Source organism: Pseudophryne corroboree, chromosome 2 (genome assembly GCF_028390025.1).
Source record: "Pseudophryne corroboree isolate aPseCor3 chromosome 2, aPseCor3.hap2, whole genome shotgun sequence".
NCBI lineage: Eukaryota > Metazoa > Chordata > Amphibia > Anura > Myobatrachidae > Pseudophryne > Pseudophryne corroboree.
In genome coordinates this window covers 594,689,564-594,977,921 of record NC_086445.1, presented here as the reverse complement: position 1 = coordinate 594,977,921, position 288,358 = coordinate 594,689,564, and the positions used below count along the sequence as shown (strand labels likewise).

Sequence of the window (288,358 nt, the reverse complement as noted above, 5' to 3'; positions counted from 1 at the left end):
ACACGTGCATGTTCCACGGAGCCCCGGGAACGAACTTCCGGTGACGTCATCCCACACTGACAAGCCTGCCCAGCAGATGACGACTTCCGGCTTCAGAATGCACCATCACCATGACAACCAGCGTATACAGTATAAAGAAAAAGAAACAGAAGGATTGGACTTGAAGTGGCGCACTTAAACATTAAATTGATACATAAATTATAACTTTTATTAGAGTATATTTGTTAAAAAGACCTATAGCTCTGAAATATTAAAACCAAAAACATATAAATTGACAAAACAAAGTGTGATATGTGTGAATAAAAACACACACTGTGCTAACTGTGTAGTGCTACACATATATAATATATTATAGGTACTATGACCCTTGAATCAAATTATATGTGTTGTTAGGCTGAGTGCCCAATGGCGCTTTGAAGTCACTGATCAGTTGTACTAGATAGGCTTACTGAGGGTACTGTAAAGTGCAATATTCCAATAGAAAGCTCCCCCTCAGTTTGGGCGCTGTGACCCCTCACTTATGTGCAATCATATGCTTGTACAGCTATGAGTCAGTGTTTATCCTCACTAGTGATCTCAATGTAATTGGCTGTTCATTAATCAATTTACAGCAGGTAATACCTGAAGTCAGTGTCACTTTAAGTGAATGATAATTGATGTTCACTTATATGCTTATACAGCTATAGATCAGTGCTTCTCCCCACTAGTGATCTCAATATTATTAGCTGTTCTCAGTCGATTTACAGCAGGTAATTAATAAAGTCAATATCACTTTAAGTGAGTAATCACAATGTTCATTAGTGATATTGTTAATGAGAGACACTGTAATGTCCAAGAATGCATATAAACTGACAGTTTTCCACAATATTCACTACTATTATAGTGGAATATAGATCATAGCTGTGAGGCACAGGGTTTAGTGAGCTGTTTGAGTATTGCACTAATGCCGTACACTGGAACACTCCATCAGCTGTTAATAGCAGTATATCCTAACTAGCTGTTTTGTAATTATCAGCTGTGTGATGGAAACCTATATATCAAATAAACAGCATTTAACCTGAGTAGCACATAAGCATTGCTAGATAATTGTTCTATACTTGTAAAGTAACAAGCAGTGCTGTAGAGATGTCTCAGCTGCTACATTAAGCAGTGTATCTTAGTCTTGCTACAAAGTTGCTGGTACATGCAGCTTGCTGAGTCATATGTGGTTAAATAATCCTCTCAGTGCAGGAAAGCTTGTGAGCTCCATCAGTGTCATGAGGCTTCACAATAGCCAGCTCAGCTTTAGTATAGATCTCGCTGGTGGAGGCCACAAGAGAATTAGAAATAACCCGAGCTAAAATTAAAGCATTTGAGGACATTCATATAACTATTTATTTATTATTTATTTATTAGCAGTTTCTTATATAGCGCAGCATATTCCGTTGCGCATTACAATTAGAACAACAATTATAGAACAAAACTGGGCAAAGACAGACAGAGGTAGGAAGGCCCTGCTCGCAAGCTTACAATCTATAGGGAAATAGGCATTGATACATAAGGATAGATGCTACCTGTTACATAATGGTTCCCCAGGTTGCTAGGTTCTTAATGGGTTGTATATGATCTGATCACCCAGCAATGTTGGAAGACAAAATGTGAGTTTATGTGGACTGTACAGAGGGGATGTAACTTGATAGGAAAGCTGTGAAGGATATGTGTGTGGGTCTGAAATTTGGTAGGCTTGTCTGAAGAGATGAGTTTTCAGAGAACGTTTAAAGGTTTGGAGACTAGAGGAGAGTCTTATTGTGCGTGGGAGTGCATTCCACAGAGTGGGTGAAGCCCGGGTAAAGTCCTGTAATTTTGAGTGGGAACAGGTAATACATGTGGATGAGAGACGCAGATCTTGTGCAGAGCGGAGAGGTCTGGTAGGGAGATATTTTGAGATGAGTGAGGAGATGTATGATGGTGCAGTTTGGTTAATGGCCTTGTATGTAAGTAAAAGTATTTTATATTTGACACGGTAGAATACCGGTAACCAATGGAGGGACTGACAGAGCGGATCAGCAGATGAAGAACGTCTGGCGAGGAAGATTAGCCTCGCAGCTGCATTTAAAATGTATTGAAGTGGTGATAGCCTATGTTTGGGAAGACCAGTAAGGAGACTATTACAATAATCAATGCGGGAGATGATGAGTGCATGGATTAGAGTTTTTGCAGTGTCTTGTGTAAGAGAAGGGTGTATTTTGGATATGTTTTTAAGGTGCATGTAACATGAGTTAGAGACAGATTGAATGTGTGGAGCAAAGGACAGTTCAGAGTCAAGGGTGACACCTAGGCAACGAGCTTGTGTGGTAGGGTGGATAGTTGCATTGTCAACAGTTATAGAGATATCAGGTTGGTAACTACTCTTAGCTGGTGGGAAAATAATTAATTTGGTTTTGGAAATGTTGAGTTTGAGGTGGCGAGATGACATCCAAGATGAAATGGCAGACAGGCATCCAGTGACACGAGCCAATACTGGTTGTGACAAATCTGGGGAGGATAGGTAGATTTGAGTATCATCAGTGTACAAATGATACTGAAATCCAAAGGAGCTGATTAGTTTACCAAGAGAGGAAGTATAGATTGAGAAAAGCAGAGGACCTAAGACTGAGCCTTGCGGTACTCCTACTGATAGAGGTAGAGAAGAGGAGGTAGAATCAGAGAAGTGAACACTGAAAGAGCGATTAGATAGGTAGGATGAGAACCAAGAAAGGGCTGTGTCCTGAAGACCTAGGGATTGTAGTGTTTGTATGAGAAGAGAGTGGTCAACAGTGTCAAAAGCAGCAGAGAGATCTAGAAGAATAAGTAGTGTGTAATGGCCTTTTGATCTAGCAGTGACTAGATCATTCACTACTTTGGTCAGTGCCGTCTCTGTGGAGTGCTGGGCACGAAAGCCTGACTGAAGTGGGTCCAATAAGTTGTGCGAGTTAAGAAAGTGTGTAAGGCGAGTGTAGGCAAGCCTCTCAAGTAGCTTGGAGGGACTGGGTAGTTGAGAATTGGGACGGTAGTTAGAGAGTGTGTTTGGGTCAGAGTTGTGTTTTTTTAGAATGGGAGTAATGACTGCATGTTTAAACAGAGAGAGAAAGATACCAGTAGAGAGAGAGAGATTACAGATTTTAGTTAAGGTTGGGATAAGCACAGGAGACAAAGTTTTACTGACCTGTGAGGGTATAGGATCAAGAGGAGAGGTAGTGGAGTAGGAGGATGAAAAGAGTGTTGATACTTCATCTTCACTTGTGGGATCAAATGAAGAGAAAGTGCCAGAGGGTTTAGGTAGGGAATTGAGCAGGTCACTGGCTGAGTGAGAGCATACCATTTCATCTTGGATTTTATCAATCTTATCCTTGAAGTAGGAAGCAAGTTCTTGTGCACAGATAGTAGCTAGTGGGGGAGGTGAGGGAGGGTAAAGAAGTGATTTAAATGTATTAAAAAGTTGCTTGGGGTTGTTGGCATGATAAGAGATGAGAGATTGGAAATATGTTTGTTTGGCAGTATCCAGGGCCTGACGATAGGAGTGGTAGGTAGTCTTATATGTGAGAAAGTCACTTGGATTCTGAGATTTCCGCCACTGACGTTCTACTTTACATGACAGTTTTTGTAGGTGTCTTGTTGATTTCGAGTGCCATGGTTGGCATCTAAGCCTACGTGGAGTGTGATGGGTAGCTGGAGCCACTTCATCAAGGGCACGCTCTAGGGTCTGGTGCAGGTGTGATACAGCAGTGTCAGGTGTAGTAAATGTAGAGATTGGTGAGAGCAGTTGTTGCAGAGAAGTGGAAAGTTGTTGAAAATGTATATTGTTAGTATTTCTGCGTGTTAGAGGAGGCTTGCTTGGTTTTAGTGTCCTAGAATTTAAAGTAATAGAAGAGATTGTGAAGGTGATCAGGTTGTGATCAGAGAGAGGGAAAGGAGTGTTAGTGAATTCGGAAACTGAGCAGAGCCTGGTGAACACAAGATCAAGGTAGTGGCCCTCCTGGTGAGTAGAGGAGTCGGACCATTGGGTTAGGCCAAGAGAGGAGGTTAGAGAGAGGAGTTTGGATGCATGAACAGATTGTGGACTGTCAAGAGCTATATTGAAATCGCCCATAATGATGGTGGAGATGTCAGAGGATAAGAAGTGTGGGAGCCAGGCAGAAAAATCTTCTAGAAATTGTTGTTTAGGTTGCCCAGGAGGGCGATAGATAGCTGCAACACGCAGAGAGAAGGGGGTGAAAATCCTGATAGAGTGAACTTCAAATGAGGTGAATGCGAGTGATGGAACCTGAGGTAGAACAGAGTATGTGAAAAACTGTGACAGTAAAATTCTGACCCCACCACCTTTACTATTATTAGGCCTAGATGTGTGTGAGAAGTGGAAACCACCATGTGACAGTGCTGCAGGGGAGGCAGTGTCTGATTGTGTGAGCCATGTTTCTGTTATAGCCAGCAGATTAAAGTTGTGAGATATGAAGAGGTCATGGATGGATGTTAATTTGTTACGAACAGAGCGTGCATTCAATAAGTCACATTTTAGTGATTTGGAGGGGGATGGGAGACACGTGATATCTATGAGGTTAGATGGATTTCTATGTTGTTTTGAAACAGCAGAGTTTGAGAGGGAAAGGTGGTTGGGGCCTGGATTTGGTGATATGTCACCAGCTAATAAAAGCAGAAGAGTGAGATAAATATTGGTGGATGTTTGCGAGTGTTTGTACTGGTGGCCAATTGCGGTTGTCAAAGTACTTGCAGAGAGGTAAGTATAAATCTCATGAGTGTTTAGAAGAGGGGAGTGAAGAACAGAAGCTGTAATGTGTACAGAGGGGTTAGTTTCAGGGTGAGTGTAGAATGTGTTAAATTTGGTGAGAATTCCATGAATTGAAATTAGAAACAGTAGTTTGATGAACATGATGAGGTTGTTTGTGTTTAATGGGTTAAGTGGAGTTAGAGTAAGTTGTTAAAGTAAGTTACCTTTTCTTGATGTTGTTCAGTGTTTGTTCAACTGTTTTTTTTAACTGTTCGGATAACACACTTATTAATTCCACACTTAATAAATTCCAGCAAGCTACCCCTTAACTGACTCTAAAGAAATACTGTCTCTGATTAGGAACAGGCCTACCTCTGAACATTTGGTCACCTGATTGAAATGCTAATTGATCATATAACAAATTGCACAGGGTGGGTCAACAGACTAAAACTACTCTAGCTATTCGCAATAAATTAAATCACATACATAGGAAATTACAAGAAAAACATCACATACATTCAAATATAAGATGTGGTTTGCACGCAGCATGTTTTCGACAAAAAGCTTTTAGAAGGACACGTCGGTTCCCGCTGGAAGGAGAAACATCTAGTGGGGCTTCAAATAGTGAATCTGATCAATCTACCACCAACAAAGGAACTTCTGCCTCCCATTTCCCTTTAGGGGTTCAGACCAGAGCCCAACGAGAAGGCCCTGTAGAGCGAGGACGAGGCGAGGCAGGCAGTGCCAAAGGGAAAGGAGGAAAGAGCTCAAAAACCAAGAAATAATATATAATCTCTCGTCTAGAGATCTAACAGAGACAGAAATTCAAGTTTTGTCGAAGGGACTGAACTTTGTGCCAACAAATACCCATAATGTGTTTGAGAGTAAAGTAGATCTGTACAGATTTAATCGGCAGTTACGTTTAAAAGAATTTTTCAATGATAAGGCTCATGTGGAGATTGGTAATACTAAAGGTTGTCCAGTCGTAGCTAAATCTACTTTTGATCCCCATTCGAATAATGCAGCCATAAAATCTTTCACTAAAACTATGCTGTGTTGTATTGATGAAAGTGTTTTGTCTGATAGTCATTATTTATCTAACATTTCTGCAGCAGAGCGTCAAGCCTTGAAGGATTTGTCGGCGTATACTGATATCACTGTGCGCCCTGCGGATAAGGGTGGGGGCATAGTGATACAGAATATTGACGACTATAAAGCTGAAATATATAGTCAGTTGGATGACAGTGAAGTATATGTTAAATTGTCGGGTGATCCCACTCAGGAATATCTAAGTGAGCTACGTTTGTTATTGGAACAGGCAGTTGAACGAGGAGTAATTACTAATAAGACAATGGCAGCACTCCTTGTTATGTTTCCTCGTATACCTGTGTTATACACGCTTCCTAAGCTGCATAAAGATATGGTTCGCCCACCTGGGCGTCCCATTATCTCAGCGAGGGACTCGTTGTATTCACAGGTTGCCAAATATATAGATCACTTTTTGCAACCTGTAATTCAAAACCAATCAACATATCTTAGGGATACTACCACTTTTTTTAAAAAATTAAATGAAGTTACTGTCTCTGCTGATCAATGCTGGCTAGTTACAGCCGACGTTGTTAGCCTATATACTAGCATACCACACAAACGAGGTCTGCAAGCGGTAGAGTCTTTAATTCGTGACAATATACATTATGAAGGTCCTGAATACAGTTTTTTCATGTCCCTTTTATGGTTAACACTACATAGGGATTATTTCTTATTTAATAATGAGTTCTTTAGACAACAGCAGGGCTGTGCAATGGGTTCCTGCGCAGCTCCGGCATACGCTAATGCCTTTATGTTTGGTGTTGAACATGAAATGTTTTTTACTGATCATCTATGTAGCTCTTATATTGCTATGTATACTCGCTACATAGATGACGTATTCATGTTGTGGACAGGTCCCAAAGAAGCATTTATTTCGATGATTCAGCAAGCCAATGAGATGGATGACTGTATTAAGTTTACCTTTGACATACAGTTTCACAGTATACATTTTTTAGATGTTAACATCACCAAAAAAAATGGTTAATTTATTACTTCAATCTATAATAAACCTACTGATGTCAACTGTTTACTTCAGTCTTCCAGTCATCATCCAAGTTCTTTGAAAAATGGGTTACCATTTTCCCAATATCTCCGCATTCACCGCATATGCAGTGATGCAGAGGATAAAAAAATTCTAATGCAAAAATTAACAAAAATTTTTTTACAGAGGGGATATTCAAATAGCTTGTTACAGCAGGCAATGCAACGTGCATTGGCTCAGCCATTGGTGTCTGTACCTAAGGTTAAAAAGAAAGTAGATAAAGCGATGGTCTGTGTTACTAAATTCACTACTTCTAGTCATAAAATAGTGGGCACGGCCAAACGAGTCTGGCCAGTGATTCAAGCAGACCCTGATCTCTCAAGTTTGTCTACACACAAACTACTACAGGTTGAGTATCCCTTATCCAAAATGCTTGGGACCAGAGGTATTTTGGATATGGGATTTTTCCGTATTTTGGAATAATTGCATACAATAATGAGATATCATGGTGATGGGACCTAAATCTAAGCACAGAATGCATTTATGTTACATATACACCTTATACACACAGCCTGAAGGTAATTTTAGCCAATATTTTTAGAACTTTGTGCATTAAACAAAGTGCGTCTACATTCACACAATTCATTTATGTTTCATATACACCTTATACACACAGCCTGAAGGTCATTTAATACAATATTTTTAATAACTTTTGTATTAAACAAAGTTTGTGTACATTGAGCCATCAAAAAACAAAGGTTTCACTATCTCACTCTCACTCAAAAAATCCGTATTTCGGAATTTTCCGTATTTCGGAATATTTGGATATGGGATACTCAACCTGTACCATGTTATAAACGTGGTCGTAATATTCGGAATATGCTAGTCCATGCAGACATCTCTCAATTTGCATCTGGTCCTAAAAGCCTACATTTCTTACAAAAAAACCCGGTAATTACAAATGCACTGGATGTACCACCTGCTTATATCTTGAAACAGGTGACTACATCTTACATCCTCATTCCGGAAAACAGATTAAGATTTCTCACGTACTTACTTGTACTAGTAGATTCGTTATCTACTGCATACGGTGTTCATGTGGATTATATTATATTGGCAAGACCACTTGTCAATTTAAAGAGAGAATGTCTCAGCCAGTGGCGGATTTAGCGGGGGCGATTAGGGCGAACGCCCCCCCTACATTTACCGGCACCGGGATGGAGGCCGGGTCCCGCCGCGGTATTGGGAACGGGGTGGAGAGCGGTGCAGCACGGCGGGGGACGAGGAGAGAGAGGAGCGTCCTGACGCGCGTACAGCGGCCTGTGTTCTGACCACGCCCCTTCTCTCTGTACGCGCGTCAGGACGCTCTCTCTCTATCTTCGTCACCCGCCGCGCTGCACCGCTCTCCACCCCGTTCCCAGCGGCGGGACCCGGCCTCCATCTGTAAGTAGGTTGTAGGTGTGTGTGTGTGTGTGTGTGTGTGTGTGTGTGTGTGTGTGTGTGTGTGTGTGTGTGTGTGTGTGTGTGTGTGTGTGTGTGTGTGTGTGCACGCGTAATTAGAGTGTGTGTGTGGATTGGGATTTTCCTCTGAATCCAGCTTTTTCTATGTATTGTATATGGTCCTAGTTTCTTCAGTGTATTTAATATGGATGCAATTCTGTCAATGTATATACTATGAATCTGCATTTCTGAACCTACTTTTGTAAAAAAAAGAAAAATAGGACTAGACAGTATTTTATATACTACTAATATTGTGTGTGAGACACTGCTAATAAAACTGAAATTCCTCCTCTTTACTTTGAAAATGTAACAGCATGCGTTTCTAACCCACATGCCCCTTATCCAGACCCTGTGTATACTTATGCTCACTTCCCTACATCTCTACACGACGCCTCTTTTCTGCCTCCTCTCTATGTTGGTCCTGCTCTTTCACTGGGGATCTAACATCACAATTTTGTGACCGTCCCTAGCGGAAAAACCAGGGAGGAGAATTAGAGCTGCCCCTGTCAGCCAGCCCAGCACAGCTGAGTCAGTCATGTGCTGCAGCATGGAAATGGTCCATTAAAAACTTAACAGTTTATCTTTAAAAACACACAAGTAACAGGATTAGCAGAAATAGACACGATTGCATTTGGCCCTCACAAAGAAGTATGGAGTAACAATTAAGATCAAGAAAACTTATGACATAGGTGGTTTTGTTTTATTGAGTGAATATTAGCTTGACTTTGTGTCAGGAACAATTGTGGTGTGTTGTTATTGTGTACTATATATGTTGTACTATATTTCTTGTGTGTGTGTGTGTGTGTGTGTGTGTGTGTGTGTGGGGGGGGGGGTTCTGCCACTGATGCATACCTCCCGACTTTTCTCTTTTTGAAAGAGGGACACACGAGGGCGTGGCCTACGAAAAGGGGGCGTGGCTTCGCGGGAGGACCCGCGATCGCGAGCCACGCCCCCGTTTTCGTCACTCAAGGGGCATGCCCAGCGCTCTGTGAGCCGCTGGCATGCCCCCTCTCCCTCTGTCTCCAATGAATAGACGCTGTGCGCATGCGCACAGCGTCTATTCACCGCTGCTCTGCTAAGCAGGGCAGCGAGAGACAGAGCCTCCCAACTGACCCCCCCACCGCGGGACACTGCGGCCCGCGGGTGGGACAGCGGGACAGTCCCCAAAAAACGGGACTGTCCCGCGAAAATCGGGACAGTTGGGAGGTATGACTGATGTGATTTATGGTAGCGCAGAAAAAAAGGCACAAAGCATGGGGCCTAATTCAGGCCTGATTGTAGATGTACGAAAAAATCTTTGACATGCGGGAGATGACCAGCACAGGACAAGTTCACCCTGCATGCCAGATATAGAACTCCTCCCCAGCAGACATGCGAAAGCATCGCACAGTGAAGGCAGACAGCTACCCGCCATGTTTTTGCGACGTCAAGCAGCTGCCGTGACCGGCCCCAGCAATTGTCCGAACATGCCTCCGTTGTCCGGACCGCACCCCCCCCCCCCTCCCTAACGCCATGACAATGCTGTTCCAACACAGTTTCAAAGCCGCCGACATGCCCACGACCGCCTTCTCCTGTCAATTAGGCAGAGGCGATCGCACAAATGAGATACAGCCACATTTCACGTGTGTGTCCTCTGTGTCCCATTTCTCCCCCCTCTTCTCCCTGCATTATGTCCCTGCATTATTTTGCCTCATTCAGTGTGCTACAATGTGAATTTCGCATCATTCAGCGTGCTATAATGTGAATTTCACATCATTCTGCGTGCTATAATGTGAATTTCGGCTCATTCTGCGTGCTATAACGTTAATTTTAGCTCATACAGTGTGCTATAATTTGAATTTTGGCTCATTCTGCGTGCTATAATGTGAATTTTGGCTCATTCTGTGTGCTGTAGAAACAGAATTTGCCGGCAGATAAGAACCACTTGGCCCATCTAGTCTGCCCCCTTTTTTTTTTTTTTTTTTATCTCTAACCTTATCTGATCCTTATTTCATTGTAAGAATATCCTTATGTCTATCCCATGCATGTTTAAATTGCCCTACTGTCTTAGTCTCTACCACCTCTGATGGAAAGAATGGCGAGTCGCCAGTCTGTATCACCAGTGCGCAGGGTTCTCTCCACTAACTGGCAACATTTTATTAGTAATGGCAACAATAGGAAATTTTAGAAGCGAACATTACTAAGTGGGAGGGGCTATGATTAGGGGGAGGAGTCATAATTCTTAAACCGCCTCCCCTAAAAGTTAAGTCTAGATCCGCCACTGGTCTCAGCATCGCAGTGCTATAAAACAGATTTTGGAGGGGAAACAAATTGATCAGCCAGTTGCGAAGCATTTTAAGGAGTACCAACATAATCATCTTTACGCTACAAAATGCTTGATTAGGTGCCCCTATCTAAACGAGGTGGCGATAGGGGGAAATGATTGCTTCAGATGGAAGCGCGGTGGATACACCGTTTAAATACGGCGTCCCCGCATGGCCTTAATGAAACTCTTTCCCTCACATGCTTCTTATAATGAGTTTAGAAGATTTTTAGGTATAACAAGATCTTTTTGCGCTGAGACATTCGTTACATCAAAATTCTTGTATAAATCAATTTGGGCAGCTCTGTGTATAACTGTTTTTTTATTTTTTATTGTTTAAAGATCTGTAATTTATTTGATACTTTACCCTTGTAATTACATTTGGATGCTATGCAGTGTTAAAACGCTCTTATTGTATTTTTTGTACAGTGATTCGTTGTAACAGCATTTCTTTATACTGTATACGCTGGTTGTCATGGTGATGGTGCACTCTGAAGTCGGAAGTCGTCATCTGCTGGGCAGGCTTGTCAGTGTGGGATGACGTCACCAGAAGTTCGTTCCCGGGGCTCCGTGGAACATGCATGTGTGGTGAGTTATTCATGTATAAATGTATGTTTATGTATTTGTAATTATATGCTTCTGAAGACGGTTGCAATATACCGAAACGTTAAGTGCTAACTGACTGGTCTGGTCTTTTGGCTTTGAAAAGCCCGTGAGTGCCGCCGATATCTTTGTGTATATATATACATGTACAGCTGGGCACTGTACATGTATATAAAGAGCCCCCGCCATGTTATTGAGAAATTTGAGCGGGACAGTAGCCCGCCGCCGAGGGGGCGGGGCTTCTCCCTCAGCACTCACCAGCGCCATTTTTCTCCACAGCACCGCTGAGAGGAAGCTCCCCGGACTCTCCCCTGCTTAACACAGTGAAAGAAGGGTTTTAAAGTAGAAGGGGGGCACATAATTGGCGCTTATACATAACAACAGCGCTACTGGGTAAACATACTGTGTTTTTTCCTGGGTCATATAGCGCTGGGGTGTGTGCTGGCATACTCTCTCTCTGTCTCTCCAAAGGGCCTGGTGGGGAACCTGTCTTCAGAACGGAGCTTCCCTGTGTGTGTGTGGTGTGTCGGTACGCGTGTGTCGACATGTCTGAGATTGAAGGCTCACCTAAGGAGGAGGGGGAGTGTATGAATGTTAGGTCTCCGTCGGCAGTGCCGACACCGGACTGGATGGATATGTGGAATGTTTTAAGTGCTAATGTTAATTTATTGCACAAAAGATTAGACAAAGCTGAAGCTGGGGTACAGTCAGGGAGTCAACCCATGCCTGTCCCAATGTCGCCTGGACCTTCGGGGTCTCAGAAGCGCCCACTATCCCAAATAGTTGACACAGATACCGACACGGATTCAGACTCCAGTGTCGACTACGATGATGCAAAATTACAGCCAAAGGTGGCTAAATGTATTCGATATATGATTATCGCAATAAAAGATGTTTTGCATATCACTGAGGAACCCCCTGTCCCTGACACGAGGGTACACATGTATAAGGGAAAGAAACCTGAGGTCACCTTTCCCTCCTCACATGAGCTGAACGAATTATGCGAAAAAGCGTGGGAAACTCCAGACAAAAAACTGCAGATTCCCAAAAGGATTCTAATAGCGTATCCTATCCCGTCGCAGGACAGAATACGGTGGGAATCCTCCCCTAGGGTAGACAAAGCTTTGACGCACTTATCAAAAAAGATAGCGCTTCCATCCCAAGATATGGCTACCCTCAAGGATCCTGCTGACCACAAGCAGGAGGTTACCTTGAAGTCCATTTACACACATTCTGGTACGTTACTCAGACCGGCTATTGCGTCGGCCTGGGTTTGTAGTGCGGTAGCAGCATGGACAGATTCCTTATCAGCGGATATTGAGACCCTTGATAAGGATACCATTTTAATGACCCTAGGGCATATAAAAGATGCTGTCTTATATATGAGGGATGCTTAAAGAGACATTAGTTTACTGGGTTCCAGGATAAACGCTATGTCTATTTCTGCTAGGCGTGTCAAATGGACCCGACAGTGGTCAGGTGATGCCGACTCCAAGAGACATATGGAGTTGTTGCCTTACAAGGGTGAGGAATTGTTTGGAGAGGGCCTCTCGGACCTCATCTCCACGGATACGGCAGGTAAATCGAATTTTTTGCCATATATTCCCTCACAATCTAAGAAAGCGCCTCATTATCAAATGCAGTCCTTTCGTTCCAATAAAAGCAAGAGAGTACGTGAATCGTCCTTTCTTGCCGGAGGTAAGGGCAGAGGGAAAAAGCTGCACAACACAGCTAGTTCCCAGGAACAGAAGTCCTCCCCGGCCTCTAAAAAAATCCACCGCATGACGCTGGGGCTCCCCTGAGGGAGACCGCTCCAGTGGGGACACGTCTTTGACTGTTCAGCCACATCTGGGTTCACTCACAGGTGGATCCCTGGGCAATAGAATTTTTTTTCCCAGGGTTACAAGCTGGAATTCGAAGAGGTGCCTCCTCGCCGGTTTTTCAAATCGGCCCTATCGACTTCCCCCCTGGAAAGGGAGATAGTGTTACATGCGATTCGCAAATTGTGTCTTCAACAAGTGGTGGTAGAGGTTCCCCTGCTTCAAAGAGGGAAGGGGTACTACTCAACTCTGTTTGTGGTCCTGAAACCGGACAGTTCGGTCAGACCTATTTTGAATTTAAAATCCCTGAACCTTTACTTAAAACGGTTCAAGTTCAAGATGGAATCGCTCAGAGCGGTCATCGCCAGCCTGGCAGGGGGAGATTTTATGGTATCTCTGGACATAAAGGATGCATACCTGCATGTTCCCATATATCCTCCTCATCAGGCGTACCTGAGATTTGCGGTACAGGATTGTCATTACCAATTTCAGACGTGGCCATTTGGGCTTTCCACGGCCCCGAGAATTTTCACCAAGGTAATGGCGGAAATGATGGTGCTCCTGCGCAAGCAGGGTGTCACAATTATCCCGTACTTGGATGATCTCCTCATAAAAGCGAGATCACGGGAGAAGTTGCTGAACAGCGTATCACTTTCACTGAATGTGTTACAGCGACACGGCTGGATTATCAATATTCCAAATACGCAGCTGAATCCTACAACTCGTCTGCCCTTCTTGGGCATGATTCTGGACACAGACCAGAAGAGGGTTTTTCTTCCACAAGAAAAAGCGCAGGAACTCATGACTCTAGTCATGAACATGTTGAAGCCAAAACAAGTGTCAATATGTCATTGCACTCAAGTCCTGGGAAAAATGGTGGCGACATACGAAGCCATTCCCTACGGCAGATTCCATGCAAGGACCTTCCAATGGGACCTATTGGACAAATGGTCCGGGTCACATCTACAAATGCATCAGCGGATCACCCTGTCCCCCAGGGCCAGAGTATCTCTCCTGCTGTGGCTGAAAAGTACTCACCTTCTAGAGGGCCGCAGGTTCGGCATTCAGGACTGGATCCTGGTGACCACGGACACGAGCCTCCGAGGTTGGGGAGCAGTCACACAGGGAAGAAATTTCCAAGGCCTTTGGTCAAGTCAAGAGACTTGTCTTCACATCAACGTCCTGGAGCTGAGGGCCATATACAACACCCTACGTCAAGTGGAGATCTTACTTTGCAATCGACCAGTTCTGATCCAGTCAGACAACATCACCGCAGTAGCTCATGTAAACCGCCAAGGCGGCACAAGGAGCAGAGTGGCAATGGCGGAAGCTACCAGAATTCTTCGCTGGGCGGAGAATCATGTAAGCGCTCTGTCAGCAGTGTTCATTCCGGGAGTGGACAACTGGGTAGCAGACTTCCTCAGCAGACACGACCTGCATCCGGGAGAGTGGGGACTTCATCAGGAAGTCTTCGCGCAGATTGCAAGTTGGTGGGGAATGCCCCAAATAGACATGATGGCGTCCCGTCTCAACAAAAAGCTATAAAGGTATTGCGCCAGGTCAAGAGACCCTCAGGCGGTAGCTGTGCACGCCCTAGTGACACCGGGGGTGTTCCAGTCGGTCTATGTGTTTCCTCCTCTTCCTCTCATACCCAAGGCGTTGAGGATAATAAGAAAAAGAGGAGTGAGAACAATACTGATTGTTCCGGATTGGCCACGAAGGACCTGGTATCTGGATCTGCAGAAAATGCTCACAGAAGATCCGTGGCCTCTTCCTCTAAGGCAGGACCTGTTACAACAAGGTCCCTGTCTGTTCCAAGACTTACCGCGGCTGCGTTTGACGGCATGGCGGTTGAACGCCAGATCCTATCGGAAAAAGGTATTCCGGATGAGGTTATTCCTACGCTAATAAAGGCTAGGAAGGACGTGACGTCTAAACATTATCACCGAATATGGCGAAAATATGTTTCTTGGTGTGAGGCCAGGAATGCAACTACGGAAGAATTCCATCTGGGCCATTTTCTTCACTTCCTACAAACTGGAGTGAATTTGGGCCTAAAATTAGGCTCCATTAAAGTTCAGATTTTGGCCCTATCCATTTTCTTTCAAAAGGAATTGGCCTCTTTACCTGAAGTACAGACTTTTGTGAAGGGAGTACTGCATATTCAGCCTCCTTTTGTACCTCCGGTGGCGCCCTGGGACCTTACCGTGGTGTTAAGTTTCCTTAAGTCACATTGGTTTGAACCACTTAAAACAGTGGAGTTGAAATATCTCACTTGGAAGGTGGTCATGTTGTTAGCCTTGGCTTCGGCTAGGTGAGTTTCGGAATTGGCGGCTTTATCACATAAAAGCCCCTATCTGGTTTTCCATATGGATAGAGCGGAATTGCGGACCCGTCCTCAATTCCTACCTAAGGTGGTCTCATCCTTTCATATGAACCAGCCTATTGTCGTGCCTGTGGCTACACGTGACTTGGAGGATTCCGAGTCCCTTGATGTGGTCAGGGCTTTGAAAATTTACGGGCCAGAACGGCTAGGATCAGAAAAACAGAAGCACTGTTTGTCCTGTATGCAGCCAACAAGGTTGGCGGCCCTGCTTCAAAGCAGACTCTTGCTCGCTGGATCTGTAACACGATTCAGCAGGCGCATTCTAAGGCAGGATTGCCGTTACCGAAACCGGTTAAGGCCCATTCCACTAGGAAGGTGGGCTCGTCTTGGGCGGCTGCCCGAGGGGTCTCGGCACTACAGCTGTGCCGAGCTGCTACTTGGTCGGGGTCAAACACCTTTGCAAAATTCTATAAGTTTGATACCCTGGCTGAGGAGGACCTCCTGTTTGCTCAATCAGTGCTGCAGAGTCATCTGCACTCTCCCGCCCATTTGGGAGCTTTGGTATAATCCCCATGGTCCTTACGGAGTCCCCAGCATCCTCTAGGACGTTAGAGAAAATAAGATTTTAAACCTACCGGTAAATCTTTTTCTTGTAGTCCGTAGAGGATGCTGGGCGCCCGTCCCAAATGCGGACTACTTTTGCAAGACTTGTATATAGTTATTGCTTACATAAGGGTTATGTTATAGTTTCATCGGTTTTGGACCGATGATATGTTGTTTTTTCATACTGTTAACTAGATAATATATCACAAGTTATACCGTGTGATTGGTGTGGCTGGTATGAATCTTGCCCTTGGATTAACAAAAATCCTTTCCTCGTACTGTCCGTCTCCTCTGGGCACAGTTTCTCTAACTGAGGTCTGGAGGAGGGGCATAGAGGGAGGAGCCAGTGCACACCCAGAGTCAAAGTCTTTCTTAAAGTGCCCATGTCTCCTGCGGAGCCCGTCTATCCCCATGGTCCTTACGGAGTCCCCAGCATCCTCTACTGACTACAAGAAAAAGATTTACCGGTAGGTTTAAAATCTTATTATTACACTTCGAGCGCTCTATCACACAGTCTCTATAAATGTGAGCAATACTAACTATAATCGCTCACTTAACCCAACACCCAGTTTTTCTCTGTATAAACCTTAACAACCAGGCCAGAACTGCGTTTGTGTCTTTACACTTACTTCCTTAAATACTGTTATTTCAAATTTACCTATATAGCAACAAATGTATCCGATTTCACACAGATCTATAATGACTGCAATAATCTATAATTTAAATGATACGATTCAGATTGGATAGCTATCTTGCAGAACATACACTGATAAAAATACACATAATTATAATAATATTATATATATGTATCATTCACTGGCCTTCTATGAGACACCTTACCTCTTATTTGCATATCAAAGCTATTTGCTTTTCACTGCTAAAGAAAAGTAGTTACACAGGTTAATTTGCATTTCAATGGATATCTTCCCTAGTAAGCAGATTCTACAAGTCTTGGAAGAAAAAGAAAAAACAAACAAAACCAAAATTCTTTCTTTCCTTTTCCTATCTGTGTGCAACCCCCCACTTTATGTAAAGTAATTACGCACAGACAAGGAAAAAAAAACACTTATCTCACCATTTACTCTCACTAGGCCCAATTGAAACTATTTGTAATTGACTATGGCATGGGTTAAATAAATGCATTGGTAACTCATAAATGGTGCTATGAATGTGACAAAGGAAACTGATTGTTCTGAGCAGACTGAAAATCAGCTATTTAGAAAGTGACCTTCCTAAAATGGCCACTGCTCCTCCCCCTTCCACATCCATGAGGTTTACACAAGATGGTGGACAGGCCATGTGGTTAGTCCAAAATGGAGGACAGACCATGCGGCTTCCTTTGTCACAAAGAAATCACAACTTATACAAGCACCAGAAGTTAAAGTGCTTTAGGCCTGAGTTTTAAAAAAAACTATATCAAGGCTATGCAGCAACTTTTAAATGTACTTTTAAATCTACTTAACAGATAAATAATCCAATCTGACTCAAACACAATATGACTTATTTGAACTTTGTTTTGCAACAATAAAAATAAATTTTAGCATTTTAAATATTATGAGAAACACATTGGGGGAAATTTACTAAGCTCCCGATTTTGACCGAGATGCCGTTTTTTCATCAAAGTGTCATCTCGGTAATTTACTAAGCACTAATCACGGCAGTGATGAGGGCATTCGTAATTTTTTGCAAGTTCAGGTAAAAAATTACGAATGAATACACCATCGGTCAAAACGCGGCTGTTTTAGTATGAATCTCGGTCATTTACTAAGAAGTGCAAAGCAAAAAAAGAACAAACACTGCCGTGAAAAATTACAACTCGTAAAAAAGTGCTAAAAAAAAACAGACCTTTTTTTTCCCCCCGTGATTAGATAGGCATGCAGGGATCCATGAGATCCGTGCATGTATATCAATGGGAAGGGGTGGGAAAGTGCTTATTTTGTCAAAAAAAATTGCGTGGGGTCCCCCCTCCTAAGCATAACCAGCCTCGGGCTCTTTGAGCCGATCCTGGTTGCAAAAATATGGGGAAAAAAATGACAGGGGTTCCCCCATATTTAAGCAACCAGCATCGGGCTCTGCGCCTGGTCCTGGTCCCAAAAATACGGGGGACAAAAAGAGTAGGGGTCCCCCGTATTTTTAAAACCAGCACCGGGCTCCACTAGCTGGACAGATAATGCCACAGCCGGGGGTCACTTTTATATAGTGCCCTGCGGCCGTGGCATCAAAAATCCAACTGGTCACCCCTGGCCGGGGTACCCTGGGGGAGTGGGGACCCCTTCAATCAAGGGGTCCCCCCCCCAGCCACCCAAGGGCCAGGGGTGAAGCCCGAGGCTGTCCCCCCCCATCCAATGGGCTGCGGATGGGGGGGCTGATAGCCTTTGTTGTAAAAGAAAAGATATTGTTTTTAGTAGCAGTACTACAAGTCCCAGCAAGCCTCCCCCGCATGCTGGTACTTGGAGAACCACAAGTACCAGCATGCGGCGGAAAAACTGGCCCGCTGGTACCTGTAGTACTACTACTAAAAAAATACCCAAAAAAAGACAAGACACACACACCGTGAAAGTATAATTTTATTACATACATACACACATACATACATACTTACCTTAAGTTCCCACGCAGGTCGGTCCTCTTCTCCAGTAGAATCCAAGGGGTACCTGTTGAAGAAATTATACTCACGAGATCCAGGGGTCCAGGCTCCTCGGGAAATCCAGGGGTAATCCACGTACTTGCATAAAATAAGAAAACGGAAAGCCGAGCCACGAACTGAAAGGGGCCCCATGTTTTCACATGGGACTCCTTTCCACGAATGCCAGAAACCCACTCTGACTGATGTCTAAGTGGGTTTCTTCAGCCAATCAGGGAGTGCCACGTTGTAGCACTCTCCTGATCGGCTGTGTGCTCCTGTACTGAGTGACAGGCAGCACACGGCAGTGTTACAATGTAGCGCCTATGCGCTACATTGTAACCAATGATGGGAACTTTCTGCTCAGCGGTGACGTCACTTTAGGTCAACCGCAGGGCAGAAAGTTCCCATCATTGGTTACAATGTAGCGCATAGGCGCTACATTGTAACACTGCCGTGTGCTGCCTGTCACTCAGTACAGGAGCACACAGCCGATCAGGAGAGTGCTACAACGTGGCACTCCCTGATTGGCTGAAGAAACCCACTTAGACATCAGTCAGAGTGGGTTTCTGGCATTCGTGGAAAGGAGTCCCATGTGAAAACATGGGGCCCCTTTCAGTTCGTGGCTCGGCTTTCCGTTTTCTTATTTTATGCAAGTACGTGGATTACCCCTGGATTTCCCGAGGAGCCTGGACCCCTGGATCTCGTGAGTATAATTTCTTCAACAGGTACCCCTTGGATTCTACTGGAGAAGAGGACCGACCTGCGTGGGAACTTAAGGTAAGTATGTATGTATGTGTGTATGTATGTAATAAAATTATACTTTCACGGTGTGTGTGTCTTGTCTTTTTTTGGGTATTTTTTTAGTAGTAGTACTACAGGTACCAGCGGGCCCGTTTTTCCGTCGCATGCTGGTACTTGTGGTTCTCCAAGTACCAGCATGCGGGGGAGGCTTGCTGGGACTTGTAGTACTGCTACTAAAAACAATATCTTTTCTTTTACAACAAAGGCTATCAGCCTCCCCATCCGCAGCCCATTGGATGGGGGGGGGGGACAGCCTCGGGCTTCACCCCTGGCCCTTGGGTGGCTGGGGGGGGGGACCCCTTGATTGAAGGGGTCCCCACTCCCCCAGGGTACCCCGGCCAGGGGTGACTAGTTGGATTTTTGATGCCACGGCCGCAGGGCACTATATAAAAGTGACCCCCGGCTGTGGCATTATCTGTCCAGCTAGTGGAGCCCGGTGCTGGTTTTAAAAATACGGGGGACCCCTACTCTTTTTGTCCCCCGTATTTTTGGGACCAGGACCAGGCGCAGAGCCCGATGCTGGTTGCTTAAATATGGGGGAACCCCTGTCATTTTCCCCCCCATATTTTTGCAACCAGGATCGGCTCAAAGAGCCCGAGGCTGGTTATGCTTAGGAGGGGGGACCCCACGCATTTTTTTTAATGATTTTACAGTGTTTAATTTAAAAAAAAAAAAAAACCCAGCACGGATCACACAGATCCGGCCGAGATTGATTGTAAAAAAAGTCGGCAGTGTTTTGCTAATCACTGCCGTAAAAATAGGTAAAAAACCACGAATGACATCGACATCGGAACAAAAGAAAAACCCGAATACGACAGCTTAGTAAATCCATCGTAATCAATTCAAAAAGTTGCAATTTTACACTGTCGATGTCATTCGTGATTGAACTTGGACATGATTCTGGAAAATACGAATCTTAGTAAATGTACCCCACTGTCCCTTGAATTTTCATATCATCGGCTTACTGATAACACAACAATACACGTGGATGTTATTCGTCAGCGTCGCGATGCGTCCATCGGTAGCCGGTCAATCACAGCCGCGTTTGTAATGTACAGTGCACCAATAAGACCGTGATATCGCGGACGAGCCCTCATCTGTAAATACCAAATTGCTTTCTAACAAATATTTAAAATACCCGCTCTAATATATATTGTAGATGCCTGCACATCTTATTACCATGTGCCATGAATGTGCGCTATACATCGCAAAACACTGCATCCCATAAGAGAAAACAATACACCCACACATTATCTGAGTTCCAAAGCTCATTGATGTATATATTTGTTATTAAAAGGATATGTATTCAATAGATCACAATGTACAGTATACCTATAGTTACATGGTTACAATTCATACAGTAAGCAGTTAATACATACAGTTACAGTTACAGGCCAGCAAATACATCACCATATCTTTCTCATATAAAAGTCTTCCCTCCATATCACTCTGTCTCTCTCTGTAAATAAATACAGGAACTGGTCTGGCAGCACCTCCATCATCGTCTGGGACAAAACAGCAACTAACTCCTGTGTGATCAGCAATGTGTTATCTAGTTTGGGGGAGTGCACACATCTAGTCTAAGGAAGGGAACTTTCTCATTCATGATGAGTCACTGGTTTTTGTTCGTATGCTAACCAGGTTCAGCCTTGAAGACATCAAGAGGGCTGGCCTGAGTTTCCTGTCCATTGTCCTAATAAGAGTGATTTTAGCTTTCATACATTTAATCATAACTACTTGTTGCAATGTCCTACAACTTAATAACAAGTATCAAATGAATCTACACATTACTCTTGTTGCTTTAATACCAAATATGACATGTCTATCTGGCTCCGCTCCAATAATACACATACATGACATTACTCCATTATATCATTTTAAATCATTATGATGTCTGGTGCTTGATATTATTATAATTATGTGCTGTATGAAATATGTGTTGTATCCATCTCTGTGGCATGTCCATGTAAATGCATACGTTACCATATATTGCTGTGCTCGCTGCGTGTATTTGCAAGCATAGCGACTTATAATGTGTGTAGTCTGTATGTTCTCTCTATGTAATATTTTTGACTTCGACACACTCTTTCTACCACCAGCTGAGGCTCAAATGTTAGACCACTTAGAAAGAAAAATATCTATTTGCTTTTTACGGTCCATTGCCCTTTTCAAAGGACAATCTTGAAAGCAGTCTTCAGTCTCCTGACTCGCATTAGATAAATCTCTTCACCGCTACCCCGGTACCCCACTCGCCTCTGGGGCTTGTGTGAAATCTCCTCACTGCTGCCCGGGGAACCCACTCACCTCTGAGACCCATGTGCCATCTTTTCATTACTCCCCCGTGACCCCACTCGCCTCCGGGGCTTGTGTGAAATCTCACTGCTGCTCCATGGACCACACTCACTTCTGGAACCTGCGTGCCATCTCCTCACTGCTGCCCCAGGGACCCCACTCACTTCTGGGGGCCTCATTTCCAAGGTCAGCACTAAGTTGGAAGATGAATCTTAAGGTTATATAGCAATCAGGCTGGGAGGAGATGGACTGCCTTCCCTCATCTATGGAGGATTTGCCACTAATTCATGGCTTAGCCTACAACACTGAACCAACAGTGCCAATATACATTTATTTACCACGTTCATACAAAAAATCCCTAAATGTTCATAATATGAATACTGCGCTATTATATAATTATATAGCTGTACTAAGAATAAAATGAAATAAATCCAACTTGTAATATGCAATGTCCATTCTGCAATGACAGGTGAGAAGAGAAAAAGAATTGAGCTCCCCTGTAAGTATTATTTTCTTGTTCTAACAAATTCGGCATGTGTATATAAGTACAATTGGGTAAAACTTAATGTCTTCTTGCCGCAAGAGCGGCAATAAGAAATTACAATAATTGGGTTTAAAACCTGATAATGATTAATATGCCCCTTATGAACAAGCTGCAGGCAACATCAGTATTTATTAAAGTGAATGCTTCTCATAAAACATGCATATGGGTCCATTCATTCACATTATCTGATGGTCAGTATCAGAGAACCATTATTAGAGGTAAAGAACTTGTACTAAATCCATAATGAAGGCATGTGAGCACTTGTCCTTAGGCCTGAGTCATATCAGCTCCACTGCTTGGCTCAGATATTGAAGATGTCTCACAGGTCAGAATCTCACCCCGTTCCATAAGTGCACTTACCAGTAACAGTAAGTGACAGGGTCACAGCAGTATGGTGACTGTATGCTGGATCACTGATACCAGTAATATCTCATATGCACAGTTATACACATATCTATGACCATAAGTTCCTTATCCATACGCTCAGTACCACAATCAGGGACGCCGACAGGTCTGCCGGGCCCTGGTACAAGAAGGGGGCATGGTCAAAGGAGGAGGCATAGCCAGACCCCCTCCTTTAAAAAAAAAAAATGCTATCCGTGCGACCACAAAGCGGATTGACTGCTGCTGCAGCTGCCTCTCTCCCCAGCTCTGCACACAGCTCTGAGCAGCATGTACTGGGCTGGGGAGAGATGCTGCTGCAGCGGCAGTCAGTTCTCTTTTTCCCTGGAGGGCTGTCTCTTTCTCTGGATGGCTCTCTGCAAGGGGGGAAAGGGGAGGACAGCTATACCAGGGAACCCTTTACGTCCCCTCCAACAGGCCCAGGTAAAAAGTACTTGCCCCCCCCTCCCTCTCTGCACCTCTGTCCACAACTGCAGGAGTCTGCATATGAGCCAGCCCTATACCTGGTACACCAGCATCATCATCAGTCTGCATGTGACCTAGCCCTATACCTGGTACACCAGCATCATCATCATCATCATCATCATCATCATCAGTCTGCATGTAAGCAAGTCCTATACCTGGTACACCAGCATTATCATCATCAGTCTGCATGTAAGCAAGTCCTATACCTGGTACACCAGCATCATCATCAGTCTGCATGTGAGCCAGCCCTATACCTGGTACACCAGCATCATCATCAGTCTGCATGTGACCTAGCCCTATACCTGGTACACCAGCATCATCATCATCATCAGTCTGCATGTAAGCAAGTCCTATACCTGGTACAGCAGCATCATCATCATCATCATCATCAGTCTGCATGTAAGCAAGTCCTATACCTGGTACACCAGCATCATCATCAGTCTGCATGTGAGCCAGCCCTATACCTGGTACACCAGCATCATCATCATCAGTCTGCATGTAAGCAAGTCCTATACCTGGTACAGCAGCATCATCATCATCATCATCATCATCAGTCTGCATGTAAGCAAGTCCTATACCTGGTACACCAGCATCATCATCAGTCTGCATGTGAGCCAGCCCTATACCTGGTACACCAGCATCATCATCATCAGTCTGCATGTAAGCAAGTCCTATACCTGGTACAGCAGCATCATCATCATCATCATCAGTCTGCATGTAAGCAAGTCCTATACCTGGTACACCAGCATCATCATCAGTCTGCATGTGAGCCAGCCCTATACCTGGTACACCAGCATCATCATCATCAGTCTGCATGTAAGCAAGTCCTATACCTGGTACAGCAGCAGCAGCATCATCAGTCTGCATGTAAGCAAGTCCTATACCTGGTACACCAGCATCATCATCAGTCTGCATGTGAGCCAGCCCTATACCTGGTACACCAGCATCATCATCATCAGTCTGCATGTAAGCAAGTCCTATACCTGGTACACCAGCATTATCATCATCAGTCTGCATGTAAGCAAGTCCTATACCTGGTACACCAGCATCATCATCAGTCTGCATGTGAGCCAGCCCTATACCTGGTACACCAGCATCATCATCAGTCTGCATGTGACCTAGCCCTATACCTGGTACACCAGCATCATCATCATCAGTCTGCATGTAAGCAAGTCCTATACCTGGTACAGCAGCATCATCATCATCATCATCAGTCTGCATGTAAGCAAGTCCTATACCTGGTACACCAGCATCATCATCAGTCTGCATGTGAGCCAGCCCTATACCTGGTACACCAGCATCATCATCATCAGTCTGCATGTAAGCAAGTCCTATACCTGGTACAGCAGCAGCAGCATCATCAGTCTGCATGTAAGCAAGTCCTATACCTGGTACACCAGCATCATCATCAGTCTGCATGTGAGCCAGCCCTATACCTGGTACACCAGCATCATCATCATCAGTCTGCATGTAAGCAAGTCCTATACCTGGTACACCAGCATCATCATCAGTCTGCATGTGAGCCAGCCCTATACCTGGTACACCAGCATCATCAGTCTGCATGTGAGCCAGCCCTATACCTGGTACACCAGCATCATCATCATCATCAGTCTGCATGTAAGCAAGTCCTATACCTGGTACAGCAGCATCATCATCATCAGTCTGCATGTGAGCCAGCCCTATACCTGGTACACCAGCATCATCATCATCAGTCTGCATGTAAGCAAGTCCTATACCTGGTACACCAGCATCATCATCATCAGTCTGCATGTAAGCAAGTCCTATACCTGGTACAGCAGCATCATCATCATCAGTCTGCATGTAAGCAAGTCCTATACCTGGTACAGCATCATCATCATCATCATCAGTCTGCATGTGACCTAGCCCTATACCTGGTACACCAGCATCATCATCATCAGTCTGCATGTAAGCAAGTCCTATACCTGGTACAGCAGCATCATCATCATCATCATCATCAGTCTGCATGTAAGCAAGTCCTATACCTGGTACACCAGCATCATCATCAGTCTGCATGTGAGCCAGCCCTATACCTGGTACATCAGCATCATCATCATCAGTCTGCATGTAAGCAAGTCCTATACCTGGTACAGCAGCAGCAGCATCATCAGTCTGCATGTAAGCAAGTCCTATACCTGGTACACCAGCATCATCATCAGTCTGCATGTAAGCAAGTCCTATACCTGGTACAGCAGCAGCAGCATCATCAGTCTGCATGTGAGCCAGCCCTATACCTGGTACACCAGCATCATCATCATCAGTCTGCATGTAAGCAAGTCCTATACCTGGTACACCAGCATCATCATCAGTCTGCATGTGAGCCAGCCCTATACCTGGTACACCAGCATCATCAGTCTGCATGTGACCTAGCCCTATACCTGGTACACCAGCATCATCATCATCATCAGTCTGCATGTAAGCAAGTCCTATACCTGGTACAGCAGCATCATCATCATCAGTCTGCATGTGAGCCAGCCCTATACCTGGTACACCAGCATCATCATCATCAGTCTGCATGTAAGCAAGTCCTATACCTGGTACACCAGCATTATCATCATCAGTCTGCATGTAAGCAAGTCCTATACCTGGTACACCAGCATCATCATCAGTCTGCATGTGAGCCAGCCCTATACCTGGTACACCAGCATCATCATCAGTCTGCATGTGACCTAGCCCTATACCTGGTACACCAGCATCATCATCATCAGTCTGCATGTAAGCAAGTCCTATACCTGGTACAGCAGCATCATCATCATCATCATCATCAGTCTGCATGTAAGCAAGTCCTATACCTGGTACACCAGCATCATCATCAGTCTGCATGTGAGCCAGCCCTATACCTGGTACACCAGCATCATCATCATCAGTCTGCATGTAAGCAAGTCCTATACCTGGTACAGCAGCAGCAGCATCATCAGTCTGCATGTAAGCAAGTCCTATACCTGGTACACCAGCATCATCATCAGTCTGCATGTAAGCAAGTCCTATACCTGGTACAGCAGCAGCAGCATCATCAGTCTGCATGTGAGCCAGCCCTATACCTGGTACACCAGCATCATCATCATCAGTCTGCATGTAAGCAAGTCCTATACCTGGTACACCAGCATCATCATCAGTCTGCATGTGAGCCAGCCCTATACCTGGTACACCAGCATCATCAGTCTGCATGTGACCTAGCCCTATACCTGGTACACCATCATCATCATCATCATCAGTCTGCATGTAAGCAAGTCCTATACCTGGTACAGCAGCATCATCATCATCAGTCTGCATGTAAGCAAGTCCTATACCTGGTACACCAGCATCATCATCATCAGTCTGCATGTAAGCAAGTCCTATACCTGGTACAGCAGCATCATCATCATCAGTCTGCATGTAAGCAAGTCCTATACCTGGTACAGCAGCATCATCATCATCATCAGTCTGCATGTAAGCAAGTCCTATACCTGGTACAGCAGCATCATCATCATCATCATCATCAGTCTGCATGTAAGCAAGTCCTATACCTGGTACAGCAGCATCATCATCAGTCTGCATGTGAGCCAGCCCTATACCTGGTACACCATCATCATCATCATCATCATCATCATCATCAGTCTGCATGTAAGCAAGTCCTATACCTGGTACACCAGTATCATCATCAGTCTGCATGTAAGCAAGTCCTATACCTGGTACAAAAGATTCATCAGACAACAGGTATACTTAGGTGTGCGCACAGCTCTGTATAGCCCACAATGCATTGTAACTCCCTCTATGCGCCTACAGGAGGATGCCTAGTGCAGCCAACTCTACACAAGTGGCAATGCATCTGAGATTGTACGGCTCTGCATTGCCCATAGCTGTGTACGCTTGGTTAGGGAACATGCGCAGTGTGATACCACGCAACATATGCTCCATGCACAGACTTCACCTCTGCATCAGCCCCTATGTGTGTAGGAGCAAATATAGAATAACATTTACATTGTACTTATCAGGTGCAAAGAAAAGGAGATTACTAACACCGGAGGAGAAATGGGAACAAACAGCCAAGGCAGTCTCTTCCAGAACAGGTAATAATGCTGTTCCCTGCTTATTAGCTCAGTACTAAAGAGACAGGATCTTCTACAGACACCTTCTAACAATGGTGGTGTCTTACGCTAACACACAATAAGTATACTTTATACTGTAGTAACCTCCTATTATCTGAATATTGACATGGTCCGATTGCCGACATTGATGGGATGTTGACAAGTCAAATGTTGGCACTAACATAATGTTGATAGTGCCAGTGTGTCGACATTGTGAGTTAGCTTGTTGACAATCTGGTTTTCAATACAGTTATTGAATAACCTTAACCCTGACTGCAGCCTAAACATAACCCTAAAATCATTTGTCAACATTCTGTCTACATTTTCAATGTTGATATTATGACAATGTCGGCATTCTGTCAGTGTCAACATGACAAACATATAACCTCACCTGTGTGTCATCTCCTAACCACTGCCCTGTGCACCCCACTCACCTCTGGGAGTCTCATTATCGCTGAGTAGAAAGATGAAGCTAGAGGTTATATGACACTCATGGCTAAGGTTATCTCACATATCTCCCAAAAAATCAGCTTATTGCAGCCTGTGTGCTCCTGTATATCTCACCAATCTTATTCTAAAATGGTGATAACAGGATTTGCGTGATAATTCTAGATGGCAAAATCAGAGACATGTATAGAAGAAATGGGAAAATCTGCCTGTACCCCTCCAATAAACCAAACTAATATAGGAACATATTATAGAAGTCTATTAGTGGCCATAATAACAATATTTGGTGTAATTACATTGGCTCAAATGGCTGTTATATGTGAAAAGATGATAGAAAGCTAATTTTTTTCCCAGCAAAATAAGTGATATCATTAAACCTGGGGTACATAAAAATGAGTATAAGTATATTTTTGGGTCATTTTAGAGGACCTTAAAAATTATTTTGAAATGGACCGATTACTCCCACCTGCAAGTCTAATATCACTTGTTCCACTCATAAAGCACCCCATTACACCTGTCCCATCCTTGTACCCCAATTTCCATAACTTTGCATTTTTTACCCCAAAAATGACGTGTCATTATTGGCCAATTAAAAATAATTGAAAACATCTAAGTGCCTAATTAGTCATTCATGGAGGTGTCCCAGGAGTTCTAAACCAAATCCTAACATTTTTCCTTTAAATAGGGATTCTGCACTACTTATCCCCTGCTCAGAGATGGTGAAGAGAAATTTGCGATAAACCTATAGAGACTTTTAGCCTATAACTTTTCACAGTTAATTGGATACCAAGTTATCGCAAAACCGCATTATAGTGGCTAATTGGATACCCCCATAGTCTACAACAATGAACCGATAGTAAAATTGATAAATCTTTATTTACATGTTCATACAAAAAAATACTATGCTATAATATGATTATATATCTGTACTAAGAATAAAATTAAATAAATCTAATTTAAAATATGCAATGTCCATTCTACAATGACAGGCAAGAAGAGGAAGAGAGACTCGGGGACCATTCCTGTAAAATGAAAAAGATACAGAGTGTTCATGTAAGTATTATTTTCCTGTTTTTGCTTGACAGAACAGAATTGTTATGGGTCAGATAATGGGATTACTACATATGACATAAATTGAGTGAGATAAGAGATGTAGTTAGACCAGCCAGGGGAACAGCAGGATCATTAGAGGATGGTATAAGATGCTTGATTTCAGAAAAAGAAAACACTTTCTGCAATAAGCTGCTACAGATACATCTTTGTGATGATTTGAATCTTTGTCTATTCATTATCAGTAATGGGCCTGTTATATGTGCGGAAACTCCAGTTATAGTATGAGTTTTGTAACAAGCCCATTCATTACACTGGAAAAGAGAAGATTAAGAGGGGACATGATTAACATTAACAAATATATAAGGGGACAATACACAGAGCTAGTGGGGGATTTGTTTTTGGGAAGATCAACACTAAGAATGAACACCCGTTTAGGGTAGAGGAGAGGAGATATCGCACACAGAGACGTAAAGGTTTCTTCACTGTAAGGAGAATACGTATTTGGAATTTCCTGCCTGAGAAAGTAGTAATGGCAGACTCGGTCATTGCTTTTAAGAATGGGCTAGATAAATTCCTAATGGATAAGGATATACAGGGTTATGGTGGGTAGATCACGCACTATAGTTAAAAAGAAAAAAGAGGAATAAACAAAACGGAAAATATTCACAACAGATTAAATTGTCCTAAAAATAATACATTGTAGGAAACCATTAATAGGTTGAACTCGATGGACAAATTGTCTTTTTTCAACCTCAGAAGAGAGGATTTTGGTACTTACCAGGTAAATCCTTTTCTTTGAATCCATAGGTGTCACTGGAGTACTCTTGGGATATGGATGGGCGTTAGCAGGGGATAGGCACATTTAAATATTTAAATTAGTAACCCTCCACCCCCTCCATACTCCCAAGGTACCTCAGTGTTTTTGTACTGAGCCGAACAGGAGCGAAAGAGAGGATGAACAATGGAGACTCACATATAACATTATAACATAACAGGCAACTGAAAAGTTGACACATAACATAACGGACAACTGAAAAGTTGACACGACAACCGATAACAATCATCATAACCTTCCAACAAGCCGGTGAGAATGTGTTACCATAAGATATACTGAACTTACCACAAGACAGGTGAAACTGCTCTGGACGGGGGTCCAGTGACCCCTATGGATTCAAAGAAAAGGATTTACCTGGTAAGTACCAAAATCCTCCTTTCTTTTTCATCCACTAGGGGTCACTGGAGTACTATTGGGATGTACCAAAGTTTCCCCCTTGGGCGGGAGAGCAGGTTGGCACCTGTAATATTAGACGGCCAAAGCTACACACCGATGCCGTAGAATAAACAAGTTTGTAAAAGCACAAACGTGTGCACTGATGACCATGTAGCTGCACAGCAAAATTGTGTCTTGGAAACTCCACGATCTGCTGCCCATGACGTTCCCACAGAACGCGTGTAAAGTGCTAAACTAGATGCAGGCGGTTGTAGATTAGCAAGAAAGTAAGCACTACGAGTGGTCACCTTAATCCATCTAGCCCAAAGTCTGTTTGGAAGCTGGCCAACCTACCTTGACTGCATCACAGAGAACGAACAATGTATATGTTTTACGTACTGTAGATATTCGGGCTACATACATGCGAAGAGCATGAACTACATCCAAAGAAACTGGATGTACTTTAGCCTCCCGTGATGGTACACGGCGATTGTTGCCGAAAACAGAAGTACGTCAATGTGTTCCACAAACAGGAGAAACTCTTCCTGTTTGTATTCCACAATAATAATCCATAATAATTCACATGAATTTAAGAAGTTATACAGCAGCATTTGAAACCACCATATAAAATATAACATACAAACAATTAAACAACAATGACATTTACGATAAATCCAAATACAAATGGGACTACTTTTTGAAATCCAGACGTAGATCGAACTCCCCATAAAAAAATGAAAGAAAAATATTCATGATGAACATCACATTACTGCATTCATAATATTTTATTAATGATTTAAAGAATGAATAGAGAGAAAAACGGAGAAAAATAGAAGAGGCTCAACAATAAACTTATAAGAACCACTTAAGTTCGAAATCAGCGTTTAGACCTTGTGGCATCAGTGTCCCTAATTTGTAAATCCAGCGCATTTATGCCTTTGCCTGGTGAACCTCTGTACCTTTATTACGCCAGGTTGGACTCACTGACTGGACACCCAAAAGGACCTGATGCCACTTGGACTGCAGCCATGTGCCTGCTTAAAATGGGCGGTCAAAGTGTGTGATTCTAACACTTTCTTTATATTGTAAAGGGGTCTGGGACTCCAGGTCGACAACAAAAATGTCGACACACCTTAGGTCGACACACCTTCGGTCGACATGGACAAAATGTCGACAGGAACAAGGTCGACATGGAAAAAGGTCGACATGAGTTTTTTTATGTTTTTTTTGGTGTCGTTTTCTTCGTAGAGTGACCGGGAACCCCAATTAGTGCACCGCGTCCCCTCGCATGGCTCGCTTCACTCGCCATGCTTCGGGCATGGTGCCTTCGCTCCGCTCCGCTTCACTCGGCACAGATTACCGTTCCAATCGTAGTCCACATGGATCGTTAAGTATGAAAAAGTTCCAAAAAAGAAAAAAATTGTGAAAAACTCATGTCGACCTTTTTCCATGCCGACCTTGTTCCTGTCGACCTAAGGTGTGTCGACCAATTGGCGTCGACCTAAGGTGTGTCGACCTTTTTGTTGTCGACCTGAAGTCCGGATACCATTGTAAAGGTGCTCTGAAAGTCTAACTTTAAGGCAACGAGTGGTCTTGCCTATATATATAAGGCCACATTGGCATTCAATACCATTCACTATGTTCTTAGAATTGCAGGTTATGAACTCCTTTATATCATATTTAGTATTATTGACTGTAAAGTCCTTTATTTTACTGTTACCCTTTGTGACCTTACACATATTGGACATGGCACATCTGTGAAACCCTTGGCTGCATACACTGCTTCTTTTAAGGGGTTTAATCGCACTATGTACCAACTGATCTTTTAGGGTATTACTCCTTCTATATATAAAAATAGGTTTGGCGGGTAACTTTGTACCAATAACAGGGTCTTTTTTCAGGATTTTCCAATGGTTTTTAAATACTTGTTCTATTTCTTTATGCAGAGAATTGAACTTTGATAAAAAGGCCCACTGAATATTATCATTCTTTTTCTTATCTTTCTTTTTATTAATAATCAAATAATTCCTATCCAAAAGGTCTACCTTCTGGCGGACCTCTCCAAGTAGGTTTCTATTATAACCCTTATCTACAAAACATTCCATCATTTTGTCTGTTTCAATACTGCAAATCTCATTTTCCGTACAATTACGTTTAGTGTGGATAAACTGACTATAAGGTATACTGTCAAGCCAATTAGAGTGATGTTGACTGTTTTTTTCAATAAGACCAGAGGCAGAACTCTGGGAGGCAACGGAGTCAGCTGCCGCCGGGCTCCTGCATTGAAGGGGGGCACCTCTCCTCCTGTTCTGTGTGTTCAGCAACATTAATCAATTAAGTTAATTGACAACAGCTGGTAACTTTTCCGTAGCCAACTTCCCCACTAGCCACTACACCTTACAAATCACACCCTCTTTATCATAGATATACAGGAACCAGACACCTTACTGATGAAGCTATTTGCTCCTATATAGGAAGCATGAGAATTCTAACTATGCGGGTAATTCTGAGTTGATCGCAGCAGGAATTTTGTTAGCAGTTGGGCAAAACCATGTGCACTGCAGGGGAGGCAGATGTAACATGTGCAGAGAGTGTTAGATTTGGGTGTGGTGTGTTCAATCTGCAATCTAAATTGCATTGTAAAAATAAAGCAGCCAGTATTTACCCTGCACAGAAACAAAATAACCCACTCCAATCTAACTCTCTCTGCACATGTTATATCTGCCTCCCCTGCAGTGCACATGGTTTTGCCCAACTGCTAACAAAGTTCCTGCTGCGATCAACTCAGAATTACCCCCAATATGAAGTTATTTCTATGACAATTACAAGTAACTTCATATAGTTAGAATTCTCATACTTCCTATGCAACAGCAGATATCTCCATCAGTAAGGTGCATGCTTCCAGTGTAATAGGTTGTGGGTTCTAATCCTGGATATGACACTTGCAAATTAATTGTCAGAGAAATAATCAGCATTGGGAGGGACTGAGCAGATCTATGTAGTGTGTGGCTGGACCCCTACATAGATCTGCCTAGTTGCAATGGTTTTGTAGTAGCTTCATATAGTTAGAATCTGCAGGCTTACTATGCAGGAGCAAATTATATACATGGGGGGACACCAATATTTTTCTTGCCTCCGGGCAACTGAGACAAACTTACGCCACTGAATAAGACTATTTGAATCCGTTGGTTTCTGATACAGATGAGTATGTATAGTGTTCTCCAGAATGTAAATACACAAGTCTAAAAAGACAATTTCCTTATAGCTTTTAGAAAAAGTGAGACTGATGTTAAAATCAGTAATCCCAAGGGAATCACAAAAGGAACACAACTGGTCCATATCTTTATTCCAAACAAATAAGTCGTCAATATAATGATGCCAGAGCAGCAGGCCCGCCCCCAGCTCATCACCCTGCCATACTGTACAATCTTCTCTGTAGGCCATAAATAGGTTGGCATAGCTGGGGGCGAACCTGGTGCCCATTGCAGTCCCTACACATTGTAGATAAAATGTTCCAACATACTTGGGTGTCTGATGATTTTGGCGAGATGCCATTAGATCCATATATGGGTAACCCCACCGCTGGACTAACATCTGCCACTTCTGGATGTAAAGCCCATTCACCTGGATGAAAATCTTGACGACTGAGATGATCCCTTCCCAGTTGTCCAATTCTGGAATGAACACTGCCGACAATATCAGTAGGTGATGCTCGGCCCAAATTAGGATTCGAGCAACTTCTCGCATGGCCATGCGACTTCGAGTCCCACCTTGATTGTTGATGTATGCGACTGGCGTCGCGTTGTCTGACTGAATCTGAACAGTGTGAGACAGGAATAATCAAACTGGTTGATGAAGAGCATTGTAGAGTGCCCTGAGTTCTAGGACATTTATTAACAGTAATCTTTCTCGGTCTGACCAGATGATTGATGATATAGGACTACTGCTCCCCAACCTCTGAGACTTGCGTCCGTCGTAAGTAAAATTCAATTCCAGACTCCGAACCGTCTTCCTGCAGTGAGAATATGTATGTGAAGCCACCGGAGTAGTGATACTCTGGACCTTGGAGACAACCACACCATCTGATTATTTTGTAGATGAGAGCCTGACCACTGTGCGAGAGGATCCAGTTGAATGCACAAATGCACAGAGACTGTCTTTGGCTTGCTTTCTGTTATGGCAGGTAAATTAGTCGATCCACCGTATCCAGTTCTTTGAGATGGGTCCAGGCTTCTTTCTTGAAGTTGACAATCTAACCATGTTGGCTAGTACATTGTACGTCAGTAAGGCATGATGGAGTATTTGTTGAGACGGAGCCTTGATGAGAAGGTTGTCTAAGTAAGGAACTATTATCACTATCAGGGATCAGAGATGAACTATTGTCACAGACATCGCCCTCATGAATACCCAAGGCGCTGATGAGAGGCCAAACGGTAGTGTCTGAAATTGATAATGGTTTTGTTGTACAACCTTAAATACGCCTGATGCGGTGGCAGATTTGCAAGTGTAAACATGCATACTTGCGATCCAGCCAAATCATGAATTCCAGTAGTTCTAAACCTGCAATCACTGACCGTAGGGATTCCATTCTTAATCTGTAGGAAGTGATGTACTGATTGAGCCCCTTTATGTTCAATATCCGTGTGACCGAGCCGTCCGGCTTTGGTACTCCAAAAAGATTGACTAACAACCTTGCTGTTGGTGAACTGGAACCTGAATCAAACAGCTGAATCTACAAGAGGCAGGATCACGGTCCGCAGAACCGCCGTTCTGTCTCCTGACACAGGCAGACCTGTCTTGAAAACCCGCATTGGTGGTAGACATTCAAACTGTATTTTGTAACCTTTGAACTAAACTGCGGATCCACCCATCTGTGGACGCCTGAAACCAAGACAAGTGAAATGTTTGAAGAAATGCTCCCACGACTGCAGATCCGAGATGGGCTGGAAGCCCGTCCTGCCACTAGTTTGTCAGCTGACTTTGTCTTGACGGTTCGTGGTCTGAAAACCATGTCCTGTACCACATCTACTTTGTACGGTTGTTCCTTGAACCCAGCCTCAAAAGGACTGTGATCTAAAAAATAATAATTATTGAGCGCTGATCTAACGTATTACCTTGAAGGAACTGGTGCGGGCAATGGTAGGAAACTAGACTGTCCCCCAGTAAGCTGAGCCATCAATTTGTCCAGTTTAGGACAAAATCCTATCGCCAGTTTAAGGCAATGCTTCTATTCCTCGTTTTGACTCAGCATCGGCCTGCCAAGAACGTAACCACAGCACCCGTCGGGCCGCAATTAGTGAAGCTGAAAACCGAGAACTAACCTGACCGACGTCCATAGAAGCCGTACCGAAATACTCAGCCGATTTACAATGTGATCAGCAGGAAATATAAGCCGGTCTTTGGCAAGATCCAGCTGTAGGCCTAACTTCAGCTGTTTTGCCCATGCAACTACAGCCTTGTTAACGCAAACTCTAACTGAAGCAGATGCAAGTAACACTGCTACTGCCTTACACATGCACCTTAGCCTAGCTTCCAGCTTACGCTCTGAAGGGTCTTTAAACATAGTTACAGCTAGGACTGGTCTGAAAGTTTTGAAATGGAGGAAACCACTGAATTTTCCCATTTAGTAGTCATAGACACTGGAATGGTTAGTAAAACAGAAAACCACCTAGTCATGGAAAATCCTGTATCTGGATTCTTCCATGCTTCCGTTAACTGTTTATTAAGCGACACTGAATAAAGAAAACACACAGTCGCCCTTAGCAAATAAAACGTCATCATTCGACTGAGGTTTCACTCAGTGAAATGTAGTACCTGGCGTACTGTCCTGATGAGATTATCAATGCTTGGGCTATCAGTAATATTACTATCTGCCTAATTCCCTCCTGAGATATCAGGTCTGGCATTGAATTGTCAAAATGCAACACCGGTGAAACGTAAATCACGAGACAAATAACTACTTTAAGGAATTGTGGATATTGTTCACTCTGCAAAAGTCCAGACATATTCTGAGCTCACTCTGGCAACTCAGACGGCATTATCTTAAAATCAGATGTAGCCGCCTTACAGTCTTTTCTTGCAGCGGCAACTCTGACCTGAAAAAAAACCCCATCACATGATCGCCCAAGGAGGATCAGTACAGAGGTCCGTATTGGACTCAAATTTGCAGGACACACTGTGTAAATGGAATACCATCATGTAACACTCTCCAAGAATCGCAGACAAGCTGCTTGTTAGTTTTGCAGTAGCTTATTGTCACACACACAGGCAGTACAATTTTTAAAAAACATGCAAATAAAACTGAATGCACCAGTCTTGGGCCACACTAAGTTTCCTATTTTAAAACCTGTGTTATACCAAATGTCCTACTAACACCCTCCAGTGGCCGTGTGTTGTAGGCTCGACATGAAATTCCTGCAACAAGAAGCAGGAAGTCATTAGAAAATGGCATCCACACCATGTGCTGGTTTTTTCCCCCTAACATATACACATTAGAGCTACATACAGGGGCGGATCCAGAACAAAATGACAGGGGGGGCACCACGATAGGGAAAGGCAGGCGGGCGGGCATTGGGGGGGGGGGGGGGGGGGGTCTCTTGCGAACTCCTGGGATGGTGGGTGTGGCCTCACAGGGAATTCCGTACTCACAAGCCACAACCTTGTTTCATCACGCTGGGGGTATGGAGTACAGGTCTGGTGGGTGACAGGGTGAGTGTGCAATGACAGGTGTGGTGGGGGACAGGGAAAGGTATCGTGGGGGACAGGGAAAGGTGTGGTGGGGGACGGGGTGAGTGTGCGGGGACTGGTCTGGTGGGGGACGGGGTGAGTGTCTGTGGGGCAGATGTGGGTGACAGGGTGAGAGAGTCTGTAACCAGGACTGGGCAGAGCACCCCTACCCGCCCATCAATGCCTACCTCACAGCACTCCCCCACTTCAATGCACTACATCACATCCCAGCTTCTCCAACACCATTATATACCTCAAAGGACAGAAGACCCCCCTGCCCCCAGATAGAGCATCTTCCCCAAGCACAGAAGACCCCCCTCCCTCTGTGACATTTCTCCCCATATTACCAAAGATCCAGTATGAGCAAATTTCTAATAAAAAGGGACCCACAATATGTGCATCAATAAACACCTTCACTGTACCCAAATGTGCCCAACTCCTCCCCTCTACCTGTATACACTTCTGCTCCTTTGTAAATGCAATGTAGTGCCACAAAACCTACTGTACTGTAGGTGTCCTGATAGAAGAACAGCGGATACAAATTAGTATGTGCACTACCATTGATGTGGGTATATGATAAGGCCCCGCTCATGTACCCTTTAGGGATGTGGTAAGTGTCATGTAGCATGTACAGTAAGTATGTGATAAATATTATTTAGTATGCAAGTGTGGCGTCATGTACCCTTTAGGGAAGTGGTAAGTGTCATGTAGATATGTTGCAAAAAGTTGGCAGGTATAGCGATAAGTGGCATGTAGGGATGTGGTAAGTGGTATATAGCATGTAGGTGAGTGGCATGTAGGGCAGTAGTAAGTGGCATGTAGCATGTAGGTAAGTGGTAAACGGCATGTAAGGCAGTAGTAAGTGGCATGTAGCATGTAGGAAAGTGGCATGTAGGGCAGTAGTAAGTGGCATGTAGCATGTAGGTAAGTGGCATGTAGGGCAGTAGTAAGTGGCATGTAGCATGTAGGTAAGTGGCATGTAGGGCAGTAGTAAGTGGCATGTAGCATGTAGGTAAGTGGCATGTAGGGCAGTAGTAAGTGGCATGTAGGGCAGTAGTGGCATGTAGCATGCAGGTAAGTGGCATGTACATGTACTGCTGGTCCTCCTGTTCCCGGCACTCACCGTTTGCAGAGCGGTCGCACCCGCAGAGCTACCCTGACATTGGCCATTGCCGCAGCCTCCTGTCATGCCCCGGACTCCAGTGGCCGGCATGGGGCAAGCAGTCACCCCGGCTTCCCGTGTGCAGCAGCCACAGGCTGGGAGGATGTGAGCGGGGAGTGACCATGCAGCACAGAGCAGGGGAACGGCGATAACACCAGGAACAATTCCCGGAGGCGGGGAAGCTGAGTCCGGCCGTCCCGGCAGTAGTAACAGCAGGGTCCGCTGCTCTCCTTTCGCAGGCTCCGTGGCGTGCCCGGCACAGGGAGCTGACGGGTGTGATGCCGGTAACTATAGCGCTGCCCAGCAGTGTCCTGTCTCCACAGTGACCGCCTCCTGATCTTGCTGCTGCTGGGAGAGACAAACGTAACGCGCAGGGCCGGCCCGAGCCTAATTTTTTTGGTAAGCGAAATTATATTTTGGCGCCCCATAGTGGAATATATGAGGGAGTGGCTTCATAGGGAAGGGGTGTGGCCACAGAATAGCAACAATTCATACTTCACAGCACAGTAGAGCCGCTTATACACGTTTCACCACAGCGAAGCAGCTTATACATGTTAAACCACAGCGGAGCCGTACATGGTGGCACACACACTGGGTTTCAAGGGTCACCAGCCATACAAACGAGATTATATATATATATATATATATATATAGCGCGCGTGAGAGAGAGATCATTACACACATATAAAAATGTTAATGAGATAAATATATTATAAAAGAACCGTAACACAAGAAAAGTTCTATGTTTACTAATAAAGCTTGTGGCCTGTCCCGCTCCCTTTCTGCACATGATCCTAAAATGGATGTGTAGCTGCAGGATTTACAATGTACGGTGACTTCCGCAAGGCACCCTCTGCTACATAAACCCCAAAGCCTGTGGCGGAACTAGCGAGTGGTGGGCCCAGGTGCGACAAAATGCTTTGCCCCCCCCCCCCATCCCATCCCATCCAAGTCCAACCCCCTCACCCCTGGAGAGGATCTGGTGAGGGGGACCTGCTCATGGCCAGAGAAATGGATACCTAGCAACAGTGCCGTCACCGTGTGCAAGAAATGGCATCGGACCCCCCCCCACCTCCATGTAAAACAAGGGCAGTGCGCGCCCTAGGCGCGCAAAAAAATATAGGGGCATGGCTTTGTGGGGAAGGGGTGTGGCCACAAAATAGTACCACAGCGTCCCCTTTTTACACATTACGGCAGACAGCATCCCATTTTTTACACAGTACGGCAGACAGAATCCCCTTTTTACACAGAACGGCAGACAGCGACCCCCTCTTTACACATAACGGCAGACAGCGACCCCAGTTTTACACATTACGGCAGACAGTGACCCCCGTTTTACACATTACGGCAGACAGCATCCCATTTTTTACACAGTACGGCAGACAGCATCCCCTTTTTACACATTACGGCAGACAGCGACCCCCGTTTTACACATTACGGCAGACAGTGACCCCCGTTTTACACATTACGGCAGACAGTGACCCCCGTTTTACACATTACGGCAGACAGCGTCCCCTTTTTACACATAACGGCAGACAGCGACCCCCTTTTTACACATAACGGCAGACAGCGACCCCCTGTTTGCATTGTCCATGCTGGGATAAGTAGTTCCACAGACTGGGATAACCCTCAAACAAAATTGTGACTGTCTCTCACCTTAAACTCGCGGCTGTGCTGGGGAGTATACTCCAGGGTCCAGAGGGAATGCAGGATCGTGGCCCAGTGCTCTGTCATCTCCTTGCGGTCCTGGCCGTGATGTTAGTGGAGCAGGTGTAGACGTGGCCGGACCTGCCGAGCACCCTGGGGCTAGGAGGGGGGAGCTGCAGAGAGGCCGGCTGGCTGTGGGCCGGGGAGCACTTGGGTGAAGGCAGCCCGAACAGCTTCTTCCCCGCTGCTTCTCGTCGGGGCAGCCCTGGAGACACCAGCTACGCTAAGCTCCACCTTCTGCTCCGGAGGCACCGCACAGAGATACAGCTGGTCGGTGAAAGGTATTAACCTGGGCTGGCGGCTTTATTGGGCAGGCGGGCGGTGAGCGGCGGGTGGTAGTGAGCGGCTGCCAGCAGGCGTCAGAGTGACGCTGATTTCAGCAGCGCCCTCACAGGTCCGGCGGCCGGCGCTCTACGCGGCTGCGTAGTCGGCGTATGCGTCGGGCCGGGCCTGGTAATGCGCTGCTAGTGTAGCCCTGCTGAGCCTCCTGCCGGCGTATACACCATAGCGTTCCAAGCAGCTATAGTGATCCTAAATGACAGGAAGGGCACGTGCCTGGGTGCCCCCCCCTGGATCCGCCACTGGCTACATATGTAACCAGGAGCCCTGTATCTAGGCTTAATAGCCTGTATTACCACCATGTCACCTCCATTTGGGCCAATGTCCCTTACTGCAGAAACATGCTGCACTGAGGTTGCATGTGCACCCTTCCCTTATTACAGACACATAATGTCTCTAGCTAGGCTTAACAACCTGTATACTCTTATGGTCCTCTCCCCTTATTGCAGAGCTAATTACTGTCCTTGCACTGGGAGCGGGCGGCCAGCGGCGGCAGCTATCTCCCCCAAAGCGCTATGAGGAGGAAGGGAGCAGTGACAGCAGCCGGCGGCAGCAGGTGGAGCTGCATGGCAAAATCAGCATGTGCGGACCGCGGCAGCAGTGAGAGCTGTCCGCAGTCAGAGTAGGGGATGCGACGTGCTGAGAGCCAGGATGCGGTGAGCGTCTCTGCGGCAGTGCTGGGAGACTGATCTGTGGCTCCAGGATGCGGCAAGCGCTCAACGGCGGTAGCGTGGCTGACAGTGACTGGGCAGGGAGGCACACACATCTAAATTAAACACTTCCCTTTGTGCACACAGTAACATGAAGCCATAACAATAAACCATTTATAATGTACAAGGGAGCAGCGGCAGTGTGAGCTGCCTGCTGCTCGTTACCTTTGGGAAGTGGAGTCTCTGACGGGGCTTCTCTGATTAAGCTCTGTCCAGCACCTTCATGCAGCCTTAGGCTGAAATCAGCAAATGCTGATTTAGGTCTATGGCGGGGCTCCTCTGACTGAGCACCGGCAAGCCTATGCTGCTATCAGCAGCACACACAGACCCGGACCAAAGCTTCTTAATAAGCTGGGAAGGGACTGTAGAATAAAAATAAAGAGTAAAACTCTTCTGAAAAATAAAGTCCACAGACTTCTAGAATGAACCTTCTCTGGCTAAGACACAAAAACAACTGACGTACCTTGAGAGTATGGAGGGGGTGAAGGGTTACTAATTTAAATGTGCCTATCCCCTGCTAACGCCCGTCCATATCCCAAGAGTACTCCAGTGACCCCTAGTGGATGAAAAATAAACTATGTTACTATGTATGTTACTATATTATAATGGGCCTAATGAGGATGCTGGTGGTCCTCAGAGCCCAGTTTCCTCCTATGGGAAGGAGTGCAAGCTTGCGAATAGGTATCCACTGAATGTCCTGTGGCTGTAGCATGTGTGAACTCAGGTCATGCATGCACTGTCCGCTGGATTCTTAGGATAATTTGGGTGGCTCTATCGGCCGGCAAGGTGCATGCCAACAGTTTCCTTTGGCTCACAGTTGCTTACCTGCATCACATCTTTATGCTGACCATAGACTGGGACATTGATACCAAAAATACCCATATGCAGAGTTATACACATCTCTGTGACCACACAATCCCTATCCATATGCTTGGTTCCATAGCCGGCTTCATTTTCGGTCTGCATGTGACCTAGCCCTATATCTGGCACACCAGCATCATCATCAGTCTGCATGTAAGCAAGTCCTATACCTGGTACAAAAGCTCCATCAGACAACAGGTATACTTAGGTGTGCGCACAGCTCTGTATAGCCCACAATGCATTGTAACACCCTCTATAAGCCTACAGGAGAATGCCTAGTGCCGCCAACTCTACACATGTGGCAATGCGTCTGAGATTGTACGGCTCTGCATTGCCCATAGCTGTGTACGCTTGGTCATGGAACATGTGCAGTGCGATAACACGCAACATATGCTCCGCGCACAGACTTCAGCTCTGCATCAGCCCCTGTGTGTATCGGATAAAATAGGATTTTAATACCTACTGGTAAATCCTTTTCTCTTAGTCCGTAGAGGATGCTGGGGACACTTCAAGAACCATGGGGTATAGACAGGATCCGCAGGAGACATGGGCACTTTAAGACTTTGAATGGGTGTGAACTGGCTCCTCCCTCTATGCCCCTCCTCCAGACTCCAGTTATAGGAACTGTGCCCAGGGAGATGGACATTTCGAGGAAAGGATTTATTTAAACTAAGGTGGGATACATACCAGCTCACACCACAAACACGCCGTACAACATGGCATTTAACAGAAATCCAGTCAATGGCATGAACAATGTCAGCAACAGGCTGACTACAACAGAAACACAATCTGTGTGTAACATAACCAAAACTTAATAAGTAAGAACTGCAGATAGAGTCCGCACTGGGACGGACGCCCAGCATCCTCTACGGACTAAGAGAAAAGGATTTACCGGTAGGTATTAAAATCCTATTTTCTCATACGTCCTAGAGGATGCTGGGGACACTTCAAGAACCATGGGATTTATACCAGAGCTCTAGAATGGGCGGGAGAGTGCGGATGACTCTGCAGCACTGATTGACCAAACATGAGGTCCTCCTCAGCCAGGGTATCAAACTTGTAAAATTTTGCAAAAGTGTTTGAACCCGACCACGTAGCTGCTCGGCAGAGTTGTAATGCAGAGACCCCTCGGGCAGCCGCCCAGGATGAGCCCACCTTTCTGGCAGAATTGGCTTTCACTGATTTCGGTAACGGCAGTCCAGCCATAGAATGAGCCTGCCGAATCGTATGACAGATCCAGCGCGCAATAGTCTGCTTAGAAGCAGGATTTCCAATCTTGTTGGAAGCATACATGACAAACAAAGCTTCAGTTTACCTAAGTGGAGCCGTTCTGGTGACATAAATCTTTAAAGCCCTGACCACATAGAGAGATTTTGATTCAGTAAAAACGTCAGTAGCCACTGGCACCACAATAGGCTGGTTCATGTGGAACGAGGAAACCACCTTCGGCAGAAATTGTTGACGAGTCCTCAACTCTGCTCTATCTTCATGGAAGATTAAATACGGACTCTTGTGAGACAAAGCCGCCAATTCAGACACCCGCCTTGCGGATGCTAAGGCCAATAACATGACCACTTTCCAAGTGAGAAATTTCAACTCTACCTTCTGTAAAGGTTCAAACCAATGAGATTGAAGGAACTGCAACACCACATTAAGATCCCATGGTGCCACTGGGGGCACAAAAGGAGGTTGGATGTGTAAAACGCCCTTTACGAAAGTCTGAACTTCTGGAAGGGAGGCCAATTATTTTTGAAAGAAAATTGATAAGGCCGAAATTTGTACTTTTATGGAGCCTAACTTCAGGCCCGCATCCACCCCTGCTTGCAGAAAATAGAGAAAACGCCCCAGCTGAAATTCTTCCGTAGGAGCCCTCTTGGATTCACACAAAGACACATATTTTCTCCAAATACGGTGATAATGTTTTGCCGTTACTTCTTTTCTAGCCTGAAGAAGTGTGGGAATGACTTCACTTGGAATACCCTTTCGGGCTAGGATCCGGCGTTCAACCGCCAAACGTAGCCGTGGTAAGTCGTGATATACGCACAGTCCCTGCTGTAAAAGATCCTCTCGTAGAGGAAGAGGCCAGGGATCTCCTATGAGTAATTCCTGAAGATCTGGATACCAAGCCCTCCTTGGCCAATCTGGAACAATGAGGATCGCTTGAACCTTTGTTCTTCTTATGATCTTTATCACTTTTGGAATGAGTGGAAGCGGAGGAAACACGTACACCGACCGAAACACCCACGGTGTCACTAGAGCGTCCACTGCTATTGCTTGAGGGTCTCTCGACCTGGAACAATATCTCTGAAGTTTCTTGTTGAGGCGAGACGCCATCATGTCTATTTGAGGAATTCCCCAAAGACTTGTCACTTCTGCAAAGACCTCTTGATGAAGACCCCACTCTCGTGTCTGCTGAGGAAGTCTGCTTCCCAGTTGTCTACTGCTGGAATGAAGATTGCTGACAGAGCACTTGTATGTCTTTCTGCCCAGCTGAGAAATTTTGTGGCTTCTGCCATCGCTGCTCTGCTCTTCGTTCCGCCCTGGCGGTTTATGTGCGCTACTGCTGTTATATTGTCTGACTGGATTAGTACGGGCAGGTTTCGAAGGAGACGTTCTGCTTGCAGAAGACCGTTGTAAATGGCTCTTAACTCTAGAACGTTTATGTGTAGACAAACTTCCTGGCTTGACCATCTTCCCTGGAAGTTTTCCCCCTGTGTAACTGCTCCCCAGCCCCGAAGACTCGCATCCGTGGTTACCAGGATCCAGTCCTGGATCCCGAACCTGCGTCCCTCTAGGAGGTGAGAGCTGTGCAGCCACCACAGGAGTGAGATTCTGGTCTTGGAGGACAGGATTATCAGTCGGTGCATGTGCAGATGGGATCCGGACCACTTGTCCAACAGGTCCCACTGAAACACTCTGGCATGGAATCTGCCAAATTGAATGGCTTTGTAGGCCGCCACCATCTTTCCCAGCAAACGAGTGCATTGATGGATCGACACTCTCGCCGGTTTCAGAATCTGTCTGACCAAACTCTGGATTTCCAGAGCTTTTTCTTCTGGAAGAAACTCTCTGTAATTCTGTGTCCAGAATCATTCCCAAGAACGACAGCCGTTTTGTCAGATTCAACTGTGATTTTGGCAAGTTTAGGATCCAACCACGTTGTTGTAGAACTGTCAGGGATAGCATAATGTCCTGTACCAGCTTGTCTTTGGATCTCGCCTTTATCAGGAGATCGTCCAAGTAAGGGATAATTGTGACTCCTTGCCTGCGAAGGAGAACCATCATTTCCGCCATTACCTTGGTGAAAATCCTCGGAGCCGTGGACAGACCAAACGGCAACGTCTGAAATTGGTAATGACAATCCTGAATAGCAAACCTCAGGTAAGCCTGATGCAGAGGATATATGGGGATGTGTATGTAGGCATCCTTTATGTCGACCGACACCATGAAATCCCCTTCCTCCAGACTGGAAATCACTGCTCGGAGAGATTCCATCTTGAATTTGAATTTTCTTAGGTAAAGATTGAGGGACTTTAGGTTCAAAATTGGTCTGACCGAACCGTCCGGCTTCAGGACCACAAACGGGCTGGAATAAAAGCCTTCTCCCTGTTGAGACTGGGGGACCCTGATAATGACTTGATTTAGGCATAACTTTTGTATTGCATCGCATACAACCTTCCTGTCCGGAAGAGAAGCTGGTAAGGCCGATATGATAAATCGGTGAGGGGGAACGTCTTGAAACTCCAGTTTGTACCCCTGGGACACTATCTCTAAAACCCATGGGTCCAAGGCCGAACGAGCCCAGAATTGACTGAAGAGCTTGAGACGTGCCCCCACCAGTGCGGACTCCCTTAGAGGAGCCCCGGCGTCATGCGGTGGATTTGGCAGAAGCCGGGGAAGACTTCTGCTCCTGGGAAGCTGCGACGGCTGGAGATCTTTTACCTTTTCCTCTTCCCCTATTAGCGAGGAAGGAATAACCTCGGCCTTTTTTGTATTTATTTGGCCGAAAAGGACTGCATCTGAAAATGGCCTTTCTTTTGTTGTGGAGGAACATAAGGCAAAAAAAACGACTTACCAGTGGTAGCCGTAGATACCAATTCAGTGAGACCGTCACCAAACAAGACACCACCTTTATATGGGAGCGACTCCATAGCTTTCTTAGAGTCAGCATCAGCATTCCATTGATAAATCCACAATGCCCTCCTAGCTGAAATTGCCATGGCATTGGCTTTTGCTCCCAAAATGCCAATATCCCTCGCCACCTCCTTTAGGTAGGCTGCAGCATCCCTGATATAACCCAGAGTTAACAGGATACTATCCCTATCTAGGGTATCTATATCAGATGACAAGTTATCTGCCCACTTTTCAATAGCACTACTCACCCACGCCGGTCAGCCGTACTACACCCCAGAGAAACACAGAGGGAGTTTGCCAGCTCACAGCCCCAGCACTAAATCCCAGTACTGAAACTTTAATATAAAGCCCAGACCTGTTTCTAGCTCTTTTATAACGTATATTAGCCATATTAACTGTGCCCCCCCCCGGCGCTGATGAGAGCTGTGAGGGCTAAGCCCTGCCCCCTCAATGGCGTGCTTCAGCCCCGCTATCTTATAATACAATCACGCTGGCGGGAGTCAGGATTTTGTGCCTTGGCACATATTATCCACTTTTGCCAGCTTATATGAGGAGTTTTTATGCTGACCAGGGCGCCCCCACCCGCGCCCTGCACCCTGTAGTGCCGCTGTGTATAGGAGCATGGCGCGCAGCGCGAACGCTGTGCAGTACCTCAGAAGCTCACTGAAGTCTTCTATCTTCTTCTACTCACCTGTCTTCTGACTTCTGGCTCTGCAAGGGGGGTGACGGCGGGCTCTGGGAGTGAACCCCTAGGTGTACCTAGTGTTCCAAACCCTCAGGAGCTAATGGTGTCCTGTAGCCAAGAAGCAGAGCCTTTGAACTCATTAGAAGTAGGTCTGACTTCTCTCCCCTAAGTCCCACAATGCAGGGAGACCGTTGCCAGCAGTCCTCCCTGAAAATAAAAAACCTACATAAAGTCTTTTCAGAAAAACTCAGTAGAGCTCCCCTGTGTGTGACCAGTCTCCCTGGGCACAATTCTAAAACTGGAGTCTGGAGGAGGGACATAGAGGGAGGAGTCAGTTCACACCCATTCAAAATCTTAAAGTGCCCATGTCTCCTGCGGATCCCGTCTATACCCCATGGTTCTTGAAGTGTCCCCAGCATCCTCTAGGACGTATGAGAAATATAGAATAACATTTACTGTACATTGTACTTATCAGGTTGCAAAAGAAGGTGCTATTAGGAGAGAGAGGCGCGACCTCCCAATCAAGACCTTCCAGGTAATAATAGTGTTCCCTGTTTATTATTAGCTCAGTAATAAAGAGACAGGTATCTTCCAGAGACATCTTCTAACAATGGAGGTGTCTTACGCTAACATACAAGAAGTATACAAGTTTACTTCTAGTATAAAGTGCTTCCCTGATGAAAGAACAAAATGCATACATAGGTTATTGGGAGCTGAATGTCAGGAAGGTACAGATGTGTCCACTTACATATTTGCTATTTTGCTAAATTTGGCACAACATGCAAAACACGGCTAAGCTGTTTTTCACTAGAAAATATTTCATTTTATATATTTCAAGAGAAATGTATAAAGTAACATATTAAAGAAGAAAAATCTGAAGGCATGGCTAAATCTCTGAGTCTATGCCATGCAAAACCATGCCATACATGGCGGGACATAGCAAAGATGTATGTAGACACATCTGTACATACCTCCCAACTGTCCTGCATCTGCGAGAGTGCTAGGAACGCCCTCACAGTAATGCAAATAGGGGTGCTGCAAGGCCCCACACCCTTTCCTCATTAGGCTCTGCCCCTTTATCAGACACGCTCACCTTTTGCGCACACATTGTCCTGGTTCTTGGGACAGGTATGTTGGGAGGTATGGGCAAGTATAATGCAGTGATTATTCTTTATCAGTATACAGTATGTGTAACCTATATGTACTGTATAGAGGGAGCAGTTTGATGAGATCTGAGGGCAAGGTCCAATGCTGGACCTGAGCTCAAGCACTCAGCAATGTCCCATCTCCTACTATTGTTACCTGATTGCTTAAGCGCACAGTGCGATGTGCTGAGCGAGGTGGGGGGACGGACACGGGGCCGCTCATTTTCCCCAGCAGTGAAATCATACCTCCCAACATGACCCTCTCCAGGAGGGACAAAATGCTCTGTTTCTGTACTTTTCTCTTAATTGAAGATTGCCTGCACCTGTGTTGAACAGGTTAGTGGATAAGAAAGTTGTTTCACCACAGGTGAGGGCAATCATACATTAAGAGGGAAGTCCAGGAGCAGAACATTCTGTCCCTCCTGGAGAGGGTCATGTTGGGAGGTATGGTGAAATGAGCGACCTGCTAGATTGTGCCTGCATGCAGGCCAATCTAGCACTGGCGATAGCAGCGCACGGGACCACGCATCGCTGTCGCCGGCACCCCTACACACGGAGCGATGTTCAGCTAATTTCTAAACAATCTAGTAGAACATTGCTCCGTGTATACCCCCCTTCAGACATGCTGAACAGGTATATAATAAGGTGGGGGTTAATCTTATTAGCAGCTTATCTCTATAGTATATAGGGATATTGTGTATAGAACCATACCTCCCAACATGACTCTCTCCAGGAGGGACACAATGCTCTGCTTCTGGACTTTTCTCATTATTTATGATTGCCATCACCTGTGTTGAACAGGTTCATGGATAAGAAAGGTGTTTCAGCACAGGTGATGGCAATCATACATTAAGAGGGAAGTGCAGGAGCAGAGCATTCTGTCCCTCCTGGAGAGGGTCATGTTGGGAGGTATGGAGTACCTACAAAAATTAAGGATGCCCCAGATGTGCCACGGAGGGATCGCAGCAGGTATCTCTGATATGTACACACAATTAGCATCAGAGGGAGTATAATACAATTAGAGTTATACTTCACTAGCTGATCTAGTCTCCTCAGATTGCTAAGGGAAGCATTAGTGGAGGTTTATATAAGCATTTTATCTCCATGTATTATGCATATGTTACAAAGATATTCATTAGTCTATTGTACAAATGTGGCAAACTTTAAACTGACATGTAACACATCAAATGCAACTGCAAGGGGTAGCAATGTATTACATGTCCATTTACATATTGCTACATGTGGAGAAAAATAATATCCTGAGAAAATGTCTCACTTTTGCTTAGGGAGAAAATAAATGACGCAGCGTGTTTAATATGAATGAAAATTATTTTCTTTGCAGATAACACTCTTGGAAGATAATACAGCTTGTCATCTGCTGGGGCAGCTTGCCTTGGATGAGAAACACCAGTACCACCTGCCTGCCCTCAGATAATATCTATCTATATCTATAGATTATATGTGTGTGTGTGTATATATATATATATATATATATATATATATATATCAGAATGAAGGCAGCACTCGGATCTATCAGACTCCAAAGGCAGGTTAAATATCCTTCGCTAGAGGTACCTAGGAGGGCGCCGGAGCAAGCTTTTGTGGTATTGGGAGTGCTGCTTTAACTATATATATATATACATACATACATATACAGTGGGGCAAAAAAGTATTTGGACAGCCACAGATTGTGCAAGTTGACCCACTTAAAAAGATGAGAGAGGTCTGTAATTTCCATCATAGGTACACTTCAACTGTGAGAGACAGAATCTCTCAGGAAATCACATTGTATGATTTTTAAACAATATATTTGTATATTCTTGCAGAAAATAAATATTTGGACAATCAAAAAGTTTAACTCAATACTTTGTAATATAACCTCGGTTGGCAATTACAGAGGTCAAACGTTTCCTGTAGTTCTTGACCAGGTTTGCACATACTGTAGCAGATACTTTGGCCCACTCTTCCATGCAGATCTTCTCTAGATCTGTCATGTTTTGGGGCTGTCGCCGGGCAACACGGACTTTCAACTCCCTCCACAGATTTTCTATTGGGTTGAGGTCTGGAGACTGGCTAGGCCACTCCAGGACCTTGAAATGCTTCTTACGGAGCCACTCCTTAGTTGCCCGGGCGGGGTGTTTTGAGTAATTGTCATGCTGGAAGACCCAGCCACATTCCATCTTCACTGCTCTTACTGAGGGAAGGAGGTTTTTGCCCAAAATCTCACGATACATGGCCCCATTCATCCTCTCCTTAATACGGATCAGTCGCCCTGTCCCCTTTGCAGAACAGCAGCCCCAAAGCATGATGTTTCCACCCCAATGCTTCACAGTGGGTATGGTGTTCTTGGGATGCCATTCATCACTCTTCTCCCTCCAAACACGGCACGTGGAGTTTATACCAAAAAGTTCGATTTTGCTCTCATCTGACCACATTACATTCTCCCAATCCTCCCCTGGATCATCCAGATGGTCACTGGCAAACTTTAGACGGGGCTGGACATGTGCTGGCTTAAGCAGGGGGACCTTTCGGGCACTGCAGGATTTTAATCCATGATGACGTAGTATGTTACTAATGGTAACCTTTGTGACTGTGGTCCCAGCTCTCTTGAGGTCATTGACCAGGTCCCTCCCGTGTAGTTCTGGGCTGATTCCTCACCGTTCTCAAGAATCATTGATACCCCACGAGGTGAGATCTTGCATGGAGCCCCAGGTGAGGGAGATTGTCAGTGATCTTGTATTTCTTCCATTTATTAATAATTGCGCCAACAGTTGATCTCTTCTCTCCAAGCTGCTTGCCTATTGTCGAGTAACTCATCCCAGCCTTGTGCAGCTCTACAATTTTGTCCCTGGTGTCCTTAGACAGCTCTCTGGTCTTGGCCATGGTGGAGAGGTAGCAGTGTGACTGTTTGAACTGGTTATCGTTATAAAAGACATCTGTCCACACCCTCAAACAGGTGCCATTAAGACAGGTAACGAGCGGAGGATAGAAGAGCTACTTAAAGAAGTAACAGGTCTGTGAGAGCCAGAAATCTTGCTGCTTGGTAGGTGTCCAAATATTTATTTTCCACAAGAATATACAAGTAAATTGTTTAAAAATCATACAATGTGATTTCCTGTTTTTTTCCCCCTTCAGATTCTGTCTCTGATGGAAATTACAGACCTCGCTCATGTTTTTAAGTGGGTCAACTTGCACAATTGGTGGCTGTCCAAATACTTTTTTGTCCCACTGTGGGGGTCATTCCGAGTTCGCTCGTTATATTTTTCTCGCAACGGAGCGATTAGTCGCTAATGCGCATGCGCAATGTCCGCAGTGCGACTGCGCCAAGTAAATTTGCTATGCAGTTAGGTATTTTACTCACGGCATTACGAGGTTTTTTCTTCGTTCTGGTGGTCGTAATGTGATTGACAGGAAGTGGGTGTTTCTGGGCGGAAACTGGCCGTTTTATGGGTGTGTGCGAAAAAACGCTACCGTTTCTGGGAAAAACGCGGGAGTGGCTGGAGAAACGGAGGAGTGTCTGGCCGAACGCTGGGAGTGTTTGTGACGTCAAACCAGGAACGAAACTGACTGAACTGATCGCAGTTGCCGAGTAAGTGTGGAGCTACTCAGAAACTGCTAAGAAGTGTCTATTCGCAATTTTGCTAATCTTTCGTTCGCAATTTTGATAAGCTAAGATTCACTCCCAGTAGGCGGCGGCTTAGCGTGTGCAAAGCTGCTAAAAGCAGCTTGCGAGCGAACAACTCGGAATGAGGGCCTGCGGCAACTGCGATCGGCCAGACACTCCTCCGTTTCTCCAGCCACTCCCGCGTTTTTCCCAGAAACGGTAGCGTTTTTTCACACACACCAATAAAACGGCCAGTTTCCGCCCAGAAACACCCACTTCCTGTCAATCACATTACGACCACCAGAACGAAGAAAAAACCTCGTAATGCCGTGAGTAAAATACCTAACTGCATAGCAAATTTACTTGGCGCAGTCGCACTGCGGACATTGCGCATGCGCATTAGCGACTAATCGCTCCGTTGCGAGAAAAATATAACGAGCGAACAACTCGGAATGACCCCCCGTGTGTATATATATACAACATAATTTGCTGTGCTATATAAGAAACTGATAATAAATATTTATAAAACATATATAAATATGTATATCTCTCCTTTCTTCCCCACACATGCCAGTCTGTCTCCCTCTCTCCTTCTTCCCACACCCCACAGTCTGTCTCTCCCCAGTGACCCCATGCTGCATTCCCAGCTCCCCCACCCTATCCCAAAGCCCTGTATCCCCTCACCAATCCACTCTTACCCCGGGGAGAGACTCACCTGCACTGAACTACCCAGTATCCATACCCAATCACTGCACAGCAGGTACCGTGCGGCCCTCACACCCCACCAGAAGAGGCCGGATTGGGGCACGGGAATACTGGCCAGTGGTGTTGCTGCCATATCACATAACTGCCTGCAACAGAGCTGGACCCAGAAGAGCGGGTATACACTTACACCACACAGTCAGTGTCCCACACAGCTTATTGCCCTGTTTGGATAAGATGGCTCACATCCTTGAATGGCACTAAGTGGTGTATCCGTGGGGCCACTCTGATCCATGGGGCCCGGTACAGGTGTCCCCTTTGACCCCCCCTGTTGCCGTCCCTGGCTGAAGGCTTACACACTTGTATCACTGAATTGCTAGGTAGTCCAGGTGCCTCCTCTTTTGTGTACTGAAGTATTTTATTGCAACATTGCGTTGGGGAGTGTATTATGTCTTTTAGCAGAATTGCAATAGACTGCAAATAAATGCAAATTAACTTGCATCTGCATTTATTAGCAATCTATGCTGAATCATGCCTAATTCAGCATGGAACGCATCTACGATGCGTTCGCATGCTGAAACCCTTCTGGAGTGTGCTGCTAAGCAATAGGTTTGCATTTTAGCATGGGGTGGGGGGGGGACTGCCATACAGGGTCGACTACTTGCCCTGTGCTGGCCGTCCCCCCGCATGCTAGTGTAAAGGGTTGTAGTTGTACGATTTCTCGCACAAAAACAACCCATGCTGAATCAGGGCCTACTGTACATATGGAAAGGGGATTTTGTGTTTTTCTTTAGAATGGAGATGCTGCACACTGGGGGATAAACAGTGAGCCTGACTCTAATAGGTCAGGTGTTGCACAATACCGTACAATTAACATGCAAATGCAGCACGAGGCGTCTGTAGGAAAAAGACGCCTCCTGACAGCATCCAAGTGTTGTGTCAGAAGACAGCATCGGATCACCATCGCAACCAAGCCTACTCAGACTGGCTGTCGGAAGGGGTAAGCCGGGTCCATGAAGTGTGTCCCCCCCCCCCATCCCCCCCGCCCATTTTGTAGAATGGTTTAGAACAGCACCACCCAACACTGCTGTATGTCAATCATGCTCTCGGTCACACAGGACCGGTTCCCCAACCAGGAATCAGGCCCATTGTTCAATGTCTCCCTATTTTGGAATTCGGAAGTCCCTTGCTTTGATTAATCTTCTCAGTTTCCAACCAATAGGGGATACTAAGTACTACCCAGTAGCATCTGTCTGGAGCAGATGAGCCCAGCTTTAGCAGTGGTGCAGGCCATGCAGATTATATTATTAAATTGATAGATGGGATAGACATTATTTATAACCTAGAGTTTCCCAAACTCCACAATTACAGACCAGGTTTTAAAGGATATCCATTCTTGAGCACAGTTGACTTAATTAGCACCTCAGTTAATATGATTTAACCATCTGAACTCAAGCATGGATATCCTTAAAACCTGGAATGCAATGGCAGTGTTTGGGAAACTCTGGGATAACCAATGAAACTATAGGAGCTGAGGTAGAGACACATTGAATGTGAAAATTAATAATATAGATGTTTCGTAGCTACTATATCAATAAAATAGGTAGACCACAGGTAAAGTTGAGAGATTTAACACTTAATGGCTTTGGCAGCTGACTAAACAATATTAATCTTCTATGAAACACACCAGATGTGCCATCACAATAGTAATTAATATATTTCTATGACGATCACTGTTCATAATCTCACTGATGTTTGAACAAACCATGGATATACCTTGAATGCAACAAGATCCCACAGAGCACAATGTAATGCACCACAGGTAAATGTTAAAGACAGCTGCGAATATAACCCTGTAAACACTTACCAGCCCTGATCCTCTGTAATCCAGATCAGTAGGGCACCTGCTTTATGGCATCATCTCACCATACATACATTATGTAATTACAGGTTGAGTATCCCTTATCCAAAATGCTTGGGACCAGAGGTATTTTGGATATCGGATTTTTCCGTATTTTGGAATAATTGCATACCATAATGAGATATCATGGTGATGGGACCTAAATCTAAGCACAGAATGCATTTATGTTTCATGTACACCTTATACACACAGCCTGAAAGTCATTTTAGTCAATATTTTTTATAAATTTGTGCATTAAACAAAGTGTGTGTACATTCACATCATTCATTTATGTTTCATATACACCTTATACACACAGCCTGAAGGTCATTTAATACAATATTTGTAATAATTTTGTGTATTAAACAAAGTTTGTGTACATTGAGCCATCAAGAAAAAAAAAGGTTTCACTATCTCACTCTCACTCAAAAAAGTCCGTATTTCGGAATATTCCGTATTTCGGAATATTTGGATATGGGATACTCAACCTGTATTATTATTATTATTTTTTTTCTTCTTCATTTTGAAAGTTGGTTCTAATTTATTTACTTGTGATTGGAATAATGGTGGGGACAATACAAGATAGGTGGAAAAAAATGGTGATTATTCTTTACATAAATAGCTCTAACGAACAGGGCCCTCTTCATTTTCCTTTCCTTGCTTATACCATCATCTCCTTGCCATGCCAACAACGGCAACTAACCCTTGTGTTTTTCCGCCCTGCTGCTTATAGAGGTATTATACTATACATGTATTACGTGTCAGTATGGGGGAGAAGCCGCATCAGCGCATGTTATGTGTACTGATACCGCTTCTCCCCCATGTAAGACACTGGCGGTATTGTTCATTCTGTTTTTCTTTATGTACTGTGTAAAGCACTGCAGAACCCTTATGGTGCCATATAAATAAAGGATAATAATAATAAAAAACACATGCAGGAAAATAAGACTAATTATGTGGAAATATGATCAGCAATGTTTGCAAAGCATCTTATTTCCAATTTAATGTAAAAAAAATGGGGCCAACTGGTTTAAGTAAAACAGAAAATCAATTATACATGGCAGGAATAAGCAGTGCTGAGGAGGTGACCACAATCCCATCCTAATACATCCTCGTTTTACTTATACGGCAATAAAATACTGAAATATAAATGGCTGAAAGTCCTCCACTAAAGACCTTGGAGATGTCAGTTGTAACCTACATACTGAGAAGTTGTACATTACAGCATATGTGAGAGAGAAAATCAAATAGCAATTGAGCTCTTCCACCCCCTAACTGTATATTATTTTTAGCTTCCTTAATAGATTTATTGTTTCATTAATTAACTCAATACACAAATACAGATAAAATTCCTTCCTCAAATCCCATAAAAATATTGCATAGGAGATTGATAGGGTAACCCAGGACAGACTATGCATGCAGACAGATGTTTCCGTTTACGCAATACTAGTAAATTGTGGCCATCATGGGACACAGCAATTACAAATCATCTATTTGGATCACCCCATAGGAAACTAAAGTGCTGCAAAATGGGCAGTCGCTGGCAAGAGATCAATCACCTGAGAAGGAGTGACTGACAATTATTCCTGTCATTTATAGGTTTACCATATTATCCCTTTACACTGGGACATTCATGAATTACAGTTTCTGTGACTGGCTGACTTCAATCCTGTATTCCACTTGGCTTTAATCTGTCATAGAACATGTATAATGTATGAGTGTCCCAGTTTAAAGGGAAACTATGGAAAGCAGGGACGCATCTAGAGAGGAGGAGGTCCGTTTGCGGTCTCCTTCTGGGCTCCCTCCTCTGTAGCTGGCGGCACTGTACCTCTGGGCAACTAGAGTCACTAGAGGATCCTACTGCTGTCCTAGAGTCTAGAGCGCATGCACAATTCTCCGGGAAGATGGTGCGGCAGTCATTTTCCCAGTGATTTTTCCTACTGCACATGCGCAAAACACTGGGAAAATGGCCAGCACGCCATTGTCCCAGTGATTTCTGCAGTTCTGCTGAGGCGCCGCGGGACTCCGGAGGGTGAGTATTGAAAATAATGGATGTAGGGTTTGTGGTGTGGGCCCCCCTGCACCCATTATAAATATGGCAGTATTGGTAAACCTAGTAATTTAATACTCAGTTTTTTACATTGTTGCAACACTGTTACCGCACGCTGCAAAGAATAGACTATAAATGTAAAAAGAGGATTTTGGTACTTACCGATAAATCCATTTCTCTGAATCCTCTAGGGGACACTGGAGTCTTATACAGTAGGGGTGTGAAGCTTGCAACCGGAGGTGTGGCACAATCTAAAATTAGCATTGTCTGCACAGCCGGCTCCTCCCCCTTCATATCGCTTCTCCCTCAGTTTGAAAAATTTGACTGAGAGAATAGGACATGATATTAGAGCACCTGGCGAGGAACCGAACCGTACAACATATCAAACAGCATCCAAGAAACTCTTAACAGAAAAACCAACGCTGTTTGTACGAACTGTTTGAACAAGAACTTTGAACACAGCAGGGTGACAGCACCGAGGCGGGCGTCCAGTGTCCCCTAGAGGATTCAGAGAAATGGATTTATCGGTAAGTACCAAAATCCTCTTTTCTCTCTCATCCACTAGGGGACACGAGTCTTATACAGTAGGGGACGTCCCAAAGTTATCCCCAAGGGAGGGAGTGCTGTTGATGGCCTGCAAAACTAAACGTCCGAACTTAGAATCTCCGGACGCCAAGGTATCAAACTTGTAAAAGTATGCGAATGTGTGGGCTGAAGACCACGTTGTCGCTCTGCAAAATTGAGTAGTGGAAGCACCTCGAATAGCCGCCCATGAGGCAGTCACTGAACTGGTATTATGAGCACCAGTCTGAACTGGAAACTGCTTACCACAGGAAATATTAGCCTGCCGATTGGCAAGGCTATTCCATCTAAACAAAGACTGCTTAGATGCCGGCCAACCCTTCTTTGGACCAACCAATGGTCCGAACGTCTAAAGGACGACGTAACTTGTACGTATATTCGTAAACTCGGACAACATCCAAAGACACGTCCCCATCTGCGAATCCCTGAAAGGATGGGACCACAATCGGTAGGTTTACCAGAAACCCTGAAACAACCTTAGGAAGGAAATCGGCTCATGTACGGAGCGTGGCCTTCTCCTTCTGGAAAATTAACAAAGGACTCTAACCTGATAGGGCTCCTTACGCCGAAACCCTTCCGGCCGAAGCCAAGGCAAGTAATAACGTGACCTTCCAAGAGAGATATTGCAGGTCTGTTCTTTCCAACGGCTCAAAAGATGGTGATCTCAAAAAGTCCAACTACAAATTTAAGTCCCACTGCGCAGTGGGAGGACGGAAAGGAGGTTGTATCCCTGTAAAAAGGTTTAAACCTCTTGTAAGGACGCTAACCGCTCTTGAAAGAGGATGGAGAGAGTCGAAACTTGAACCTTCAAGGAACCTAGTCTTAGTCCTTCATCTAGACCAGCTGGAGTGAAAAGTAGAAGTCTGGGTAAGTGGACGTTCGTCGAATTCCACATGTACTTCTTCTAATGTCTGCAGTCGTACATGGGTGTCACCGGCTCTCTAGCAGCGATCATCCTTAGGAATAGCCGTTCTTGGTATCCCTCCCACTCTTAAGATCAAACGTAGCCTGTTCAGGTCTGAGTGGAGGAACGGCCCCTGATATAGCCGGTCCTGCCTTCGAGGTAACCGCCAAGGGTCCTCCGCTAGTATCCCCCGTAAGTCCGAGTACCAACCTCTACAGGCCCAACTCGGTGCTATGAGAATTGCCCATACTCGCTCTCGTATTACTCCTTTTTGAAGAATTCGGGGTATGAGTGGGATAGGTGGAAAAATGTAAACCCTTCTGTAACACCAAAGAAGTGTCAGAGTGTCCACTTCCTCTGCTGCTGGATCCCTTGTCCTGGACACATACCTGGGCAGCTAATGATTCTGTCGAGATGCCATAAGGTCCACCTGAGATAGACCCCATCTACTCACCCTCCTGTCGAAGATATGTGTAAGCACCACTCGCCTGGATGCAGTCCTGGCGACTGTGATAATCTGCTTTCCGGTTCACTGTTGACCGCTGACTATATCTTCGGCTAAGAGAAGCGAATTGTAAACTGCTTCTCAGTTCGAGAATGGTTATGGGTAAACCGCTCTCCAGTAAAGTCCATTTGCCCTGAAAGTGATGGGTCTCTAGGACCGCTTCCCCAACCTCTGAGACTGGCATTTGTTGTGAGAATCCTCCAAGCTTAAATTCCAAATTCTTGCCTGCTGCAAGGTTTTAGTGGAACGACCACCCAATTAAGGAGATCCGTATCTCTTGTGGAAATCGGATCCCTCGATGCAGGAGCCAGTGTGACCCTGGTCCCTGAGCAGTAAGGTTCATTGGGAATGGTCGTAATTGAAGTCAGCTGTACTGGAGAGCCTCGAAAGACGTCACCATCATCCCGAGAAGTTGCACAGAGAGGTGCAGGGAGACCGTCTTTGTCCTCAGTACCTGAGTCACTAGTCTCTGTAGGTCCTGGATCTTGTTCTCTGGTAAGAAAGCCCTCAATCTTACTGTGTCCAAGATGAGATATAGGAATGGATCCGTTGCATTGGTCTGAGGTTAGGTTTCTGGAAATTCACCACCCATCCATGTTGAATGAGAAGTTGATAAGATGTCTGAGCATCCTTGATGAGCCTTTCTTGAGAGGAGGCTTTGATCAGGAGATCGTCTCAATCCTGCCACCACTACTGCCATGATCCTCATAAAGAGTCCTGGGGCTGATGATAGACCAAATGGTAGGACCCTTCATTTGGAAAGGATCCTGCACCAGTGCAAATCTTAAGTAAGCTTGGTGGGGGCACAAATCGGGATATGCAGGAATGCATCCCTTATGTCCATGTATACCATTAACTCTCCTAGTTCCAAAACTGCAACAACTGACTGGATTTACTACATCCTGAATCAGCAAACCGTTAGGAACTGGTTTAAAACTTGTAAAACTTAGTAATGGTCTGACCGGGCCATCCAGTTTTGCACTACCAAAAGATTTGAATAAAATCCCGTTCCACTTTGAGAATCTGGGACTGGCGATATAACCCTCTGTATGTAGGAGTCTTTGAATCTGCCGCCTGTAATGCTACTGCACGCAACGGACACCTAATCCCTCGTGCTCTAAAAAAAACCGGACTGTGTGTACGTTTCTGAAAGTCTATCCTGTCACTTGGAAATATCTTCCAATACTCCGCCCACTAAGGGGGACCCGAGTTGAGCAGAAAGACTGTCATGCCATGGGTTTGTGAGCAGGTTTGTTCTGCTTTCAGGTTGTCGACACTGAATGACTCCTATCCCTGGTTCCACGAGTTTGTTGCTCCAAAACCTCTCCTGGCTCGGTACGACAGTGAACGAGTGAATTTAAACACTGGTCTCGAGTACTCTCCACTAACGTGTGAAGTGGTTCTCGAGTAAGAAGTAGGTAGAAAGGTAGATTTCACTGCAGTTGCCTGCGAAATCCACTTGTCTAACTCGGGACCAAATAACATTCTCTGAGCCATAAAATTCTTCTAGCCGAAATGGCAGGAACCGAGATGCGGGACGTTATTTTATTAGCGTCCTTTGAAGCCTGTCACATATAAGTAGGTAATTCTCGAATATGCTCTGCTTACTGAGAAACCTCCTCCATGCTACTTATTCACGCCCAGTCCATGTGACAATGTGCTGGTACAAAAATTGGTTTTGATGCAGTGTGCGACCTGACATATCCTTTAGGGCGGTCACGCTAGGCTTAGGTGACAGTGCCTTTTTGAAAATGCCCAGTAGGCGGCACCTCCCATTTAACCATTACACTTTTTGATAAAGGATTTTTAAATTCAAACCTCCTTGGCACTTGAAAGCGTTTATCAGGTTGCTTCCAAACATTCGCCATCTGAGTCTGGAGAGTTGAGGAATAGGGAGCACTACTGGCAACGATTGTGGGATACGAATCAATCGAAAACTCTCTGTATCCTTAACTTCTTACTCCCTGAAGTTTAGGGTCTCTATAACCGCTTCTATAAGGGAATCTAAACTCCTGATCTAAGGCAGACTTAAGTATCTTGCCTCTATCTATAATAAGACCCCCTTCCTCCTTTGTGTAAGATGAGGATGGTTCTCTTAATCGCCTTGTTCGCAGTGCTTAATGCTTGCGCAGGAGGGATTAATTTAAATCAGAAATCCCTCCATAGTCCTTGAGAATCCCTCAGTCCTTTCCGACTGCTGTTTGCGGGAATCTGACAGTTATCTTGAAATACCTGTTAGGGCTTGCTCCCATGACCTTGGTGGAGCCTTCCTCCCGTGCTGGGCGCCCTTAACTAGACAGGTAACGCATACCCGGGAGCCGCTCACCCTTGCTCATCTTACTGCATTTTGTGCAAACATAATAAGTCTTAGTGTTTTTGGTAAGTGCTTTTGACATTTGAAGCCGTACCCCATAGAACGCTCCTCAGTGCTTTCCCCCTTTATAATAGGAACAGAAAGACCGTAACGGGTGATGGGAGTAAAGGTACACTGGATTCATCTAGCTGGATCTTTCTAAACACTACACACAAATCAAAAAATAAATAAAACATTTATAATAATAATATCACCAGCCTCGGTGCAACCCTCGCACACCCAACTGTATTTCAGTTCTGAGGTCGGGGTTGTGATCCAGTCTTTCCCATCATTTCATCGGGATCTTTTGATTAGAAGTCCCTTGAAAATCTAAAGCATAAAAATGCCTGTCAGAATACATTGAAAATCCATTGCAGCAGAGTCCTAAATACAAATGTCCAGTAGAGGGAGTAGTTGCTCTATTATAATAACCCGTCCCTCTGCTCTGTGTCTATTCTATAGGTAATAACGCCTTAGAGAGTCCTTTTGGCGCCTCTATTCATTTAAAAATGGCCGCCATTTATTTAATAAATATATATTACTAAGGCTCTCTGGGTCCTTCCTAGGGTCACTCTCCCCCCTTAACGGCTGCCCCAGGCCAGACTTACTAGCAAGAAGGTCAGCTTCTATTAATTTCCCCCTTCTTTGTCACCCTCAGCCCTCCGCTGGCAGCGGGAAGGTACGAGAGACCATCTGAGCGGGCGGTGGACGCACTTCCCAAGCGCCCCGTAGTGTGTGTGATTGCTACTGACTGGCGCGCTGTGTCTCCCTCCGCTGGCGGTGGGAGAGGACGAGAGATCATTTCAGCGTGCGGCGGGAGGTCAGCGTGCGTCCCCGCTGTATGTGAGGATGCCGCCGCTGACAGCCGCGATGTGTCTCCCTCAGCCCTCCGCTGGCGACGGGAGTGGGCGAGAGACCATTACAGCGTGCGGCGGGAGGTCAGTGCGCTTACCCACTGTATGTGAGGATGCCGCAGCTGACAGCCGCGATGTGTCTCCCTCCAATGAAGAGGGGGGGCGGGGAGCTGACATGCAGCGTGAGTAGAAGCCGGCCAGGGAGGAATCATTCTTGTTTGAGCCCGCGCTGTGTGTTTAAAAGAAGGGGGGGGGGGAGCTGCGCTGCTAGTCCGCCAGGACTTAGGTTACAGGAAGCCTGGAGGCAGCAGCGTGCACACTGGCTAGATAATAATAATAATTCTTTTAAAGCCTCAAGCTGTGGGAATTGGAAGGAGTCTGCTAATAGCCTCTGCCTTTCTATCTAAGGCCCATTATTAACCACCAGTACTCACTGCCCATGGAAATGCTGACTCTGTGCTCCGGATTTTCCATAGAGATGCAGATCCCTTCATATGGGATCATTGTCTCTCTAATTCAAAGGCTTTTGTCCCCCTTTTCATTAGGTTGACGCAGCCTGAGTTTTCTGTAATGGAGCAGGAGCTCCTTATGTGCCTGTTACCTCCTTGGCACAATTTTTCAAACTGAGGGAGGAGGGATGTGAAGGGGGAGGAGCCGGCTGTGCAGACAATGCTAATTTTAGATTGTGCCACACCTCCGGTTGCAAGCTTCACACCCCTACTGTATAAGACTCCAGTGTCCCCTAGTGGATGAAAGAGAAAGTTGATATTAATGGTAATGCAGCAGGAATTTAAGAACCTTTGACACACATTGGGGGATATTCAATTGTTTGAAAAGTCAGTTGGGTGGCTGTTTTTTCCTATCTAATAGACAGGAAAAAAACAGACACCCAACAGACTTTTCAAACAATTGAATATCCCCCATTGAGTCTTTACTACAGATAAATACCAGCTGGCCCATTTTGTCTTATTCACAGTATAAACTCTGACTCAGATTATGCGGTTGTCCATGTGAACATCAGAGGCATGCAAGGCAACCGAATCAATGACCGGAATATCTTTTCAGGTTGCTCTAGCCGAGTTCCGTTTGGAACGCACCAGAGGTAATATCAGTCCATGTGCACCTGTGAATAAGCGCTTTCACTTAATAATGCAAAAAAAATAGCATTACTTGGATGTTTCACAGTTATGGAAATTGGATGTTAACCCGTTATGTGTAATAAATACTTGTCTTTATAATAAATAACCATAACTGTACGGATAAAAACCATTACTATTGCTAAAGAGTCCTAAGATTATGGAAAGTAGATCTATTTACGTCCAGTTTGTATGATAACCCTTAGGGTATTTTCTTAAGAAACAGATATTTAGCACTTCTTCCCAAGAGATGCTTAGTATCACATTATGGATATTTATGCACAAAGCCAGGGGCAATGGAGCTGGATTTATTCTTAATACAATTACATTATAAACTGTAGGTCTTCTATATTTCCCATGTACAAGATTATGTAAAGTAAATTCCTGTTAACTCCAACAAAGCATCAGATTGCAAGCGTTTGTGGCCAATAATTCATTGTGCCTCCTTTATTCTACTATGTACAGCGCTGTGTGCACTGCCAGTGCTATATAAGATAAGAAAAGTATTGTCTGAATTAAATCAGAGCACATAAGGGTGTAGGATAACCTACAACCCCTCCAAAAACGTAATGCCTTCATTTCCTCTCTTCCAATAATGTGAAATATCAACGACAAGTTCACAGGATTGGAGGAACATCTCATAGATTAGGAACGGTGATTTGAAACCCCCAGAAAATGGGGTTTATAGGGCTTTGAGTCATTCCTCTCAGGGTGACTTTTCAAAAGGTTGCTGAGGCAGCAGAGTCCTAGGCACGACCATCTAAAAAGTGTTGCCAGGCAAGATGTCATGGTCAGAACTTCCCTTGCTTCAATTTATCTATGTGGTGAGACAACTTCAGAGCAGGACCCAACTTTAGACCCATATATTTCATCATGACATCACTTCTCAGCAGGAGCAACGCTTTCCCATCAATTTCCTGAAGAGGAGAAACAAGAACAGGTGAGAGCATATAGATGGTGCATCTATGTTACCAGAGAACACAAAACCGAATATAGGGGACTATTCAGACTTGATCGGATGATTTTCGGCTGTCTGCTCAAGCGCTGCGGCTGCAGTGAGCGTGTGTGACCAATCACAATACAATTGCATCCTGAAAGGCGTTTGGGAGCTGTGACGCGGGATTGGGGGGGGAGCAGGAAATGCAGACAAGTCATGACCGCTTTTCGGGGAAGCCTGATGACGTCACCTGCGTTTCCTGAGATTGGAAACAACCCTGGCTGCATATACAGGGGTCGTCCTCTATTTCCCAAATCTGCTATGCAATCGCAATGTAACTGCGATCGCAACGCAGAGCTGCAGCATACATGCTGGGCGGCATGGAATCTGAATAACCCCTATAGATTCAGGATTAATATGTATAGCAATTGTCATAAAATCATTTGAAAAGCCTTCATGATAATTTTATATAAAATAAAGCCTGTACATTACTGTGCTAAATAAATACCTGAAAACCCTAGCCTACCAACCTACATCACCACAGCATGCTGTATAGAAAGCTTCTATTGCTTAGGAAGGTGGTACTTCTGTATCTTGCATTATACAGTATATTACAGATGGGTTGTGGCTGTGTGACCGACGCTGGAGATCCGGGCGGTCAGCATACCAACCCCAGAGTGCCGGCGGGTGGAGGGGACCATGCTTTGCTCGCCATGCAGCGGGCTCGATGGCTCGCTATGCTCACCACCGGCTCTATTCCCACATTATGGGCGTCGTGGACACCCACAAGTAGGAATAGTCCTTGTTAGTCGGCATGCCGACTGTCAGGTGTTTGATCGCTCAGGATCCCAGTGTCAGCATGGTGAGCGACGGGATCCCGAGCACCGGATCCCTTATAGAAGTGTCCTCATGATACAACAATGCCGCAGTTCGCTACACAGACACTCTTGGAGCGGCAGGTCCTGTGAGACTCTGCTGGCATTGGGTGTCTTTTTGCCGAAAATGCGTCTTACTTGCAACAGGAGACTTTGCTGATTAATTTGATATATGACACGCTTATATCTGTGTGTGACTGAGTCTCTGAATCTGTACACAAGTGCGACAATGTAGCAGACGCAGCTTTTTTCCAATACAAGTTCCGCTATGCTCTGTACACAGTCTCAGCCACACACAGTATACAAGTGTTGCATATCGCATTAACCAGCATAGTCTCCTGGTGCGCATTGCATTGTGACTAAGACAAAAAGAGGACACCTGACTCTAGCAGTGTTACACGGGACCTGGTGGCTTACTCGCGGCAAGCATCTTGCTCGCATGGCGTATTGCAGTTACATGTATGAGGACATATCTGTAGACAATACTCTGCACAGAATGATGACTGAAAGCTTACTGAAACCTGCCCACTTAACAGTACAGCATTAGGAAGGAACTATATAATTTGGGGGAAGTCACCAGACAATAGTTGCTAAAGAGTCGAAGCATTTGAAAGTGTGGACTCCACCTTTCCAATGTGGACGCCACCATATACAGTAAGCAAGAGTCATTATGGGGGATCACCAGACTACAGCTAATTGTGGGCTGCATCAACTGAAAGAGTTGCTCTGAAGTGGCAGTACAAGGTTGAAGGAGATATCTTCTGCAGTGTAAGGGTTAATGTCTGGTGATCACACTAATCACTAGCTTTTATTGGGGCATCTACCCTTTTTACAAAAAAGTGACATCATGCATGCCAGCGATGACAGCATATCCTGATTGACACGTAGCCCGCCAGCAAGTCCCTGCCGGTTATGTAAAAGATTTATCTTTGTAGCCTCCCGCTAGCAGCGGGTGACAAGTAGCACTCTGTTTTATTGTACATGTGGAAAACGAGTCCCACTCATCTGCAGTGAAGGAGTTATGTACTTAATGACACTAATTGTTGTAAATAGAGAGTCTTGCAATATAAAAGAAAGAAATAGTTTGTTTTATGTGAATAGATGATTCTGACAATATACACAATGACTGTCCTACAATGTATGTATTTAGTTTGTCCCTTGGTTAAAACACACAGAACTCACATGTTTGCGGAAAAGCTCAGCATGTGATCCCAGCTGAGGATCAGCTTCTCTGACAAACTGCATAACATCCTCCATGTTCCATAGGGATGGGTCCCGAGACCCTTGTCGACCACTCACGTACCTCTCTGACTCTATGGAAGGACAAATGAAAGGAGACAGCGTGACACTCTGCCCTCTACTTGGGCCACCAATGGAGAGATCTATTAAAGGTGTATTCATGATATGAAAGGTACTGAGGGGGTCATTCAGGTTTGTTAGCAAACCAAAAAAGAACACTAATGGGCAAAACCATGTTTCACTGCAGGTGGGGCAGATGTAACATGTGCAGAGAGGTAGATTTGGGTGGGTTATATTGTTTCTGTGCAGTGTAAATACTGGCTGCTTCATTTTTACACTACAATTTAGATTTCAATTTGAACAAACCCCACCCAAATCTAACTCTCTCTGCACATGTTACATCTGCCCCACCTGTAGTGCAACATGGTTTTGCCCATTAGTGTGCTTTTTTGGTTTACTAACAAACCTGAATAAGACCCAGAGTCTCTTAATTCATAATTTCTTGTTAAAGTAATTACAGCAATGTGTATATCTGTAAAATGTGGAAAACATTTGCTCACATACAATGATATAGCCAGGGCCTGCACACCCAGTACTCTCTCTCTCACACATCCACACTTGAGATTGACATTAAAAAAAATGTACACCAATACACGTTATTAAAATAAACAGTAACAGTGGACATTAATAGAAGTAAGAATGCAATAAACTACAAATTGGGTGTCACAGGAGGCAGATTGTATTTTAAGGCATAATTAAACATTTAAGAACAGAGAATATATACCAAAAATGTCAAAATCATTGTAGAAAATGCCGCACTCTCACTCCAAAAGAGAGTATACGGGTGAGATATTACATCAATGCTTAGTGGATTCCGTTTCATTTGTCTTTGTCTATAAAACCGTTATAGAAGTAGTAATAGAGGGCGGAGAAACAATTTATGTAATGTACTACATATTGGCAGCCATTGCGCAGCATCAATATTCATCCTGTCTATTCACTAGAAGCTTGTGTCTTGGTGGTAGCACTACTTTATTCAGTTCCGGTTGTAGCACTGCGATCGTAGCAGAACGGCAAATGCTGAGATCTGCACAGCAGGATCCGCCCAGTGTGTTAAAAGTCCGCCAGCACAGAACAAGCCACCTGCCAATGTGTTTGCAAGTCTGCGAATGCAGCCGCAGAATTGTGAATGCATCGAAAAAATTGATCACCATCGACAGTTGTGATTGACCCAAAGCTACTCTGAATAATGAGAATGCAGTCGCATCGGGCACCATATTTTAAGTCGCAGCTGATGTCAGATGCACGCCCTGAAAACGGGCAAGACACTTCTGTGTTTTCTCAACCACACCCCTCAAACGCCATGTGTACTGCCATGAACGCCTGCCGCCTGTCAATCAACCTGCGATCACATCCCAGCAAAATGCGTTTGCACCACATGCGTAGACGGCCGATAATCAGCTGATCTGCGATTTTGCAAATTTAAAACTGAACTTGAATAAGGTCCAAAAAACTGGTCAGTACGCTGAAGAAATAATTAACATAACTTTTTTCTTTTGATGTCAGGAATTATGCAATATTGATTTAAAAATAATCAGAATTGCTCCTGGCCGGATCATCGCAGCGGTTGAGTGAGTCCTGAGCTTTGCAGAGACTGCATAAACCTTTGTTTGTGCAGCTCTCTGCACAAGCGTTCGCACCCCTGAACATCAACTACTCCCTCGTCCTGTAGGCGGCAACTACCTGATCACAGCACTGCAAAAATAGGATTTTGATTATCTACCGGTAAATCCTTTTCTCGTAGTCCGTAGAGGATACTGGGGTTCCATTTAGTACCATGGGGTATAGCCGGGTCCACTAAGAGCCATGGGCACTTTAAGAAATTGATAGTGTGGGCTGGCTTCTCCCTCTATGCCCCTCCTATCAGACTCAATCTAGGAAACTGTGCCCGAGGAGACGGACATACTTTGAGAGAAGGATAGATAAAGACAGTGGGGAGATTCCGAACCAGCACACACAAACAAGAGGAAAGCCAAGCTAACCCAACTTTAAACAGGAACAGCAACAGCTGAACCAACATTACTTAACCAAGTAACAGTGCAGGAAGAATAAAGCACTTGGCGGGCGCCCAGTATCCTCTACGGACTACGAGAAAAGGATTTACTGGTAGGTAATTCAAATTCTATTTTCTCTTACATCCTAGATGATACTGGGTCCCACATTAGTACCATGGGGATATACCAAAGCTCCCAAACCGGGTGGGAGAGTGCTGAGGTTCCTGCAGAACTAACTGACCAAACTGAAGGTCCTCAGAGGCTAAAGTATTGAACTTGTAGAACTTAGCAAATGTGTTTGAACCTGACCAAGTAGCTGCTCGGCAGAGCTGTAAAGCCGAGACACCCCAGGCAGCCTCCCAGGAAGAACCCACGACCTAGTAGAGTGGGCCTGTACAGATTTTGGAACAGGCAAGCCTGCCGTGGAATAAGCATGCTGGAAAGTGAGCCTGATCCAGCGTGCAATTGACTGCTTTGAAGCAGGACACACAATTTTATTGGGATCATATAGGACGAACAGCGAGTCAGATTTTCTGTGACGAGCTGTCTTCTTTACATATACCTTCAAAGCCCTCACAACATCCAAAGACTTTGAAGTAGTGGAAGTGTCAGAACCACAATAGGTTGGTTGATGTGAAATGCAGACACCACTTTCGGAAGAAATTGCTGACGAGTTCTGAGTTCAGCTCTGTCCTCATGGAAAATTAAAATAAGATTTTACTTACCGGTAAATCTATTTCTCGTAGCCCGTAGAGGATGCTGGGGACTCCGTAAGGACCATGGGGAGAGACGGGCTCCGCAGGAGACATGGGCACTTTAAGAAAGAATTTAGTTCCTGGTGTGCACTGGCTCCTACCTCTCTGCCCCTCCTCCAGACCTCAGTTAGAGAACTGTGCCCAGAGAAGATGGACAGTACGAGGAAAGGATTTTTGTTAATCCAAGGGCAAGATTCATACCAGCCACACCAATCACACCGTATAACTTGTGATAACAATCCAGTAAACAGTATGACAATAACATAGCATCAGTTCACGCCCGATGCAACAATAACGTAACCCTTATTGAAGCAATAACTATATACAAGTATTGCAGAAGAAGTCCGCACTTGGGACGGGCGCCCAGCATCCTCTACGGACTATGAGAAATAGATTTACCGGTAAGTAAAATCTTATTTTCTCTAACGTCCTAGAGGATGCTGGGGACTCCGTAAGGTCCATGGGGATTATACCAAAGCTCCCAAACGGGCGGGAGAGTGCGGATGACTCTGCAGCACCGATTGAGCAAACATGAGGTCCTCCTCAGCCAGGGTATCAAACTTATAGAATTTTGCAAAGGTGTTTGTACCCGACCAAGTAGCAGCTCGACACAGCTGTAGTGCCGAGACCACTCGGGCAGCCGCCCAAGAAGAGCCCACTTTCCTAGTGGAATGGGCCATGATCGATTTAGGTAACGGCAATCCTGCCGTAGAATGCGCCTGCTGAACCGTGTTACAGATCCAGCGAGCAAGAGTCTGCTTTGAAGCAGGGCCGCCAAGCTTGTTGGCTGCATACAGAACAAACAGTGCTTCTGTTTTTTCGGACTCTAGCCGTCCTGGCTACATAAATTTTCAAAGCCCTGACCACATCAAGGGACTCGGAATCCTCTAAGTCCCGTGTAGCCACAGGCACCACAATAGGTTGGTTCATATGAAAGGATGAAACCACTTTTGGCAGGAACTGGGGACGTGTCCGCAATTCCGCTATATCCATATGCAAAACCAGATAGGGGCTTTTATGTGATAAAGCCGCTAATTCTGACACTCGCCTAGCCGAAGCCAGGGCTAATAACATGACCACCTTCCAAGTGAGATATTTTAACTCCACCGTTTTCAGTGCTTCAAACCAGTGTGACTTTAGGAAGCCCAAGACCACATTAAGGTCCCAAGGCGCCACCGGAGGCACAAACGGAGGCTGAATATGCAGTACTCCCTTAACAAAAGTCTGAACTTCTGGGAGAGAAGCCAATTCTTTTTGAAAAAAAATGGATAGGGCCGAAATCTGGACCTTAATGGAGCCTAATTTAAGGCCCAAATCCACTCCAGTTTGTAGGAAGTGAAGGAAGCGGCCCAGATGGAATTCTTCCGTAGGAGCATTCCTGGCCTCACACCAAGAAACATATCTTCGCCATATACGGTGATAATGTTTTGCTGTTACTTCCTTCCTAGCCTTTATCAGCGTAGGGATAACCTCCACCGGAATACCTTTTTCCGCTAGGATCCGGCGTTCAACCGCCATGCCGTGAAACGCAGCCGCGGTAAGTCTTGGAACAGACAGGGACCCTGTTGCAACAGGTCCTGCCTTAGAGGAAGAGGCCACGGATCTTCCGTGAGCATTTCCTGCAGATCTGGATACCAGGTCCGTCGTGGCCAATCTGGAACAACGAGGATTGTTCTCACTCCTTTTCTTCTTACTATTCTCAACACCTTTGGTATGAGAGGAAGAGGAGGAAATACATAGATGGACCGGAACACCCACGGTGTCACAAGGGTGTCTACCGCTACTGCCTGAGGGTCTCTTGACCTGGCGCAATACCTATGCAGCTTTTTGTTGAGGCGGGACGCCATCATGACTATCTGTGGCAGTTCCCACCGACTCACAATCTGTGCGAAGACTTCTGGATGAAGTCCCCAATCTCCCGGGTGTAGATCGTGTCTGCTGAGGAAGTCTGCTTCCCAGTTGTCCACTCCCGGAATGAACACTGCTGACAGTGCACTTACATGATTCTCCGCCCAGCCAAGAATCCTGGTGGCTTCACACATTGCCGCTCTGCTCCTTGTGCCGCCTTGGCGGTTTACATGAGCCACTGCGGTGATGTTGTCTGACTGGATCAGAACTGGTTGGTCGTGAAGTAAGGCCTCCGCTTGACGTAGGGCGTTGTATATGGCCCTTAGTTCCAGGATGTTGATGTGCAGACAAGTCTCTTGACTTGACCAAAGACCCTGGAAATTTCTTCCCTGTGTGACTGCTCCCCAACCGCGCAGGCTTGCGTCCGTGGTCACCAGGATCCAATCCTGAATGCCGAATCTGCGGCCTTCGAGAAGGTGAGCACTCTGCAGCCACCACAGGAGTGACACCCTGGCCCTGGGGGACAGGGTGATCAACCGATGCATCTGTAGATGTGATCCGGACCACTTGTCCAACAGATCCCATTGGAAAGTCCTCGCATGGAACCTGCCAAAGGGAATGGCCTCGTATGAGGCCACCATCTTTCCCAGGACTCGAGTGCAATGATGCACGGACACCTGTCTTGTTTTCAAAAGGTTCCTGACCAGAGTCATAAGTTCCTGGGCTTTTTCTATCGGAAGATAAACCCTTTTCTGGGTCGTGTCCAGAATCATGCCCAAGAAGGGCAGACGAGTCGTAGGAACCAACTGCGACTTTGGGATATTGAGAATCCAGCCGTGTTGTTGTAACACTTTCAGTGAAAGAGATACGCTGTTCAGCAACTGCTCTCTTGATCTCGCTGGAGATCGTCCAAGTACGGGATAATTGTGACACCCTGCTTGCCCAGGAGCACCATAATTTCCGCCATTACCTTGGTGAAAATTCTCGGAGCCGTTGAGAGACCAAACGGCAACGTCTGAAATTGGTAATGACAGTCCTGTACCGCAAATCTTAGGTACGCCTGATGAGGTGGATAAATGGGGACATGAAGGTACGCATCCTTTATGTCCAGTGACACCATAAAATCCCCACCTTCCAGGCTGGCGATGACCGCTCTTAGGGATTCCATCTTGAACCTCTTCAAGTATAGGTTCAGAGATTTTAAATTCAATATGGGTCTGACCGAACCGTCCGGTTTCGGAACCACAAACATGGTCGAAAAATACCCCCTTCCCTGTTGAAGGAGGGGAACCTCGACCACCACCTGCTGAAGATACAATTTTTGTATTGCATTTAACACTATCTCCCTCTCTAGGGGGGAAGACGGTAGGGCCGATTTGAAAAACCGGCGAGGAGGCACCTCTTCGAATTCCAGCTTGTAACCCTGAGACACAATTTCTATTGCCCAGGGATCCACCTGGGAGTGAACCCACATGTGGCTGAAATTCCGAAGACGCGCCCCCACTGGCCCCGACTACGCCAGTGGAGCCCCAGCGTCATGCGGTTGATTTTGCAGAGGCCGGGGAGGACATCTGTTCCTGGGAACTAGCTGTATTGTGCAGCTTCTTTCCTCTGCCCCTCCCTCTGGCAAGAAAGGACGCACCTCGGACTTTCTTGTTTCTTTGTGAACGAAAGGACTGCATTTGATAATGCGGTGCTCTCTTAGGCTGTGAGGGAACATAAGGCAAAAAATTTGACTTTCCAGCCGTAGCTGTGGAGACCAGGTCCGATAGACCTTCACCGAACAATTCCTCACCCCTGTAAGGTAAAACCTCCATATGCCGTTTTGAGTCGGCATCATCTGTCCATTGCCGAGTCCACAGGACCCTTCTGGCAGAAATCGACATAGCGTTTATTCTAGAACCCAGCAGACTAATGTCTCTTTGAGCATCTCTCAAATAAAGGACAGCGTCTTTAATATGCCCCAGGGTCAATAAAACAGTATCCCTATCTAGGGCATCAAACTCCTCTGATAAGGTATCAGTCCATGCCGCTACTGCACTACAGACCCAGGCCGACGCGATTGCCGGTCTGAGCAAGGTACCTGAATGTGTATAAATGGACTTCAGGGTACCCTCCTGTTTGCGATCAGCAGCATCCTTGAGGGTAGCCGTATCCTGGGACGGCAGGGCTACCTTTTTGGATAAGCGAGTTAAAGCTTTGTCCACCCTAGGGGAGGATTCCCATCATAACCTGTCCATTGGCGGGAAAGGATACGCCATAAAAATCCATTTGGAAATCTGCAGTTTTTTATCTGGAGATTCCCAAGCTTTTTCACATAACTCATTCAGTTCGTGTGTGTTACCTCAGGTTTCTTTCCCTTATACATATAAACCCTTGTGTTAGGGACAGGGGTTTCCTCTGTGATGTGCCTCCTTAATTGCTATAATCATATATCGGAGTGATTTAGCCAACTTTGGCTGTAACTTTGCATCATCGTAATCGACACTGGAGTCAGAATCCATGTTGGTATCTGTGTCAACAATTTGGGATAGTGGGCGCTTATGAGACCCTGACGGTCCCTGCGACATAGGATCAGGCACGGGTTGAGACCCTGACTGTCCCAATGCATCAGCCTTGTCTAATCTTTTATGCAAAGAATTAACATTATCATTTAAAACCTTCCACATATCCATCCAATCAGGTGTCAGCGCCGTCGGCGGAGACACCACATTCATTTGCTCCCGCTCCTCTCCCACATAGCCTTCCACATCAGACATGTCGACACAAGCGTACCGACACACCACACACACAGGGAATGTCCTTTCTGAAGACAGTTCCCCCACGAGGCCTTTTGGAGAGACAGAGAGAGAGTATGCCAGCACACACCCCAGCGCTATATAACCCAGAAATAACACAGTAACTTAATGTTAACCCAGTAGCTGCTGTTAATATACTTTTTGCGCCTAATTATGTGCCCCGCCTCTCTTTTCAACCCTCTTCTACCGTGAATCAGCAGGGGAGAGCCTGGGGAGCTTCCTCTCAGCGTGCTGTGGAGAAAAAATGGCGCTGGTGAGTGCTGAGGGAGAAGCCCCGCCCCCTCGGTGGCGGGCTTCTGTCCCGCTTAAATTTTATTTCTTTGGCGGGGGCTCCTACATATATACAGTGCCCAGCTGTATATATGTGTTTATTTGCCAGAATGAGGTCCCAAATGCTGCCCAGGGCGCCCCCCCCCCCCTGCGCCCTGCACCCTAACAGTGACCGGAGTATGTGTAGGTGTGTGGAGCAATGGCGCACAGCTGCAGTACTGTGCGTTACCTCCAGTGAAGATCACGAAGTCTTCTGCCGCCTGTGAAGTCTTCTTGCTTCTCATACTCACCCGGCTTCAGTCTTCCGGCTCTGCGAGGGGGATGGCGGCGCGGCTCTGGGACGGACGGCGAGGGTGAGATCCTGCGTACCGATCCCTCTGGAGCTAATGGTGTCCAGTAGCCTAAGAAGCAGGACCTAGCTTCAGAGAGTAGGGCTGCTTCTCTCCCGTCAGTCCCACGATGCAGGGAGTCTGTTGCCAGCAGAGCTCCCTGAAAATAAAAAACCTAACAAAAAACTTTCAATCAGCAAACTCAGGAGAGCTCACTGAAAAGCACCCAGCTCCTCTGGGCACAGAATCAAACTGAGGTCTGGAGGAGGGGCAGAGAGGGAGGAGCCAGTGCACACCAGGAACTAAATTCTTTCTTAAAGTGCCCATATCTCCTGCGGAGCCCGTCTCTCCCCATTGTCCTTACGGAGTCCCCAGCATCCTCTAGGACGTTAGAAAAATAGGGGCTCTTGTGAGACAGCCTAGAGACTGATGCGTGCACTATCGGTGGATTTTCCCATTTTTTCCTATCCTTCAGAGGAAAAGATGAGAGCAACCTTTTAGGGATTTGAAATTTCTTATCAGGATTAACCCACGGTTCTTCAAACAGGGTATTCAACTACTTTTCACGCAGGAAAAGTGACTGAGGACTTATTTTTTACATTAAAATAAGATTCTGACACTTTATCAGGAATTTGCAGAACATCTCTGATAGAGGCTCTTATAGAGGCTATTCCCTGTGACAGAGTAGCATCCCCACCTCCAAATCCACAATCATCTTCCCAGACATGCGGGGGGACGCCCAGCATAGGGCTAGTCCGCCCCGAATGTCAGTCCGGCCCTCCCCCGCACAAGTATAAAAGCATCGCACAGCGGCGATGCTTTTGTACTTGAAGAGTAACTCCCGGCCAGCGCAGCTCCTGCGGCTGGCCGGGAGTCACTCGTCACTGCCCCTTGTCGCAGCGGCTGCATGTAATGTCACGCAGCCGCTGCGGCCCACCCCCTGCACAGTCTGGCCACGCCTGCGTTGGCTGGACTGGGCTTTGAAAACATCGGGCAAACGCCACCATGCCGCCACCTCCCGCCCAGCGACTGCCTCTGCCTGTCAATCAGGCAGAGGCAATCACTAGGTAACGATGGCCTTCAGCCGTCTGGCATGCGAACAACTGCAGCGTGCGATCAAGTCGAAATGACCCCCCGAGTTTCTATTAATAAACTCATCCACAGTCTGTCTTAAGTATTGCGTCTCTTTCTCATTGCGGAATAGTTTTGTAGATATATTTGAGATCACACCCTTAATGGAATTAACCTATTCCGGTTCAGCCCCGCTATTCTGGGAAGGTGCACTGCCCTGAGTACCCAGCAGTGAGCCCCCTGGTGAAGAGGAATACTCCGCTGTACAAGAAACACCCTCTTTGCCTGACATAATGTAAATGTGACAGAGCACGCACGCACACACACACACACACACACACACACACACACACACACACACACACACACACACACACACACACACACGAAAAGGTTAAGCACAATTAACCCACAAAGAGCCCTTCAGGTAGACACAGAGTTGTTTGGAGCCCTTATCGCTAATTCCAAGCTTAGCCAGGTCGCAGACTAAGTACCCTTATAGGGGACTTAGCACACTAATAATCGCTCCCTCCCCTGCTATGACCTCCTGGTACCGCTGAGGTAATCTGGAGTCACACCGGAGGAGCTGCGCGTCCCTGTCAGTCATCGTCTGTGTCCACTGCAGAGGGAAAATGGCGTTGGTAAGCTGCTGGATCCTCTCATAGTGAAGCCCCGCCCCCTTAATGGCGCGCGGTCTTCCCGCTTTTTTTATACTGGCTGAGGTAATCTGTTGCTTAAAATGGAGAGAAAACCATTTTTTATGACTGTTTTTGCCAGTGTAGGTACTGTGTACAGTGTACTGAGACGCAGCTGTGTACTGTGTCTGGAGACGCATTCCGCCCCGGTTAAAAGCCGTACCCTCTTGCCGCCATAATGGCCGGCGACCCGCTAGTCGGGACGCCGGCTTAGTACTCATCACTCTTCAGGCTCTGTTAGGGGTGGCGGCGTGCTGCGGGAATGTATGCTCGCCGTGGTGGGGCTTGCGAATAGTTCCCTCAGGAGCTCAGTGTCCTGTCAGCGAGGAACGGGACCATTAACCCTTCAAGAGGTTGGGCCATTCCCCCCCTAAGTCCCATGAAGCAGGCAGGCTGGTGCCAACCAGCCCTGCCTGAAGATAACAAACAGATAAAATAAATGCAGAAAACTCTTCAGGAGCTTTCATAAGCGTGACCGGCTCCTCCGGGCACATTTTCTAAACCGAGTCTGGTAGGAGGGGCATAGAAGGAGGAGCCAGCCCACACTATCAAATTCTTAAAGTGCCCATGGCTCCTAGTGGACCCGTCTATACCCCATGGTACTAAATGGAACCCCAGTATCCTCTAGGACATAAGAGAAAAACCGCCTGCATGCGATCAGGTCTAAATCACCCCCATTGACTGTTATTGGTTTGGCCGTGGACTGAGCATTATCCATTGGAAACTGGCCCTTATACTAAGTGAACCTATAAGACCTAACCCAGGCATGCAACATGACATGTATTGTGCAGTCCCCCGGCGCGGGGCTACTATTATCTACATTCACCATCCCAACAGTCATATGCCACCTAACGGGGCTTCTCTGTTCTTTCCCCGTGACCACAACTGCTGCCTGTCCTGAGAGCACTGTAATTTGCATGGGGCCCAATCATTGTTACCCCTTGTCCTCCCATACTTTGGTTCCACTGGGACTGCTCTTTGCCTTTCCTCCTGGCCCTCCTGTAGTGGCTCCCTGCTCATGACCCTACTGCTGCCCCTGCAGTAAGACTCATTACTGCACCCCGGTTCCTCCTAGTCCTCTGCTAACAGAACTTGATGACCTAAGGGTTTTGAGGCGACGAAGTACGGCCATTGTGTAATACCTCTTCTGACTTTCCGGTCTTCTGCTGTGGTTTCTCAACCTCCTTGGATATGGTGGCTGTGGCAACTTTCCCCATGAGGGTAGTCACTGCTTCTATTATTGTTTAGTTTTGTGCGTGTGTGGGAGAGGAGGGGTTGTTTATAATATGTAAACTGCTTCCATAACATGGAGTTAGCTAAATTATTTCTCTCAGTACTACACTTCCATTCATATCCCTTGGTGATCTGCCCCTCTACTATGCCTTAACATACTAGGCATGGACAAATTCCTTGACAGAGCTACCCCACCTAAGCAACCGTTTATCTCCACAAATGATAAAACTGAATACTACTCCACACAAATCCACTTCTCCCCCTTCCCCTCATCCAGATAGTAAGGCTCCTGCACCCTCCAGCTCTGCTGACCCAAAAACCTTGTGACGATGAAGGAAGTCTCCGATACTGATGCCCCTCATACACCAAAGATTTCAAAATCTTAATGCCCGCTAAGAATCTACTCTGGCACGTACTGACTCCCATTACTCCAAGTTTTAGGGCTTTGGAAAACAGGGTAGTGATAGTGAAGACAGGGTGCATTCCTTCTGTTGATACTCAGGGGGTAATTCAGATCTGATCGCTGTTGTGCGTTTTTGCACAGCAGGCAAACAGATCCTAACTGCGCATGCACCGCAATGCGCACGCGTGTCGGACAACAACGGCATTGTCAGTCAGCGACGTGACGGTGCAAAACAATCTGATCGCACGGGCGTTTGTGTGTGGCAACTGAGCGTTTACTGGGAGTGTTCAGGAAAAAACAGGCGTTACCAAGCGTTTTCAGGGAGGGTGTCTGACGTCAGTTCTGGCCCCGATTAGCCCGTTTTCATCGCACTGGAGGAGTAAGTCCTGGGTTGCGCACAGACTGCACACGCTGGATTTTTGCAGCTCAGCTACACATGGGATTGCACACTTGCATGGCGAAAATACACTCCCCCTGTAGGCGGCGACTATCTGAACGCGGACAGCAAAAATCAGATCTGAATTAGGCCCTGAATCCAGAACCATTCAGTTGCTGCAGGACAAGGTGGATGATTTGGAGAATTGCCACCAAAGTAACAAACTACATTTTGAGGGAAATACTATAACGCATAGAAGGTGTTCAGCTCACAGTTTTTTGAGTTTAGATCTGCCTGCAGCCACAGGCATTCAGGAGGCAATTCAGGTACCCCAGATTGAGAGGGCATATAGGCTGGGTCTCAAGTGGGAGGTGATCGCACTCGGGCGCGTCCTGTGATTGCTACATGTTTGGCTTACAGTGCCACAGAAGTTATACTTTCACTCTGTCGTAAATCACCCCAATTGTTGCTGACGGGCCATAGGGAGCAAATCTTTCAGGATTTTTCAACCATAGTCTCTCAAACACGAATGGAATTTGAAGATGTCCATTTGGGTGGGTTATTTTGTTTCTGTGCAGGGTAAATACTGGCTGCTTTATTTTTACTCTGCAATTTGGATTTCAGTTTGAACACACCACACCCAAATCTAACTCTCTGCACATGTCATATCTGCCCCCCCTGTAGTGCACATGGTTTTTCCCAACTGATAACAAATTTGCTGCTGCGATCAACTCAGAATTAGGCCCATAGATTGGAAGCTCCACTGGTGCAGGGACTGACGTGAATTATTAAACACACTGTGGAATATATTGTCATAGACAATGAGGAGTTGACATTCAATATGCACATAAAAGTGGATCTGCATTGTGATTTTAAACCGGGAGGTATCTATACATGAGACTGTCGCTATTTAGCAAGAATTTTATTTTAGTCTTGTTGTTTTAATACAATAAATTGTTATTTTATTTAAAGCAAACCATCTTTCATATGTAATTATTACAGCCAGCGCTGGTATATTTTTATTCTTTCTTTAGTTTATTTGAGGGTTTGACCACCCTCACACCAGCTGCTGCTGGCTGCGCACTTACCTTATATATAGCTATATAAATAAAGGTGCATACATACTTCCGAGAAAGTAAACGACCTCGCTCATTTTCACCCGTCCTGAGCAACGTCATTTACTATACTGGCCAGTGTGTATGCCACCTCCGAGCAATGAGCGGCCCCACGGGTCGTTAACGACCTTTGCTGTCGGCCGTGCATGCAGCTCAATCTGGACTGTCTTCCAAGAGCTGCATGCATGGCCCATCCGCAGCGTGACGTTACTGAATTATATGGTCGTGGGGTATGTGGTCGACCTAATGACCGTATCCCTGGTCGTCATATCTCTCAGTGTGTATGCACTGCTGCTGACCGCCCCGGCCCAGGAGGGAAACCACTAGGCGACATTGCTCATAGAGTGTACCCACTTTAAGATGTACTAAATAATAAACAAATAAATAGGGGGCTATGTAATGCTATACTGGTGAAAATAGTGAGAATTGAGCTACAGTATATGATTTAATACAGTATTTAAATGTACTGTGCGCACTGCCATTACAGTAATGCAATACATTACTACTGTGACTTACTCATTCACAGGACAATTGGAAGGTGTGGAACACCTTTTACCTCTAAATTATGCTTATCTCCATTCTGTTGTGTTCTGGACACACTTTTCTCCTTTGACGCTCCTGTTTCCTGTCTCAGCAGCCTTAATCCACACTACAGCCCTGCCATTCTACCTCTCTTGTAGTCCTGGCAGCATAACATAACCGCCACATTCCGGGTCGCAGTGGCTGCATGTGTCTGGACCGCGCCCCGCCAACGGCGCTCTAACACCGTTGGTACGCCCCCTCCCACCCTGCGACCGCCTCTGCCTGATTTCGCATCTCACTGGCTGCACATGCACAGTGCGCCCACTGCGCGAGCGCACTGCTCATAGTAATTCAGACTGCAATCACTGCCGCTACAGCTATGCAGTCTGAATTACCCCCATAGGCATGCTGCATATAATTTTAATCAAAGTCTGCTTGTGCGTCAAATTCGCACAGATATGTAAGTGAGATGCAATTTTGGCAAAAAATATGCCAACGCTAACAGAGATGCATGGGACCTGTCAGCTCACTCACGCCAGGCATCTCCTGCTGCATGGCGTATTGAGGCAAGATGTATGAGGAGACATTTGAATGCCCTTAATTCTGAGTGGTTCGTCGTCATCAAGATTTTCTATGAAACGGTCACACACAAGGCCAGGCCAAGTGAGGATGCAGGGACAGCAGCACATAACACCCACAGCTGCAGTCAGCATAACAATGTCTGTTTCAGAGACATCCTCAATTTGGATATTAGGCGGTCTGAGCAGTGCCCCAGGTACTATCTGCCGAATGGTCAGTGGTGCAAGTAGAAAAAAATCTCTCTTAAAAGGTACTGTGTGCGAGCGCCAAAGTCGTGCACGCCAAAAAAATAAGAATTTACTCACCGGTAATTCTATTTCTCGTAGTCCGTAGTGGATGCTGGGAACTCCGTAAGGACCATGGGGAATAGCGGGCTCCGAAGGAGGCTGGGCACTCTAGAAAGATCTTAGACTACCTGGTGTGCACTGGCTCCTCCCACTATGACCCTCCTCCAAGCCTCAGTTAGGTACTGTGCCCGGACGAGCGTACACAATAAGGAAGGATTTTGAATCCCGGGTAAGACTCATACCAGCCACACCAATCACACCGTACAACTCGTGATATGAAACACAGTTAACAGTATGAAACAATAGAGCCTCTCAACAGATGGCTCAACAACAACCCGATTTAGTTAACAATAACTATGTACAAGTATTGCAGATAAACCGCACTTGGGATGGGCGCCCAGCATCCACTACGGACTACGAGAAATAGAATTACCGGTGAGTAAATTCTTATTTTCTCTAACGTCCTAGTGGATGCTGGGAACTCCGTAAGGACCATGGGGATTATACCAAAGCTCCCAAACGGGCGGGAGAGTGCGGATGACTCTGCAGCACCGAATGAGAGAACTCCAGGTCCTCCTTAGCCAGGGTATCAAATTTATAGAATTTTGCAAACGTGTTTGCCCCTGACCAAGTAGCAGCTCGGCAATGTTGCCTTATAGGTAATTGTCTGCACTTAGTCTAATATTAGGGCAATAGATGTTGTCTGAATCAAAATATAATTCATTATAAATAGGCGATGTTACCATAGTGGACAGTATAGTGGATATATATAGTAAGGAATAGATATGAAATAAGTTTGAATGTATGAGGTAATGTTTAGCTGATTTAAGAAATTAGGTTTGTGTATGTGTTTATATAGATATACTGTATATTTGTGTTTTACAGCAAGATGGTAAAAAAATAGTGTAGGGAACAGGTTTATTCTGCTCTAGTCATAAATAAGGCCAGAGAGGTTACAGTAAGATCAAGAGTCATTGTAGAGAAAAGGTATTAGGCCATAAATGATAATAGGTATGTGACAGAGCTCTGTTGGTCATTGGAATTCACAGGTGTGCTTACAGTAGATCAGAATCTACTGGTTTGTCTATTGTCCAGTGAAGGTTAAAAGCTAGGGAGTATAAATTAACTACTATGAAAAGAGATCACATCCATTGATAAAACATTGTGTAACCGACCCCAGGAAAACTTGTCAATACAACAGAACTTTGGATGAAAAGACATTCCAGATTTTACAATACTATACTTGCTTAAGGCAGTGTGGACACCACACTTTTATGACACCATGCCTCCGTGAACAGGACACGACAGCCCAGTTCAATGTTTGTTTTATTACACCTTGGAATCTGACAAACCTATAATTACCTATTCCATTGGAAACTATGAGAATATGATAGTTTGAATTGGTAAAATATGAGATAAAAGGACCAGACTTGTAGTTAGGAGTTAGAAGGAAGAGGGAGAGGGAGAAGAAGAAGGAGAAGGAAGGAAGTCAGTCAGGAGGAGAAGTCATGGAGAACATGCAGAAGGAATGATTCTTGGGATGGCAATCTTTAACTTGCAAGTATAAATATGATAATAATTGAAACTGTTTGTGAAACTTATGTCATGTTGTTTTATGTTATGTAACGAAGGAAACATAGCATAGCTTAATATAATTATAATTAGTATATATATCACTACTGTGTATATCTTATTCTGTACGATTTGATCTGCCTGTAAATAAAGAATCATATAAAAAGAGCGGTAATATTCAAGCTTGAACTCTCTTTAAGGAATCTTAACTTCATAATTTCATAAGTCATATATATAAGGACTGCATATATTTTTCAGCCACTTTGTAAGCCTGACATAATATATTTGCAGATATATATGATAACGCATATTAATTTAAATATATCCATATATTAATAACCATATATGTTATATTAAATATTAATATTCATAAATATGATTCCATAAAGCAATATTGGCGACCACGAATTGGACTTGTTATTACTGAATCTGATTATCTGATTTATAATATTTATGAGGAGTAGCAAATGCTATAAGCTGGCTACCAAATCTGCAGAATCACGGTGGGGATGTATCTATGAAAATTTATTACCATTGTGTAATGTCAATTTTGTATTCTGTATAACCTAGGATAAATGTGTTAGTGCAATATACGTTATTTTAACTAACATAATATCTATTAGGAAGCAGCACCAATGGCTATAAGCCTGCTGGCAAAGTACAAGATCACAGTGGAATAGGTTACAAATGAGAATAAAGAATTTAAAGGCCTAGAATAGAAAATGTGCACAGTGGAAATGAGTATTTCCAAATAAATGTATAAATGTACCAGGTATTAGAGTTTAACCTTAAGACACCGGTCAATCTTAAGGAGAGGATACCGTCAGTACAAAAACAAGGAATATAAAAATTTAGCATTGTAAATGATTGCAATGTTAAAAATGCAAAAGTTTTCTGTAGCATTAAGAAAAATGCGCAGAACTGCGGCTTTAGAAGCCAAACAGAAATGTAAAGAAGAATCAGGTTCTCGTCTTCGTAAGGCGTGCCTGACCATTAATGCAAAAATGCATTCATTATTTAAGTCCCTTAAACAGAAAAATAAACAGAAAAAGTTTGGGGCAGAAGCAAAAAGCCTGGCAGATTGTAAGCAAACTGTCATGACCTCTCAGGAGGAGATAAAAGGAAGTACAAGGGAGAATATTGTAGATGTAGGTGAGACTCAGGACAGCATTGTCCATGTGCAGCACACAGAGTCTGCTATGGTCACACAGACCACCAGCAGAACAGCCTCTTTGGTAAATGAAGAAAGTAGCAATGTGCAGGATGTGTCTATCATCAGACAGCACATTAATGTAAAGGAGGTAGCAGCAATAGGAGATGTCCCCTATACTGTGTCTAGTAAGGGGGAAGATCAGTGTAACTCAGATTATGAGTATTCTGCTGAATACACTCTCAGAGTTCCCAATGTAAATGAAGAATTTGTTATGCCCTTAGGCAAAGGTGAATTGTCAGCAGATTTAAACACTGATAGCAGCAGTACAGTGCACACAGGGGTGGAGAAGTTCCCCATGGTGAAAACTCCCATGGCAACCAGAGTTGCAAACCTTGAAATGTATTCACCTGGAAACATGTTTAAAGGGGAAATCCATGAAATTAATTCAGGAATGCATGTTTACAAACAAAGTTCCCAAACTTTTGTAACCCCCACACAACACTCAGAGACATCTAGTGATGGTGCAAATGTTTGCATGCTCTCAGAGAGACCACATGCAGAGTGTCATTCTGCAAACCACACACCAATTAACAATGACAAAAAGTATCACCAGGATGAGAATGTTTTTATGCCCTGGTGCCATAACCATTTTATTACAGGTGTGGAAAGACAGAAAGCCCTGGGACCTGCAATACATATTTGGCAAAGTCTAACAAGTTTCTCTCCCCACAAAAGTAGGTTTTTTCAGAAGCTCCAAGATTCTTCCAGACTAAGGAGCCATGCCAAGCAGCAAACGCTATGGTTGAAGACAGTCTGGGACCAGACTACGTCACAAGGGAGTATGGTCACAAGTGAATACGGTAGTATCATTCCTTTACTTGTTAGATCCAATGTAGCCATTGTTTGCTTTGATGTTCAAACAGCCACAGTTTCCAAATTAAACCAGCATCATATCTGCAGCGACAATTGTGCTGTCATTGACACACAATGTGACAGGAAAGATTGGCACAGGCCAGAAACAATTGTTTGTTTGTTTGTTCTTCAATCTTTAAAGACACATTTGTAAATTCTGTACCTGATAACATGCAGCAGATAGGACAGAATGCATAGCAAGCTATGTTAAATCACTGTATAAATATCTGTGATATTCATTGTATGTATTTTTGTTTGATTCATAGTAATCCTGGCAACCTGTATACAGAATGGTGCAAGACTCCAAAAAGACTCCAATTTACAAGGGAAAAGGTCTTCATTAACCCTTTCATCGCTGCTATCCAGCAAAATCTACATAGCATCCCTAAAGACTGATATATGGACAAATCCTCAAGGAGTTTTCCAGTTTCACAAGAAAGGGGAATGTTTTCATTAACCTTTTCATCACAAGTAATCATTACTTGTCTTTCAAACTACATGTACACTCCCAAAACAGTGTACAGCACATCTCATCACTGTGATTATACAGAACTGTCTCATCCCTTCATATACCTTAATCACATATATGTAAACATTTGTCTGATATATATTTTATATCATTGTATTATATACCTTGTAAATATTTTGTTTTTTTTTATATATTACACAGTAGATACTACCTATGCTTCCTTCGTAAAAGCTTCAAAAGTAATTAAATATCTAATACAGGATGGTATACCGCGTTATAACAAATTGGGACAAGATTATTAAGTGGGATGAATAATTCTCTTAATAAAGACTGTAACAAGTCAAAGGGAATTATTTGTAGCGTAACAGGGTCAACTGTATATGCACATGGCTGCATATAAAATAATATTGGATGGAATTAGATATATTTAAAGCCATTCCTAAATGATATTTAATATCTGTTTGAAGCAAAATTATATTCATTTATTGTATTGATAGGATGTTACTATATACACATCAAAAGCATTTTAAATAATTATTAGTCAAAATATAGGTAGGATAGAAAACGCCTTTATATGGGTTAAACTGGTATAAGTTTATTTAAGATTGAGATGTATAAATAGGTTCAAGGTAGAATAAGGAGACTTAAGACTGCATGGTAATTTATTCAGTGAGGAAATACAGTAAACAGAGTAGGTGTACTACTCGCAGCCATTTGTGGTACTATTGCCCGAAGACAATTAAGACCTACTATTAACAAGCAAAGAAAGAAAGAAAGACTGGTTCATATATGACTGTTCTATTCAAAATCACAACCTGTTTTGTGCAAAGCAATATGGACACTGGTCACAACTGCGGTATTGGATAAACGCAAAGGAAACAGAACTGCTAAATACTGTATAAAGATCATTACCGAGGGTCATCACAAGTACTGAGTTGCAAACTCAAGATCATAGTACGCAAAATACACAGCCCTCTGCGTCAAACAGCGAAATGGCAAGCAAAGGAGCAGCTGCTATGAAGAATTCTACTTCAACTGCCTCCATAATGCAGACGCAAGGCGTCTCCAATTGCAAGCAAACCACGCAGATGACAGTCTTATCCCAGTAAATTGCTACAGCCAAGAACAGCAAAAATGTCCAAACGTACTGATCCAGATACAGAAAAAAAAGTCTACAATTGGGCTATGGTATTCCAAATGTCTGTAGAAATTAGTTTTCCTCATGAATACTGAATAAAAACCTCAGTCTTGGTCTGCTTTAGTTAAAAAGTAGAATAAGGTTAGGTAAGCTAAGAATTTTTAGAGATTTTTTAAAACTCATAATGGTTATTATTATTACACTTATGGTATATATTATGGTTACAACAAAAGTTATGTTTTGAAGAAATATTTTGAAACGTATTTGGAAGCAATTACGCTAGTTTAATGTGTGGCCAATCAAAATAATTTCTCATGGCCACAAGGGGGCGACTGTTGCCTTATAGGTAATTGTCTGCACTTAGTCTAATATTAGGGCAATAGATGTTGTCTGAATCAAAATATAATTCATTATAAATAGGCGATGTTACCATAGTGGACAGTATAGTGGATATATATAGTAAGGAATAGATATGAAATAAGTTTGAATGTATGAGGTAATGTTTAGCTGATTTAAGAAATTAGGTTTGTGTATGTGTTTATATAGATATACTGTATATTTGTGTTTTACAGCAAGATGGTAAAAAAATAGTGTAGGGAACAGGTTTATTCTGCTCTAGTCATAAATAAGGCCAGAGAGGTTACAGTAAGATCAAGAGTCATTGTAGAGAAAAGGTATTAGGCCATAAATGATAATAGGTATGTGACAGAGCTCTGTTGGTCATTGGAATTCACAGGTGTGCTTACAGTAGATCAGAATCTACTGGTTTGTCTATTGTCCAGTGAAGGTTAAAAGCTAGGGAGTATAAATTAACTACTATGAAAAGAGATCACATCCATTGATAAAACATTGTGTAACCGACCCCAGGAAAACTTGTCAATACAACAGAACTTTGGATGAAAAGACATTCCAGATTTTACAATACTATACTTGCTTAAGGCAGTGTGGACACCACACTTTTATGACACCATGCCTCCGTGAACAGGACACGACAGCCCAGTTCAATGTTTGTTTTATTACACCTTGGAATCTGACAAACCTATAATTACCTATTCCATTGGAAACTATGAGAATATGATAGTTTGAATTGGTAAAATATGAGATAAAAGGACCAGACTTGTAGTTAGGAGTTAGAAGGAAGAGGGAGAGGGAGAAGAAGAAGGAGAAGGAAGGAAGTCAGTCAGGAGGAGAAGTCATGGAGAACATGCAGAAGGAATGATTCTTGGGATGGCAATCTTTAACTTGCAAGTATAAATATGATAATAATTGAAACTGTTTGTGAAACTTATGTCATGTTGTTTTATGTTATGTAACGAAGGAAACATAGCATAGCTTAATATAATTATAATTAGTATATATATCACTACTGTGTATATCTTATTCTGTACGATTTGATCTGCCTGTAAATAAAGAATCATATAAAAAGAGCGGTAATATTCAAGCTTGAACTCTCTTTAAGGAATCTTAACTTCATAATTTCATAAGTCATATATATAAGGACTGCATATATTTTTCAGCCACTTTGTAAGCCTGACATAATATATTTGCAGATATATATGATAACGCATATTAATTTAAATATATCCATATATTAATAACCATATATGTTATATTAAATATTAATATTCATAAATATGATTCCATAAAGCAATAGCAAGTTGTGAAGCCGAGACCCCTCGGGCAGCCGCCCAAGATGAGCCCACCTTCCTTGTGGAATGGGCATTGACAGATTTTGGCTGTGGCAGGCCTGCCACAGAATGTGCAAGCTGAATTGTACTACAAATCCAACGAGCAATAGTCTGCGCAGAAGCAGGAGCACCGAGCTTGTTGGGTGCATATATGATAAACAGCGAGTCAGATTTTCTGACTCCAGCCGTTCTGGAAACATATATTTTCAGGGCCCTGACCACGTCTAACAACTTGGAGTCCTCCAAGTCCCTAGTAGCCGCAGGCACCACAATAGGCTGGTTCAGGTGAAACGCTGACACCACCTTAGGGAGAAACTGGGGACGAGTCCTCAATTCTGCCCTATCCATATGGAAAATCAGATAAGGGCTTTTACATGATAAAGCCGCCAATTCTGATACTCGCCAATAACATGACCACTTTCCAAGTGAGATATTACAGATCCACGGTCTTTAGTGGTCCCAAGGTGCCACAGGAGGCACAAACGGGGGCTGAATATGCAGCACTCCTTTTATACATGTCTGAACTTCATGTACTGAAGCTAGTTCTTTTTGAAAGAAAATCGACAGAGCCGAGATCTGTACCTTAATGGAACCTAATTTAAGGCCCATAGTCACTCCTGCTTGCAGGAAATGCAGAAATCGACCTAGTTGAAATTCCTCTGTTGGGGCCCTTTCGGCCTCACACCATGCAACATATTTCCGCCATATGCGGTGATAATGATTTGCTGTAACCTCTTTCCTGGCTTTAGTAAGCGTAGGAATGACTTCCTCCGGAATGCCCTTTTCCTTCAGGATCCGGCGTTCAACCGCTATGCCGTCCAACGCAGCCGCGGTAAGTCTTGGAACAGACAGGGCCCCTGCTGCCGCAGGTCCTGTCTGAGTGGCAGAGGCCATGGGTCCTCTGATATAATTTCTTGAAGTTCTGGGTACCAATCTCTTCTTGGCCAGCCCGGAACCACGAGTATCGTTCTTACTCCTCGCCTTCTTATTATTCTCAGTGCCTTTGGTATGAGAGGCAGAGGGGAGAACACATAAACCGACTGGTACACCCACGGTGTTACCAGAGCGTCCACAGCTATCGCCTGAGGGTCCCTTGACCTGGCGCAATATCTTTTATAGCTTTTGTTGAGGCGGGACGCCATCATGTCCACCTGTGGCCTTTCCCAATGGTGTACAATCCTTTGGAAGACTTCTGGAGGAAGTCCCCACTCTCCCGGGTGGAGGTCGTGTCTGTTGAGAAGATCTGCTTCCCAGTTGTCCACTCCGGGAATGAACACTGCTGACAGTGCTAACACATGATTTTCCGCCTATCGGAGAATCCTTGTGGCTTCTGCCATCGCCATCCTGCTTCTTGTGCCGCCCTGTTGGTTTACATGGGCGACTGCCGTGATGTTGTCTGATTGGATCAGTACCGGCTGGTTTTGAAGCAGAGGCCTTGCCGGCCTCAGGGCATTGTAAATGGCCCTCAGGTCCAGAATGTTTATGTGTAGGGAAATCCACCTGACTTGACCAAAGTCCCTGGAAGTTTCTTCCCTGTGTGACTGCCCCCCCAGCCTCAAAGGCTGGCATTCATGGTCACTAGGACCTAGTCCTGTATGCCGAACCTGCGGCCCTCTTGAAGATGGGCACTCTGCAGCCACCACAGTAGAGATACCCTGGTCCTTGGAGACAGGGTTATCAGCCTATGCATCGGAAGATGCGGTCCGGACCACTTGTCCAACAGGTCCCTCTGAAAAGTTCTTGTATGGAACCTGCCTAATGAGATTGCTTCGTAGGAAGCTACCATTTTTCCCAGGACTCGCGTGCCATGATGCACCGCTACCTGTTATGGCTTCAGGAGGTCTCTGACTCGAGATGACAACTCCTTGGCTTTCTCCTCCCGGAGAAAACTATTTCTGGTTTATGTCCAGAACCATCCCCAGGAACAGTAGACGTGTCATAGGAACCAGCTGTGACTTTGGACTGTTTAGAATCCAACCGTGCTGTTGTAGCACTTTCCAAAATAGTGCTACCCCTACTACCAACTGCTCCTTGGACCTCGCCCTTATAAAGAGATTGTCCAAGTGCGGGATAATTAAAACTCCCTTTTTTCGAAGGAGTATCATCATTCCGGCCATTACCTTGATAAAACACCCTCGGTGTCATGTACAGTCTAAACGGCAGTGTCTGGATTTGGTAATGGTAATCCTGTACCACAAATCTGAGGTACTCCTGGCGAGGATAGTAAATGGGGACATGCAGGTAAGCATCCTTGATGCCCCGGGATACCATGTAATCCCCCTCGTCCAGGCTTGCAATAACCGCCCTGAGCGATTCCATCTTGAACTTGAATTTTTTTATGTATGTGTTCAAGGATTTTAAATATAAGAAGGGTCACACCGAACTATGCGGTTTCGGTACCCCAAACCGTGTGGAATAGTAACCCCGTCCTTGTTGAAGTAGGGGCACCTTGAGTATTACCTGCTGGGAATACCGCCTATTAATTGCCTCTAGCACAGCCTCCCTGCCTGAGGGAGTTGTCAGCAAGGCATATTTAAGGAAACGGCTAGGGGGAGACATCTCTAATTCCAGCTTATACCCCTGAAATACTACTTGAAAGAAACAGGGATCACCTGTGAGCGAGCCCACTAATTGCTGAAATTTTTTGAGATGGCCCCCCACCATACCTGGCTACACCTGTGGAGCACCCGCGTCATGCTGTGGACTCACAGGAAGCGGGGGAAGAATTTTGATTCTGGGAACAGGCTGCTGGTGCAGCTTTTTCCCTCTTCCCTTGTCTCTGTACAGAAAGGAAGCGCCATTTGACCCGCTTGCTTTTCTGAAGCCGACAGGACTGTACCTTTTTCTGTGAGGAAACCTGAGGTAAAAATATTTCTTCCCAGCACATTGCTGTGGATACGAGGTCCCAGAGACCACCCCCAAATAATTCCTCACCCTTATAAGGCAGAATCTGTATGCGCTTTTTAAGTCAGCATCACCTGTCCAGTGACAGGTCTCTAATACCCTCCTGACAGAATGGACATTACATTCATTTTGGATGCCAGCCGGCAAAATATCCCTCTGTGCATCCCTCATATATAAGACGACGTCTTTAATATGTTCTCATATTAGCAAACTAGTATGCTTAACAGGGTCACCGACCACGCTGCAGCAGCACGATCTGCAGTTTTCAGTCTAGTACCTGAGTGTGTAAATACAGACTTCAGGATAGCCTCCTGCTTTTTATCAACAGGTACCTTCAAAGTGGCCGTTCCTAAAACGGCAGTGCCACGCTTTTTTTGACAACCGTGTGAGCGCCTTATCCACCCTAGGGGATACCTCCCAGCGTAACTTATCCTCCTGGCGGGAAAGGGTACGCCATCAGTAACTTTTTATAAATTACCAGTTTCTTAACGGGGGAACCCACGCTTTTCACACACTTCATTTATTCATCTGATGGGGGAACAAAACACTGCCTGTTTTTTCTCCCCAAACCTAAAAAACCCATTTTCAGAGGTGCTTGGGTTAATGTCAAAAATATATAACACATTTTTTATTGCCGGGACCAAGTCACGGCTGTTCCTAGTGGATTTTGTATATGTCTCAACCTTGTCGACACTGGAGTCAAACTCCATGTCGACATCTGTGTCTGCCATCTGAGAGAGCGGGCGTGTTTGAGCCCCTGATGGCCTTTGAGACGCCTGGGCAGGCGCGGGCTGAGAAGCCGGCTGTCCCACAGCTGTTACGTCATCCACCCTTTTATGTAAGGAGTTGACACTGTCGGTTAATACCTTTTACCTATCCATCCACTCTGGTGTCGGCCCCACAGGGGGCGACATCACATATATCGGCCTCTGTTCCGTCACCATATAAGCCTCCTCATTCAACATGTCGACACAGCCGTACCGACACACCGCAGACACACAGGGAATGCTCTAAACGAGGACAGGACCCACAAAAGCCCTTTGGGGGGGACAGAGTGAGAGTATGCCAGCACACACCAGAGCGCTATATACTGCAGGGACTAACTGAGTTATGTCCCCTATAGCTTTATATATATATATAATGTATACTGCGCCTAAATTTAGTGCCCCCCCTCTCTTTTTTTAACCCTTGTAGACTGCAGGGGAGAGCCAGGGAGCTTCCCTCCAACGGAGCTGTGAGGGAAAATGGCGCCAGTGTGCTGAGGAGATAGGCTCCGCCCCTTTTTCGCGGCCTATTCTCCCGTTTTTTATGGACTTCTGGCAGGGGTATTTACCTCATATATAGCCCCTGGGGCTATATATTGAGGTATTTTTGCCAGCCAAGGTGTTTTTATTGCTGCCTCAGGGCGCCCCCCCCCAGCGCCCTGCACCCTCAGTGACCGAAGTATGAAGTGTGTGAGAGGAGCAATGGCGCACAGCTGCAGTGCTGTGCGCTACCTTGCTGAAGACTGAGTCTTCATGCCGCCGATTTTCCGGACCATCTTCTTGCTTCTGGCTCTGTAAGGGGGACGGCGGCGCGGCTCCGGGACCGAACATCAAGGCTGGGCCTGCGGTCGATCCCTCTGGAGCTAATGGTGTCCAGTAGCCTAAGAAGCCCAATCCGGCTGCAAGCAGGCGAGTTCGCTTCTTCTCCCCTTAGTCCCTCGCTGCAGTGAGCCTGTTGCCAGCAGGTCTCACTGAAAATAACAAATTCTAAGTCTATAACTTTCTAAGAGCTCAGGAGAGCCCCTAGTGTGCATCCAACCTCGGCCGGGCACGAAATCTAACTGAGGCTTGGAGGAGGGTCATAGTGGGAGGAGCCAGTGCACACCAGGTAGTCTAAGATCTTTCTAGAGTGCCCAGCCTCCTTCGGAGCCCGCTATTCCCCATGGTCCTTACGGAGTTCCCAGCATCCACTAGGACGTTAGAGAAATGGGTGTGGCCAAATGCCACATGGGGCGTGGTCAATGAAAATGGGGGAGTGATACACATATGGGGTGAGGGGCAGATACACATATGACCCCAATAGTGCCAGATACACGTTGCCCCACATTGCCAGATATACATTGCCCCACAGTGCTAGATATACATTGCCCCACAGTGCCAGATACACATTGCCCCACAGTGCCAGATACACATTGCTTCACTGTGCCAGATACACAAATGCCCCCAGAGTGCCAGATATACATTGCCTCACAGTGCCAGATACACATTGCCCCACAGTGTCAGATACACAAATGCCCCAAGAGTGCCAGATATACATTGCCTCACAGTTCCAGATATACATTGCCTCACAGTGCCAGATACACATTGCCCCCACTGTGTCAGATATACACTGCCCCCCAGTGCCAGATACAGAAATGCCCCCACAGTGCCAGATATGCTCCCAATGCCAGATATACCCCCAGTGCCAGATACACATGTCCCCCAGTGTTAGATATGCCCTCAGTGTAAGATATGCCCCTAGTGCCAGATACACATGTCCCCGCAGTGCCAGATACACAAGTTCCCCCAGTGCCAGATATGCCCCCAGTGCCAGATACACGTCCCTGCAGTGCCAGACACACGTCCCCCCCAGTGCCAGATACACATCCCCCCCAGTGCCAGATATGCCCCCAGTGCCAGATACACGTATCCCCAGTGCCAGATATACATAGCCTCACAGTGCCAGATACACATTGCCCCCACTGTGTCAGATATACATTGCCCCCAGTGCCAGATACAGAAATGCCCCCACAGTGCCAGATATACCCCCAGTGTCAGATACAGAAATGCTTCCAGTGCCAGATACACATGTCCCCCTAGTGCCAGATATGCCCCCAGTGCCAGATACACATATCCCCGCAGTGCCAGATATGGCCACAGTGCCAGATACACATGTCCCCCCAGTGCCAGATATGCCGCCAGTGCCAGATACACATGTACCCGCAGTGCCAGATATGCCCCCAGTGCCAGATACACATGTCCCCCCAGTGCCAGATATGCCCCCAGTGCCAGATACACATGTCCCCGCAGTGCCAGATATCCCCACAGTGCCAGATATGCCCCCAGTGCTAGATACACGTCCCCCCCAGTGCCATATATGCCCCCAGTGCCAGATACACGTCCCCCCCAGTGCCAGATATGCCCACAGTGCCAGATATACATTGCTCCACAATGCCAGATACACAAATGCCCCCAGGGTGCCAGATATACATTGCCTCACAGTGCCAGATACACAAATGCCCCTACTGTGTCAGATATACATTGCCCCCCAGTGCCAGATACAGAAATGCCCCCACAGTGCCAGATATACTCCCAGTGCCAGGTATGCTACCAGTGCCAGATACAGAAATGCCCCCAGTGCCAGATACACATGTCCCCCCCAGTGCCAGATATGCCCTCAGTGCCAGATACACATGTCCCCACAGTGCCAGATATGCCCCCAGTGCTAGATACACGTCCCCCCCAGTGCCAGATATGCCCCCAGTGCCAGATACACGTCCCCCCCAGTGCCAGATATGCCCACAGTGCCAGATATACATTGCTCTACAATGCCAGATACACAAATGCCCCCAGAGTGCCAGATATACATTGCCTCACAGTGCCAGATACACATTGCTCCACAGTGTCAGATACACAAATGCCCCCAGGGTGCCAGATAAACATTGCCTCACAGTGCCAGATACACAAATGCCCCTACTGTGTCAGATATACATTGCCCCTCAGTGCCAGATACAGAAATGCCCCCACAGTGCCAGATATACCCCCAGTGCCAGGTATGCTACCAGTGCCAGATACAGAAATGCCCCCAGTGCCAGATACACATGTACCCCCCAGTGCCAGATATGCCCTCAGTGCCAGATACACATGTCCCCACAGTGCCAGATATGGCCTCAGTGCCAGATATACATTGCTCCACAATGCCAGATACACAAATGCCCCCAGAGTGCCAGATATACATTGCCTCACAGAGCCAGATACACATTGCCCCACAGTGTCAGATACACAAATGCCCCCAGAGTGCCAGATATACATTGCCTCAGTGCCAGATACACAAATGCCCCCACTGTGTCAGATATACATTGCCCCCCAGTGCCAGATACAGAAATGCTCCCACAGTGCCAGATATGCTACCAGTGCCAGATACAGAAATGCCCCCAGTGCCAGATACACATGTCCCCCCAGTGCCAGATATGCCCTCAGTACCAGATACACATGTCCCCGCAGTGCCAGATATGGCCACAGTGCCAGATACACATGTCCCCCCAGTGCCAGATATGCCCCCAGTGCCAGATACACATGTCCCCCGCAGTGCCAGATATGACCCCAGTGCCAGATACACATGTCCCCCCAGTGCCAGATACACATGTCCCCCCAGTGCCAGATATGCCCCCCCCAGTGCCAGATATGCCCCCAGTGCCAGGTATACATGCTCCCCCCCTTCCCCTGCTACTTACTGCTGCTGCTGTTGTCGTGTGTGTGATTGTGTGTGTGTGCGCGTGTGTGAGTGTGAGAGGGGAGGAGAGCGTAGCCTGCGCCTCTCCTGCCCCTCAGTCTCCGGCAGGTGCGGGTGTCTTAGTTCAATAAGCTCACGGTCCGGCAGCCATTGCAGATTGTCATTGCAAATAGTCAGATTGCTTAGATTATCGCTCCGTGAGTATCCCCCTATACTCACAGATCCGTATAGGAGAGACCAGGCCTGCAAGTGTGGCGGTACGCTCGGGTACGGTGTTCCGTTAAGAATCTAGCCGCCTGTACACCGTACCCGCGGCCCGACACTCACACATAACATAGCCGCTGTTAGCGGCTATTACGCTAAAAGCCGCGGATGTTCTCCTCCTCCCCTTCCCAGCCCGCTGCTGTGTCAGGGAAGGAGAGCACAGCGCGGTCCCGTCCCTCAGTGCTGCTCAGTTAGACTTTGGTCTCCGGGTGCGGCGTGTATCTTCTCAACTGAGCACCGGTTCGTTAGCCACTCAGGGCTTGCGGACCGGCACCCAATCAGGAGCTGCGGTTGCCGGTCTGCGAGCTCTGATTGGATAACGACCGGTGCTCAGTTGAGAAAATAAACGCCGCAGCCGGAGACCACCAGAGTCTGTCTGAGCAGCACTGAGGGATGGGCCCGCGCTCCGCTCTCCTCTCTGTCCCCCGACCCCGACACAGCAGCAGCGGGAGGGAGGGAGGGAGGGAGGGAGGTGGGGCATATGTATAACTGGCATTGTGGGGCATATCTGGCACTGGGGTCATATGTATATCTGACACTGTTGGGCATATCTGGCACTGTGGGGCACATGTATAACTGGCACTGTGGGGCATATATATATATATCTGGCATTGTGGGGCATATCTGCCACCGTGGGGCATGTTTATCTGGCATTGTGGGGCATATGTATATCTGGCATTATGGGGCATATGGATATCTGTATATCTGGAATTATGGGGCATATCTGGCACTGTAGGGCATATGTGTATCCGGCACGATAAACTGCGGAGGGTGCGCATCACAGTGACGTCACGGCAGTGCTGTGGGGAGACTACAACTCCCGGCATGCCTTGCGCGGCCAGGAAAGAACATGGCGGTTGCGGTTTCTGGTGCTGGTGCAGAGTGAGAGTCTGTAGTGTGCAGTGTGCGGGGACAATGAAGCTGTTGAGAGGCTAATACCATATACTTTTATGAGGGATAAGTCTCCAGCGCACACACTGTGTATGTGATGTTATATAGGGGAAGGGGGCTGTATAGTGATACATATATGAGAAATAATCTCCCAACACACACAATGTGTATATGGTATTTACCGAACATTGTCTTTATACCTACATTATGTACACATAACATATTATTAACACACACGCCCTGCGTCCGCTCTTCATGCCGTCGCAAGGGCCTACGCCCCCTTGACCATCGCACGCCCTTTGCCCGTAAAATATTTAACCACTAACAACATTATGCTTGAAGGTAATACTCCATATAATACAAATATTGCCCCTCCAAAGGACGTGCAGGGGTTAAGGGGGTGTAGCCCCTTGCGACGTTGTGAATAGCGCCCGTAGGGGACGATGAATCACCTAGTGTATGATTAAATGTGTAACTGAATGTTACCCAAGACATGTAACAACATCCTGGCAAATGATCCCTCTGACAGATCTGTGGGCTTATAACACTATTAGATGGAACGTTCACAGTAGATTTTTCTCGTGGATGGCAATTCCTAGGCATACAAGCCACTGTCCACCATATGGCCATACAGGGAGCTATTAAAAAATTTATAATTTCCAATGCTTCTCCAGAGTGGTACATTCAGACAGCTCTTGTGACCAACAATATATTATCTGTCATTGATGTATGTGTGCCAGGAAGATTAAGAAATACTAACAGAAACATAGTGGTCAGATCGCTATGGCCATAGACTGATGGAAAACATGTGTACAGAGAAGTGACATGAGGCAGGGGCTGGGACTGGCACAGCAATAATAAAGCACTGTCGACTATAATCACGCTAATCAGCCCGAATAGCAGAGCTGGCTTCAGACATGTTTGACTGGAGTGGCCGCACGGGACACTAGGTTTTTAAGGGCGCTCAGCAATTTTAAATGTGGAGCCGTCAGCCAATAAGAGCTAGTGGATCAGCAGCGGCAGCTCCCGATTGGCTGCCGGACTGCAAGCTTTGATTGGCTCATGAAACCGCGCCATATTTGAGATGCCGCAGCCTGCCATCAGAGACGGAAGACCGGACTTACTGAAGGGCAGGAGAGGCATGCGTTGCGCTCTCCGCCCTCGGACGCGGAAACCAGGAGCAGCAGAGCCCAGCAGCAGCAGCTAAACCCAGCAGAGAAAAGCAGCAGAGCCCAGCCAAGCCCAGCAGCGGTGGCGGTGAGCACTGGGAGCACTATTATTTATTTATTTAATAACAGTTATATATAGCGCAGCACATACAACATACATATACAGTATATATATATATATATTGCGCTTTACAATTGGAGCATTATGTGTATCTGTCACTTTTGGGGGCATTATGTTTATCTGGCACTATAATAGAACATTGAGTGTAACTGCCACTATACTGGGGGCATTATGTGTAAAGAGAACTGCTGTGGTCATTATGTGTAATGCTTGCTAATTGTGTCTGTGTGTAGAAGGGGTGTGTGATAATATATATATATATATTTATAGTTTGATCAACATAATATAAAGGTGTGAGGCCACACCCACTTTCCCAGGAGCATGCGCGCATTGATGGGAGGGGGATGGGGGCTTTAAATTTTGTCAGGGTGCTAGTAGGCCTTAAGCCAGCCCTGCCAAATAGTGAACTAGAAGTCTGACTTGCAGAAACCTTTTTTCTGGTGACAGGGGCATATAACAAGCAGCATGCAGGGTGCAACTGCATGTGTGTACAGGTGTACAGCTGTTTGCTTAGACTACAGGACTCATTTTCTAAATGTAAGCGACTGTTGCCGAGATGAAACACTCCTATCTAATTCATATATCAAAGCACCTATATGCCTGAGTCACTACCATACTGTGACACAGAGCTCTAAGCTATATAAATGTATCTGTCTGTAAGTGTCTCTGTTTCACTCACCACCAGAGCTAAGCCGCCGCACTGTTCCCTGGGAGAGGCTAGTCAGCTGATGGAGACTTCGATACGTAGGAGACCGATATTCCCTGGGGACTCTACATGTGTTGGGGCTACTAGGGGAATCTGCAGTGCCCAGACGCTGCTCCATTGATGCCGGAAGGCCAGCATCTAGTAGGAACGTTTCTCCTGTAGCGATTCATAGACAAAAAACAGACAATGGTAGAGAAAAGCTATTACATCATCAATTGTGTATTTAAATAGTGCCTTTGTCTTGCAAGCCACAGATGTGTCCCTTTACAAATTTGCTCCATGCGCTACAACGCGCAAGTGCCGTGTGACTCGGTAGCGCCGAGCGTCTTTTTTTGGCGCAAAATTTATTTCGGATGCAGTTAGAGCTGCTATTACACACAGAATATAGGCATGCTGCATATCATTTTAATCAGCAGAAGCTGCTCATGTGCACTGCATGGCATCTTAGAAGCATTTTTGCGGCAAAAGATGCTCGGCACTACAGAGTCCCGCCACGGCATGGCACGACTTGAAGGGCTGTTTAGCGTGACTGCAGCAAGGATGAAAGAGGACACATCTGTACAAGTTTTTAAATTCCGGTATTTCAAAGCATTTTAAGAATTATAAAAACAGATCAGTTCACTGGGCTCACCTTCTGATGCATGGAAATCATTCTTTGGTACTTTGGGACATAGGGGAGCATTGTATGGAGGTATTTCGCTTGTGTATCTCTTGGATCCTCTTCCTAGACCATGGAGGTTGCCCTCAGAGTTACACCTGTCTGCGGGGGAAAAGCCCCCAAGAAAACCATGTGTCATTGGTACCCTACTAATATAGAGTAAGCGTTTATGCTAAAACACCTCTTCTTGGTGTGTGTAGGAGAAGGCATTGCGCTTTTTTCTTACCCGTCAAATACCGGTCATTTTCATAGGACCCTATCTGCTGCACAGGATTCTGTGTGAAGGGCTGGTTTCCAAATAAGTGATCGCTACGCAGATTCCGACAAAGCTTCTCCAAAAAGCGAAGGACATAACCAATACTGTTCACTGCCGGAAGGTTCAGTGTATGCTGTTCCCTCTCAAATACCGCTACAAGAAATAGTGATATTCATTAAACTCTGGATGGAGCAAGAAAATGGGATAAGAGGGAGCAGTTATAAGGAAATATAAAACCAAGCTTAGACTGTCCAATCAAATTGTTATGGCCAATTAGAAGCACGCATGGTCAATGGTGATGGGCTAGGAAATCTGTTAGTGCACTTATAACAGCCGTAATTTTCCCAAGCAATAGACTGACTGACACATCAGTCGTTAGGAAAAGAGCAATACAATTGTGTGCACAAAGGAGCTTATCTCTCATAACTAAAGTGACAGATAAAAATAAATAATTTATAAGAAATGCAACAAATTGTGTTAACCTACTAGGCACTAGGAGTATAATGAGAAGTTTATATGGAAAAAAAAATTGCAGCACTCTCACCCGATATAACTTCCCCACCATGGCCCTGCTTTAGGAAGCCAAAGACTGTTTTCTGGTGGTAAGCACAGTCTATGCAGGCTTGAACTGCTTGCTGGAGGACTACAGATGCCTGAGCTGGTCCAAAATGGTCTGGAAGATGCTGAACCTTCTTTCGGTCGAGGTGAGGGCCAGAATCTCCATTCTTGTTCAGGTAAATGCAAACTGAAGACAAAAATGTACAAGTAGAACCTACAAATTTACATACAATATTTTCAATAGGTCTACTTAAATGTGCAGTGTCTCCAGACCAATGTGTCCCAATATATGCCCGGTTGTGCCACAATAATATATGGCCAACAATATAAATGAGTTCATACGTATTATATTTTTATTGGGAGTTCAACAATTTAGTTATAACTTGCCATGCCTGAGGAAGTTAAACAACGATGTCTGTAATAAGAAAGGTACTAGAGAAAAGCTGTCTGAGCACAGTCCTGAAAATATTGGTAGCTGTGTTTCTGAAATTGGCTAAAAGTCTTATAAGAGGTCCTAGTACAACAGTACAGGTCTTTAGTGGTTTTTATTTGTAAATAATACATGAACAGGGTTGCATGTATTCCTCTGGAGTCTGTAGATATGACTACTGCCCTTAACTACCAACTGACCGCGCCTTTGAATGGTTACAGATATTAGATGTCCATCTGCAGCTGGCATACACCACTCTTTGTCTGGTAATGACCATTACTACAGGAAAGATCACACTACATTTGTATTATACTATAAAATACACAACTAGAAAAAAACATAAGGGGTCTCATGGCTAGCACCTCTCCCTCTGCCACTACAGCCTAATTTACAATGTGAATGCAAAATCCTGGGGATGACCACTGTTGTCACTAATGGAATATTATGGGACTGCTGGAGGTAGCTTGGATATTCTCCAGAACAATAACAGCCCTGGCCATGGAACTCACATGGTCCAGATTTATCAAGCCTTAGAGAGTGATCAACTGCACGTGATAAACTACCAGCCAACGAGCTCCTAGCTGCCATGTTACAGGCTGTGTTTGAAAAATGACAGCTAGGAGCTGATTGGTTGGTACTTTACCACCATGCAATTTATCACTCTCCAAGGCTTGATAAATCTTGGCCCATATGGTCTTTTACAATAAAGAGTTTATTACAAATAAAAACCTCAAAAAACAAAATACATTTGTTTATTGTATGTTTCTCTGGTCTTTTTTACGTACCAGTCACTTACAGATATATTTGTAGTAGAAGGGAATGGGGTAGGGTGATGAAGGCTTATCTGTTTACATTAATAACTGCCATTAATCACCCATGTTATCTATAGTGTGAACATATGATTATCCCAACTTACCTGTGGGAGCCTGCATAGCAGCACATGGAATGGTGGCAGCGTCCTGCGGTACAGTGCTGGTGTCTGGCTCCGGCGTACTGTTTGTGGGAGAAGTAGGAACCTGATTCAGCAAAAGTCGTGGCTTCCTCTAAAAATAAAATAAATATGCAAACAGTGATCGCAAATTAGGTCCATTATATTTTCCAATATGTCAAGGAAAATATATATTTATTTTTGCCAATGCAAATTTATAAATTGTAATGTTGATTTCATAGAACTCAGAAGCAGTTGGGAATATATTACTCAGTACTCAGAAGTATAATGTGACTTTTACTGGCCAAGCACATCAAATGGCTATCCTATTTACGGGTTCAGTATGATTTACCTACGGACACAATACCGACAGTCATAATCCCAACAGCCATTGGCCTACAGTCAAAATACCGTCATGGTCAAAATACCGACATTCATTATGCCGACATGTTCAAAATGCCGACAGTCAGAATATCGACATTTGAAATGACATGTCAAAAAACTGACATGAGTTTTTCTGGGTTTTTTGTGTGTTAATGTTGACATAGGTGGACATGGACACCGTCTAAGTGTGCTGCGCTTGCCATGTTTCAGGCACACTATTATATTCCCCCTCCAGATCCACTGGGATGGTAAAGTCTGTTTTTGGGCAAAAATTCCTTAAAAACACATGTCGGCATTTTGACGTGTCGGCATTTAAAATGACGGTATTTTGGCCGTGTCGGTATTTTGACTGTCAGGATTATGACCGTCGATATTGTGTCTGTCGGTAAATCAAGTGCTACCCCTATTTACATAAGATACATACCTGTACATAAGTATCCAAAAGGTCTGTTAATCAGTCAGCCAAAGCTGTAGACAGTGAAATGAAGTGAGCAACCTACAAACTTATAAGAGTAACACAGACCAGTCACTTGCAGGAGGATATGACATTCCATAAGTGACACCACTGTTGTATGATCAATAGTCACTGAACTGTATTTATTCCTGACTTCTCATCTCACGCTGCTATTTATTTATTTTTGGGTGATGCTCAAAAATAAAAAAAGAACCATCTTTCCTGAGAAGGCATTTACAGCTATTAAACACAATGCTCAGTGTCGTATCTGTGAACATGCCAACCAGTTACAAGAAAAAAGCACTATATTGCTGGAGTCACTGGATTTTAATCCCTGCATTTGATCAAATGTCAGCGGTAATATAAAGCTCAAAGACAAGTACCTTGCTTCCTGGCTTGGGGCCTCTCTTCTTCGGAAAGCGGAAAGGTTCACAAAGTTTGGGCGGCTGGCTTGTCAGTTGATGGACAAGAGCTTTAGTCAGCTGCCCCTTCTTCCTTCCTGGTTTTCGACGTCTACGCCCAGGCACCCCAGCTAGCAAATTTTTGGGTCCTCGCAGGATACCAGGGGCAATACCTGCAGCTGGAGCTGGGCTTTTTGGAATAGCCACTACAAGAAAAGGAATAAACAGGGAGATATTACGGGAGGGTGATGGAATATGAGGAAAGAGCAGGAGGATGTGTCCTTTAATTTGTCATTCACAGTGAATAGAGGAAAACAGTCTGAAACAAATTAAATGATTTTCAGGTGGTATATTTTCCCTGTGTTCCTCCGGTTTCCTTACACAGTCCAAACTGGTTTCTGACTTAATGGACCCTTGGGTGTATGTGTGTGTTAGGGAATTTTGGGGACTATTTACTAAGCCTTTGGAAAAGTGGAGAGAGATAAAGTACCAACCAATAAGCTCCGGGTATTCTTCAAACACAGCCAGTAACATGGCAGTTAGGAGCTGATTGGATGATACTTTATCTCTCTCCACTTTATTTCTATCCAGGGCTTAGTAAATAGACGCCTTAGACTGTAAGCTATAATGGTTCAGGGGCTGACGTGAATGTTTCAGTGTTCATTGAGAACCTCTGTGTAATATTGTGGCGCTATATACAAATAAACAATAATTGCAATTATTTTTGCTAGGAATCTACAATTTACTATGGAGAAGGTCTAAACTGCTTAGATTGGCTTATTGTGTTTAATTATTTGATGATTAACTCCTACATGTATCAAGGGGATGTCCTGACACATTTCTAAAGAGTTGGGTTCATCCATTATATGCTAGCATAGTTCATGAATAAATGTATCATTTGAATAGTCAACTAAATGTATATAAAGTATGAATGGTTGTCTTCATTATCATAGATTAAGTTGTATAAATAAAGTGTACAAAAACAACTGTTTTCTCTTTCAGCAAGGCTTGTGGGACATTATTACATATAGGCTGATGATGCTAGGTACTCCGCATTATTGTGTGATGATAATCCATTGCGTTATGCGTGCTTTTTATTTTGTAAAAGAATGAATGCAATATGGAGGGGTGACAGTCAGAAAATAGACTGAATTACTGTACATTCAGTTTTCATTTTGGCCCAAGAAATGATTTCCCTTCATAATATAGTTGCTCCGTATGAGTTTAGAGAATGTCAGAAATCAAACAGCTATGTAGATCAACTTCTCTGTAAAAAGTTATGTACCTTTAGTCCCTGGAGGCTGCAGGTTGTCGCCTGTCAGAGAGCACCAACCTACTGGAAAGATGTCCCTAGAGTCATATCGACACCAGTAATCAAATGCTCCTCTCCAGCCATCGAATGTCACAAGGATCTCGCCGCCCCTCACCTCCCCGATAGTAGCAGGGCAGATAAAATGTGGATTTTTCCTGTCCACTGCCTCTAGCTTCATCCCTATTTCAAAATGGTTCTGGGCTGGAGAAGGTGGCTCCTGTAAAAGAAAATGATTTCATCGGTGTATAAAATTATGGAAAAAGTGCAGATTGAGTCAACTCCCGCTTCCTTTTCCATTAGGATATAAAATATTGGAGAGTATAAATAGTTTTTTTAAATATATTTTACATAGGTCTTCTTTTGTAGCCATGCAGTTTGACCAATATAAATATGGGCTGCTACAGCATCCTAGTCTAAATATGAGCTGCTACAGCATCTTAGTATAAAATATGGCTGCTACAGTTTCTTAGTCTAAATATGGGCTGCTATAGCTACATAGTATGGCTGCTACAACATCTTAGTCTAAATATGGCTGCTACAGCATCTTAGTATAAAATAAGGCTGCTACAGCATCATACTATAAAATATGGGCTGCTACAGCATCTTAGTATAAAATAAGGCTGCTACAGCATCATACTATAAATATGGGCTGCTACAGCATCTTAGTATAAGATTGATTGCTACAGCTTCTTATGGGCCCTACACACTTGGCGATCCGCCGGCGAGCTGCCCAACGGCAGATACGGCCGCCGGGCGACTCGGCGGCGGGTGGAGTGAAGTTTCTTCACTGCCCCCGTCACCCGGCTCCATAGCAGTGCATGCTAATATGGACGACATTCTCCATATTGGCCTGCATGCATAAGTAACCCGCACCAAAGATTAATGAGCGCGGGGTCGCGCATCGTTAATCGTTGGTGCCTACACACTGCATGATATGAATGAGTTCTTGTTCATTAATGAACGAGAACGTTCATATCGTGCAGTGAGATCTGTAAGTGTGTAGGGTCCATATGTCTAAATATGGCTGCTACAGCATCTTACTATAAATATGGGCTGCTACATCATCTTATTATAAATATGGGCTGCTACAACATCTTAGTATAAAATATGGCTGCTACAGCATCTTACTATACAGTAAATATGGGCTGCTACAGCATCTTACTATAAATATGGGCTGCTTGAGCATCTTAGTATAAAATATGACTGCTACAGCTTCTTAGTCTAAATATGGCTGCTACAGCATCTTAATATAAATATGACTGTTACAGCATCTTTGTCTAAATATGGCTGCTATAGCATCTTTATATGGCTGCTACAGCATCTTAATATAAATATGGCTGCTACAGCATCTTAGTCTATATATGGCTGCTACAGCATCTTACCATAAATATGGGCTGCTACAGCATCTTACTATAAAATATGACTGCTACAGCTTCTTAGTCTAAATATGGCTGCTACAGCATCTTAGCATGGCTGCTTCAGCATCTTAGTATGGCTGCTACAGCATCTTAATATAAATATGGCGGCTACAGCATCTTAGTACGGCTGCAACAGCATTTTAGTATCTTAATATAACACCTTAGTATGGCTGTTACAGCATCTTTGTATAAATATGGCTGCTACAGCATCTTAGTATAAATATGTCTGTTACAGCATCTTAGTATAAATATGGCTGTTACAGCATCTTAGTATAAATATGGCTGTTACAGCATTTTAGTATAAATATTGTTGCTACAGCAGCTTAGTATAAATATGGCAACTACATCATCTTAGTATAAAATGGCTGCTACAGCATCTTAATATAAATATGGCTGGTACAGGGTCTTAACAAGTAATAAAACAAAGGAATGTAATAAAATCATAGTTTGGGTATACCTTGTGGAATATTTTGGCAGGTGCCATCTCGGCTCCATTGAGGGTCTTCAGAAGGAACATGGGCCAAGAGGAGGCATTAAGTCTAAAACCTGAGCACAGATAATGTTGCTGAGTATCCGTACAAACAATTAGCAGAGTGGAAAATGTTTTGTAAGTTTAAGTTAATACTGTGCATATGACTAAGAAAACCTGCTTTGTAAGTGTACTATTACATATGCGAGTTCGACAGGCAATACAGAATGTCAAAACCAGAATGCCAACATCAGTATCTTGACATGTTTGTAAAGCTACTTAAAACATTTTAATTGCATGGGTATTCTAACTTTAAACTTACCAATTTAATAGCATGTTTAAAGTTTGAATGGCTACACGGTTAAAATGCTTTACATAGCATTACAACCATATCGGAATACTGACATTGGTATCTTGGTTTCGACATAGTCACTTTAGACAAAGTGATTATATATCATGTATTAATATGGAGGACTAGGCACCACAGGTAAAAGAAGCTAAAATGACACAATGGTAGCTTAATAGCATGCAATGCAGGGCACAGTTAAGGAGTAGGCAGAGAAGCCAGCTGTCACTGAATACAACCACTCACTAGCCTGTGTGTGTTTCAGCAAGAGAGCCCTGCCTCCAAAGTAGAGTCTGTTCCCTACTGACTACAAGAATACTTGCTTTACCACCGCTTGTTAGATTAAGGAATTAGAACACATTACATAATATGTCCCACAGTTTTGGACTGTGGTAACCAGCAATTACATAGTGATTGTGTGTGGGGCCAGTTTGTCTCCTTTGTCTTGTTTGCCAAACATCTTTCCCATATACTGCCCCCAAAAAATGAAACAGCAGTACATTTAGGCAAAAAGCATCAGCCCATAGACATACCTAATGGTGGCTGTAACATGCCCCCACTCTTTTCACATGTGCCAATGGGCTGAATCTCTGACGAATCCACCAGTCTCCAGAAGTCATTTTTGTTATCACTTCCATCAAGGCGTAGTCTGAGCCGTGCCCCTGTAAGTCCCACCACAGAGGCGATGCACGTGGAGGTCGTGTTCCTTGGGTCCTGCGCCTCCAGCTTCATACCGATCTTGTAATCATTGGATGGAGGAGAACAGGACTGGAGAGGGTAAGCAAAAAAAACCCAAAAAACAACAATTTCTGAATATAGAATGAAATAACAAAAAACAATTATGCTGGGTCAATATATATTACAATCATTTCTGATCACATGGTTAAAAAGCACATTCATGTATGTTATGTTTCCATTTACAAAACTGAGTTAGGAGCAAATGCCGATGGAAATTGTTATTTTGCACCTTAGCAAAAACTGCGCTGCAGGGGGCCAATATGAAATTTGCTGACAGATTTTGATATGGAAGGGGGCTGCAAACTAGCTCACCTCTAAATTCCCACTGCTAAAATAGAACTTCACACTATCTGATTGCTACGTTCATAAGCAGGCAGTTATTTATTCTACATGCAAAAGAAAACTGTATTTTCACCCCTTGCATTATAACATTGTTTATTCAGGTGCAAGTTTTCTCCTAAATGTAAATAAGGCCCAATATGACTTCCATTTACTGAGCAGACTGACACAGTATTGTGAAACCTAAGGGCAGCAGAACAGATGCCAAACCTACTGTTTGGCCAAGAAAATGATCAATGGACAAATCACTTCAGGCATAACGAGGATTTGTTACTTGGAAGAGGACTGCATACACAAGCCGATAGCAGTATCTGATTTTCTTTTAAACATGTGCAATAATGCAATCAATATCTACTTTATTATTACGCTGCATCACACTTCATTTACACCCTGCATGTCAGGTTTATTTATAATTGGTCATTTGGGACTGAATTATACATCCCTTTGGAATTTTCTTGGAATTTGAATTACTTGCCCGGAATGATCATCTTTTTTTACATTGTGCTTACTATTTCACTGGGACTTATTATTTCATTACTATTATACATGTATTTAAGCAGGTAAAATTGTTTTATTTGTATTCTGCATTAGTTTATTGTGTAATAATTGATTTATTTTATACTAATTCACTGTGAACATTGAATTCATCACATTGGGGCTCATGTACATTTGGATGCAATGAAGCCCTGTAAAGGTCCATACTGTATGTTCTGTTTGACACATCTCAAGATACAGATCATTAGCTTACGTGTCTGGTTTACATCAGGAGGAGTAATAAGTGTATCTACTACACCCTGAAAATGTAGGGAAGTATAGAGGTGTGGGTTGACAGTGTTTGAAGTAAATGAGAATTAATAATTTGATGACGTGTCACATACACAAAGGAATAGTATTTAGACAGTTATTAATAAATGTGAAAGTTGCATATACCAAATAAAATCAATTATAATGAAATACAAATTAATTGAATACAAACTACAAACGTTGATCGTTTTCATATTTTAAAAAAACCCAATGGCACTCCTCTTCCCTAACTCTGGGGGTAATTCAGACCTGATCGCTGGGCTGTATTTTTTGCTGCCCTGCGATCAGGTAGTCGCCGCCTACAGGGGGAGGGGGAAATCGCTGTGTATGTGTGCATGCGGATGTGTTTGAGAGACTGCACAAACTAATTTTGTGCAGTCTCTGCGCAGCCCAGGACTTACTCTTCCAGTGCGATGATCGGGGCCGGAGCTGACGTCAGAAACCCTCCCTCAAAACACCTGATCCCGTCTGCGTTTTTCCGGACACTCCTCGAAAATGGAAATTTGCAACCCACAAACGCCCTCTTCCTGTCAATCTCCTTGCGTTCGCCGGTGCAATGGAATTTTTCACACCATCCCGTCGCTGCCCGGCACTCCGGACCGTCGCGCCTGCGCATTGCGGTGCATACGCAGTTCAGACCTGATCTCCCACTGTGCGAAAACACACAGCATCAATCAAGTCTGAATCGGCCCCACAGTCCAACTGGAAATATCAACTATCAACTAAGTAATGTGAGTGGATGACAGTAATTCATATAATGAAGCAGCCACACTAATCAATTACGTACTATCAAATGAAGAAGCCAATAAACAATCAAAAGCAGCTGATAGTTATGATAGTCATGCCTCAATGCCCATCCTTCAAAAACACATGATACACCTCTTGACAGTTGGATCTACTTCTGTGCCCAAATCTACTTTACATCTATGTGAGCCCACCCTTACTGTACTCTTATTACTTGCCAACCTGTTCGCTCCCTCACTCTACATTTACCTTTCCTAAAAATTGCTTTGCTTTGTATGAATGGGCCGTATTAGGTGCTCTTCCTACAGCAGGAACATAGGCGAATTGAGTAGGTTAACTTGAATTGTATGTAACCTCTCTATACATAGGTGTGCGCAGGGGGGGTGCCTGGTGCGCACAGGCACCCCCTAATGTCTGGCACCCCGATCACACATGCCTGATGCAGCGATCGCCGAGCAAGCTGATAACTGTCCTCTGCGCTGCACCCTGTCAGGACTGTATTACTGGCCGGACACCTGGGTTAATAAAGGGTGCCACTGGCTGAGGAGGAGCAGTGTAATTGCAGTGAGTGCCATCTGGGGTGTTTGTTTGGTGCACACCACAACATCTGACAATGTATCTGCTTTATTAGGATTGGTACAAGGGTGGAATTTTATATTGCGTTGACCATCAATAGATGGTACTAGACACGCCCAAAAGGCGGTGCTAGACACACCCCTCCGACGGTGCACCCCCTAATAAAATGTGCTGCGCACGCCTATGTCTCTATATAGTGTATGTATGTAACATTTGTCTAAGATCTCAAGTTTTCTTCATAAATAAATGCATTTTCTTGTGTGTGGTAGATGCCATGAATAAAGAAACTGAAGGTAACAACAAATGTGCTCTATCAGGCACATAATCGTTCCCACCTACAGTATGTACACTGCACAGGTCAGAGACTAGCAAATACACAGAAGACTGGTGCTTTTTATCAACAGTTACAGAAGATATCTTTTACCAGTGCTGTAATTGTTATCCGAGTATTATCTATCCTTTCAACCTCTCTTTCTCTCTGGCTTCACCCATTTCTGATCACCAATATATTTATAAAAGGGAGATAATCAAAACTTGTGTTGTCACCAGAGTTAAGGGCCCCATACACTAGTACGATTTTACACGATTTCATACAATTCTGATATATCCGTCTGATATATTGCATGAAATAGTGTACAGTCGTATGTGTTTTAGATCATATCCAATCTGATGTGCGTCCCCGTGGCTGTCGGATAGGATCCCCTATGTCGTTGGTGCTGCACTAATGATATATATCGGAATTGGATGGAATCGGACAGAAAAAGTGTGTTTTTAGTGCATGTGCTATATCTCAGGGAAGTTTAACTGGCATTCTCAGGACACTCCCAGCCCCCGTAGCCCCTATCCAGCCCATCAGATATATCTCATGGTACAACTGTATGCTGTACGATATATTGCGGCTTTATCAATCGCATGCGATATATCTTATACAAAAATAGCACAAAAGTACCAAATCGTATGGAATCACTCCCGGGAAGGTCCCGGGGGAGTACAAGGGAAATTACATCTGACTTCAGCCTCAGACATATCGTTGTAGTGTATGGGGCTCTTTAGGGCTTCTTCCTATCTCTCCCTATCTATTAAAGGGTTACCCCAATCCTTGAAACTATTTGCAGGGTTGCTCAGGAACAAGCATTGAGAATGATCCTCTCAGCATGCCGACTGCATATAATAAAAAAAAAAATCTTTATTTATATAGATAAAGCATTTGTTCTTTTTGGAATAGTGGTAGAGTTTTGTTTTTGTTTTTTTAATTAATATGTTTTAATGAAAGTGTAACTGGAAGCCCAACTCAGGGCTTCAAGGTTCCACAATGCATGGCTAAGCACTAAAGCCTGGCAATGCACCCAGGATTGGCTGGCGGAGCAATAAGTATACTCATGAAGCCAGTGTCACTCAGCTTCTTCAGTAACATTTTATTGGTAAATAGTGTCATTAGGAGGATTCCTGCTCATTGATAACAAAAACAAGTCATATCCTATTTATTAGAAAATTTCACCTATAAGCATCAATATGAAGTGATAACAGGGGCGAAAGTTCTTCCCAGTCACTCGGAGGCAAGTTGCAGTTTGGTCCCACCCCCTCTCCTTAAAATAAAAGGAAAACAAATATGGTGTGTTTGTATAAACATACACGACTTACATAATTATATAGATAGTGCTCTCAGTCGGTCTACAAGGACCAGATTTCACAGTGAATTGGCAGGACTCCAGCTATGCTGTGATTCAACAGTCTTCAGCATGCAGAATCAGCATTCACCGGCAGGTCCCATCTCACAGTCCAGCAGCAGTGGCGGGTGCACCATCGCTTGCTGCAGCACAGACTGAGCGGTACCAGGCAGGGGTCACCTTGTCCCCTATTGCAGGTGTTAGCATGGTTCCTGGGACAGAGCCGATTAACTCTGCAGCAGCGGGTGCAACGCAGAGCTCCGTGGGAAGAGCAGCGGTCACACTTGGATCTTGCTGTGAACCGCACAGGTGCTGCTGTACATGCAGGTGCCCCTTCAGGGCTTGGAGCCCAGAGGCAGGTGTCTCCATTGCCTCTGGGAGTTACGCCCCTGAGTGATAACAATGATTTATTGCTACAATTTACTACATAGGTGAAACTCAGAAAATTATAATATCGTGCAAAAGTTTATTTATTTTAGTAATTCAACTTAAAAGGTGAAACTAATATAATATATTGACTCATTACATGCAAAGTGAGATATTTCAAGCCTTTATTTATTATATTTTTGATGATTGTGGTTTACATCTTAAGAAAACCCCAAATCCAAAATCTCAGAAAATTAGAATATTATATAATATCAATAAAAAAAGGATTTTAAATACAGAAATGTCGGACCTCTGAAAAGTATAATCATGCATTTTTACTCAGTACTTGGTGTGGGCCCCTTGTGCATGAATTACTGCCTCAATGCAGTGTGGCATGGATTCTATCAGCCTGTGGCACTGCTGAGGTGTTATGGAAGACCAGGATGCTTCAATAGCGGCCTTCAGCTCTTCTGCATTTTTTGGTCTCATGTCTAATCTTTCTCTTGGTAATGCCCCATAGATTCTCTCTGGGGTTCAGGTCAGGCGAGTTTGCTGGCCAATCCAGCACAGTAATCCCACGGTCATTGAACCAGGTTTTGGTACTTTTGGCAGTGTGGGCAGGTGCCAAGTCCTGCTGGAAAATAAAGGAGAGGGTGGGCCTTCAGGCAGGGCCGGCAACAGAAGTCTTGGGGCCCGGGGTACACCGACATATCTGGCGCAGCCACAAACACCCTTGACTTGGCAGAGAGGGGGTTTAAAAAAAATAGAATATATATATATATATATATATATATATATATATATATATACACACACACACACATGTATATATAAATATACATACGCATATATATATATTTTACACACACACACACACACACACACACACACACACACACACACACACACACACACCTATAACAGGTTTGGATGATGTGTGACCACCTTCATACTGCAGCTCAATTGACAATACAGTTTATTGCTGCTTCGACGTTTTGAGGTCATCTAGTATATAGTATATGTAACATAGTAACATAGTTTTTGAGGTTGAAAAAATACAATTTGTCCATTGGGTTCAACCTACTTGTTGTCTCCTACTCACATGTCATCCTTAGGATCAGTTATATGGTGTGGGGGGGCAGAATTTGCTTCTATTTGTGCACATATTTTATGATTGCCCGCCACCAGCACTGGTTTTGCCTATTACAATGACTATAAATAATTTGAATTGGTCCTGGGCCACCAATCCAAGGCACCCCTGCAAGTGTCCTGAGGCTCCCCAAGGTGCGACAGCACACATTTTGAGAACCACTGGTCTAGTGTGTACCCAGCTTAATTATTGCAGCTGGTCTGTGGGTTACAGCTCCCAGCTCCACTTCTGCAAAAAATGAAACAATGTAATTGGAGTGACAAGCTGCAGAGATTAACCCTTTCTGTGACTGCTGCACAGGGATCACACAACCTCTATTCATAGAGCTGAATTCAATTAGGGATGAAGTTCTCGCCCCGTGAAGAAGTGCAAGTATATACCACACTTACGGTACCACTGTACTCCAGATATTTTCTTGCAATATACTATATACATAGAAACACAGAATTTTACTGTAGGAATTAGGGTTAGTTTAGGCGTCTGGGTTAGGGTCAGAGCCAGCAACAAAAATTTTGGAGCCCTGTACACTGATATCTCTGGGGCCCCTCAACACTCCTTAACCTGGCAGAGGGGATCTTTAAAAAAAAAAAAGGAGCCTTTCACTCACACTGTCAGTGACCCCGGCAGGTGGTTTTCCTGCTGGGATACCTGGTTCTTCAATGGCAGTGGCATACAAAAAAGCGCCAGCGCAGCCACATGCTTAATGATGGGAATACAGCATGGACCAAAGGGACTGGACAAAGTGATGGGGTAAAAGGAGGGGAGAGGGTTTAGGGGGCTTGTTAATTGTACTCCTAGTTAAATTGAGCAATTGGAGCATACACTTTAAAAAGCAATATTGGCACTGTGGCCCAGTTATTTGTGTCCCTGATCCTTGGGGCCACCTCCTGAACCTCGGAGCCCTGCACAAGTGTCCCCTTTGTCGTCCCCCCTGTCGCCAGGGCTGCCTTCAGGCAGTGGGGCCTACAAGGGTTTCCCCTGTACACCTGAGGGCTCCTACTCTGCCGAGACCTCCAGTAAATAAACCAAACAAGGGTACTTATAGGTTAGTAAACAATTAACAAAAAGTGTTGCTTGTTGTTTCCAAACCGATTAACTATTTTATCCTGTATACGGTACATGCCTTTTCTATACCAAGTCACTCTGGTAGCCAGTTCCTGTTAGCATTCACCTATCAGGGGCACCAGTATACCTGGATGCTGCCAGGTTACACGGAAATCCCATCCCTCTCCTTCTTGCGTATCTTAAGACAGACTTAGGCAGCACTGTTTTTCCAGCAGGTTCTATCTACTTTCTTTATGGAGATATGTTGCTGGCTTCAGCTTCCTCACAAAATAACCCTTTCTGTCATAACCAAATGCTAAGAATTTTTTGGGATTTCATTTTGACATTGTAACTTGCATATTGAATATACGCAAGTGTAAATAGTCTCCCAGACGCCTACACAATTTCTTGATTTCATCCATACAACATACTCGTTTTCCCAGGATGTTTCTTTGTATATCTTTCAGAAAGACAGTATAGGGTTTTTATATATTGTCATACATAATATAATGAATCTTCTTTAACACACTTACCTGATGTGACTCTTTTTTACTTTAACGTAATTAATAAATGTACATGAATTACTTTGCAAATTATGTTTTTAGTCTCAACCAGTAATAATAATACAGGTTGAGTATCCCATATCCAAATATTCCGAAATACATAATATTCCGAAATACGGAATTTTTTGAGTGAGAGTGAGATAGTGAAACCTTTGTTTTCCGATGGCTCAATGTACACAAACCTTGTTTAACACACAAAGTTATTCAAAATATTGTATTAAATGACCTTCAGGCTGTGTGTATAAGGTGTATATGAAACATAAATGAATTGTGTGAATGTAGACACACTTTGTTTAATGCACAAAGTTATAAAAAATATTGGCTAAAATTACCTTCAGGCTGTGTGTATAAGGTGCATATGAAACATAAATACATTCTGTGCTTAGACTTAGGTCCCATCGCCATGATATCTCATTATGGTATGCGATTATTCCAAAATACGGAAAAATCCGATATCCAAAATACCTCTGGTCCCAAGCATTTTGGATAAGGGATACTCAACCTGTAATAATAATTTTATTTATATAGCGCTCTTTCTCCAATAGGACTCAAGGCACTTAACAGATACATAGCATAATATAGTACAGAAAATGATGAAGTACATTTTCATAAAATACAGAAGCACAAAGATACTAAAAGGGACATTATGGAAATGCTTGAGTAAACAGGAAAGTCTTGAGTCTACTTTTGAAGGATTCTATAGTTGGGGCCTCTCGCACTGTGCGGGGAAGTGAGTTCCATAGAGACGGAGCCGCATGACTAAAAGCTCGACCCCCAGATAATTTACGGGAGATTCTAGGTACTGCTAAAAGTCCTTCATCTACAGATCGCAGTAATCGAGTGGGGCAGTATGGGGTCAGAAGCTGGTTCAGGTACCTTGGTCCCTGGTCATGTAGTGCTTTGAAACTCAGTAAGCCAATCTTGAAGATGATTCGCCATCTTACAGGCAGCCAGTGAAGGGAGTAGAGTATGGGTGTTATGTGGCTAGAACTGGGCTGGTTGGTTAACAGCCTGGCAGCTGTGTTTTGCACCAGCTGTAAGCGTTGCAATTCTTTTACTGGGAGACCAAGGTAGAGGGCATTACAGTAGTCTAATCGAGATGATACAAATGCATGTATGACAGTAATACAAGTTTTGTACATCAATTAACCAAAAATATAACTATTGCCTCAATATACACTGATCAGCCATAACAATAATACTACTGACATGTGAAGTGAATAACATTGATTATCGCATTACTATGGCACCAATCAAGTGGTAGGATATATTAGGTGGCAAGTGAACATTCAGTTCTTGAAGTTGAGTTGGAAGCAGGAAAAATTAGTCTGAGTGACTTTGACAAGGGGCAAATTATGATGGCTAGAGGACTGGGCCTGAGCCCCTCTAACACATCAGGCCTTGTGGGGTGTTCCCGGTATGCAGTGGTTAGCACCTGCCAAAAGTGGTCGAAGGAAGGGCAACCGATTAACTGGCGACAGGGTAATGGGAGCCAAAGGCTCATTGATGCGCATGGGCAGAAAATACAGTACTAGCCAGTCTGCATTGCTGCAAATCAGTCAGCTCATGTTGACCCCTATCCACCACCAGAAGCACCTACAATGGGCACCTAGAACTGGACCAAGGAACAATGGAAGAAGATAAAATTTTCTTTTACATCTTGAGGATGGCTGGCAGTGTGTGCGTTGTTTACCCAGGGAAGAGAAGGCAACTGGGATGCACTATAAGAGGAAAAAAGCAGACGAAGGTAATGGATGCTCTGGAAATGTTCTTCTGAGATACGTTGAGTCCTAGCATTCATGCAGATGTTACTTTGACACATACCATCTACCTAAACATTGCTGAAGACCCAGTACACCCCTTCATGACAACAGTATTCCCTGATTACAGTGGTCTCTTCAGCCGGTTAATGCACCCTGACATACTGCAAAAAATATTCAGGAATGGTTTGAGGAACATGACAAAGACAAAGAGTTCAAGGTATCTACTTGGCCTCCAAATCCCCCAGATATCAATCTGATTGAACATCTGGGGCATGCTGGAAAAACAAGTCCGAGTCATGGAGGCCCCACCTCCCAACTTAGAGCAGTATCCTATTAGGCGCGGTGATTTACTGCACAGTAATAACGGGATTTTTAGCCTGATAATGCTATCAAGCTATCCAATTACAGCCCGTGTTTACCGTGCCGTAAATCACCCATTATCGCCCAATAGCACATGGGATCCGTGATAACATCACAAACTCATGTATCCACATCCTATAACAGGTCTACTGGGGCTGCTTATCAGAGATTCTGCATGCAAAGCATAATCCCCGATAAGTGCCGGTTTACGGGGCTAATTTGATAGCCCCGGGGGAATCCTTTAGCTTCAGTAACTCACAGCAGCTAACAGGATACTACCCATAAAGCAACTGCTGCTAATGTCTTGGTGCCAGATACCACAGGACAACTTCAGAGGTCTTGTGGAGTCCATGCCTTGATGAGTCACAGCTGTTTTGACAGCAGAAGGGGGGCCTACACAATATTAGGCAGGTGGTTATAATGTTTTGACTGACCAATGTATATTATCTACTGTAATCCTACAAACTGTGTGTCTATAATACCCCTTTCACACCGCAAACCCGGGTCCAACCCGGTATTTTGAATCCAGATCCGGGTCAGACCCTTTCACACTACACTTTCAACCCGGGTTATTGCAGGGTTGGCTCATTTTAACTCAATCCGGGTCAGCAATTAAAACACCATGCATGTCATTTTAAATTGACTTTTTTTTTACTCAGAAAGATGAGGTGTCAGAAGGGGACAAAAGGTGAGGGTGGGGACAGCTCACAGAATTGCAGCAATCATGGCTGACAGCTATGGTTTTTATACACAATTGCATCTTTAACTGTTCCAATAGCATATCTCCCAACTGTCCCAATTTTCACAGGACAGTCCTGTTTTTTTTGGGACTGTCTCGCTGTCCCATCCACGGTGGTGGTGGTGGACGCCAGCTGGGAGTCTCCTGTCACTGCTGCTCTGCTTAGCAGAGCAACGGTGAATAGACACTGTGTACAAGCGCACAGCGTCTATTCACAGGTGACAGAGGGCATGCCAGCAGCTCGGAGAGCGCTGGGCATGCCCCCTCAGTGACAGTACAAGGGGGCGTGACTCGTGACCGTTGCTCTGCCACGAGACCACGCCCCCTTTCATATAGGTATGCAGTAAGCTGCCTAGCAATCTCTGCCTCACCTCTAATTCGTAATGCTCTCTGTTCTCTCCTGTGTAGCAGGGCTCAGGCTGCTGACATCATCGAGGCACACAAAGAACAGCCAGTCAGCACTTTTACATGAACGCAGGGTTGAATAACCCGGGGATAGTGGTGTATACATGTACTATTTGCAACCCCACTGCCACTAATGATAGCAAAAAAACAACAACCAGAAAACAATGTTATATTGCGAATAAGGAGATTTATGGTAAGAATTTACCCTTGTTAAATCTTTCTGCGAGGTACACTGGATTCCACAGGGAATAACATTGGGGTGTAGAGTAGGATCTTGATCCGAGGCACCAACAGTCTAAAAGCTTTGACTGTTCCCAAGATGCTCAGCGCCGCCTCCTCTATAACCCCGCCTACCTGCACAAGAGCTCAGTTTTGTCAACCAGTCCAATGCAGTAGCAGGTAAAAGAGATGACAACAGTTAGTAGCCACAGACACCACATTCTCGCGACAGGAGAAGGTACCAGTGGCTAATGCCATACAAACCCAAAGAAGCTAAGTGCGTCAGGGTGGGCGCCTTGTGGAATCCAGTGTACCTCGCAGAAAGAGATTTAACAAGGGTAAGTTCTTACCATAAATCTCATTTTCTGCAGCGGGGTACACTGGGGTTCCACAAGGAATAACACCGGGGAAGTCCTAAAGCAGTTCCTTATGGGAGGGGACGCACTGTAGTGGGCACAAGAACCAGGCGTCCAAAGGAAGCATCCTGGGAGGCGGAGGAATCGAAGGCATAGAACCTTATGAACGTGTTCACTGAGGACCACGTAGCCACCTTGCACAATTGTTCAAGGGTCACACCACGTCGGGCCGCCCAAGAAGGTCCAACAAACCGAGTAAAATGGGCTTTGATGGTAGCAGGAGCTGGAAGGCCAGCCTGTACATAAGCATGTGCAATCACCATTCTAATCTATCTGGCCAAAGCCTGCTTATTTGCAGGCCAGCCACATTTGTGAAAACCAAACAGTACAAAGAGAGAGTCAGACTTCCTAATGGAGACTGTCCTCTTCACATAGATACGGAAACCCGTACCACATCCAAAGACCGCTATTTGGAAGATAAATCCAGAGAGACAAAGGCCGGAACCACAATCTCCTGGTTAAGGTGGAAAGAAGACACCACCTTAGGTAAATAACCAGGGCGCGATCGAAGAACCGCCTGGTCACGGTGAAAAATCAGATAGGGGGAACTACAAGACAAGGCACCCAAATCTGATACCCGTCTAGCAGAGGCAATAGCCAGCAGAAACAAGACCTTGAGGGAAAGCCACTTAAGGTCCGCAGATTCAAGAGGTTCAAACAGAGACTCTTGCAAAGCCTCCAGAACCACCGACAAATCCCAAGGAGCCACAGGTGGGACATAGGGAGGTTGAATCTGTAAAACACCCTGAGTGAATGTATGAACATCAGACAGAGTCGCAATTTTTCTCTGAAACCATGGCCCTCATTCCGAGTTGTTCGCTCACAAGCTGCTTTTAGCAGCATTGCACACGCTAAGCCGCCGCCTACTGGGAGTGAATCTTAGCTTAGCAAAATTGCGAACAAAAGATTCTCAAAATTGCGAATAGAAATTTCTTAGCAGTTTCTGAGTAGCTCGGGACTTACTCTGCCACTGCGATCAGTTCAGTCAGTTTCGTTCCTGGTTTGACGTCACAAACACACCCAGCGTTCGCCCAGACACTCCCCCGTTTCTCCAGCCACTCCCGCGTTTTTCCCAGAAATGGCAGCGTTTTTTCACACACTCCCATAAAACGGCCAGTTTCCGCCCAGAAACATCCACTTCCTGTCAATCACACAACGATCACCAGAACGGAAAAAAAACCTTGTAATGCCGTGAGTAAAATACCTAACTTCTTAGCAAATTTACTTGGCGCAGTCGCAGTGCGAACATTGCGCATGAGCAATTAGCGGAAAATCGATGCAATGCGAAGAAAATTACCGAGCGAACAACTCGGAATGAGGGCCCATACCAACAAGGCAGAAATATGAAGCTTTAGGGAGGCCTGCCAAAGGCCCAAGTCTAGGCCCTGTTGTAGGAATGCCAAAAGTTTGGCCTTACTAAACTTGTAAACGTCATGATTGTTAGATGCACACCAAGCAAAGTAAGAATTATAGACCCTATGTTAAATCCGAGCAGAAGCCGGCTTATGGGCCTTCAACATAGTTTGAATGACCGCCTCAGAAAATCCTTTGGCCCTCAGTATGGAAGCTTCAAGAGCCACACCGTCAAAGCCCGTCGGACCAGAACCTGGTAAACACAAGGGCCCTGAATGAGGAGGTCTGGTCGTTGTGGAAGCAGAAGAGGACGCTCTAGCGAGAGACCCTGTAGGTCTGAGAACCAATGCCGTCTGGGCCACGCTGGAGCTATTAGAAGGATTCCTCCTTCTTGCATGAACTTACTCACTACTCTGGGCAGGAGTGACACCGGAGGGAACACGTACGGCAGCCGAAAGTTCCATGGAATTGCAAATGCATCCATGAACGTCGCTTGAGGATCCTTGTTCTTGCTCCGAAGACCGGAACCTTGTGATTGTGTCGAGACGCCATCAGGTCTACATCTGGTAGACCCCACTTGTCCACTAGGAGTTGAAATACTTCTGGATGAAGGCTCCACTCTCCGACGTGTACGTCCTGACTACTGAGGAAGTCCGCTTCCCAGTTGAGGACCCCCGGAATGAACACTGATGATATGGCTGTCAGATGGCGTTCCGCCCATTGAAGAATCTTTGACACTTCCATCATTGCCATGCGGCTTCGAGTTCCGCCTTGATGATTTATGTATGCTACCGTGGTGGCGTTGTCTGACTGTACTTGAACAGGCCTGTTCAGTACCAGATGCCGGGCCAGTTTCAGAGCATTGAACACTGCCCGCAATTCCAGAATGTTTATCGTGAGGAGAGACTCCTCCCTGGTCCACCAACCCTGAAGGGAGTGTTGCTCCAGCACCATGCCCCAACCCTTCAGACTGGCATCCTTCGTTACAAGGACCCAGTTGGATATCCAGAAGGGACAACCCCTGCTCAATCGTTGGTCCTGCAGCCACCAGCTCAGTGACAGACGGACCTCCGGAGACAAGGAGATCATTTGAGACCTGATCCGGTAAGGCAGGCCGTCCCACTTGGCAAGAATCAGTTTCTGCAGAGGGCAGGAATGAAATTGAGCATACTCCACCACGTCGAAAGCCGACACCATGAGGCCTAGTACTTCCATTGCCGAGTGTATTGACACACGCGGACGAGAGAGGAAGCAAAGTATCTTGTCCTGAAGCTTCAGGACTTTCTCCTGTGACAAAAACAACCTCTGGTTGGGTGTGTCCAACAACGCTCCCAGATGCACCATGCTATGGACAGGGACCAGGGATGATTTCTTCCAGTTGATGAGCCACCCGTAGGCTTGCAGAAACTGGACTGTCAGATCCAAATGACTGAGGAGAACTTCTGGGGAACTGGCCAGGATCAGCAGGTCGTCCAGATACGGCAGGATCCGGATGCCCTGACGGCGGAGTGAAGCCGTCATAACTGCCATGACCTTGGTGAAAATTTGCGGAGCCATGGCAGACCAAACGGTAAGGCCCGGAACTGGTAATGGAGATTTCCAATAGCAAACCGCAGGTATTGCTGATGTGACATGGCAATAGGGATATGCAGGTAAGCATCCTGTATATCCAGGTATACCATATAGTCCCCTGGTTCCAAAGCCAGGACAATAGAGCGAAGGGTCTCCATACGAAACTTGGAGACCCTCACAAACTTGTTCAAAGATTTGAGGTTGAGAATGGGCCGGGAGGAACCATTCGTTTGGGGACTAGGAACAACGTTGAATAGTACCCCTTGCCCCTCTGAGCCAGAGGCACCGGCACTACCACTCCAGTGTCCAGGAGGGAATGTACCACTAAATGGAGAGTTGTTGCCTTCACCTGATCCGAAGGAATGTCCGTCAGGCAACAGCGAGGAGGGAGACGTGTCTTGAAGGATATAGCGTATCTGTGAGTGACGACTTCCCGTACCCAAACGTCTGAAGTGGTCTTCAACCATAACTGGGTGAACTGTAGAAGTCGGCCTCCCACCCTGGGAGCCCCGTCATGCCGCAGGCTTGTCAGATTTGGAAGCCGACTGATGGGCAGCCCAGGCATGTTTAGGCTTGGGCATGGTGGTTTTGGAAGTGCGAGATTGTTTCGGGTACGCCTGACCCTTTGCTTTACCCGGAGGGTGAAAGAAAGAAAGGAAGTAGTCTTAGCCTTCGGGTCCGAAAGAGTAGTACTAGGTAAACATGCAGTCTTAGCAAACGCCAAGTCAGCGACAATCTTGTTGAGATCCTCACCAAAGAGGATGTTTCCTTTAAACGGGAGCACCTCCAGGGTTTTCTTAAGAGTCCAAGTCCACCGACCAGGACCGCAACCAGAGAATACGGCGATCCAAAATGGATGTCGTAGCAGCCTTGGCCGCCAGGACACCTGCATCTGAAGCTGCTTCTTTAATGTAATGAGATGCCGTGACAATATAAAAGAGACATTGCCTGGCATGTTCAGAAAAATTGGGCGGAAACTCAGCCTCTATTTCCTGAGCCCACGCCTCAATAGATTCTGCGGCACAAGTAGCCGCAATAGTGGGCCTATGCGCAGCCCCTGCAAGGATTTAGATAGCTTTTAAGCAGCCCTCCACACGCTTATTCGTCGGCTTCTTGAGAGAAGTGACGGTAGTGACAGGCAGAGCATATGACACCACCAGCCGAGCGAGTCCACCGGCGGTGGCGTTTCCCAATTTTTACTCAATTCTGCCGCAATTGGATAGCGGGCTAGCATCTTCTTGTGCAGGGTGAATTTCTTTCCTGGGTTCTCCCAAGATTCCTGACGTATGCCGACCAAGTAGTCAGAATGAGGTAAAACCAATTTAATAACCTTCTGACGTTTGAACCTGTCCGGTTTCTTAGATGTAGTAGCAGGCTCAGGATCATCATCAATCTGAAGAATGAACCTGATAGCCTCTAAGAGATCAGAAACATCCACCTATGATACAGATTCCCCATCAGAAACGTCATGATCAGACTCTGTGGGGTCAGTATACATGCCATCTTCATCGGAAGAGGTATCCGGAACATGCGTGGATTGAGAAGAAGTAACAGCCCGCTTAGAGAACTTCTTAGGTTTAGTCTTAGGCGGGCGATGGTCAGGAATACGTTTATCCAAAGAGTTATTCAAGTGCTGTAACTGAGTGGAGAGAGCATCTGTCCATGGCTGATAAGACACAGGAGGTCCCATAGGGGGCGCAAGTCTAGTTACCAGCGTAGTCAGTAAATTAGAAAAGGCAGACCAAAGCGGTCCCTGATGTGCCCCCGTTGTTACAAACTGACTGGGGGGTACAGAACCCCCAAAACCTGAACCCTCCGCAGCCATGTTATCCTCAAATGCATCTGGGACATCATAACCGCGCATGGCGGAATCAACCCCAGACCCATCACCCCCTGTAGCTGACATGATATGAAAGTGTAAACCACGGGCTACACAGTACAATATCAGCAGATATAGGGCCTAATTCAGCAAGGATCGCAAATCAGCAAAATTAGCAAAAAAAATAAGAATTTACTTACCGATAATTCTATTTCTCGTAGTCCGTAGTGGATGCTGGGAACTCCGTAAGGACCATGGGGAATAGCGGCTCCGCAGGAGACTGGGCACAAAAAGAAAGCTTTAGGACTACCTGGTGTGCACTGGCTCCTCCCCCCATGACCCTCCCCCAAGCCTCAGTTAGGATACTGTGCCCGGACGAGCGTACACAATAAGGCAGGATTTTGAATCCCGGGTAAGACTCATACCAGCCACACCAATCACACCGTACAACTTGTGATATGAAACCCAGTTAACAGCATGATAACAGAGGAGCCTCTGAATAGATGGCTCACAACAAGAACCCGATTAGTTAACAATAACTATGCACAAGTATTGCAGACAATCCGCACTTGGGATGGGCGCCCAGCATCCACTACGGACTGCGAGAAATAGAATTATCGGTAAGTAAATTCTTATTTTCTCTGAAGTCCTAGTGGATGCTGGGAACTCCGTAAGGACCATGGGGATTATACCAAAGCTCCCAAACGGGCGGGAGAGTGCGGATGACTCTGCAGCACCGAATGAGAGAACTCCAGGTCCTCCTCAGCCAGGGTATCAAATTCATAGAATTTTGCAAACGTGTTTGCCCCTGACCAAGTAACTGCTCGGCAAAGTTGTAAAGCCGAGACCCCTCGGGCAGCCGCCCAAGATGAGCCCACCTTCCTTGTGGAATGGGCTTTTATTGATTTAGGCTGCGGTCATCCTACCGCAGAATGCGCCAGCTGAATAGTGCTACAAATCCAGCGCGCAATAGACTGCTTAGAAGCAGGAGCACCCAGCTTGTTGGGTGCCATCAGGATAAACAGCGAGTCAGTTTTCCTGACTCCAGCCGTCCTGGAAAAATCAAATTTTCAGGGCCCTGACTACGTCCAGCAACTTGGAATCCTCCAAGTCCCTAGTAGCCGCAGGCACCACAATAGGTTGGTTCAAGTGAAAACCTGAGACCACCTTTGGGAGAAACTGAGGACGAGTCCTCAACTCTGCCCTATCCATATAGAAAATCAGATAAGGCTTTTACATGACAAAGCCGCCAATTCTGACACACGCCTGGCCAAGGCCAAGGCCAACAGCATGACCACTTTCCACGCGAGATACTTTAGCTCCATGGTTTTAAGTGGCTCAACCAATGCGACTTTAGGAAATCCAACACCACGTTGAGATCCAAAAAGTGCCACAGGAGGCACAAAAGGAGGCTGAATATGTAGTACTCCTTTAACCAAAGTCTGAACTTCAGGCAGTGAAGCCAGTTCTTTCTGGAAGAAAATCGACAGAGCCGAAATCTGGACCTTGATGGACCCCAATTTGAGGCCCAAACGTCACCCCTGCTTGCAGGAAGTGCAGGAATCGACATAGTTGAAATTCCTCCGTCGGGGCCTTCATGGCCTCCCACCAAGCAATACATTTTCGCCAAACGCGGCGATAATGTCTTGCGGTGACAACCTTCCTGGCTATGATCAGGGTAGGGATGACTTCCTTCGGAATACCCTTTTCCTTTAGGATCCGGTGTTCTACCGCCATGCCGTCAAACGCAGCCGCGGTAAGTCTTGGAACAGACAGGGTCCCTGCTGCAGAGGCCAAGGGTCCTCTGCCAGCATTTCTTGAAGTTCCGGGTACCAAGCTCTTCATGGCCAATCCGGAACCCCGAGTATGGTTTTCACTCCTCGCCTTCTTATTATTCTCAGTACCTTGGGTATGAGAGGTAGAGGAGGAGACACATAAACCGACTGGTACACCCACGGTGTCACTAGAGCGTCCCCAGCGATCGCCTGAGGGTCCCTTGACCTGGCGCAATATCTTTTCAACTTCTTGTTGAGGCGGGACGCCATCATGTCCACCCGTGGTCATTCCCAACGGTTTACCCACATTTGGAAAACTTCTGAATGAAGTCCCCATTCTCCTGGGTGTAGGTCGCCCATCGGAGAATCCTTGTGGCTTCTGCCATCGCCATCCTGCTTCTTGTGCCGCCCTGTCTGTTTACATGGGCGACCGCCGTGATGTCGTCTGATTGGATCAGTACCGGCTGGTTCTGAAGCAGGGGCCTTGCTTGGCTTAGGGCATTGTAAATGGCCCTTCGCTGCAGAATATTTATGTGAAGCGAAATCTCCTTGGAAATTTCTTCCCTGTGTGACTGCACCCCAGCCCCGAAGGCTGGCATCCGTGGTCACCAGGACCCAGTCCTGTATTCCGAATCTGCGGCCCTCTAGTAGATGAGCCCTCTGCAGCCACCACAGCAGCGACACCCTGTTTCTTGCTGACAGGGTTATCCGCTGTTGTATCTGTAGATGGGACCCGGACCATTAGTCCCACAGGTCCCACTGGAACGTCCTTGCGTGGAGTCTTCCGAATGGAATTATGCTTCGTACGAAGCTACCATTTTTCCCAGGACTCGTGTGCATTGATGTACCGACACCTGTCCTGGTTATAGGATGTCTCTGACTAGAGATGACAACTCCTCGGCTTTTTCCACTGGAAGAAACACTCTTTTCTGGTCTGCGTTCAAAAACATTTCCAGGAACAGAAGACGTGTCGTCGGGACCAGCTGTGACTTTGGAATATTGAGAATCCAGTCGTGCTGTTGTAGCCCTTCCCGAGAGAGTGCTACCCCCACTACCAACTGTTCTTTGGACCTCGCCTTTATCAGGAGATCGTCCAAGTACGGGATAATAAAAACTTCCTTCTTGCGAAGGAGTATCATCACTTCTGCCATTACCTAGGTAAAGACCTTCGGTGCCGTGGACAACTCCACCGGCCGCGTCTGGAACTGATAGTGACAGTCCTGTACCACATATCTGAGGTACTCCTGGTGAGGAGGGTAAATGGGGACATGCAGGTACGCATCCTTGATGTCCAGGGAGACCCTGTAATCCCCCTCGTCCAGGCTCGTAATATCCGGCCTGAGCGATTCCATCTTGAACTTGAATCTTCTGATATAAAAGTTCAAGTATTTTAATTTCAAAATGGGTCTCACCGAAACGTTTCGGTACCACAACCACTGTGGAATAGTAACCCCTTCCTTGCTGAAGGAGGGGCACCTTGACAATCACTTGTTGTGATTATAGTGTTGAATATCCACCAACACCGTCTCCCTGGCAGAGGGAGGTGCCGGCAAGGCAGATTTTAGGAAACGGCGGGGGGGGGGGGGGGGAAGAACGTCTCGAACTCCAGCCTGTACCCCTGAGATACTACTTGAAGGACCCAGGGATCCATGTGAGAGAGCCCACTGTCCGCTGAAATTTCTGAGACGGGCCCCCACCGTACCCGGGTCCGCCTGAGCAGCCCCCGCACCATGCTGTGGACCTACCGGACGCAGGGAGGATTTCTGCTCTTGGGAACTAGCTGTGTGTTGCAGCGTTTTCCTCTACCTTTGCCTCTTGGCAGAAAGGATGAGCCTCTAGCCCTCTTGCTTTTCTGGGGATGAAAGGACTGTACTTGATGATACGGTGCTTTCTTTTGTTGTGGGGTAGCCTGTGGCAAAAAAAATCGATTTCCCAACAGTAGCTGTGGAAACGAGGTCTGAAAAACCATCCCCAAACAGTTTTACCCCCTTATAGGGCAACTTCCATGTGCCGATTCGAGTCGGCATCGCCTGACCATTGCCAAGTCCATAACCCCCGTCTGGCGGCAATGGACCTAGCGCTTATTTTTGATGACAGCCGGCAAATATCCCTCTGTGCATCACGTATGTATAAGACCACGTCTTTTATATGCTCTATTTCCAGCAAAATATTGTCCCTATCCATAGTTATTTTCCGACAGGGAATCTGACCACGCAGCGGGAGCACTGCACATCCATGCCGAAGCAACGGCTGGTCGCAATATAATGCCCTAGTGTGTGACTATATCTTATAGGGTAACCTCCTGCTTTCTATCAGCAGGTCCCTTCAGGGCGGCCGTATCCGGAGACGGTAGTGCCACCTTTTCTGATAAGCGTGTAAGCGCTGTATCTACCCTATGGGGTGTTTCCCCGCGTGACCTATCCTTTGGCGGGAAAGGGTACGCTGCCAATAACCGTTTTAGAAATTATCAATTTCTTACCGGGGGAAGACCACTCTTCCTCACACACCTCATTTAATTTCTCAGATGCAGGAAAAACTACTAATAGTTTTCTCTCACCAAACACAATACCCTTTTATGTGGTACCTGGGGTATAATCATAAATGTGTAATACATTTTTCATTGCCTCAATCCTGTAACGGGTGGACCTATTTGGAGGGTACACCAGTCTCATCGACGTCGACACTGGAGTCAGTATCCGTGTCGACATCTGTGTCTGTTATCTGAGGTAGCGGGCTTCAACCACACCGGTGTCGACCCCGCAGGGGGTGACAACATATTTACAGGCATTCGCTCCGCCTCCACCTCATTATCCTCCACATACCTGTCGACACAGCCGTACCGACACACAGCACACACACAGGGAATGCTCTGATAGAGGACAGGACCCCACAAAGCCCTTTGGGGAGACAGAGGGAGAGTATGCCAGCACACACCAGGGCGCTATATATCACAGGGATAGCACCTATAAAAAGTGTTTTCCCTTATAGCTGCATATATATATGTATACTGCGCCTAAATTGTGCCCCCCCTCTCTTTTTAACCCTTTCCGTAGTGTATTAACTGCAGGGGAGAGCCAGGGAGCTTTCCTCCAACGGAGCTGTGAGGGAAAAATGGCGCCAGTGTGCTGAGGAGATAGCTCCGCCCCTTTTTCGCGGACTTTTCTCCCGCATTTTTATGGATTCTGGCAGGGGTTAATGTACATCCATATAGCCCTGGGGGTTATATGTGATGTATTTTTGACAGCCAAGGTGTTAATATTGCTGCTCAGGGCGCCCCCCCCCCCCCAGCGCCCTGCACCCATCAGTGACCGCAGTGTGAGGTGTGCATGAGGAGCAATGGCGCACAGCTGCAGTGCTGTGCGCTACCTTGATGAAGACTGATGTCTTCTGCCGCCGATTTTCCGGACCTCTTCTTGCTTCTGGCTCTGTAAGGGGGCCGGCGGCGCGGCTCTGGGACCGGACTCCGAGGCTGGGCCTGTGTTCGATCCCTCTGGAGCTAATGGTGTCCAGTAGCCTAAGAAGCCCAAGCTGGCTGCAAGCAGGCAGGTTCGCTTCTTCTCCCCTTAGTCCCTCGATGCAGTGAGCCTGTTGCCAGCAGGTCTCACTGAAAATAAAAAACCTAAAACTAACTTTTATCTAAGAAGCTCAGGAGAGCCCCCTAGATTGCACCCTGCTCGGTCGGGCACAAAAATCTAACTGGGGCTTGGGGGAGGGTCATGGGGGAGGAGCCAGTGCACACCAGGTAGTCCTAAAGCTTTCTTTTTGTGCCCAGTCTCCTGCGGAGCCGCTATTCCCCATGGTCCTTACGGAGTTCCCAGCATCCACTAGGACGTCAGAGAAAGTGTAAAAACGCAAATTCTGCAACTTAAATAGCAAAAACTGAAGAAAAAAAACGATGACTTAGCAAAAACTGCGTATGCACTTCGAAAAGTAGGCGTGTAGGGGGCGTACTAAAGGACTGGACTCGCAAAAACTACAATCAGGGGCGTATTGTGGGCGTATGCTGATGGTCGGTGGATTCGCAATTTTTGCAACAGATCGCACATTTCTGATGTGCAGCCTCTGAGTGACTACAGGTCTACCATAAAAATTGCACAAGCTGACCTCACTTGTAGACTGCATGTATACTGCAATCATTGCTTCATTACACCCACCTGAAGAAGCTCAAACCTCAGACCACAAATCACTTCATTCAGACGTATTGGAACTTAGAAACATGTAAGGTATTGTTTAACTCTGTAACACATGTTGATTGTGAAAATATATGTTACTAACCAATATGTGTTTACACTTACTAACAATCGAGGTTTGACAACCACACTATTTGATAGAAGCAAATGTAAAATAACCTTTACAAGCATTTTGCTTAGTAGTATCTGCTGAACGACATTTAGCTTCCTAACATTTTTTTTTTAAACAACCAACATTTTTTAGTTAAACAAAACATATCCACATATATATATTTTTTTTTATTTGTGCGCTACACACATAAACATATGTTGAAGAACAGCAACACCATCTTTTTATTTTCAAGTTTTGCAAATTCTGCTCCATTTGTATGCTTATTGAAACATATTTACACATAGGTGGTCATTTCGACTTGATCGCAGCCAGCAACTTTTAGCTGCTGCTGCGATCAATAGTCCACGCCTATGGGGGAGTGTATTTTAGCTTAGCAGGGCTGCGATCACTTGTGCAGCCCTGCTAAGCTTAAAAATTTTCAAGCAGAACTTGACCAGCCCTATACCTACTTACCCTGTGCGATGATCCCTGCGATGCTGAAGCTGCTTCTGACGTCATACATCCGCCCTCCGTTGTTCTGGACACGCCTGCGTTTTCCAATCCACTCCCCGAAAACGGTTGCCAACGCTGTGGAGATGCCCAGGTCCGTCTTCTTCCTGTCAATCTTATTAGCGGTCCGCTCTGCGACCGCTTTGTTCTCTAGACGCGACATAACCCGGAGACCCCTGTCTTAGTAAGACTTACAAACTTAGTAGATTTACACAAGGCCGACCGACGTTTTTTCATCGCTGGAGCGATCGTAGTGTGATTGACAGGAAGTGGGTGTTTCTGGGTGGTAACTGAGCGTTTTCAGGGAGTGTGCAAGAAAACGCAGGCGTGCCAGGTAAAAACGCAGGAGTGGCTGGAGAAACGGGGGAGTGGCTGTCCAAACGCAGGGCGTGTTTGTGACGTCAAACCAGGAACTAAACAGACTGAGCTGGTCGCAAACTAGGAGTAAGTCTGGAGCTACTCAGAAACTGCTGCAAATTATTTAGTAGCAATTCTGCTAATCTTTCGTTCGCAATTCTGCTAAGCCAAAATACACTCCCAGAGGGCGGCGGCCTAGCGTTTGCACTGCTGCTAAAAGCAGCTAGCGAGCGATCAACTCGGAATGAGGGCCATTATACTCCTGGATCAGAAAATTCTGATAAAGGATAAGTAGTGGCCCCTTTCCTACCTCTCCATGCAACCTGAACCTGTCAGCAGTACTCACAGTGGGAAGAGGAGGAGGAGATGGATGTGTGAAAAGAGGGGGAGAGAGAAAAGAGAAGGACATGTGAGAGACAGGAGAAAGAGAGACAAGTAAGAGAGGGGGGAGGGGAGAGATAGACAACTAAAGACTGGAAGGGATAGAGAGAAACTAGAGTGACAGACTAAATAGAGAGGGGGACAGAAAGAGATGAGGAAAAGATGGGAAGTGAGAGGACTCAGAGGAAAAATAGAAGGCAGCATTGGGTACAGCAGCTACATGTGTCCATACAGATCACCTTTCTCATGCATTTTGCATTCTCATGGCCCAGTGAAAGACGTGTCAAAAATACTAGTAAAAGATTTTCTAAACTACGCTGCATAATATGTTCTCTCATTTAGATCCTAATTACAGTATAACCAGGAAATTGATCTTCTGATCACAAACTCACCTGTCTGAAACAGTGAGGCGGGGCCGGCTGAGATCCAGTCTCCTTTAGATATTTTTCCCAACTGAAGTGTCCTGCACAGGAAAATGTTACTGTGTTATTATTTGTACATATTACAGTACATTATAGATAACAACACTACTGTATACTCATCAGTAGTACAAACAGAATAATCTTAATGCAAGGACTGGTGGCACAGATCCACATCACCATAATTGGCTAGATTTAATTTAACAAAACCAATGAACCCAAATAAAGTAATGTGGAATTATACAGAAAGTCCAAATTTTCCAGAAAACAAAACAAAGAGGGAAAATTTTAAATTTGATCAAAAATATCCAGACAGTTGGGACACTGTAAATATTATAGATCCTACTGAAATAACAAAATGGTCTAGAACACTACACAGAGAAGATTTTTATTATATGTACAAAATAAATAAATAAAATAAAAGGACCACTACAAATGTATTTAACGTTTAAAGTTTTCCAAATTTACATATTAAAATTATTTATTATTATCAGCTAATTATCAACTTACCAGTGCTGTACAGAGATAAGAATAATCACTGTACATAAATATAGAATAAGTATAGAATACATACAGTACATAGGGTAAAATGACATCACATCACAATGATAACTGCAAAGACTGGGAGGGGGAAGGTGCAGACTAGAAGAGGGTAGAATAGAGAGACAATGGGCCTCCAAAGTATACTCCAGAGTTTTGTCTATAAAAATGATTAGAATAATACAAAGATATATAAAACTTATAAATATCATCTCTGTATTATTCTAATCATTGTTATAGTTAAATAAATCACCACATCATATATGTGTAAATCTGGCTGATACTAGCCATAGACCTCACCAGCCATAGACCTCACCGCACTTTACTGGATATTGCTGGATATTCCCTGCAAACACCCGTTTTAAGTATCTCTGATATTTGCTGTGGTCCCTCCATTTCAGACAGCAGCTGCAGGCCCCATAGCTTTCTATGGGGGCTGGGAAGCGGTCAGATTTACCAAGCTCTGGAATGCATTATCCAATTGTAGCCTGAGGGCTATATTTTGCATTCATTTCTGGGAGAGGGTTCCTCTGGGGCTCTCCTAAGCAATGGCTGCTGCACAGACGTGGACAGCAGGCCGGCCCCAGCTCCCAAGGTACAAGTGAAATAATTGCTTTTGTGATCTTTTTGTTTCTTTACACATCACAGGGATGGCCCCTGTATGTGATTTTTAGTATATTAAAGTGAATGTTGATTTCTTATTGCCGTGAATAGTGGTGAGAAGAAATAATAATTCTAAACCTGATAATCAGTAAATATGCCCATACATGAGCAGGCAGACCGGATCAGTCACTGGTGGGAGAAATGGAGATGTGAAGAATTGCGCACTAGTGACCAGTGTAGTGCTACGAGGAGAGCACGAAGGGCACTGCCTGTGAGGGCGAGAGGGAAGGGAGTAATCAGGAGTAACCAGGAAGGTGAATAGGGTGAGACGTACTGAGGGGAACATTGTGAGAGCTAATACTTCTGTAGGAAGAAGCAGCAAGGCTTGAGGGCTCGTTTAAAGATATGGAGGCTGTGAGAAAGAGTAATCCATTGCTGATGGGCAGTATGGGAGAAGACTGGGATGTAGAAGTGAGAGGAGGTCATTAGATCAGAGGGGAGGCAGAAGTCAGTGGAGGAGCAGTAAGGACTGGTGGCAGAAAGTATATGCGAGATGTAGGAGAGAGTGGAGTGACTGAGCACTGTACAAGTGAGGGTGAGCAGTTCATGATAGATTGCAGGGGGGAGATGAAGGCCAGAGAGGAGGAGATTGCAATAGTCTAGTGAGGACATGACAAGTGCATGGATGAGAGTATTGGTGACATCAAGGGTTTGATTGTAGAAATATTGCAAAGGAGGATGCGACAAGATTGACGTTAATGCTGCGGACTTGGAGAGTTTGGTGCTGTCAACAGAAAATAGGATTTTAATTACCTACTGGTAAATCCTTTTCTCGTAGGCCATAGAGGATACTGGGAATCCATTTAGTACCATGGGGTATAGACAAGTCCACTAGGAGCCTAGGGCACTTTAAGAATTTGATAGTGTGTGCTGGCTCCTCCCTCTATGCCCCTCCTACCAGACTCTAGTCTAGGAAACTGTGCCCGAGGAGACGGACATAATTTGAGAGAAGGATAGAAAAGGAAAGTGGTGAGATTACGAACCAGCACACAGAACAATAGGAAAGCCATGCTAACCAAACCTGAAACATGAACAGCAACAGCTGAACAAACAAGAATACTTAACCAAGTAACAGAGCAGGAAAAAACGAAGCACCGGGCGGGCGCCCAGTATCCTCTACGGACTACGAGAAAAAGATTTACCGGTAGGTAATTAAAATCCTATTTTCTCTTACGTCCTAGAGGATACTGGGAATCCATTTAGTACCATGGGGAAGTACCAAAGCTCCCAAACTGGGTGGGAGGGTGCTGAGGTTCCTGCAGAACTGATTGACCAAACTGAAGGTCCTCAGAGCCAAAGTATTGAACTTGTAAAACTTTGCAAACGTGTTCGAACCTGACCAAGTAGCTGCTTTGCAGAGCTGTAAAGCCAAGACACCCCAGGCAGCAGCCCAAGAAGACACACCGACCAAGTAGAGTGGGCTTGTACAGATTTTGGAACAGGCAATCCTGTCGTGGAATAAGCATGCTGGTTAGTGATCCTGATCCAGCGTGCAATAGACTGCTTTGAAGCAGGACACCCAATTTTATTGGGATCATAGAGAACGAACAGCGAGTCAGATTTGCTGTGACTAGATGTTCTCTTTACATACACCTTGAAAGTCCTCACAACATCCAAAAAGACTTTGAAGTAGCAGAGGTGTCCGTCACAGCCGGAATCACAATAGGTTGGTTGATGTGAAAAGCGGACACCACCTTAGGAAGAAACTGCTGACGAGTCCCGAGTTCAGCTCTGTCCTCATGGAAAATTAAGTAGGGACTCTTGTGAGACAACGCCCCTAGCTCCGACACACGTCTTGCTGAGGCCAAGGCCAACAGTGTGATGGTCTTCCACCTCGGAATATTGTCTGCTCTCACACCAATAGACATACTTCTTCCATATACGGTGGTAATGTTTAGACGTTACCCCGTTCCTGGCTTGGATCATAGTCAGGATGACCTTGTCAGGAATTTCTCTCCTGGCTAGAATCAGCCGTTCAACTTCCATGCCATTAAACATAGCCACGGTAAGTCTTGATAGACAAATGGACCCTGTTGCAGAAGATCCTCACGAAGAGGTTGAGGCCACGGATCTTCTATCAGCATCTCGAGAAGATCCGCGTACCAGGCCCTTGGAGGCCAGTCCGGAGCAATGAGGATTGCTTGAACCTTTTCACTTTTTATTCTTTTTAGAATTCTTGGGATCAGAGGAAGTGGAGGAAACACGTACACCAGTTGGTAGACCCACGGAGTTGTCAGAGCGTCTACCGCCACTGCTTGTGGGTCTCTCGACCTGGAACAATACTGCTTGAGATTCTTGTTGAGTCGTGAGGGCATCATGTTGCTCTGTGGATATCCCCACCGACGTGACAACCACCGGAACACCTTCGGGTGGAGGCCCCACTCCCCCGGGTGCTGGTCGTGTCTGCTGAGGAAGTTTGCTTCCCAGTTGTCTACTCTCGGAATGAAGACGGACGACAACGCCACAGCGTGTTTATCCGCCCAGAGGAGAATTCCTGACACCTCTGACATTGCTGCTCTGCTTTTCGTTCCACCCTGTAGGTTTATGTACGTTACCGTCGTTACATTGTCCGACTGGACCTGAATGGCCTGATTCCGAAGTAGAGATGAGACCTGCAGAAGGGTGTTGTAGATTGCCCTGAGTTCCAAGATGTTTATTGGAAGGACTACTTCCTGACTTGACCATCTTCCTTGAAACTGCACCCCCTGGGTGACTGCTCCCCAACTTCTGAGGCTTGCATCTGTGGTGAGCAGAATCCAATTCTGAACCTGTAACCTCTGTCCCTCGATGAGGTGAGAAGTCTGTAGCCACGACAGAAGGGAGATTCTGGCTTTTGGCGACAGACAGATCCTCTGGTGCATGTGAAGATGCGATCCGGACCATTTGTCCAACAGATCCAGCTGGAAGGGCCTCGCGTGAATCCTTCCATACTGAAGCGTATCGTAAGAGGCCACCATTTTCCCAAGAAGGCGAATGCACAAATGCACTGAGATCCGGGTTGGCTTCAGGACAACCCGAACCATCGATTGGATTTCTATAGCCTTCTCCAAGGGAAGGAAAACTCTCTGAGACTCTGTGTCCAGAATCATTCCCAGGAAGGAGAGTCTCTGCGTCGGTTCCAGGTGAGATTTTGGAAAGTTCAGAATCCACCCATGTTCCAGGAGTAGTTTGGTTGAGAGGCCAATGCTGTCCAACAACTGCTCCCTGGACGGTGCTTTTATCAGAAGATTGTCCAGGTACGGAATTATGTTCACTCCCTGTTTGCGGAGTAGAAACATCATCTCTGCCATCACCTTGGTGAACACTCTCGGTGCCGTGGAGAGACCAAATGGCAGGGCCTGGAACTGGTAGTGGCAGTCCTGCAGTGCAACCCGTAGATAAGCCTAATGAGGCAGCCAGATCGCAATGTGAAGGTATGCATCCTTGATATCTAGAGGCACTAGGAATTCTCCCTGCTCCAGACCGGAGATCACCGCTCTCAGAGACTCCACCTTGAATTTGAACACTCGTAAGTACGGGTTCAATGACTTGAGGTTCAAAATTGGTCTCACCGAACCGTTCGGTTTAGGTACTACAAACAAGTTGGAATAATATCCCTTGTTTTGCAGATGAGGTGGAACTGGAACAATGACCTGAGTCTGTACTAGTTTTTGAATGGCGTCCTGTAAGGTTATACTTGCTTCCTGTGAAACTGGTAAGCCTGATTTGAAGAATCTGTGAGGTGGGAGCTCCTGAAATTCCAGTCTGTAGCCCTGGGAAATAAGATCTATGACCCAGGGATCCTGGCATGATGTTGTCCAGATGTGACTGAAAAATTTTAGTCGGGCTCCCACCTGCCAGTCCTCCGTCATGCTGAAGGCTTTGAGGAACAGAGCTTGAGCTCTGCTCCTGTGAACTGGCAGTTGCTGGGTTTTCGTGGTTTACCTCTAGCACCTCTGGTAGCTGTAGAAGAACCTCTGGTTTTTCCCTTAAACTTGGCAGTCCGAAAGAACTGTAGATTAGGTCCTGAGTAGGCCTTCCTGGCTGAGGGAGCTGCAGAAGGAAGATACATGGACTTACCCGCAAGTAGCTTTGGAGATCCATTTGTCTAGTTCATCTCCAAATGAGGCCTCCCCTGTGAAAGGTAGGCCTTCCACACCTTTCCTGGAGTCCGCGTCGGCAGTCCACTGGCATAGCCATAAGCCTCTGCGTGCTGACACTGCCATAGCAGTGGTGGGTGCATTAAGCAATCCTATTTCTTTTATGGCTTCCACCATAAAATTCGCAGAGTCCTGTATATGTTGCAGGAGTAAAATAATCTCCCCCGAGGCAAGGTACCTAACCCCTCAATTAGGTTACCCGACCATTTGGTGATGGCCTTAGTAATCCACCCACATGCTATAGTGGTTCTCTGGGCCACCCCAGCAGCTGTATACAAATATTTGAGTGTATTCTCAATTCTACGATCAGCTGTGTCTTTTAGGGAGGCTGCACCCGGAACAGACAATACAATTTTCCGTGACAGCCTCGATACTGATGCATCCACTATCGGTGGATTTTCCCATTTCTTCCTATCCTCAGGAGGAAAGGGAAAAGATGATATACCTATATACCTTTTAGGGATTTGAAATTTCCTATCGGGATTAACCCACGGTTCTTCAAACAGGGTATTTAGTTCCTTTGACACAGGAAAAGTGGATTTCTTTTTTATATTAAAATAAGATTCTTCAGTCTCCTCTGCTACCTTATCAGGGATATGTAGAACTTCTTTGATAGCTTCTATGAGAGCCTCTATTGTGACAGAGTAGCCTCCCCAATCTCTGAGTCCACCTTCCCCTCCTCCATGTCTGACCCCTCATCATCAGAGTCAGACTGCAGGATATGGGCCAAAGGACGTTTTTGCGAACAAATGGTAGGGGACTGAGACACTGGTTTGGGTACCGAGTCTCTGTTCATAAACTCAGTCATCGATTGTCTTAAGTACTGCGTCTCTTTCTCATTGCGGGACAATTTAGTAGAAATATTGGAAATCATTCCCCTAATGGAATCCAGCCAAGCTGGCTCTGCCCCGCTAGCCTGGGAAGGGACACTGTACAGAGTACACTGCAGTGAACCCCCTGGTAAAGAGGAACACTGTGCCTTACATGATACACACTCTGACATACTGTGACAGTGACAACACACACAGGAAAAGGTTAAATGCACAATTAACCCACAAAGAGCCCTTCAAGAGAGACACAGAGATAGCCTGGAGCCAGCATGCAGCGCCCTTACTGCTAATGCCAAGCTTAGCCGGGTGGCAGACTAAGTACCCAGATTGGGGACTTAGTACACTAGTAAGCGCTTTCCCCCTGCTATGACCCCCTGGTACCGCTGAGGTAATCAGGAGTCTCTCTGGAGGAGCTGCGCGTCCCTGTCAGCATCTGTGTCCACTGCAGAGGAAAAATGGCGCTGGTGAGCTGCTGGATCTGCTCATAGTGAAGCCCCACCCCTTCAAGGGCGCACAGTCTTCCCGCTTTATAATACTGGCTGAGGTAATTTTAGTGCTTAAAATGGAGTCAGTCGCCTTTTAAGTCTGTTATGCTAGTCTGGGTACTGTGTACAACCGTAATGTACTTAGACTCAGTTCGCTCCCTCAGAAGCAGTGCATCCACTAACTGGGACGCCGGCTTAGTACTCACCACTATCTTCTGACTCTGTTAGGGGTGGCGGCGTGCTGTGGAAATGTACGCTCACCGTGGTGGGGCTTGCGAATAGTTCCCACAGGAGCTAGTGTCCTGTCAGCAGGGAACGGGACCTTTAACCCTTCAAGAGGTTGGCCCGTTCTTCCCCTAAGTCCCACGAAGCAGTGCCATCCAGTCCTGCCAGAAAAATAACAAACAGATAAAATAAATGTAGAAAACCCTTCAGGAGCTTCCAGCAACGTGATCGGCTCCTCCGGGCACATTTTCTAAACTGAGTCTGGTAGGAGGGGCATAGAGGGAGGAGCCAGCGCACACTATAAAATTCTTAAAGTGCCCAAGGCACGTATAGACCCGTCTATACCCCATGGTACTAAATGGTTTCCCAGAATCCTTGAGAAATTGGTGGGACCTATATGAAGAAATAGCATGAAGACAGAGACATAAGAGTATGTAGGGATATAAATCACAGGTGAAGATATGATAGTCCTGCTTTTCAATAATACAAAAAACGTGTTGCTTTTTAACATAAAAAAAATTAAAAATACACAAAGAAAAAAGAAACATACTGTATTTGTTTTCGGTTTTCATTTAAAATCAACAAACCCTCACTGCAAAGGGGGCTAGACACGTAGCAAGGTATGCTTAAACTCTAAGCAATCTAACTAGATTGCTTAGAAATTAAGCACACATCGCTCCGTGTGTATGCCCCATAGTGATAGCGATGCGCGGGGCATCGCTGACTCTAGATTGGCCTGCATGCAGACCAAATCTAGTCAGACCGCTCACTTCACCGATGGGTGAAGTGAGCGTTTTTTGTTTTTTTTCCCCCTCGCTCAGCACACATCGCACAGAGTGCTGAGCTAGATCACACATCTCTGGCACACATCTGTACGCGTGTACCGCCCTTAAAACACTCTCCTGTATGTATTTTAAAATAGGAAGGAAAATGCACTGGTACCCTTGGTTTTAGCAGCCCAGATGGATTCTGGTGGAACCCAACCACCATATAGAAATTCCAAAACAAATATATAACGAAAACGCCTTAGGTGCTACCATTTAAAATTACCACAATTAAAACATGTTGCATTCACAACAAATATACATTGAAACAGAGCAAGATCGGTATATTTTACCTTAAAAACTTAAAATGTCCTCCAAGAGTCCCAAAATTATCATGTGTTGTCTTCAAGCCTTGGAATAATATATCGGGAGTCATTCACCGTGGGTGATTGCATCGCCACGGGCTATACTATTAGGCCTGATAAGCCAGCACAAGTTGACGCTTAATCAGGGATTTTGTTTCATCTGCCTCAGGCAGGCGAAGCAAAAACCCAATAAGCGCTGGCTTTTCGTTGATGCAGCGCTGAAAACACACAGGTATCACTAAACTTGTGTGTTTTCGCACAAATATGTATTTTATTACGGAAGATCTAATTGAATACCCCATGAAAAAAAGATCTGTAAAACAGTGGAACAATTCGCAAAAAAATCCTCTTTTTCGCTCCCAATGTTTCATCTTGGGTAATTGGATACCGCCCATTGTATTGCAAAATCTCCTTACTCTTCCATGGTGTTCAAGAATGATGTGCCCTCTTCATTGCTCCTTGATGGGAGCCAAACACAATAAGTTTCAATTTGCTACATTTTAATTGGGAGTACTACGAATTGACGGCTGTCGGGATACCAGCGCCCAGCATATCAGCGCCAGGATTCCGACAGCCGGAATGGCTGTAGCAGGGTGAGCGCAAAAGAGCTCCTTGTGGGCTCGCTGCGCTGCGGGCACGGTGGCGTATTTATTCTCCCTCCAGGGGTGTTGTGGGGAGGGAGAAAAGTTGTCGGTATACCGGCGGACTGGATCCCGGTGCCAGTATGCAGAACGCCGGGATCCCAACAGCCGGTATAATGAGTGCCATCCTTTCAATCTATAGGGCTATTTTCATACATTAAATTGTTTATGCAAGTGATATATTTTGGAAAATATAGAATTTTAATACCTACCGGTAAATCCTTTTCTCTTAGTCCGTAGAGGATGCTGGGGATGCTTCAAGAACCATGGGGTATAGACGGGATCCGCAGGAGACATGGGCACTTTAAGACTTTAAAAGGGGTGTGAACTGGCTCCTCCCTCTATGCCCCTCCTCCAGACTCCAGTTATAGGAACTGTGCCCAGGGAGATGGACATTTCGAGGAAAAGGATTTATTTAATTTTTAAAACTAAGGTGAGATACGTACCAGCTCACACCTCAAACACGCCGTACAACATGGCATTCAACAACAATGCATGCAACGGCATGACCAACATCAGCCAAAGACAAACTGAACTTAACTCAACATGAGTGTAACCATAACCAAACTGCAGATACAGCCCGCACTGGGACGGGCGCCCAGCATCCTCTACGGACTAAGAGAAAAGGATTTACTGGTAGGTATTAAAATCCTATTTTCTCATACGTCCTAGAGGATGCTGGGGATGCTTCAAGAACCATGGGGTTTATACCAAAGCTCTAGAACAGGCGGGAGAGTGCGGATGACTCTGCAGCACCGATTGACCAAACAAGAGGTCCTCCTCAGCCTGGGTATCAAACTTGTAAAACTTCGCAAAGGTGTTTGAACGCGACCAAGTAGCAGCTCGGCAAAGCTGCAATGCCGAGACCCCTCGGGCAGCCGCCCAGGATGAGCTCACCTTTCTGGTAGAATGGGCTTTCACCGATTTCGGTAACGGCAATCCTGCCGTTGAATGAGCCTGCTGAATCGTATTACAGATCCAGCGCGCAATAGTCTGCTTAGAAGCAGGAGCCCCAATCTTGTTGGGAGCCCACAGGACAAACCGAGCCTCTGTTTTCCTAATCTGCGCCGTTCTGGCAACATAAATTTTCAAAGCTCTGACCACATCGAGAGACTTCAATTCCGCCAATGCGCCAGTAGCCACTGGCACCACAATAGGCTGGTTTACGTGAAATTATGAAACCACTTTTGGCAGAAATTGCTGACGAGTCCTCAACTCTGCTCTATCAGCATGGAAGATTAAATAGGGGCTTTTGTGAGACAAAGGGGTATATTTACAAAGATTCGTGTTTTTGCCATTTTGAAGGGTGTTTGATCTCGAATGGTATCGGGTGCATTTTACTGCAACTTTTTGAATCCTGATACGGTCATTCACTAAGCTGCCGACTTTTCACAATTCGTATTTTCCGATGTCGATGTGATTCGTAATGTCAGGCAGTGTTTTACGGGAGTGATGAGTAAAACACTGCCTGACAAAACACAAGGAATCCCGGCCGGATCTGTGAGATCCGTGCAGGGCTTCATTGTGTACCTTAAAAAGGTGTTTAAAGTCTTTAAAATTCTGAAAAAAAAAGCGTGGGGTCCCCCCTCCTAAGCACAACCAACCTCGGGCTCTTTGAGCCGGTCCTGGTTGACAAAATATGGGGGGGGAAATGACAGGGGTTCCCCCATATTTCATCAACCAGCACCGGGCTCTGCGCCTGGTCCTGGTTCCAAAAATACGGGGGACAAAAAGCGTAGGGATCCCCCATATTTTTAAAACCAGCACCGGGCTCCACTAGCCAGGTAACATAGTAACATAGTAACATAGTATCTGAGGTTGAAAAAAGACAATTGTCCATCGAGTTCAACCTATTTGTGGTGTCCTATGCATGATGATTTGACTAAAATTTCTGACTGATGCTGCTGTCAGCCATTGCATTTTATCCCTATTTATAGTAACTATAATGCATGACTATGCACCATAACCCTGGATATCCTTATCCAATAGGAATTTATCTAACCCATTCTTAAAGGTGTTGACAGATTCCGCCATTACAACTCCCTCGGGCAGGGAATTCCAAACACGTATTGTCCTTACCGTGAAAAAGCCTTTACGCCATATTGTGCGGAATCTCCTCTCCTCTAACCTGAGCGAGTGTCCACGAGTCCTCTGTGTTGATCTAACCAAAAACAGGTCCCGCGCAAGCTCTGTGTATTGTCCCCTTATATATTTGTAGATGTTGATCATATCCCCTCTTAGTCTCCGCTTTTCCAATGTAAACATGCCTAGTCTTTCAAGCCTTTCCTTGTATTCCATCGTCTCCATGTCCTTAATTAGTTTGGTCGCCCTCCTCTGTACCTTTTCAAGCTCCAGGATATCCTTTTTGTAGTACGGTGCCCAGAATTGTACACAGTATTCAAGGTGTGGCCTCACTAGTGATTTATATAACGGGAGTATAATACTCTCGTCCCTAGCATCAATACCCCGTTTTATGCATGCTAATATCTTATTAGCCTTCTTTGCTGCAGTCCTACTTTGGGTACCACAGCCGGGGGACACTTTTATAGTGGTCCCTGCGGCCCTGGCATTACATACCCAACTAGTCACCCCTGGCCGGGGTACCCTGGAGGAGTGGGAACTCCTTAAATCAAGGGGTCGTCCCCCCCCTCCAGCCACCCAAGGGCCAGGGGTGAAGCCCGAGGCTGTCCCCCCCATCCAAGAACGGCGGATGGGGGGCTGATAGCCAAGTGTAAAAAATGTGAATATTGTTTTTAGTAGCAGTACTACAAGTCCCAGCAAGCCTCCCCCGCAAGCTGGTACTTGGAGAACCACAAGTACCAGCATGTGGTGGAAAACCTGGGCCGCTGGTACCTGTAGTACTACTACTAAAAAAATACCCCCAAAAAAACAGGACACACACACCGTGAAAGTATAAGTTTATTACATACATGCACACCTCCATACATACATACATACTTACCTATGTTCCCACTAGGCTCAGTCCTCTTCTCCATGTAGAATCCTTGGGGGACCTGTGAAAAAAATTATACTCACATAATCCAGTGTAGATTCTGTCCTTTGTATAATCCACGTACTTGGCAAAACAAAAAAACGGAAACCCGACCACGCACTGAAAGGGGTCCCATGTTTACACATGGGACCCCTTTCCCCGACTGCCAGGGCCCCCCCTGACTCCTGTCAAAGAGGGTCCCTTCAGCCAATCAGGGAGCGCCACGTCGTGGCACTCTCCTGATTGGCTGTGTGCTCCTGTAGTGTCTGTGAGGCAGCACACGGCAGAGATACAATGTAGCGCCTATGTGCTCCATTGTATCCAATGGTGGGAACTTTGCGGTCAGCGGTGAGGTTACTTTCGGTCAACCGCTGACCACAAAGTTCCCACCATTGGATACAATGGAGCGCATAGGCGCTACATTGTATCTCTGCCGTGTGCTGCCTCACAGACACTACAGGAGCAAACAGCCAATCAGGAGAGTGCCACGACGTGGCGCTCCCTGATTGGCTGAAGGGACCCTCTTTGACAGGAGTCAGGGGGGGTCCTGGCAGTCGGGGAAAGGGGTCCCATGTGTAAACATGGGACCCCTTTCAGTGCGTGGTCGGGTTTCCGTTTTTTTGTTTTGCCAAGTACGTGGATTATACAAAGGACAGAATCTACAGTGGATTATGTGAGTATAATTTTTTTCACAGGTCCCCCAAGGATTCTACATGGAGAAGAGGACTGAGCCTCGTGGGAACATAGGTAAGTTTGTATGTATGGCGGTGTGCATGTATGTAATAAACTTATACTTTCACGGTGTGTGTGTCCTGTTTTTTTGGGGGTATTTTTTTTAGTAGTAGTACTACAGGTACCAGCGGCCCAGGTTTTCCACCGCATGCTGGTACTTGTGGTTCTCCAAGTACCAGCTTGCGGGGGAGGCTTGCTGGGACTTGTAGTACTGCTACTAAAAACAATATTCACATTTTTTACACTTGGCTATCAGCCCCCCATCCGCCGCCCTTGGTGGGGGGGGACAGCCTCGGGCTTCACCCCTGGCCCTTGGGTGGCTGGAGGGGGGGACCCCTTGATTTAAGGGGTTCCCACTCCTCCAGGGTACCCCGGCCAGGGGTGACTAGTTGGGTATGTAATGCCAGGGCCGCAGGGACCACTATAAAAGTGTCCCCCGGCTGTGGCATTATGTACCTGGCTAGTGGAGCCCGGTGCTGGTTTTAAAAATACGGGGGACCCCTACGCTTTTTGTCCCCCGTATTTTTGGAACCAGGACCAGGTGCAGAGCCCAGTGCTGGTTGATGAAATACGGGGGAACCCCTGTCATTTTCCCCCCCATATTTTGTCAACCAGGACCGGCTCAAAGAACCCGAGGCTGGTTGTGCTTAGGAGGGGGGACCCCACGCAATTTTTTTTTTCACTTTTGACACTAAACACACCCTTTCCCATAGATAACCATGCACAGATCTCACTGATCCGTACATGGTTATCCAAACTCGACTGGAAAAAGCAGGTCTATTTTTTTCCTGCTTTTTTTAACGAATCGGAAAAAAAATAGACCCGCACTTGAGCACTCAGAGACTAACACCCAAATACGAATGAATAGTGAATACCCGTATTGTATGAAATAACAGCCGCATTTGACCGATGGTCTATTCATTCGTATTTCAGAACTTTGCCAATCAAACCATTACAAATAGACCAGACACTGCCGAGTTTTCTGCTTAGTGAATTCCCGGATTGGGACTTATAAAAAAAAAACACAAATCGTCAAAACTCGGATTTTTAGTAAATACTGGCCCAAGCCGCCAATTCAGATACCCCCGTTGCGGATGCCAAGGCCAACAACATGACTACTTTCCAAGTAAGGAATTTTAACTCAACCTTAAGTAAAGGTTCAAACCAATGAGATTGCAGGAACTGCAATACCACATTAAGATCCCACGGTGCCACAGGAGGCACAAATGGAGGTTGGATGTGCAGCACGCCTTTCACGAAGGTCTGAACTTCTGGAAGGGAGGCCAATTCTTTCTGAAAGAAAATTGATGAGGCCGAAATTTGTACTTTAATAGAGCCTAAAATTAGGCCCACATCCACACCTGCTTGCAAAAAAATGGAGCAAATGCCCCAGCTGAAATTCTTCCGTAGGAGCTTTCTTGGATTCACACCAAGACACATTTTCTCCAAATACGGTGGTAATGCTTTGCCGTTACTTCCTTTCTAGCCTGAAGAAGAGTGGGAATGACTTCACTGGGAATACCCTTTCTGGCTAGGATTTGGTGTTCAACCGCCATGCCGTCAAACGCAGCCGCGGTAAGTCTTGATACATGCACGGACCTTGTTGTAACAGGTCCTCCTGTAGAGGAAGAGGCCAGGGATCTTCTATGAGTAACTCCTGAAGATATGGATACCAGGCCCTCTTTGGCCAGTCTGGAACAATGAGTATCGTCTGAACCCTTGTTCTTCTTATAATCTTTATCACCTTTGGAATGAGTGGAAGTGGAGGGAACACATAGACCGACGGAAACACCCACGGTGTCACTAGGGCGTCCACCGCCATTGCTTGAGGCCCTCGACCTGGAACAATATCTCTGAAGTTTCTTGTTGAGGCGGGACGCCATCATGTCTATTTGAGGAATTCCCCAACGACTTGTCACTTCTGGAAAGACCTCTTGATGAAGACCCCACTCTCCTGGATGGAGATCGTGTCTGCTGAGGAAGTCTGCTTCCCAGTTGTCCACTCCTGGAATGAAGACTGCTGAAAGAGCGCTTGCATGTCTTTCCGCCCAGCGAAGAACATTCGTGGATTCTGCCATCGCCGCTCTGCTCTTTGTTACGCCCTGGCGGTTTATGTACGCCACTGCCGTTATGTTGTCTGACTGAATCAAGACGGGCAGACCACGAAGAAGATGTTCCGCTTGCATAATGCCGTAGTAAATGGCCCTTAATTCCAGAATGTTTATGTGTAGACTAGCTTCCTGGCTTGACCATTTTCCCTGAAAGCTTCTCCCCTGTGTGACTGCCCCCCAGCCTCGGAGACTTGCATCTGTGGTCACCAGGATCCAATCCTGAATCCCGAACCTGCGTCCCTCCAGAAGGTGAGATCTGTGCAGCCACCACAGAAGGGAGATCCTGGTCCTGGAAGATAAGATTATTTTCCGTTGCATGTCCAGGTGAGACCCGGACCACTTGTCCAACAGGTCCCACTGAAACACCCTGGCATGGAACCTGCCATACGGAATGGCCTCGTAGGCCGCCACCATCTTCCCCAGCAACCGAGTGCATTGAAGAACTGACACCTTTGGTGGTTTCAGAATCTGTTTTACCATGTTCTGTAACTCCAGAGCCTTTTCCACTGGAAGGAAAACTCTCTGTAATTCTGTATCCAGAATCATACTCAGAAACGACAGCCGTGTCGTCGGAACCAATTGTGATTTTGGCAAGTTTAGGAGCCAACCATGTTTTTGCAGATCGTCATTGAGAGCGCAACATTTTTCCTCAATTTCTCCTTGGATCTCGCCTTTATGAGGAGATCGTCCAAGTACAGGATAATTGTAATTCCCTGCTTGCATAGGAGAATCATCATTTCCGCCATAACCTTGGTGAAAATCCGTGGTGCTGTGGACAGACCAAACGGCAACAACTGAAATTGGTAATGACAATCCTGAACAGCAAATCTCAGATATGCCTGATGTGGAGGATATATGGGAACGTGCAAGTAAGCATCCTTTATGTCGACAGACACCATAAAATCCCCCTCCTCCAGACTGGAGAACACTGCTCGGAGAGATTCCATCTTGAATTTGAATTTTTTCAGAAAGAAATTGAGGGATTTTAGGTTCAAAATCGGTCTGACTGAGCCATCCGGCTTCGGGAGCACGAACAGACTCGAATAAAAACCCTCCCCCTGTTGTGACGTGGGAACTGTGACAATGACTTGATTTTGACACAGCTTTAGTATTGCAGCGCATACTACCTCCCTTTCTAGATGAGAAGCTGGCAAGGCCGATTTGAAAAATCGGTGAGGGGGCACGTCTTGAAACTCTAATTTGTACCCTTGAGTTACTATTTCTAATATCCAAGGATCCAGATCCGAGTGTACCCAGACCTGACTGAAGAGTTTGAGACGTGCCCCCACCAGTGCGGACTCCCGCAGAGGAGCCCCAGCGTCATGCGGTGGATTTGGTAGAAGCCGGAGAGGACTTCTGTTCTTGGCAACTTGCCACAGCCTGTGACCTTTTTCCTCTTCCTCTCGCAGCAAGGAAAGAGGACCCTCGTCCTTTTTTGAATTTATTGGGCCGAAAGGACTGCATCTGATAGTGGGGCGTTTTCTTCTGTTGTGCAGGAACATACGGTAAAAATGACGGCTTACCCGCGGTAGCCGTAGATATCAGGTCAGTGAGGCCGTCACCAAATAAGACACTATCGTTAAACGGTAAAGACTCCATCGCCTTCTTAGAGTCAGCATCAACATTCCATTGATGAATCCACAATGATCTCCTAGCTGAGACTGCCATGGCATTGGTCCTTGATCCCAAAAGGCCAATATCCCTTACAGCTTTTTTTAAATATGCTGCAGCGTCCCTGATTTGACCCAGAGTCAAAAGCACGGTATCCCTGTCTAGGGTATCTATCTCAGATGACAAGTTATCTACCCACTTTTCAATAGCGCTAATCACCCATGCCGAAGCAACGGCAGGCCTGAGTAGCGAACCCGTAATGACATAAATGGATTTTAGTGTATTTTACTGCTTACGATCCGCAGGATCCTTTAGGGCTGCCGTGTCAGGAGACGGAAGCACCACCTTTTTGGATAGACGTGATAGAGCTTTGTCCACCGTGGGGGTTGACTCACACTTTTCCCTGTCCCCAAAAGGAAACTGATATGCCACTGGAATTCTTTTGGGAACCTGTACCTTCTTGTCAGCATTTTCCCAAGCCTTTTCAAAAAGAGCGTTCTGTTCATGAGAGGGAGGAAACTTTACCTCAGGTTTCTTTCCTTTATACATACAGACCCTAGTATCAGGAACAGCAGGGTCCTCCGTTATATGCAACACTTCTTTTATTGCCACAATCATGTACTGAATGCTCTTAGCCAGTTTAGGATTCAATCTGGCATCACTATAGTCGACACTGGAATCAGAGTCCGTGTTGGTATCCGTATCTGTTATCTGGGTAAATGCACGTTTCTGTGACCCCGAAGGGGTCTGAGCATGTGACAATGCATCTTTTATGGATTTCTTCCATGTCTCGTTCTTAGACTCAGATTTATCTACTCTCTTAGTCAACCGAGCCACATTTGCATTCAAAACACTCAACATATTTACCCAATCAGCCGTCGGCGGTGCCGACACGGTCACTCCCACAGCCTTTTCTGTCCCCACTCCAGCCTCCTCCTGGGTAGAGCACTCAGCCTCAGACATGTCGACACACACGTACCGACACCCACAACCACACTGGGGCTATAGGAGACAGAACCACAACAAAGCCTGTTAGAGAAACACAGAGGGAGTTCTGCCAGCTCACAACCCAGCGCCTATCCCGGTTCTGAAGCGGGTAAACTACTGCCCAGACCTGTTAGCGCTTTTACAATCAAATAATTAGCACCAAATCTCTTGTGCCCCCCCCCCCCCCCCCCCCCCGTTTTGCACCCTGTTTCTTGTACAGCAGTGTGGGAGGTCAGGCTCAGTGTCTCTGCAGCTTCTGTGAAGAGAAAATGGCGCTGATCAGAGCTGTGAGGGCTAAGCCATGCCCCCTTAATGGCGTGCTTCAGTCCCGCTTAATTTTGGATATTTATACTGGCGGGGGTCTGTAATTAATGCCCAGGCACTTTATACACTTCTGCCAGTCGTATTTTTGAGGATTTATGCTGCCCAGGGCGCCCCCCTGCACCCTTAGTGCCGTTCTGTAGGTGGTAGCATGGCGCGCAGCGCGGCCACTGCGCGGCACCTCAAAAGCCGTCTTCTGCCGTCACTGAAGTCTTCTGATCTTCTTTTACTCACCCGGCTTCTGTCTTCTGGCTCTGCAAGGGGGGTGACGGCGCGGCTCCGGGAACGAGCAGCTAGGCGCACCAAGTGATCGGACCCTCTGGAGTTAATGGTGTCCAGTAGCCTAAGAAGCAGAGCCTTTGAACTCAGAGAAGTAGGTCTGCTTCTCTCCCCTCAGTATCCACGATGCAGGGAGCCTGTTGCCAGCAGGTCTCCCTGAAAATAACAAACCTAACAAAGTCTTTTTTCTGAGAAACTCAGTAGAGCTCCTCAGTGTGCATCCAGTCTCACTGGGCACAGAATCTAACTGGAGTCTGGAGGAGGGGCATAGAGGGAGGAGCCAGTTCACACCCCTTTTAAAGTCTTAAAGTGCTCCTGCGGATCCCGTCTATACCCCATGGTTCTTGAAGCATCCCCAGCATCCTCTAGGACGTATGAGAAAAGCCCCAATTTAAATACGCCAATATAACATTGTCCACTGATTCATTGTCCTGTTATTGGGGGTCATTCCGACCCGTTCGCCCGCTGCTTTTCTATCGCAGCCATGTGAACGGTTCCAAACTGCCCATGCGCGCGGCCGCCAATGCGCAGGCCGTCACCAGGCAGTGACGGCAGCTACGATGGTAGTGTTTGCAGCGATGAACGCTAGAAGATTGACAGCACGTAGGCGTAACTGGGAGGCAACTGACCGTTTTCTGGGAGTGGTGAGGCAAACGCAGGCGTGTCACGGCGTTTGCAGGTGTCTGACGTCAATTCTGGCACCAGACAGGCAGGAGTGATTGCAGTGACTGAGTAAGTTCAGAGCTACTCAGAAACTGCACAAACAGTTTGTGCAGAGCTCCCCTGCATAAGCGTTTGTACCCTTGCTAAGCTAAAGTACACTCCCCCATTGGCAGCGACTATCTGATAGCACGGCTGCAAAAAAACTGCTACCGTGCGATCAACTCGGAATGACCCCCATTGCACTATAGCACTATTAAAAATTATTACCTCCCCTTCCGTTTTCCAAATATCTTTAGGACAGTGTCTACATGGAATTTGATACAGCTAAAAAAATATGAGACTTGCAGATATAAGCTAATGAGATAACTATTCCTACATCATTCAATCAATCAATCAATCAATCAATCAATCAATCAATCCATCCATCCACACAGTGCTTTCCTGAAAGCAAAACTCCCACACTGTCAGTCACACTGGATCTGCTCTTTATCTTCCTAATATGGCTGCTAAGGAAACGCCTAATAAATGGAGTAAAAAATACTCCATTTATTTTATGTATCTTTTTTAGCTCAGTAATACTGTACATAGCCTGTTAATTAATGTTAAAATGGTAGTTTTACTTTTATTTTTTACACTGCATTATGAAAATGACAAATAGTATCAAATTGGTTGCTGCAAAATTATTGATTTTGAACCATATTCTCATTATAAATGCTTTTTACACTACACAACTTAAAAAAGGGGAAAAATCCATATTGCTGCCCGATCTCCCATCTAAAGTGATAAGAGATAGCAGGGGTGATATTCAATTGATGCTCTTTATCACACCCATCAGTGTTGGGTTTAGCCACGTAAAGCTCTAAGCCCGACTAAACTAATGGGCGCGATCATGAAAAGTGGCGTTTGGGCCCCCAAGCAGATCACTTTTTGCACAATCCAGCTCACCACCCCCAGGTGTGCGAGCTGAAATGCCGATGCCGCCAGCTGGTCACACCCAACAGGAGCAACAATTGAATAGCTCCGTCGGGCACGCAGGAGACAGTTGCCAGCGCTAACAATTGAATCCCCCCATAGTAAGATAACTATTCACTTAAATACCACATTTCATTGTCTACATCAAAGATTATTTATTTATTAACCTGCTGTATTTATAACGCACCAGCACATTACATTACATACAGTTTTACAATTGGACCAAACACAGTAATACAATGACACTGGGTATTAACAGACAAATAAGACAAATAGTTAAGAGGGTCCTGCTCACAAGTTTACAATCTACAGAACATTATTGGTACAGCTAGATTAGAAAAGGGAAAGAATGCTTTGTGGGGACTCTTTCTTCAGTTACATGGAAATTATGGTTTAGAGTAGTCATCTGAGTGTCCTGAAGACCTAGGGAAGGTAACGTTTCTATAAGGAGAGAATGGTCAACGAGTAAGGACCTTTAGATTAGCAGTGATCAAATCATCAACCACCTTTGTGCAGTTTCTGTGTAGGGTAGGGAACACGAGGCGTCAACAGGTTGTATGAGGAAAGAAAACTTTTGAGGCTAGTATAGGTCAGTCTCTCAAAAAACTTGAGGTATATCAGAGCGGAGAGATGGGCCTCATTGAAGAAAAAGTTGGGGTCAAAATTTGTGTTTTCAAAATAGGAGTAATCAGTGCCAGTGGAGAGAGATTACAGAATTTAGTAAAGGCTAGGATTAGCACTGGAAGATTGAGTGATTTATGGGGGTACAGGGTCAGGTGGACAGGTACGATAGTAGAGTAGGAAGGTAAGATGAGAGTAGATAGTGTTCAAAAAATCCCAATTGACCCAACTAATGGAACCACCTAGATTTCTGGATAAAGAAAGGAAATATAACTTTGGCTAAGCATATTTTGGCCTCACAAAAATATAAGATGGCCAAAGCAACCAATCAGCTCTGAGGTACGGTAGCATTTATCAAGCAGATTCTATACAATTACAGGTAATGGCTGAATAGATATCCTCATGGTGTAAAATCTGATTCTCCTCAAGTACAAGGAAAGGAAAGCAGAAACACCAGAGGACCTCTCAGCTGGCCCTAAAATGTTCTAAGCAACACTTCTAGGCTGCTTACCTGAGACTTGGCACCAAATTTCTAGGAGATGGTGCTAGGCCCTGGTAACAAGGCACTGGAAGCCTCACCTAGAAATCAAAATATTAAATCTTCCATTTAAACTAAAGCAGCACCAAAATGAAGAGATGCCCAAACCCATTGGCTTCTATTTGTATGTGGACATGAGGCAGCCACTGTCTTGCCACTGAAGGTAACGTATGATGTCCAAGCAGACACTTGTGACATTTGTGGGTCAGTAGGTTGTGGTTCCAGGGTTTGGCCAGCAATACTCAAGCAGTGTACATAAGTACTTATGGTTGTTAAGCAAATGGTAGATATAGGTACACTGGAAGTAATGGAAAGAGCAGTGCTGAAGGGAAGGTAGGTATTCAGCCAGATGAAACAGCGGAATAGCAAGCTTATTGGTGAATGGCAGACTTACCTAGAGATGTGCGAAATAATGCACTACATAACTAGGCTTAACGAAACAGAAGGCCACGCAGGAGATTAGAAGTTAGAATCATAAGTTGATTTTTTATATTTACATACAGAAACACTGTAAATACATATTTATTTATTTATTTCAAATAAAACTGGAGGGCACTCAAGTGGTAAAAATTGTGAAATATTTCTAATAATATTAATAAAAATAATACTTCATTGTAGACTGTTATACAGTAGACTTAATAACTGCAACAACCCTTTTGAGGCTTTACATTTCACACTTCAATTTTATTAATAGAAAAATTCAGACATTTTATATGTGATACAATGAACTGGAATGTAGCGATAAATGTCCCATAAATATCCAAGCTTGTCTGTAGACTCTTTTGGGGCTCTACAAGCACACCCTCTTATCAATAAGGAACACCCAAGGCCTATGGCCAAAACTGATATAAGAATATAAAAAGCACATTTATTAAAACCAATCTTCTCACAAGATGGACATAAAAAGTTATTTAGATTACACAGTGTTCTACAATGCTGAGCCCACATGAGAGTGAGAGTCAGTGCACATTTCCACAGTCCTTGTGTATGAGAGCATGGGGTCCCAAACTCCTTGTGTATGAGAGCATGGGGTCCCAAACTCCTTGTGTATGAGACTATGGGGTCCCAAACTCCTTGTGTATGAGACTATGGGGTCCCAAACTCCTTGTGTATGAGACTATGGGGTCCCAAACTCCTTGTGTATGAGACTATGGGGTCCCAAACTCCTTGTGTATGAGACTATGGGGTCCCAAACTCCTTGTGTATGAGAGTATGGGGTCACAGACTCCTTGTGTATGCGAGTATGTTGTACCAAACTCCTTGTGTATGAGAGTATGGGGTCACAGACTCCTTGTGTATGAGAGTATGGGGTCACAGACTCCTTGTGTATGAGAGTATGGGGTCACAGACTCCTTGTGTATGAGAGTATGGGGTCACAGACTCCTTGTGTATGAGAGTATGGGGTCACAGACTCCTTGTGTATGAGAGTATGGGGTCACAGACTCCTTGTGTATGAGAGTATGGGGGTCACAGACTCCTTGTGTATGAGAGTATGGGGGTCACAGACTCCTTGTGTATGAGAGTATGGGGTCACAGACTCCTTGTGTATGAGAGTATGGGGTCACAGACTCCTTGTGTATAAGAGTGTGGGGTCACAAACTCCTTGTGTATGAGAGTATGGGGTCATAAACTCCTTGTGTATGAGAGTAGGTAGGCCAATCCCGGGATTAGATTGTGCACTGTGCGGCCCAGCTGGCAGCCATGAACACACAGACCGTGCCGGCGGCATTTCAAATGTTGCGCCAGCCAATCAGAGGTGTCGGACCACGAGCCAATCAGGGAAGCGGCCGCAGCAGCTCCTGATTGGCTGCTGGACTGCCCGTTCTGACTGGTTGGCGGCCAGCCAGGCCCGGCGCTACCCGCTCAGCGAAGGGATGCAGTGCAGGGAGGCGCTGGGACAGAGAGGCGCTTTCCCTGCTCTGAATCCCTTCACTGCTGCGCCGTCCTGTCCCCCCTGCTGCTGCTGCTGCTGTGTCTGTCACTGTATGACAGTCACTGGCAGCAGCGCCTGCAGAATCAAAAACCTCCTGCCTCCCCTCCCCGTGTGACAGCGGCTGAGTACGGGACAGAAGGGGGCGGAGCTAAACGGACCAAAAGGGGGCGGGGCTAAACGGGACAGAAGGGGCGGAGCTACACTGACCAGGCTGCAGTACAGAGGGAGACTGGCTTAGGTAAGTGGTGTGTGTGTGTGTGTGTGTGTATATGGTGGGTGGGTGTGTATGTGTGTGTATATATGTGTGAATTGTGTGTGTGAGGTATGTCTGCGTACGCGCACTTTATGGACGCTAGTACTGGGGGGGGCATTACGTATAATGACGCTACTACTGGGGGAGGCCATTACATGCAAGGACGCTACTACTACTGGGAGGGTGCATTACGTATCAGGACGCTACTACAGGGGGGGCATTACGCGTAACAACGCTACTACTGCTGGGGGGGGCATTACTTATAAGGACGCTACTAGTACTACGGGGGAATTGCATATAAGGAGGCTTCTACTGGGGGTGCATTATGTATAAGGACGCTACTACTACTGTGGGGCATTACGTATATGGACGATACTACTATTATGGGGAATTACGTATAAGGACGCTTTTACTACTGGGGGTGCACTACGTATAAGGACGCTACTACTGCTGGGGGGAGCATTACGTATAAGAACGCTACTACTACTACTTGGGGGCATTATATATAAGGACGCTACTATTACTCGGGGGGCATTACGTATAACAATGCTACCACTACTAGAGGGGCATTACGTATAAGGATGCTACTACTGGGGGGGCATTATGCATAAGGACGCTACTACTACAGGGGGGGGGGGGGCATTACATGTAAAGATGCTACTACTGGGGGGGCCATTACGTATAAGGACGCTACTAGTACTGTGGGGGGGGGCATTACGTATAAGGACGCTACTACTACTAGGGGGGAATTACGTACAAGGACGCTTCTACTACTGGGGGTGCACTACGTATAAGGACGCTTCTACTACTGGGGGGGGCATTACGTATATAAGGACGCGTCTACTACTGGGGGTGCACTACGTATAAGGACGCTTCTACTACTGGGGGGGGCATTACGTATATAAGGACGCGTCTACTACTGGGGGTGCACTACGTATAAGGATGCTACTACTACTCTGGGTGCATTATGTATAAGGATGCTACTACTACTGGGGGGGCATTACGTATAAGGATGCTACTACTACTGGGGAGGCACTACGTATAAGGATGCTACTACTACTGGGGGGCATTATGTATAAGGATGCTACTACTACTGTGAGTGCATTATGTATAAGGATGCTACTACTACTGGGGTGCATTACATATAAGGACGCTACTACTACGGGTGGGGCATTACGTATAAGATTAATAAGATTGTGCTACATTGTGGCGTAATTTTAAATGGGGGTACTATTGTGTGGCCATGCCCCTTAGTTGTGAGACCACACCCCTTTTCCCGGCGCACGCCAACGGAATATGGGAGGGCGCAATTTTATAGTTTGCAGGGGGGCGCCGAACACCCTAGCACCGGCCCTGCGGCCAGCACTACAATTTGAAAGGCCGCCGGCGCGTTCAGTGTGTGTCCATGACTGCCCACCTAAAAGTAAGTACTTACACCCACCCTCCCGTGCCACTTCCTACAGCCTCCAGCCTCCCTCCCGCCGCTTCCTACAGCCTCCCTCCCGCATCGTTTCCCACTGCCTTCCTCCCGCGCCGCTTCCTATAACTTTCTTTACCTCCCTCCACATCCACTCTCCCTGCTCCCTACAGACCCTACCTCATTTCTGGGATCCCAGGAATCCCGGGATTGAGCGTTTTTCAATCCCGAATCTCGGGATTGAAAAAAGGAGATTTATGGTAAGAACTTACCTTTGTTAAATCTCTTTCTGCGAGGTACACTGGGATCCACAGGAAATAACATCGGTGGTGTAGAGTAGGATCTTGATCCGAGGCACCAACAGGTTAAAAGCTTTGACTGTTCCCAAGATGCTCAGCGCCACCTCCTCTATAACCCCGCCTCCGTGCACAGGAGCTAACTTTTATCAACCAGTCCAATGCAGTAGCAGGTAAAAGAGACGACAACCGGTAGTAGCCACAGACATCACACTCTCACGACAGGAGAAGGTATCAGCAGCTAATGACATACAAACCCAAAGAAGCTAAGCGCGTCAGGGTGGGTGCCCTGTGGAACCCAGTGTACCTCGCAGAAAGAGATTTAACAAAGGTAAGTTCTTACCATAAATCTCCTTTTCTGCAGCGGGGTACACTGGGGTTCCACAGGGAATAACATCGGGGAAGTCCTAAAGCCGTTCCTCATGGGATGGGACGCACTGTAGCAGGCACAAGAACCCGGCGTCCATAGGAAGCATCCTGGGAAGTGGAAGAATCGAAGGCATAGAACCTTATGAACGTGTTCACTGAGGAGTGGACCACGTAGCCGCCTTGCACAATTGTTCAAGGGTCGCACCACGGCGGGCCGCCCAAGAAAGTCCAACAGAACGAGTAGAATGGGCTTTGATGGTAGCAGGAGCTAGAAGGCCAGCCTGTACATAAGCATGTGCAATCACCATTCTAATCCATCTGGCCAAGGTCTGCTTGTTAGCAGGCCAGCCACGTTTGTGAAAACCAAACAGTACAAAGAGAGAATCAGACTTCCTAACGAAGGCTGTCCTCTTCACATAGATACGGAGAGCCCTTACCACATCCAAAGACCTATCTTTGGAAGACAATTCAGGAGAGACAAAGGCCGGAACCACAATCGCCTGGTTAAGGCGGATCAGATAGGGGGACCTACAAGACAAGGCACCCAAATCTGATACCCGTGTAGCAGAGGCAATAGCCAGCAGAAACAATACCTCAAGAGAAAGCCACTTAAGGTCCACAGATTCAAGAGGTTCAAACGGAGGCTCTTGCAAGGCCTCCAGAACCACCGACAAAGCCCAAGGAACCACAGGTGGGACATAGGGAGGTTGAATCTGTAAAACACCCTGAGTGAATGTATGAACATCAGGCAGAGTTGCAATTTTTCTCTGAAACCATACTGACAAGGCAGAAATATGAACCTTGAGGGAGGCCAGCCGAAGGCCCAAGTCCTGTTGTAGGAATGCCAAAAATTAGGCCGTACTAAACTTGTAAACGACATGATTGTTAGATGCGCACCAAGCAAAGTAAGAATTCCAGACCCTATGGTAAATCCGAGCAGAAGCCGGCTTACGGGCCTTCAACATAGTTTCAATGACTGCCTCAGAAAATCCTTTGGCCCTCAGTACGGAAGCTTCAAGAGCCACGCCATCAAAGCCAGCAGGGCCAGATCCTCGGAGACACGAGGACCCTGAACGAGGAGGTCTGGTCGTTGTGGAAGCAGAAGAGGACGCTCCAGCGGGAGACCCTGTAGGTCTGAGAACCAATGCCATCTGGGCCACGCCTGAGCTATCAGAAGTAGGATTCCTCCTTCTTGCTTGAACTTCCTCACTACTCTGGGCAGGAGTGACAACGGAGGGAACACGTACGGCAGCCGAAAGTTCCATGGAATTGCCAGTGCGCCCATGAACTCCGCATTGAGTATCCCTCTTTCTTGTTCCGAAGACCGGAACCTTGTGATTGTGTCAAGATGCCATCCGGTCTACATCTGGTAGACCCCACTTGTCCACTAGGAGATGAAATACTTTGGGATGAAGGCTCCACTCTCCAGTGTGTACGACCTGACTACTGAGGAAGTCCGCTTCCCAGCTGAGGACCCCCGGAATAAACACTGCCGAGATAGCTGGCAGATGGCGTTCCGCCCATTGAAGAATCTTTGACACTTCCATCATTGCCATTCGGTTTCGAGTGACGCCTTGATGATTTATGTATGCTACCGTAGTGGCGTTGTCAAAGTCGAAAAATATAGCGACCTATGATGCCTTGTACTAACCCCAATGCACGTGCCCGCTGCTCGCGCACCGACTCCCCCGTGCGTACGCATCCCCTCAGGTTGCGTAGGGGACGCTCTGACGTCGCCTGCGCATGGAGATGGGTATTTACGGCGGTGTTTGTGTGCGACTAGCGAGCGACTCGATCGCTACATATTTAACCAATATAATGCGTTTTATAGTTAATATCCCCCTTCATAATGTCAGCAAGTATGGTAAGTTTAAAACCTCTTAGACAGAGAGATTCCTCTTTGCATGCTGGGAGGGCTCAGACAAAGGTTGGAGGGTAGAGTATGGTGTCCAGCTGTGGGGTATTGAAGAGGTGTTGTGTCTATGACAGTTGGGAGGGATTCGCATAGTTCCTGCTCATGGTTATGCACAGAAGTAGAACATAAGATTAATTGCATTCAGAATAAATTACACATAAATGCAGGATGGGTGACTGGAATTCAGTCACCTCTTTCCCACAGACTGAAAACAAATAGCCTTATTTACACTAAGCTTTGAGATTCTATGAAGAGGGTTTACACCTTTGTTTATGAATAGGTCCAGGTTTCTCTCCAGAATAATGAGTGCTGAGATGTCATTGTCTCAACTGAAAGAGGTGACCGTGGGGTAAACAAAGCCCAGAGACAGAGTTTGTTTGGAAGATCCAAACAATAGGTTTCCACAATACAACCAGAGAGGAATTTAGAATACTAAAAAGTCCTAGCCAGCGCCCACTTCTTGAACTAACCAATGATCCCAGGTGCAGTACATGTCCCACCCCCTAACCAATGGAAAGAGGGCACAACAGTATCTATTGTAGTATGTCTTGAGCTAGTACATAAATATAGTTTGCAATAGGCTTGGGGACACAAGACTCTACTCTCCACAAGGTTTTCATCACTGATTAACTGAGGGCTGGATTTCCAGATTGCGCCTGCGATTCATTCCCATGTGTGTAAGTACTCTCTGTAACCAACTTATTCTCTGTATTTGCCATACTCTCTCTCTCTCTGTGTTATTGTTAAACTGTTGTATATTGTATATGTGTAGTTATTATGTTTAGATATTGATGTTAGCCTGTAGTGTATGAACTGTTAACTGTTTTCCCTTTTTTACATAGCTAGATATTGTTAGTAAAGGTGTTGGAACCTTAGCAAGGTATTGTGTGTTTATTACATTACTGAGGGTATTCGGAGCGTCTCAATCGCTCAAACAGCTTTTGTATTAACAAGGTTAAGCAGCGTTATATCGCTACAGTATTTCAATACAAGGTTTACAGTATAAGCGTATCCTTTCTGTGTGTTGCATACAAGGTTTACTGAGTGTCATCCCGTGAGCGTCTGCGCCGCTCGTGTTCCCCTCGTGGTCACGAGCGTCCGCTACGCTGGTAGCGTAGCATTACGGTAGTCGGACGCCTATAGCGTGCTCGACACCAAGCGTTAAGCTGTGAGCGAGCGTGCCGCATGTGCGTCTCGACCACGGCTAAGCGTCTGCTACGCTAAGTGTGTACCCTTACGGTACCCCATACGCCAATTGCGTACTGAGTCTCTTAACCACACATAGTGAATGTTATAAGATAAATAATTATCTTTATCAATTGGCGGCTCGTCTGTCCTCCACATATCCGCACTGGCGAACACAGACTTTATCTATTAGCAAAGGGCGGGAAGGCAGTATCCCTTCGTATCGGGATACAGTAGTGCTGGCTAGATAAGCGTCTGTTTCGCTACGCTGTAGGAGTGCTGGTGGAATCCGGAACCGGAAGGTAAGAACAGTACGCTATTGTCTTTTAAAACTGTTTATTTCTGTTTTGCGTACGCACACACGCAGGCACGCACACACCTGTATTTCTTTTTCCATCTGTGTAATTTCACACCTCACTTTCCTGTTTGCCATTTCACAATTGATAACGTGCTGAGAAAGATTTGTTGCTATTGGTAGTTAAAAGTAATATTAATACGTTAAGGAGTAATTTGTAAAACACGCACACGGCTTTGCCTAAAAATACAAGGAAAGATCTGTGTGGTGACGGGTAGATGATTACAGTTAAAGATCATCTACATTGATAAACGTGTTAGTTGTATTTCTGTGGATATACCCGGCTGGCGTACACGTGTCTCTAACAAAGGGTGAGACTATCGTACGCGACGCAAGGGCCGACGCACGGAGCGTATATTATGCAACGGAGCGTCTGGGTACGCCCACATAATACAAATCACACGATAGTATTGTTTTAGTAGGCGATACGGAGGCAACGCGATAATAGCGCAAATCAATCACAGTGTCCAAAATTTTAAGCTAATAGATCCTTCTCTAGTTGCAACTCCTCTGGATTAGCCTGCGATACTGAATGAAAGGGATTTCTGCGCAGAAATGAAAGTAAAGAGTATATGAGGTGAAAGAGTGTGTATACATATATATAAGTTTTTAAATTTTGGGGTGGAACCACAGGAAATCATCGAGTTCTCGTGAGGTACATACGTGTAAGTGACGGCACGGTGGCTTGGGAGGCATCCCTTGTTAAACATATTAAAATAAGAGCATTAGAGTATAGCAGACCAGGAGGTCTACTGTAGCACAGACCAGGAGGTCACGGACCAGGAGGTCCAGACAGACCAGGAGGTCTAGGTACAGCAGACTAGGAAGTCCGCTATAGATAAAGAGTAAAGGAGCACAACACCAGGAAGGGTTGGTGCGGTACCCATATAGGCCATTAAGCTCTGGCTGAATGAATTCGCAGCCACAATTTTCGATTCCACTGGTCGCTCCGCACATAAGATTAGTTGCTTATGTGCAGAACGATTGTACCGCACGTAATTGTGTGCATTAGTTAGTAACTTGACCCAGTACCATTTGCGTACGTTAGAGGGGTCATAAACGCTATTTGTACATTCTAACGTGATTTGTGTAATTTTTTTTATTTTAAGGGAGGTTCGCTGGTCACTCGGGAATTCTCTAACAACCAATAGTTACTGGGAAGGGTTAAGTGTTCTTCGGATCACACCCACATGTTCCAGTAAATAGAGGTTCAGGTCGCAGGGGCCCTAGGTTGAGTACGCCAGCGCTAAGGCAGTGTGTGGGCGTATTGGTCGACGTGGGCGAGTGAGTGGAGGTACTCGGTAAACTTCCGCCGCCGGCCTACCCCGGACATCTTGGTTTTTGTAAGGGTTCGCTGAAGACCCTGATTTGAAGGTCAGAGGTAGTGCAAGCAACACCTGCAAAGATGGGGGCCAGTTGTTCAGGTAGGGGGCGATCAACCTCGGTTCAGGTTGACTTAGTAAACCGGCCAATAGAGTCGGCAAGGATAACGTGTGATACAGACCGGGAAGTCCGAAATGGATCACACGCAAAGGTCAATGAATGGGAAAGAATGACTGTGCATGATGGGGAAAAGTTCCCACAAGTAGGCAGTTTTGGTCCCGAGGTGTTACAAAATCTAAGGAGAAGGATATGTCTCATTAAGTCTGCAAAGAGACGGATCAAACATTATGATTATTTACAGTTATGGCAACAGGAAGGTGAAATACAAGGAGAATTAGCTTACACAGCTGACTCTCACTGTGGTAAGAAAAATATGGCAACGAGAGAGAAGGTGGTTACAGAGGGTGGCACACTGGTGTGTGATAAAAATGCACTTAGCAACTGTATTATAGATGATAAGGATAAGTGTAACAAATGTAACAATGATAAAAGTAAAACTGTTAAATGTACAACTGTTAACCCGTGCAAATTGCACTCCATGTTAAACTTCCCTCAGGATTACCAGCAAGAAAGTGAGCCCAGCACGATGTCGGCACCTTTTCCAGCAGCCATCACACAAGACATCCAGGTGGACGCGACCAATTCGGTAAAGGCAATAATCAAACCCCCTAACGGAGGGTCAGGTGAGGTCGTGTCCACAGGTACGTACGGTGTTATATATCACGCACAAACAAATGTACCTCATATTGTAGAACCAATGCAAGATGATGTAATTGAGTTTAATCCTGTCAGGGTGATCACAGTCCCCAATGGGAAGACTGACGCTCAGGGAACCATTCCCGTCAGGGACAGTGCAATGCGCCGTCCCTGGTCCCGGATGGAATTGAGGTCAATTATGTCTGAATTTCCTGATCCTAGGAAAGATATAGTTGCATGTCAAAGGTTCATTAAAGAACTAGGAAACTCCACAGAACCCACCAACAAAGATTGGCGGACAGTGCTGAGGGCATGTTTGCCCTCCAGTGTTGACCCTGCGAAATTTATTACTGATTGTCAATTAGACACGGAAGTACCTCAAACGGAGGAACACAATCAGGAATGTATTAAGCAGATCAACCGACAGTTAGGAGTATATTTCCCAGCCGTTGTCGAGTGGAACGAAATCTTCTCCATAAGACAAAACGAAGGGGAAAGTACTTCTAATTATTTCCATCGGGCATTGCAGGACATGACTAGGTATACAGGTATAGAAAACATCGAAACAAGTGCACCGCACAGAGAAGTAGCAGTATTTGTGTTAATAAATGGTTTAAAGGAAGTATTGAGAACAAGGGTACAGACCACCAACCCAAACTGGAGAAATATCTCGGTGGCTGCATTAAGAAAGTCCGCTGTTGGGCATGAGCAAAACATCAGCAAGCACAGGGAAACACAGAGAAGTAAGAAGCCTCAGATCCCTGTGGGTAAGTCAAAGGTGATAAGGTGTTATAATTGCCAGAAGGAAGGTCATTATGCAAGAGATTGTAGATCAAGAAATAGACAAAGGTTATATAAACCCCCTAGACAAGAACGCGAGCAGAGTTATGACACACGAAATTGTAATCAGGAATCACCAAGGAAGAAGTTTGGGCCGCACCTGTAATATGCAATCAGGAAAGGTGATCATTAGGACTGATAGTAAACCTGAGGTTACAGTTAATGATATTGGGAGGTCAGTTCCTTGTAGACACAGGAACGGCCGGGTAAACGTTGTAATTTATTTGTAAATGTTTCTTTTTAGCCATCTCTGACGTTCATCGGCAGAACTCAAACATCACATAGCTACTTGGTCTTTGCAGAAGTCTACCTAACCCCAGTGTGACCTACCGACATCGGTGTGTCCTGGCCAGGCACAAAAGGGTGGAGTGTGGAAATACTGGTGGGGAGGGGACTGCGCAAAGATACCAATGGATGTGTTGGTGTGACAGCCTGATGGTGAACGGAAGATCTGACAATGTTTTTTTGTTTGTTGTTTAATGTAAAATGTGATGAATTGTTCTCTCTCTCGTTTGTTTGTTTGTTTTTTCCTCTCTTCTCTCTCATGTTCTCATGTTTTAAAGATGGTATGTCACACATCAGTTAGACAAATGGTAATGCAAGATTTTTGCTCCTTACAGAGAGATCGCTGATTTGGAAGGAATATTGTATCACCCGAGTGTTCGTTTGGAAGACTGAGGACAGCACCTTTGAGATGACAGCAGAGCAAGAAGTACAACAAGACTAGAGGACATAAGACATCGTAACATTTTTCTTTCCCCTCAAAGTATTTTTTGTACCCCCATTACAAATTTCTCTTTCTCCTCCTGTAAGATGGACTCGCCCCAAGAGACTGCAGTCCGTGTTTTCCTGTTGACCATGATGTTGACCAGAGCAGTCTGTTTCGGTGAGAGTACCAGTGAGGTCGAGAAAGGATCCGGAATGGGTTTCTGATGACTGAGACGGAGGCGTAAATTTCCAATAGCAACACAATCACCAAGCAAAGGCGAGTATCAGAAAACGATCTAGCAGCCATGTTATTTGTAGACATTGTGAAGGATTGTTAGCTAAAGAGAACTGCATCTGTAGGCATTGTGACAATATAGTTGAGGATGGGTGCATCAAGAAATGTCAGTCCAGTTTTAATATCCACATGGACCGGCATCCATTGAGTGACTATCACTCCTTAGTGGGTAAAGTGTTAAACCAGACTGTTGGGTATGCTCTCAAGTACCTCAAGGTCATAGCAAATCAGGACTAGTACCATTCCCTTTAACTATAGGAGAGGTACTTGAGCTAAGTGGTGGGAGGCCAGTGGACAAGAGGTTTAATATCTCTAGTCCTCCTAGTTTGAAGCTCCACCAATATCACGTGGATAGGTCCTTAGTATGCTTTAACATTTCCAATCCCTGAAAGCCGGGAAATTGGGAAGTGTCATGGAGTAATCCAACCATGACATTTTCATATAGAGCCGATAGAATGCCCATAGACACAGAACTTATACGCCAGATAGCCGACCATGGAAAATATTTCCGGTATAGGTACACTCTAGGAAGTAGGACCATGCGAGTTGGAGAAGTATCACCAGGATACTGTGCACATATCGTACAACCTGATACGTGTACTAGACAGATGGGAGAGTTAGGGTTAGGAGAGTTCACATGGAAAGTTTGCAACATGGTTATGTCATACTCAGTCCCATATGTTCTCCCCGATGATGCATATTTCATATGGGGGAGGAAGGCGTATAGGTTCCTTGCCCCAAACTCAGAGGGATTGTGTTGTTGGAAAAGTACTGCCTGAAGTAATGACTGTATCCCATAACAAAATGAAAGACATTCACCGCGGTGCCCAAGCTCCTTATACTCACACTCATTACGAGCACATCGTTAAAAGGCACCTGATAGAGAGGACAGAGCACTCGGCCTCTGATCTGATCCATGAATCCACCGGGATTCAATTCCTAATCGCGTTAGATATCACTCATACCGCCAGAGGAGTGATAAATTATAAATATATATCTGCGCTAGCAAATTTATTAGACAATATCACCGAAATGTATGACGACACATTCAGGTATACAGGGAGAGAGTTACAAGCCTACAAAACAGAACTGGTTCAGCATAGGATGATTCTCAATTACCTCACAGCTGTGACAGGCGGGTATTGTGTTACCCTAGCAACTCAGTATGGTGTAAAGTGCTGCACGTATATCACAAACAGCACGGAGGACCCAGCCGAGGTCATAGACCAAAAGATGGATGACATTCTGCAATTGAAGTGGGAGTTTCGAAGGAAACACAATCTCACACTCGCTGCTGTGGGTAATGAGCTGACCAGTTGGGTGTCATGGTTGAACCCACGAAATTGGTTCTCTGGTTTAGGAGAATGGGCCCAAAGTATTATTATGGATGTAGGGAAATTTCTTTTGTGTATTCTAGGAGTCGTCATATTGGTTGGCCTGATATTTAGATGCGTCCAGGTTTTAGCGAAGTGTAAAAGTAATACCAGGGTGATGAGTTTAAGGAGCGAAGACACTGTAATAACAACAACTAATCTGATTTATGACCCAACGATAGAGACAATGTTGTGATGAAAATGTGATTCCACGGTCCGTTTCTTTCACCCGTTTCTCCTTTGTTTTCCTCCAAGGTACAAAGACATCCGCTTGGAAGAAGAATTTGACAACCTCTTTTATACAGATCATTGATGAACTATGCTACAAGCCCCCAATTTCCCTAGTGATTTTAACTTTTACGATAGCCCAATACTTTAGAGACTGTAACTTTATGGACAATGGAACAACTTTTGCTCGCTATTTATAGCAAAAGCACCGAGAGACATCAGACAACATGTACATCAAGACAAGACATCAGACAAGACCTCAATCGGCGACTGTATAAACTCACATAGTTTACGACTGCATTTATAACGATTGTTTCTTATCCTCATCTCTACAACCTCCAGGTAATGATACACATAGTCGATAGGGAATATAGACACAGATATCAGTACTCACATACCCCCCCCCCCCATTCATGTATCATTAACTAAATGTGCTCCCCCATTTGTTGCAACCAAAAGCCGAAAAGAGCTCGGTAGAGTTTGACAGCCCATCCACAGACCCTTGATACGGGATAAGAAGGATTCAAATGTATACTTCGCAATACCTCGAAGCTTGATTTAAAACACGTACGGCACGATGATACATGACCCCTCAAACATGGATTCATACACACACGCTTCTACTATCTCACTAGGTCATACCTTTCCCACCTTCTCCTCTCCTCCCTCTACCCAATCATAAAAAGGTATTCCATGATGACATATATTTTTCTGTTTGAATTGTTAAGTGGCAGTTATTGATGACTGCCAAAGGGTCGACTGTCAAAGTCGAAAAATATAGCGACCTATGATGCCTTGTACTAACCCCAATGCACGTGCCCGCTGCTCGCGCACCAACTCCCCCGTGCGTACGCATTCCCTCAGGTTGCGTAGGGGACGCTCTGACGTCGCCTGCGCATGGAGATGGGTATTTACGGCGGTGTTTGTGTGCGACTAGCGAGCGACTCGATCGCTACATATTTAACCAATATAATGCGTTTTATAGTTAATATCCCCCTTCATAATGTCAGCAAGTATGGTAAGTTTAAAACCTCTTAGACAGAGAGATTCCTCTTTGCATGCTGGGAGGGCTCAGACAAAGGTTGGAGGGTAGAGTATTTTGTCCAGCTGTGGGGTATTGAAGAGGTGTTGTGTCTATGACAGTTGGGAGGGATTCGCATAGTTCCTGCTCATGGTTATGCACAGAAGTAGAACATAAGATTAATTGCATTCAGAATAAATTACACATAAATGCAGGGTGGGTGACTGGAATTCAGTCACCTCTTTCCTACAGACTGAAAACAAATAGCCTTATTTACACTAAGCTTTGAGATTCTATGAAGAGGGTTTACACCTTTGTTTATGAATAGGTCCAGGTTTCTCTCCAGAATAATGAGTGCTGAGATGTCATTGTCTCAACTGAAAGGTGACCGTGGGGTAAACAAAGCCCAGAGACAGAGTTTGTTTGGAAGATCCAAACAATAGGTTTCCACAATACAACCAGAGAGGAATTTAGAATACTAAAAAGTCCTAGCCAGCGCCCACTTCTTGAACTAACCAATGATCCCAGGTGCAGTACATGTCCCACCCCCTAACCAATGGAAAGAGGGCACAACAGTATCTATTGTAGTATGTCTTGAGCTAGTACATAAATATAGTTTGCAATAGGCTTGGGGACACAAGACTCTACTCTCCACAAGGTTTTCATCACTGATTAACTGAGGGCTGGATTTCCAGATTGCGCCTGCGATTCATTCCCATGTGTGTAAGTACTCTCTGTAACCAACTTATTCTCTGTATTTGCCATACTCTCTCTCTCTCTCTGTTATTGTTAAACTGTTGTATATTGTACACGTGTAGTTATTATGTTTAGATATTGATGTTAGCCTGTAGTGTATGAACTGTTAACTGTTTTCCCTTTTTTACATAGCTAGATATTGTTAGTAAAGGTGTTGGAACCTTAGCAAGGTATTGTGTGTTTATTACATTACTGAGGGTATTCGGAGCGTCTCAATCGCTCAAACAGCTTTTGTATTAACAAGGTTAAGCAGCGTTATATCGCTACAGTATTTCAATACAAGGTTTACAGTATAAGCATATCCTTTCTGTGTGTTGCATACAAGGTTTACTGAGTGTCATCCCGTGAGCGTCTGCGCCGCTCGTGTTCCCCTCGTGGTCACGAGCGTCCGCTCGGCAGTCGGCCGCCTATAGCGTGCTCGACACCAAGCGTTAAGCTGTGAGCGAGCGTGCCGCATGTGCGTCTCGACCACGGCTAAGCGTCTGCTACGCTAAGTGTGTACCCTTACGGTACCCCATACGCCAATTGTGTACTGAGTCTCTTACCCACACATAGTGAATGTTATAAGATAAATAGCTTTATCAGCGTTGTCCGACTGCACATGAACAGGCATGTTCTATACCAGATGATGGGCCAGTTTCAGAGCATGGAACACAGGGGGTCATTCCGAATTGATTGCTAGCTGCATTTGTTCGCAGCGATCAGGCTAAAAAACGGCGGTTCTGCGCATGCAGCGACACGCGACGTACAGGCACAACGAATGATGTCGTTTTGCACAGGGTCTAGCGATGCATTTCAGTCACACTGGTTGCCGCAGAGTGACTGACATGAAGTGGGTGTTTCTGGGTGTCAACTGACCGTTTTCAGGGAGTGTTTGGGAAAACGCAGGTGTGACAGAAAAAACGCAGGCGTGGCTGGGCGAGCACTGGGCGGGTGTGTGACGTCAAATCCGGAACTGAATAGGCCGAAGTGATCGCAAGCGCTGAGTAGGTTTTGAATTACTCTGAAAATACACAAATTTTTTTTGCATGCACACTGTGATACATTCGTTTGCACTTCTGCTAATCTAAAGTACACTCCCAGTGGGCGACGGCATAGCATTTGCACGGCTGCTAAAACTGCTAGCGAGCTATCAACTCGGAATGACACCCACTGCCTGCAATTCCAGAATGTTTATCGAGAGGAGAGACTCCTCCCTGGTCCACCGACCCTGAAGAGAGTGTTGTTCCAACACCGCGCCCCAACCCCTCAGCATCCGTTGTCAGGGGGACACAGTTGGAGATCCAGAAGGGACGACCCCTGCACAATTGTTGGTCCTGTAGCCACCAGCTCAGTGACAGATGAACCTCCGGAGACAAGGAGATCATGTGAGACCTGATCCGGTGAGGCAGGCCATCCCACTTGGCAAGAATCAGCTTCTGCAGAGGGCGGAAATTAAATTGAGCATACTCTACCATGTCGAAAACCGACACCATGAGGCCTAGTACTTGCATTGCCGAGTGTATCGACACTCGCGGTTGAGAGAGTAAGCATTGCATCCTGACCTGAAGTTTCAAGACTTTCTCCTGAGACAAGAACAACCGCTGGTTGTGTGTGTCCAACAACGCCCCCATACTCTGAGCAGGGACCAGGGAATATTTCTTCCAGCTGATGAGCCACCCGTGGGCTTGCAGAAACTGGTCCGTCAGATCCAGATGACGGAGGAGAACGTCTGGGGAATTTGCCAGGATCAGCAAGACGTCCAGATACGGTAGGATCCTGATACCCTGACGGCGGAGCAGGGCCGTCATCACCGCCATTACCTTGGTGAAAATTTGCGGAGCCGTAGTCAGTCCAAAGGGTAAGGCCCAGAATTGATAATGGAGGTTGCCAATAGCAAACCGCAGGTATAGCTGATGCGACACAGCAATAGGTATATGTAGGTAAGCATCCTGTATGTCCAGGGATACCATATAGTACCCTGGCCCCAAAGCCAGGACAATAGAGCGAAGGGTTTCCATACAAAACTTGGAGACCCTCACAAACTTGTTCAAAGACTTGAGGTTGAGAATGGGCAGAGAATAACCATTCGGTTTCGGGACTAGGAACAGCGTTGAATAGTACCTCCTGCCTCTCTGAGCCAGAGGCACCGGCACTACCACTCCTGTGTCCAGGAGGGACTGAACCACCGAACGAAGAGTCTTTGCCTTTACCTGATCTGAAGGGATGTCTGTCAGGCAAAAGTGATGAGGGGGACGTTTCTTGAAGGATATGGCGTATCCGTGAGCGACGACTTCCTGAACCCAGGCGTCTGAAGTGGTCTTCAGCACTGTTTTGGAAGCAGGCTGACGGGCAGCCCAGGCACGTTTAGGTTTGGGCTTAGTGGATTTGGAAGTGCAAGCCTGTATTGGGTACGTCTGACCCTTTGCCTAACCTGGAGGTCGAAAGGAGCGAAAGGAAGTACTCTTAGCCTTCAGAGCCGAAGGAGTAGTACTAGGCAGACAGGCAGTCTTAGCAGATGATCTTGTTGAGATCTTCCCGAAAAAGTATGTTTGTCTCAAAAGGGATCACCTCCAAGGCCTTTCTAGAGTCCAGATCTACAGACCAGGACAGCAACCAGAGGATCCGGCGAGCCAGAATAGACGTAGTAGATGCTTTGGCCGCCAGGATACCTGCATCAGATGGCGCCTCCTAAATATAATGGGAGGCCATAATAATATATGAAAGACACTAGCATTATCAGGAAAATTAGATGGTAGTTCCGCTTCAACTTCCTGAACCCAGGCCTCTATAGCTTTAGCAGCCCAAGAGGCCACAATAGTAAGCCTATGCATAGCTCAGGCAAGAGTGTAAATAGACTTCGAGCAACCCTCCACACACTTATCTGGCGGTCCCCTCAGGGAGGTGACAGTAGTGACAGGCAGAGCAGATGAGACCACCAGACGCGCAGCTTGTGAGTCCGCATGCCGCGGTGTTTCCCAATTGTTACTTAACTCTGCAGCGAGGGGATAACGAGCTAGCATCTTCATAGACAAGGAAAACTTCTTACCCAGTTTTCCCAAGATTCCTGACTAATATCAACCAAGTGGTCAGAATGAGGTAAAGCCAACTTAGTAACCTTCTGACATTTAAACTTATCTGGTTTCGCAGAGGTAGCTTTAAGCCCTTCATTATCATTCATTTGAAGTATCAGCCTGATAGCCTCCAAGCGGTCAGGAACATCCACCTGTGTCAGAAATTCCCCATCAGTAGCATCTGCATCAGAGTCTGAAGGGTCAGTGAAAGCGTCATCTACATCGGATGAGGTATCCGAAACATGTGTGGATTGTGAGGAAGTAATGGCCCGTTTAGATGACCCCCTGGTCTTAGGCGGGCGAGAGTCAGGATTTTGCTTAGCTAGTGACTGATGTAACTGCTGAGAGAACAGAGTATCTGCCCACGGCGGATTAACTGCAGCGACAATACGTGACTGTAATGGCACAGGAGGTCCCACAGGGGGCGCAAGTCTAATTACTAGCATAGTCAGTAAATTAGAGAAAACAGCCTAAGGTGGGTCTTAATTTGCCCCCGTTGCTGCAGACTGACCATGGGGTATAGAGCCCCCAGTACCTGAACCCTCAGCTGCTACGTTTTCCTCAGAGAAATCTGTGGCATCAACACTGCATGGTGCAGGATCAGCCATGGATTTACCACCCTGTGTAGCAGACATGACATGTAAGCGTAATCCTAGGGTGTAACAGTACAAGATAAGCAGACAAACTACCTGACAAAAATCTCCTGTATGGTGTGACTGCAAGGCAGAGCACAAACAGAGGATTTCTGAGGTAAAATGTGGCTGAAAAACACAGAGAAAAATACAAAATACATATATCTTGTGAAATACCTATATTATCTAATAACCCTGATGCACTGAGCCCCCTCAGGGTACATAATATAGGGATAGCCATATGTGCGAGATACACGAAATAGAGACCACACAGCTCAGTCACATATACAATGCAGAGATTATTACCAACAATAAAACTGCACTGGACCAGCAATACTAAGTAACTATACCACTGAGTAAAGCTATGTAGAGATAGATAGATAGATAGATAGATAGATAGATAGATAGATAGATAGATAGATAGATAGATAGATAGATAGATAGATAGATAGATAGATAACAATGTACAGTCAAGACTGGATGTATATCACAGGGTACTTGTACTAAATAACCCTGAATGAATGTATGCACTTGTTCTTAACTAACACTGTCTAAATGACATGTAGAATACTTAAGTGTCCTGTAAATGCACAGCACCGATGAAGCAGGCGGCTTTACAGAGGAGACATTGCCCACCAGTTCCAGAGTCAGCGTTGTATGCGTGTAATGGCGCCCAAACGCTGACAGGGAGTGGGGGAGACAGAGAGATGCAGCTCTAGGGCGGGAACATTTACTGTAAATGGCACCCAGGGGCTGGAGGAGGGGCTACAGGTCAGAGCCTTATCCCCTTGCTGGACTTCACCACTGGGTGCTGTGGGCCATAATAAAACGGTTATCTATATAACCAACCTGTGCCCCTGCCCTGGTGGTCTAGTGGTGTCCCTGTACCAACACAGTGTCCACGCCAGCACGCGCAGCCCGCCTCCTAATGGCCGCGCCGGATCGCGATTTTCAACGGGTCCCGCCTGGGGGACCCTCTTACCTCCTCCCTTGATGCGGCCATGCAATCCTGGAGAGCTGCGGCAAGTGTGTGTGACCTAGGTGAAGAACCGGAGCCTCCGCTGTAAGTACCCAGCAACCAGTGACGCGGGAGTATACAACGCCGCCGGGGGAGGTGATGGAGCTGCAGCAGGAGATGTCAGAATGACATCTAGCACTAAGAGTGCCTCTGCTGCAGCCCTTGAAGTCTTCTATCTTCTTTTAAGAAAGCTCTTTTCAGGGCTGCTGGAGCAGCCCTGGCTGTTAGTGTCCTGCCTACAGAGCACCAAGTTACAAACTGAGCTCCTGTGCACGGAGGTGGGATTATAGAGGAGGCGGAGCTGAGCATCTTGGGAACAGTCAAAGCTTTTAGCCTGTTGGTGCCTTAGATCAAGATCCTACTCTACACCCCCAATGTTATTCCCTGTGGAACCCCAGTGTACCCCGCTGCAGAAAATGGTGCCGGCTATACCAAAATATGGCCTCCCTATATGAGAGTATGGGGGTCACAGACTCCTTGTGTATGAGAGTATAGGGTCACAAACTACTTGTGTATGAGAGTAAGGGGTCACTGAGGTGTGCCTCACAGCTTTTACTCAATGTGAATAAAATACAGAAAATAAGCAAGAAAGCAGAACTTCTGGGGAATACTTCATTAATCTTTTTGGGGAATTTTTCTAAACCCATGTGTTTTACAATTAACATTGCTATAGTGGTTCTCCATTGTTCATTTGAAATAATATAAATGTAAATTGTGACCAGTTCATCTATATATATATAAAAATGGATGTATGTGTGTATGTATATATGTTCCAGCATAACTCTGGAATGCCTGGAGCAATTTACACCAAACTTGGTACACATGTGACTTACAATCTGGAAAGAAATACTGTGAGGGTAAGACACCCCTAGGGGTGGGGATGGGAAGTGGGTGACATCTAAAAATCCATAGTTTTCAGGGTCGCCGAGATGAATAAAAACACTCCTGATGCCGTTTCAGTCCATCAGCATGGGGGGGTGAGAAGGGTAGTGAACTTAAACTTTAAGATGGGCACAATGAAAATAGTATTATTGCGGTATAGAGCAAATACCACTGACTCATCACAAAATCTCCTGAACCATAAGGACAATTGGACAGTAGCTTGCCTTCGTGATGCAGGCACCCAACTAAGAAGCGATTTTTCTCAATTCCACCCACATAGGGGTTAAAAGGGGTGAGATGATTATTGGAAATTCCCCCCTCACAGAGGAGAGTCATGGTGCCGGCTCTACCAAGTCACAGAGGGGGGAGGACACAATGCTCTGTTCCTGAAAAGCTTGATAGTCAGCAACTGCTTATCTGCTGTGTAAAGGGTACCAACAGCTCTCACATTGACATTACCTTAATCTTTACCTTTTTACCTCAAAGGAGGAGCCCTACGAAAAATGAGAAGCTAACCAGGGAGACCTAGGGCCCTTTGAAAAAGAGTTAGCCTGCAAACCCTACATATTTAACATACAGCGGCTGGAGCTTAGCCTGTGGTCCCAGCGTTTACAGCACTGACCAGGGCAGCATCAGAGGCGGTACGGGGCAGAGAAGGAGGCGGATTATTCTCCACAGCACCAGCATTTTGACAGCATCAATCCGGGGAAGCCCAGAGATGCGACCTGACAAAGATTGGTATTATTCTTTTAATTCCGTAGCGGAGCACGGGTATTCAGCTACTTGGTTATAAAATTATGGTGGCTTATAACAAAGTAAAAAAATGATTCCCAGCTGTGGTATTCTACTTAACATCCTGCAGCATTTTGTCCTACAGTAGGTTAGGGTGCGGTATGATATAACAGCAGACGGGATGCCTGCTCTCAGTATACCGACAGCAGCATCCCACCAGCTGGTATACCTGCAGCGAGTCCACTTGCCACACTTCAGACCCACTAATTGAGTGGGCATTTTGAATACATCCCGTAGGTTAGATTAATTTTTGAATAGTGCTTTTTAAAGTAATTTTGCTGCGTAAGCTCTGCTCCAGAAAGACATATAGTGCAGCACTGAAATCAGGGATTCTTCATTTACAGAATCACAATGATTTAGGGGGTCATTCCGAGTTAATCCCTCGCTAGCAACTTTTTGCAGCACTGCGATCAGGTTAAAACTCTGCAAAACTGCGCATGTATATGCACAAACGGATCGGTGCTGGGCGATGAATTTAACGAAGAATCCATTCGCACAGCCGATCGCAAGGTGATTGACAGAAAGAGGGCATTTATGGGTGTCAACTGACCGTTTTCTGGGAGTGTTTGGGAAAACGCAGGCGTATCCAAGCGTTTGCAGGGCGGGTGTCTGACGTTAATTCCGGGACCAAAAAGACTGAAGTGATCGTAGCGGCTGAGTAAGTCCAGAGCAACTCAGAAACTGCAAAAACACTTTTCTGCGCTGCTCGGCTGCAAGAGCGTTCGCACACTTGCAAAGTAAAAATACACTCCCCCATAGGCGGTGACTATCTGATCGCAGCACAGCAAAAATTTGCTAGCGAGTGATCAGCTCGGAATGACCCCCCTAATCACTTCTTTATAGTGTTTTTTCTGCACATGCACAGTGTAATATTCTGATTAAATTTAGGTGTATTGCTTTATGCCAAATGTGAAGAATACAATTACCTAGAGCACCAATACTGTATCAAAAAAAAATTGCTGTGCTAATCCTTACAGATCCATTTATGTCTAAGGGGGAGATGTACTAAGCAGTGAAAAGGAGTGGACAAGTGAGCCAGTGGAGAAGTTACCCATGACAACCAACCAGCATTGAAGTAACATTTATAATTTGCATACTAAATAATAATATTATACAGAGCAGCTGATTGGTTGCCATGGGCAACTTCTCCAATGGCTCACTTCTCCACTCTTTTCACTGCTTAGTACATCTCCCCGTCCGTTAGTTTAAATAGTGAAATTGTTTATAATCAAAAGACTTGTATTCAAAGCGCATTTATAATATGCATTGTCGTGAGTTGCTTTCCAGCTGGAAGGAGAGTAGACAAACGGCCGCTAAACAGTACAGTTTACAAGTTGTGTGATTTACTCGTGCCATCTAATGATTAACGTAAGAGCCGTATATATCTCTACTATTCAAGTGGCAGCACTGCACAGTGATCTATAGAGATCTGTTGATCTTCCTCAAATCTTTTTTGCTTGGAATACAGCTTTATGTGTATATAGCTCTAATGCTTACACTGTCTATACACAAATTGATTTAGTCATTTGAGACTAATCTGGCCAAAATTCACTGCCTATGCAGGACCAAAAGGAATACCAAACCTGATCACCAACTGATCCGTCAGTCTTATTTGAGCACCTTAGGCTCTGGTACCTTGTCCTTAACTAATAAATTGGTTGATGTAAGATATCCTGTTGCCTGAGGCATACAGAATAGGTCTCTACTGTTATACACTGCAAAACTGTAGTCTCTTTCACAATATAATTTGATCTAGATCATTCAGGACCATGGGTGTGTAGCTGTAGTGGGTGCATTACTATGGTGCTCAGAGATTTAGTATACCCTAATCCAAGTTATATTACTGAATACAAGTTTCTAGATTTGTCTGGTATACAGTTGGGCCCAGCCTGAATGGGGTGACATTTTATTTTCAGCGAGTGGTGTGTGTAGTGGATGTTCTAATGGTAAGGGGGCATTGTAATGTGGCATAATCTGAACTGGAGGGCACTGTAATGTGGCATAATCTGAACTGGAGGGCACTGCAATGTGGCATAATCTGAACTGGAGGGCACTGTAATGTGGCATAATCTGAACTGGAGGGCACTGTAATGTGGCATAATCTGAACTGGAGGGCACTGTAATGTGGCATAATTTGAACTGGAGGGCACTGCAATGTGGCATAATCTGAACTGGAGGGCACTGTAATGTGGCATAATCTGAACTGGAGGGCACCGTAATGTGGCATACTCTGAAGTTGAGGGCACCGTAATGTGGCATAATCTGAACTGGAGGGCATCGTAATGTGGCACCTGCTCATTGTTATGTGGTCTAAAATGAAATGGAGGGCACTAGAATATTACATAATATGAAGTGTACTGTGGCACAATATGAAGTGGGGACACTGTAATGTGGCATAATTTGAACTAGAAGGCACTGTAATGTGGCAAAATATAAACAGGGGGCACTGTAATGTGGCACAATATAAACAGGGGGCACTGTAACGTGGCACAATATGTACTGTGGACATTACAATGTAGCATAGCGTGAACAGGGAGCACTGCAATATGGCATAATATGTACTGGGGACACTGAGGGTAGGATGTATCAAGCTTTGGAGAGAGATAAAGTAAAAAGCAACCAGTGTCAAACTGTCATTTCAAGACTGTTCTATATAAAGGACAGACGCGGATTTGTTGCTTTGAGCAACATTTCCACTTTATGGGGTAAATTTATGAAGATGGGAGTTCTATTTAAGATGGGATGTTGCCAATAGCATAGTATAACGTGCTCTACCTGGCGCAGTGTGTGTAACGTGCTCTACCTGGTGCAGTGTGTATAACGTGTTCTACCTGGCTCTGTCTGTATAACGTGTTCTACCTGGCGCAATCTGTATAGCATGCCAGTGTGTATAACGTGTTGTAACTGGCGCAATCTGTATAACGTGCTCTACCTGGTGCAGTGTGTATAACGTGTTCTACCTGGCGCAATCTGTATAACGTGTTCTACCTGGCGCAATCTGTATAACGTGCTCTACCTGGTGCAGTGTGTATAATGTGCTCTACCTGGTGCAGTGTGTATAACGTGCTCTACCTGGTGCAATGTGTGTAACGTGCTCTACCTGGTGCAATGTGTGTATAACATGCTCTACCTGGCGCAATGTGTGTAACATGCTCTACCTGGGGCAGTGTGTATAACGTGCTCTACCTGGTGCAATGTGTGTAACGTGCTCTACCTGGTGCAATGTGTGTAACGTGCTCTACCTGGTGCAATGTGTATAGGGTGTTCTAACTGGCGCAATCTGTATAACGTGCTCTACCTGGTGCAATGTGTATATAACATGCTCTACCTGTGTGGTGTAATGTGAATTGGTACTGTTATGTGGCCATGCTCTTTCCCCATGAAGCCACACCCCTAAATTTTGGCACTGTCCTTGGTTTGAAGTATGGCAGGGGGAGCACCAATTTACTTTCTGCCAAAGGGCACTGAAATGTCTAGTTACAGCTCTGGGGCAGAGTGTCCTGTATGCTACACAGCCCAGCAGCATTGTCACCCCCTCCTCCCCCTTGCAATACTTTTGTAGTGTCGAAATCAAGTCTGTTTTAATATTGGAATAATTAATAAGATTAATATGAACCTTCATTTCGATGGGACACAGAAAAGGACAGATAGGACACCAATTTTTAAAAGTGAGGGGTCCGTGGGACCCACTTTTTTTTAGGCTCAGCGCGATCACTGGTCACTTCTTTTTTTTTCAAAAGGAGAACAGCAGCAGCACTGCTGCTAAATCCGTCAGTCAGATTTGATAAAAGAGCCGGCAGGCACTAGGACCTGCTACGGCTCTAACAGCAAGTCCGTGTGGTAATCAATGGGGAGACTGGAACTGCAGCACCAGCCTCCTCCTGCTCACACCGCAACCTACCTCCCGCCAGCCCAGGTGCGAGGTTCAAATTAGAGATGAGCGCCTGAAATTTTTCGGGTTTTGTGTTTTGGTTTTGGGTTCGGTTCCGCGGCCGTGTTTTGGGTTCGACCGCGTTTTGGCAAAACCTCACCGAATTTTTTTTGTCGGATTCGGGTGTGTTTTGGATTCGGGTGTTTTTTTAAAAAAACACTAAAAAACAGCTTAAATCATAGAATTTGGGGGTCATTTTGATCCCATATTATTATTAACCTCAAAAACCATAATTTCCACTCATTTTCAGTCTATTCTGAATACCTCACACCTCACAATATTATTTTTAGTCCTAAAATTTGCACCAAGGTCGCTGGATGACTAAGCTAAGCGACACTAGTGGCCGACACAAACACCGGGCCCATTTAGGAGTGGCACTGCAGTGTCACGCAGGATGTCCCTTCCAAAAAACCCTCCCCAATCAGCACATGACGCAAAGAAAAAAAGAGGCGCAATGAGGTAGCTGACTGTGTGAGTAAGATAAGCGACCCTAGTGGCCGACACAAACACCGGGCCCATTTAGGAGTGGCACTGCAGTGTCACGCAGGATGTCCCTTCCAAAAAACCCTCCCCAATCAGCACATGACGCAAAGAAAAAAAGAGGCGCAATGAGGTAGCTGACTGTGTGAGTAAGATTAGCGACCCTAGTGGCCGACACAAACACCGGGCCCATTTAGGAGTGGCACTGCAGTGTCACGCAGGATGTCCCTTCCAAAAAACCCTCCCCAATCAGCACATGACGCAAAGAAAAAAAGAGGCGCAATGAGGTAGCTGACTGTGTGAGTAAGATTAGCGACCCTAGTGGCCGACACAAACACCGGGCCCATTTAGGAGTGGCACTGCAGTGTCACGCAGGATGTCCCTTCCAAAAAACCCTCCCCAATCAGCACATGACGCAAAGAAAAAAAGAGGCGCAATGAGGTAGCTGACTGTGTGAGTAAGATTAGCGACCCTAGTGGCCGACACAAACACCGGGCCCATTTAGGAGTGGCACTGCAGTGTCACGCAGGATGTCCCTTCCAAAAAACCCTCCCCAATCAGCACATGACGCAAAGAAAAAAAGAGGCGCAATGAGGTAGCTGACTGTGTGAGTAAGATTAGCGACCCTAGTGGCCGACACAAACACCGGGCCCATTTAGGAGTGGCACTGCAGTGTCACGCAGGATGTCCCTTCCAAAAAACCCTCCCCAATCAGCACATGACGCAAAGAAAAAAAGAGGCGCAATGAGGTAGCTGACTGTGTGAGTAAGATTAGCGACCCTAGTGGCCGACACAAACACCGGGCCCATTTAGGAGTGGCACTGCAGTGTCACGCAGGATGTCCCTTCCAAAAAACCCTCCCCAATCAGCACATGACGCAAAGAAAAAAAGAGGCGCAATGAGGTAGCTGACTGTGTGAGTAAGATTAGCGACCCTAGTGGCCGACACAAACACCGGGCCCATTTAGGAGTGGCACTGCAGTGTCACGCAGGATGTCCCTTCCAAAAAACCCTCCCCAATCAGCACATGACGCAAAGAAAAAAAGAGGCGCAATGAGGTAGCTGACTGTGTGAGTAAGATTAGCGACCCTAGTGGCCGACACAAACACCGGGCCCATTTAGGAGTGGCACTGCAGTGTCACGCAGGATGTCCCTTCCAAAAAACCCTCCCCAATCAGCACATGACGCAAAGAAAAAAAGAGGCGCAATGAGGTAGCTGACTGTGTGAGTAAGATTAGCGACCCTAGTGGCCGACACAAACACCGGGCCCATTTAGGAGTGGCACTGCAGTGTCACGCAGGATGTCCCTTCCAAAAAACCCTCCCCAATCAGCACATGACGCAAAGAAAAAAAGAGGCGCAATGAGGTATCTGACTGTGTGAGTAAGATTAGCGACCCTAGTGGCCGACACAAACACCGGGCCCATTTAGGAGTGGCACTGCAGTGTCACGCAGGATGTCCCTTCCAAAAAACCCTCCCCAATCAGCACATGACGCAAAGAAAAAAAGAGGCGCAATGAGGTAGCTGACTGTGTGAGTAAGATTAGCGACCCTAGTGGCCGACACAAACACCGGGCCCATTTAGGAGTGGCACTGCAGTGTCACGCAGGATGTCCCTTCCAAAAAACCCTCCCCAATCAGCACATGACGCAAAGAAAAAAAGAGGCGCAATGAGGTAGCTGACTGTGTGAGTAAGATTAGCGACCCTAGTGGCCGACACAAACACCGGGCCCATTTAGGAGTGGCACTGCAGTGTCACGCAGGATGTCCCTTCCAAAAAACCCTCCCCAATCAGCACATGACGCAAAGAAAAAAAGAGGCGCAATGAGGTAGCTGACTGTGTGAGTAAGATTAGCGACCCTAGTGGCCGACACAAACACCGGGCCCATTTAGGAGTGGCACTGCAGTGTCACGCAGGATGTCCCTTCCAAAAAACCCTCCCCAATCAGCACATGACGCAAAGAAAAAAAGAGGCGCAATGAGGTAGCTGACTGTGTGAGTAAGATTAGCGACCCTAGTGGCCGACACAAACACCGGGCCCATTTAGGAGTGGCACTGCAGTGTCACGCAGGATGTCCCTTCCAAAAAACCCTCCCCAAACAGCACATGACGCAAAGAAAAATAAAAGAAAAAAGAGGTGCAAGATGGAATTGTCCTTGGGCCCTCCCACCCACCCTTATGTTGTATAAACAAAACAGGACATGCACACTTTAACCAACCCATCATTTCAGTGACAGGGTCTGCCACACGACTCTGTGACTGATATGACGGGTTGGTTTGGACCCCCCCCCAAAAAGAAGCAATTAATCTCTCCTTGCACAAACTGGCTCTACAGAGGCAAGATGTCCACCTCATCATCACCCTCCGATATATCACCGTGTACATCCCCCTCCTCACAGATTATCAATTCGTCCCCACTGGAATCCACCATCTCAGCTCCCTGTGTACTTTGTGGAGGCAATTGCTGCTGGTCAATGTCTCCGCGGAGGAATTGATTATAATTCATTTTAATGAACATCATCTTCTCCACATTTTCTGGATGTAACCTCGTACGCCGATTGCTGACAAGGTGAGCGGCGGCACTAAACACTCTTTCGGAGTACACACTTGTGGGAGGGCAACTTAGGTAGAATAAAGCCAGTTTGTGCAATGGCCTCCAAATTGCCTCTTTTTCCTGCCAGTATAAGTATGGACTGTGTGACGTGCCTACTTGGATGCGGTCACTCATATAATCCTCCACCATTCTTTCAATGGTGAGAGAATCATATGCAGTGACAGTAGACGACATGTCCGTAATCGTTGTCAGGTCCTTCAGTCCGGACCAGATGTCAGCATCAGCAGTCGCTCCAGACTGCCCTGCATCACCGCCAGCGGGTGGGCTCGGAATTCTGAGCCTTTTCCTCGCACCCCCAGTTGCGGGAGAATGTGAAGGAGGAGATGTTGACAGGTCGCGTTCCGCTTGACTTGACAATTTTCTCACCAGCAGGTCTTTCAACCCCAGCAGACTTGTGTCTGCCGGAAAGAGAGATCCAAGGTAGGCTTTAAATCTAGGATCGAGCACGGTGGCCAAAATGTAGTGCTCTGATTTCAACAGATTGACCACCCGTGAATCCTTGTTAAGCGAATTAAGGGCTCCATCCACAAGTCCCACATGCCTAGCGGAATCGCTCCGTGTTAGCTCCTCCTTCAATGTCTCCAGCTTCTTCTGCAAAAGCCTGATGAGGGGAATGACCTGACTCAGGCTGGCAGTGTCTGAACTGACTTCACGTGTGGCAAGTTCAAAGGGCATCAGAACCTTGCACAACGTTGAAATCATTCTCCACTGCGCTTGAGACAGGTGCATTCCACCTCCTATATCGTGCTCAATTGTATAGGCTTGAATGGCCTTTTGCTGCTCCTCCAACCTCTGAAGCATATAGAGGGTTGAATTCCACCTCGTTACCACTTCTTGCTTCAGATGATGGCAGGGCAGGTTCAGTAGTTTTTGGTGGTGCTCCAGTCTTCTGTACGTGGTGCCTGTACGCCGAAAGTGTCCCGCAATTCTTCTGGCCACCGACAGCATCTCTTGCACGCCCCTGTCGTTTTTTAAATAATTCTGCACCACCAAATTCAAGGTATGTGCAAAACATGGGACGTGCTGGAATTTGCCCATATTTAATGCACACACAATATTGCTGGCGTTGTCCGATGCCACAAATCCACAGGAGAGTCCAATTGGGGTAAGCCATTCCGCGATGATCTTCCTCAGTTGCCGTAAGAGGTTTTCAGCTGTGTGCGTATTCTGGAAACCGGTGATACAAAGCGTAGCCTGCCTAGGAAAGAGTTGGCGTTTGCGAGATGCTGCTACTGGTGCCGCCGCTGCTGTTCTTGCGGCGGGAGTCCATACATCTACCCAGTGGGCTGTCACAGTCATATAGTCCTGACCCTGCCCTGCTCCACTTGTCCACATGTCCGTGGTTAAGTGGACATTGGGTACAGCTGCATCTTTTAGGACACTGGTGAGTCTTTTTCTGAGGTCTGTGTAAATTTTCGGTATCGCCTGCCTAGAGAAATGGAACCTAGATGGTATTTGGTACCGGGGACACAGTACCTCCAACAAGTCTCTAGTTGGCTCTGCAGTAATGATGGATACCGGAACCACGGTTCTCACCACCCAGGATGCCAAGGCCTCAGTTATCCGCTTTGCAGTAGGATGACTGCTGTGATATTTCATCTTCCTCGCAAAGGACTGTTGGACAGTCAATTGCTTGGTGGAAGTAGTAAAAGTGGTCTTACGACTTCCCCTCTGGGATGACCATCGACTCCCAGCAGCAACAACAGCAGCGCCAGCAGCAGTAGGCGTTACACGCAAGGATGCATCGGAGGAATCCCAGGCAGGAGAGGAATCGTCAGAATTGCCAGTGACATGGCCTGCAGGACTATTGGCATTCCTGGGGAAGGAGGAAATTGACACTGAGGGAGTTGGTGGGGTGGTTTGCGTGAGCTTGGTTACAAGAGGAAGGGATTTACTGGTCAGTGGACTGCTTCCGCTGTCACCCAAAGTTTTTGAACTTGTCACTGTCTTATTATGAATGCGCTGCAGGTGACGTATAAGGGAGGATGTTCCGAGGTGGTTAACGTCCTTACCCCTACTTATTACAGCTTGACAAAGGGAACACACGGCTTGACACCTGTTGTCCGCATTTCTGTTGAAATACCTCCACACCGAAGAGCTGATTTTTTTGGTATTTTCACCTGGCATGTCAATGGCCATATTCCTCCCACCGACAACAGGTGTCTCCCCGGGTGCCTGACTTAAACAAACCACCTCACCATCAGAATCCTCCTGGTCAATTTCCTCCCCAGCGCCAGCAACACCCATATCCTCCTCATCCTGGTGTACTTCAACACTGACATCTTCAATCTGACTATCAGGAACTGGACTGCGGGTGCTCCTTCCAGCACTTGCAGGGGGCGTGCAAATGGTGGAAGGCGCATGCTCTTCACGTCCAGTGTTGGGAAGGTCAGGCATCGCAACCGACACAATTGGACTCTCCTTGTGGATTTGGGATTTCGAAGAATGCACAGTTCTTTGCTGTGCTTTTGCCAGCTTGAGTCTTTTAATTTTTCTAGCGAGAGGCTGAGTGCTTCCATCCTCATGTGAAGCTGAACCACTAGCCATGAACATAGGCCAGGGCCTCAGCCGTTCCTTGCCACTCCGTGTGGTAAATGGCATATTGGCAAGTTTACGCTTCTCCTCCGACAATTTTATTTTAGGTTTTGGAGTCCTTTTTTTACTGATATTTGGTGTTTTGGATTTGACATGCTCTGTACTATGACATTGGGCATCGGCCTTGGCAGACGACGTTGCTGGCATTTCATCGTCTCGGCCATGACTAGTGGCAGCAGCTTCAGCACGAGGTGGAAGTGGATCTTGATCTTTCCCTAATTTTGGAACCTCAACATTTTTGTTCTCCATATTTTAATAGGCACAACTAAAAGGCACCTCAGGTAAACAATGGAGATGGATGGATACTAGTATACAATTATGGACGGACTGCCGAGTGCCGACACAGAGGTAGCCACAGCCGTGAACTACCGTACTGTACTGTGTCTGCTGCTAATATAGACTGGTTGATAAAGAGATGTCGTAGTATGTATGTATGAAGAAGAAAGAAAAAAAAACCACGGTTAGGTGGTATACAATTATGGACGGACTGCCGAGTGCCGACACAGAGGTAGCCACAGCCGTGAACTACCGTACTGTACTGTGTCTGCTGCTAATATAGACTGGTTGATAAAGAGATGTCGTAGTATGTATGTATGAAGAAGAAAGAAAAAAAAACCACGGTTAGGTGGTATACAATTATGGACGGACTGCCGAGTGCCGACACAGAGGTAGCCACAGCCGTGAACTACCGTACTGTACTGTGTCTGCTGCTAATATAGACTGGTTGATAAAGAGATGTCGTAGTATGTATGTATAAAGAAGAAAGAAAAAAAAACCACGGGTAGGTGGTATACAATTATGGATGGACTGCCGAGTGCCGACACAGAGGTAGCTACAGCCGTGAACTACCGTACTGTGTCTGCTGCGACTGGATGATAAATAATGATATAAAAAATATATATATATCACTACTGCAGCCGGACAGGTATATATATTATATAATGACGGACCTGCTGGACACTGTCTGTCAGCAGAATGAGTTTTTTATAGAATAAAAAAAAAAACACCACACAAGTGAAGTCACACGACGAGTGTTTAACTTTTTCAGGCAATCACAATATAGTATACTACTAACTATACTGGTGGTCAGTGTGGTCAGGTCACTGGTCAGTCACACTGGCAGTGGCACTCCTGCAGCAAAAGTGTGCACTGTTTAATTTTAATATAATATGTACTCCTGGCTCCTGCTATAACCTATAACTGGCACTGCAGTGCTCCCCAGTCTCCCCCACAATTATAAGCTGTGTGAGCTGAGCACAGTCAGATATATAATATATACATAGATGATGCAGCACACTGGGCTGAGCAGTGCACACAGATATGGTATGTGACTGTCTTGTACTCCTGGCTCCTGCTATAACCTATAACTGGCACTGCAGTGCTCCCCAGTCTCCCCCACAATTATAAGCTGTGTGAGCTGAGCACAGTCAGATATATAATATATACATAGATGATGCAGGCATGCAGCACACTGGGCTGAGCAGTGCACACAGATATGGTATGTGACTGAGTCACTGTGTGTACCGTTTTTTTCAGGCAGAGAACGGATATATTAAATAAAACAACTGCACTGCTGGTGGTCACTGTGGTCAGTCACTAAACTCTGCACTCTCTTCTACAGTATCAGCCTCAGGTCAATCTCTCTCTCTCTCTCCTAATCTAAATGGAGAGGACGCCAGCCACGTCCTCTCCCTATCAATCTCAATGCACGTGTGAAAATGGCGGCGACGCGCGGCTCCTTATATAGAATCCGAGTCTCGCGAGAATCCGACAGCGTCATGATGACGTTCGGGCGCGCTCGGGTTAACCGAGCAAGGCGGGAAGATCCGAGTCGCTCGGACCCGTGAAAAAAAACATGAAGTTCGTGCGGGTTCGGATTCAGAGAAACCGAACCCGCTCATCTCTAGTTCAAATGCCATCATCGAGTAAGACTGTTACTTATGACGGCGCAGAAGGCTTCATCAGCCCTCACTACACCGCACAATAATCCCAGCGCTTCCTCCTCCACTTCCTTTACCACCATGCTAGGTGCAGTCACACTCAGCCTCAGCTTTGAGAAGGCGGCCTGTGTGATTGTGACAGGGCTGTCCTGCAGATGTCTTATGCTGCTTGTTGGAAATCCATCTGGCTGCTTCTGCTAATCAAAGATGGGCAGTTTGTGTCCTGCAGTCTGAGTCTCAGTGCAGTGCCCAAAACAAGGTATGCTGCACCTGCCACCACCAACTAAAAACTTTAATACAGGTTGAGTATCCCTTATCCAAAATGCTTGGGACCAGAGGTATTTTGGATATGGGATTTTTCTGTATTTTGGAATAATTGCATACCATAATGAGATATTATGGTGATGGGACCTAAATCTAAGCACAGAATGCATTTATGTTTCATATACACCTTATACACACAGCATGAAGGTCATTTTAGCCAATATTTTTTATAACTTTGTGCATTAAACAAATGTGTGTACATTCACACAATTCATTTATGTTTCATATACACCTTATACACACAACCTGAAGGTCATTTAATACAATATTTTTAATAACTTTGTGTATTAAACAAAGCTTGTGTACATTGAGCCATCAAAAAACAAAGGTTTCACTATCTCAGTCTCACTCAAAAAAGTCCGTATTTCGGAATATTCCGTATTTCGGAATATTTGGATATGGGATACTCAACCTGTAATTATATTGTGCTTGGGTACCTTCCAGGCTCCCATAACTAATACAACAGGTGACCAACATTTCAAGGCCCAATCAGCCTTTTCATCAGGGTGAAACATTGGCAATAAACCAGGATGCACTCCTACAGCCAATCATTACCTGATGGTGTATTCTGTGAGACCATGCCCCCTGTGATACTACTCCCCTTATCTGGGAGCACGCGTGCCTTAGGTGCATGTAAATATAACTATTACCGTTCCCCTATCATGGTGCCCCCCCCCTTTCATTTTCTTCTGGATCCACCCCTGTATGGGGCATACAATAAACTAGGGCACTACTATGGGGCATACACTAAACTAGGGCACTAGGTCTCTCTAGAAACATTGCAACAGGGGTGCCTTCAAAACATTGCTATGGGGCCCACAAAATTCTGGCTACGCCCCTGTTTAGAACTAAGCAATTATGTTGATATGTTTTGCTGCACATTTAAACTTTATGAACAAACAACCACAAATTATGGAAAGGCAGACTAACCAAGGAGGAAATATAATTTATACTGGGGGGATACACAAACACTAGGTGACCTATTCTGTACTTGAAGGTATCACAAAGTCTTAGAAGAGACCATCTGATCACAGGGGACTGCTTCTCTGTCTGCCAGCCATACGTATCATGTGAAGTCTTATAGCCAAGGCATACTTGCCTACGCTCCCGGATATTGTGTGCCACTCATGCCCCCTCGGAAAGGTCGGCAAGTCTCCGGCAGCGGCGCTACCCTCCCTCCCAAGTGGCTGGTACGAGGGGACCCAATGATGTGATTTTTGCTGAATCGCGTCATCGTAGTCCCACTACCTGCTGTACAATGCCTGTAATAGCAGCACTGTTTAGCGGGGGCATGGCCACAATGACACGACTGCGAATGCCACGCTCCCTGCAGCGCCAAGTTTGCTGCCCTCTCCCGGAAGGGGCAGCCAGAATGTTGATAACCCTGGGCCAAGGGGCAGCATTTCTCTGCTTAAAGTCTGGGCAGAAACATGGCTTACAAGCCAGTTATAATGCAGGCTGATTGTATATTACACAGTAATAAACAGTAAACGTTGTAATATAGTTATTTTGTCTTAAAAAAAACTTTAAAAAAGTGCATTTATTAAAATACTAAAAGTAACTGCCTTATGAATGTTCTTACATTCACATTTATAATTAATATTGTTGTGTTCTGGATGGAAATGGGGAAGGAACCCTTTTCTTATTCTTTTTCTCCCAGTCTCACATACAGTAAACCTGGACTGATCTCATGCCTTATTTTATAATAACAAAATATAACAGTGGCTTTAGCTGTGTATGTGTATGTACTGACAGCTGCAGTTGTTGGTACAATCAGTGCCACTGACCATTCATATCAGAACTTGCAAAACCAGATTGGCATCCTATCTAGGTATAGTGGTGCAGATGATGACAAGGATGCAGTCTTACATGCAGGGAAGCAGGAACTGCAGCACGTAACATGCGCAGTATCCGAAAATATACATAACACCTGTTCCTACAACTCACCCCATGTCATCTAGTGCATTATTACAGTACATGGTGATTTGTGCATTACTGTTTGCACAAGGCACAATGTATACAGTATACTGGTTCCTATCCAGACAGTGACCAGTTTTATATTTAAAGATTACTGATTCTAAGAGTAGTGCCAGCAAAAAAAGGCTACAGTAATCAGGGGTGTGGTATGGAAGGTAGATAGTAACTAGGTCCACAGTGTCTAGGTCGACCACTATTGGTCGACAGTAACTAGGTCGACAGGGTCTTTAGGTCGACAGGGTCTAGGTCGACAGGTCAAAAAGTCAACATGAGTTTGTTTTTTTGGTGCAGTTTTCTTCGTAGTGACCAGGAAGCCCAATTAGTGCAACGTGTCCCACGGATTACCATTCCAATCGCAGTCCACATGGATCGTTAAGTATGAAAAGGTTCAAAAAAAAGAACAAAATCGTGAAAAACTCATGTCGACCCTTTGACCTGTCGACCTAGAGACCGGATCCCAGTAATCAGATATATAAAATGATACTCCAGCAAAACTATTGGGAATAGTTACAGAACCTGATCTTGCACTATTGAGGTCTACAGATTGCTGCTGCTTTTACAAGCAACCTCCCATTTAGACCTTTGCCTGCCACATTTAATAACATGAAAAGGGGAGAGCTGTTATTGTAACACTTGGTAGAAAGTGCAGTATCTACGATTGTTCTCTGCCACGAGCTGCCTGGCCTGTTGGAAAAGAGACGTTAGAATCAGCTGTCAGATGCAGTGGATAATGCTTCAATACAATAGAGAAAGTAAAGCTGCATGGACCCAAAACAAATACTGGGGTTGGCAATTCTAAATTAAGGGGGGGTTATAAAATGTTGTAGATTGCATGCTCTCCAGCGATGCTTGTCGGCATTGATTTCTGACTAGGACTCTGCGGCATCTCTTTTACAGCACGGAGATTGGCAGCAGCAGTGGCAGACTTTACTTGTAGATACATCCCACATGCTTTAAAAAAGGTTAGTATTGTCATTTTGAGGTGCGTAGTGTGATCAGATTTCTGCATCTAAAGGGCACATCAGCAGCTGAAGATCATCGCCAGCTTGTTGAAGTGTATGGTGATAACGTCATGTCATGGAAACTGGTTTGGTACACTGTCTGTGGTGGCCGGCTGGATCATCTTGCCGTTATCAAAGGCAGTGCACCAAACCTGTTTCCGTGACATGACGTCATCCCCGTACACCTCAACAAGCTGGCGAGTTTCAGCTGCTGATGTGTCCTTTAAATGCAGAAATCTGATCACACTAAGCACCTCAATGTTTTACCATGGGTCCGTTAAACCCGCCATTTTACAGATGATGTTGGGACAGTATGACTGATATGAGACACAGTGTAATGGCCGTGAGGGGAAGCAGTGGTCTGGCAGGAAATCAGAATGAAATAGAGAACATTACACATGTGAGAGGTCTTGTTACCTTACTTATTGAACCACCTTCCTATTATAAAACTGAAAACAGCCATTTGTGCACTGTAGTCACAAAACACACATCAAAGAGAATACTTGATTGGTATCCATATGCCACAAGCCAGTGACGTGCGGTGAGGTGAGGCAGAGCCTTTCCTGTCATACTAATGTTTGTGTCAGAGTTTTGACTGTATAAAGTATATGAAAAATACAAATAATATGTTTGAAATATCTTCTTTGCATGAATCTAATCATTTTCATAGCCAAAACTCTGGAGTAAAAGTCTATGGCAGGTGAGCTTATCTTTTCTGCACATCTCAGATCAAAAATCACCAAATTTCCAGGAGTTTATACTGCTGCACCTATGTATAATGCCCAGAGGTACCCTTTGGCTCATATATTGCATGTAAATCTGGCTCTGGTGCTAGATAGTGCCTCCTGAGCCATTTAGCTCACCGCACGTCCCTGCCACAAGCCAACATCCCAACCTACCCACTTTAGCAATGAAAAGTTTTTTGTTAAACACAGAAAGAATTCCATCATCTAGAACCATACATTAAGGTAAAGGGATATCTATGTTCTATGAAGCTGCAGAGTGAAAGTTCTGGTGTACCTCAGGAGAGACTATGGCCAGGGTGTAATAAAGTCCGAGTTCGGTGGCCATGTGGGATGCCGCCGAAATCGGACATTTTTTTAAAGGGGCAATCATGTACAAGGCATGGTTTATTCTTGCATACCCTCCAACATTTTAAACATAAAAATTGGTACAAATCAGGAAAGGGGGCGTGGCCACGGGGGTAAAGGGGTCGTGGCCACACCCCTTTTTCTATACTTTCAATGGAAGTTTGGAGAGCCAAAAATCGGTACAGACCATAAAAAAAAAAAAAAAGGTACTGTACCTGCCAAAAAGGTACAGTTGGAGGGTATGCTCTTGTATATGAATGCCCCTTTAAAAAAAAGTCTGAATTAGTCCGGCATCTCGCACGGCCACTGAACTTTGACTTCACTGCATTCTGGCCTCTGTCAGTTGTTTCAAATTTATGGTACGTTTTCCTGCAAATCATCTAATATGGTGTGTTTCTGTGTTTTTGATAAACACCAGAAACATTGCGCTAGTTGATGATTTTACACAGATTTAACAATTGCTGAACACATACACTAACAGCAGCATATTTCTGCAGTAATGACACTGTTTCTGGACAAATCCCCTTTTATTTATTAATGATGTCATGGTTTCTACATACAAGCACAGAGTAGCACAACAAGTTGTTTTTTTTCTGCAGGACAATTACATTTTGCTTTCAACAAGAAGAGCTGGGCTGAATGCGGGAGCTACTTACTATATGTCGGCTACCAGAAATACTGCCATTATTAGTGAGCCCAAATGCAAAAATAAGATTTATGCTACGAGATGAGATACTCAAAAGAGAAGAACGATTGCTTATTTAAAGTGCTAGGTAAAGAATAAGCATTTCCACGCAAAACAATAGCAATTTTACATAGACTGAGGTGCTGGAAATTAGTCGTTGGCAAGTACTGTATTTCAAAAGGACTCCTACAGTCATATGGGAAAGAATCGTTCTAGTCGCACAAGTGTCAATGTCATAAAAACAAGTGTATAAATGGGACATGTGACATAAAGATAGGTACAAAACCCATGTACTTTCATTACTTATTTAAGACTTAAGTTAGACTCCAACAAGCTGTATTTTATTACAAACAGGACATATGTAATTCACGGGTTGGTGTAAAAGTGACAGTACGCAATACGTAGAAGAGATGTGATTACATTTGCTGGCATGCAGAGTTGCACAATGGACCCCTAATTTTGCAAACATTCATGTTAAGCATGTGGATACAAAGTAGAATGAGACAGTCACAAACACCTACTGTACATATGCAGCTGGTACCCAAACAGGTGCATTCAGCACAAAAATAATGCTCTTTGTGTTATGCATTTATCCAGTTACTACATTATTGCTATTGTATTGATAGGCAACTCAAAGCACAGCAGAAGATAGAGGGGTAATATAAAAAAATATTATACCCTGATCTGTTGTCTGGCAGTAAGTAAGGGCAGTGCCATCTTTGTTTAGCTTGGGGTTTTGCTCTCTGCCAAACAGCAGTGAAAGGACTTTCTACAGATACTGTTATCAGATGGTTCTCACATTACACCTATATTTTAATCAACAGCTAATTTGCTACAATATGTTAATCTGGGATACTGTCAATTTACCTACAATCAAAATCCCAACAACCAAAGACTGACGGTCAAAATCCCGACAAGGTCAAAATCCCGACATGGTCGAAAAAAACAACATTTAAAATACAGACAAGGGGGGAGATGTACTAAGCCTGAAAAGTGATAAATATCACTGTGATAAAGCACCAGCCAATCGGCTCCTAACTGCCATGTTACAGGCTGTGTTTGAAAAATGACAGTTAGGAGCCGATTGGCTGGTACTTTATCACTGTGATATTTATCACTTTTCAGGCTTAGTACATCTGGCCCAAGGTCACAATACCGACATTTAAAAAGTCGACATGAGTTTTTCAGGATTTTTTTACTGAAACCGACTTGTTCATATTTCTCTTACGTCCTAGAGGATGCTGGGGACTCCGTAAGGACCATGGGGTATAGACGGGCTCCGCAGGAGACATGGGCACTCTAAAGACTTTAGAATGTGTGTGCCCTGGCTCCTCCTTCTATGCCCCTCCTCCAGACCTCAGTTAGATCCTGTGCCCAGAGGAGACTGGGTGCACTGCAGGGGAGCTCTACTGAGTTTCTCTGAAAAATACTTTTTGTTAGGTTTTTTATTTTCAGGTAGCACTGCTGGCAACAGGCTCCCTGCATCGTGGGACTGAGGGGAGAGAAGCAGACCTACTTAAATGATAGGCTTTGCTTCTTAGGCTACTGGACACCATTAGCTCCAGAGGGTCGGAACGCAGGTCTCACCATCGCCATTCGTCCCGAAGCCGCGCCGCCGTCCTCCTCACAGAGCCGGAAGATAGAAGCCGGGTGAGTATTGAGAAGAAAAGAAGACTTCAAAGGCGGCAGAAGACTTCAGATCTTCACTGAGGTAACGCGCAGCATTACCGCTGCGCGCCGTTGCTCCCACACATACACACACAGCGGGCACTGTAAGGGTGCAGGGCGCAGGGGGGGGCGCCCTGGGCAGCAATATAAACCTCAAGGGACACTGGCATATGGATTATATACTGCGGAGGCGGTATATTAAAAAAAAAACGCCAGTATAAATAATTTTAGCGGGACCAAAGCCCGCCGCTGAGCGGGCGGGGCTTGATCCTCCAGCACTAACCAGCGCCATTTTCTCCACAGCACACTGCAGAGAAGCTGGCTCCCCGGACTCTCCCCTGCTGAACACGGTTACAGAGGGCAAAACAGAGGGGGGGGGGCACATTAATTGGCGCAGTGAGTGTAATTGTATATATATTTCTATAAAAGCGCTTACTAGCTGGGATTTTATTCCAGTGTCAGTTGGCGCTGGGTGTGTGCTGGCATACTCTCTCTGTCTCTCCAAAGGACCTTATTGGGGGACTGTCTCCATATAGATATATCCCTGAGTGTGTGGGGGTGTCGGTACGTGTGTGTCGGCAAGTCTGAAGCGGAAGGCTCATCTAGGGAGGAGGTGGAGCAGATGATTGTGGTGTCTCCGTCGGCAACGCCGACACCTGATTGGTTGGATATGTGGAATGTTTTAAATGCAAATGTGTCTTTATTACATAAGAGATTGGACAAAGCAGAGTCCAGGGATAACACAGGGAGTCAATCCATGGCTTTGACTGTGTCACAGGGCCCTTCTGGGTCTCAGAAACGTCCACTGTCCCAAGTAGCAGACACTGATACCGACACGGATTCTGACTCCAGTGTCGACTACGATGATGCGAGGTTACACCCAAGGGTGGCCAAAAGTATTCATTATATGATTATTGCAATAAAAGATGTTTTGCATATCACAGATGACCTCTCTGTCCCTGACACGAGGGTATGCATGTTTAAGGAAAAGAAACCTGAGGTAACGTTTCCCCCATCTCATGAGCTAAATGAGTTATTTGAAAAAGCTTGGGAAACCCCAGACAAGAAACTGCAGATTCCCAAGAGAATTCTTATGGCGTATCCTTTCCCGGCACAGGACAGGTTACAGTGGGAATCCTCACCCAGGGTGGACAAGGCATTAACGCGCTTGTCCAAAAAGGTGGCGCTACCATCCCCGGACACGGCAGCCCTCAAGGATCCTGCTGATCGCAAACAGGAGACTACCTTAAAATCAATTTATACACATACAAGTGCCTTGCTCAGACCGGCAATAGCGTCGGCTTGGGTTTGTAGCACTGTAGCAGCTTGGGTAGATACCTTGTCAGCTGACATTTATACCCTAGATAGGGATACCATTTTATTGACCTTAGCTCACATTAGAGACGCAGTCTTATATATGGGAGACGCTCAGAGAGACGTTGGGCTGCTAGGTTCGAGAGCCAACGCCATGACGATTTCTGCTAGGCGAGCCCTGTGGACCCGCCAATGGACGGGCGATGCCGACTCAAAGAGGCATATGGAAGTTTTGCCTTACAAGGGTGAGGTTTTATTTGAGGAAGGTCTCGCGGACCTGGTTTCCACAGCTACCGCGGGTAAATCTACTTTTTTACCTTATGTTCCCCCACAGCAAAAGAAAACACCACAATATCAGATGCAGTCCTTTCGGTCGCATAAGTCTAAAAGAGGTCGGGACTCTTCCTTCCTCGCCAGAGGTAAGCGTAGAGGGAAAAGAATGCCTGCTACGGCTAGTTCCCAGGAGCAGAAGTCCTCCCCGGCTTCTACCAAATCCACCGCATGACGCTGGGGCTCCTCTGAGGGAGTCCGCCCCGGTGGGGGCACGTCTTCTACTCTTCAGCCACGTCTGGGTTCAGTCAGACGTGGATCCTTGGGCAATGGAAATTGTATCCCAAGGCTACAAGCTGGAATTCGAAGACGTGCCTCCTCGCCGGTTTTTCAAATCGGCTTTACCAGCTTCTCCCCCAGAAAGGGAGATAGTTTTAGCTGCAATTCAAAAACTGTGTCAACAACAAGTGGTTGTCGAGGTTCCCCTAGTTCAACAGGGGAAGGGATACTATTCAACCCTATTTGTGGTCCCGAAACCGGATGGCTTGGTCAGACCCATTCTAAATTTAAAATCCCTAAACCTGTACTTGAAAAAGTTAAGTTAAAATTCAAGATGGAATCGCTCCGGGCAGTTATCTCCAGCCTGGAAGGGGGGGATTTTATGGTGTCACTAGACATAAAGGATGCATACCTTCATGTTCCCATATATCCCCCTCATCAGGCGTACCTGAGATTCGCTGTACAGGACTGTCATTACCAGTTTCAGACGTTGCTGTTTGGGCTTTCCACGGCCCCGAGGATTTTCACCAAGGTAATGGCGAAAATGATGGTGCTCCTGCGCACACAGGGAGTCACAATTATCCCGTAATTGGACGATCTCCTGATAAAAGCGAGATTGAGAGATCAGTTGCTGAAAAGCGTGTCACTCTCCCTGAGAGTGCTGCAGCAACATGGCTGGATTCTAAATCTACCAAAGTCACAGTTGGTTCCAACGACTCAGCTATCTTTCTTAGGCATGATTCTGGACACGGAACAAAAGAGGGTTTTTCTCCCGATGGAAAAAGCCCAGGAACTCCAGAACATGGTCAGAGACCTGCTTAAACCGAAAAGAGTGTCAGTCCATCAATGCACTCGAGTACTGGGAAAAATGGTGGCAACCTACAAGGCCATCCCATTCGGCAGGTTTCATGCAAGGACATTACAGTGGGACCTTCTGGACAAGTGGTCCGGGTCCCATCTCCAAATTCATCAGAAAATAAGCCTGTCCCCCAGGGCCAGGGTGTCTCTCCTGTGGTGGCTGCAGAGTGCTCATCTTCTAGAGGGACGCAGGTTCGGCATTCAAGACTGGGTACCGGTGACCACGGACGCGAGCCTTCGAGGATGGGGAGCAGTCACACAAGGAAGAAATTTTCAGGGTACATGGTCAAGCCAGGAGGCTTGTCTACACATCAACATACTGGAATTAAGGGCCATATACAACGGCCTACGACAAGCGGAGAATCTTCTTCGCGACCTACCGGTTCTGATTCAATCAGACAACGTCACAGCCGTGGCTCATGTAAACCGCCAAGGCGGGACAAAGAGCAGAGTGGCAATGGCGGAAGCCACACGGATTCTGCGCTGGGCGGAAAATCACGTAAGCGCTCTGTCAGCAGTCTTCATTCCGGGAGTGGACAACTGGGAAGCAGACTTCCTCAGCAGACACGATCTCCATCCAGGAGAGTGGGGACTTCATCAAGAAGTTTTTGCAGAGATAACCAGTCTTTGGGGACTTCCTCAAAGAGACATGATGGCGTCACGCCTCAACAAGAAGCTTCGGAGGTATTGTGCCAGGTCAAGGGACCCTAAGGCAGTAGTGGTAGACGCCCTGGTGACACCATGGGTGTTTCAGTCGGTATATGTATTCCCTCCTCTTCCTCTCATCTCCAAAATATTGAGAATCATAAAAAGAAAAAGAGTGCAGACAATACTCATTGTTCCAGATTGGCCTCGAAGGGCCTGGTATTCAGATCTTCAGGAGATGCTCACAGAAGATCCATGGCCTCTTCCTCTCAGGGAGGACCTGTTGCAGCAGGGGCCCTGCGTGTTCCATGACTTACTGCGGTTACGTTTGACGGCATGGCGCTTGAACACCGAATCCTAGCTGGAAAAGGTATTCCGGAGGAAGTCATCCCTAATCTGATAAGGGCTAGGAAGGAGGTGACGGCGAAACATTATCACCGTATCTGGAGGAAGTATGTGTCTTGGTGTGAAGCCAAGAATGTTCCTACGGAAGATTTTCACCTGGACCGTTTTCTCCACTTTTTACAGACAGGAGTGGATATGGGCCTGAAGTTAGGCTCCATTAAGGTACAGATTTTGGCCCTATCTATATTCTTTCAGAAGGAATTGGCTTCTCTCCCAGAAGTCCAGACTTTTGTAAAAGGAGTGCTGCACATCCAGCCTTCTTTTGTGCCCCCAGTGGCACCATGGGACCTTAACGTGGTGTTACAGTTCCTTAAGTCACACTGGTTTGAACCTCTTCAAACAGTTGAGTTGAAATTTCTCACTTGGAAAGTGGTCATGTTGTTGGCCTTGGCATCTGCGAGGCGGGTGTCCGAATTGGCGGCTTTGTCTCACAAAAGCCCCTATCTGATTTTCCATGTGGATAGAGCGGAGTTGAGGACTCGTCCTCAATTTCTGCCTAAGGTGGTTTCATAGTTTCATATGAACCAGCCTATTGTGGTGTCTGTGGCTACGGGGGACTTGGAGGATTCCAAGTCTCTTGATGTAGTCAGGGCCTTAAAAGTTTATGTAGCCAGGACGGCTCGGATTAGGAAAACAGAGGCACTGTTTGTCCTGTATGCAGCTAACAAGGTTGGCGCCCCTGCTTCTAAGCAGACTATTGCCCGTTGGATCTGTAACACGATTCAGCAGGCTCATTCTACGGCTGGATTGCCGGTACCAAATTCGGTAAAGGCCCATTCCACTAGGAAGGTGGGCTCTTCTTGGGCGGCTGCCCGAGGTGTCTCGGCATTGCAACTTTGCCGAGCGGCTACTTGGTCGGGTTCAAACACATTTGCTAAATTCTACAAGTTTGATACCTTGGCGGAGGAGGACCTCATGTTTGCTCAATCGGTGCTGCAGAGTCATCCGCACTCTCCCGCCCGGTCTGGAGCTTTGGTATAAACCCCATGGTCCTTACGGAGTCCCCAACATCCTCTAGGACGTAAGAGAAAATAAGATTTTAAACCTACCGGTAAATCTTTTTCTCCTAGTCCGTAGAGGATGCTGGGCGCCCGTCCCAGTGCGGACTAAATTCTGCAAGACTTGTATATAGTTTTGGCTTATATAAGGGTTATGTTACAGTTTTGCTCAGTCTCGGGCTGATACTATTTTGTTTCATACTGTTAACTGGTTCGTATATTCCATGTTGTACGGTGTGGATGGTGTGGGCTGGTTTGAATCTTGCCCTTAGATTAACAAAAATCCTTTCCTCGTACTGTCAGTCTCCTCTGGGCACAGTTTCTCTAACTGAGGTCTGGAGGAGGGGCATAGAGGGAGGAGCCAGTGCACACCCATTCTAAAGTCTTTAGAGTGCCCATGTCTCCTGCGGAGCCCATCTATACCCCATGGTCCTTACGGAGACCCCAGCATCTTCTACGGACTAGGAGAAAAAGATTTACCGGTAGGTTTCAAATCTTATTTTTACCATCCCATTGGACCTGTAGGAGGAATATAATAGTGTGCCGAGCGCAGCGAGCTATATGGTGTCCATGTCAACATACACACAAAAAAACTAGAGATGAGCGGATTCTGTTTTACTCGGATTTACTTAGTTCTCAAAACGGCATCTGATTGGCTATCCAAAACACGTGACATCCGTGAGCCAATAAGATGCCGTTTTGAGAACCGAGTAAATCCGAGTAAAACCGAATCCGCTCATCTCTAAAAAAAAAAACAATGAAAAACTTGTGTCGAGTTTTTGACCTGTCGACATTTTAAATGTCTGTATTTTGACCTTGTCGGGATTTTGACTGGCAGCCAATTGTTGTCTGGATTTTAACCATCGGGATTTTGATTGTATTTCATACTGATCCCGTTAATCTGTCTGCTGTCTAGTATGTAAGCATCCAAATATGTGTTATAATTTACCATGTGTGCCTACACTTTACTTATGATTGGATGAAAATGTACCATTTCAGTTCTGTGTTATATACCATGCACAGCAAAGACCCCTAACCAGCTATGAAATAGTACTGTACAACTAAATATGAATTATATTAGGCAATAAAAAGTTTCACTTTTCCTGCTATAGGTATAGTATGGACTGTGAAGGAGTACCTTGATGAGTGTGTGTGTCAGCTGGTCGGCCATGTCTCCTCCCATCCTTCCAGTCAGTTGCTGAAACAAATAGAGATAATTTGGTCAGTCAGCACTCAGTGCATAGATGTACTGTATGTTTTTCAGAAACCAACATAAGGCCTAAAGTGCAAGAATAGATTAATGTATTGCTGTGATAACATTAAAGGAGAAGGAGAAAAAGGAGAAAAATAAAAAAACAGAATGAAAAATGTCAGAAAATACTTTACCATACAAACATCAGCAAATAAGAAACATATTTCATAATTCAAAGGTTATAAGAATGCCAAAGGTACTGTACTACCTAAGCTGTCCAAACAAAGTGCCCAGGAACATGAGCATTATGTGGCTAATGGTATACTGCAGCGGCACACATGGGCACAGCATTTACTGTATGTGTGCCAGTCCCTGTGGGTGAGGATCACAGAAAGGGACTGCATTTGATGCCACATCCATTTTGCATAAATTCCATGCATTAGGATACACTGCTTAGCACTTGTAGACACTGACTGACTCATTCTATTTTTTTATATAATTATTTTTCTTGCATCACAGATAATTTATGCAGGTTTTTAAATGGAGTAAATTCAAAGTTCTGCGCACATTGCCAGCCTCTGAAGAACAGAAAACATTGCTTACATTTGCTTGTGCAAATAGGAGTAAAGTTCCGTATAATGGGGGTGATTCAGAGTTGTTCGCTCGCTAGCTGCTTTTAGCAGCATTGCACACGCTAAGCCGCCGCCCTCTGGGAGTGTATCTTAGCTTAGCAGAATTGCGAACGAAAGATTAGCAGAATTGCGAATAGAAATTTCTTAGCAGTTTCTGAGTAGCTCCAGACTTACTCAGTCATTGCGACCAGCTCAGTCCTTTTCGTTCCTGGTTTGACGTCACAAACACACCCAGCGTTTGCCCAACCACTCTCCCGTTTCTCCAGCCACTCCTGCGTTTTGCAACTTGAACGACTGCGTTTTTCCGCACACTCCCATAAAACGGCCAGTTTCCGCCCAGAAACACCCATTTCCTGTCAATCACACTACGATCAGCACAGCGATGAAAAAGCTTCGTTATGCCGTGAGTAAAATACCTAACTTTTGTGTAAAATAACTAAGCGCATGCGCTCTGCGAACCTTGCGCATGCGCAGTAAGCGACTAATCACAGTATAGCGAAAATCGGCAACGAGCGAACAACTCGGAATGACCCCCTATGAACATCCCTCTGAGACACATCGTGGGAGGCTATAATAGGTCCTCATCCATAGCTGAACCTGCCCCTCTGTCACTATTACCTGTAGACAAGTGTTGCTGTTTCATAGGAACGAAGCACATCACCCATACACTAATAAAACCAGCTCCGGGAGGACACCGGAGGTTCAGCTCAGTCATTATTGAACCCAAAAGTAACAACCTCAGCAAAAACTGACATTTTGGTGAAGGGACTATAGGTCATCAAAAAGCACTTGTGGTGTTCCACAAAAAAAAACCAACAACATCAAAGTGTCGTAGGGCCTAATTCAGACCTGATTGTAGCCGTGCAAAATTTTGCACGGCTACGATCAGTTATTCAGACATGCGGGGGGACGCCCCGCATGTCTGGCCCTACACCCCCCCCCCCCACCTTCCCGAACAAGTATAAAAGCATTGCACAGCGGTGATGCTTTTGTACTTGACGAATAGCTCCCTACCTGCAAAGGAACTACCCGTCGCTGTCCGGGTCGCAGCGGCTGTGTGCGACGTCACGCAGCCGCCGTGGCACACCCCCCGCACGGTCCGGGCACGCCTACGCTGCCCGAACCGCACCCCTAAAACGGCGGCCAAACACCGCCGGCCGCCCCCTCCCGTCCAGCAAACGCCTCTGCCTGATTGCAGGGCTGAGATGTCCATTGGCTGTCTGGCATGAGCAGTTCAGACCTGATCGGCTGCTGTGTGAAAATGCACAGCAGCGATCAGGTCTGAATTAGGCCCATTGTGTATTGATTTCAATAGACCACCAATATGTTAAAACTGTTTTTGCCAAGAGTTCACACTAATCTATTCTGAAATAGCGCCAAATAGCCCCATTTGGTGAGCCACAGATTATGCGAATAATCTGCACTATGCGCCCCGCCACACAGTCATTTAACAAATATGCATCTTAAGATGGATACACATCTAAACAATGGTGCCACCCAGCAATGCGATGTAACAATATATCACAACGCAGTACACACGATCAGTTGTACAACTACACAATATAACATTACATGCTTCATGTCACAAATCCCTGTCCATGGAATCATCCCATTGAATAAACAGAACATCCAATTGGCAATGCAATGAACGACAGGTGAGAACAATGGATTAGGAGTACACACTATACGATGGTTGTGCAGACTGGTGAAAAGTACTAAGATTGTACAAAAGATCGTATAGTGTGTTCCCAGCTTTAGTCACATCAGTAATACTATAAAAGTACAATGCATGAGTACCCAGGGCACTGTCGCTGATACTGCATACAGCAGCCGTGTGCGACTTAGATGCTAACCTGGGATAAAAAGAGAAAAGATAGAGGACTGATATGAGTGAGCCGCACCATGCATACTGCCATGCAATGCTGTGCTTAAAGTATAAGTTGCAAAATATGGCTCAAAAAGGATGGGTAAATAAAAACACTTCAGCAAACACATGGGAAAGCAATTATAAACACCCACTGTATATGTACTGTATATTTAGAATCAGTTAGTTTGCTCTCACATGTAAAAAATTATGCATTCTTTTTTTTACAATGTACATGTGCTAGGTAAAAAAACCAAGGCACAAATATAAAGTTACTTAATAGGGCATTGAGCCACCACATGTGGTCAATATTCCCAGCATGCTCCGTGATAATAGGCCAAGCACAGTCTGGATTTGTGCAGGAGGAATGCAGCACTGTTCTACCAAAAGAAATTTGCAAAGGCCTGGCCGATGGTGGTGGAAAACTCTGTTTTAGGCATCGTTCCAGAATATCTAATGAATAATCCACTGGGAGCAGATCTGGTAACTGAGAAGTGTATGATATAATGATAAGATCAGTGTAATGCTCAACTGATTGGGTGGTGATCACACATGCCCTGCAAATAGGGTACTTTCATCTTGTTCTGTCATAAAAAAAAAAAAAAAAAAATGTCTCAGCTAGAGGTGAAGATGGTCACTCAGTACTATGAAACAGTGGATAACATAGACCTTTCCAGGACAATTCACCTAACAATATCAAGGAACCCAGAACCCTTCACTACTGGAAACAAGCATTCTAGCCTGTAAAATTCTTTGGGGGAGAATTCAAATGTTTGAAAAGTCAGTTGGGTGTCTCTTTTTTTCCTAACAATTGAATACCACCCCAAGTGTCAACCTGTGTCAGCGTCAGTTAGTATCAGTGTCAATCAATTTAATTCCATTCACTGTTGCCCTTTGCCTACGCTTTTCCCCTCAGACTTCCCTGCTGACATCACAATTAAACATTAGCAAGTTGAGCTATCTTGGTGACTCGAGTTCCTGTCAAATGTGACCCAACTATCACCTCTCTTTTAAAGTCACCGAGGTCTCCTCTTGAAGATATGCTACCTACAACAACACTGTAGGCAACATTGACCATCCACCATGTTTATACATGGCCATGACAATGTGGGAGAGTTTTTGTGTATATTACACTGTGTGTCCCTCATTAACACAGGTCTTCCTAGAGAGCTGGTTGTTGGGGTGCGTTTGGCAGGAGCTCTAGTTTTATCCATTACCTGTGTCTTATTTGCATTAGCAATAGCATGAATGTAAATCCTGAAACAGTATCAATATAATTGGTGCATGGCTTTTATCATACAGAAAAAAATACTTTTTTTCTATGATTTATATAAGGTCTTTAGCTGATTTTAGTATCATTGTTACACATAGTATAGAACAGAGTTACAGTCAGGTTTAAGGATATCCATGCTTTAGTACAGATGGTTAAGTCAAATTGACTGAGGTACTAAGTAAGTCATCTGTGCTCAAGAATAGAGATCCTTAATAGCTGGACTGTAATGTATAAGTTTGGGAAACTATGGCATAGAGAATAATTTGCATAATATTGTATATTAGAAGCACATTTACAGTTGATAATATGCTCATATTGTTTAAATATAACAACTCTCATTTCCATTTATTATATAATAAGGAGGTACAGATCAAAAAGTCATGTAATCATATGAAGAAAGAAGCTCTTAAGCTGGGTACACACTACAACGATATTTTGTTCGGTCAAGCGATGAACAATGTATCTGTAGTGGGTCGTGGTGGTGGTGGTGGGGGGGGGGGGGGTGTACACCCGATATTTCTGTGAACGATGTCGTTCTTAGACATATCACGTCAGCCCTGCAGCACAGTCAATGCGGGTATATCTTGCTGTGTGTACAGGCCCCCTACCCAGTTGTGACTTGTGGCCCTACACATTGATTGGTAAGTTGTATGCTTACCCAGTCACCTGCTATGTCAGCAAACGCTTTGTTGCCGCCAGGTGTGTACCCAGCTTTAGATCATACAGGCCACTGAAACTCAAGGGAATTATTTTGAATAATACACATTTCCATGAAGTGATAATGTCAAGTATTATTTACATTAGGAAGAAAAACAAATTAAACAATGATATACTAGTACACTAAAGCTGTACAGATCATAGAAATATATGTAGCATATCTGTCACACACATATAACAAATACACACACAGTAAATGTATACTGCCTTGAGTCCTATTGGACAGAGAGCTATAAAAATATTATTATTAATATTATTAGTATTATACAGATTTCACTCCATATAATTACCTCTCAGATGAATATCCCCCTTTAAGTTGGTATCAAACATGCACTTGTCTATTTTCCTATGAGCATGGTGAAGGTTGATTCATCTGACCATATCCCCTGTCACCTCGGCGCAGTAGTCCATTATAAGCTGAACTTTCTTTGCCAGGTGTAATGAGCAGGTTATGCACTGCAACTCGATATCATGCTCTGCGGGTGGTTGTGATCATTCCAAAGGGGGAATTCAATTGTTTGAAAAGTCAGTTGGGTGTCTCTTTTTTTCCTAACAATTGAATACCACCCCAAGTGTCAACCTGTGTCAGCGTCAGTTAGTATCAGTGTCAATCAATTTAATTCCATTCACTGTTGCCATTTGCCTACGATTTTCCCCTCAGACTTCCCTGCTGACATCACAATTAAACATTAGCAAGTTGAGCTATCTTGGTGACTCGAGTTCCTGTCAAATGTGACCCAACTATCACCTCTCTTTTAAAGTCACCGAGGTCTCCTCTTGAAGATATGCTACCTACAACATAACTGTAGGCAACATTGACCATCCACCTTGTTTATACATGGCCATGACAATGTGGGAGAGTTTTTGTGTATATTACACTGTGTGTCCCTCATTAACACAGGTCTTCCTAGAGAGTTGGTTGTTGGGGTGCGTTTGGCAGGAGCTCTAGTTTTATCCATTACCTGTGTCTTATTTGCATTAGCAATAGCATGAATGTAAATCCTGAAACAGTATCAATATAATTGGTGCTTGGCTTTTATCATACAGAAAAAAATACTTTTTTTCTATGATTTATATAAGGTCTTTAGCTGATTTTAGTATCATTGTTACACATAGTATAGAACAGAGTTACAGTCAGGTTTAAGGATATCCATGCTTTAGTACAGATGGTTAAATCAAATTGACTGAGGTACTAAGTAAGTCATCTGTGCTCAAGAATAGATATCCTTAATAGCTGGACTGTAATGTATAATGTATAAGTTTGGGAAACTATGGCATAGAGAATAATTTGCATAATATTGTATATTAGAAGCACATTTACAGTTGATAATATGCTCATATTGTTTAAATATAACAACTCTCATTGACCATTTATTATATAATAATTGTAGTACAGAAAGTTATGTAATCATATGAAGAAAGAAGCTCTTAAGCTGGGTACACACTACAACGATATTTTGTTCGGTCAAGCGATGAACAATGTATCTGTAGTGGGTCGTGGTGGTGGTGGTGGTGGTGGTGGTGGGGGGGTGTACACCCGATATTTCTGTGAACGATGTCGTTCTTAGACATATCACGTCAGCCCTGCAGCACAGTCAATGCGGGTATATCTTGCTGTGTGTACAGGCCCCCTACCCAGTTGTGACTTGTGGCCCTACACATCGATTGGTAAGTTTGTATGCTTACCCAGTCACCTGCTATGTCAGCAAACGCTTTGTTGCCGCCAGGTGTGTACCCAGCTTTAGATCATACAGGCCACTGAAATTCAAGGGAATTATTTTGAATAATACACATTTCCATGAAGTGATAATGTCAAGTATTATTTACATTAGGAAGAAAAACAAATTAATCAATGATATACTAGTATACTAGTACACTAAAGCTGTACAGATCATAGAAATATATGTAGCATATCTGTCACACACATATAACAAATACACACACAGTAAATGTATAGTGCCTTGAGTCCTATTGGACAGAGAGCTATACAAATATTATTATTAATATTATTAGTATTATACAGTTTTCACTCCATATAATTACCCCTCAGATGACCAGGTTTCCTCATGATTCTATGAGGCCACGCTGGTTCTTACGGCGGCAAACTGTGCAGCACGCTGTCGTAGATTAGACGCCACACAGACAACTGCAGATTCCGCAGGCAGCAAGAGGAAAGTACAGCAGGTGAATGGTACAGGCTTTGGCGGAAGACAGGATGTGGCTCCAGTGTTAGGCTTCCAAAGAATTCATCTGTTTAAGAAGTTACTAAGCAGACAGGCAGTGTACATTTCCAAAGCAATCCGATAATGTACAGGTGGAGCACGAAGGCGGCAAACAGCCAAGGGTGGCTTCCCAACTTACTTTTTGAGTTCTCTATGGAAATAATCATAATAAAAATGTAACAACAGATATATATAGCAATAGACAGCACTTGTCAACATTATATTATCCAGATAAGGGTGTTGTTACATGGCAGTGACTGAACGTTACGCTTTCCTGAGTACAAAAGCATTTCGTTCAAATACTGTGAATGGACACTATAACAGAGGTGAGCTGCTCTTTCTCCGTCACATGAGAGTGCTTCAGCTGTGACCATATTCTATGCAGCTTTCACAGAGCTGAAGTGCTCGTGCGACCTTCACTTTAATGTGAAACTTTGGAATTGACTTAGGTCTTAGAAACACTAGGTGCTACTAACTGAAAAAGTTTTGCTGAAGGTGCCCTTAAGGTACATATCAACTACATCTCCCATCCAGTGTCTTGTGACTGCATCATGAACACAGCTAATCATGGAATCATGGTGATGATTGAATTCTATGTGAACAACAAAGTTTGTACCCACTGCATTTGGTTTCATGTGGTGATAATACGTTATGGGGGCCATGTATCAATGAGTTTTAGCTACTTAAAACTTGCTGCGTATGATAAATGGTGCTCCAGCCAATCAGCTCCTAACTGTCATGTGTTTGAAAAATGACAATTGTGAGCTTATTGGCCGAAGTAGCATTTATCACACAAATAGCTAAACCTCGTTGATAAACGGGCCCCTCTGTATCCACTACAATATTTTGTGCACATCCTAAGCAGTAGCTTAAGTAAGACAGCATCCAGCTCACGTCATCGCACAGTGACCATTGCATGGCTGGTTTTGGTCAGAAAGACACATTGTATACTTAATGACATTTTGAATAAATGCACTGATTGAACCCAAACTCTGCTCAGAGTCTTCTGTTACATGGCATACAGTGAAATGCACCGAGTACAGACAGCGTGGTTCACACAGAAATTTCTCCACGCATATTACAGTTAAGCATAGTTGACTTAAGCCACCAGACGGAAGCTGCATAAAACTTTAAAATAAACCTATAATGTCACCTAAATCGGACAGCACAATTTGTCACAATCTTCCCCATACAGTATTTTCATACACACAAAATACAAGTGCAAGCTGACTGAACACTTGAACAATATTTAGCCAATCCAGTATGTCAAAGTCAATTCATCAATGTACACAGGTTTATATTCTAGAGTCAGGCTGCAGTTCTTAAAATAAGGGATCCTTGTCCTCACTGGATATGCAATCAATATTGAATATAAATTTTGGAGTACAGAGACGTGATAGAGAAACACTGTCCTGAAAAGACTACAGTCTTGTGACAGTCACACAGAGGGAGATTACAAATCAGCAGTATTAAGAAGTCACAGTATATCAAGAATCCATAAGTCATGAAGGTGTTAAATTGGTTTATGTATGAATGGAGTTATCAATAATAACTGGGTGGTAATGACACACATACACAAACAAATACACAGTCATACTTTGCTATACAGTATGTAGCTACAGAGTGTATTGCTACACCACAGTTTACACTGTATCATTCAGAGCATGGCAGCTACAGCACAACACAAGGAATGCTGCCACACACAGATCACACTGTAACGTAACATACAGCATAACATGTTGCAACAGTCATTACAACATACAGTCATATTAGGACAACAAATTCTGTCCATCAGAGCATACATTCTAATTAATTCAAATAGCCCTGCTATTTTTTCTCAGTACACATTCAACTAATCTTCCTGTCTTTTTTCAGAGCACTCCTCTTGCTGTATTTCTCCCCTCCCCCTTCCTCCCTTCCCCCTAATCTACAACCATAACACAAGCAACTGAACTGCAGCCATTACTCTCCTGCTTTTTCCTCTGTCTCCTGTTGTTCACTCCATACCTAGCTTTTAACCCTGCTGTCTCCCTGCAGGGCCCTGTGTGTACGCCTGGGTGCCTTCCCTCTGTCACACTCTGTTGTAAAAGTGAATAGGACAGAGAACCACAGCCATAGTGCTCTCAGCATTGTCTTGTCTCAGTCACTAACCCTAATGTTCACTTACCCCTTTGCTTATTCAATTTTTTTTTCTCCCGGGCTTTGGTAGAGAAGGGGGGGATCTCAATCTCCATCCGCCATGATCTTTCCTACGCAACCAGACGTAAAAACAGACACCCCCTCCTTCTATCCACTCCTCCTTCTCCTTCCTTCCACCTCTCCTTCTCTCTCTTTCTGCCAAAAAGGACACCTAGTGCCTGGTGTCTAGAACGCAGGCTGTGTGGCTTTCACCCTTGCAATGCCAGTTTCTAGGCACCACAAGGAGGAGTTAAAGGCATGCACTTACACCTGAGTAAACTATACACGTATATATGTTTATAGACAAATTATTTGTGGATATTGTAGTGGAATATAAAATGATTTTACATTTATTGGGTTGCAAAAAGTTTTTTTTTGGTTTTTTTTTAGAGGCAATTAAAAAAAAAACTATAAAGAGGTTGGTGAGACTTAAAACCTTTCAGGTACAATTAATTGTTAATGGGCAATAAAATAAGTTGCCCTTTCTAGCATAGTGACCACGTGTGTGCAAAGCGGGTGTGGATCATAGGGTTGACAGTAACTAGGTCGATCACTATTTATTTATTAAGTTTCTTATATAGCGCAGCAAATTCCATTGCGCTTTACAAATGGACACAATGAGAAGACAAAACTGGGTAATAACAAACAGACATAGAGGTAGGAGGGCCCTGCTTTCAAGCTTACAGTCTATGGGGAAATAGGCATAGATACACAAGGATAGGCTATTGGTAGACAGTGACTAGATCAACACCTGAAATAGTTCGACACAGCCATTAGGTCGACATTTTCTCACGCTTCGGGCAAGGTGCCTCACTCTGCTACCGCTGCGCTCGCCACATGTTACTATTCCCAATCGTAGTCCATGTGGATCGTAAAGTATGAAAAAGTTCAAATTTTACAACATTTGAAAAACTCATGTTGACCTTTTACATGTCGACCTAATGCATGTCGACCAATAGTGGGCGACCTAATGAGTATTGACCTACGTGCTGTCGACCTAAAGACCGGATCCCATGCAAAGCTATGGAAGTGCTGCATGCAAACCAAGGATCAGCTTGGCTCTTGTTCTGAAATAAGTAGAGCTATTCATCATGGTGCAAATTCCAGCATGTTGTTGCACAGTCAGTCCCAGCATGCCCTGCATAAGGCATGCTTGCACTTGTAGTCAAACCAAAATAGGGGAATCATAGTATGTCCAAACCTGTATAAGTGGGGTTGGCTTCTTTCTAGGTTCTGTTTCACATCACTTAGCTCAGTTCCATCCTTGCAGTTTGAGTTCACCTGAAAGTAAAATTAATTATATATATTTTTTCAGTTCACAGCAATTACAATGCTATAGGCTAGGCTCAAATTATTTGTAGGCTCCTGCTGTCCTGTTTGCTATAGCTGTATACTGTAAAGAGGTTACAGTATATCACGTTCTGTTCTGCCGTAACAACTGTACCTACTGCAGTGGATGTATTAATAATGTTGACAATTATGATGTTAACACCGTGAAATGTCAACAGTCAACATGTCAGCATTAGCAGAATGTCAACATGTTTCCAGTGTTGACATGTGATATGTCGGCATTCTGGATGGACTGGCAGTGAAGCTTAGGGTTAGGCTGCGGTAGCGAAAGTCAGCATTAGGCACTAGGGTAGAGGTTCTCAAACATGGTCCTCAAACCACCCCAACGGGTCCAGGTTTTAACCACTTAACTGGCGGGGTTTTTCCCCCCCAAAAAAAACGCTCCGAAATTGTCGGGTTTTTTTTATGAGTGAATTAGGTGAAGAACATGAATTTAACCTTATCCAAAATTATTTTAGTATAAAAAATAAAAAAAAGATTTTGTATTTTTTTTTTAAATATTTTTCCCCTCAAACATCGGAACATCGGTCGGGAAGACCTTCCAGTACCTCTGACAGCAGCAGCGGAGGAAAGTTTCTAACACTGTCTATCTGGACCAGGGCCCTCAGTCCTAGTTGATCGCTAGCCGTCGTTGTTCGCTGTGTAGCGATCAGTTAAAAAAATGGCAAAACTGCGCATGCGTATGCACCGCAATGCGCACGCGCGGCGTACGGGTACAAAGAGCATTGTGGTTTTGCACAGGTTCTAGCAACGCTTTCAATTGCATAGCCGATCGCAAGGAGATTGACAGGAAGTGGCAGTTTCTGGGTGTCAACTGACCGTTTTCTGGGAGTGTTTGGAAAAACGCAGGCGTGGAGGGGGCGTTTGCTGGGCGGGTATCTGACGTCATTACCGTGTCATTCGTCGCAGCAATCATCGCACAGGATAAGTAACTACAGGGCTGGTCTTGTTCTGCACAAAATGTGTTTGCAGCCGCTCTGCTGCACAGGCGTCCGCACTTCTGCAAAGCGAAAATACACTCCCCCGTGGGCGGCGACTATGCGTTTGCACGGCTGCTAAAATAAGATTTTACTCACCAGTAAATCTATTTCTCGTAGTCCGTAGTGAATGCTGGGGACTCCGTAAGGACCATGGGGACTAGACGGGCTCCGCAGGAGACTGGGCACTCTAAGAAAGATTTACTACTACTGGTGTGCACTGGCTCCTCCCTCTATGCCCCTCCTCCAGACCTCAGTTAAGGAAACTGTGCCCGGAAGAGCTGACATTACAAGGAAAGGATTTTGGAATCCAGGGTAAGACTCATACCAGCCACACCAATCACACCGTATAACTTGTGATAACATACCCAGTTAACAGTATGAACAACAACAGAGCATCAACCACAGATGCCAACATAACATAACCCTTTATTAAGCAATAACTATATACACGTATTGCAGAAAGTCCGCACTTGGGACGGGCGCCCAGCATCCACTACGGACTACGAGAAATAGATTTACCGGTGAGTAAAATCTTATTTTCTCTAACGTCCTAGTGGATGCTGGGGACTCCGTAAGGACCATGGGGATTATACCAAAGCTCCCAAATGGGCGGGAGAGTGCGGATGACTCTGCAGCACCGAATGGGCAAACTCAAGGTCCTCCTCAGCCAGGGTATCAAACTTGTAGAATTTTGCAAAGGTGTTTGAACCCGACCAAGTAGCAGCTCGGCAAAGCTGTAATGCCGAGACCCCTCGGGCAGCCGCCCAAGAAGAGCCCACCTTCCTTGTGGAATGGGCTTTCACTGATTTTGGATGCGGCAATCCAGCCGCAGAATGAGCCTGCTGAATCGTGCTACAGATTGTTACGCACACCAGTGCTAACAGGATTATACCGGTGTATGAACAGAGAGGGATGCGAGGCAAAACGAACTCACAGACAGTATAACACAACATACACAGGAGGTGATGGAATAACTAATAAACACAAAATGAACGGGGAAGCCCAAAGGCTCAGGAATTGGGTGTCTCCCTAGTGTCAGGAATGCTCAGATGGAATAGAGCGGACAATGAAGCGAGATGTAGTGATTTAACATGTGGAGCACCCAAAATGATGTTGCTAAGAGCAACAGGAAAAACCCCAAAGGGTTACCAACGGGTGTGGGAATAAACTCCTTGGTCAGAGATAGAAATATAGACACAAGGAGAGTATCCACAATCCTAACCCCCACTTGCAGGGCACAGGTTCAGCTTACTGCCAGCTTACTGCCACTAAACTGACACCTGGACGCCCTGCACAGTGAGGGAGGATTAAGCAAGCAGGTCTGAGAGTACAGCCGCAAACATGCTGGGTCCACAGAATAGCAAAAGAACCCCAGCAGGTTAAACAACTGACTCCAGTCTTACTGCTAGGTCCGGATTGGCAGAATGAAGTACCGAATCCCAAAGCCTATTCGCAGTAAGCAACAAGTAAATACAAAGTCACACAGTACTAGCTAACTCTCTGGAACTGACTAACAAACAAAGATTCAGCAGCATTTGCCTAGCCTGAGAGGATGGTTTATATAGCAGGTGTTGTCCACGCCCCACTCAGACCTCACAGACTGTGAGCACAAAACCAGCGCCGGATTCCCTGCCGTGCACAGAGCCTGTAACCACTACACAGTAAAAACCCGGACCGGAGTATCAGCTGCGCTCAGGTTACTTCGCTAACACTTGCCTCCCGGTTGCCATGGCGACGTGGCAGTACAGAACAGGAGATCCTAACAGTACCCCCCTCTGACGAGGGGTCAAAGAACCCCTACCACCGGGTTTATCGGGGAACTGCGAGAAGAAAGAGCGTATCAGTCTGGGGGCATGAAGATCACAACTGCGCACCCACGACCGCTCCTCCGGGCCATACCCCTTCCAGTGCACCAAAAATGACAGCCGACCCCGAACCATCTTGGAGTCAAGAACCCTTTCAACCACAAACTCCCTCTGACCCCGTATCAGAAGAGGAGAAGGTCTTCCACTGGAAGAAGGATTACTAACCGCCAGTTTTAAAAGGGAACAATGAAATGTTTTATTGATACCCAATGAACGGGGCAGATCTAACTGAAATGCCACCGGATTGATAACCCTGGTGATCTTATAAGGGCCGATGAACCGGGCCTAACTTATGAGATGGCTGTCTCAACTTCAAATTCTTGGTGGACAACCAGACGAAGTCTCCTAATTTAAAGCTGCAGGGTCTTCTCCGCTTATCAAAAACCCTTTTGGTCACTAATGACACAGACACAAGGGCTTTCTTAACTTTCCTCCAAATACCCCTAAGGGCCGAAACCACAGAGGAACCACCAGGCGTGGAATCCAGGGGGTCAAAAGAATTGGCCTTAGGATGATGCCCATACACACAAAGGAAGGAAGAGATCCCTGTAGCAGAGTGAGCCGCGTTGTTATAGGCAAACTCCGCCATGGACAGATGAGCAACCCAGTCAGTATGACACTTGGAGACATAACACCTGAGGAACTGCTCCAAGGACTGGTTCACCCTCTTAGTCTGCCCATTAGACTGTGGATGGTAGCCTGACGACAAACTCACAGAAATCTGGAGATCAGAACAAAATGCCCTCCAGAATTTGGCCACAAACTGGGATCCACGGTCAGAGACCACATCAAGTGGCAACCCGTGGAGGCGCACAACATGCTGCATAAATAACTCAGACAGGCGTCTGGCCGATGGCAACCCAACCAGTGGAACGAAATGCGCCATCTTCGAAAACCTGTCAACGACAACCCAAATGGCTGTCATCCCCGAGGATTTGGGCAAGTCCACCACAAAATCCATGGAAATGTGGGTCCATGGCTTAGATGGAATAGAGAGTGGATGTAATGGGCCGACAGGAACCCCATCTAGGGGTTTTATTTCGGGCACAAACATCACATGTCCGAACCCACTGATCCACATCCCTAGCCACCGAGGGCCACCACACCGCCCGAGACAGCAACTCCCGAGTTCTGGCAATACCCGGATGCCTTGCCGACCTCTTGGCATGGAATTCCAGGAACACTCGCTGTCTTAACCTAGGAGGCACAAACAAGAGACCTACCGGAAGGTCTGGAGGAGCCTGCTCCTGTGCTCTAAGGACTAATGACAAGAGGTCCTGGGTAATGCACACTTTAATACATGATGGGGACACAATGGGCAATGGCTCCTCGGTGGTCTCTTGGACTGGAGCAAAACTCTGCGAGAGCGCATCAGCCTTGATGTTTTTTGACCCAGGGCGATATGTTATCAAAAAATTAAAGCGAGCAAAAAACAAAGCCCATCGTGCTTGCCTGGCATTGAGCCGCTTCGCTGACTCTAAATATGCCAGATTCTTATGGTCGGTGAGAATTGAGACCACAAACTTAGCCCCCTCAAGCCAGTGTCTCCACTCCCCGAGTGCATCCTTTATAGCCAACAATTCCCGGTTACCCACATCATAATTCATCTCGGCAGACGAAAATTTACGGGAAAAGTAAGCACAGGGATGAAGGCGATTATCAGACACCCCCATCTGAGAGAGCACTGCCCCAATACCTATCTCAGAGGCATCCACTTCTACCACAAAAGGACGCTCTGGATCTGGGTGTCGCAGCACCTTGGCCGAGACAAATGCCCTTTTGAGACGGGCAAAGGCCGCTTTGGCCTCACAAGACCAGTGAGCAACATCCGCCCCTTTCATAGTGAGTGCCACCAAGGGGGCCACTATAGACAAAAATCCAGCGATGAACCGTCTATAAAAATTCGCAAGGCCCAGAAAACGCTGAAGCGCCTTCAAACTAGTGGGCTGCACCCAATCCAGGACTGCCTGTACCTTAGAACCCTCCATTTGGAAACCTTCTGAGGAGATAATATACCCTAGAAATGCGATTTGCTGGACTTCAAATTCGCACTTCTCCAGCTTCGCCCCAAGCTGGTGGTCTCTGAGTTTCTGGAGGACTAAGCGTACATGCTTCCGATGTTCCTCCAGGGAATGGGAGAAGATTAGGATGTCATCTAGATAAACAACTAAAAATCTATCCAAATATTCCCTGAGCACATCGTTCATGAATTCCTGGAAGACTGCCGGGGCATTAGAGAGCCCAAAAGGCATCACCAAATATTCATAATGCCCTGAGTGGGTATTAAAGGCAGTCTTCCATTCATCCCCCTCTCTTATTCGGATTAGATTGTAAGCACCGCGTAGGTCAATCTTAGAAAAAATGGTGGCAGTACGAAGCTGGTCAAACAAAACCGAAATGAGAGGCAGTGGGTACGAGTTTTTAATCGTGATACGGTTCAATTCCCTGAAGTCGATGCAGGGTCGCAACGAACCGTCCTTTTTACCCACGAAGAAGAACCCCGACCCAACTGGGGACTGTGAGGGTCTGATAAATCCCTTAGCCAAGTTCTCCTGAATGTACTCTGCCATAGCCTGAGTCTCAGGACGTGACAGGGAGTACAACCTGCTCTTGGGAAGCTTAGCATCCGGCAACAAATCAATGGCACAGTCATAGAGGCGATGGGGAGGTAGTACCTCCGCAACTTTTTTGGAGAACACATCCGCAAAATCTGCATAACATCCTGGCAATCCTGGCAAACTTAGCTGCGAGAGCCTGACTGGAAGGCTCAAGCAACTCCTGAAACAATCACTACCCCAACTAAGAATCTCCCCAGAGACCCATTTAAATTGAGGGTTATGGGCCCTTAACCAGGGTAACCCCAAAACCAATGGGGCAAAAGAACAGACAGTCACATAGAAAGACAATTTTTCAGAGTGTGTGGCTCCAATAAACAAAGGAATTTGGCTGGTGCAGGAGGTAATTTTACCCTGGGACAATGGTTCCCCGTTTAACCCACAGATCTCAATCTCTGATGCCAAAGGTACTGAGGGAACAGAGTGTTCCAGGGCGAATTGACGGTCCATGAAAACCCCATCGGCCCCACTGTCAACAAAGGCCTCAGTCTTGACAGTTTGACCGAGGATCTCCAAAGTCACCGGAATGAGAAAAGTCTTTTTGGGAAAATCTGACTTCTGGCCTGACAGGATATTTCCCATCACCCTCAGGCCCTGAAGTTTTCCGGCTTTTCTGGGCATGATACTACGACATGACCTTTATTCCCACAGTACAAACACAAACCCTGCTGTCTCCTCCGCGTCTTCTCACGCGAGGAGAGGCGGGTAGCCCCAATCTGCATAGGCTCCTCGGAATATTCCTCAGAGTCTGAGGTTCCCTTGGGAAAAAAGGAAACTGCGGTCTCCCTTTCAAGCCTACGCTCTCTCAGCCGTCTATCCACCCGGATGGATAACTGCATGAGCTGATCTAAGCTATCAGGCGAGGGATATTGTACCAGTTGGTCCTTTATCTGGTCAGAAAGGCCCCTTCGGTACTGGTTTCTCAGGGCTGGGTCATTCCACTGGGTATCATGAGCCAACCTTCGAAACTCCGTACTATAAACCTCAGCTGGCCGTCGCCCTTGCTTTAGGACCGTAATCTGAGCCTCGGCTGAAGCCATCTTGTCAGGGTCATCATACAAAATGCCCAGTGCCGTAAAAAAAGCATCAACACTTTTAAGCGACGGACAGTCAGGCTGCAACCCATATGCCCAGACCTGTGGGTCTCCTTGTAGCAAGGAAATCACCATGCCCACCCACTGACTCTCCGACCCAGAAGACTGGGGCCTAAGCCTGAAATATAGCTTACAGCTCTCCTTGAAACAAAAGAACTGAGAGCGATCTCCAGAAAAACGTTCCGGGAGATTTACTTTCGGCTCCTTAACCCCTAAACTTGCCGCTGCTGCTGCGGGAGCTCCGCTAGCAGCCTGCGGGGTGTTCATTTTAATGGACATCTCATTAAATTGTCGAGTCAGGACCTGCACCTGATCGACCACCTGTTGCAAAGTATTTTGAGGGGTATGCTCCATATTCCCACAAAATTTCAACAGGAGTAGGGCTGCTGAATATGTTACGCACACCAGTGCTAACAGGAGTATACCGGTGTATGAACAGAGAGGGATGCAAGGCAAAACGAACTCACAGACAGTATAACACAACATACACAGGAGGTGATGGAATAACTAATAAACACAAAATGAACGGGGAAGCCCAAAGGCTTAGGAATTGGGTGTCTCCCTAGTGTCAGGAATGCTCAGATGGAATAGAGCGGACAATGAAGCGAGATGTAGTGATTTAACATGTGGAGCACCCAAAATGATGTTGCTAAGAGCAACAGGAAAAACCCCAAAGGGTTACCAACGGGTGTGGGAATAAACTCCTTGGTCAGAGATAGAAATATAGACACAAGGAGAGTATCCACAATCCTAACCCCCACTTGCAGGGCACAGGTTCAGCTTACTGCCACTAAACTGACACCTAGACGCCCTGCACAGTGAGGGAGGATTAAGCAAGCAGGTCTGAGAGTACAGCCGCAAACCTGCTGGGTTCACAGAATAGCAAAAGAACCCCAGCAGGTTAAACAACTGACTCCAGTCTTACTGCTAGGTCCGGATTGGCAGAATGAAGTACCGAATCCCAAGGCCTATTCGCAGTAAGCAACAAGTAAATACAAAGTCACACAGTACTAGCTAACTCTCTGGAACTGACTAACAAACAAAGATTCAGCAGCATTTGCCTAGCCTGAGAGGATGGTTTATATAGCAGGTGTTGTCCACGCCCCACTCAGACCTCACAGACTGTGAGCACAAAACCAGCGCCGGATTCCCTGCCGTGCACAGAGCCTGTAACCACTACACAGTAAATACCCGGACCGGAGTATCAGCTGCGCTCAGGTTACTTCGCTAACACTTGCCTCCCGGTTGCCATGGCGACGTGGCAGTACAGAACAGGAAATCCTAACACAGATCCAGCGAGCAATAGTTTGCTTTGAAGCAGGAGCACCCAGCTTGTTGGATGCATACAGGATAAACAGCGAGTCAGTTTTCCTGACTCCAGCCGTTCTGGCCACATAAATCTTCAAAGCCCTGACTACATCAAGCAACTTGGAATCCTCCAAGTCACGAGTAGCCGTAGGCACCACAATAGGTTGGTTCAAATGAAAAGATGACACCACCTTCGGCAGAAATTGTGGACGAGTCCGTAATTCTGCCCTGTCCACATGGAAAACCAGATAGGGGCTTTTACATGACAAAGCCGCCAATTCTGACACACGCCTAGCCGAAGCTAAGGCCAATAGCATGACCACCTTCCACGTGAGATACTTTAGCTCCACGGTCTTAAGTGGCTCAAACCAGTGGGATTTCAGGAAACCCAACACCACGTTGAGATCCCAAGGTGCCACTGGTGGCACAAAAGGGGGCTGAATATGCAGCACTCCCTTAACAAACGTCTGAACCTCAGGAAGAGAAGCCAGTTCTTTTTGAAAGAAAATGGATAGGGCTGAAATCTGGACCTTTATGGACCCCAACTTCAAGCCCATAGTCACTCCCGACTGTAGGAAGTGCAGGAACCGGCCCAGTTGGAATTCCTCTGTAGGGGCCTTTCTGGCCTCACACCAAGCAACATATTTTCGCCATATACGGTGATAGTGTTTTGCTGTCACGTCCTTCCTAGCCTTTATTAGCGTAGGAATAACTTCATCCGGAATGCCTTTTTCTGCTAGGATCCGGCGTTCAACCGCCATGCCGTCAAACGCAGCCGCGGTAAGTCTTGGAACAGACAGGGCCCCTGTTGCAACAGGTCCTGTCTGAGAGGCAAAGGCCATGGGTCCTCTGTGAGCATTTCTTGCAGTTCCGGGTACCAAGTCCTTCTTGGCCAATCCGGAACAATGAGTATTGTTCTCACTCCTCTTTTTCTTACGATTCTCAGCACCTTGGGTATGAGAGGAAGAGGAGGAAATACATAGACCGACTGGAACACCCACGGTGTCACTAGTGCGTCCACAGCTATCGCCTGAGGGTCCCTTGACCTGGCGCAATACCTTTTTAGCTTTTTGTTGAGGCGGGATGCCTGTGGCAGTTCCCTGTGGCAGTTCCCATCGATTTGTAATCTGCGTGAAGACTTCTTGATGAAGTCCCCACTCTCCCGGGTGGAGGTCGTGCCTGCTGAGGAAGTCTGCTTCCCAGTTGTCCACTCCCGGAATGAACACTGCTGACAGTGCTTGCACGTGATTCTCTGCCCAACGAAGAATCCTGGTGGCTTCCGCCATCGCCACCCTGCTTCTTGTGCCGCCCTGGCGGTTTACATGAGCCACTGCGGTGATGTTGTCTGACTGAATCAGCACCGGTTGGTTGCGAAGCAGAGGCTCCGCTTGACTCAGGGCGTTGTATATGGCCCTTAGTTCCAGGATATTTATGTGCAGACAAGCCTCCTGACTTGACCACAACCCTTGGAAGTTTCTTCCCTGAGTGACTGCCCCCCATCCTCGGTGGCTCGCATCCGTGGTCACCAGGACCCAGTCCTATATGCCGAACCTGCGGCCCTCGAGAAGGTGAGCACTCTGCAGCCACCACAGAAGAGACACCCTGGCCCTGGTGGATAGGGTGATCAGCCAATGCATCTGAAGATGCGATCCGGACCACTTGTCCAACAGATCCCACTGAAAGATCCTCGCATGGAACCTGCCGAAGGGAATGGCTTCGTATGATGCCACCATCTTTCCCAGGACTCGCGTGCAGTGATGCACCGACACCTGTTTCGGTTTTAAGAGGTCTCTGACTAGAGTCACGAGCTCCTGAGCCTTCTCCGCCGGGAGAAACACCTTCTTCTGGTCTGTGTCCAGAATCATGCCCAGAAAGGGCAGACGCGTCGTAGGAATCAGCTGCGACTTTGGGATATTCAGAATCCAGCCGTGCTGTTGCAACACTTCCTGAGAGTGTGCTACGCTGATCAGCAACTGCTCTCTGGACCTCGCCTTTATGAGGAGATCGTCCAAGTATGGGATAATTGTGACTCCTTGCTTTCGAAGGAGCACCATCATTTCCGCCATTACCTTGGTAAATATTCTCGGTGCCGTGGAGAGCCCATACGGCAACGTCTGGAATTGGTAATGACAGTCCTGTACCACAAATCTGAGGTACTCCTGATGAGGTGGATAAATGGGGACATGCAAGTAAGCATCCGTGATGTCCAGAGACACCATAAAATCCCCCTCTTCCAGGCTTGCAATGACCGCTCTGAGCAATTCCATTTTGAACTTGAATATTTTCAGATAAATGTTCAGGGACTTTAAATTCAATATGGGTCTGACCGAACCGTCCGGTTTCGGTACCACAAACATTGTGGAATAGTATCCCCTTCCCTGTTGCAGGAGGGGAACCTTTACCACCACCTGCTGGAGATATAACTTGTGAATTGCCGCTAACACTACCTCCCTTTCCATGGGGGAAGCTGGCAGGGCCGATTTGAGGTAAAGGTGAGGGGGCATCACTTCGAATTCCAGCTTGTATCCCTGAGACACAATCTGTATAGCCCAGGGATCCACCTGTGAGCGAACCCACTGGTGGCTGAAATTTCGGAGACGCGCCCCCACCGCTCCTGGCTCCACCTGTGGAGCCCCAGCATCATGCGGTGGATTTAGCGGAAGCCGGGAAGGACTTCTGTTCCTGGGAACTAGCTGTATGGTGCAGCTTCTTTCCTCTACCCCTGCCTCTGGCAAGAAAGGATGCACCTCTGACTTTCTTGCTTTTTTGTGATCGAAAGGACTGCATTTGGTAATACGGTGCTTTCTTAGGCTGTGAGGGAATATATGGCAAAAAATTTGACTTCCCAGCCGTAGCTGTGGAAACTAGGTCCGAGAGACCGTCCCCAAACAATTCCTCACCCTTGTAAGGTAAAACCTCCATGTGCTTTTTGGAGTCGGCATCACCTGTCCATTGCCGAGTCCACAGGACCCTTCTGGCAGAAATTGACATTGCATTTATTGTAGAGCCCAGTAGGCAAATGTCCCTCTGGGCATCCCTCATATATAGGACAGCTTCTTTTATATGCCCCAGGGTCAGTAAAATAGTATCCTTGTCCAAGGTATCCAGTTCCTCAGACAGATTATCTGTCCATGCTGCTACAGCACTACACATCCAGGCCGACGCAATTGCCGGCCTCAGTAGAGTACCTGAATGTGTATAAACAGACTTCAGGATACTTTCCTGCTTCCTATCCGCAGGATCCTTTAGGGAGGCCGTATCCTGTGACGGCAGAGCCACCTTCTTAGATAAGCGTGTCAGAGCTTTGTCTACCCTAGGGGAGGATTCCCAGCACATCCTGTCCGTTGGCGGGAAAGGGTACGCCATAAGTAACCTTTTGGAAACCAGCACTTTCCTATCAGGGGAATCCCACGCTTTTTCACATAACTCATTTAACTCATGTGAAGGGGGAAAAGTCCCCTCTTGCTTTTTCTCCCCAAACATATAAACCCTCTTGTCAAGGAGAGGGTTTACCTCTGATATGTGCAATACATCCTTCATTGCTATAATCATGTAGCGGATGGCTTTAGCCATTTTAGGCTGCAATTCTGCATCATCGCCATCGACACTGGAGTCAGAATCCGTGTCGAAATCTGTGTCAATAATTTGGGATAGTGGGCGCTTCTGAGACCCTGACGGCCTCTGCGCTGTAGGATCAGGCATGGGCTGAGACCCCGACTGTCCCAAGGTTTCAGCTTTATCCAACCTTTTATGCAAGGAGTTTACAATATCATTTAACACCTTCCACATATCCATCCAATCAGGTGTCGGCGCCGTCGGCGGAGACACGTCATTCATCTGCACCTGCTCTGCCTCCACATAGCCCTCCTCGTCAAACATGTCGACACAAGCGTACCAACACACCACACACACAGGGGATGCTCTATATGAGGACAGGACCCCCACAAGGCCTTTTGGAGAGACAGAGAGAGAGTATGCCAGCACACACCCCAGCGCTATATAACCCAGGAATTACACAGTAACTTAATGTTTACCCAGTAGCTGCTGTATATATGATTAATGCGCTAAATTTATGTGCCCCCCCCCTCTCTTTTTACCCTCTTTCTACCGTGAGTCTGCAGGGGAGAGCCTGGGGAGCTTCCTCTCAGCGGAGCTGTGGAGAGAAAATGGCGCTGGTGAGTGCTGAGGAAGAAGCCCCGCCCCCTCAGCGGCGGGCTTCTGACCCGCGATTTTGTGTAAAAATAATGCCGGGGGCTCATGCATATTACAGTGCCCAGCTGTATATATGCTGCTTTTTGCCAGAAGGTACTCAATTGCTGCCCAGGGCGCCCCCCCCCCCCCCCCCCCTGCGCCCTGCACCCTACAGTGACCGGAGTTTCTGGGTTAGTGTGGGAGCAATGGCGCACAGGTGCAGTGCTGTGCGCCACCTCATATGAAGACAGGAGTCTTCTGCCGCCGATTTTGACGTCTTCTTGCTTCAACCCGCCGGCTTCTGTCTTCTGGCTCTGCGAGGGGGACGGCGGCGCGGCTCCGGGAACGGACGACCAAGGTTAAGTTCCTGTGTTCGATCCCTCTGGAGCTAATGGTGTCCAGTAGCCTAAGAAGCACAACCTAGCCGCAGTTAGTAGGTTTGCTTCTCTCCTCTCAGTCCCACGTAGCAGAGAGTCTGTTGCCAGCAGAAGCTCTCTGAAAATAAAAAAACTAACTAAAATACTTTCTTAATAGCAAGCTCAGGAGAGCTCACTAAAATGCACCCAGCTCCTTCCGGGCACAGATTCTAACTGAGGTCTGGAGGAGGGGCATAGAGGGAGGAGCCAGTGCACACCAGTAGTACTAAATCTTTCTTAGAGTGCCCAGTCTCCTGCGGAGCCCGTCTATTCCCCATGGTCCTTACGGAGTCCCCAGCATCCACTAGGACGTTAGAGAAAAGTAGCTAGCGAGCGATCAACTCGGAATGAGGGCCCAGGTCAGATAAAGCACTTGCTGGTATGGTCACATCTGATGCGACCATGCCAGGCAAGTGGTTAAGTATGTACAAGGCTCAGCACAGATGGTTAAATCAAATTGACTAAGGTACTTATTAAGTCTCCTGTGGTCAAGCATAGACATACTTAAAACCTGGACCGTTAGGATGCCTTAAGGACCACGTTTGAGAACCTCTAAACTAGGGGGAGGGTTAGAGTTACGGGTTAGGATTAGTCATACTCCCAGCCAGAAGCCTCACAATCTGAAACAAATACGTGGCAGACGGCCCAGCAGAGGGGTGACAGGCGGCCACTGAGGGGACAACAGGACTGGCCGAGCAAGAAACGTCCCGGCAGCCCAATCCCCCCCCACCCTTTATACTTCATACAGTGATCGCTGGACACCAGGCAGTGGAGAAGGGAGATTTCTGGGCAACTGGAAGCCCCCCCCCCCTTTCCCTGCGTTTACCTATGAGGCCACCACGCAAGTCACCCCTAGAATACAAGGTACCAGGTAGATCACCACTAGATCACCAGGGACGTTCTGTAGATATTCTAATCTGTCAGCATTTCATCAGTATCAACAAGATGAATGCTGACATGGTCAATATTGACATGCCAGGCATGTGGACATTATGGTTATTAACAAAATATATCACATGCTTCCGCTGACTAGAAGAAAATACAGAATTTCGAATAAAACACTTACAAACTAGAGATCTGCTGTTGTATGACATGATGTGTCTTCCGGCAATGTGAGCATCCATGTTGCAAGTATCTGGAAGAGATAGAACACACACACACAATATTAGTAAAATATGTGTTTTCTTTCTCTTTAATTCAGTGTTGTTTGATGCTGGTGTTCTGAGCTATTATATCACAGGGACTTATCTATTTACATCATTCCCCTGCTAATCAAACAGAACTGGTTGCTTCCATATAATTTAAGCAACTAGCGTATTTAACAAAGCCTGACCGCAGGAGATACCAGATACCTTAGGCAAACTTATGTTGCAGACCGCAGTCTCCGTTTTTTTCATAGGGGAATATGGTCTGACCCACTTTATCATGCTTGGGTTAATTAGCTAATGCCATCTTCAGAGAGAGATGGCCATAGTACCCACTGTACCCTATGAACTACAGTATCGCTGGGAAGGGATCTTTTGCTCCCTTTACAGAAGCTGAGTACATCTAGAAAGTCAAGCCTTTTCCTGAAAGGCTTTTTATGGAGTTCTTAGTATGCACTGTTAAATTGCTAAAAAAAACACGAGATTTATGGTAAGAACTTACCGTTGTTAAATCTCTTTCTGCGAGGTACACTGGGCTCCATCCAATCAGCTCCAATATGCAAACTGACAGTTATGACCTGATTGGCTGCTGAGTTTATCACCTTCCACTTATCACTGGTTTATCACTTCCTTATGCCTTCTGAAGGTTAATACATCTGCCCCTGGGAATTATAGAGATCAGCTACACGGAGATATATTATGAATTATAGAGGTCAGTTATACTGTATGGAGGGATAGGGGCAATTTTAGAGTTCAGTTACAATGGGCTCAATTCAATTAAGCAGGATTGATTAGCGCCGTGAATTAGCTCCCGGAGCTATTCAATTAAGCGCAATGTGACGCCCAACGAGAGGATTTCTTCTCGCACCCATCCGGGGGCAGAGGTAGAATCGAACAAACTGCTGGCGCAATGCTGTTTTCTGCACTTAAGTCACAGAATGGCAGTTCTCGTGACAAAACACCTTATTTATTCAGGGAAAACTAGCCTTCTACTACATAACAGCACGCTGAATTGAATAGCAGCAGGAGCTAAATTCGTGGCGCTATTCAATCCGCATTGCATTGAATTGACCCCATTTAGAAATATGATGAATTACAGATATAAATTCTATAGAGCAATTGGAAGATTATAAATATATTTGTAAACACTTACTAGTATTTTTCACATTTTGCTGTATTAAAACATGGAGTCATGATGGATGTCATTGATATTTCTTACTAGTAATCAATACAATGTAGCTGATAATTTGTCAAAATGATCTAGGAACAGAAAAATGTAAATAATTGATTCCATTAGTATTCATACCCTTGTTGAATCCATACTATATTTCCCCTGGAGTAACCAACTTTCTTAACAAACATATTGGTAGCCACTTGTGTGTCACACGATTGCAGCATAAATACACCTGTCTCTGCGAGTTTCCCCCAGATAGTTGATGTAAGCCATTTAGAGGCCAATGGCAACTCTAAAGGAGATATTGTCTCCCGTTATAGCAGTAACTGTGCATGTGATAACAACAGCATACAAACTTCATAAATCTGCGATGTATGGGGAGAAGAAAGCCCTTGCTGAGAGAAACTCACATTAAAGCCTGGCTACTGTTTGCCCACAGACATATTGTAGACATAGCCACGTGGATGAAGAACTCTTCAGCCACAATGCTAAGTGCTATGCTTGACCCAAAGTTAACACTGCACATCACAATGAAACCACAATCCCCACAGTAAAGTATGGTGGCAACATCATGCTCTGGGGATGCTTCTCACGGACTGGGAAGCTAATATAAATAAAAGGCAAAATGGATGAAGCAAAGTGTCACGATCCGGGTATCTGGACGCCATTTCTTACCCATCAGATGCCTCCTAAGGCTGGCTCAGCGCTCCAGGACCGGATCCCATCTGTTATCCTGATGTGTACATTCCTGTATCCTCTCCTGTCACTCTGGGACGCTGTCACAGTAAACGCCATATTACACCTGGCATGGCGTCTCCCGCGGCCTCCGCCGCCGTCCCTGAACTTCTGCATGCAGAGTGTCTGAGTGGCGATTACGTCAGCCGCGGCCTCCGCTGTGTCCGCGTGGTTGGATGTGCATCTGTCAGCCTGGCGCCTCCTGTCTCCGGTGGCCGGCGCCGCCATTACTGTTTTCATTACCACATGGATTACAAACCAAACTTCCCTCCAAGTGTCTGCATGGGCGCAGCCATCTTGGATTCTGTCAGCTGATCATTTCCACCAATCTGTTCTCAGTATTGATAATCTGCATAATTGCCTAGCCAATCCCTTCCTTGCTGCAGGTATAAATACACTGTGCCTGAGCAAGGAAGGCGTCAGTGCTTTGGTTGTCAAACCTAGTTCCTGTTTGTCTCTCTCCTGTGATTGTCTTCCAGGTTCCAGCTCCTGTCTCAAGACTTCCACCATAGAGACCCGCACCAGCATTCCACCTGCGGTGTAGCCTGACTCTCCAATCCATTGTGGATTCATCTGTTTCCAGCTACAACATTACCTGCTTCCAGCCTCAGCTTCCAGCAGAGTACAGCTTCTCTTAAAGGGCCGGTGTCCTTTCTACACTTTACCACTCTCCACCGGTATTATTATTTCTCCGCTCTCAAGTTCTACATTTCAGTTCATATTTCATCGCTCCCAAGTTCATTTATTATTTAACTGGTTCCAGCCAGTATCCACTCCGTGCTAACAACAGTCTGGTTCCAGCCAGTATCCACAGCAGCCGTTTTATCTTCAGCAACCCAGCTTTTCCTGGAACACCAGCTGGCACAACCCTGGGTTATCTCCATTGCTACAGTCGGGCCTGGTAAGGACTTTCCATCTAGAAGATCATAAGAACTATCTCACACTACCAGTGCCCTGTGGCTCCTGCCATCCTGTAGTACCCAGGAACTGTATTTATTCTTTGCTGACTTTTACGTTTTCTTTTACTGCTGCTGTGTTGCGGAGTTGTCATAATAAACATCATTGACTTTTATCCAAGTTGTCGTGGTCACGCCTTCGGGCAGTTATTATTCATGTTACTTACATGTCCAGGGGTCTGATACAACCTCCCAGGTTCCGGTACATCTCAGCCCCTACAACTGAGGCTGCCTCCCGTCAGCTCAGGCCCTCAGTTGTGACAGTAAGCACTGACCTAATGAATCCAGCCGGAGACCAGGATCAAGCGGCCAGGCCGATGCAAGAACTGGCAGCCCGACTAGAACATCAGGAGGCTGCACAGGGCCACATCATCCGCTGTCTCCAGGATCTCTCTACTCGGCTGGATGGGATTCAGACAACTCTCCGTGGATCAGGCGCGTCTGGTGCGTCAACCACAGTGACTCCAGCTATAACCCCACCCACCTTACCCATTTCTGCTCCACGTCTTCATCTTCCAACGCCAGCAAAATTTGACGGATCTCCAAGATTCTGCAGGGGATTTCTCAACCAGTGTGAGATTCAGTTTGAGCTACAACCTGGCAATTTTCCCAGTGACCGTACAAAAATTGCCTACATTATTTCTCTTCTCAGTGGCTCAGCCCTTGATTGGGCATCACCGTTATGGGAGAGGTCCGACACCCTGCTATCTTCCTACACTGCCTTCGTGTCAACATTCAGGCGCATCTTCGACGAGCCAGGCCGGGTAACCTCAGCTTCATCCGAGATTCTCCGTTTACGCCAGGGGTCACGTACTGTAGGACAATATCTGATACAGTTCCAGATCCTGGCATCCGAACTGGCATGGAACGACGAGGCCCTGTATGCTGCATTCTGGCATGGCTTATCTGAGCGTATTAAAGATGAGTTAGCTACCAGAGACTTACCTTCTAAGTTAGATGAGCTAATCTCACTCTGCACGAAAGTTGATTTACGTTTCAGAGAGAGAGCAACTGAGCGTGGAAGATCATCTGCTCCAAAATCTTCTGCTCCTCCTCCTCGTCAACTGTCACCATCTAAAGATGGGCCCATGCAACTTGGCCGTTCCCGTATAACTCCTGCTGAGCGCCGAAGACGTCTCTCCGAGTCTCTCTGTCTCTATTGTGCAGCTCCGTCTCACACCATTAATGCCTGTCCCAAACGTCCGGGAAACTCCAAATCCTAGCTCGCCAAGGAGAGGGCCGGCTAGGAGTAATGATCTCCTCTCCATCTCCTCAAGATTGTAATCTCCCAGTCTCGCTTCAAGTTGCTCAACGTTATCGGAACGTCATTGCCCTCCTTGATTCCGGAGCAGCTGGGAACTTTATTACCGAAGCCTATGTTAAACGGTGCTCCCTACCCACCGAGAGACTTCCTTCGTCCATTTCTTTAACTGCCGTGGATGGCAGCAAAATTTTTGATGCAGTTATTTCTTTAAGGACTCTACCAGTTCGTCTGAGAGTGGGAGTTCTTCATTCCGAACTTATTTCTTTTTTAGTGATTCCAAGAGCCACACATCCTGTGGTCCTGGGCCTTCCATGGCTCCGTCTTCACAATCCTACAATTGATTGGACGACTACGCAAATCCTGGCATGGGGTTCCTCCTGTGCTGAGACATGTTTGTTTAAAGTATTGCCTGTCTGTTCTTCCTCCCCCAGGTCGTCTGATGTTCCACCTCCTCCATATCAAGATTTCACGGATGTGTTCAGTAAAGCTTCTGCTGATATCCTTCCTCCTCATAGAGAATGGGACTGCCCGATTGATCTCGTTCCAGGGAAGGTTCCACCTCGAGGCCGAACTTATCCGTTGTCTCTGCCTGAGACGCATTCTATGGAGGAATATATTAAAGAGAACCTAGCAAAGGGGTTCATTCGACCTTCTTCTTCTCCAGCCGGCGCAGGCTTCTTTTTTGTAAAAAAGAAAGATGGTGGTCTGCGGCCGTGCATCGACTACAGAGGTTTGAACGACATTACCATCAAGAACCGTTATCCTTTACCCCTGATTACTGAGCTCTTTGACAGAGTTAGCGGAGCTACCATCTTTACAAAGCTGGACTTGAGAGGTGCATACAATCTCATCCGGATCCGTGAGGGTGACGAGTGGAAGACCGCCTTTAACACCCGTGACGGACATTATGAGTACCTCGTCATGCCCTTCGGATTGAGCAATGCTCCAGCTGTCTTCCAGCATTTTGTCAATGAGATCTTCAGAGACATTCTATACCGTCATGTCGTGGTCTATCTAGACGATATCCTCATTTTTGCCAACGATTTAGAGGAACATCGTTTTTGGGTTAAAGAGGTTCTGTCCCGTCTCCGTGTCAATCATCTCTATTGCAAATTAGAAAAATGCGTCTTTGAAGTCAAGTCCATTCCGTTTCTAGGGTACATTGTGTCCGGTTCCGGACTAGAGATGGATCCTGAGAAACTACAAGCAATCCAAAATTGGCCGGTACCCTTAACCCTCAAAGGGGTCCAGAGGTTCTTAGGGTTCGCCAACTATTACCGAAAGTTTATACGAGACTTTTCCACCATTGTGGCGCCTATTACTGCTTTCACTAAGAAGGGTGCTAACCCGTCCAAGTGGTCTGAAGAAGCCATGCAAGCATTTCATCTTTTAAAACAAAGGTTCATCTCTGCGCCTGTTCTGAAACAGCCTGACATCGACTCTCCTTTCATCTTAGAGGTGGATGCCTCCTCCGTTGGAGTAGGAGCGGTGTTATCTCAGAGGGCTAAAGATGGCCATTTACACCCTTGCAGTTTCTTCTCCCGGAAGTTCTCCCCAGCTGAGCGCAACTATGCCATTGGCGACCAGGAGTTGCTAGCCATCAAGCTCGCTCTAGAAGAGTGGAGGTATCTGTTGGAGGGAGCTTCTCATTCAATCACCATACTTACAGACCACAAGAACCTTTTATATCTGAAAGGCGCACAATGTCTCAACCCTTGTCAGGCCAGATGGGCACTTTTCTTTTCCAGGTTCGACTTTAAACTCCAGTTCTGTCCGGGCTCTCAGAATCGCAAGGCCGATGCCCTTTCCCGCTCATGGGAGCAAGAAAATGAGTCAGAGTCTTCAGACAAGCATCCTATTATAAATCCGTTGGCATTCTCCACGGTAGGGATGGACTCTACGCCCCCATCAGGGAAAAGTTTTGTGAAACCGATGCTAAGGAAGAAGCTCATGCATTGGGCCCATGCTTCCCGTTTTGCCGGACATACAGGTATCCAAAAAACCCTGGAGTTTATCTCTAGGTCCTATTGGTGGCCAACTCTGAAAAAGGACGTCTTGGAGTTTATTGCATCTTGCCCAAAGTGTGCTCAACATAAGGTATCCCACCAGTCGCCTGCGGGGCAACTGGTTCCACTATCTGTTCCCCGTCGACCTTGGACCCATTTGACGATGGATTTTATTACAGATTTACCCATGTGCAACAAGTTCAATACCATCTGGGTGGTAGTTGACCGGTTCACCAAGATGGCACACTTCATTCCTCTCACCGGTCTTCCGTCAGCTTCCAAGTTGGCTCAAGTATTCATACAAGAGATCTTCCAACTCCACGGTCTTCCTGAAGAAATTATCTCAGATCGAGGAGTTCAATTCACAGCCAAATTCTGGCGAAGTTTATGTCAAGTCCTCCAAGTCAAGCTAAAGTTTTCCACGGCTTACCATCCTCAGACCAATGGTCAAACCGAGAGGGTGAATCAGGACTTGGAGGCCTTCCTCCGCATCTATGTGTCCTCCTCTCAAGATGACTGGGTTCAATTACTTCCCTGGGCCGAGTTCTGTCATAACAACCAGTATCATTCTTCATCTGCTTCAACACCATTCTTCACTAACTTTGGATTCCACCCTAAAGTCCCTGAGTTCCAACCGCTTCCAGCAACTTCTGTTCCCGCAGTGGATATCACCTTGCATCAGTTTGCCAATATCTGGAAGAGCGTACGATCAGCTCTGCTCAAGGCATCGTTCAGGTACAAGAAGTTTGCGGATAAGAAGCGTCGAGCAGTTCCTGCTCTCAAGGTGGGTGATCGGGTATGGTTATCCACGAAGAATTTGAGGTTAAGAGTTCCCAGTATGAAGTTTGCACCTCGCTATATCGGTCCTTTCAAGATTGAACAAGTCATCAATCCTGTTGCTTACAGACTCCAGTTGCCTCCCTTCTTAAAAATACCCAGGACATTCCATGTTTCCCTGTTGAAACCGCTGATCTTGAATCGGTTTCATTCCTCACTTCCTCCAACTCCGAAAGTCCAAACTCAACGAGGCGTTGAGTATGAAGTGGCCAAGATCCTGGACTCACGTCACCGTTACGGTCAACTACAATATCTTATTGACTGGAAGGGTTATGGTCCTGAGGAACGTTCATGGACCAATGCTTCTGATGTCCATGCTCCTGCCTTGGTCCGGAGATTCCATTCCAAGTTTCCTCAAAAGCCAAAGAAGTGTCCTGGGGCCACTCCTAAAGGGGGGGGTGCTGTCACGATCCGGGTATCTGGACGCCATTTCTTACCCATCAGATGCCTCCTAAGGCTGGCTCAGCGCTCCAGGACCGGATCCCATCTGTTATCCTGATGTGTACATTCCTGTATCCTCTCCTGTCACTCTGGGACGCTGTCACAGTAAACGCCATATTACACCTGGCATGGCGTCTCCCGCGGCCTCCGCCGCTGTCCCTGAACTTCTGCATGCAGAGTGTCTGAGTGGCGATTACGTCAGCCGCGGCCTCCGCTGTGTCCGCGTGGTTGGATGTGCATCTGTCAGCCTGGCGCCTCCTGTCTCCGGTGGCCGGCGCCGCCATTACTGTTTTCATTACCACATGGATTACAAACCAAACTTCCCTCCAAGTGTCTGCATGGGCGCAGCCATCTTGGATTCTGTCAGCTGATCATTTCCACCAATCTGTTCTCAGTATTGATAATCTGCATAATTGCCTAGCCAATCCCTTCCTTGCTGCAGGTATAAATACACTGTGCCTGAGCAAGGAAGGCGTCAGTGCTTTGGTTGTCAAACCTAGTTCCTGTTTGTCTCTCTCCTGTGATTGTCTTCCAGGTTCCAGCTCCTGTCTCAAGACTTCCACCATAGAGACCCGCACCAGCATTCCACCTGCGGTGTAGCCTGACTCTCCAATCCATTGTGGATTCATCTGTTTCCAGCTACAACATTACCTGCTTCCAGCCTCAGCTTCCAGCAGAGTACAGCTTCTCTTAAAGGGCCGGTGTCCTTTCTACACTTTACCACTCTCCACCGGTATTATTATTTCTCCGCTCTCAAGTTCTACATTTCAGTTCATATTTCATCGCTCCCAAGTTCATTTATTATTTAACTGGTTCCAGCCAGTATCCACTCCGTGCTAACAACAGTCTGGTTCCAGCCAGTATCCACAGCAGCCGTTTTATCTTCAGCAACCCAGCTTTTCCTGGAACACCAGCTGGCACAACCCTGGGTTATCTCCATTGCTACAGTCGGGCCTGGTAAGGACTTTCCATCTAGAAGATCATAAGAACTATCTCACACTACCAGTGCCCTGTGGCTCCTGCCATCCTGTAGTACCCAGGAACTGTATTTATTCTTTGCTGACTTTTACGTTTTCTTTTACTGCTGCTGTGTTGCGGAGTTGTCATAATAAACATCATTGACTTTTATCCAAGTTGTCGTGGTCACGCCTTCGGGCAGTTATTATTCATGTTACTTACATGTCCAGGGGTCTGATACAACCTCCCAGGTTCCGGTACATCTCAGCCCCTACAACTGAGGCTGCCTCCCGTCAGCTCAGGCCCTCAGTTGTGACACAAAGTACTGAGAAATCCTGGAGGAAAACCTGCTGCAGTCTACAAGAGCACTTGGACAGAAAGTAGATTAATCTTCCAACATGACAATGACCCAAAGCATACAGTAAAAGTCAAAGCATACAGCAAAAGTCAAAAGTCGCTCCCCCTGTGGCTAGAGCCATAATTTTGTCACACTCAGGATGGAAAAGAATTTCTCCAGAAAATGGAAGAGTATCTAGGCAACTTTTCAACAACATGACCAGTTGCCAGGAGCGTAACCAGAGAGCCCTGTGAGCCACCACCGCTGAGGCCAAAACTCTAGAACAAGGAATGTCAGCATCAATGGCTGCCTCTCCCAAGTAAGTGTCAGACTACCAGATATGATCAATTAAGGAGATCAGTTCCAATCTAGAAGTTCTAGTTCTTCACCTAGTTTGTTTACTGATCTCTCCATTTCCTCTTTGACCCAGGCAGAAATTTTACTGGGCTTAAGAGAAGCACCGACAGCAATATAGATACTCTACAAAGTGGAGTCCAGTTTTCAGTCAGAAATACAGTATCTTGAATATCCTTTTCAGACAGAAATGTCCAAAAACCCGGCTTTTACCCAGCATTTGAGTGCCAAGTAGTTTTGCTGGTCCCTGCCTGACCCCCCTTTCACACAGACAAGCAAATTACTGGGTGAAGAATTTCTACCCGGTAATTTGTGGATCAACACAGAAAAAGGACCCGTGTTAATCTGCAAATTATGGGGTAGAACTTCTTCACCCGGTAATTTGACTTTCTCTTTTGAAAGGGGTATAAATGATGTAGATCCTGGATCCAGAATGGTTATGTGAATCCTGGATCCAGAATGGTTGTCTTCTAATACACTGTTCACATTGCCATTGCTGGGTTACACATCGGGAATGGATACGGGTCCTTCCTGGGTGTGACCCGGCATTGGACCTGTGCAGTGTGAACGGGGTTGCTTCCCAACCCGGCAATATGCCGGGTAAGGAAGCCATTCGGGGGCGGGCCCAGAGGCGGCATCAGGGGCGAGTGAGGAGGCTGCGCTGTGAACGGGTACTGAGTTGCATCAACCCGGGTAACCCGTTCACACTGCGCCTGACCCGGTAATAACCCTTCTTTATTCCCGAGTTGAATTACCGGGTGAGGCGACCCTGGAATTTGGCAGTGACCCGTTCACACTGCACAGCGACCCGAGTCGACCCGGCAAAGTACCGGGTCGATACCGGGTTATTTGTGCAGTATTAGACAGACGAGTGATGGAACAATCTACTAAAAGAGGAGATTCCCACTTTGTTCTTTGAGCTGCTGATAGCGGGTAGATCAGTAGATATGGCAGGAGAGGGAAGAAAGGGATCCCAGTCCTCTGAGACAAATAATAAGATTTTACTCACCGGTAAATCTATTTCTCGTAGTCCGTAGTGGATGCTGGGAACTCCGTAAGGACCATGGGGAACAGACGGGCTCCGCATGAGACTGGGCACTCTAAAAGAAAGATTAGGTACTATCTGGTGAGCACTGGCTCCTCCCACCATGACCCTCCTCCAGACCTCAGTTAGGATACTGTGCCCGGAAGAGCTGACACAATAAGGAAGGATTTTGAATCCCGGGTAAGACTCATACCAGCCACACCAATCACACCGTATAACTCGTGATACTATACCCAGTTAACAGTATGAAATATAACTGAGCCTCTCAACAGATGGCTCAACAATAACCCTTAGTTAGGCAATAACTACATACAAGTATTGAAGACAATCCGCACTTGGGATGGGCGCCCAGCATCCACTATGGACTACGAGAAATAGATTTACCGGTGAGTAAAATCTTATTTTCTCTGACGTCCTAGTGGATGCTGGGAACTCCGTAAGGACCATGGGGATTATACCAAAGCTCCCAAACGGGCGGGAGAGTGCGGATGACTCTGCAGCACCGAATGAGAGAACTCAAGGTCCTCCTCAGCCAGGGTATCAAATTTGTAGAATTTAGCAAACGTGTTTGCCCCTGACCAAGTAGCAGCTCGGCAAAGTTGTAAAGCCGAGACCCCTCGGGCAGCCGCCCAAGATGAGCCCACTTTCCTCGTGAAATGGGCTTTTACTGATTTAGGATGCGGCAATCCAGCCGCAGAATGCTCCAGCTGAATTGTGCTACAAATTCAGCGAGCAATAGTCTGCTTAGAAGCAGGAGCACCTATTTTGTTGGGTGCCTACAGGATAAAAAGCGAGTCAGTTTTCCTGACTCCAGCCGTCCAGGAAATATAAATTTTTAAGGCCCTGACTACGTCCAGTAACTTGGAATCTTCCAAGTCCCTAGTAGCCGCAGGCACTACAATAGGTTGGTTCAAGTGAAAAGCTGATACCACCTTAGGGAGAAACTGGGGACGAGTCCTCAATTCTGCCCTATCCATATGGAAAATCAGATAAGGGCTTTTACATGACAAAGCCGCCAATTCTGACACACGCCTGGCCGAAGCCAAGGCCAATAACATGACCACTTTCCACGTGAGATATTTCAAATCCACAGTTTTAAGTGGCTCAAACCAATGTGATTTTAAGAAACTCAACACCACGTTGAGATCCCAAGGTGCCACAGGAGGCACAAAAGGGGGCTGAATATGTAGCACTCCCTTTACAAATGTCTGAACTCCAGGCAGTGAAGCCAGTTCTTTCTGGAAGAAAATCGACAGAGCCGAAATCTGGACCTTAATGGAACCCAAGTTTAGGCCCATAGTCACTCCTGACTGTAGGAAGTGCAGAAAACGACCCAGCTGAAATTCCTCTGTTGGGGCCTTCCTGGCCTCACACCACGCAACATATTTTCGCCAAATACGGTGATAATGGTTTGCGGTTACTTCTTTCCTGGCTTTTATCAGCGTAGGAATGACTTCCTCCGGAATGCCCTTTTCCTTTAGGATCCCGGAATTCAACCGCCATGCCGTCAAACGCAGCCGCGGTAAGTCTTGGAACAGACAGGGCCCCTGCTGTAGCAGATCCTGTCTGAGCGGTAGAGGCCATGGGTCCTCTGATATCATTTCTTGAAGTTCTGGGTACCAAGCTCTTCTTGGCCCATCCGGAACCACGAGTATCGTTCTTACTCCTCGTTTTCTTATTATTCTCAGTACCTTTGGTATGAGAGGCAGAGGAGGGAATACATAAACCGACTGGTACACCCACGGTGTCACTAGAGCGTCCACAGCTATTGCCTGAGGGTCCCTTGACCTGGCGCAATATCTAGTTTTTTGCTTAGGCGGGACGCCATCATGTCCACCTGTGGCCTTTCCCAACGGTTTACCAACAGTTGGAAGACTTCTGGATGAAGTCCCCACTCTCCCGGGTGTAGGTCGTGTCTGCTGAGGAAGTCTGCTTCCCAGTTGTCCACTCCCGGAATGAACACTGCTGACAGTGCTAAGACGTGATTTTCCGCCCATCGGAGAATCCTTGTGGCTTCTGCCATCGCCATCCTGCTTCTTGTGCCGCCCTGTCGGTTTACATGGGCGACTGCCGTGATGTTGTCTGATTGGATCAGTACCGGCTGGTTTTGAAGCAGAGGCCTTGCCAGACTTAGGGCATTGTAAATGGCCCTCAGTTCCAGAATATTTATGTGTAGGGACGACTCCTGACTTGACCAAAGTCCTTGGAAATTTCTTCCCTGTGTGACTGCCCCCCAGCCTCGAAGGCTGGCATCCGTGGTTACCAGGACCCAGTCCTGTATGCCGAATCTGCGGCCTTCTTGAAGATGAGCACTCTGCAGCCACCACAGTAGAGATGCCCTGGTCCTTGGAGACAGGGTTATCAGCCGATGCATCTGAAGATGCCATCCCGACCACTTGTCCAAGAGGTCCCACTGAAAGGTTCTTGCATGGAACCTGCCGAATGGAATTTTGCTTCGTAAGAAGCTACCATTTTTCCCAGGACTCGTGTGCAGTGATGCACCGATACCTGTTTTGGTTTCAGGAGGTCTCTGACTAGAGATGACAGCTCCTTGGCTTTCTCCTGCGGGAGAAACACTTTTTTCTGTTCTGTGTCCAGAACCATCCCCAGGAACAGTAGGCGTGTGGTAGGAACCAGCTGTGACTTTGGAATGTATAGAATCCATCCGTGCTGTTGTAGCACTTCCCGAGATAGTGCTACTCCGACCAACAACTGCTCCTTGGACCTCGCCTTTATAAGGAGATCGTCCAAGTACGGGATAATTAAAACTCCCTTTTTCCGAAGGAGTATCATCATTTCTGCCATTACCTTGGTAAAGACCCTCGGTGCCGTGGACAGTCCAAACGGCAGTGTTTGGAATTGGTAATGGCAATCCTGTACCACAAATCTGAGGTACTCCTGGTGAGGATAGTAAATGGGGACATGTAGGTAAGCATCCTTGTAATCCCCCTCCTCCAGGCTTGCAATAACCGCCCTGAGCGATTCCATCTTGAACTTGAATTTTTTTATGTATGTGTTCAAGGATTTCAAATTTAAAATGGGTCTCACCGAACCGTCCGGTTTCGGTACCACAAACAGTGTGGAATAGTAACCCCGTCCTTGTTGAAGTAGGGGCACCTTGACTATCACATGCTGGGAATACAGCTTGTGAATTGCCTCTAGCACAGCCTCCCTGCCTGAGGGAGTTGTCGGCAAGGCAGATTTGAGGAAACGGCGGGGGGGAGACGCCTCGAATTCCAGCTTGTACCCCTGAGATACTACTTGAAGGATCCAGGGATCCACCTGTGAGCGAGCCCACTGATCGCTGAAATTTTTGAGGCGGCCCCCCACCGTACCTGGCTTTGCCTGTGGAGCCCCCGCGTCATGCGGTGGACTCAGATGAAGCGGGGGAAGAATTTTGATTCTGGGAACTGGCTGACTGGTGCAGCTTTTTCCCTCTTCCCTCATCTCTGTGCAGAAAGGAAGCGCCTTTGACCCGCTTGCTTTTCTGAAGCCGAAAGGACTGTACCTGATAATACAGTGCTTTCTTAGGCTGTGAGGAAACCTGAGGTAAAAAAAATTTCTTCCCAGCTGTTGCTGTGGATACGAGGTCCCAGAGACCATCCCCAAACAATTCCTCACCCTTATAAGGCTCTATGTGCCTTTTAAAGTCAGCATCACCTGTCCAGTGTCGGGTCTCTAATACCCTCCTGACAGAATGGACATTGCATTAATTCTGGATGCCAGCCGGCAAAATATCCCTCTGTGCATCCCTCATATATAAGACGACGTCTTTAATATGCTCTTATGTTCGCAAAATAGTATCCCTGTTTGACAGGGTCACAGTCCACGCTGCAGCAGCACTATCTGCAGGTCTCAGTCTAGTACCTGAGTGTGTAAATACAGACTTCAGGATAGCCTCCTGCTTTTTATCAGCAGGTACCTTCAAAGTGGCCCTATCCTAAGACGGCAGTGCCACCTTTTTTGACAAACGTGTGAGCGCCTTATCCACCCTAGGGGATATCTCCCAGCGTAACTTATCCTCTGGCGGGAAAGGGTACACCATCAGTAACTTTTTAGAAATTACCAGTTTCTTATCGGGGGAACCCACGCTTTTTCACACTTCATTCACTCATTTGATGGGGGAACAAAACACTGCCTGCTTTTTCTCCCCAAACATAAAACCCTTTTTTAGTGGTACTTGGGTTAATGTCAGAAATGTGTAACACATTTTTTATTGCCGGGATCATGTAACGGATGTTCCTAGTGGATTGTGTATATGTCTCAACCTCGTCGACACTGGAGTCAGACTCCGTGTCGACATCTGTGTCTGCCATCTGAGGGAGCGGGCGTTTTTGAGCCCCTGATGGCCTTTGAGACGCCTGGGCAGGCGCGGGCTGAGGAGCCGGCTGTCCCACAGCTGTTACGTCATCCAGCCTTTTTGTAAGGAGTTGACACTGTCGGTTTATACCTTCCACCTATCCATCCACTCTGGTGTCGGCCCTACAGGGGGCGACATCACATTTATCGGCATCTGCTCTGCCACCACATAAGCCTCCTCATCCAACGTGTCGACACAGCCGTACCGACACACCGCACAAACACAGGGAATGCTCTGACTGAGGACAGGACCCCACACAGCCCTTTGGGGAGACAGAGAGAGAGTATGCCAGCACACACCAGAGCGCTATATAATTTAGGGATTAATACTATATTGAGTGAATTTTTCCCAATAGCTGCTTGTATATACAATATTGCGCCTAAATTTAGTGCCCCCCCCCCCCCCCTCTCTTTTTAACCCTTTGAGCCTGCAAACTACAGGGGAGAGCCTGGGGAGCTGTCTTCCAGCTGCACTGTGAAGAGAAAATGGCGCCAGTGTGCTGAGGGAGATAGCTCCGCCCCTTTTTCGCGGACTTTTCTCCCGCTTTTTTATGGATTCTGGCAGGGGTATTTATCACATATATAGCCTCTGGGGCTATATATTGTGATATATTTGCCAGCCAAGGTGTTTTTATTGCTGCTCAGGGCGCCCCCCTTCAGCGCCCTGCACCCTCAGTGACCGGAGTGTGAAGTGTGTATGAGGAGCAATGGCGCACAGCTGCAGTGCTGTGCGCTACCTTGGTGAAGACTGATGTCTTCTGCCACCGATTTTCCGGACCTCTTCTTGCTTCTGGCTCTGTAAGGGGGACGGCGGCACGGCTCCGGGAACGAACACCAAGGCCAGTTCCATGCGGTCGATCCCTCTGGAGCTAATAGTGTCCAGTAGCCTAAGAAGCCCAAGCTAGCTGCAAGCAGGTAGGTTCGCTTCTTCTCCCCTTAGTCCCTCGATGCAGTGAGCCTGTTGCCAGCAGGTCTCACTGTAAAATAAAAAAACTAAAATAAACTTTCTTTCTAGGAGCTCAGAAGAGCCCCTAGTGTGCATCCAGCTCGGCCGGGCACAGAAATCTAACTGAGGTCTGGAGGAGGGTCATGGTGGGAGGAGCCAGTGCACACCAGATAGTACCTAATCTTTCTTTTAGAGTGCCCAGTCTCCTGCGGAGCCCATCTGTTCCCCATGGTCCTTACGGAGTTCCCTGCATCCACTAGGACGTCAGAGAAATAGGAGATGGGACCCTTGAAGGTTCCAGCACTGGCAAGGAAATGTAGGAATTGACACCAAACTGTTTAGGCCTAGACAGTTCTGACATTGCCTTGGCCACAATTGTCACCTAGGCTGCTGTCTCTGCAGAGGGGAGGGTACTCATGGACAAACCGTCACCTGGCTCTCCGCCTTACAACCCACATAGACAGCCACCCCTTCCCTGTTTAGACTGTGCCGATTTTTGCTTTACATTTGGAACATGGTCCATTGTTATCAGGGAGACTCCCAGAACTAGTTCCCTTCCTAGCCATGGTTAATAAAAGAAATAGAGGAAGAAGGTCAGAATAGAAGCAGATAAAGGAGCAGAAATACAGATTTGCCCTCATAAATAATTGCAGGAGCTGCGCCAAACGCCCCTCTTGGCGTACCAGGTCCTGTGAGACTCTGCTAGCATTGGGTGTCTTTGTTGCAGAAAATGCATCTGAGTCACCATGCTATGTGGCTAGAATGCATCAGGAGTCTGTGCTGATTAATTTGATGTGCAATACTTGTATATCTGTGTGTGACTAAGGGCCTGATGTAGAGTTGCAAGCAAAGTCAAAAAGCACACAACTGGGCAAAACCATCGGCACTGCAGGTGGGGCTAATAAAGTACGTGCAGAGAGAGTTAGATTTGGGTGGGGTGTGTTCAAACTGAAATCTAAATTGCAGTGCAACAATAAAGCTGTCCAGTACTTGTGGGATACGTGCAAAAGCATCCAGTATTTACCCTGCACAGAAAAAAATATAACCCACGCAAAGCTAAGTCTCTCTGCACGTTTTTTCAGTCCCACCTGCAGTGCAACTTGGTTTTGCCCAGTTGTGTGCTTTGTCACTTTGCTTGCAACTCTGAATCAGGCCCTAAGTCTCTGAATCTGTACAAAGTGCTATAATGTAGCAGCCACAGTTTTTCTAATACAAGTTCTAATGTAATCCGTATACAGACTCAATCACACACAGTTTACAAGTGTCACATAACAAATGAATCAGCATATCTCCTCTTGCATTTTCAGCAAATAAGATGCCCAAAGCTAGCAGAGATGCACAAGACCTGGCAGCTCAGTCGGCATTTCATGCTGTATGATGTATTGAGGCTAAGGGCCATATGCAATTGCGGTCGAATTGCCACAACTGTCGAAATATGGGGCATTTTCGACACAAAAAAATGATTTGACAATGCAATATAGTACTTTTCGACAAAAAAACAGCAGTTTCAGATTCGACTTTTTGCAATTCGACACTTGTCAAATTCGACATGTCTGCAATGGTAAAAATGCGGCTTTTCGACAAAAGTATATTCAATTGAAGAATATCGATTCAACAACAGTGCTTTTCGACAGTCATTTCGTCAATTTCAGTCCGTCTCATTTTACTGGCGGGATCTAATAAAAAATTTTAAAAACATGTTTTTTTGGTGTGTTTTTTTGTTGCTAATAGCATATCTATTTATATTAGAAGGGATTATCAACTTGGTTTGTCTATTAGGAGCCACAAGTATTATTTAATATATTTTTTAAAAGAATATATATTTTTTTTTTACTGACTAAAATAATATGGAGAGATCAGAGCATGTTTTTCAGTGGGATGGGTTAGGAATGGGTTAAAAACCCTGAAAAAAAATGTGTGGGGCCCCCCCTCCTAAGCATAACCAGCCTCGGGCTCTTTGATCCGGTCCTGGTTGTAAAAATATGGGGGGGGGGGGGGAAATTGACAGGGTTTCCCCCGTATTTTAACAACCAGCACCGGGCTCTGCGTCCGGTCCTGGTGCAAAAAATACGGGGGACAAAAGACGTAGGGATCCATTGTATTTTTCACACCAGCACCGGGCTCCACTAGCTGGAGAGATAATGCCACAGCCGGGGGACACTTTTGTCCGCGAGTAACCTCAACCGCTGACGCAAAGTTCCCACCATTGAATATAATGTAGCGGCATAGTGCTATGCGCCGCCTGACAGCTCAGACGCGCACAGCCAATGAGGAGAGTGCCACAACGTGGCGCTCCCTGATTGGCTCAAGGGACTCTCTTTGACAGGAGTCACGGGGGGTCCCAGCAGTCGGGGAAAGGGGTCCCATGTGTAAACATGGGACCCCTTTCAGTGCGTGGATCGGGTTTTGCGTTTTATTATTTTGCCAAGTACGTGGATTACAAACTAAGAAGAGGACAGATCTACACAGGATTTTTGTGAGTATAATTTTATTTACAGGTACCCCGTGGATTCTACGTGGAGAAGGGGACCGACTCTTCATGTCAACATAGGTAAGTATGTGTGTATGTCGGTGTGCATGTATGTAATAAAGTTTTACTATCACGGTGTGTGTGTACTGTTTTTATTTGGGTATTTTTTATGCAGTAGAACTACAGGTACCAGAGGGCCCATTTCCCCCCCGCATGCTGGTACTTGTGGTTCTCCAAGTACCAGCTTGCGGGGGAGGCTTGCTGGGACTTGTAATTCTGCTACAAAAAACAATATTCTTTATTTTGTCACTTGGCTATCGGCCTCCCATCCGCCGCCCTTGGATGGTGGTGGTGGTGGGGGGGGGGGCACAGCCTCGGGCTTCACCCCTGGCCCTTGGGTGGCTGGAGGGGGGGAGGACCCCTTGATTTAAGGTGTCCCCACTCCTCCAGGGTACCCCGGCCAGGGGTGACTAGTTGGGGATTTAATGCCACGGCTGCAGGGACCGGTATAAAAGTGTCCCCCGGCTGTGGGATTATCTCTCCAGCTAGTGGAGCCCGGTGCTGGTATGAAAAATACGAGGGACCCCAGGTCTTTTGTCCGCCATATTTTTTGCACCAGGACTGGATGCAGAGCCCGGTGCTGGTTGTTAAAATACGGGGGATCCCCTGTCAATTTTTTCCCCGTATTGTCACAACCAGGGCCGGCTCAAAGAGCCCGAGGCTGGTTATGCTTAGGAGGGGGAACCCCACGCATTTTTTTTCAGGGTTTTTTAAACACTTTTGTGCCGTCCATGAAGTCAAATCCAGGACGCACACTATCCATCAATTGGTCCGTTTTTCAACAGTGGGACTGTCGAATCCGTTTTTTATTGAATATGTCGAATTCGGGTCCCGCGGGAGGGTGTCTGACTGTCGAATTGTGTCGAATTAAAAAACGGTCGAATTCCAGCCGGAATTCGACAGCAATTGCATATACCCCTAAATGTACAGGTATGAGGGCACATCTGTAGTGCCATATTAGTATTATGGAGGGACTGTATACCCAATCCCCAACACACAACTAACACAGAAACAGATAAGTGTGGAAACCAATCCCCCTATAGGGGTATAGAGGGGGAAGAGATGGTATGACCAGCCTGTTTCAGCATCCAAAGAGATGGAGGTCATCTTGGAGATGCTACCACAGCCAAATTCTTCATGCAGTGTCTGAGGCAGGGATATCTGGGGAAGAAAGGCAGCTGTCCCTGTGATCTGTAACACTGCTACCAAAGTAGCAGAGTTACTTTCCACAGAGGTGCAGGCCAACCACGCATGCGTGACCTGAAGTCACGCGTCCGCAGGGCACTCAGAGCAGACGCACAGAGGGATACGCTTAGATCTCTTTTTGCAGCCCCTAACCTCCTTCCCATAGGAAGGAGCGGAGATCCGTGAATCAACACCAAATCAAGGTGGCATTTTTTGTACCAGCAGATAGACTCTGAATTTTCTGAATGGGTCCCTTACTTAAAACATGTGGAAGAAAGGATTTTAATTACCTACCGGTAAAACCTTTTCTCGTAATCCATAGAGGATACTGGGGTCCACATTAGTACCATTGGGTAGAGACGGGTCCTCTAGGAGCCTTGGGCACTTTTAGAAATCAATAGTGTGTTATGAACCACAGGTAGTGGTTCATTCCTATTCTATGTTTATAGTTGTCTTGCAGGCCAGGATTTCCCGTTGCTCTGGTTTGAGAAGACTCTTGTTTGCTGCCGGTGGTGAGTCTGTGTGATTGCAGCTTGTTCCCATGTGTTCAGCATCACCTGTCTGTTGATTGCACCTCTCAGTTGTGCAGCAGGGTAGCTACACGACATAATTAATTAAGACTCTCTGTTATATTCTGGCTCAGTGCAATTCACAGACGCTTGTGATATTTCCAGAGTTCCAGAGTTCTTGAGTTCTGAGCTAGTCCCTGCCAGTTCCTGAGCTCCTGTCTAGCAGTGTCTGTCTAGCTGCTTCGAGTGTCGGTTCCAGTGTCTGATCCCGTGTCCTGCCGTGAAGCGTTCCTGTCCAGAAGTCCTGTGGCTTTGTCTGTGCATGGTCGAGTATCTGGCTTCTTGGTGTCCACCGGTCTGTCGTTTGGGATTCTGTCTGTCCTCCGGTTCTGAGAGTCTGTGACGGCTACATTGGGGGTTCCTGTCCGTTTGCCAGTATTGGTACCGGTTCCGTGAGTAGCGGCTTTGCCGCGTCCGTCGACCTAGGCCGCAGTATTCTTTGGTTATATTTTGTTACTGGTGTTTTGCAGAGGGTTCTGCTTATGCTGTCACCGCCGGTACACTACAGTATTGTGTCGGCGAGTGGACAGCATTTCCTTTGTTGTTCTTTTCCTTTGGCGGCGTGCCGCACATATTTTTAGTTTTTGGGTTGTTAGTAGCCCCTAGCCTTCTGTTTGCTTTAGTTAGAGGTCCCCTTGTTATTCTCCTGTCTCGGTTCACGCCTTGTCTCACTCTAAGACCTGGGGGCATCGGAGTTGGGCAGACCTAATCCGCCCTTCAAACGCGGCTGCCGTGGGCCCAAGAAACCATAGTCACTCAGGCGTGAACTGATCACACGGGTGAAACAATGGAGGTAGGGTGCTAGGGGCTATTTCCACACCACACCTTATTTCAGCGTCACGTTCTGGTGCTCTGGACTCACTACGCAACATCTCCCTTGTTCTGAGCACCAGGAACCTAACATTATCACCAGCCATACAACAAAAAAGAAACAAAGCTAAATAGTAGTTTTTTACTTTTTTGGTCCAGTGTCTAGTCTAGAATCCAGTCCTGTCAAGAATTCAGTCCTGTCTAGAATTCCGTGTGCAGAATCCAGTCCGGTGTTTAGAATCCAGTCCTGTCTAGAATTCAGTGTGCAGAATCCAGTCCGGTGTTTAGAATCCAGTCCTGTCTAGAACTCAGTGTGCAGAATCCAGTCCGGTGTTTAAAAATCCAGTCTTGTCTTGTCTAGTTTAAAAATCCAGTCCAGTCTTGTCTTGTCTAGTCTAGTTTAGTCTTGTCTAGTTTGAAATCCTCCTATGCCTACTATGCAAGCCCTGCAAGCATCTCTCTCAGCCCTGAACTCTGCTTTCAGTGCTTTGAAACCTGAGCGGCTGGAAGTTTTGCAGCAATCCTTAAAGCAACTGCAAAACCTTCTGACCAAAATTTTGCTTATTTTGCCAGAAGTAGTTGAGAGTTCATTCTCTAAAGAGACTCTTGTTCACAGTATGGTGACAAGTGAATCCTCAGGTTTAATAAGAGAGAAAAAGTTTGAAAGTTTTCTGCGGCCCAGGCTCTCAGAAGAGGAGCGTCTGCGTCACAGAAACTTAGATTTATGCCTATATTGTGGGGGTTTAGGCCACTATCTGCAGACCTGTGAGTTGCGCAAGCCAAAGTTGTGGCGACAAGTCCTGCCCTCTGGCCAAGTTGAGTCAGGATACAAGACCTACTCCTGTCTCTACTGTGGCAGAGGTACTTGTCACACAACCCACACTAAAAAGCACTCTGTCCTATAAATGGGGTCCTTGGGCTAGGGAGCCCCATTATAGATTCAGGAACCAAAGGAGAATGTTTCTCTCCTCTCTTGATTTTCCTGTTGAAGCAGAGTTGCAAACCCCTGGAGCGGTGCCCGATGCCCGGGGTCCTGGAGTGGTGCGCGATGCCCGGGGTCCTGGAGTGGTGCCCGATGCCCGGGGTCCTGGAGTGGTGCCCGATGCCCAGGGTCCTGGAGCGGTACCCGATGCCCAGAGTCCTGGAGCGGTACCTGATGCCCAGAGTCCTGGAGCGGTACCCGATGCCCAGAGTCCTGGAGCGGTACCCGATGCCCAGAGTCCTGGAGCGGTACCCGATGCTCTAGGTTATAGAGGGACAACGAATATTATAGCTCAGGTGTCAATACCAGAAGGGGTCTCAGAAGCTGTTACCCCAGGTAGAGACTTGAAAAGCGCAACTCCAGAGAAGGTGTCTAAAACCATAGTTCTAGAAGGGAACTCGAGAAGCAAAACCCCAGAAGGGATCTTTGAAGTAATATCCCCAAGTGGGGTCTCGAGAGACAAAGCCCCAAAGAAGGGTCTAGAAGTCGCTTCCCCAGGAAAGGACTCAAGAGGCATAGCATTAGTGGAGGTTCTGAAGGTTATAGCTTCAGCAAAAGTCCCGGAAGTCATTGTCCCGGGAGAAGTTTCGATAATTATCGACTCGGAGAGGGAGGCTGACGGCCCGGTCCCAGAAAGGGAGGCTGACGGCCCGGTCCCAGTAAAAGAATCCGAGGTGCTGACCCCAGCGGGGTTCCCGTAGGCCACTGCCCCAGCGGGGTTCCCAAAGGCCACTGCCCCAGCGGGGTTCCCAAAGGCCACTGCCCCGGTTGGGGTTCAGAAAGTCACTGCCCCGGGTGGGGTTCAGAAAGTCACTGCCCCGGGTGGGGTTCAGAAAGTCACTACCCCGGGTGGGGTTCCGAGGGCCACTGCCCCAGGTGGGGTTCCGAGGGTCACTGCCCCAGGTGGGGTTCAGAAAGTCACTGCCCCAGGTGGGGTTCAGAAAGTCTCAGCCTCGAGTAAGGTCAATAGTGACCAGGTCCTAGCAAAGCACTCTAGTCAGTCAGATGGGAAGGAAGCAGATCCTGACTCTGTTGATATCTCAACATCTATAATCTTTGATGGGGACTTAGTCCAATTTCTGGCGCTTTACAAACACTATTACACCATTTTGTTGTCTAGACCATTTCTGGGCATCACTTCAGAGAACCTAGTGCTCTATCTGATATATTCCTTTAGAGGAGAGCCTTTTGAGTGGGCGACCAGCCTAATGAAAGCTGAAGATCCCATTCTTCAGGATCCCCCAGCATTCAGTGATGCAGTTATTAAAAGATATGGTTCCAAAGAAATTGGTTCAGGTTCCTCTAGGTCACCTGTCTTATCTGCTGAGAGTTCACCATATACTGTAAACTCGGCACAAGAGTCTCAGCCCGTTGTTTTGACTGCAGGATGTGCTTTTCTGTCTTCTTCTAATAGTAGTACTTTGCCTGAAAGTTCAGCTCCCAAGGTTAAGAAACCAATCTCTGATTTGAACCCAGCCTTGCTGGGAGGTACCATCAGTTCAGACAATGTTTGGGGAATTACCTTGGTCAGACCTCAAGAACTTTGTAAAAATAATAAGAAGAAAAAGAAATAATTATTGACTCTTGCCTTGATATAAAAAAAAAAAGATTTTTTTTTCTCCCTTGTCTTGTGTCCAGTGGCCACCGTCAAGGGGGGGCACCGTTACAAGCTGTTGCCACAGCTTGTTTCTGTTAGACCAGTGTGTCAGTTTTTTTTTTGTATCCCTTGTTTTGGAAAGTCTGAATTTTGGGGTCCTTTGACCCCTCCTCAAGGGGGGGGGGTACTGTTATGAGCCACGGCTGTGGCTCATTCCTGTTTTGCATTTTGGTTATGTATTTTATGTTATACTTCTGTTTATGTTCCCCGTGGGTGTCATGGGGTGTTCGGAGCTCACCCTTAAGGAGAGGGTACTGTTATGAACCACAGGTAGTGGTTCATTCCTATTCTATGTTTATAGTTGTCTTGCAGGCCAGGATTTCCCGTTGCTCTGGTTTGAGAAGACTCTTGTTTGCTGCCGGTGGTGAGTCTGTGTGATTGCAGCTCTTCCCATGTGTTCAGCCTCACCTGTCTGTTGATTGCACCTCTCAGTTGTGCAGCAGGGCAGCTGCACGACATAATTAATTAAGACTCTCTGTTATATTCTGGCTCAGTGCAATTCACAGACGCTGGTGATATTTCCAGAGTTCCAGAGTTCTGAGCTAGTCCCTGCCAGTTCCTGAGCTCCTGTCTAGCAGTGTCTGTCTAGCTGCTTCGAGTGTCGGTTCCTGTGTCGGTTCCAGTGTCGGTTCCAGTGTCTGATCCCGTGTCCTGCCGTGAAGCGTTCCTGTCCAGAAGTCCTGTGGCTTTGTCTGTGCCTGGTCGAGTATCTGGCTTCTTGGTGTCCACCGGTCTGTCGTTTGGGATTCTGTCTGTCTTCCGGTTCTGAGAGTCTGTGTCGGCTACATTGGAGGTTCCTGTCCGTTTGCCAGTATTGGTACCGGTTCCGTGAGTAGCGGCTTTGCCGCTTCCGTCGACCTAGGCCGCAGTATTCTTTGGTTATATTTTGTTACTGGTGTTTTGCAGAGGGTTCTGCTTACGCTGTCACCGCCGGTACACTACAGTATTGTGTCGGCGAGTGGACAGCATTTCCTTTGTTGTTCTTTTCCTTTGGCGGCGTGCCGCACATATTTTTAGTTTTTGGGTTGTTAGTAGCCCCTAGCCTTCTGTTTGCTTTAGTTAGAGGTCCCCTTGTTATTATCCTGTCTCGGTTCACGCCTTGTCTCACTCTAAGACCTGGGGGCATCGGAGTTGGGCAGACCTAATCCGCCCTTCAAACGCGGCTGCCGTGGGCCCAAGAAACCATAGTCACTCAGGCGTGAACTGACCACACGGGTGAAACAATGGAGGTAGGGTGCTAGGGGCTATTTCCACACCGCACCTTATTTCAGCGTCACGTTCTGGTGCTCTGGACTCACTACGCAACATCTCCCTTGTTCTGAGCACCAGGAACCTAACATTATCACCAGCCATACAACAAAAAAGAAACAAAGCTAAATAGTAGTTTTTTTCTTTTTTGGTCCAGTGTCTAGTCTAGAATCCAGTCCTGTCAAGAATTCAGTCCTGTCTAGAATTCCGTGTGCAGAATCCAGTCCGGTGTTTAGAATCCAGTCCTGTCTAGAATTCAGTGTGCAGAATCCAGTCCGGTGTTTAGAATCCAGTCCTGTCTAGAACTCAGTGTGCAGAATCCAGTCCGGTGTTTAAAAATCCAGTCTTGTCTTGTCTAGTTTAAAAATCCAGTCCAGTCTTGTCTTGTCTTGTCTAGTCTAGTTTAGTCTTGTCTTGTCTAGTTTGAAATCCTCCTATGCCTACTATGCAAGCCCTGCAAGCATCTCTCTCAGCCCTGAACTCTGCTTTCAGTGCTTTGAAACCTGAGCGGCTGGAAGTTTTGCAGCAATCCTTAAAGCAACTGCAAAACCTTCTGACCAAAATTTTGCTTATTTTGCTAGAAGTAGTTGAGAGTTCATTCTCTAAAGAGACTCTTGTTCACAGTATGGTGACAAGTGAATCCTCAGGTTTAATTAGAGAGAAAAAGTTTGAAAGTTTTCTGCGGCCCAGGCTCTCAGAAGAGGAGCGTCTGCGTCACAGAAACTTAGATTTATGCCTATATTGTGGGGGTTTAGGCCACTATCTGCAGACCTGTGAGTTGCGCAAGCCAAAGTTGTGGCGACAAGTCCTGCCCTCTGGCCAAGTTGAGTCAGGATACAAGACCTACTCCTGTCTCTACTGTGGCAGAGGTACTTGTCACACAACCCACACTAAAAAGCACTATGTCCTATAAATGGGGTCCTTGGGCTAGGGAGCCCCATTATAGATTCAGGAACCAAAGGAGAATGTTTCTCTCCTCTCTTGATTTTCCTGTTGAAGCAGAGTTGCAAACCCCTGGAGCGGTGCCCGATGCCCGGGGTCCTGGAGTGGTGCGCGATGCCCGGGGTCCTGGAGTGGTGCCCGATGCCCGGGGTCCTGGAGTGGTGCCCGATGCCCAGGGTCCTGGAGCGGTGCCCGATGCCCAGGGTCCTGGAGTGGTGCCCGATGCCCAGGGTCCTGGAGCGGTGCCCGATGCCCAGGGTCCTGGAGCGGTGCCCGATGCCCAGGGTCCTGGAGCGGTGCCCGATGCCCAGGGTCCTGAAGCGGCACCCGATGCCCAGGGTCCTGGAGCGGTACCCGATGCCCAGAGTCCTGGAGCGGTACCCGATGATCAGAGTCCTGGAGCGGTACCCGATGCTCTAGGTTATAGAGGGACATCGAATATTATAGCTCAGGTGTCAATACCAGAAGGGGTCTCAGAAGCTGTTACCCCAGGTAGAGACTTGAAAAGCGCAACTCCAGAGAAGGTGTCTAAAACCATAGTTCTAGAAGGGAACTCGAGAAGCAAAACCCCAGAAGGGATCTTTGAAGTAATATCCCCAAGTTGGGGCTCGAGAGACAAAGCCCCAAAGAAGGGTCTAGAAGTCGCTTCCCCAGGAAAGGACTCAAGAGGCATAGCATTAGTGGAGGTTCTGAAGGTTATAGCTTCAGCAAAAGTCCCGGAAGTCATTGTCCCGGGAGAAGTTTCGAAAATTATCGACTCTGAGAGGGAGGCTGACGGGCCGGTCCCAGAGAGGGAGGCTGACGGCCCGGTCCCAGTAAAAGAATCCGAGGTGCTGACCCCAGCGGGGTTCCCGAAGGCCACTGCCCCAGCGGGGTTCCCGAAGGCCACTGCCCCAGCGGGGTTCCCAAAGGCCACTGCCCCGGTTGGGGTTCAGAAAGTCACTGCCCCGGTTGGGGTTCAGAAAGTCACTGCCCCGGGTGGGGTTCAGAAAGTCACTGCCCCGGGTGGGGTTCCGAGGGCCACTGCCCTAGGTGGGGTTCCGAGGGTCACTGCCCCAGGTGGGGTTCAGAAAGTCACTGCCCCAGGTGGGGTTCAGAAAGTCTCAGCCTCGAGTAAGGTCAATAGTGACCAGGTCCTAGCAAAGCACTCTAGTCAGTCAGATGGGAAGGAAGCAGATCCTGACTCTGTTGATATCTCAACATCTATAATCTTTGATGGGGACTTAGTCCAATTTCTGGCGCTTTACAAACACTATTACACCATTTTGTTGTCTAGACCATTTCTGGGCATCACTTCAGAGAACCTAGTGCTCTATCTGATATATTCCTTTAGAGGAGAGCCTTTTGAGTGGGCGACCAGCCTAATGAAAGCTGAAGATCCCATTCTTCAGGATCCCCCAGCATTCAGTGATGCAGTTATTAAAAGATATGGTTCCAAAGAAATTGGTTCAGGTTCCTCTAGGTCACCTGTCTTATCTGCTGAGAGTTCACCGTATACTGTAAACTCGGCACAAGAGTCTCAGCCCGTTGTTTTGACTGCAGGATGTGCTTTTCTGTCTTCTTCTAATAGTAGTACTTTGCCTGAAAGTTCAGCTCCCAAGGTTAAGAAACCAATCTCTGATTTGAACCCAGCCTTGCTGGGAGGTACCATCAGTTCAGACAATGTTTGGGGAATTACCTTGGTCAGACCTCAAGAACTTTGTAAAAATAAGAAGAAGAAAAAGAAATAATTATTGACTCTTGCCTTGATATAAAAAAAAAAAGATTTTTTTTTTCTCCCTTGTCTTGTGTCCAGTGGCCACCGTCAAGGGGGGGCACCGTTACAAGCTGTTGCCACAGCTTGTTTCTGTTAGACCAGTGTGTCAGTTTTTTTTTTTGTATCCCTTGTTTTGGAAAGTCTGAATTTTGGGGTCCTTTGACCCCTCCTCAAGGGGGGGGGGGGGTACTGTTATGAGCCACGTCTGTGGCTCATTCCTTTTTTGCATTTTGGTTATGTATTTTATGTTATACTTCTGTTTATGTTCCCCGTGGGTGTCATGGGGTGTTCGGAGCTCACCCTTAAGGAGAGGGTACTGTTATGAACCACAGGTAGTGGTTCATTCCTATTCTATGTTTATAGTTGTCTTGCAGGCCAGGATTTCCCGTTGCTCTGGTTTGAGAAGACTCTTGTTTGCTGCCGGTGGTGAGTCTGTGTGATTGCAGCTCTTCCCATGTGTTCAGCCTCACCTGTCTGTTGATTGCACCTCTCAGTTGTGCAGCAGGGCAGCTGTACGACATAATTAATTAAGACTCTCTGTTATATTCTGGCTCAGTGCAATTCACAGACGCTGGTGATATTTCCAGAGTTCCAGAGTTCTGAGCTAGTCCCTGCCAGTTCCTGAGCTCCTGTCTAGCAGTGTCTGTCTAGCTGCTTCGAGTGTCGGTTCCTGTGTCGGTTCCAGTGTCGGTTCCAGTGTCTGATCCCGTGTCCTGCCGTGAAGCGTTCCTGTCCAGAAGTCCTGTGGCTTTGTCTGTGCCTGGTCGAGTATCTGGCTTCTTGGTGTCCACCGGTCTGTCGTTTGGGATTCTGTCTGTCTTCCGGTTCTGAGAGTCTGTGTCGGCTACATTGGAGGTTCCTGTCCGTTTGCCAGTATTGGTACCGGTTCCGTGAGTAGCGGCTTTGCCGCGTCCGTCGACCTAGGCCGCAGTATTCTTTGGTTATATTTTGTTACTGGTGTTTTGCAGAGGGTTCTGCTTATGCTGTCACCGCCGGTACACTACAGTATTGTGTCGGCGAGTGGACAGCATTTCCTTTGTTGTTCTTTTCCTTTGGCGGCGTGCCGCACATATTTTTAGTTTTTGGGTTGTTAGTAGCCCCTAGCCTTCTGTTTGCTTTAGTTAGAGGTCCCCTTGTTATTATCCTGTCTCGGTTCACGCCTTGTCTCACTCTAAGACCTGGGGGCATCGGAGTTGGGCAGACCTAATCCGCCCTTCAAACGCGGCTGCCGTGGGCCCAAGAAACCATAGTCACTCAGGCGTGAACTGACCACACGGGTGAAACAATGGAGGTAGGGTGCTAGGGGCTATTTCCACACCACACCTTATTTCAGCGTCACGTTCTGGTGCTCTGGACTCACTACGCAACATCTCCCTTGTTCTGAGCACCAGGAACCTAACATTATCACCAGCCATACAACAAAAAAGAAACAAAGCTAAATAGTAGTTTTTTTCTTTTTTGGTCCAGTGTCTAGTCTAGAATCCAGTCCTGTCAAGAATTCAGTCCTGTCTAGAATTCCGTGTGCAGAATCCAGTCCGGTGTTTAGAATCCAGTCCTGTCTAGAATTCAGTGTGCAGAATCCAGTCCGGTGTTTAGAATCCAGTCCTGTCTAGAACTCAGTGTGCAGAATCCAGTCCGGTGTTTAAAAATCCAGTCTTGTCTTGTCTAGTTTAAAAATCCAGTCCAGTCTTGTCTTGTCTTGTCTAAACTAGTCTTGTCTTGTCTAGTTTGAAATCCTCCTATGCCTACTATGCAAGCCCTGCAAGCATCTCTCTCAGCCCTGAACTCTGCTTTCAGTGCTTTGAAACCTGAGCAGCTGGAAGTTTTGCAGCAATCCTTAAAGCAACTGCAAAACCTTCTGACCAAAATTTTGCTTATTTTGCTAGAAGTAGTTGAGAGTTCATTCTCTAAAGAGACTCTTGTTCACAGTATGGTGACAAGTGAATCCTCAGGTTTAATTAGAGAGAAAAAGTTTGAAAGTTTTCTGCGGCCCAGGCTCTCAGAAGAGGAGCGTCTGCGTCACAGAAACTTAGATTTATGCCTATATTGTGGGGGTTTAGGCCACTATCTGCAGACCTGTGAGTTGCGCAAGCCAAAGTTGTGGCGACAAGTCCTGCCCTCTGGCCAAGTTGAGTCAGGATACAAGACCTACTCCTGTCTCTACTGTGGCAGAGGTACTTGTCACACAACCCACACTAAAAAGCACTATGTCCTATAAATGGGGTCCTTGGGCTAGGGAGCCCCATTATAGATTCAGGAACCAAAGGAGAATGTTTCTCTCCTCTCTTGATTTTCCTGTTGAAGCAGAGTTGCAAACCCCTGGAGCGGTGCCCGATGCCCGGGGTCCTGGAGTGGTGCGCGATGCCCGGGGTCCTGGAGTGGTGCCCGATGCCCGGGGTCCTGGAGTGGTGCCCGATGCCCAGGGTCCTGGAGCGGTGCCCGATGCCCAGGGTCCTGGAGTGGTGCCCGATGCCCAGGGTCCTGGAGTGGTGCCCGATGCCCAGGGTCCTGGAGCGGTGCCCGATGCCCAGGGTCCTGGAGCGGTGCCCGATGCCCAGGGTCCTGAAGCGGTACCCGATGCCCAGGGTCCTGAAGTGGTACCCGATGCCCAGGGTCCTGGAGCGGTACCCGATGCCCAGAGTCCTGGAGCGGTACCCGATGCCCAGAGTCCTGGAGCGGTACCCGATGCCCAGAGTCCTGGAGCGGTACCCGATGCCCAGAGTCCTGGAGCGGTACCCGATGCTCTAGGTTATAGAGGGACATCGAATATTATAGCTCAGGTGTCAATACCAGAAGGGGTCTCAGAAGCTGTTACCCCAGGTAGAGACTTGAAAAGCGCAACTCCAGAGAAGGTGTCTAAAACCATAGTTCTAGAAGGGAACTCGAGAAGCAAAACCCCAGAAGGGATCTTTGAAGTAATATCCCCAAGTTGGGGCTCGAGAGACAAAGCCCCAAAGAAGGGTCTAGAAGTCGCTTCCCCAGGAAAGGACTCAAGAGGCATAGCATTAGTGGAGGTTCTGAAGGTTATAGCTTCAGCAAAAGTCCCGGAAGTCATTGTCCCGGGAGAAGTTTCGATAATTATCGACTCTGAGAGGGAGGCTGACGGCCCGGTCCCAGAGAGGGAGGCTGACGGCCCGGTCCCAGTAAAAGAATCCGAGGTGCTGACCCCAGCGGGGTTCCCGAAGGCCACTGCCCCAGCGGGGTTCCCAAAGGCCACTGCCCCAGCGGGGTTCCCAAAGGCCACTGCCCCGGTTGGGGTTCAGAAAGTCACTGCCCCGGGTGGGGTTCAGAAAGTCACTGCCCCGGGTGGGGTTCAGAAAGTCACTGCCCCGGGTGGGGTTCCGAGGGCCACTGCCCTAGGTGGGGTTCCGAGGGTCACTGCCCCAGGTGGGGTTCAGAAAGTCACTGCCCCAGGTGGGGTTCAGAAAGTCTCAGCCTCGAGTAAGGTCAATAGTGACCAGGTCCTAGCAAAGCACTCTAGTCAGTCAGATGGGAAGGAAGCAGATCCTGACTCTGTTGATATCTCAACATCTATAATCTTTGATGGGGACTTAGTCCAATTTCTGGCGCTTTACAAACACTATTACACCATTTTGTTGTCTAGACCATTTCTGGGCATCACTTCAGAGAACCTAGTGCTCTATCTGATATATTCCTTTAGAGGAGAGCCTTTTGAGTGGGCGACCAGCCTAATGAAAGCTGAAGATCCCATTCTTCAGGATCCCCCAGCATTCAGTGATGCAGTTATTAAAAGATATGGTTCCAAAGAAATTGGTTCAGGTTCCTCTAGGTCACCTGTCTTATCTGCTGAGAGTTCACCGTATACTGTAAACTCGGCACAAGAGTCTCAGCCCGTTGTTTTGACTGCAGGATGTGCTTTTCTGTCTTCTTCTAATAGTAGTACTTTGCCTGAAAGTTCAGTTCCCAAGGTTAAGAAACCAATCTCTGATTTGAACCCAGCCTTGCTGGGAGGTACCATCAGTTCAGACAATGTTTGGGGAATTACCTTGGTCAGACCTCAAGAACTTTGTAAAAATAAGAAGAAGAAAAAGAAATAATTATTGACTCTTGCCTTGATATAAATAAAAAAAAGATTTTTTTTTCTCCCTTGTCTTGTGTCCAGTGGCCACCGTCAAGGGGGGGGCACCGTTACAAGCTGTTGCCACAGCTTGTTTCTGTTAGACCAGTGTGTCAGGTTTTTTTTTGTATCCCTTGTTTTGGAAAGTCTGAATTTTGGGGTCCTTTGACCCCTCCTCAAGGGGGGGGGGGTGGTACTGTTATGAGCCACGGCTGTGGCTCATTAATGTTTTGCATTTTGATTATGTATTTTATGTTATACTTCTGTTTATGTTCCCCGTGGGTGTCATGGGGTGTTCGGAGCTCACCCTTAAGGAGAGGGTACTGTTATGAACCACAGGTAGTGGTTCATTCCTATTCTATGTTTATAGTTGTCTTGCAGGCCAGGATTTCCCGTTGCTCTGGTTTGAGAAGACTCTTGTTTGCTGCCGGTGGTGAGTCTGTGTGATTGCAGCTCTTCCCATGTGTTCAGCCTCACCTGTCTGTTGATTGCACCTCTCAGTTGTGCAGCAGGGCAGCTGCACGACATAATTAATTAAGACTCTCTGTTATATTCTGGCTCTGTGCAATTCACAGACGCTGGTGATATTTCCAGAGTTCCAGAGTTCTTGAGTTCTGAGCTAGTCCCTGCCAGTTCCTGAGCTCCAGTCTAGCAGTGTCTGTCTAGCTGCTTCGAGTGTCGGTTCCTGTGTCGGTTCCTGTGTCGGTTCCAGTGTCGGTTCCAGTGTCTGATCCCGTATCCTGCCGTGAAGCGTTCCTGTCCAGAAGTCCTGTGGCTTTGTCTGTGCCTGGTCGAGTATCTGGCTTCTTGGTGTCCACCGGTCTGTCGTTTGGGATTCTGTCTGTCTTCCGGTTCTGAGAGTCTGTGTCGGCTACATTGGAGGTTCCTGTCCGTTTGCCAGTATTGGTACCGGTTCCGTGAGTAGCGGCTTTGCCGCGTCCGTCGACCTAGGCCGCAGTATTCTTTGGTTATATTTTGTTACTGGTGTTTTGCAGAGGGTTCTGCTTATGCTGTCACCGCCGGTACACAACAGTATTGTGTCGGCGAGTGGACAGCATTTCCTTTGTTGTTCTTTTCCTTTGACGGTGTGCCGCACATATATTTAGTTTTAGGGTTGTTAGTAGCCCCTAGCCTTCTGTTTGCTTTAGTTAGAGGTCCCCTTGTTATTATCCTGTCTCGGTTCACGCCTTGTCTCACTCTAAGACCTGAGGGCATCGGAGTTGGGCAGACCTAATCCGCACTTCAAACGCGGCTGCCGTGGGCCCAAGAAACCATAGTCACTCAGGCGTGAACTGACCACACGGGTGAAACAATGGAGGTAGGGTGCTAGGGGCTATTTCCACACCACACCTTATTTCAGCTTCACGTTCTGGTGCTCTGGACTCACTACGCAACATCTCCTTTGTTCTGAGCACCAGGAACCTAACATAGTGTGCACTGGCTCCTCCCTCTATGCCCCTCCTAACAGACTCAGTCTAGAAACTGTGCCTGAGGAGACGGACATACTGGGGGTAATTCCAAGTTCATCGCAGCAGGAAATTTTTTAGCAGTTGGGCAAAACCATGTGCACTGCAGGGGAGGCAGATATAACATGTGCAGAGAGAGTTAGATTTGGGTGTGGTGTGTTCAATCTGCAATCTAAATTGCAGTGTAAAAATAAAGCAGCCAGTATTTACCCTGCACAGAAACAAAATAACCCACCCAAATCTAACTCTCTCTGCAAATGTTATATCTGCCTCCCCTGCAGTGCACATGGTTTTGCCCAACTGCTAAAAATATTCCTGCTGCGATCAACTTGGAATTACCCCCACTGTGAGAGAAGGATAGGTAAGGATAGTGGTGAGAGTCCGAACCAGCACACACAACAAGAGGAAAGCCATGCTAACCAAACATGAAACAGGAACACTAACAGCTGAACCAACACTACTTAACCAAGTAACAGTGCAGAAATGCAGCACCGGGCGGGCGCCCAGTATCCTCTACAGACTACGAGAAAAGGATTTACCGGTAGGTAATTAAAATCCTATTTTCTCTTACGTCCTAGAGGATACTGGGGTTCACATTAGTACCATGGGGATGTACCAAAGCTCCCAAAGCCGGTGGGAGAGTGCTGAGGTTCCTGCAGAACTGATTGACCAAACTGAAGGTCCTCAGAGGCCTGTCACGATCCGGGTATCTGGACGCCATTTCTTACCCATCAGATGCCTCCTAAGGCTGGCTCAGCGCTCCAGGACCGGATCCCATCTGTTATCCTAATGTTCACATTCCTGCATCCTCTCCTGTCTCTCTGAGACGCTGTCACAGTAACGCCTTATTACATCTGGCATGGCGTCTCCCGCGGCCTCCGCCGCCGTCCCTGAGCTTCTGCATGCAGAGTGTCAGAGTGGCGATTACGTCAGCCGCGGCCTCCGCTGTGTCCGCGTGGTTGGATGTGCACTTGTCAGCCTGGCGTCTCCTGTCTCCAGTGGCCGGCGCCGCCATTACTGTTTTCATTACCACATGGATTACAAACCAAACTTCCCTCCAAGTGTCTGCATGGGCGCAGCCATCTTGGATTCTGTCAGCTGATCATTTCCTCCAATCTGTTGTCAGTATTGTTAATCTGCATAATGGCCTAGCCAATCCCTTCCTTGCTGCAGGTATAAATACACTGTGCCTGAGCAAGGAAGGCGTCAGTGCTTTGGTTGTCAAACCTAGTTCCTGTTTGTCTCTCTCCTGTGATTGTCTTCCAGGTTCCAGCTCCTGTCTCAAGACTTCCACCATAGAGACCCGCACCAGCATTCCACCTGCGGTGTAGCCTGACTCTCCAATCCATTGTGGATTCATCTGTTTCCAGCTACAACATTACCTGCTTCCAGCTCAGCTTCCAGCAGAGTACAGCTTCCCTTAAAGGGCCGGTGTCCTTTCTACACTTTACCACTCTCCACCGGTATTATTATTTCTCCGCTCTCAAGTTCTACATTTCAGTTCATATTTCATCGCTCCCAAGTTCATTTATTATTTAACTGGTTCCAGCCAGTATCCACTCCGTGCTAACAACAGTCTGGTTCCAGCCAGTATCCACAGCAGCTGTTTTACCTTCAGCAACCCAGCTTTTCCTGGAACACCAGCTGGCACAATCCTGGGTTATCTCCATTGCTACAGTCGGGCCTGGTAAGGACTTTCCATCTAGAAGATCATAAGAACTATCTCACACTACCAGTGCCCTGTGGCTCCTGCCATCCTGTAGTACCCAGGAACTGTATTTATTATTTGCTGACTTTTACGTTTTCTATTACTGCTGCTGTGTTGCGGAGTTGTCATAATAAACATCATTGACTTTTATCTAAGTTGTCGTGGTCACGCCTTCGGGCAGTTATTATTCATGTTACTTACATGTCCAGGGGTCTGATACAACCTTCCAGGTTCCGGTACATCTCAGCCCCTACAACTGAGGCTGCCTCCCGTCAGCTCAGGCCCTCAGTTGTGACAGTAAGCACTGACCTAATGAATCCAGCCGGAGACCAGGATCAAGCGGCCAGGCCGATGCAAGAACTGGCAGCCCGACTAGAACATCAGGAGGCTGCACAGGGCCACATCATCCGCTGTCTCCAGGATCTCTCTACTCGGCTGGATGGGATTCAGACAACTCTCCGTGGATCAGGCGCATCTGGTGCGTCAACCACAGTGACTCCAGCTATAACCCCACCCACCTTACCCATTTCTGCTCCACGTCTTCATCTTCCAACGCCAGCAAAATTTGACGGATCTCCAAGATTCTGCAGGGGATTTCTCAACCAGTGTGAGATTCAGTTTGAGCTACAACCTGGCAATTTTCCCAGTGACCGTACAAAAATTGCCTACATCATCTCTCTTCTCAGTGGCTCCGCCCTTGACTGGGCATCACCGTTATGGGAGAGGTCCGACACCCTGCTATCTTCTTACACTGCATTCGTGTCAACATTCAGGCGCATCTTCGACGAGCCAGGCCGGGTAACCTCAGCTTCATCCGAGATTCTCCGTTTACGCCAGGGGTCACGTACTGTAGGACAATATCTGATACAGTTCCAGATCCTGGCATCCGAACTGGCATGGAACGACGAGGCCCTGTATGCTGCATTCTGGCATGGCTTATCTGAGCTTATTAAAGATGAGTTAGCTACCAGAGACTTACCTTCTAAGTTAGATGAGCTAATCTCACTCTGCACGAAAGTTGATTTACGTTTCAGAGAGAGAGCAACTGAGCGTGGAAGATCATCTGCTCCAAAATCTTCTGCTCCTCCTCCTCGTCAACTGTCACCATCTAAAGATGAGCCCATGCAAATTGGTCGTTCCCGTTTAACTCCTGCTGAGCGCCGAAGACGTCTCTCTGAGTCTCTTTGTCTTTACTGTGCAGCTCCGTCTCACACCATCAATGCCTGTCCCGAACGTCCGGGAAAACTCCAAACCCTAGCTCGCCCAGGAGAGGGCCGGCTAGGAGTAATGATCTCCTCTCCATCTCCTCATGATTGTAATCTCCCAGTCTCGCTTCAAGTTGCTCAACGTTATCGGAACGTCATTGCTCTCCTTGATTCCGGAGCAGCTGGGAACTTTATTACTGAAGCCTATGTTAAACGGTGGTCCCTACCCACCGAGAGACTTCCTTCCTCCTTTTCCTTAACTGCCGTGGATGGCAGTAAAATTTTTGATACTGTTATTGCTCTAAGGACTCTACCAGTTCGTCTGAGAGTGGGAGTTCTTCATTCCGAACTTATTTCACTTTTAGTGATTCCAAGAGCCACACATCCTGTGGTCCTGGGCCTTCCATGGCTCCGTCTTCACAATCCTACAATTGATTGGACGACTACGCAAATCCTGGCATGGGGTTCCTCCTGTGCAGAGACATGTTTGTTTAAAGTATTGCCTGTCTGTTCTTCCTCCCCCAGGTCGTCTGATGTTCCACCTCCTCCATATCAAGATTTCACGGATGTGTTCAGTAAAGCTTCTGCTGATATCCTTCCTCCTCATAGAGAATGGGACTGCCCGATTGATCTCGTTCCAGGGAAGGTTCCACCTCGAGGCCGAACTTATCCGTTGTCTCTGCCTGAGACGCATTCTATGGAGGAATACATTAAAGAGAACCTAGCAAAGGGGTTCATTCGACCTTCTTCTTCCCCAGCCGGCGCAGGCTTCTTTTTTGTAAAAAAGAAAGATGGTGGTCTGCGGCCGTGCATCGACTACAGAGGTTTGAACGACATTACCATCCAGAACCGTTATCCTTTACCCCTGATTACTGAGCTCTTTGACAGAGTTAGCGGAGCTACCATCTTTACAAAGCTGGACTTGCGAGGTGCATACAATCTCATCCGGATCCGTGAGGGTGACGAGTGGAAGACCGCCTTTAACACCCGTGACGGACATTATGAGTACCTCGTCATGCCCTTCGGATTGAGCAATGCTCCAGCTGTCTTCCAGCATTTTGTCAATGAGATTTTCAGAGACATTCTATACCGTCATGTCGTGGTCTATCTAGACGATATCCTCATTTTTGCCAACGATTTAGAGGAACATCGTTTTTGGGTTAAAGAGGTTCTGTCCCGTCTCCGTGTCAATCATCTCTATTGCAAATTAGAAAAATGCGTCTTTGAAGTCAAGTCCATTCCGTTTCTAGGGTACATTGTGTCCGGTTCCGGACTAGAGATGGATCCTGAGAAACTACAAGCAATTCAGAATTGGCCGGTACCCTTAACCCTCAAAGGGGTCCAGAGGTTCTTAGGGTTCGCCAATTATTACCGAAAGTTTATACGAGACTTTTCCACCATTGTGGCGCCTATTACTGCTTTCACCAGGAAGGGTGCTAACCCGTCCAAGTGGTCTGAAGAAGCCATGCAAGCTTTTCATCTTTTAAAACAGAGGTTCATCTCTGCGCCTGTCCTGAAACAGCCTGACATCGACTCTCCTTTCATCCTAGAGGTGGATGCCTCCTCCGTTGGAGTAGGAGCGGTGTTATCTCAGAGGGCTAAAGATGGCCATTTACATCCTTGCAGTTTCTTCTCCCGGAAGTTCTCCCCAGCTGAGCGCAACTATGCCATTGGCGACCAGGAGTTGCTAGCCATCAAGCTCGCTCTAGAAGAGTGGAGGTATCTGTTGGAGGGAGCTTCTCATTTAATCACCATACTTACAGACCACAAGAACCTTTTATACCTGAAGGGCGCACAATGTCTCAACCCTCGTCAGGCCAGATGGGCACTTTTCTTTTCCAGGTTCGACTTTAAACTCCAGTTCTGTCCGGGCTCTCAGAATCGCAAGGCCGATGCCCTTTCCCGCTCATGGGAGCAAGAAAATGAGTCAGAGTCTTCAGACAAGCATCCTATTATAAATCCGTTGGCATTCTCCACGGTAGGGATGGACTCTACGCCCCCATCAGGGAAAAGTTTTGTGAAGCCGATGCTAAGGAAGAAGCTCATGCATTGGGCCCATGCTTCCCGTTTTGCCGGACATACAGGTATCCAAAAAACCCTGGAGTTTATCTCTAGGTCCTATTGGTGGCCAACTCTGAAAAAGGACGTCTTGGAGTTTATTGCATCTTGCCCAAAGTGTGCCCAACATAAAGTATCCCGCCAGTCGCCTGCGGGGCAACTGGTTCCACTATCCGTTCCCCGTCGACCATGGACCCACTTGTCGATGGATTTCATTACAGACTTACCCATGTGCAACAAGTTCAATACCATCTGGGTGGTAGTTGACCGGTTCACCAAGATGGCACACTTCATTCCTCTCACCGGTCTTCCGTCAGCTTCCAAGTTGGCTCAAGTATTCATACAAGAGATCTTCCGACTCCACGGTCTTCCTGAAGAAATTATCTCAGATCGAGGAGTTCAATTCACAGCCAAATTCTGGCGAAGTTTATGTCAAGTCCTCCAAGTCAAGCTAAAGTTTTCCACGGCTTACCATCCTCAGACCAATGGTCAAACCGAGAGGGTGAATCAGGACTTGGAGGCCTTCCTCCGCATCTATGTGTCCTCCTCTCAAGATGACTGGGTTCAATTACTTCCCTGGGCCGAGTTCTGTCATAACAACCAGTATCATTCTTCATCTGCTTCAACACCATTCTTCACTAACTTTGGATTCCACCCTAAAGTTCCTGAGTTCCAACCGCTTCCAGCAACTTCTGTTCCCGCAGTGGATATCACCTTGCATCAGTTTGCCAATATCTGGAAGAGCGTACGATCAGCTCTGCTCAAGGCATCGTTCAGGTACAAGAAGTTTGCGGATAAGAAGCGTCGAGCAGTTCCTGCTCTCAAGGTGGGTGATCGGGTATGGTTATCCACAAAGAATTTGAGGTTAAGAGTTCCCAGTATGAAGTTTGCACCTCGCTATATCGGTCCTTTCAAGATTGAACAAGTCATCAATCCTGTTGCTTACAGACTCCAGTTGCCTCCCTTCTTAAAAATACCCAGGACATTCCATGTTTCCCTGTTGAAACCGCTGATCTTGAATCGGTTTCATTCCTCACTTCCTCCAACTCCGAAAGTCCAAACTCAACGAGGCGTTGAGTATGAAGTGGCCAAGATCCTGGACTCACGTCACCGTTACGGTCAACTACAATATCTTATTGACTGGAAGGGTTATGGTCCTGAGGAACGTTCATGGACCAATGCTTCTGATGTCCATGCTCCTGCCTTGGTCCGGAGATTCCATTCCAAGTTTCCTCAAAAGCCAAAGAAGTGTCCTGGGGCCACTCCTAAAGGGGGGGGTGCTGTCACGATCCGGGTATCTGGACGCCATTTCTTACCCATCAGATGCCTCCTAAGGCTGGCTCAGCGCTCCAGGACCGGATCCCATCTGTTATCCTAATGTTCACATTCCTGCATCCTCTCCTGTCTCTCTGAGACGCTGTCACAGTAACGCCTTATTACATCTGGCATGGCGTCTCCCGCGGCCTCCGCCGCCGTCCCTGAGCTTCTGCATGCAGAGTGTCAGAGTGGCGATTACGTCAGCCGCGGCCTCCGCTGTGTCCGCGTGGTTGGATGTGCACTTGTCAGCCTGGCGTCTCCTGTCTCCAGTGGCCGGCGCCGCCATTACTGTTTTCATTACCACATGGATTACAAACCAAACTTCCCTCCAAGTGTCTGCATGGGCGCAGCCATCTTGGATTCTGTCAGCTGATCATTTCCTCCAATCTGTTGTCAGTATTGTTAATCTGCATAATGGCCTAGCCAATCCCTTCCTTGCTGCAGGTATAAATACACTGTGCCTGAGCAAGGAAGGCGTCAGTGCTTTGGTTGTCAAACCTAGTTCCTGTTTGTCTCTCTCCTGTGATTGTCTTCCAGGTTCCAGCTCCTGTCTCAAGACTTCCACCATAGAGACCCGCACCAGCATTCCACCTGCGGTGTAGCCTGACTCTCCAATCCATTGTGGATTCATCTGTTTCCAGCTACAACATTACCTGCTTCCAGCTCAGCTTCCAGCAGAGTACAGCTTCCCTTAAAGGGCCGGTGTCCTTTCTACACTTTACCACTCTCCACCGGTATTATTATTTCTCCGCTCTCAAGTTCTACATTTCAGTTCATATTTCATCGCTCCCAAGTTCATTTATTATTTAACTGGTTCCAGCCAGTATCCACTCCGTGCTAACAACAGTCTGGTTCCAGCCAGTATCCACAGCAGCTGTTTTACCTTCAGCAACCCAGCTTTTCCTGGAACACCAGCTGGCACAATCCTGGGTTATCTCCATTGCTACAGTCGGGCCTGGTAAGGACTTTCCATCTAGAAGATCATAAGAACTATCTCACACTACCAGTGCCCTGTGGCTCCTGCCATCCTGTAGTACCCAGGAACTGTATTTATTATTTGCTGACTTTTACGTTTTCTATTACTGTTGCTGTGTTGCGGAGTTGTCATAATAAACATCATTGACTTTATCTAAGTTGTCGTGGTCACGCCTTCGGGCAGTTATTATTCATGTTACTTACATGTCCAGGGGTCTGATACAACCTTCCAGGTTCCGGTACATCTCAGCCCCTACAACTGAGGCTGCCTCCCGTCAGCTCAGGCCCTCAGTTGTGACAAGGCCAAAGTATCGAACTTGTAGAACTTAGCAAATGTGTGCGAACCAGACCAAGTAGCTGCTCTGCAGGGCTGTAAGGCCGAGACACCCCAGTCAGCCGCCCAAGAAGAACCCACTAACCTAGTAGAGTGGGCATGTAAAGATCTAGGAACTGGCAAACCTGCCGTAGAGTAAACATGCTGGATAGTAAGCTTGATCCAGCGAGCAATAGACTGCTTGGAAGCAGGACACACAATTTTATTGGGATCATAGAGTACAAACAGCAAGTCCGATTTTCTGTGACGAGCTGTCCGTTTGACATAGATTTTCAAAGCCCGCACAACATCCATGGACCTTGAAGTGGAAGAGGTGTCAGTAAGCACCGGAACCACAATAGGCTGGTTGATATGAAACGCAGACACCACCTTTGGAAGAAATTGCTGACGAGTTCTGAGTTCAGCTCTATCTTCATGAAAAATCAAATAGGGGCTCTTGTGAGACAACGCCCCCAATTCCGACACACATGTTGCCGAAGCCAAGGCCAGCAATGTAACGGTCTTCCACGTGAGAAACTTTACATCAACCTCCTGTAAAGGCTCACACCATTCAGATTGTAGAAACTGCAACACCACGTTGAGATCCCAAGGTGACGTGGCAGGCACAAAGGGCGGTTGGATGTGCAGAACCTCTTTCAAGAATGTCTGGACCTCAGGGAGCGATGTCTGGACCTCAGGGAGCGACGCCAACTGTCTTTGGAAGAAAATGGACAAGGCCGAGATCTGGACCTTTAAGGAACCCAGGCGTAGGCCCACATCCACTCCTGACTGCAGAAAAAGCAGAAAACGACCCAGCTGAAATTCCACCTTAGGGAATTTCCAGTTTTCACACCAAGACACATACGTCCTCCAAATCCGGTGGTAATGTTTAGACGTTACCCCTTTTCTGGCTTGAATCAGGGTAGGAATTACCCTGTCCGGAATGCCTTTCTGGGCTAAAAGTTGACGCTCAACCGCCATGCCGTCAAACGTAGCCGCAGTAAGTCTTCATAGACGAACGGCCCCTGTTGCAGAAGATCCTCTCGAAGAGGTAGAGGCCACGGATCCTCCGGCAGCATGTCCAGGAGATCTGCGTACCAAGCCCTTCTTGGCCAATCCGGAGCAATGAGAATTACTTGAACCTTTTCTCTTTTTATTCTTTTGAGAATTCTTGGGATCAGTGGAAGTGGTGGAAACACATACACCATCTGGTAAACCCATGGAGTCACCAGAGCGTCCACCGCCACTGCCTGTGGGTATCTCGACCTGGAAATATATTGCCTGAGATTTTTGTTGAGATAAGAGGCCATCATGTCGATTTGTGGAATTCCCCACCACGTGTCACGCGCCCGTACACCTCCGGGTGAAGGCCCCACTCTCCTGGGTGGAGGTCGTGTCTGCTGAGGAAGTCTGCTTCCCAGTTGTCTACTCCCGGAATGAAGACCGCCGACAATGCCACAGTGTGTCTTTCTGCCCAGTGGAGAATCCGTGTTACCTCTGACATTGCTGCTCTGCTCTTCGTTCCGCCCTGTTTGTTTATGTACGTTACTGCCGTCACATTGTCCGACTGAACCTGGATTGCCTGATCTTGAAGAAGATGGGCTGCCTGCAGAAGGGCGTTGTATATGGCCCTTAGTTCCAGAATGTTGGTTGGAAGAATGTTTTCCTGATTTGGCCATTTTTGAAAGTGTGCCCCCTGGGTGACTGCTCCCCTTGATGCACCATTTATATCCAGAGACAGCAAGAATTCCCCTTCCTCCAGACTCGAGATCACCACTCTCAGAGACTCCATCTTGAATTTGAACACCCGTAAATACGGGTTCAACGACTTGAGGTTTAAAATGGGTCTCACGGAACCGTCCGGTTTCGGTACCACAAATGGGTTAGAATAATAACCCCTGGTCAGTAGCTGAGGTGGAACTGGAACAATGACCTGAGTCTGTACCAGTTTTTGAATTGCATCCTGTAAATTTATACTTGCCTCCTGAGAAGCTGGTAAGCCTGACTTGAAGAATCTGTGAGGTGGGAGTTCCTGAAACTTCAGTCTGTACCCCTGGGCGATGACCTCTTTGACCCAGGGATCCTGGCATGACGTCACCCATATGTGACTGAAATCTCTTAATCGGGCTCCCACCTGCCTGTCTCCCAGGCAGAGAGGTCCACCGTCATGCTGAAGGCTTCGAGGAAGCAGAACTGGAGCTCTGTTCCTGTGAACTTGCAGTTGCTTGTTTTCTGGGTTTACCTCTATTGCCTTTGAAGGCTGTAGAAGAACCCTTGGCTTTGTGTTTGAATTTTGCTGTCCGAAAGGACTGCAGAGTCGGAGCAGAGTAGGTCTTCCTAGCTGGTAGGGCTGCGGAAAGAAGATATGTAGACTTACCCACCGTAGCCTTGGATATCCACGTATCCAGTTTGTCACCAAACAGGGCCTCGCCTATGAAAGGTAGGCTTTCCACACATTTCTGAAATCCGCATCCGCCGTCCACTGACGTAGCCATAGGCCCCTGCAAGCTGACACTGCCATGGCAGTGAAGCGTGCATTGAGCAATCCAATTGCTTTTATGGCTTCCACCATAAAATTTGTAGAGTCCTGTATATATTGCAGGAGTAAAATCATCTCACCTCTTGGTAAGGAATTTAACCCCTCAATAGGTTACCTGACCATTTTGCAATGGCCCTAGTGATCCAAGCACAAGCAATAGTGGGTCTCTGGGCCACCCCTGCAGCTGTGTACAGAGATTTGAGAGTTGTCTCAATCTTGCGGTCTGCTGCATCTTTTAAGTAGGCTGCCCCCGGGACCGGTAAAACTATTTTACGTGATAATCTAGATACCGATGCGTCAACAATCGGTGGGTTTTCCCATTTTTTTCTATCGTCCTGAGGAAAAGGGAAAGATGTGAGTAACCTTTAAGGGATCTGAAACTTCTTGTCAGGATTAGACCAAGTTTCTTCAAATAAGGAATTTAGGTGGTCATTCCGAGTTGTTCGCTCGCTAGCTGCTTTTAGCAGCATTGCACACGCTAGACCGCCGCCCTCTGGGAGTGTATCTTAGCTTAGCAGAATTGCTAACGAAAGATTAGCAGAACTGCTACTAAATAATTCCTTGCAGTTTCTGAGTAGCTCCAGACCTACTCCTAGATTGCGAACACCTCGGTCTGTTTAGTTCCTGGTTTGACGTCACAAACACGCCCTGCGTTCGGCCAGCCACTCCCCCGTTTCTCCAGCCACTCCTGCGTTTTTACCTGGCACGCCTGCGTTTTGTAGCACACTCCCTGAAAATGCCAAGTTGCCGCCCAGAAACACCCACTTCCTGTCAATCACACTACGATCACTCGAGCGTTGAAAAAACGTCGCTCGAGCTTGTGTAAATCTACAAAGTTTTGTGTTAAATTACTAAGTGCATGCTTGCTGCTTACCATGCGCATGCGCATTTTCCACCTAATCGCTGCGTTGCGGAATGACCACCCTAATTCCTTAGATGCAGGGAAAGTAGCAGAGGATTTCTTTTTTACATTAAAATAAGATTCCTCATCCTCTGATACCTTATCAGGGATGTGCAGGACATCTCTAATAGCTTCTATCAGGGCCTGTATACCCTGTGACACCCCTCCCGAGTCCACCTCACCCTCCTCAACGTCTGTTACATCATCATCAGTATCCGCCTACATGATTTGGGCCAGTGTACGCTTTTGTGGACAATTGGCAGGGGTATGAGACACTGGAATGACCACTGAATCTCTATTCATCAGGTCATCCACAGATTGCCTTAAGTATTGCGTCTCCTTCTCATTTTGGGATAATTTATTTGAGATATTTGAAATCATCCCTTTTAATGAATCTAACCATACTGGTTCAGATCCACTAGCCTGAGAATGTGTACTATCCTGAGTACACTGTAGGAATCCCCAAGTGAGAAAAACACTGCTGTGCATGATACACACTCCTTTGACATAGTAAAATTTAAAAGAACACACACACACATATAGGATGAATAGGTTAAAAGCACAGGTAACCCACACAGAGCCCCCTAGGGAGACACAGAGTATGATGGAGCCAGCCACACAGCGCCCCTATAGCTAATTATAAGGTTAACTGGGTCGCAAATTAAGCCCTCTTAATAAAGGCTTAGTATTCTAAAACTGCTCCCCCCTTTTGCTATGACCCCCTGGTACCGCTGAGGCAAGCTGGAGTCCTTGTGGAGGGGCTGCGCTTCCCTACCAGTCTGTCTGTGTAGAGCTGCAGAGGGAAAATGGCGCTGGTGAGCTGCTGGGTCCGCTCATAGTGAAGCCCTGCCCCCGTAATGGCTCGCGGTCTTCCCGCTTTTTTATACTGGCTGAGGTATGCATGGTGCTTAACAATGGGTTAGAACCCCTGTAAGCTACTTTGCCAGTGTGGGTAATGTCAGTAGTGGCTCAGCGCGCCCCTCACAGCAGAACACACACACAGCATGTCATCCTGAGGGGTGGTATTCATGTGACCGCCGGTCAGCTGACCGACAGTCACATGACCTCCTCCACCAGCCCGACGGCTCACTATCCCGATGGTCGGCATGCCGACCAACAGGGACTATTTCCACTTGTGGGTGTCCACGACACCCATAGAGTGGGAATAGAAGCCGTGGCGACCGCAGGTCGCCACCGAGCCCGCAGCGTGGCGAGCGCAGCGAGCCCGCAAGGGGCTTGCTGCACTCGCCCCTCCCTGCCGGGATCCCGGCGTCGGTATGCTGCCGGGATCCCGGCGTCGGTAAGCTGACCGGCGGTCAGGAGACAGTCACATGACCTCCTCCACCAGCCCAACGGCTCACTATCCCGATGGTTGGCATGCCGACCAACAGGGACTATTTCCACTCGTGGGTGTCCACGACACCCATAGAGTGGGAATAGAAGCCGTGGCGACCGCAGGTCGCCTCCGAGCCCGCAACGTGGCGAGCGCAGCGAGCCCGCAAGGGGCTTGCTGCGCTCGCCCCTCCCCGCCGGGATCCCGGCGTCGGTATGCTGACCGGCGGTCTCCTGACCACCGGTCAGCAGTACTACACCCCATCCTGAGCCCTGAAGCGCAGCCTGTCTGTCAGTGCTGCGCTCCACACCCTTATGCCGCCATTTCAGTCGGTGACCCGCTAACCCACCTACTCACCACTCTTCTTACTTCTGGCTGTTAGGGGTGGCGGCGTGCTGCGGGCCCGTACGCTCGCTGTGGTGGGGCTTGCGAATAGGACTCTCAGGAGCTCAGTGTCCTGTCAGCGGGGAACAGGACCATTCACCTTGGAGGAGGTTGGGCCGTTCTTTGGGGGTCATTCCGAGTTGATCGCTCGCTGCCATTTTTTGCCACGAACAGGTTATTACTGCGCATGCGCACGCGCGCATCGTACGGGTGCAAAGCGGATCGTTGCTGGGCGATGGATTAAATGAAGAATTCATTTGCACAGCCGATCGCAAGGAGATTGACAGGAAGAAGACGTTTGTGGGTGTCAACTGACCGTTTTCTGGGAGTGGTAGAAAGAAAAACGTGTCCAAGCGTTTGCAGGGCGGGTGTCTGACGTCAATTCCGGGACCGGACAGGCTGAAGTGATCGCAAGGGCTGAGTAAGTCCAGAGCTACTGAGAAACTGCAAAAAACGTTTTCGTCCCGCTCGGCTGCACAAGCGTTTGCACACTTGCAAAGTGAAAATAAACTCCCCTAGAGGCGGCGACTATCTGATCGCTGCTCTGCAAAAAATTAGCTAGCGAGCGATCAACTCGGAATGAGGGCCCTCCCCCTAAGTCCCACGAAGCAGGCAGGCTGTTGCCAAACAACACTGTCTGAAAATAACAAACAGAAAAAATAGGATTTTGGTACTTACCGGTAAATCCTTTTCTCTTAGTCCGTAGAGGATGCTGGGGACTCCAACAGGACCATGGGGTATAGACGGATCCGCAGGAGCTTGGGCACACTATAAAGACTTAAACTGGGTGTGAACTGGCTCCTCCCTCTATGCTCCTCCTCCAGACCTCAGTTAGAAACTGTGCCCAGGAGAGATGGACATTTCGAGGAAAGAATTTATAAACACAGTGAGTGTCATACCAGCTCACACCACGAACACACCGCAGAACGTGGCATTCAATAGAAAACCAGCCTACGGCATGAAAAAGACACAGCCACATGCTGAAAGAATATGTAACACAACCTGTGTGCTAACACAACCAATAATAAGACACCTCATGCCATTGCCTGAACAGCATCAGCAACAGTCTGACAGAGAAGAAACACCACGAAAGTATAACCAAAAACAATAACTGCAGACACAGTACGCACTGGGACGGGCGCCCAGCATCCTCTACGGACTAAGAGAAAAGGATTTACCGGTAAGTACCAAAATCCTATTTTCTCATACGTCCTAGAGGATGCTGGGGACTCCAACAGGACCATGCCAAAGCTCCAGAACGGGCGGGAGAGTGCGAACGACTCTGCAGCACCTATTGAGCAAACAAAAGGTCCCCCTCGACCAGGGTATCAAACTTGCAGAGCATAGCAAAAGCGCTTGAACCCGACCAAGTATCCACTCGGCAAAGTTGACCCGCCGAGACTCCTCGGGCATCCGCCCAAGAAGAGCCCATCTTCCCAGTATAATGGGCCTCCACCGACTTCGGTGACGGCAATCCAGCCGTAGAACGAACATGCCAAATAGCATCCAGATCCAGCGTGTAACCAAAATGGCGACCTAAATATTCAAAGCCCTGACTACCTCGAGGGAATTTGAATCAGCTAATGCCTAAGTAACCACCGGCATCAAAATAGGCCCAATTCTGGGAAACCCAGAAACCACTCTCGGCAGAACTACTAAACAAGTTCTCAATTCCATTCTATCCACACGAAAGATCAAACAAGGCTCTTGTGAGACAAAACCACCACATCCGACACCCGCTTTACGGATGTCAAAGCCAAGAGCATGACCACTTTCCAAGAAAGAAGTTTTCGTAAAGAAATTATTAGGCCACACTCCCAACTCTAAACTTGCCTCCACACCGGTTTGTAAAGCATGGATAAGAACGACCTAGCTGAAAGGCTTCCATAGGAGCCTTCCTGGATACACCCAAAACACATAGTTACGCCCACTACAGTGGTAAAGCTTAGCCGTTACTTCTTCCTTAACTTAACGAATTAAGGAAAGGACTTCACTGGGAACACCCTTTCGGATTAGGATATGGCAGTCCACCACCAAGACGTCAGACGCAGCCGCGGTAAGTCTTGAAACATGCCCTGATCCTGTTGTCACAGATCCTTACGTAAAGAAAAAAGTCAGGAATCTTCTATGAGTAAATCATGAACACCTGGATAGCAAACCCTCCGTGGTAAGACCGAATCCAAGAGGATCGCCTGAACCTTAGTTCATCCCACGTTCATCACCTTCAAACCAAAATGAAAGCGGAGAGGCCACCTAGACCGACTAAAAACCACGTGTCACGAGGTTGTCCACTGCTATAGCTTAAGCGTCTCCTGACCTGGAACAATAACCCTGAGGCCTCTCCTGGAGGCGAGACGCCAACATATCCAATTGCGACACTCCTTAAAGACTTGTCACGACTGTGAAAACTCCTCGATGACGACCAAATTTTTTCCCGGATGGAGATCACGGCAGCAGAGGAAATCTATTTCTCCGTCGTTCACCTCCGGAACGAAGCTTATTAATATAGTGGTTACCAGACTCTCCACCCAACGGCAAAACTGTGCATCTACTGCCATTGCCGCTTTGCTCCTTGTTCCGCCATAGCGGTTCACTTATGCCACTGCTGACAAGACGTCGAGCAGAACTAACACGGGCAGAACACGAAGAATACGTTTGTCGAAACTAACTCTTAATTCAAGCAAGTTTATATCAGACAAGTTTTCCAACTCTACCCTATCCCCTGGAAACACGTCCCTTGCAAGTACTGCTCCTCCATCTCGGAGATCTGTATGCACGGACACCAGGAGTTACACCCGGAACCCGAACCTTCATCCCTCTAGAAGGAGAGAACCGAGCAGACACCACAGGAGCGATGTCCTGGCCGTTAGGCTTATATTCATGTGCGTGTGCAGGTGAGGCCCGGACCACCTTTTCAACTGGTCTCTTGAAAACCACTCCGGCAATAAAGCCTCTCACCAAAAAAGGCCTCTCCGGCCGCAGCCAACCGGTTAAGTAACTGAACACCTTGATGGAGTGTCACAGGAAAACCAATCCAACCCTGGATCTACAGACTTCTTTTCACATGGAAAAACCCTGAACGTTTACCGGTCATTATCAACTCTGAAAAAAACACCTCCAACCTTTGTGTTGTTGGAAATAACAGCCGATCCCTGTGTCAAGGAAAAGTCAGAGAGAAACAACGATTTTCACCTTTATACAGGGACCACCGGACAATGTTCTGATCCTGACGCACCTCTGTACGGCATTGTGTTCTATCTTCCCTTCCAGAATGGAATGGCAAGAACTATTAGAAAAACAGTAAAGGGAAACAACCGTAATTTATTTTTATTTTTTTTACCCAGGAAATACCGTTGATGCCGAAAGGGCATCCCCAAACAACTGTATCTCCGCTATCGTGTTTACTGTTTTAATCACACAAACACCAATTTGCCAATACTTAATTTCCCGAATCAAGTACTGCCATGCGCCGGCGAAGCCGACAGTTACCCCCACAGCAGCTTGTGACAAAGCCCTCACACCTGCCGACATATGTCGACTAACCAATAGTGGGTACAAACAGGGAAACCGTGAATATATGTAATTATGCGCCCATTATCAAACCTAAGGCTATATGACACCTATATAGCTTTAAAACACTGTGCCCCCCCTCCAACTCACTATCCAGCAAGTCCTGGCGGGGATCTGAGGAAAATGGCGCTGATTTCCCTGTGAGACCTAAGCTCCGCCCCTTCCCGGCGCGCTTAAGCCCGCTCAAAATATAAAAATATATAAACCCAAAAACTAGCTTGGGACCCTATATACAGGGGGTAACCCCCTGTATAACTCGCTTTATGTCCCAACGCAGCCCAGGGCGCCCCCCCTGCGCCCCGCACCCACAGAAGCCGTTGGTGTGTGGGAGCCATGGACCGCAGCGTGCACGCTGCGGTATCCTGGCGGGGCGAAGACACCCGGTGTCCGGGTATGTTCCCCCGCCCGGGATCCTTTCATAAATGCCGCCCAGGGCGCTCCCCCCCAGCGCCCTGCACCCTGCCAGAGACGTTGGTGTTACCTCCGTTACTGAAGTCTTCTGCCATCACTGAAGTCTTCTTTTCTTCCAATACTCACCCGGCTTCTTTCTTCCGGCTTTCGTGAGGGGATTGACGGCGCGGCTCCGGGAACAAGCAGCTAGGCGAACCAAGTGATCGAACCCTCTTGAGCTAATGGTGTCCAGTAGCCAAGAAGCAGAGCCTTTAAACTAAGAAGAAGTTGGTCCTGCTTCTCTCCCCTCACTCCCACGCTGCAGGAAGCCTGTAGCCAGCAGGTCTCCCTGAAAATAAAAAACCTAACATAAAGTCTTTCAGAGAAACTCAGTAGAGCTCCCCTAGTGTGTCCCATCACTCCTGGGCACAAAGTCTAACTGAGGTCTGGAGGAGGGGCATAGAGGGAGGAGCCAGTTCACACCCAGTTTAAGTCTTTATAGTGTGCCCAAGCTCCTGCGGATCCATCTATACCCCATGGTCCTGTTGGAGTCCCCAGCATCCTCTAGGACGTATGAGAAAATAAATGTAGAAAACTCTTCAGGAGCTTCCCTAAGCGTGACCGGCTCTTCTGGGCACATTTTCTAAACTGAGTCTGGTAGGAGAGTCATAGATGGAGGAGCCAGTGCACACTATTGATTTCTTAAAGTGCCCAAGGCTCCTAGTGGACCCGTCTATACCCCATGGTACGCTGCGGTATCCTGGCGGGGCGAAGACACCCGGTGTCCGGGTATGTTCCCCCGCCCGGGATCCTTTCATAAATGCCGCCCAGGGCGCTCCCCCCCAGCGCCCTGCAGGCCGATGGAGAGCGGGAGCAGAGAGCGCAGCGCTACCGCTGCTGCTCCCTCCCGTTCGCGGCGCACTGGCGGGGCGGGCACCGAAGTATGTCCCCCCGCCAGTGATCTACTAACTATACGTATATATATATATCCACATGCTATATGCTGCCCAGGGCGCTCCCCCCCAGCGCCCTGCACCCTGCAGGCCGGTGGAGTGCGGGAGCAGGGAGCGCAGCGCTACCGCTGCTGCTCCCTCCCGTTCGCGGCGCACTTGCGGGGCGGGCACCGAAGTATGTCCCCCCGCCAGTGAACTACATATTATATGCTATATGCTGCCCAGGGCACTCCCCCCCCAGCGCCCTGCAGGTGATGGTGTGTGTGGGAGCAGGGAGTGCAGCGCTACCGCTGTCTCTCCCCCCTGTGGCACCCGGGCGGGGTGAACATACGCTGTGCCCAGGCACCAAAATCTGTCCACCGCCAGCATTGTAGACCCTCAGCAACATGCCCCCAGGGCGCTCCCCCCCAGCGCCCTGCACCCTGCCAGAGACGTTGGTGTTACCTCCGTTACTGAAGTCTTCTGCCGTCACTGAAGTCTTCTTTTCTTCCAATACTCACCCAGCTTCTTTCTTCCGGCTTTCGTGAGGGGATTGACGGCGCGGCTCCGGGAACAAGCAGCTAGGCGAACCAAGTGATCGAACCCTCTGGAGCTAATGGTGTCCAGTAGCCAAGAAGCAGAGCCTTTAAACTAAGAAGAAGTAGGTCCTGCTTCTCTCCCCTCACTCCCACGCTGCAGGAAGCCTGTAGCCAGCAGGTCTCCCTGAAAATAAAAAAACTAACATAAAGTCTTTCAGAGAAACTCAGTAGAGCTCCCCTAGTGTGTCCCATCACTCCTGGGCACAAAGTCTAACTGAGGTCTGGAGGAGGGGCATAGAGGGAGGAGCCAGTTCACACCCAGTTTAAGTCTTTATAGTGTGCCCAAGCTCCTGCGGATCCATCTATACCCCATGGTCCTGTTGGAGTCCCCAGCATCCTCTAGGACGTATGAGAAAATAAATGTAGAAAACTCTTCAGGAGCTTCCCTAAGCGTGACCGGCTCTTCTGGGCACATTTTCTAAACTGAGTCTGGTAGGAGAGTCATAGATGGAGGAGCCAGTGCACACTATTGATTTCTTAAAGTGCCCAAGGCTCCTAGTGGACCCATCTATACCCCATGGTACTAATGAGGACCCCAGTATCCTCTAGGACGTAAGAGAAAGTAGCATTACTACATGTGTAACAGGCCCACAAGTGAAGATGAATAGGCCCCGGAGAACACATGAGAAGTAAGGGAGACTGAGGGCACTATAGTGAGTTGCTAGATGGAGAGGAATGAAGATCTAGGAATAATTTTCATAGAAAGATATTAAGGAACGTGGAAAGCAGCAGGGCCGGATTGGGAAATAAAAGTGGCCCTGGAAAAATTTCTAGAAGTGGCCTCATGTGGGCGGCACCAAATCAACTGTAGGCGGAACCAATACCAATGTAGGCGGGATTACTACTTTAAAATGTAATATAGGCGGAGTTACACCAACAAAAGGCAGAGCATGGCATATTAGCTGGATCTAACACATTAAAACATTTAGAAAGTATTGTATTGTAGCAGAAGAAGTTAAGAAATTAAACTTGAGGTGACATTTAATCCTCTGCACACTCCCTAAATACATTTTAAAGCAATTATAGCTACTTTATGCTATACTCTATTACAGTGATTCGCAAACTTGGTCCTCAAGACCCCAAACAGCTCATGTTATCCAGGTCACCTAGCAGATGCACAGCTGTCTTCATTACTCACTAACACATTTTAAAAGGTGGAGCTAATTATTTCACTTGTCATTCTGTGAGGAGACCTGAAAACATGCACTGTTTGGAGTCCTGAGTTTGAGAAAATATGCTCTATTAAAAAACAAGGAATGCCATCACCCCTAACACTTCCCCCGACCTACCACTACAACCCCCACCGGACCTAAGACATCATCATCATCATCATCATATTTTAACGCATACTGTAGGTTGAGCAAGAGACAAATATGCTTCTGTTTTTCAGCCCTGTCTTGGTTGCATTTTCCTCAACACACCCTTACTGTATTAACCGAAAACATATTGGGCCTAATTCAGACCTGATTGCTACGCTGCATTTTCATACAACCTGCGATCAGGTCAGAACTGCGCATGTGTATGCACTGCAATGCACAGGCGCGTCGCACAGGTACAAAGCGGATCACTGCTCAGCGATGGGTTTGTGCGAAGAATCCATTCGCACAGGCACTCGCAAGCAGATTGACAGGAAGAAGGCGTTTGTGGGTGTCAACTGACCGTTTTTAGGGAGTGGTTGGAAAAACGTACGCGTGCCCAAGCGTTTGCAGGGCGGGTGTCTGACGTCAATTCCGTTCCCGGACAGGCTGAAGTGTTCGCAGCGGCTGAGTAAGTCCTGGGCTGTGCAGAGACTGCACAATATCTGTTTGTACAGCTCTGCTACACAAGTGTTCGCAGACTTGCACAGCTAAAATACACTCCCCTATGGGCGGCGACTATGCGAACGCAGGACTGCAAAAAAACCAGGTCATGGCCTCTACCCACCCCTATTCTGCCTCTCGAAGCTTTGTGGTAAATCCACTACTGCCCCCCCAGATAGATCATCATCTCCCTTAGCATAGAATAGCCCCTTTCCCCTCAGACAGATCATTTCCCCCTAGTATGGACTACCCCCTCCCCCATACTGTAGGTCATCTTACTTTAGATATAAATAACTCCCCTCCCCCTCAGACAGATCATCTCTCCCTAGTAGATTCTTCCTCCACCTAAGCCAAATCATCTCCCCAAAGCATAGAATAACCCCCCGCCCCTCAGACAGATCATCTCTTCTAGCACAGAATACCCCTCCAGATTGATCATCATATCCCTTACCATAGAATTAACCCACCCAGATACCCCCTTAGCACCAAAAACCCTTCCCCCACCTACTACAGAATATCCCCCTCACACCCCCGAGACAGATATCCATCAGGGCCGGTTCTAGACCTTGTGGCGCCCAGGGTGAAAATTTGGCTTCATAGGGAAGGGGCGTTACCACAGAACAGTAACAGTTCACATTACACCGCACAGCAGCGTCTGTCAGTCACATTACACCACACAGTAGCGTCCGTCAGTCACATTACACCGCACAGCAGTGTCCGTCAGTCACATTACACCGCACAGCAGTGTCCTTCAGTCACATTACACCGCACAGCAGTGTCCGTCAGCCACATTACACCGCACAGCAGTGTCCGACAGTCACATTACACCGCACAGTAGCGTCCGTCAGTCACATTACACCGCACAGCAGTGTCCGTCAGTCACATTACACCGCACAGTAGTACCCCATAGACACATTATGCCACACACCGTAATGCCCATTATATATTATGCCACACACCATAATACCTATTACACATTATGCCACACACCGTAACACCTATTTCAACTTATGCCACACACAGTAATGTCTATTACATATTAGGCAACACACCGTAATATCCTTTACATATTACGCCACACACCATAATGCCCATTACATGTTACGCCACATACCGTAATGCCCACTACACATTACGCCACACACTGTAATGCCCATTACACGTTGCGCCACACACCGTACTGTTCATTCAGATTACACCATACACTGTAATGCCCATTACACGTTATGCCACTCACCGTAATGCCCCCAACTCCATTTTACGCCCCACACACAATGGGGTCAATTCTATTCGGCAACTTAAGAATAGCGCCGGGAATTAGCTCCCGACGCTATTCAATTCAGCTCCAGTTAAGTCGGCGATGTCCCGTTCTCGCCGACTAAACAGGCTGAATTGTCGGGAGAACGGGCATTCTCCGACTTAACTCCCCGGCGCGAGGCTGATTCCCGACAGAATCAGCCTCGCGCCGGCCGCGAGGCAGCACTTTTGCCGGGTTTCTTCTCTCATCCCCCGGGGATGAGAGAAGAATTCCCGACAATTGCGGGTCACAAGCAGCTGAATTGAATAGCGTCGGGAGCTAATTCCCGGCGCTATTCTTAAGTTGCCGAATAGAATTGACCCCAATGTCTCTTATAAATTATGTCCCACAGCTTCTAATTCTTTTTTAATTACCTGCTCGCTGCCAGGGGTCTCATGTTCATTGCCATGGGTCTCATGCTCAGTGGCAAGGGTCTCTCGCTTGTTGCCAGGGGCCTCATGCTTGTTCCCAGGGGGTCTCATGCTCATTCCCAGGGGGTCTCATGCTTGCTGCCAAGGGTCTCATGTTCACTGCCAGCGGTCTCATGCTTGCTGCCAAGGGTCTCATGTTCACTGCCAGCGGTCTCATGCTTGTTCCCAGGTCTCATGCTCATTCCCAGGGTGTCTCAAGCTCGCTGCCAATGGTCTCATGCTCACTGCCAAGGGTTTCATTCTCACTGCCACGGGATTCATGCTCATTGGCAAGAGGTTTATATGCACCCAACCCACCTGCTCCCCTGCACTTCTTCTGCAGCAGGTGCCCTGGGCTACATGGGGTCCCGCTGCAGCCGATACCATTGAGAGAAACACTCAGATGCTAGAGATCCTACTCAACCTCTAGTGTCTATCTCCTTTCTCTCCTCCAGTTGCTAGAGGTCAAGTAGTGTTTCTCTCAATGGTATCAGCTGCAGTGGGTGCCCATGGCGCCTGCTGCAGCTGGGGTTCAGGCAAGTGCCTGTGTGGTGACTGCGGCCGCTCATTCAGGTCGCAGCGCCCTTGACGGCACCCAGCTTGCCTGCACCTGGAACTGCTGCTGAGCTCTATTTCTCCCTATCATCCAGTACAGCTCAGCAAGCAGCCTGACAGTCTTTTCAAAATAAAATGTGCTGCAAGCTGCATGAATATTGTTGGTTTTTTCAAAACAAACTGCAGCAGGAGCCATTAACAGCGCAATCAGAGGACATCTCCCTGTCAGCCCCGACTTTCCCCATTGTGTCCCCCTTCCTCGCTGCACAGTCTGGAAAGTTGCAGCTGATGGCGGCCCGGGGAGCACAGTGCAGGCTGCTGAACTGATCGCAGCCTCTCTTCCTCCGAGGTACGTGACGTCACTCGCTGGCGTTGTGGCGCTCATACCTCCTTTCAGGTTGGCGGTGGCCTCTTCTGCTGACAGCGGCCGCACTAGTAGCTTTGATTGGTGTGCGGGGCCGCCTGTCATCTGTTTCCCCGCCCCCTTCGTACGTCACCCGCTGGCTGGCTGTAATGCACAAAAGATGTGACCGGGTGAGGCACTAAGGGGGCGGGGAAACAGATGACAGACGGCCCCGCGCACCCATCGGCCCACCGGTAATCTCCCCGGTCGTTGTAGTGGCCAATCCGGCCCTGGAAAGCAGTGATGAAAAGAACTAGGAAGATACATTGGCCCTCATTCCGAGTTGTTCGCTCGCTAGCTGCTTTTAGCAGCATTGCACACGCTAGGCCGCTGCCCTCTGGGAGTGTATCTTAGTTTAGCAGAATAGCGAACGAAAGATTAGCAGAATTGCAAATAGAAAATTCTTAGCAGTTTCTGAGTAGCTCGAGACTTACTCCTACACTGCATCAGCTCAGCCCGTTTCGTTCCTGGTTTGACGTCACAAACACGCCCTGCGTTCGGCCAGCCACTCCCGCGTTTTATCCTGGCACGCCTGCGTTTTTCCGCACACTCCTAGAAAACGGTCAGTTTCCGCCCAGAAACACCCGCTTCCTGTCAATCACACTTCGATCACTTCAACGATGAAAATTCTTCGTTCGGACGCGAGTAAATCTACTAAGTTTTGTGCTAAAATACTTAGCGCATGCGCACTGCATACCATGCGCATTTTTGCCTTAATCGCTCCGTTGCGAAAATCGGCAACGAGCGAACAACTCGGAATGACCCCAATTATACACAGGGGTTAAAGTGAGGGGGAACAGAGTGGAACCGAGTTCGACCACTTGTAATGGAAGGTGGAACTAGTTCCCCCTCCTCCACAAGCCTTCACAGTAACTCCAATAAAAAAGCCCGTCCCACCACCCTTGTCAATTGATGATGCGGACGACGCTAGTGTCACTGACGAGCTGCAGCTACCTCCCCATTCCTAAAGGTCCTGGCAGCTCCATGGTCCTCTGCCTATGGCCCGCACCTCCTGGTACTCACATAAGCTGTGTCTGTATGACGGCATTCATTCCCTCCTCAGGTCCCAGTAGCTACCTTTTCTGGCACGGCGTATAGTTACATAGTTACATAGTCAGTGAGGTTGAAAAGAGGCGAACTGCCCATCGGGTTCAACCTGTATTCTGCATTAATCTATTCATATTATAATGTGTATGCTGAAGTAATGTCTTAGTACCAAATGAAAACAATGATTCTTACCACTCCCAGATAATGTAATCTCAATATGCTAAATGCTATAGCCCTGGATACATTTACCAGTTAGGAATTTGTCCAATCCGCTTTCAAATATATTGACAGTGTCTGCCATTATTACCCTCTCCGGCAGTGAGTTCCAAATCTTTATTGCCCTTACCGTGAAGAACCCTTTCCTATGTTGTGCACGGTTATGTGATGTCATGCCATCACTGCTGCTGAAGTGAAGAAGAGTCATGAAGAGGAACACGCTTTGTGTAGGCTGAAGACAAGGTGAGAGGGGGTTGGAGGGACACAAAGAGGTGGGGAATCTGCTGGAGGGACACAGGGCATAAAGCTGCTGGAGGTACATGGGCAGTGAGATACAGCATAGATTTCAGTTCAGGTTAAATACAATGTGGGTCACATACAGCACAGGCTATAGTGCAGGTCAGATACAGTGCAGGTTAGCTACACCAATCGTGCACTTACTGTAACAGAGGGGTTGTCAGTGAGGGGTTGTCAGCGGTGTCTCCAGCATGGTGGTGCTAGCAGTGTCGGCAGTGCAGGAGTGCCGGCAGTGTCGGCAGTGCAGTGGAGTCCTCAGTGTGGTGGTGCTGGCAGTGTTGGTAGTGCAGGGGTGTCAGTGGTGTCCTCAGTGCGGTGGTGCCGCTAGTGTCGGCAGTGCAGGGGTGTCAGCGATGTCCTCAGTGTGGGGGTGCTGGCAGTGCAGGGGTGTCAGCGGTGTCCTCAATGTGGTGGTGCCGGCAGTGTAGGGGTATCAGCTGTATCCTCAATGCGGTAGTGTCGGCAGTGCAGGGGTGCCTGGGGTGTCCTCAGTGTGGTGGTGCCAGCAGTGTCGGCAGTGCAGGGGTGTCAGCGGTGTCCTCAGTGCGGTGGTGCCGGCAGTGTCGGGGTGTCAAAGGTGTCCTCAGTGCAGTGGTGCTGGCAGTGTAGGGGTGTCAGCGGTGTCCTAAACGCAGTAGTGCAGGGCTGCCAGTGGTGTCCTCAGTGCAGTGGTGCCGGCAGTGTAGGGGTGTCAGCAGTGTCCTCACTGCGGTGGAACCAGCAGTGTCGGCAGTGCAGGGTGCCGGCAATGCGGGAGTGCCGGATGTGTGCTCAGTGCAGGTGTGTCGGCAGTGCCCTTAGTGTAGGGGTGACAGCAGAGTCGGCAGTGCGGAGGTGCAGGGGGCGGTGTCAGCAGTGCAGGCGTGTGTGTGGTGGTGTCGACAATGCGTGCCACAGCACGCGCGATGGAGGCAACCATCTTGCCCCCATTGACTGCATTATACTCAATGGGGACACGCTGATTGACTAAGAGTCGTGACAGACGTCTCTCTCAGACAATCAGCTGTCAGCCCATTGAATACAATGGGACTGACGCCCGAGGCAAAACCTCAGGATCCGACAGCGGGATCCTGAGGTTTTGCCTCGATTGGGGATCCAGGGGCAGGCAGGGAGATCCAAGCTGTGGCTCGGATCACCACGGATCCCCTAGGGGGCTGCCTAGCTGTTCAGGGAGCGCTGGGCACGCCCCCCAAATGATGGGTTAGGCTGCGGGAATGGAGAGTTATGGTTGGGGGGGTAGGTAAATATACTTACCAGCCCCCTATCGGAATTCTCACCATCAGGATGCCGCTGTCTGTCTTTTGACCACTAGCATCCTGAACGCCGGTCATCCATATCACGCCCTCTTAATGCTGAGAGCACTATACAGAGGGAGGGGCCTGTTACGGAGGGCAGGGATCAGGGCCGCGGGGAGCGGTATGCAGAGGGAGGGACCTGTTACGGAAGGCAGGGATCAGAGACGCGGAGAGCGGTATGCAGAGGGAGGGAACTGTTACAGAGGGCAGGGATCAGGGACGCAGGGAGCGGTATGCAGAGGCAGGGACCTGTTACACAGGGCAGGTATCAGGGACGGGATTCAGAGGGAGGGACATGTTACGGAGTGTAGGGATCAGGAAAACTGGGGGGGGGGGGGAGGGGGGAGTGTCCACATCAGGTGGGGGTGTACCAGGACTGCTGTGTAATATGCTGTAGCACTGCATCTCACAAAATCCACATATTTTCTCTCTAACCCCTTTCCCTGACAGGAGGAGCCTGAGAGCTCACACTGCAATCAGTCTCACATGGCAGTACCTTATAGGTGCAGACTTTGAAACTGTGCTGGATTCATCCATGCCATGGCAGCCAGTGAGACTGGAGAACTTCTGTCTCTGTGCCTGCTCCCAGCCTGTCTCTCCTCTGCATGGGTGCACTCACTGCACTGTGCAGGCAGTCCTGTACTTCCTGTTCCTGCCAGTCCCACCCTCTTTTTGCATGATATCATCACACTGTGCAATCAGGGAGCAGGGCCAGCTCTCATAACTGAAAAATACTCAGCACTGTCAACAGACAGTGTATGCAGGGCAGGGGTGCAGATAAGGGGTGGTATGACCTCCTCCACCATCCCGACCGCTCACTATCCCGATGGTCGGCATGCCGACCAACAGGGACTATTTCCACTCGTGGGTGTCCACGACACCCATAGAGTGGGAATAGAACCCGTGGTCGCCACCTAGCCCGCAGCGTGGCGACCGCAGCGAGCCTGCAAGGGTCTTGCTGCACTCGCCCCTCCCCGCCGGGATCCCGGCGTCGGTAAGCTGACCGCCGGTCTCCTGACCTCCGGTCAGCCGTACTACACCATACCTCCCAACATTAGAGTGCAGCATGGAGGGACACTTTTGCGCGCCCGAAATTAGGGGGCGTGGTCTATCTGGAAGGGGCGTGGCCTCGCGGCAAGTGTCGCACTCGCAAGCCACGCCACCGTTTTCGTCATTATGGGAGCATGAACAGCGCTGTGAGAGCTGCTGGTCATGCCCCCTGTCCCTCTCTGCCGTGAATAGACACTGTGCGCATGCGCACAGCATCTATTCACCGTTGCTCTGCTCAGAGCAGCGAGTGACAGGGGGGGATCTCCCAACTGCCCCCCCACCCGCGGGACACTGCGACCCGCGGGTGGGACAGCGGGACAGACCGTAAAAAACGGGACTGTCCCGCCAAAATCGGGACAGTTGGGAGGTATGCTACACCCCAGATAAGTCCACCCTGAACGGGGGGCTGAGGGAGCTATAGCATCGCTAGCTGCCTCCCCAACCCACAGGCTTAATGACGTGAATACCTCCAGGCTCACCTGGCCCATCCCCAAACAAACTTCCCAGGCTGTGTCTCATGTAGGGGGGCGCAGCCAGTTCTCAGCACTGCCTTTATCAGAAGGAGAGGGGGTGTAGAGGGGAGGAGGCAGCACTCAGACACCTAGATACAGCCTGTACAACAGAGGAGCAGAGTCTTCTCAATGTTCGGGACCCGGCCGTGACCCCGCCCACCTCTCCTCCTACAATAGGAAGGAGTCTGCGGTGAGATCAGGTGCGCTGAGCTCCGTTCACGGCAGCCATGCCCAGCCCAACAGAAGGGTGATTGACGGCCATTGAGGGCGCAATGGGACTGGCTCAGCGGGGATTGGCCTGGTGTCCCGGCGGACCAATCTGCCCCTGGCTGCTGGGGAGTCTATGCATGCACGACCGCACATGCACAGTGACCACTGTTGGGGGAACCCACTGCCGCTATTTTTAGATGGCGATAGCTGAAGGGTGGGAATGCTTCACATTCCAGATATTGATAAATAAGGCAGCATCTCATTCCCCATAGAAACCTATAGGTGATGCAGCAGCTGCTGCGGGAATGGAGGGATCGAAGCAGGTATCAGAGATATCTGCTGCGGTCCCTCCTACATACATTCTGGGGATACTAAATATTTGCGGGTAACCCCAAAGGAAATAGCCACAAATATTGTTTTATAATGGGTATGGCGGGAGGCCGGGATCCCGGTGTTTAGATTGCCGCAGGGGGGTGAGCACAACGAAGCCCCTTGCGGGCTCGGTGGTTCACTGCACTCGCCACAGGTTCTATTCCCACGCTATGGGTGTCGTGGACACCGAGTGGGAATAGTCCTTGTCAATCCCCCTACTAGTACAGTAACTATAAACAATACCCAGGCAGTGCTTCCAGTTGCTGCTGGAGGAATAGACTATATTAGTGGTGGCAATCTCCATGACACGTACAGTCAGTGGCTGAGAAACACCTGCTAGGAATGGTCACAAATGGCAGATCTCTGACAGAGAGAGCAATCCCAAGACAGATCTGTAAAATCACCTCCCCTGATAGCATAGCACAGTGAGCTCATCCTCTAGCAATAAATATTCAATAAAACACATTGGCATAAATCAATCTCTACACACAGAATCTAATTTCTGTGAATATTTATATTATCATCATTGATGGAGTTGCCATACTGCTTCCATGGGTGAGGACAAATGAAACTATAAATCACATCCTCTAAAAGAACATTTTTATTATAACATCAGATCAGTGGCCGATCTTGTGAGTGGTGGGCCCACAAGCAAAAATATGCTCATGGCCCCCCTCCTCCACCCCGTTCCTACACCTAGTTCATAATATGCCACACAGCAGAAGGTGACAGAGATCAGCAGTGGGTACGAGGAGGGGGTGAAAATGAGAAACAGAGGGTGACTGGCAGAACGTGATAGGGAGAGGCAGGAAGTGATGCCTGGGAGAGGCATAGGGTGACAGGAGAGAAAGTGAAAGGAAAGATAGTGTGATAGGGAGATGGTGATGCTAGGGAGAGAAAGTGGATGACAGGCAGAGGATGAGGCTTTAGTGACAGGCAAAGGCAGTGTGTAAAGCCAGGGAGTGGCAGTGGGTGATGCCAGGGAGAAGTGACAGGCAGTGGATGAGAGGGTGACATGGAGAAACAGTGTAACACCAGAGAGAGGTGACAGGGAGAAGCAGGATGAGACCAGGGAGAAGTGACAGGGAGAGGCAGGGTGACATTAGTCGGAGATGACAGGGAGACACAGGTCGACACCAGGGAGAGGTGGTAGGGAGAGGCAGCTTGACACCAGGGAAGGGTGGCAGGGAGAGGCAGGTTGATGCCACGGAGAGGCAAGGTGACACCACTCTGAGGTGACAGGGAGAAGCAGGGTGATGCCAGTGAGGTGGCAGGGTAATGCCAGGGAGATGTGGTAGGGAAAGGCAAGGTGACGCCAGGGAGAGGTGGCAGTGAGAGGCAGGGTGACAACGAGAGAGGCAGGGTGACACCAGGGAAGGGTGACAGGGAGAGGCAGGGTAACACCAGTCAGAAGTGACAAGGAGAGGCAGGATGACACCAGGGAGGGGTGACAGGGAGAGGCAGGTGATGCCAGTTTGGTGGCAGGGTAATGCCAGGGAGATGTGGTAGGGAGAGGCAAGGTGACGCCAGGGAGAGGTGGCAGGGAGAGGCAGGGTGACAACGAGAGAGGCAGGATGACACAAGGGAGGGGTGACAGGGAGAGGCAGGGTGGCGCCAGGGAGAGGTGGAAGGGAGAGGCAGGATGACACCAGGGAGGGGTGACAATGAGAGGCAGGGTGACGCCAAGGAAAGGTGACTGGGAGAAGCAGGGTTACACCAGCTAGAGGTGACAGGGAGAGGCAGCGTGACACAGGGAGAGGCAGGGTGACACCAGGGATGGGTGACAGGGAGAGGCAGGGTAACACCAGTCAGAGGTGGCAGGGTGAGGCAGGCTGACGCCAGTGAGAGATAGTAGGGAGAGGCAGCGTGACACCAGGGAAGGGTGACAAGGAGAGGCAGGGCTGACACCACTCTGAGGTGACAGGGAGAGGCAGGGTGACGCCAGGGAGACGCAGGGTGACGCCAGAGAGAGGTGACAGAGAGAGGCAGGGTGATGCCAGGGAGGAAGCATGATGGCAGGGAAAGGTGGCAGGGAGATGAAAGGTGACACCAGGGAGATGTGACAGGGAGAGGAAGGGTGACGCCAGGGAGAGGCAGTGTGATACCTGTACCAGGGAAAGGTGACAGGGAGAGGCAGGGTGACATAAGGGAGGGGTGACAGGGAAAGGCAGCGTGACACCAGGGAGAGGCAGGGTGACATCAGGGAGGGGTGACAGGGAGAGGCAGGATGACACCAGGGAAAGGCATGGTGACACCAGTCAGAGGTGACATGGATAGGCAGGGTGACACCAGGGAGAGGTGGTAGGGAGAGGCAGCGTGACACCGGGGAAGGGTGACAGGGAGAGGCAGGTTGATGCCATGGAGAGGCAAGGTGACACCACTCTGAGGTGACAGGGAGAAGCAGGGTGACACCAGGGAGGGGTGACAGGGAGAGGCAGGGTAATGCCAGGAAGTTGTGGTAGGGAGAGGCAAGGGTGACAGGGAGAAGCAGGGTGACAGGGAGAGGCAGAATGACACTAGGGAGGGGTGACAGGGAGAGGAAAGGTGACGCCAGGGAGAGGTGGCAGGGAGTGGCAGGGTGACACCGGGAGAGGCAGGGTGACACCAGGGAGGGGTGACAGGGAGAGGCAGCGTGACACCAGGGAGAGGCAGGCTGACACCAGGGAGGGGTGACAGGGGGAGGCAGGGTAACACCAGTCAGAGGTGACAGGGTGAGGCAGGCTGACGCCAGGGAGAGGTGGTAGGTAGGGGCAGCGTGACACCAGGGAAGGGTGACAGGGAGAGGCAGATTGATGCCACGGAGAGGCAGGGTGACACCAATGAGGGGTGACAGGGAGAGAAAGGGCGATGCTCAGGAGAGGCAGGATAACAGCAGGGAGGGGTGACAGGGAGAGGCTTGGTGACGCCAGGGAGAGGAGAAAGGGAGGGGCTTGGTGACACCAGGGAGGGGAGACAGGGAGAGGCAGAGTGACACCAGGGAAGGGTGACAGGGAGAGGCAGGTTGATGCCACGGAGAGGCAGGATGACACCAGGGAGGGGTGACAGGGAGAGGCTGGATGACGCCAAAGAGAGGTGGCAGGGTGAGGCAGGCTGGCGCCAGGGAGAGGTGGTAGGGAGAGGCAGCGAGACACCAGGGAAGGGTGACAGGGAGAGGCAGATTGATGCCACAGAGAGGCAGGGTGACACCAATGAGGGGTGACAGGAAGAGGAAGGGTGATGCCAGGGAGAGGCAGGCTGACGCCAGGGAGGGGTGACAGGGAGAGGCAGGGTAACACCAGTCAGAGGTGACAGGGTGAGGCAGGAGACGCCAGGGAGAGGTGATAGGTAGGGGCAGCGTGACACCAGGGTAGGGTGACAGGGAGAGGCAGATTGATGCCACGGAGAGGCAGAGTGACACCAATGAGGGGTGACAGGGAGAGAAAGGGTGATGCCAGGGAGAGGCAGGATAACAGCAGGGAGGGGTGACAGGGAGAGGCTTGGTGACGCCAGGGAGAGGAGAAAGGGAGGGGCAGGGTGACACCAGGGAGGGGTGACAGGGAGATTCAGGGTGACACTAGGGAAGGGTGAAAGGGAGAGGCAGCGTGACAACAGAGAGAGGCAGGGTGCACCAGGGAGGGGTGAAAGGGAAAGGCAGGGTAACACCAGTCAGAGGTGACAGGGTGAGGCAGGCTGACGCCAGGGAGAGGTGGTAGGGAGAGGCAGCGTGACACCAGGGAAGGGTGACAGGGAGAGGCAGAGTGACACCAATGAGGGGTGACAGGAAGAGGAAGGGTGATGCCAGGGAGAGGCAGGATAACACAGGGAGGGGTGACAGGGAGAGGCATGGTGACGCCAGGGAGAGGTGGCAGGGAGGGGCAGGGTGACACCAGGGAGGGGTGACAAGGAGAGGCAGCGTGACACCAGGGAGAGGCAGTGTGACACCAGGGAATGGTGACAGGAAGAGGCAGGTTGATGCCACGGAGAGGCAGGGTGACACCAGGGAAGGGTGACAGGGAGAGGCAGGTTGATGCCACGGAGAGGCAGGATGACATCAGGGAGAGGCAGGGTGACACTAGGGAATGGTGACAGGAAGAGGCAGGTTGATGCCACGGAGAGGCAGGGTGACACCAGGGAAGGGTGACAGGGACAGGCTGGATGACGCCAAGGAGAGATGGCAGAGAGATTCAGGGTGACAGGGAGAGGCAGCGTGACACCAGGGAGAGGTGACAGGGAAAGGCAGGGTAACACCAGTCAGAGGTGACAAGGTGAGGCAGGCTGACGCCAGGGAGAGGTGGCAGGGAGAGGCAAGGTGACATCTTGGGTATTAACCCCAGCGAAGCAGCCGGGAGAGGAGAGTTAGGAGCTGGGAAGAGATGGGATTGTGGCCCCTCCTTTCCTTCCGGCGTGTCATAGAGCTGACAGCAAGTTAGCCTCAGCTGCTGCTGTCCTGCTGCTCATTGTTACTGGTGATCCGCGGAGAAGGTTAGTGTGGCGGTATAATGAGTCAGTGTGAGCAGCTGCATTTGGCCCCTTCACTGCATAAGGCCCCGGTGCAATGCACCGGCTGCACTGGCGCAAGTTCCGCCACTGCATCAGATTGTTATTAAGCATATAACATTGACCATTACCAAAAGAAAACTTGTGCTTTAAATATGCCGTATATAAAGAGATATTTTTTTTTACATCAATGAGATAACAAAGCAAGTACTCATTTACAAACACAGGTGCTAGTGTGTACCACTTCAGCAAGAACCAAACAGCTTGTGTCACCGTAATACATGTGGAACAAATGAAAACAAAATATCAGATTTTTACTGTGGGCTACTGTACAAATGCACCTATGTCATTAATAAGTATACATTGACCTGATTCATGTTTGTAATAAAGCAAATTAGCAAGCAACTGGACAAAACCATGCTGCACTGCAGGTGGGACAGATGTAACATGTGCAGAGTGAGTTAGATATGGGTGGGGTATGTTAAAACTGAAATCTACATTGCAGTGTACAAATTAAGCGGTCTAACATTTGTGTGCTACATGTATTTACCCTGTACAGAAACAATAAAACACACCCAAATCTAAATCTCTCTGCACATGTTACATTTGCCCCACCTGCAGTGCAACATGGTTTTACCCAGTTGTTTGCTTTTTTGCTTTACTTACAAACATGAATCAGGAACACTATCATTTGCTGGGCAATATTCAATTGTTTTGTATCCGCCGCAGTCTCTGTCTAAAGGGAGACCGCGGGGCACAATTCAATTGTGTTTGGTTTTTTTTGCCGCTGATCATGTCCACAAAGATCGGTTTTAGCTGCGTAAAGCAGCTAAACCTGACCAAAGTAATGGGCGCCCAAACAGGTGACTTTTCACGCATTTCAGCTTGCCAGCCCAGAAGGGGTGCGAGCTGAAATGCAGACGTCGGCTGCCATCGCGCCCCAAAAGAGCTACAATTGATTTGCTCCATTTGGGAGCCATCTAGTGGCTGCTGATGGGACAACAATTGAATCTCGCCCACTATGTTGTCTAGGTTTAATTTTATTTTATCCAGTCAATGGTATGTGCATTTAGATGAGCAGAACAGTAGCAGTAGTAGGCACTTGTAGCAAATACAAAAACACCCATGATAGGCATCATACACATCATATTATATATTACTTTATTCATTATTATACATTGTAGTTAAGGATACATATCAAAAAATATAAGAGGGATATATACCACTACTTACTATTCTATGTACCTGATCAGCCATGTGTAAAGGGCCCCCATTAACGTAAAAATGCTGTGGTTAAAGATTAAAAAAAAATCCACTGCTTCCATATTTTCTAGAAAATATTGAAAAAAGGAAGAAATGTAAAAGTGGCATCAAAATGAGATAAAACTTAGTTCATAAGAGTAGTTAATGTTATCCGTTGGCCATCCCATGCTAACTATAGCTGCATTGTTCCTGTCCCAATGCACTGTTATGCAGAGTAATGTATTATGGGGGTCATTCCGAGTTGTTCGCTCGCAAGGCGATTTTAGCAGAGTTACACACGCTAAGCCTCCGCCTACTGGGAGTGAATCTTAGCTTCTTAAAATTGCGAACGATGTATTCGCAATATTGCGATTACAAACTACTTAGCAGTTTCAGAGTAGCTTCAGACTTACTCGGCATCTGCGATCAGTTCAGTGCTTGTCGTTCCTGGTTTGACGTCACAAACACACCCAGCGTTCGCCCAGGCACTCCCCCGTTTCTCCAGCCACTCCCGCGTTTTTTCCGGAAACGGTAGCGTTTTTATCCACACGCCCATAAAACGCCGTGTTTCCGCCCAGTAACACCCATTTCCTGTCAATCACATTACGATCGCCGGAGCGAAGAAAAAGCCGTGAGTAAAAAAACTATCTTCATAGCAAAAATACTTGGCGCAGTCGCAGTGCGAACATTGCGCATGCGTACTAAGCAGAAAAACGCTGCGATGCGAAGAAAAATACCGAGCGAACGACTCGGAATGACCCCCTATAACTGAGCACTCCAAGCAAAATAACAGTCTGCCTCCATCCAATGGTAGGACAATTACTTTACTTTACATTTGAAAACATTTTTGCTGCCTCCCAGGAATATGCAAAAAATAAAAGAAAAAGAAAGTCCTTGCTGTACCCTGCTCTCATGTTACTTATACCCCTTTCAGACCGCCAGGTTGTAACCCTGGTAATTGCACATGATTGCGCAGTAACCTGGGTAGCTGTGCGGTCTCAAGGGGCCCAGGGGAAGTAGCGACCAGGGTTGAATATGGCTTCAACCCTGGTCGCTGTGAGGTGTGAACGAGTTGCCGGATTGATGTGACCCGTTTTTTCCCGTTCACACTGCATGGCACTTAGAGATTATCTGAGCTCCAAGCGTCACCTCCGCACGCGTCACCAACCCGGCATTATGCCGGGCTGGAGACGCCAGTGTGAAAGGAGCCTCAGCGGGTCGCACCCAGGAAGCACCCGTGTACGGCTCCAGGGTGTGACCCATGATAAGCTGTCTGAAAGGAGTCATAGAAACATAGAATTCTGACTGTAGATAAGAACCACGTGTCCCATTCCTCCACCAATAACCTTTTAAGGCAGCGGATAGAAAATGGCATATTGATAGTATGCATCATGCTGCTTCTCCGAGTCCACACAGCTGGAAATAGGCTTGACGGTTAATCACCAATGGAAGAAAGTTTGCCCTTGATGATGGATAACTAATGTTTCCCCACCATCGATGGTACAGAGCCCTCTGAAGTTTTTCTCTTCTACATTGTACTGGTACACAAAGCCTAGCTCCGCCCCCTCTCCCCAGCTGCACCGTCCCCAGATTCTGACTGGCCCGCAGCTTAGTGAGTAATACAGCAGGGATAACCATTGTTGGGTGAAACCATCGATGGTTCTTCTGTGGATGTTTTATACCATTGAGATCAACCAACAATAGTAACATCAATGGTGACCATCAATGGCTAACCGACTGATGGTCAACCCTACTCTAATAAGGGCAATCTTGTAACATCATGTGAATATTCCCATCCCATGTGGGGTGTCGTCACAGCGCCAGCTGTCGGGATATCGGCAGTCTAAATCCCGACACCAGAATCCCGAAACCCACAAGATTCCTGACACCGGAACTCAGAAAGAGCCTTGAGACCGAAGTCGGAATTCTGACAGCCAGCATACCAACAGTAAGTATACCCTGCAGGTCACATTTAGGGACAAAGGGGGGGGGGGGGGGGGGGTTAGGTTTAGGCTCCAGACGGGGAGGGTTAGGGTTAGGCTGTGGGAGGGGGTATAGTTTCAGGGTTAGTCTGTGGGGCGGGAGGGTTAGGCAGCGGTAAGGGGGACTTAGGGTTAGGCACCATGGGGGGAGGTTAGGGTTTGGCTGCAGGAATAGAGGGTTAGCGTTAGGGGTGGGGGGAGAACACCCCAAACTCACTCCTGTCGGGATTTCCATCTTTGGGATCCCAGCGTCAGTATTACGACCGCCGGGATCCCAAGCGCCAGCATTACATTAAAACCCGGTTTATTGCCGTGATAACGTGATAATCCAAACTGGCTAGCTTGCAGAGTTGGTCCCGGGAAAGACGCGGATGAAGGAGCAGTGTAAATGGGTAAGCCGGATCACGTGACCCAGCTCCTATTTAAACCATGTGGAGATTCATGGCGGGGACGCTGCTTCCTGCAGCGCTGTCACACAACCGGAGGCAGGCCAGTGGCATTGGGGGGTGGAGCCGGAGTCTCTACTGCTGGTGAGTCAATGTTGGGCTGCATGCACAGTCTATTTTTCCTTGCGATGCCGATCCCGCGGGACCGCGCATCGGCATCGCAAGGACTTTACACACGGTGCGATATGCACTATATTTTCTTATGATTTTGACTATGTAGTCAAAATCATAAGAAAAATCGCACTGTGTGTACACACATTTACACTGCAGGTTTTGGTGATATACAGGCTTCAGCAGAGATGGTTGAATCAAAATAACTGAAGAGAAGGACTTCCTTCGAGGTATAGTGCATCTAACTTCTTGGTATAACTTAACTACACTGGAGAAAGGCTACCCATCTTTCTAGGTAGAGATTCATTTAATGGGTTATAGATATCCACATTGAGTCAGTCTACTCACTTTATCCTACTATATGATTTTCTTTTGTAGACCAGGAATGTTCTCACTTGACTCTGTATGACCCCTACTTTTGATATTTTTGTATTTCTGTATATGTCTTGTTTATATATACACTTCCAATGTCTTTCTATGGAGCTATAGTTCCCTTTTATTTGCTATTGACTGCCAACCTGTATGCGAAAATGAACTCAAATAATTTGTACTGTTTATATTTTTCAATAAACATATTTGGAAGGAAAAAAAAGTGACAGTTGGTGATACACAGTGCAGCTGCTGAGTGACATGGAAAACGTGAACCATGTGGGGTCCTGAGGACCGAGTTTGAGAACCACTGTGATAAGCCTTTGAGCAGGCATACCCACAGAGCCGGCGCTAACCGCTCAGCAAGGTCTGCAAAGCAGGGAGGCGCCAGGATGGAGAGGCGCTGTCCCCGCTCTGCTACCTTGCTGATGCGCCGTGTTGTTGCTGGCTGTCACTGCACCTGTCATCAGGCAGCGGCGCCGGCAGTATGAACAGATCTCCTCCTGTCCTGTGTGTCACGCCCCCTCCTCTCTCCTCCTTGCTCCTGGCTGCTGCCCATGTCAGGTGGAAGACAGAAGCAGTGGCACCTCCCCCCAACTCGTCTCTTCCCTCCCCTCTGTCACTGAAGACAGAGCAGTCTT

The 288,358-nt window shown here is 46.7% G+C and overlaps 1 protein-coding gene across 4 annotated transcripts; it reads right to left on the bottom strand.

Annotated features, from left to right (window-relative positions):
- Positions 1-62,241: 62,241 nt before the first annotated feature.
- On the bottom strand, positions 62,242-220,004 carry SCMH1 (Scm polycomb group protein homolog 1). 4 transcript variants are annotated; one of them, XM_063954624.1, is made up of 18 exons: positions 219,924-220,004; positions 219,273-219,432; positions 218,692-218,760; positions 205,008-205,087; positions 201,450-201,779; positions 194,867-194,926; positions 128,750-128,820; positions 104,950-105,184; positions 104,059-104,147; positions 102,157-102,400; positions 100,854-101,077; positions 99,621-99,747; positions 98,261-98,461; positions 97,687-97,869; positions 97,434-97,562; positions 96,776-96,958; positions 64,948-65,078; positions 62,242-62,870 (listed from the first exon to the last, which is right to left on the bottom strand). In XM_063954624.1, exons 5-18 carry the CDS (start codon positions 201,472-201,474, stop codon positions 62,745-62,747), a joined length of 2,028 nt encoding a protein of 675 aa, XP_063810694.1. In that variant the 5' UTR covers positions 201,475-201,779; positions 205,008-205,087; positions 218,692-218,760; positions 219,273-219,432; positions 219,924-220,004; the 3' UTR covers positions 62,242-62,744. The 4 variants fall into 4 exon arrangements, with proteins under 4 accessions (XP_063810694.1, XP_063810690.1, XP_063810695.1 ...); XM_063954620.1 differs by lacking the exons at positions 205,008-205,087; positions 218,692-218,760; positions 219,273-219,432; positions 219,924-220,004 and adding an exon at positions 203,796-203,954; XM_063954625.1 differs by lacking the exons at positions 201,450-201,779; positions 205,008-205,087; positions 218,692-218,760; positions 219,273-219,432; positions 219,924-220,004 and adding an exon at positions 197,949-197,969.
- Positions 220,005-288,358: the final 68,354 nt, after the last annotated feature.

Excerpts from the sequence above, each read along its gene's own strand:
- SCMH1 (XM_063954624.1), bottom strand. The coding sequence starts at position 201,474 with ATGAGGAAACCTGGTCATCTGAGGG. Across the intron at positions 128,821-194,866 it reads TGACACACACACTCATCAAG|GACACTTCAGTTGGGAAAAA; the intron begins GTACTCCTTCAC and ends TTTCCTGTGCAG. Across the intron at positions 97,563-97,686 it reads AAATGACCGGTATTTGACGG|ACAGGTGTAACTCTGAGGGC; the intron begins GTAAGAAAAAAG and ends TTTCCCCCGCAG.